Source organism: Periophthalmus magnuspinnatus, chromosome 15, assembly GCF_009829125.3.
Source record: "Periophthalmus magnuspinnatus isolate fPerMag1 chromosome 15, fPerMag1.2.pri, whole genome shotgun sequence".
Classification (NCBI taxonomy): Eukaryota; Metazoa; Chordata; class Actinopteri; order Gobiiformes; family Gobiidae; genus Periophthalmus; species Periophthalmus magnuspinnatus.
Window position 1 is genome coordinate 29,415,366 of NC_047140.1, and position 242,117 is coordinate 29,657,482.

A 242,117-nucleotide genomic window follows, 5' to 3' on the forward strand; every position below is an offset into this window, starting at 1 on the left:
GGCCCGTGTGTGGCTTCATGCCCCGAGCCCCCGAAATTCCTGTTGACGCACCTGCTTCTCCATTTAGTAATAGTACTGCTACTGATTACTTTGAGTGAATACAAATATACATAAAAAAAAATGTAAAACGGTGACAGCTCATGTAAATTTGTAGATTTTAATCGTGGCTCTAAAAAATCACAATAAAACACAAGCAAAAGTGTAAAGTCACAACACACGAAACCTGCAACAACACGAACCAAAGATGGAAATGTAAAATTAATCAAGTAAATACAGTTACTTTAAAGTTTCAACTGCATTTTTTCCAATATGTAGGAAATACCTGGGCTTCATGCCGGGCTGGTGACCATGTGACCTGTCCACGGTGTGTCTGCTGCGGGACGACGCCTTTTTGAACCTCTGATCTTCTGTGTGATGGGACCTGGACCTGTGGTAAACGCCCGGATAAATGAAAAAAACGTGAAGGGAAACAAAACACTGTGAGAATGAGAGGGTTCAGTGCAGATGAAGCAGTGGGACAGAAGCTCAGTTTGTGTTTGATCCACTTCGAATCCCGCTCTCGACATAAATAAAATTGGTTGAGCGGTCAGATCTGTTGACCCACAGGTTGCCCATGATATTCCAGCTCCCACAGTGTGTCCTTGAGCAAGACACTTGACCCACCTTGTCCCCAGTGAGCGACTTTACCTTGAGTGACTCGAAACTCTATATAAAAAATTGACTATTTGACATTGCAACTGTCTAAAAGTGTAAATGTTTCTGTGCTTTTTGTGCTTTATTGTGTTTGTATCTTCTGTTTTTGTCGTAAAAGAAAAATTCGATTCTGTCAACTGGACTGAAGCCGTTTCGCTGCTCGTCCAAGCCGCTTCTTCTTCTCCAGTTCTGGTCAGATTACAGCTGGACACTGCCTTATATCCGTCTGAAGGGAGGAGCTAACGACACTGAGCCTGCGGCCTGTTCCAGTCTTATTAAATATTGTGTTTTATTTTTATCACTGAACAGAGCAGCTCTGTGCAGAACACCTCATGCACACACCTCTGCTCCGTCCCAGGGCAAGTGGAATTTCCCTTTATTTCCTCCTCTGTGCAGTCATGTGATGCACCGTAATGACTCTGTGCTTCATGACATAACCCCAGACGGTGGCTTTGAGGTTAGTGATGGGACTTTTTAGTCTTGACTTGTAGAGCTTTTAATGGACAGGCCCCTGAATATATCTCAGAAATGCTGGTTCCTTACACCTCCGGCCGCTCCCTCCGGTCTTTGGGCCAAAACCTTTTGAAGGTCCCTCAGACCCGGTTTAAAACTGGAGGAGACCTGTCCTTTCAAGCAGTAGCCCCTAAACTGTGGAATGTCCTGCCCTTGTCTCTTCGTGTGGCTGACTCTGTTGACTCCTTTAAAAAGCAGCTGAAAACACTGTTATTCAGACAAGCTATTAGTTAATTTACTGCTCTTTGTCTTATTTTACCTGTTTGAACATTTATTGTTGTTGTTTTATCTTATTTTTATTTGCGCTCTGTAAAGCACTTTGTGATCTTATCTGTGAAAGGTGCTATATAAATAAAGTTTACTTACTTACTTACTTTTGGCTTTTTTATGGGAGCCGAATCTTTGTGGATCCATTCAAATTCATCCAAAAATCCGTTTATAAGACTGGTTCTTTTATTATTTATGTGTTTAAAATGGTTCAAACTGAGAGTGGGAGTCTTTTTACTTTACAAAATGTTCAAAATCGACATAAAACTTTGCACTAGAGTAATAATAATATGTTTTTTTGTGCACAGATCTCACTCTCGTGTCGCGTGTTCTGCTTTTGAGCTGATTCTTGTGTTGGTTCAACGTTAATCAGTGTAAAAATGCACAAAAATGAGATCTGGCTCCAGTGAAACGGAGCCACATTCATTACAAACACACAAAGATGTAAAGTAAAGCATCACATGTGAATAACACGGGACATTACAGTAACAATGTGAGTAATTGGAAGTGATCACAAAAGCTTAGCTCATTCACTTCCTGTCTGTGCCTGCTTTAACTTCCTGTTTACAGCTCCAGTGTCCCATAAAGTCCTGTTCAAATGGGAAATCCACTGTCATGACTCCGCTCTTTCACGATGGTAAGTGTCTGCGTGTGGTTGGTTGTGTCCCAGTTTTAAGAATAAAAGGTTCAAAGCCCGGGCCACGCAGCACAAACACAAGACTACAAGTTATAAAAAAGGATTTATTTTTGCAAAGTTGGATCCTGAGATAAAGAGGAAGCTTTGCACGTCGTATTTCTGAAGCCAGGTGCGTTGGAGAGGTTGGTAATGCTCGTAAAAATCAAAATAGAAACACTCCCGCACTCTTCAGAGCTGGATCTAAAATTGAGTCGAAACAGTGTGAATAATCGTTTACTAAAAAGTCATTTCTAAAAATCACTTCCAAGGCCGAGGAGGAAGGAACTCCACTCCACAGCCTCCACAGCAAAAAGTTACTCAAGTAAAAATTAAAATGTCACATGAAAAAATCAGCCTAAATAAAAGTATTAAAGTACCTGTTTAAAAATGTGCTTTAAGAGTAAAAAGTAAAAGTATTTCCCATCAGTGTTAATTTGTGATACTGATTCAAAATGACACATATTTTGGTCACAGTAACAATATGAATCAATGTCTTAATTTTCTTATGAATTTTGTGTTTATTTTTGTTTTGCTCAAACCTGAAGCTTGAACTAAAAAGCTTTAGTCAGGATGTTTCCACGAACATGGTCAAAATAAAGCCTCAAATCAGATAAAAAGTACTTTTTATTTTTCAGTCTTGTTCAAAAATGTAGTGGAGTAGAAAGTACAGAGGTACTGAAGTAAAAGTAAAAAGTATCTACTGTAAAATGTACTTAAGTAAAGTACAGATACTAAAAAATTCTACTTAAGTACAATCGTCTTGAATCACATCACATTCAGTCTAATTCTGTCTGTTGCAAAAGAATCACAAGCAGTAGGAGCAGTTTGTCGTTCACTGTAACAGACATGGACAAACTACGGTCCAGGGGCCACACATGGCCCTTTGGACTTATTAATCCGGCCGCCGAACGTGACCAAATTATATTAAAATAGATGAGGATAAACCTTGTTCAAAGCTTTTCTGCTGTGTTATAATTTTATAATTTTCCTATAATTGGTTTTGACTTGATTTTGTTTTTATTCATTGTAATTTAGCCTTTTCTGCTTTTATACATGTTTTAACTCTAGACTGATGATTTTAGTTTAATTTTGTTTTGTTCATATGTTGAAATCCTGCCCTTACTATGAGCCGTATGTTCAGAGTCAGAAGGTCACAGTTTTGTAACATGAGTTTACTCAACATCTCACGGGGCCAAGTCCCATGATGCACCTCTGTCACCTATGCAAAACAAGTGTGTAGCCTCAGAACACTGTTTGTCTGCGCCGCTGTGCGGTCGCCTGCTCTCTCATTTACATGGCAGTTGCGGTACAAGGCCTAAAAGTGATTGGCCCCACACTGGGTCAAACATATTTGCATTAACTCTTATATAATTATATATAAAAGCTTCTGTGATGCACAACGACTGACATGATTTCATCTGATACTTTGCATCTGCTCTGCAGCATTTTCAGTGTTCAGGTCTGACACATGTACAAGTCACAAGAGTCACAGCCTCGTGTTTGTGTTATGTAAGAGCTCTGTTATTAACGCTGTTATTAACGCTGTTATTAATGCTGTTATTAATGCTGTTATTAAGGCTGTTATTAACGCTGTTATTAAGGCTGTTATTAACGCTGTTATTAAGGCTGTTATTAATGCTGTTATTAAGGCTGTTATTAACGCTGTTATTAAGGCTGTTATTAACGCTGTTATTAAGGCTGTTATTAATGCTGTTATTAAGGCTGTTATTAACGCTGTTATTAACGCTGTTATTAAGGCTGTTATTAACGCTGTTATTAAGGCTGTTATTAACGCTGTTATTAAGGCTGTTATTAACGCTGTTATTAAGGCTGTTATTAACGCTGTTATTAAGGCTGTTATTAATGCTGTTATTAAGGCTGTTATTAACGCTGTTATTAAGGCTGTTATTAATGCTGTTATTAAGGCTGTTATTAACGCTGTTATTAACGCTGTTATTAAGGCTGTTATTAACGCTGTTATTAAGGCTGTTATTAACGCTGTTATTAAGGCTGTTATTAACGCTGTTATTAACGCTGTTATTAACGCTGTTATTAACGCTGTTATTAACGCTGTTATTAACACTGTTATTAAGGCTGTTATTAACGCTGTTATTAACTCTGTTATTAACGCTGTTATTAACTCTGTTATTAACGCTGTTATTAACACTGTTATTAAGGCTGTTATTAACACTGTTATTAACGCTGTTATTAACACTGTTATTAAGGCTGTTATTAACGCTGTTATTAACGCTGTTATTAACGCTGTTATTAACGCTTTTATTAACGCTTTTATTAACGCTGTTACAGGCTCCCAGCTGTGGCTCGATATAAACAGACTACACTTATATTACTTATATGTACTCATGTAGTACATTAGGCACTGACACACAGCCTGTAAATACAGCCACTCAAGTCACAGCTGTGTAAAGTACTTCACTGTGTAAAGTACTTCATTGTGTAAAGTACTTCACTGTGTAAAGTACTTCACTACAGGAGTATAAGGCCTTTGTGCCATAATGTGTTTTTGATGCATAAAATGTTGCCATGTTTTTTTAAACATATTATTTATACAAAATAATAAACATATTTTCAAATGTGTCGTCTGTACAGCTGTACGCACAGGTACACCATAGTAATATAATTGTTTATGTGTATACTTGTATGTATAATTGTGTACTTTGGACAGTGACGTCCTCATGGTACAGGCCCTGCATACTTCTCCTGTGTGTACAGTATTTCATGAGCCTCACTGTATAATAATATACTTGTGTATGTATATACTTGTATAGTTACATGCTTGTATATATATACTTGTATATGTATATACCTGTATAGTTACATGCTTGTATACATACCTGTGTACTTTGGACAGTGGTAGCCGCGTGGTCCAGGTCCTGTGTACTTCTCCTGTGTGTACAGTATTTCATCAGCCTCACAGACTGTAAACCTGTGCACACAAACACACTAATCTCCAGCTCCACAGACACGTCTTTAAACCTCACTTAGATTTGAAAAAAAAAAAAAAAAAAATAGCCGTTGTTGCAAAATCCCACCACAGGTTTCAGAATCAAAGCTTTTGCATCTTCAAAAACAAATGTATCAAAGTGTCTCCATCTCCCAGGGCAAGTAAACAGGCCCGGCTGCAGTAATGGATTTTTACTCCAACTGGAGGGGGAGCTTTACTTTTACATCTACTGCAGCCTCTTTACTTTTACATCTAATGCTTCGATTTGTTTAGTGTTGTTGTTGCGTGGGATTGCGTGGCTCCACATTGTTATTTATTACTTTGAGTTCATTTTTTGAATCTTTTTCATGTGTCCCAGCTTAAGTATAAACATGAACTATATTAAAATTCATACATGTCACACTCACATTTAATATTCATTCTGTTCATTTTCTTCTTCTTTAAATGTCACCCACTTTTTAAAGTTTGGTCAAAATTATGTCACATTTCAGTCGATCTACACAAGTATGAACATAGATATATATAAATATGAACATATATATATAAATATGAACATAGATACATAAATATGAACATAGATATATAAATATGAACATATATATATAAATATGAACATAGATACATAAATATGAACATAGATATATAAATATGAACATATATATATAAATATGAACATAGATACATAAATATGAACATAGATATATAAATATGAACATATATATATAAATATGAACATAGATATATAAATATGAACATAGATATATAAATATAGATATATAAATATAAACATAGATATATAAATATGCACATAGATATATAAATATGAACATAGATACATAAATATGAACATAGATATATATAAATATGAACTATATAAATATGCACATAGATATATATAAATATGAACATAGATATATAAATATGAACATAGATACATAAATATGAACATAGATATATATAGATATATAAATATGCAAATATATATAAAAATGCAAATATATATAAATATGCTTATAGATACTGCATATACATATAGATTTTTTAATGGATGTGTAATGTACTACACTACACTATGTAAAGTACTTCATTACACTGTGTAAAGTTCTTCACTACACATTTATATGGAATGGCCATAAATACACATACAGATATATAAATGCATATAGATTTTTATAGACTGCATTTTTTTTTTTTTTTTTTTCCTGTTTGTTACCAGGCAGGTTTTTGTCAGTCCCATGTGGGGTGTCACATGTCCTGATGACAGTAACTCACCGGCTGTGGGTGTGGAGTTATCAGTCATTTTGAGCTGATAACTTGAGTGTGTGTGTTTGTGTTTGGGGGGGTGAGTGTGTGTGTGTTTGTGTGTGCGTGTGTTTGTGTGTGTGTGTGTGTGTGTGTGTGTTTGTGGGGGTGGGGGTTGTTATTGCTGGAAATGCAGTGTGTCAGTGAAGCTTCACCTCATCAGGTGCAATGATTCTACAGAAAAGAAAACCAGAAAATAAAAAAGCAGAAATAGGAAGTGGTGACTAGATTGTACAAGGGTTTGCCCTCATGTCACAGTGATTCTGGGAAATCACTCAAATCGCCACAGAACCACTGTTTATTGGGTAACGTTTTTACATGTCCCTGACGCTCAAAACGTGCTGCACATTTAATATTTAAGGGACTAAATCACACTATTTTCTGATGTGTTATAATGTCGTTTCCTCATCACAAACAGACCTGGAGTTGTGTTTTGTTTCATTTTTTTAATATACAAACCCTGCAGATTTAGGCTGAGTTCTTCTCTCAAATGGAAAACACTCTGTTCCACCTTGTGATGTCATCATGTGGTGATACAGGAAGTGCTCCGCTGTGTTTTTAAACTCCACACACCTTCATTTCTGGAATCATTTGGATCATTTCAGTTTTGAATTTGCCAATTTCTACTGAACTAACGGTAAAAGGAGCTGTTAACTTGAAAACTACCACTTCATGACATCACAAGGTGGAACAGGGCATTTTGAGTTTGAGATGAACACAGACTAATAATGCAGAGTTACTCAAACATGTGTGAATGAAATGAAACACCAGGTATGTTTTTTAAGGACGTACCAACATTTTAACTGTTAGGCTGACGGAGGGACCAAAGATGCAGACTCGGGAAAACAGTTCAGCAGAGTTTATTTGCAGATACATGAATGTGAATGAAGGTGGACAGAGCAGACAGTTGGAGCGGTGTCGTAGGGAGTCGTCTTGGAGAGCTGGGTCGGAGACGGAGGAGCAGAGCGGCTCCAGGGTGTGGGATCGCAGAGGATACACGAACAAATAAACCAGAGCATGACATGAAGAAAAAACAGAAGATGACAAGACGGTCATCGGGTCCTCGGTCCTTTTATCCTCACAGGTGCAACTTGATAATGAGTCGTAGGTGTGTGTGGGAGGAGCCAGAATCTCCACCCAGGTCCAGGCTCAAACACAGAAGAGAGGGGGGAAAGCAGCACAGAACACAACAAAAACCCAAATCCTGACAATAACACGGCTTAAAGCTCACACACGTCAGTTTTACACCACAACCTTTAACACAGGACTGATCTGACATAATTATGTTCTAACTGTACTAAAGTCGTCCTGGCTGTAGTAGTTGGACTGGTGTTGCACCTGCTGCAGTGCTTTGACAGGCCTGACTCATTCTGTGATCTACATTCTGCTGGCACACAGCCAGAGCACCAGGCTCCTGCTGCTCTGCAGGACTCTGTGGGACTGAATATTACACCACCTCACATCACGGACAAGGAGAACATAAAACTCAGACTGTAACTGTGAGCAGAATCCAACAGCGAGTGGAGAATGACACTGCAGAATTTCTACTGTTATTTGTCTCAGCTCTTCCCTTTTTATCTGAGGATGTCACTATGCACCAGCTGTGTGTGGATTCTGTCGCCAGGCGAGTCATTTCCTCTAACTGTCTGTTAGAACGAGACCAGAGTCAGCGAGACTCAGGGCCACAGCAGCTTATCTGTACCTCTGCGCCTGGACCATAGACGGTATAAAGAAGTGGATTAAGTGAGGGTGACGTTATCCACAGCGTTTGGCTCCAGTCAAATGAAGCTCATCGAGGCTAGAGCAGTTATAACAGTCAATTTGCAGCCAAGTTCCATATTTGGAATTCTGCCCACGAGTATCATAGCAACCAAAGAGCCAATCTGGAGCCAGGTTGTTGAAGGTAACGCCCTTTTCTACTCGCAACACTGATTTAGCAGCGCACACTTAGCAATGCTGTCAATCAAAGCTGTTGCTAACGCTAGCAGGAGTGACCTCTGGGACAAAATGCACTTAATTTGTCTGATATTAATGTTCATATCTTGATTTACAGACACAATAGTGAAATAAAAACGAACATTTAAGACCAAAAGGACGAGTCTGACAGCAGCAGTTACAGAGAGAGGAGACACAGTTTTTCAATAGAAAGTGAATTGGAGTCAAAGTCGATGCTCATGATCACTTCCTGTTTGTAACGCGGTGGCTTAGCAGGTTAGCTATGTCCATTTATGTAAACAGTCTATGATCTGGACACAAGAGAAAGCCACAGTTGTTTTCACGTTCAGGCCTGACACATGTGACGTGCCCTGAGGGAAACATGTGTCAATAGTGAACAAAAATCTGATGAATCGCTAAGAATGCTGGAGTAGAGCGTCTGCGGTGGATTGTACGCTATGCAGAAGGGCGAATGCAGTTTACACCAGGCTAAATAAACAGTTCTGCCTGTAGGATCAGCCGTGTTCTGCCTGTGGCTTTCAGGTACTTTCCATCGGGATTGCTCATGATCATTTAAAGAGCCACACCCTGCCCCCAACAATCAAACCATTATCAGCAGCTCTGGCTTAAGATACAGGAAAAAAACATATTCTCCCGTTTGTGTTCGTAGTAAATACATTGATTGTTTCCAGATTTAAGAATGTGATGATGTCGTACTCTCAGATGGGGGCGCAAGAGCCACTGTACTTTGTGAAATATTTTAATGGAAATGCACAAATGTTTAACCTGATGATTTTTATAAGTGACTGTATTCAATAACTTCTCGAATTACAACTATAGACTGTTTATATAAATGGACAAGGCTAACCTGCTAGCCACCGTGCAGCAAATAGAAAGTGATCATGGTCCCCTTAAATGTTCGTATTAACCCGCTCTACATGATCCTGGGGTTTTTATTTCACTATTGTGTCTGTAAATCAAGATATGAACTTTAATAACAGACAAATTATTTCTCCGAGGTCGCTCCGATGAAGGTACAATTGTTCTAAAAATTTGAAAGCGTAAATTTTGATTTGTACACTGTCAAATAAATTAAAAAAATACATAAATTTACACTTACAAATGTTGTTTTACACTTACAACTTTGTAATTTTACATATGTCATGTCTTCACGTTGTTAAACTCACTGCTCATTGTACTGTCTGCTCTGTTCTGTGTAAAAAGTCAAGGAAAAGTCCGCTAGCATCAGGCGCTAGCTAATGCTAACATGTCGTTACTCTGGCTTTATCTACACAATTGACCCTGGTGTGCAGCTTATTAAAAGGTGAATAACGCACATCATTATATCACATAAAGGTGACGTACTGACTGAATTCGGGTAAACTGCTCCTCTACTGTTTAGCAACCAGTTTATCTCCCGCCCCCTCTCGCCCCACCCCCTCTAGCCCCGCCTCCTGCTGTCATTGCGCTCGCAAATCTCACAAACTCGGTGCAACAAATGTCTCAAAACTCATGAGAGCGTAATTTTCTGAATTTTGTTCGTGTAAAATTACAAAGTTGCAAGTGTAAAATGATATTTGAAAGTGTAAAAATGTTTTAGTTGTTTTGTTTTTTTCCAGTGTACAAATCAACATTTACACGCTCAAACTTTTTGAAACAATTGTAGGTTTGTTTGACAGTGTGGCGAAGTGCCCGCCTCCTGCCACCCCAGCAGTGTGGACGGGAAGGGGCGTTACCTTCAACCGTCTGGCTCTGATACCGCTATGATATTTGTGGTCGTAATTCCAAATATAGACGTTGGCTCTAATTTGGCCTCTGTATTCATGTCCTCGATGAGCTGGAAGTGACGTCACACTCACTTAGTCGACTTCTTTATTGACCATATTCAGCCCAACGCACTTTTCCCGTAAACTGCACATTCTTTTGCACTTCCGGTTAAGTGGAAATCCCGTTCCTTTCAATGGAGAATTTGGGAAAAGTTTCGGCGTTAAAATATTATATAAAGTAGGCCGGTTTGAGTCAAATGTTTAATGTTTATTTGCAACAACAAGTCCACACTGCACCGATTCTCTGGGAGGCTTTAAAATGGATATAGAACTTATTTTCTGTCAAGATCAGCAACTCCAAACAAAATAATACAACACAAATCTGTATTTTAAAAGTATTCACTGTGGCTGCTCCTCGTCTGTGCTAAACACCACAAGCCCATAGAATGTCGTGATGTCATCTGAAATTTTGCAATAGTCAAAAAAGGGGAAGTTTAACAGTGAGAAGTTTCAGTTTCTTATCTCCTTTCCTTTTTAATCAAAACAGCCAGCCAGTGCACAAGAACATCAGAACAAAGGTATGTAGACAGTCACCATTTTGAACTATTAACTTCAAAATGGCAACTGGAAACTAGAAACAAAAACCAAAACTAAAAAACGCCCCCTGCGCCAGATGCGACTCACAACCGCAGACTCAGGCACGCACGTACGCCTGTGTCCATAGACCGCAGACGCAGAGGGAGCCTTGGCAGGGACGAGCTTTTGACGCACAGCTCGGCACCTGGAAAGTACGAAAAGGAAAGGTCAGATATGAGGAAAAGCCTGGGAGGGACAAAGGAACCAGCACAAACCCAAACTCTGACCCTTACTCTTCTCTTCTACGTGTTTTTCTTCCTTCCAAATGTAATACACTGCTTACTTCCTTACAGAGGTGCAAAAGGTTCTGTTTCCCATCATGCAGCAGTGGTCAAAGACATGGGCAAACTACGGCCCGGGGGCGACACACGGCCCTTTCGGCTTATTAATCCGGCCCGACGAACGTGACCAAATTGTATTAAAATGGGTGAAGGTAAATCTTGTTCAATTTACCTTTTCATCAAGTAAAACTGAATGTGTACGACTGACACTTTAGAATATCTGCACTAAACTGGACACTTTACAACACGGGTCGCCTTAATAAGCCACGTTTGCACTGTTGTTCTGATGTTGTTGTATATATCTACGTCTAAGTATTTTATTTTTTTATTTTTTTACTTTATGCATGCCCTTATTTGTGCTTATTCAGTGTTTTTACGTTGCACCAAAGACACTGACAATGGCAATAAAACATCTTCTGATTCTGATTCTGAGTATTTAATTGAAATTTTCATGCTTTCCTACATGTTACAGACCAAATCTCTAATGTAACTTACACATATATATGTCCTGACCCGGCTCCTCTGTCTAATTTTATAACCCACTGTGTCCCGTGTGTCAAAAAGTTTGCCCAAACCTGGACCTCTTCTCGTCTCAGGAATGTGTGAATCATCTTGTCAGACTCTGTTTTAAACACCGATCAGGACGCGACTCACTTGACTCTGCTTTGAATTTTGTTGTACTCTGCCTTTAACCCGACTGTAACCGACAATAAAGATCTTGTCACTCACTGAAAACTGCCAAACTCCTTGTCCCGGTGAATACATAAAGTTTATTAAGAGCCTGCATGTCTTCTAAATGAACAAACAACCAAATGAACAGATGAAATTAACAAACAATCCAGCAACTCAAAATGAACACAGGGAGAACATAAAGGCCACACCCCCGATCAACAACGAAACTGGACTGGGGGAAAACCAAAAGAGGCAGAACCGTGACAGATCCACGGAGCGACGTCCTGTGGATCTGCGTCTGTTCTTCACGCGACAGAACAGAAACCGACACAGACCAACGTCTGATCCATCGTACAAGAAAAACTCAAATCCTCCCTCTCTCCTCTTCTCCTCCTTCTCTCCTCCCTTCACTCCCTCTCTCTTCCTCTCACTCATCTCTCCTCCTCTTCTCCCCCACTCCTCCTTTCCTCCCTCTCTCCTCTTCTCCTCCTTCTCTCCTCCTCTCACTCCCCCCTCCTCCTCTCCTCTGCCTCTCTCCTCCTTTCCTCCCTCTCTTCTCCTTCCTCTCTCCTCTTTTCCTCTCTCTCCTCCTTTCCTCCCTCTCTCCTCTTCTCCTCCTTCTCTCCTCCTCCCACTCCCCCCTCTCTCCTCTTTTCCTCTCTCTCCTCCTTTCCTCCTTCTCTCCTCCTCTCACTCCCCCCTCCTCCTCTCCTCTGCCTCTCTCCTCCTCTCCGCCCTCTCTTCTCCTCCCTCTCTCCTCCTTTCCGCCCTCTCTTCTCCTCCCTCTCTCCTCTTTTCCTCTCTCTCCTCCTTTCCTCCCTCTCTCCTCTTCTCCTCCTTCTCTCCTCCTCTCACTCCCCCCTCCTCCTCTCCTCTGCCTCTCTCCTCTCCTCCCTCTCTCCTCTCTCACTCTTTCTCTCCTCCCTCCCTCTCTACTCCTCTCCTCCCTCTCTCCTCTTTTACACTTTCTCTCCTCTCTCACTCCTCCTCTGCTCACATGCTCCTCCTCTCCTCCCTCTCTTCTCCTTCAGGTGCGGGGAAAACAGGGAGGCAGCAAACAAACAACGAAACTGGACTGGGGGAAAACCAAAAGAGGCAGAATCGTGACAGATCCACGGAGCGACGTCCTGTGGATCTGCGTCTGTTCTTCACGCGACAGAACAGAAACCGACATAGACCAACGTCTGATCCACCGTACAAGAAAAACTCAAATCTGTAACTGGACAAAAAGTCGTAGGAGTGAAGACGTTTTACTGATGAACACTCCGAAGTGAGGAGCTAACTATACTGAAGCTAACATGTTTGTTTGTTTGTTTACAGTTTCTGCTTGTTTGCTCGGTCTAATGAGCTAAACTAAGTGTGAACTGTGCCTGAGTCGTGCTTAGCTTAATCATTCAGGCCCTTAATGTTCAAAAATTGCTTCTTTAACTCATCTCTCAAACCATTTCCTCCACGTATAAAAGCTGGAACGATATTTTCATTTATCATTTGCACTTTTTCTTTGCACTACTGGGTCATTTTTGATTATTTTTTTGGCTGTATATGACATAAAAGATTGAATTAATAACCTGTCTGATTCATTACAGATGCAAACTAAGCCCTGAAACGTTTCATTTGAGCAATATTGTAGATTAAGAATCGTTTTTGTGGGTTAAATCTGCTCTTGCGTCTTGTGTCAGTGCTGTAAATTCGTTGCAATATTATCGTTTATCGTCTGTGTTTACTTCAGGTCTAGAAGAAGTGAACAGAGGTAAAGAGTATGTGCACGGTGTGGGGGGTAGAAACCAACACGTTTTCTTTATTATAACAAAAAGTCAGTAGAAGCGTGAGCAGAGCGCCCCCGGAATATGTCTCCAAATCCAAAAAGATCCAAGTGGGATTTCACAGTGTCCGGGTGCAGAGCTGATTCACGTTCAGGAAGTCGGCGAAATCAACGTGGGCGTGGAAAATAAAAGACGCTATAAAGATAAGATATTAAATCAGCCCCCAGGAGGTGACTCAAACTCCAAAAATATAAAAGGGGAATGATTCACGCTCATTTTGTGACCTGGAAGTGAGAATGGAGTTCATGTGATTCTTAAAGATCAGATATTACGCAAAACAGACTCTTGTGAAACTTTAAGTCGTGTTATAATGCTGTTAATGCATCAAAAACAGACCTGGAGTTGTGTTTTGTTTCATTCACACATGTTTTTCCAAAGCTCAAAACGCTCTGTTCCACCTTGTGATGTCACGAAGTGGTAGTTTCCAAGTTAACAGCTCCTTTTTCACCTTTAGTTCAGTAGCGATTGTGCAATTCCAAGGCTGAAATTGATCCAAATGATTCCAGAAATGAAGGTGTGTGGAGTTTAAAAACACAGCGGAGCACTTCCTGTATCGCCACACGATGACATCACAAGGTGGAACTGATTTTTTTTCCGGTTTGAGAGAAGAACGCAGCCTAAATTTGCAGGTTTTGTCTGTTAAATGTGTGTGAATGAAGCAAAAAAACACAACTCCAGGTCTGTTTGTGATGAGGAAATTATAACATAGATCAGAAAATAGCGTATTACGTGCACTTTAAACGTCATTTTAACAAGATGTGTGTGGCCAGTTTATATAAATGTAAAAAATAAGAACTTAAAGACTCAAAGAGGGACTGGATTTCAAATATTCAAGCGTGTATCTCTTTCTTTTTGCAAGTTTCAGCAGCAAATATCCGGTCATGTTTCGTTCTCAGCAGTTTAACCAATCAGACTCCGTTGCCTAATGAAGTGAAGATGTTTTTCAGGATCAGCTCGAGTGCATCCCCTCGTCCCCCTGACTCACCGTCTCACTTTTACACGTCAATGTGCCTCAGGTGTGGGTTATTTTATGGTACTGCTGAAGTATTTTAGCTTTAAATACCTCAGATTTAAAAATATCAGCTCACTTAGTCACAGATACACAGTTGTACAGTACAATAATAAAGTAAACACAGGAACGTTTGTGTAACTTTTGGTTTCTGCAGGGAGAGTTCAATGACACAAACAGAGAAACTGAACAATACAAAACAAATCAAACAAAGTCCATAACTGCACAGCTCCATTTAAAACATGAAAAACAGGAGCAGGTTGATTATAAATGTTTATCTTCACTTTATTAAAGTTCTGCAGTGGCTCCAGTTTTACACGAGCTTCAAATGTGTTACAGACAGTTTTTAGAAGTTTTTAAAAGTTCTTCTCCACCTCTTCTCTTCCCCCTCTCCCCAGTACTCTTCCTCCTCTCTTCTCCTCTCCTCCCTCAGTCCTCCTCTTCTCCTCCTCTCGCTCTCATCCGCTCTATTGTTCATTTCTTAAAAGTAGAAAATCATGAGATCTTGTATTAAAAGCTCTTCTCTCCTCCTCTCCTCCCTCTCTCCTCTTTTCCTCTCTCTCCTCCTTTCCTCCCTCTCTCCTCCTATCCTCCTTCTCTCCTCTTCTCACTCCCTCTCTCCTCCTCTCACTCCCCCCTCCTCCTCTCCTCTGCCTCTCTCCTCCTCTCCTCCCTCTCCTCCTCTCTCACTCTTTCTCTCCTCTCTCACTCCTCCTCTGCTCACATGCTCCTCTTCCTCTCCTCCCTCTCTTCTCTTCTCCTCTCCTCCACCTCTCCTCCCTCTCTCACTCCCTCTCTCCTCTCTCACTCCTCCTCTGCTCACATGCTCCTCCTCCTCTCCTCCCTCTCTTCCCCTCCCTCTCTTCTCTTCTCCTCCCCCTCTCCTCCTCCTCTCCTCCCTCTCTCCTCCTCTCTCCTCCCTCTCTCCTCTCTCACACGCTCCTCCTCCTCTCCTCCCTCTCTCACTCCCTCTATCCTCTTTCACTCCTCCTCTGCTCACATGCTCCTCCTCCTCTCCTCCCTCTCCTCCTCTTTCACTCCCTCTCTCGTCTCTCCTCTGCTCACATGCTCCTCCTCCTCTCCTCCCTCTCTTCTCTTCTCCTCCCTCTCTTCTCTTCTCCTCCCCCTCTCCTCCTCTCTCACTCCCTCTCTCCTCTCTCACTCCTCCTCTGCACACATGCTCCTCCTCCTCTTCTCCCTCTCTCACTCCCTCTCTTCTCTCTCACATGCTCCTCCTCCTCTCCTCCTCCTCCCCTCCCTCTCTCACTCCCTCTCTCCTCTCTCACACGCTCCTCCTCCTCTCCTCCCTCTCCTCTCTCACTCCTCCTCTGCTCACATGCTCCTCCTCCTCTCCTCCTCCTCTCCTCCCTCTCTCCTCCCTCTCTCCTCTCTCACACGCTCCCCCTCCTCTCCTCCCTCTCTCCTCTCTCACACGCTCCTCCTCCTCCCCTCCCTCTCTCCTCCCTCTCTCCCTCCCTCTCTCCTCTCTCACTCCTCCTCCTCCTCCGCTCTGACTCACAGGTGAGCGTTTCATTTCATGCTGGCCTGTGATTGGCTGAGGTATTTTAGACGAGCTTTAAAAGCAGCAGGTCGTTGTTGAGTTTTGCCAAAGGGAAAGAAAAAGCGTCAGGTGAAGCTTCACACATGACACTGAGTCACAGATACACAGCTGTACAGTTACAACAATAGAGTACACATAAAGTACACATAAAGTACACTTAAAGTACACATAAAGTACACGCAGGAACTTTGTGTAACTTTTGGTTTGTGCAGAGAGAGTCTAATGACACCAGACAAACGAAACAAAAACAAAAACATTAAAAACAGGAGCAGGTTGATTATAAATGTTTATCTTCACATTATTAAAGTTCTGTTTTACACGAGCTTCAAATGTGTTGTATTTTTAGGGAAGCAGAAAAACCAAAAGCGTTTTTCCCCATTTCAGTTCTGGTCCAGTTTTTAGACGTTTTTGAAAGTTTTTCCTCCATCTCTTCTCTTCCCCCTCTCCCCAATACTCCTCATCCTCTCTTCTCCTCTCCTCCCTCCGTACTCCTCTTCTCCTCCTCTTTATCGTTCCGTTTTTAAACATCTTAAACAATCATGAGCTCTTGTGTTAAACCTCCTTTTCCACAGAGACAGTGATGGTTTAAATCAGGGGTGGGGCCACAGTGGAGTCGAAAATTTCAGTTAAATAAACAGCAGAAAAACTTTGAACAAGATTTGCCCTCACCTATTTTAATATAATTTGGTGACGTTTGGTGGGCCGGATTAATAAGCTCAAAGGGCCGTGTGTGGCCCCTGGGCCGTAGTTTGCCCATGTCTGGTTTAAACCATTTAAACTGTTATGAAACGAAGGGCTGAGTGAAAGAATCTAAAGAGACTCAAGGTCAATGAGACACAAGGTTTGTTTTTGTAATAAAATCATAATTATTTCAGCTGCAGAAAACTGAAATGTTGATTCCCCAAGTTTAGTCCTGGTTCAGTTCTGGTTTAGTCCCGGTTCAGTTCTGGTTTAGTCCCGGTTCAGTTCTGGTTCAGTCCCGGTTCAGTCCTGGTTCAGTTCTGGTTCAGTCCCGGTTCAGTCCCGGTTTATTCCTGGTTCAGTCCGGGTTCAGTCCTGGTTTAGTCCGGGTTCAGTCCTGGTTTAGTCCTGGTTCAGTCCCGGTTCAGTTCTGGTTCAGTCCCGGTTCAGTTCTGGTTAAGTCCCGGTTCAGTCCTGGTTCAGTCCCGGTTCAGTCCTGGTTCAGTCCTGGTTAAGTCCCGGTTTAGTCCTGGTTCAGTCCCGGTTCAGTCCTTGTTTAGTCCTGGTTCAGTCCTGGTTCAGTCCTGGTTAAGTCCCGGTTTAGTCCTGGTTCAGTCCCGGTTCAGTCCTGGTTCAGTCCTGGTTAAGTCCCGGTTTAGTCCTGGTTCAGTCCCGGTTCAGTCCTGGTTCAGTCCTGGTTCAGTCCCGGTTTAGTCCTGGTTCAGTCCCGGTTCAGTCCTTGTTTAGTCCTGGTTTAGTCCTTGTTCAGTCTTGGTTCAGTCCTGGTTCAGTCCTGGTTCAGTCCTGGTTCAGTCCTGGTTCAGTCCTGGTTCAGTCCTGGTTTAGTCCTGGTTCAGTCCTGGTTCAGTCCTGGTTCAGTCCTGGTTTAGTCCTGGTTCAGTCCTCAGAGTGTGTCTTTGCTGCTGGTCCATGTAGAGTATTACACTTAGTAAAGTTCTCACTTTTTCTACACATTTAAACTCACTTCAGCTCCATATAGTGACACTTATGGTTTTATTTGGTTTTATTTTCCCCGTCATAACTGAAGTCTGTTCCAGAGTGAGGTCCGGGGCGATATTGTTTGATAATTTGGCATAAAACCTGTATCTGTCTCTTTGGGGAACTTTGTGTTTACAGCCACAGTTCGATACTGTACCTTTAACTGTTCAGTAGAATTACAACTGCGCCATCTTTATTTCCCGAGGGTCAGCACGTGGGCCTGTCGCAGCGACGTCTTTATCTCCCGACGGTCAGCACGTGGGCCTGTCGCAGCGACGTCTTTATCTCCCGACGGTCAGCACGTGGGCCTGTCGCAGTGACCACAGGAGGGTACACGCACTTCCTCATTCTCTCTGCAAAGGCTTCTGGGTTCAACTGTGGGCCAGCGTCCAAACTGTGTCGCAAAAACGTCAGGTGCAGAGGTTCTTGTGAGTGTTGTCTAAGAATCTAACCCGCAACTTCCCCGTAATGATGCAGGAGGGCTAACCACTCTGCCACCAATCTGTACCAGCCTTAAGCGGCAGACTGGGCTCTGATTGGCTGAGCTATTTCAGAGAGGCTATAAAAGCAGAGAGCTGCAGTGGGTGTGTTCAGAGGAGCTAACGTTGGTGCTAATGAGTGAACAGGCTGTTAGCATACTGGCTAACAATACTGTTGCCCTGGATCGAGTTAAAAATAGAATATAGAGCCCCCATTGTTGTTCAAAGATGCATGGATTTTCCCAACAAAACTCCCGTCTCAAACCATTTTTTCAACGTATAAAAGCTCGAATGATATTTTTTAGCGTCTTTAGCACTTTTTCGTTGCACTACCGGGTCATTTTTGGTTATTTTTTTTGACTATATGACTAGATTTGCGCCATAAAAGATTGAATTCCTAGCTCGTGTGACTCGTTACAGATGCAAACTCGGCGCTAAACAGTTTCATTTTAACAATATTGTAGATTTATAATAGTTTTTGCGGGTTAAAGTCGCTTTTGCAATACTATCGTTTATCGTCAGTGATATATCGAGCTTCCAAATGTGTTATCGTGACTGTTGTATCTGCGGAACTACGCGGCGCCGAGCTGGTCTAACACACCTGTGAGGATGCCGGAGGGCTAACCACTCTGCCACGGGGCCGTTCCAGCCCTGACACGTCCGAGCGGCGGCAGACTGCGCTCTGGTTGGCCGAGCTATTTCAGAGACGCTATAAAAGCAGAGAGCTGGCGGTGAGCGTGTTCAGAGGAGCGTTCTGGTCTTAAACTCCGGTTGCATCATCAAATTGGCTTCACCCTGCGCCCAGAGAGTGATGGGACTTTCGGCTCTTTTGTTGGATTCGAATCTTTCGGAGCCGGTTAACAAGACTGGCTCTTTTACTATTTAATTACATGACAGAAGCCAATGTGAGAACTCATTTTAACAACAAACTAATCACAGATGTATTTAAAATGGTTCAAACTGAGAGTGGGAGAGTTTTTACCCTTTAAAATATTCAAAATCGAAATAAAACACCGCACTACAATAATAATAATTTAAAAACTAGCTGTTATTATGACGAAAAATGAGTTTTTTTGTGCACAAATCTCTCATTCGTGTCGCCTGTTCCGCTTCTGAGCTCATTCTCGTGTTGGTTTAATGTTAAATAGTTTGAAAATGCTTAGAAATTAGAAAGAAAAGATTGAAAAAAATTAGATCCGGTTCCAGACGTTCACGAATCGTCTGAATAAGTGTGAACACAGAGGGTCAGAGAGACGGTCTAAAGCAGGACTGATCTGTTTAATGTTTATCAGAATCAAAATCACAGCTGGAGCATCAAATCACAAAGGCTGAAAGTATTTTTAGACACGAGAACGTCCAAATATCACAGTGTCTTGTATTTTTATGGAAGATCTTGTTGTACCTGCAGCTCAGATCTACAAACATGTTCTGAAAAGTATTAGATTCTTGTGTTAGTTTATCAGTTCATATTTTAGGAACATCACAAATGCAAATCAGACCTGTTCTGAAAAATGGACTTTAAACACGTTATAGTTGATTCACCATTTGCTCATACAAAGTTGTATTTGGAGAGACATTTTTAATCGTTTATTTTCAAGATGCCACGTTGCCGATCGAGGCAAGTTTATTTGTACAGCACAATTTGTAATTCACACAAATCAAAACATAAATAATCACAAATAATCATCATAAAATTAACATTAAAGCAGAAAAGTGCAGAATAAAAACGTTTCAGTCTCACATCTTCAGGAAGATTGTTCCAGGTTTTATCATAAAACTCAAACACTGACTCCCCATGTTTAGTCCTGGTTTAGTCCTGGTTTAGTCCTGGTTTAGTCCCGGTTTAGTCCTGATTTAGTCCTGGTTTAGTCCAGGTTCAGTCCTGGTTTAGTCCCAGTTTAGTCCCGATTTTGTCCCGGTTTAGTCTCGGTTTAGTCCCGGTTTAGTCCCAGTTTAGTCACGGTTTAGTCCCGGTTTAGTCTTGATTTAGTCCTGATTTCGTCCTGGTTTAGTCCTGGTTTAGTCCTGGTTTAGTCCTGATTTAGTCCTGGTTCAGTCCTGGTTTAGTCCCGGTTCCGTCTTGGTTTAGTCCAGGTTTAGTCCTGGTTTAGTCTCAGAGTGTGAGATGGCTCATGTGGCTCATGTGGCTCATGTGGCTCATGTGGCTCATGTGGGAGTTGTTCTTTGGTGCTGGTCCAGAGCTGCTTTAAAGTCTCTGAGCCACAGGAGCCAGAGACCTGAGCCACAGGACACATGTGTGAAGTACTTCCTGGTTCTAGTCCTGACCCGAGCAGCAGTGTTCTGGATGTTCTGGATGTTCTGGATGTTCTGGATGTTCTGGATGTTCTGGATGTTCTGGATGTTCTGGATGTTCTGTTCTGTGGCTCGTTTGGAGAGTCCAGTGAGCAGGACGTTACAGTCGTCTAATCTACTGGAGACAAATGCAGGATAAGTCTCTCTAAGTCTGGATTTGACAGTATAAATTCGATTTTTGCAATGTTTTTTAAATGGTAAAAAGCTGCAGATGTTATTGATTTGATGTGACTGTTAAGTTCAAGTCTGAGTCCATTATTACCTCAGATTTCCTGCCTGATTTGAAGGTTTTAGAGCGAGACACTGGACATGATCAGTCTCAGGTACAAACCCACAGTGACGCACGCACTTCATTCTCCAGTTTTATCTTCTTAATCGCTGATGCTCGTAGGATTCGGGAGGGTTGCGTCGTCGTTTTGGTACAAATGACAAAAAAAATCCACTGCGTCAACAAAGAGCTGCGACACGGCTCTTTGTTGTTATTATTTTTAGATGAATATTGCGATTTAAAATGTGCAAATTATAACATAACGATCCACAGGTGTCACAGATTATAGTTACAGAGCGACACACGCACAAAAAGTCTAAAGATTTATTGCTCCTGGAGTTGCTCACGATGGAACTGAATCGTACATTTCAACATATCACAAATTGCAATTCCCTTTTTTTGTTTAAATTTTCCAGAAAGAAAGTAGTTCCTCAGTGTCAGATCTATATTATTAATGCTAACGCTGATGAATGAATGTGTGAAATGCTGTTTAACTCAAAAACAAAACACAAAAACCCATTGTTGGAGTTTATAAATTCAAAAATACTACACCTTTGGTCCAGTTCCAGTCCAGCGTCAGGGTGGGGCACTAACACGACTTCCTTTCTCACAGATTTGCAGATGTTCTCATGTCGTATCTCGTGACTCACGATGGGCAAACACAGGTGCAGATGAACGCAGAGACGCCACATTATCACATTTTAGATAAAACATCACAACTCGTGTTTATCTTTTACTACCGACACGAAGCAAATACTGTACGTTCAATGAAATCTTGTTTTATCACACCCGACCAGCCTTAAAAACACATTCTGATGTAACAAAACGTGATACAAACAGCTTCTAAAATTCAGTTTTAATCATTAATTTTATATTTTACAGTTAGTTGTTAGCCGGATAACTGTGACGTCGTTAAATGCAGATAAAAACTCGCTCAAAACTCGTTAAAAATATTTACTCTGTGCACACGTGTGACCAGTGATGGATAAAATAAGTGTTATTTAAGTAAAAGTATTGAAGTATCTGTTTAAAAATGCACTTTAAGACTAAAAAGTGAAAGTCTTTAAGCGTTAAATGAAGTAATATGGATGTAAAATGATATATATTTGGGTCAAAAGTAACAATATGCATCAGTTTCTTCATTTTTCTTGTGTTTTTTTATTTTATTTTTATTTTTAAACTCGAAAACTTTAGTCAGGATGTTTCCGCAAAAGTGGTAAAAATAATCCCTCACAAAATCATATGAAAAGTATTTTTGCTTTCCAGTCCTGTTCAAAAATGTAGTAGTAGGAGAAAGTACAGATTTTGCTCTCAAATGTAGTGAAGTAAAAGTAAAAAGTATCCACTGTAAAATCACTTTAGAGTACAAAAACCTACAAATTCTACTTAAATACTTTACAAATTGTACTTTGTTGCTTTCAAACACTGCAGTAAATGTTGTGTACTATTCTTACACATTAATAATTTACTACTCAAATACTAAATAGTACTACACAATTGACTGGACGTGATCAGTACACTCTGGGGAGGTCATGTGACGTGCGTTTTGCAGCCGTGTCCTGAGATTGAACCCCAAACCTCAAACACAAATGGAAAGTGGAGTAGTGCCAGCTGCGTCCCACACTGCCCGGAAATATCGAAATCATGACCGGGGCAAAGATACACGACCTCAGTACGAATATTTATGCTTTTACTTGGTCTGTAGACGAGCACCTGCGAACAGGAAACAGAGGAGTCATGTTTTTATTTAAGTATTGTTCTCAACTGCAGCTGTACAGATTATAATCCAACTACAGTTATCCCCAGATGAGTTTATACACAGAAGAGAAAAATGAGATAATATCAATAATAATAACAGTAGTAATAATAATAAATACACAATAAAGACAAGATAAATACAAAATAAATATATAGAAATAACATTGTAGTAATAATAATAATAATAATAATAATAATAATAATAATAATAATAATAATAATAATAATAATAATAATAATAACAGTAATAAAAGTAATAAAGGTAATAATAATAATAATAATAATAATAATAATAATAATAATAATAATAATAATAATAATAATAAAAGTAATAATAATAATAATAGTAATAAAAGTAATAATAATAAATACACAATAAAGACAAAATAAATACAAAATAAACATAGAAATAATACAATGTAATAATAATAATAATAATAGTAAATAATATTATAAATAATATAAAAAGTTAAATGGTCCTGTCAGAAAAAAGTCAGAAAAAAACACTGTTGTGAATCAGTTTTGAATATTGTGGTCGGACGTTGCTTTATATTTGTTAAACTTGAGCTTTTAATAAACGCAGGACATTAGCGCTGCCTGTGTGTGTTGTTTTTTTTAATCACAAAGTTTCACTGTAGTTTAACTTCTGTGAAGAAAGTGAATCAAAAGACTCAATCCATCATGTTTTGAGAGTGAAGACATGGTGTGTTTTTATTTTATGATATAAGGTATTTGCTCAAATCTAATCACTGCAGATACACTGGTCCAATGCTGGTATCAGATATCGACTTCTAAATATCAGTTCAGTCGATATATAAGACTACGCACTGCTCATAATCGACCCAGAAAGTCTCATAATGTTTGAATTTTATTTACACAAACCGACACAGCTACATAACACATTTGGATCAGTTTTGTCTTATTTTATTTTTGTTTAAACGAAATAAACACTGTTCTCAGTCTGTGCTCTGGTATCGGTCGATATCAGGGATCTGCAGATATTTAAAGTAACGGTATCGGAATCAAAACAGTTTGAAATGAGACAAAACGATAGAAATGAGCAGTTTATTCTGTGCAGTGGTGGAAGCTACAAGTACAAGTAGTAAAGTACTTTTCATATGATTTGAGTTTTGTTTTTTTTATGTTCGTGGAAACATCTGGACTAAAATTTTCGAGTTGAAGCTTCGGGTTTGCGCAAAAAATAAATACACAACATTTTCACTTTAACAAATGAATAACACTGTGAAAATCTGTGAGAAATGTACTTTTTATTCTTAAAGTACATTTTTTAAACAGGTACTTAGATACTTTTACTCGGCTACACTACATTTGTCTAATAAAAAACACACTTTACAGGCTTTGCGAGGGGCCCCTTTTGCACTGGGCCCCCGGGAGACAGTCCCCTTTACCCCCCACAAGTCTGACGCCCCTGGAGATTTTTTTTTATGTGATATTTAAATTTTACTTGAGCAATAAACTTTAGTACTTCATCCACCGCTGCCCCTGTGCTGCCTTAAAACATTCAAACAGTATTATTATTATTATTATGAGCTATAAAAGTGTAATTACTATAAAAATCTAAAGTGTTTCTGTTTTTTTTTGTGTTCATCTTCAGATTAATCCGGATTACACGCCTCAGTGGACTAACAAACTCCACTTTTTGCCTTCAGTCAGAGCAGAGGCAGAATACGCCCAGGCATGTCTGCAGCACAGCGAGTACACACTGCACTACACGAGTACACGCTAGTACTACACACTACACATGCACGGCTACACACACGCACACACACACACACGCAGTAAACCCGACACACTGACATGAAAAGTAACCACTGACGTTGAACTCTTGAGATAAGTCTTTCACAATAGACTGCCCTGCGCAAAAGAGGAAAGGAAAAAAAAAAACGTGTTAAAAGATTTACACCGGAGATAATTTCAAAATAGTCTTAACACAAAACTGACTCCTGAACCCGACACCTGCCCCGTGCGAACACTTTAAGAAATAAACGCCTCCAGACTACACCAGTCAAGTCATTTTTTATTTATTTTTACTCCTTTTTTTTTACAGAACACGTCAGAAATATGAAGAAACATATGGACTTGACCTGGACTCGAGCCAGACTTGAGTCACTATTTTGGTGATTTGAGACTTAATAAACTGGACAAAGACTTTGGTCTGGACTTGGACTTGAGGGTCAGTGACTCGGGACTTGACTTGGACTTGAGCCCTGGCACTTGAGATGACTTGATGTTTCTCCTCAAAAATATAAATCTTTACTTGATTTGTCTAAGAAGTTTAGAAACTTTAGAAACGTGGACCAAGACAAAATCATATAAATTGCAAAAATGTGAGCTGTGTTTGGTGTTTCGGTTTGAAGACTTGAAATGACTTGAAGCTCAGAGTAGAGGACTTGGACTTGACTTGGACTTGAGGGCTACTGACTCAACAGGAATCAACTTGGCCTTGTCTGTGACTCGGGACTCGACTTGGACCTGTTTGTGACTCGGGACTCGACTTGGACCTGTTTGTGACTTGGGACTCGACTTGGACCTGTTTGTGACTCGGGACTCGACTTGGACTCGCTCGTCTGTGACTTGGGACTCGACTTGGACCTGTTTGTGACTCGGGACTCGACTTGGACCTGTTTGTGACTCGGGACTCGACTTGGACCTGAAGCAAAAGACTTGAGACTTGATTTGTTCCACTTCTGTTATGTAGAAAACTTTTTTTCCCCTTTTTTTCTTTCAATTCGAGTTTATTCACACAGCACTTTTAAAACGACTTAATTTGACCAACTCATCTATATAATTCCATAAATTTTACATATATTTGAAGTATTCTGTGTGTATAAAATGTAGAAATAAGTAAAAATAAATTACAAAAAAACATAAAATGAGAGGTTCTGTCCAAATCTTGAACGTGTTACTAAATATTTTTCGACAAAGCAGGATTTGAATATAAAACATATTTATTTATGTTTTATTATTTACCTTTTCCTTTTTGCTTCATACATGTGATGTGTGTTGTGTGTTGTGTGCGTTGTGTGTTTGTGTGTTTGTGTGTTGTATGCGTTGTGTGTGTTGTGTGTTGTGTGTTGTGTGTTTGTGCTCGTGTCGTCGCTGCTGGTGCCAGTGAAACACGTGTAAAAGGAGGAAGTGCTGAAGGGGAATTGGCTTTCACATGTTTGGCTGTGATGCTGTAAACAGATATTTGAAGTAGCATCTTGGATCAGTTTGTGCTTTTTCTTTCTAATCAACACTTTGCTCATAAAGTCTCCTGTGCGTCGTGTGTGTATTAAAAAACACAAGGTCAAACTACACGACCGGACAGAAGTCTGGACACGCCCTCTCAAAGAATCCTCCCTTTACTTCGTCAAAAAATATTTAGTCAAGCAAATTTACTCTTGTTTCTTTGCCACTTAATTCCATGTTTCTTGCTTCATGACTGAAATAAATAAATATATTGAAACACTGGAGCTCGTATAAACATTCATGATACTGTGAAGAGCAGAGTTCTCCAGAGTCCATCACCACCAACTCAAAGTCTCAAATATTTTTCATTCCACCCAGATTATTTTATTTATAACACGTTTCGTTGAAAAGAAAAATAACTCCAGACTCAATGCTAATTTTGCCTCACTGTCTGTCTCTGTCTTTGATGAGCAGAGATAAAAACATGTTTTTGAGGATGTTTTTCAGAGAAAATAAGAGCCGTCGGCTCGAGTTCACACGAGGACACACGAACACAGAGCTGCAGGCACAACAGGACAACGAATACACAAAAGTATCAGACCAGATCCACTTTATGTGGGCAGAGCCTGAGTGACAGACAACGGCCCCAGGCCCAGGATTTACACAAGGATCACACCAACTGTACAGAGTTATGCAACACTGCAGTACAGTGCAGTACTGTAGAGTGCAGTACAGTACAGTACAGTACAGTACAGTGCAGTACTGTAGAGTGCAGTACAGTACAGTACAGTGCAGTGCAGTGCAGTGCAGTACTGTAGAGTGCAGTACTGTAGAGTGCAGTACAGTACAGTACAGTGCAGTGCAGTGCAGTACAGTACAGTGCAGTACTGTAGAGTGCAGTACAGTACAGTACAGTGCAGTGCAGTGCAGTACAGTACAGTACAGTGCAGTACTGTAGAGTGCAGTACAGTACAGTACAGTGCAGTGCAGTGCAGTACAGTACAGTACAGTGCAGTACTGTAGAGTGCAGTGCAGTGCAGTACAGTGCAGTGCAGTGCAGTGCAGTACTGTAGAGTGCAGTACTGTAGAGTACTGTAGAGTGCAGTACAGTGCAGTACAGTACTGTAGAGTGCAGTACTGTAGAGTGCAGTACAGTGCAGTACAGTACTGTAGAGTGCAGTACTGTAGAGTGCAGTACAGTGCAGTACAGTACTGCAGGTTCAGCGAGGGCAGTGTAAAGTCCAGCCATCAGGTCTATGCACATGTATATCTACACAATATATGTACACTGTATGTGTACACAGTATGTGTACATGTACAGTGTAGTACATACAACAGTCCTACAGGTGCACAGTGAAGACACTATAAAGAACATCCATCATTTACATGTACATGTACTCTGTTTATGTACATGTCACTGTCTGAGACGGGGTTTGAGGTGATGAACTGGTGCCAATATACAGGAAAATATATAGGAAAATATACAGTATGATATACAGTATGATATACAGGAAAATATACAGTATAATATACAGGAAAATATACAGTATAATGTACAGTATGATATACAGTATAGTATACAGTATAATATATAGTATGATATACAGGACAGTGGCTGGGCAGATTTTATTAGTGTTATTTTATATAACAAACTATTCACAGATCAAATATAAACCTGCTTTGGACAAATGCAGTTTTAGGATTGGATTTATATTTTGTGATGAAAATGTTTTGACAAACACTTGGTGATTTGCTCTTTGCTGTAAAACACTGAATGTTTTATTTTTATTACTATTATGAAGTAACTTTATTTCTTCTTTCACTTCACACATTGTACTGACCTTCCTTCTGGAACTTTCTACAACACAGTTTGGTTTACTCAGATAAATAAATACATGTGTAAATCATCACTTCACTGGTGACTCGGGGTTGATCTTTCCACTGTCCTGTTTGGCTCTTAGTTGGGGGGGGGGGGTATTACCTCATGTCTGCGGATCATACCACTCAGGGGGGGGGGGGGGGGGGGGGGTATGTGACTCGTATGTGACTCGACCCACTAAACCAACAGAACTTTCTAAATTTAATGTTACAGAGCCAAAGCGAGGAAGGGCATCTGGCATAAACACAAACTAAAGCAATGAGAAATCTTTAAAAAAAATGAAATAATAACTCATTTGCGTAATTCCAAATAATCATTTTTATTTCAATTTGAAGGATCAGATCAAATCTTTGCACAGACACAACTTTTTAATTCATGAACAAAGGATTTTTAACAATATCAAGGCTATTTTTGTACTTACTCTTGACACATCACACTACCCTCCTGCCACTGCCCCGTAAAGTGACCCACGGGACGTCCCAGGAGGAGCAGCTGCGGTCTCATGATGATGATGTCACCGCCCCGGCCTGAGTCAGCACCAACTGAAACGAAAGGACAAACACAAAGGTCACAAAGGTCACTCCGTGCGGCTCATTAGCTCATTCCTCTGACATGAGCGGTGGGATATTCTGGGACTGGACCCGTTTTAACCTCCGTGCTGCTTAAATCCACGTGTGTTTGTTCTACAGAGGCGGCGCTCAGGTCGTCCGAGCCGCTCAAACGCAACGTGAAGCTTTAAACAAGTTAACACTGGCTTCTGCGCCATAAAATATTCATCACACACTCCCACGAGCCGCAGCTTAAGCCAATTATAAAACATAATCTATACACCCCACTGTGAAATATTTACGAGCTGCAGGAGAAGAGTCTGCGGCAGTGAACAAGGAGACTTTGAAAACACAACAGAACTATTCAAAAATGTGTTTCAGAACGTAAAATGTGAGGGTTTTTCAGGACTATTCAACAACGTCCAGAAGGAGGGGAGTGTGCATTGTGTTCCTTGGTCATTTTTGATCCCACAGAACAGATAAAAAGTGGGATGTTTGTGTGAATGGGACTTGAAATGGATCAAAAAACACACATTGCATTGTCTTTTATAAATAAATAAATATTAATAAATAAATGAAAATATATAAATAAATAAAAACAAATACATATATAAAAAATATAAATAAATAAATAAAATAAATACATAAAAAAATAAATAAAAAATAAATAAATAAATGAAAAAATAGATAAATAAAAAATTAAATAAATAGATAACTAAAAATATATAAAGAAATAATATATAATAATAAATAAAAACAAATAAATGTATAAAAAATAAATAAATACATACAAAATAAATAGATAAATAAATAATAAAGAAAAGAAAATAAATAGACAAATAAAAAAATAAAATAAAATATAAATAAATAAATAATAGTGTTACTATAATAAATAAATAAAAATATATATATAAAACAGGCCTGTATTGTAATCTGTAAAATCCACAATATTTAAAGTCATGTTTCCACCAAGATATCATTTGAATTTTGTCATCAGGAAAAAATAAAATAATAATATCACTCACACCTATTGTTAATTATAATGATTCATTCTGAAGAGTTAAAAAACACAATGTGTAAATAATAAAATAAATATATGTTTCTAAAGATAGCTCGTGGTGTTTCCATTAGGACGTCCCTGTTTGTCCAGTGGAATTTTAACAGCTCTCAGGCTTTGGATCTGTGTGTTTCTGTGGTCTGGAGTCTGGTCATAAAACTGGACGGTCTCTCGAGAAAAACATGTGGCAAACGTGACAAAACTCTTCAAAACGTCTCCAAGCGCCACACACTCACGGGTTATAGGTGTGTGTGTGTGTGTGTGTGTGAGAACTCGTGTGCAGACGGGGCCTTCGTTTAACTACCCACAATGCACCTCAGCAACCTGCTACCACATCACAAAGTAGTAAAATATTGTACTTAAGTAAACATTTAAGTGTCTGTACTTTGTTTATGTACATTTTAAACTGGATGCTTTTTACTTTTACTTATTTGAGAGCAGTATCTGTACTTTATACTACATTTCTGAACAGGACTGAAAAGTAAAAGTATTTTTTATTATTCCCTGAGACCTGCTGAAAAGACTGACGGTTTATTTTTAACACGTTCATAGTTTAACAAATAAAAACGATTCAGTTGTTTCTGTTGAAAATTCAGCTCAAATCTTTATCAAAATCACCACATTTGAAGCTTTAAAAGACTCAAAATCTGCGCAAAATACTTACTTTTTACTCTTTAAGTACATTTTTCAACAAGTACTTCAATACTTTTACTCAAGTTGATTTTTTCATGTGCTACTTTTACTTTTACTTGAGTATTTTGTTTGCTCTAGTATCTGTACTTTCTACTAAAAATATTTTTTATTAAATTTTTTAGTTTATTTTTTATCACCTGAGACCTGCTGAAAAGGCTGAGGGTTTATTTTTAACATTTTTGTAGTTTGAGCAAAACAAAAATCTAGAAATAAAAACAGGAAAAAAAATCTCAAATCTTTATCAAAATCACCACATTTCAAGCTTTAAAAGACTCAAAATCGGCATTAAATACTTACTTTTTACTCTTTAAGTACATTTTTAAACGGGTACTTCAATATTTTTACTCAAGTTGATTTTTTCATGTGCTACTTTTACTTTTATTTAAGTATTTTCTGGTCTAATATCTGTACTTTTACTTAAGAAACACAGCTGAATACTTGTACTTCTTCTTCCACCACCGCCGCCACACACCATTTCAGTAAATTTCAGAGTTCAGTCTTGTTTTCTGATAAAAATACACAATTTACGTATATATAGTACTGCACAAAGTTCTACAGTGTCTTTATCTGGGCGAAGAGATCAGGGGGAGGGGCCTAAGGATGACATCACTCCATGAGCTCGCCTGACAAACTGCACGTCTCTTTAGGATGATGCCATTTTAAACCCCACTCCCACAGACAAAACCATCTGCTCCGTCGGGCTGTCGTAGTACAAGTACAAGTACAAGTACAGTATACATGCACGTTGTCATTATTACCATGTACCAAGTGTTCTAAGTACTCAGAAGAAAGTACTCTGATTGGTAACGGATTACATTACAACGTACATTTTATGGAAAGTATTCAGTATTCTGTAATCAGTGATGTAAGAAGAACTCGATTTTGTTGCTGAAGTAAAAGTACACATGGGCAAAAAGTAAAAGTATCACAAGAAAAAATCTACTTAACTACACGTTGTTTAAAAAGTACTTAAAGATAAAAAAGTAATAATATTTCCTGCAGTTTTTGAGGACATATAAGGCATTAAATGTAGTGATTTTGATACAAATTTGTGTTTTTTGTTTTGTATAAAAAAATAAAAAAAAACTTTTACTTTTCAGTCCTGTCCAGAAATGTAGTGGAGAAGAAAGTACAGATACTGCTCTCAAATGTAGTGAAGTAAAAGTAAAAAGTATCCTGTTTAAATATACTTCTAAGTAAAGTACAGATACCTCATATTTGTACCACTATCTGTAACTAAACACATTTTCAAAGTCACTGTTACTTTAAGACGACGGATGATTCATTTAAATTCCAGAGCTTTGTCCTGTGGGTGGACCTGGCAGATGTGAGGTCCTGTCAGATGTGAGGTCCTGTCAGATGTGAGGTCCTGTCAGATGTGAGGTCCTGTCAGCTGAGAGGTCCTGTCAGCTGAGAGGTCCTGTCAGCTGTGAGGTCCTGGCAGATGTGAGGTCCTGTCAGATGTGAGGTCCTGTCAGCTGAGAGGTCCTGGCAGATGTGAGGTCCTGGCAGATGTGAGGTCCTAGCAGATGTGAGGCCCTGGCAGCTGAGAGGTCCTGTCAGCTGTGAGGTCCTGTCAGATGTGAGGTCCTGGCAGACGTGAGGTCCTGTCAGATATGAGGTCCTGTCAGATGTGAGGTCCTAGCAGCTGAGAGGTTCTGTCTAATGTGAGGTCCTGTCAGATGTGAGGTCCTAGCAGCTGAGAGGTCCTGTCTGATGTGAGGTCCTGTCAGATCTGAGGTCCTGTCTGATGGGATCATTCTGTCTCTGTGACGTTGAGGCAGGCCTGTTCTCTAAACGTTTTCTCTAAACAGGACACTAAACTATTATGTGCAATAAAGACCTGCAATGTGACACTTTGAAGACATAACTCAACACTAACACTAACCTCTTAACACTAAAACTAACCCTAACACCAACACCAATACCAACACTAACACCAACATTAACACTAACACCAACACTAACACCAACACTAACACCAACACTAACTCCAACATTAACCCTGACACCAACACTAACACCGACACCAACATTAACCCTGACACCAACACTAACACCGACACCAACATTAACACTGACACCAACACTAACACCGACATTAACCCTAACACCAACATTAACACTGACACCAACACTAACACCGACATTAACACTAACACCACCATTAACACTAACACCAACACTAACACCAACATTAACCCTAACACCAACACTAACACCGACACCAACATTAACACCGACACCAACACTAACACCGACATTAACCCTAACACCAACATTAACACTGACACCAACACTAACACTAACACTAACACTAACACTAACACCGACATTAACACTGACACCAACATTAACACTAACACCAACACTAACACCAATGTTAACACTAATAATAATACTAACACTAATACTAACAGTAACACAAACCCCAACACTACTGCTAACACAAATACTAACCCTAACACTAACAGTAACCCCCAACACAAATCCTAACCTTAACATTAATGCTAACATTAACCCTAACACTGACCATAACGTTAACCCTGATCCCCTAACCCAAACTCTAATACTAACCCCACCCCCAACACTAATCCTAACTCTAAGCCCTAACCTTAACACTAACACTAGCACTTAACCTAGCATTAGCACTTACCCTAAAACTAACACTTACCCGAACACTAACACTAATCCCTAACACTAACACTAGCGCTAACACTAACACTTACCCTCACAGTAGCATAAGCCCTAACACTTACCCTAGCAGTAAAACTAAAACTTACACTAACCCTAACACTTACCTTCGTGCTAACACTAAACCTAACACTTACCCTCACACTAGCACTAACCCTAACACTTACCCTCGCACTAACACTAACACTAACCCTAACACTTACCCTCGCAATAACACTAACACCCTCGCAATAACACTAGCCCTAACACTTACCCTAGCACTAACACTAACACTTACCCAAACACTAACACTTACCCTAGCACTAAAACTAACACTTACCCTAGCACTAGCACTAACACTTACCCTCGCAATAACACTAGCCCTAACACTTACCCTAGCCCTAACACTTACCCTAGCCCTAACACTAGCCCTAGCACTAACACTAGCCCTAACACTTACCCTAGCACTAGCACTAGCCCTAACACTTACCCTAGCACTACCACTAGCCCTAATACTTACCCTAGCACTAACACTAACACTTAACCTAGCACTACCACTAGCCTTAACCTTAAAAATAATGTTTTTATTGTGATTTTTTCTTCAAAGCTGAGACTCCCGGCCTAAACCACGTGAAGGTTCTGTGGCTGCTGAGTTCGGCTCGATGTGGCTCAGATAAAATGTCTGCAGTGAAGACGGACACAGCTGTATAAACAACACTCACACACGCACAACACGCACAACACGCACAACACGCACACTCCAGCTCTAATGGACAAAATGGCCGACTGCTGCTAATCTGCTGAGACATAAATCAACATTACAACAGACAAGTGGAGATATTTATGACAAACGTAACAATGTAAGGCCCAAATCCACGTCTTTTGATACACGGCACCTCCTCGTATCACAAAGATGATGCTCAAAGGTCAAATAATCCTCAAAATGGAGAGATTTTTGACATTTTCAAGTAAGATTTGAGCTGTAGAGAGTAGAATAGAACAGGCCTTTTAGTGATACTTGCTATTTAAAAACAGTTCCTTATTTATTCCTGAACGTTGCAACCACTAACCTTAAAAATACCTTAAGATAGCAAAAATATATCTTATGTAATTGTGATTATTACGAGTTAATTGAGTAAGAAGAATGTGTATGTGTACTAAAGTAGACAGTTGAAGTGGGTCAACAAACCCACACAGTTTGTTGCCAGGTTTCTATAGCCTCAGCTGCAGCAGATAAGACTGGAATCTACATAACAAAGTACAAATAAAGATTTTAACCTTAACCTCATAAATTGAAATGTGAATTGTGTTAAATCTGAACACAAAAAGATGCAAAACAACCCCAACACAATCGAGTGGACAATATGGCAAAAAGTGAATCAATGTTTTTTCTCCTGTTCAAATATTTTAATAATAAGATTCATGAGCCGTGATGGGAAGAATACTTCAAAAATAGATGTTACAGAATACTGAATATCCAAATTAAAATGTGTTTTGTAGCGTGTTAAGTGACATGGGCCAATCAGAGTACTGCATTCTTAATATTTACATTATGTTATAGTGTAAAGATATGACAGAATTACAAAGCAGCTTTATTTTTGATGCTGTTTGTGATACATTTATTTATGTATAATTAGAGTCACACACACTCACATGTACACACTAAGATCTGTGTTTTCTGTATTCTCACTAATACTGTGCAGATCAAAGCCAAAATTGCAGTTGAAGTACTGACATGTATTCCTTTTAACACAGGAATACATTCAAAAATACTATCAATGGGGCCGGTCCAAGCTTTCAGGGGGGGCTAAGCTAAATATGTCTGGGACCACCCGGCAGCAAATGTCTCATGGCTCAAATATTGATGATTCACATTTGACACATTCTGACTCTGATCTCATCTCCTTGACTAATTGTATATGTGTTTTTCTGACCAACATCAGACTGAAAACATCCGAAGTGTCACAACTACCACAGTCACAAGAACAACAGACAAACATATAAGGGGGGTCAAGATTTTTGAGACTCTAGACAAGTTTCTGGTGGATTTTAATGTGTTTCAGTTGCGACAGTGGTCTTATATTTACATTATGTCGGGTCCTTGCTCTGGTTTAAACACAGAGCTGCCCTCACCTCTGCCTGACTCAAAAACAAACGTAGCAGCAGCAGATATTTTACTACTATAGATATAAAACAAATGTAATCGTTTGAGGAAGATATTTAGGCTCCTGCTGTAAACTCACAAGCCCTGTTAACAATAAAACTTGATATATTATATAAAGTTTTATTGGAAAACTCGATTACTTGACATTATAAAGGTTTGGGCCTCAAGCAGCTGCGTAGTCTGCTTATAGGCTGCGCATAGACAAGACAAGCCCGGTCACGATAACACATTTTGAAGTGCGATATACAGAAACCTAAAAAAAAAACCTCAAATCAAAACAAAAACAAAACTACAAAATAAAACTCTTATGTAGTTAGTGTGTCTCTATAATGAGCCATAGACGTTCAAAATACAGTCTTCAATCTAGACAGAAAAATACCCAAACTTTTCCCAGTAGTGCAAGTAAAAAGTCCCACAATAAATTCTGATCTCCAGAAACACGGCTCCATGTGTCATGTAGTGAGACATGTGTTGATATAGTAATTATCATGACAGGCCAAGACAGACGAGTCTTTAAAATGAACTTAATCAAAAGTTTCAACGCAAAAACTCCAAACTCCAAACAGCAGGACCGGCTGACAGACCTGTTGATCCAAAAGCTTAGCCTCATCACAATGTAAAACTATTTAAATTTAAGTAATCCCACAGCCTACGATCTGCCCAACATGACAATTAGCCTCTTATATTGTCATTAACTGCACATAACTCCAGACTGAAAGCCTTTCTGTCATCAGGTCACATGTCAGGACTGTGAAACACCTGTGCAGATCCTGGGACGTGCCGGGACCCGCTCCGCTGTCAGCTGGAGACACGGCTTAAAGGCTCACGTTACCAGATATTTTCTGATCTGTTATAATGTTGTTTCCTCATCACAAACAGAAATGGAGTTGAGTTTTGTTTCATTCACTTATGTTTAACACACAAACCCTGCAGATTTAGACGTCTCTCAAACTGAAAACACTCTGTTCCACCTTGTGATGTCATCATGTGGTAATACAGGAATTGCTCCACTGTGTTTTTAAACTCCACACACCTTCACTAGAAACATCTGCAAAATCTCCACCCTGAAATTGCCAATCTCTACAAAATTAAAGGTTAAGAAAAGTTACTCAGGTGTTACTCATGTGTGAATGAAACAAAACACAACTCCAGGTCTGTTTTTGATGCAGTAACAATATTATAACATGACTTAAAGCTCACAACAGTCAGTTTTGTGTAATATAGGACCTTGAAACAAAGACACAATCTCTGCCGTTTTCTCCTCCCGCCTGAACTCACCACGCCCAGCACTCCGCAGGGATGCAGGAGATGGACAAGTATTGATTGCAAAGACTCAGATAAATGAGGTCCACTTTAGCTGATTAACGTGGAGGGCTTCATGTAAAAGATACAACAAAACACACACAAGATGAATGCAGAGCTATGAAACGTTTATGGGGAGGTCAGCACTTAAGCAGACGCTGTTAAAATAATTGGGGTAAAAAAAAAAATAAATAAATAAAATAAAATAAATAAATAAAAAAATAAATAAAAATAAAAATAATAATATAATTGCGCTACTAAAAATTATTAACGATCCACGTCTTTCATAAAAAAAGATCATGTAAAATGTAAAAATACGACATATACATACACTTATAGTATCAGTTTGTGCTTTGGTGCCTTTGTGTAAATAAAATACGTTTCAAAAATACATTTAAAAAGTGAATTCTGTGTGTTGTATGTGTCATATGGTTTAATAATCGTTGATAATTTTTATATTTATAGTAAGGCAGAAGAGAAAATAAATACCCAGATACTCATCGCAGATGCTAAAGCTATAACCCGCAGCTTTAGCCCGCAGGCCGATTCTCACTAATGAGCTGAATTTAAAAAAGTATATATTTTATTCTGTTGCTATTTTTTTAATCACCTTTGTATTTATATAGATTTAAAAATGACAATATCTTAAAAATATGTTCATTATACGTGAAGTTTAGATAAGTTACGGTGAACTCTGACCTGCTCAGGTCAAAGGTCAGTATTGTGCGCGTGACAAAACCAGTGTTCCGCTCTCGTGCGCTGAGAAGGTGAATACAGTTTATGACTCAAGAAACATGGCAGAAAAAAATATATCACTTTCACAACGAATTTTACGATTATAGAAGAAACCTGCGTGTCTCATGTGCGGGGGGACACTTCACTAAACCTGCGTGTCTCATCTGCGGGGGGACACTTCACTAAACCTGCGTGTCTCATCTGCGGGGGGACACTTCAGGGACACTTCACTACGTGTCACAAAATCTCCACGCGCACTACGGCGGAAAAGGCACGTGAGCTAGAGGCAGATTTGGACAAACAACTGACTTTTTTCACGAGACCGGCGAAAAAGTCACAAAAAGCAACCGAGATTTATTTAAAAATGTGTAAGTAGATTTTTCTTTAACATTATTTAACCTCCTGAGACCCGAGTTCTTCCATCATGACTTTATTATTGCCTCTTTGTTATTTGGGCTGATTGGATCTGATGGTGTAAAAACAAACAATTATCTTTTTACATTATTATGTCCACATATGAGGACATTGAGTCTACGTTTTAATAATTTTGATAGAACATTTGGATAATGATTTGCAAAAACTATTAAGTGCCTGAAACAGTAACATTTGTCCTGAATAAAAACAAAATGAGTAAAAACAAATTGTGCCTCTTGGAAGAATGAGAGCAGGAAGACGTATGTTTTTACCAAAAAAAGTAAAAAAAAAAATATTCTGAACATTCTAAACTCTTAAAAATATTCTAAGTTTAACATTTTTGCATTGTTGTTCTTGTTGCTGTTCTTCTTCTAAAAATTTGCATTGTGGCCTAGACAACCCCAAAATGTTTTGTCCACATTTGAGGACACCAGGTCCCAGGGGGATAATTGATAATGTTTTGAATCATGGTGCAGCATAGTTCATGTTTTGTTAAAAAGGTTTGTCCGTGGCGCATGAAAATTTGACACTTTTCCTGTGAGATGTAGTGATGTAAGTGTCATCTGAAAATGTAACAATTACCAAGATTATTAAAATTAAAGTGCTGAATATTTATATCTGTTTCCCTCCTTGTTCATTCTTGATAATAATTGTGAGAAATCATTAACGTGATCGGTGTCTTCACATAGACGATTGTCATTTATCATTGTTAATAATGTTATCACTAAAGACAAACTGAGCACATTTGTTATTTCAGACGAGCGGATCAAACTGGTCGCCCTTCGTTTGACCCAGTGCCCATGAAGTAGCTCCCAGCTTCAAAAAGGTTGGTGACCCCTGGTGTAACTGACACTCATTTGAGCAGGTATGATTAAAAAAAGTAATTATCTTGGTGTTTATCAGGACTATTACGAGACCACGTGGTAAAATGGATGAAACCGACAATGAAAATGACACTCTGGTCTATAATTGAACAAAATAATCTGAATAATTTGAAATGTCCTTATGTAATTGTTGCGCCGCTGCTATAAAACGCATTTAGCGACAGAGCGTTACCACAACAGAAGCGGCCTGGAGCTTACGACTGTGATTTAGCTGACACGGCAGGTTTTATTGTCTGGAGTTTGGAAATCACCTGAAGCTCAACTCTCTATTTTTGTTGAGTAAAGATCCAATCACAGACATCTATCTATATATCAACAACAGGACTGCCGTAAAAGTCAAGAGGCGAGTCAGCTACGCCGCGTTAGAACAATAGACATGATATAACGTGAGAATACGATACAAGTGTTTTCTGTTTGCCAAATGCAGTAAAAGTATGAGTCATTTGGTTTGTATTAACAATATGTAGTAGTGATTTGATAGTAGTTTATTTTTTATACTGTATCTCTAACTATTGTGGTTCAAATATACTCAAGTAAAAGTATCACATGAAAAAATCAACTAAAGTAAAAGTATTAAAGTACTGGTTTAAAAATGGACATTAAGAGTAAAAAGTAAAAGTAGCTTGCAGTAGTTGTGCGTCGAGTGTGAGCCTCAAAACCGCCTCGAAAACGTATTTAAATAACACACAAACCTGTCTGTTTCTTGTACAGTTGTAAAAAGTACAACAAAAAACTAAAAAAGTTAATATTTTGATTTCATTGTCGTATTGTAATCGGTGTCGAGTATTGGATGAAGTACGCAATTGTGTTAATTAAATAAAATTACACATACAGAGGTAAAAGTTACTCAAGGAAAAGGAAAAGTATCACATGAAAAAAATTGACTCGTGTAAAAGTATTAAAGTACCTGTTCAAAAATGTAGTTGAGTAGAAAGTACAGATACTGCTCTCAAATATAGTGAAGTAAAAATGAATAGTATACACTGTAAAATGTACTTAAGTAAAAGTACAGATACAGAGGTAAAAGTATCACATGAAAAAATCGACTTAAGTAAAAGTATTAAAGTACCGGTTTAAAAATGTAGTGGAGTAGAAAGTACAGATACTGTTCTCAAATCTAGTTACGGTAAGTAAAAATTAAAATAATCCACTGTAAAATGTATTTAAATAAAAGTACAGATACAGCAGTAAAAGTTACTCAAGTAAAAGTATCACATGAAAAGCTTACGTACGATTTAAGTAAAAATACCTGTTTAAAAATGTACTTTAAGAGTAAAAAGTAAAAGTATAGTAGTATTTCACAAGTGTAAATGTGGTGACATTGATTCAAAATTAAACATATTTTGGTCACAGTAACAGTAGAAATATTTTTGTTTTCTTATTAAGTTTGTGTATTTATTTGAGCAGAAACGTGATTGTAAAAAATAAAAACAAATATATATATTTTCAGTTCATACATTTCTCAACTGCTGCATTTTAAACCACATAAAGGAACTACTCACTCCTCCCCCAGTGTGCACAGACACAGAGGGCGACGAGGGTTAAGTGTCTTGCCCGAGGACACACTGCCGCTTTTTAAAAATCTTTTTGTACGAGATTAACGTGCAGAAAAATGTTCAGCGAATGAGAAAAGTGGCGGTGTGACCCGTGGCGTTGCATCACAGCAGAGGGAGCCATAGAAACAGTAGGATTTGTACCTAAAGCGCAGGCTCCGCTCCCAAATGTTCAGCCAAAACCAGCCGTCGTCCTTCAAATCGTCATCTTTTTCTCCCTGCAATGAAAGAAGAACAAGACATAAACGCATTTTACAGACACGAATCAGCAAATACAAAAAACACGCAGACAGGAAACATGTTTGGGTCCATTCAAAACCAGCGACGTGTGTGTGACTGTGAGGGGAAAACGTCACACACTTTACCTTTTTATTTCAATTTATATTTGAGTTTTCATAAGTACAAATGTAAATAGATATCGTCACAAATAGGTCTGTCAATATAGACGCTGAACGAAACTACTGAAACTCATTTATGTCACTGACACGAAAACCCAAGAGCAGATTTAAACCACAAAAACTATTACTAAATGTGCAGGATTATTAAAAACATGTGGGGCAATAAATAAATTAACTGCAGAATGACGCTTAAGTAAAAGTTTGTATGAGAAAGGAGAAGGTAGAAGCGATTTATCCAACTTTACAGCTGAAATCTTATCAGAAAAAATGTCAAAATATCACACAAATAAGTATTATAAAGTAACTGTACACACTATAAATACTGGCCTCGAAAAAAATATTTAAAAATGTAAAAATAAAAACATAAAGGCAAGACAAGAGAGTAATGTGGTGGAAGGTAATGAAGTACAAGTAGTAAAAGTACTGTACTTTTTAGGTATCTGTGCTTTACTTGAGTACATTTTACAGTGGATACTTTTTACTTTTACTTCAGTACATTTGAGAGCAGTATCTGTACTTTATACTCCGCTACGTTTTTGAACAAGACTGAAAAAGTAAAAAGTACTTCTCATATGAGTTGAGGGGTTATTTTTAACATGTTTGTAGTAACATCCTGACTAAAGTTTAAGAGTTCAAGCTTCGGGTTTGAGGAAAAAATAAATAAACACACAATATTCATACGGAAAAAAAATATTTGTATTGTTACTGTGACCAAAATATCAATATCACCACATTTACACTTTAATAAATGAACAACACAGGTGAAATATTTTGACTTTTTACTCTTAAAGTACATTTTTAAACGGGTACTTATACTTTTACTTAAGCTGATTTTTTCATGTGATACTTTTACTTTTCCTTGAGTAACTTTTGCCTCTGTATGTGTAATTTTATTTAAGTAACACAATTGCGTACTTCATCCAATACTCGATACTGAATACAATACTACAATGAAAGCAAAATATGAACTTTTTTTTGTTTTTTGTTGTACTTTTTACAACTGTACAAGAAACAGACAGGTTTGTGTGTTATTTAAATATGTTTTGGAGGTGGTTTTGAGGCTCACACACGACACACAAACACACAACACACACAACACGAGCTGGTCCTAAGCTACTTTTACTTTTTACTCCTAAAGTCCATTTTTAAACAGGTACTTAAATACTTTTACATAAGCAGATTTTTCATGTGATACTTTTACTTTTCCTTGAGTAACTTTTACCTCTGAATGTGTATTTTTATTTAAGTAACACAATTGCGTACTTCATCCACCAGTAATACAAAAAAATACACTAATTTTGCTTTCATTATAGTCTTGTAACCAGTAATTATTAACTTTTATATATACTTTTATAGTTTTTATTGCACTTTTGACAACATTACAAGAAACGGACAGGTTTGTGTGTTATTTAAATATGTTTTAGAGGTGGTTTTGAGGCTCACACACACGACACACAAACACACGACACACACAACACGAGCTGGTCCTGAGCAGAGTGCAGTTAGTTTAATTCAATCCAAGTCAATTTTATTTCTATTGCACGTTTAAAATACAACTTAAACTGCCCAAAGTGCTTCATATAAACAAGAATAACAAACACAAATAGCTAAAAAAAAAATACAACGCACAAACAAAGAATCATAAAACAATAAAACACAAACACACTGTCCTGCAACCAAATGCCCGGGACACGACTCTGCTTTTACTGCGTCACAGTCACTTAACAAAAAAACAAAAAAAAAAAACCCACACATGGACATGCAGCTATGGCTTTTTCAAACATGAACTACAAAAGTGTGTTACTGTAAAATTTGATCATAAATATCGTAAGATTAGATGAGATTTACACAGTTTTTTCAGAGGTTTAGAGCAGCCGCCCGAGTGCTTTTGTAAACACAATATCTTCATAAAGGAAGTGAGAGCTTCAATATCAGCCGCCGAGGGAAAATCCAGATCAACCCTGATGTTTACAGGACCCAACAACACAGACGCACATCATACTGTACTACTACACAAACTATACGTACAAGTGTGTTTTAAACTGTTTTGCATGTGTTAAGTATTTGAGGATACTGCATAAATACACACGAGGGTTTTTCAGATAATCCTGTGTCTTTTTCTGTCTGATTCAAACAGGGGCAACTACAAAAAAACTACAAAAAAACTACAAAAAACACGAATATTAATGCAGTTTGGCTACGTCAGTGTTTACATAAACTTAAAGGTAAGGTTACGTTAAGGTAAACTTTATTGTCCCCGTACAGAAATGTGTCCTCAAACTTGTTCGTCTGCTTTGTTCAGAAACGAGAGGAGTGGACTTACATTCACTTCAAAAGTATTTAACCGACTAGATTAAAATATTTAAAATACAAAAAGAAGCATTGTTGTTTTAAAAAGTAGCTGGAAAAAAAAAAAATACTGCAGCAGTGTAAAGGTAAAAACAGATTAAAAACGTATCAAGGAAAAAGTGTACAGATATATTTAGTGCAGTATTTCAAAGTGTTACGTGTAATTTATGTATTTATTTTCGAATAAAACGAGAGTGATGAGATTAGACGGAACAAGTTAATGAGAGGATTAGTCAAACGGGTCAAGAAAACAACACCCACAGCTTTTGTTACTAAACAGGAAATAAAATACAAAAAAAACAACTCATTTACGCATACAGTGGTAATGCGGTACTTTACATGAATGAAGTACAAATAGGACAAATACTAATACTATACGTAAATCCACCGCTGATCTGCCATCACGATATTTGAGTCAAAGTGTCCGACCGCACACATGACTCACTTTCAACATGAATCAGTTCAAATTGTGTCTGTTCTGTGTGAATCGAGAGAACGGCCTCGACACGGAGCCGCCTCAACGCACAACGCACAACCACGTCCAGACCGACACCTCCTGCGTTTGAACTTTACACGGGATAATGTCACTGTGGAGGTTTTGCCTCAGAGGTGTCACATGTCAGGGTTTTGGTTCTGGTTCTGGTTCTGGTTTTGGTTCTAAGGTCAGATGTGAAACAATGAGAAAAAATTGTAAAAGTCAGAACAAATTGATTCAACTTTTGCATTTAAATTTTATACTGGCTAATTTTAATATTAAGATTTAGACTCAGAAATGTCACTTGCATTTCTTTATGTTGTGGAGGGGTTCTGGTTCTGGTTCTGGTTCTGGTTCTCGGGTCGTATGTGAGACAATGTAAGTTGAGTCAAGTCAGAAGAACTTGACTCAACTTACAACCAAATCTAGATGAGCACATTTTGCATTTTAACTTTATACAGGGTAATTTTAATGTTGGGATTTTGTCTCAGAAATGTCACATGTCAGGGTTCTGGTTCTGGTTCTGGTTCTAGGGTAAAATAAGACAATGAGAAAAAATAGTAAAATTCAGAACAACTTGATTCAACTTGCAACCAATTCCAGACCAACACATTTTGCATTTAAATTTTATACAGGCTAATTTTAATATTGAAATTTTGTCTAAGAAATGTCACATGATTTTTTTTATGTTGTAGAAGGTTCTGGTTCTGGTTCTGGAGTCATACGAGACAATTAGAGACAACAGTAAAGAACATTTTAACTCAACCTACAACCAAATCCAAACAAGCACCTTTTGCATTTAAATTGTATCCAGGCTAATATTAATATTGAGATTTTGTCTAAGAAATTTACATGTCAAGGTTCTGGTTCTGGTTCTGGTTCTGGTTCTCGGGTCATATGAGAGACAATGGGAGACAAAAGTAAACACCAGAACAACTTGACTCAGCCTGTATAAAGATTAAATGCAAAAGTTAATTTTAATATTGATATTTTGGCTCAGAAATGTCACTTTTTTGTTATAGAGGGTTCTGGTTCTGGTTCTGGTTCTGATTCTAGGGTCATATGAGACAATGGAAAACAATAGTAAAGAACAACTTGACTCAACTTAAAACCAAATCCAAACAAGCAGCTTTTGCATTTAAACTTTATACAGGCTAATTTTAATATTCAGATTTTGTCTAAGAAATGTCACATGTCAGGGTTCTGGTGCTGGTTATGGTTCTGGTTCTGGTTCTGGAGTCAAATGAGAGACAATGGGAAACAATATTAAAAGCCAGAACAATTTAACTTACAACCACATCCAGACCAACACCTTTTGCATTTAACCTTCACACAGGGTAATGTTAATATTGAGATTTTGACTCAGAAATGTCACATACATTTTTTTATGTTGTAGGAGGTTCTGGTTCTGGTTCTGGAGTCATATGAGATAATGTGAGACAATTGTAAAGAACAACTTCACTCAACTTACAACCAAATCCAGACCAGCACATTTTACACTTAATATTAATATTACCCTGCGCAAAGTTTAAGATTTTGTCTAAGAAATGTCACATGAATTTCTTTATTTTGTAAGAGGTTCTGGTTCTGGTTCTGGTTCCCGGGTCAAATAAGACAATGTGAAACAACAGTAAAAGCCAGAACAACTTGACTCAACCTACAACCAAATCTAGATGAGCACATTTTGCATTTAACCTTTTTTTTTCTTCCATATTGACATTTCAGTTTATCCAGAATCACAACAGGAAACTCCTCCCACTGTTTAACTCATTATAGTTTTGACCAATAGAAAGTCAGAAACAAACGGCTTTAGTAACATCTTCATAAGAAACGTGACAGTGCGGCTGTAAACAACACACTTCTCTGTTACAAAGGGCGGGTTCACACTTTTAAACACACATCAGCTTTTGAAATAGACCAAACTAGGACTAGACCAGGACTAAACCAGAGCTGGGACCAAAACCAGATTAAACCGAGTCAACTGGACCAACTCAGAAGGATGAGCTCAAAATGGCGGCGTGTTGTGTGAACCTGACGACCTCTGACACATGCACAGCTCCAGTTTAGCTATAATATCGTTTATAGTGATAAAAAAAGAGCTCAACAATACTCATCCGTGGGAGATTTTATATAATCGTGATAATTGTTAACAGAATGTGCAGAAAACAAACAAAAACTCAACAAAAAGAGGACAAAGAGGTCTGTTTTCCCGGGTTTAGGGGCCCAGAATTGGACTTTCTTCCTTGTAACGACCCAAAGGAATCAAAATATATACGAAAGGAAACAGGAAAACAAGGGTAAGGGTTCAAGCAGGTTTGTATTATTAAAAATATATCAAAATAATATGAGCAGAGGTTTTCAACTAACAACTAACTCACTTAAACTAACAAAAATATGCAGGAAAACAGTAGGAATAACTTTGTATGATTGAAACAAAACAAAAAAATATAGAAAATTGAGGAACACGGGAAGGGGGGCCCCATGTGAGACTTAGAGGGGGCCCACGTGTGACTTCTCGACCCGGGTCCCGCAAATTTCTGCCGACAGCCCTGCTAATCCACAATATTTCCAGCTAGAACGTAGTTTTTTTTCCACTGATGACAAACTACAACTCTACTTACAACAGTTCTTTAAAAACAACTTATTCACAAGGTTAAAATTGTAATTATTGATACCCGTAACATTTTATTTAATTATTTTGTCCGTGATAATCGTGTGCACGCTGGTCCTTGAGCCTGCGCCCGAGTTCACGAGGTTCATTTGAATGTGTAAATGTCACAAGAGGGAACAGAACTTCAGTCTCACATGAGGAAAGACTCACGTGAATGCAAACCAACAGAGACAAGAGACGACGCACAACACACAACGCACAACTGGACTTAGACGAGAAAGAATCCTACAGTCTCGCACAAAAGACGAGTGGACACAGCCAGGACAAACGTGCTATTTTTATCTGTAGGGAAATTACAAACAGCTGCCAAAATTGAAATGATGCTGCAGAAATATGCACAAGGAGCTAATATTGCTGCTAATTTATGACACAAAAACACAAAAGTACAAATATTCCCAACAAATAATCAAAACGTATATGATCAGTACGACTAAAAAACACCATAAAAGTTATTTATTCAGCCTTCCACAGCTTAAATTTAATCATTAAACAAGAAATAATTAAAAAAATCCTGGCTAGCGCTAACAAAAAGTACACAAAATAAATCCTAACCCACAAAAATGATTATCTCACACACATTAAAGCTGATATAATAGTGATAACATCGTAAAAGGCCTAATAACATCTGAATATTTAAAAATACATTTCAAATTAATTTTCCAGCGCGATGTGATTACTCAAACAGAGCTGAAAAACAACGTCAGAACTCCCACGGCGCTTAAACGCAGCATTGACTGAGAACGTGCAGAGCTATTAACAAAAATACAATTATAAGACGAGTCAGAGGGTAAAAAAGGAGGCAGGGCCCACGCTTTATGCTGTTTTAAATCCAAATAAATATAGAAAACAAAGGTTGATTTTGTGAAGACAAGGTGTGAAAGTGACTTGAGGCAGAAAAGGTTAAAATGCTGTTTTTTTCCAGTCGAAACTTGAGTGGGTTGTTACAGAACAGCACATTTCACCAGGCAAATTTCCCCCGTGTGCTGGTAATATTATCACTCCAGAGCATCAGGGTTTCACTATGACTTTTGGATTTATTTATAAGAAGAAAACAAGTCAAGCTGACACCGATTCACAGGAGTAAGAAGGAGAAAACACACGTCTAAATCGATTTTAAAAATGTGCTCGAATAACCGCGAAATTCTGACGATTTTTATGTAAAGTTTTCGAAAAGTTTCTGCACTGAAATTGTTTCTTGAGTTATGAAAACCCGAGTTCCACCCACGAGTCACCTTTTAAAACCTGCTCGATCAAAGCCAGTCAAAATCTCACATAGTTTCAATATTACTACTAAACTACTAATATATGTACAGGTTTAAATTTTACTAAAGGTTATGTTAAAAAAAAAAATGTAGTGAAAAAAGTGTTTTGTCATCGTTTAGAAGTGAAACTAGTTACACAAAACCTGAGCTGGGGCCTGCAGGTTTCTACTCACAATTTTCCTAGATTGGGTGAAATTTGTGAAGTCAAATTTAAATCAGAAATCGGGTCAACAATTTTTCCCGAGTCAGCTGTCGTGGTGTGATTTGGTGATTCGGCTCGTCTCGTACCTGGGGAGAAGCCGTTTGCCGTGGGTGTCCGTGGGGCCCGCGTTGAAAGTAAGTGACTTAATACAAGAAAAGTGTAGCACCCAAACGCCCGGGCTCGGCTCAGATGAGGCTTTCGGCACACATGCAAACAACGCACTTACTCAGAATTTGAAGGAAGAACAAAAACACACATCGAGGTTCAGAAAGAGTTAAAAGGAAGTAGGTCTGATGAGAGAATTGTGTCTTAACTTGAAGAAAAAGAAGAAAAATCAAAGAGCATTTTTAAACCCCGGGCGTTTCAGTTTTGAATGTGGGATTATTATGATTTTGTGGAATTTAAATTAGTATTTCAGGACGTGGTAAAAAATTTGTGTGCGTCTAAATATGCAAAAAATGACTGCGCAGAATTTTTCGAGTGTAAAATTAAAATTATTTAAAAATTGACATGGAAAAATGAGAAATCAGGGCGGTTGTCGTGGTGATTAACAATTTAAAACAGAATATTATTTCGTCTGATTGAGGAAAAAAGTCCTAGCGTATAACAGGAAGCTGAAACCACACACACACACACGTACACACACGGCATCCAGATCCACAAAGCAACAGCAACAATTGGACCCATACGACTACAACCGGACCAACACACACACACACACAACAATCTACAAATCAACAACATAATATTGTGCTTTAATTAAATTCAAATAACTGTTTCAAAAGGTGAATAAAATTGTGTACAGCGAAATAAAATAAAAAATAATACTAAAATACAATTAAAATATCCATGGAAAAATGAGAAATTAGGACTGTTGCCATGGCAATTCATAATTTAAAAACACAATATTTTCTCGTCTGATTGGAGAAAAGTGAAGCACACAACAGGAAGCAGTTCAGTGTAATTCAAATGTGATTTCTAAGTCAGAGGGTTTGAACTTTTGCTGGTGGTACAGAGAAAGTGTGGGAGTGTTCACAGACAGAGTGAGAAAACACAACCCCACCTGCTCACAGCCTCTCACACCCACACCATGGCAACCGGACCCGTGCGGCAACCGGACCCGAGCAGCCTATACCGGATTTATACAGGAGCTACCGGGATAACACAATATCACAACAATATCCAGATCTATACAACAACTGGATACATGGACACACAACAACAATATCCACGTCCACAAAGAAACGGCAACAACCGGAGACGTACAACAACCGGACCTATACAGCAACTACTGGACCCATACACACACACAGCAGCACCCTCCAGATCCACAAATTAACATCAACAACCGAACTCAGACAACAACCACAACCAGACTCAGACATATCAACAACAACCGGGCCCACACACACCAACAATCAGACCCACATTACAACCAGGCCCATACTACTACAACAAAAAGTACAATACAACAAGTACAACCAGAATCACACAACAACCGCAACCAGGCCCAAACAACAACAACAATAGATCCAAACAACAACCAGACCCACACAACCGCAACCCAGACTCATACTACAACAACAACAACAAAAACTACACAAAAACAATCAGAATCACACAAGAATCAGGCCTATACTACTACAACAAAAAATACAACACAAAAGAACAACCAGAATCACACAACAACCGCAACGAGACCCATACTAGTACAACAACAACAACAACAATTAGACCCAAACAACAACCAGAACCACACGACATCTGCAACCAGACTAATACTACAACACCAACAAAAAACAACACAAAAACAACCAGAATCGCACAACAACTAGACTCGCACAACAGCAACAACCAGGCCCATACTACAACCACAACCCAACCCACACAACAGCAACCAAACCCTACCCATCCAAATGTCACCGTCCCACCTGTCTGTCTGTGAAGTACAGAGATCTGCAGACATTGACCAAAGACAATCATATCGAAAATGAAGAAAAACACGAGGTCAGGGCTTTACGCTAATGACTAAACACATGACACAGAGAAAGTCAACGTGAAATACAAAACGCCCAAACAAACAAACCGATCATTATGAAATCACAACCAGAGCTGCTGAAAGAGCTTGTCCACATGTCCCTGTACTGTAAATGAATCATATCAATGCTAATGCTAATGCTAATCACACTATTATCAATATATAGAAAAAAATAAGTAGTTGAGTTGAGTTTGACCCACATAAAATAGACTCTGACAAAATCTGCTTTACTTTACAGGTCTGCCATGTCTTTCTGTGCCGGTTTATACTGTAACTACATCCACAAACTCCTCTGTGTCCACGTTGGAGTCATATTCGACGTGTATTTGGAGTATTGGAGTAGAAATGGGGGGAGGCGGAGTGAAGGGCTGCGTCGATAAGCCGCTGGTGGGTTTTTCCCTCAGAGGAAGTCAACAGGGAAGTAAACAAAAAAGTCTGAAAAAGCAACAGCTACGTGAGGAAACGTCTTCAGAACGCAGTACTTTGGGAAACTGTGATGTAACAGTACTGCTAATGCTGCTATGGAAACGTGTAGTGTAGTTATGGCCTGAAAGTTACACCACAACTCACTGTACTCTGTCAAAAGTAACTTCAAATAAATACATCAGTGAATACATACTGCAAGGATGGAACTTTGTTTTTAGAAAGTGTACTTCTTGGCATTATAATTAGTCACAGTGTTAGTAGAGTAGTAATAGTAGTAGTGGTAGTAGTAGTAATAGAAGGGGTAGTAGTATTACTGGTAGAAGTAGTAGTAGTAATAGTAGTAGTGCTAGTAATAATAGTAGTAATAGTAGTGATAGTAGTATTTATAGTAGTGGTAATAATAGGAGTAATAGTATTAGAGGTAGAAGTAATAGTAGTAGCGGTATTATTAGTAGTGGTAATAGTAGGAGTAGTAGTATTAGTGGTAGAAGTAATAGTAGTGTTAGTAGTAGTAATAGTAGTAGTGCTAGTAATAATAGTATTATAGTCATGGTAGTAGTAATAGTAGTAGTGGTAGTAGTATTTGTGGTAGCGGTAGTAATAGGAGTAATAGTATTAGAGGTAGAAGTAATAGCGGTATTAGTAATAGTGTCATAGTAGTATTTGTAGTAATGGTAATAAAAGGAGTATTAGTGTTAGTAGTAGTAGTAGTATTTGTAGTAATGGTAATAAAAGGAGTAGTAGTATTAGTGTTAGAAGTAATAGTCGTAGTGGTAGTAGTAGTAGCAGTAGTGGTAGTAATAGTAGTAGTTTTAATATGAATAATTACAGTTTCTGTTCTCATAAAAGACTTTCTTGAGGCTGTTTGTATAAATGTGTTTGTCACATGATCAGTCTGAGTCAAAATACATTTATGAAAGGTCCTGTGTTACACAAACTTGACATTTAACTTAAAAACAGACCTGGAGTTGTGTTTTGTTTCATTCTCACATGTTTGAGTCTCACTTTTATTATTAGTCTGTAACATTTCCAAAGCTCAAAACGCTCTGTTCCACCTTGTGATGTCATGAAGTGGTCATTTTCAAATTAACAGTCACTTTTTTACCTTTATTTCCGTAGAGATAAGTGGCAATTCCAGGAGCTGAAATGATCCAAATGATTCTAGAAATGAAGGTGTGTGGAGTTTAAAAACACAGTGGAGCACTTCCTGTATTACCACATGATGACATCACAAGGTGGAACAGTGTGTTTTCTGTTTGAGAGAAGAACTCAGCCTAAATCTGCAGGTTTGTTTGTGTATTAAACATGTGTGAATGAAACAAAACAAAAAAAACACAACTCCAGGTCTGTTTGTGTCGAGGAAACATTAGAACAGACCAGAAAATAGTGTAATATGAGACTTTTAATGTTCAAAATGAAAACATGAGCAGCGAGTTTGAACTGGCCCGACTACAGTAACACGCCGAGGTCTCCCCTGGGAGTCTGACAACAAAACCCTCACACCTCTCCCTCCATTTGACCCGTTATCACTTGACATTAAATATAAACTGTCCCGTGCGTCTCTTGGTGAAATATCAGTACAGTCATTCGTGACATGGTACTCAGCTGCGGTCTCGAAAACGCACCACAAATAGTTCAAAGATAGATCCTGTTTTGACAAAGAGTGTTTTTTTGTATGAGTTTGTGCTCAGAGAGGTGAGACAGGACGCAGTCTGCAGCCTCCTACAGTCTGGAGATGACAACCACAAGTGGAGGAGTCGTCAGCCAAACGGCGCTAAAGGGTCACGCCACGAAATGACGCTGTTTAATACGATTAGAGAGTAAACGATCAGATATATGTGCATTTATAAGATCGGTGAGGTTTAAGTTTGTTCAGTGGAGCCTCTAGAAAACATTATATGTGCAAATCTTCTCATTAACCAGTTGCTCAAGCTAAAACAAGTCGTGTAGTTTGTAGTTTTTAGTCTTTAATGTTAATTTTACGATGATTATTTATGTTTTGATTGTGATTTTAATATCTTTCTTACTCTTTAAAACCCTTGCGGTACCAACTGTGCTGTACAGCCCAACTAGGTTAACTTCAAATTTAAGAGATTTAAACTAAGAAATCACTAAGAAATGTACAAGTAGCTGTGTCACGAAAACATTGTGAAGTCTAGAAGCTAAACGATAATATTGAAACTCATTTACGCCACTGACGCAACAACCAAAAGCAGATTTAAACCACAAAATCTCTAAAAAAAACTACAATATTGTTAAAATGAAACTGTTTAGTCGTTAGTTTGCATCTGTAATGAGTCATACGAGTTGCTAATTCCACCTTTGACGGTTTAAATCTCATGATATCGTCAAAGAATAACCAAAAAAATGCCCGAATACTGTAAACAAAAACTACACACGAGTAATATTGACCCCGAAAAATATAGTTTCAGGTTTCTATATAGTGATTATTATGACAAACCTAATAAAATGCCTAATAAAAGGAGGCGTAATCCCACTACTTTTATTATTATTCCTGTTATTCTGTGTGAGGGGAAGTACACAGCCTGTCATGATAATTACTATATCGAGTTACAATACTTTTTGCAGTCAATATTTACAGTGTGAACAGTTTCTTTGTGAAAAAACAAGGAGATTTGGGGTGTTTCTGTTGTAATACGATCACATTTGAGCTGTAACAGTTTGAATAAGTGACTTCCGTGGCTAATTATTTGCTCGTTTTGCTGTTTATTTGTCGCAGCTCATGGTAAATGCGAAACGGACACATTTTTATACAGCGATATTCCACTTTTAAGGCACTCGCGGCATTAACGACTGCTCAGCTAATGATGTTTACATTGCGAGCAGGATTTGAACTGCCAAAAACTTCGGATCAGTGGACACAGGGCCGGTCCCAGCTTTCAGGGGGCCCTAAGCTGAATTTGTCTCTGGGGCCCCCTCCTGGCTCAGACAACATTATGACTCTGCTTTCATCACTTTAACCTATTGTATTTGTGATATTTTGGATGTTTTCAGTCTGATTTTCATCGTATAAACACAAATACTTATAGTCACAAGAACAGAACACAAACATATAAGGGGGGGTTGAGATTTTTGAAATTCTAGACATTTTTTGTTCGTTTCTTGGTGGATTTTAATATGTTCCAGTTGGCAACAGTGAGCTTACATTTACATTATGTCGGGTCCTTGCACCGGTGTAAACGCATAGCTGCCCTCACCTCTGCCCGACTCAAAAACAAACGTAGCAGCAGCAGATATTTTGCTACTATAGATATAAAAAATAATCATTTGTAAGGGATATTTAGGCTGCTGCAAACACACAACCCCTGTGCCCAATAAAACTTGATATATTTTATTATTTTCAATATAAATGTATGGGCGTTTTAGGGGCCCCCTGCTGGCCTCGGTCCCCCAAGTAGCTGCTTAATCTTCTTATAATCTGAACCGGCCCTGTGTGGACAAACGCTCCCAGTAGCTCATGTCTTTTGATACTGGGGCTATCTTGCATTATTCTTATCGAGTCAGTGGCAAAGTAGTTTCAGTATTATTCTTTATCGTTTATGTATCTCTATAGCGACGGGTCCTGCTTTAAAATTTGTTACCGTGAATCAGATTTGTTGCTGACACATGTTTAAAATTAAAGCTGAAGTAAGCTGTCCGCGTGATCCTCCCGCACACAGCTGGCTTTTAGATGGTACTTCATTATTAACACATGACAACAGGCCAAAAACAGTCCTTCTGCCACGGGCTCACACGCTCCGTACTTTCTCTGCTATTCCCAATCCCGCGTAAATCACTGGGAAAAGTCTAAATAAGAAAAAGCATTTGACAATATAATTACAGCCTGTTTTCTTTCCTGTGAGACTTGCAAAAGATTTGACGAGTCCCTAATCGTGTCCGCCAGTTTCCCCGGTGAATCTGAAACATTAGATCAAATGACTGTGCGTGAATGGCAGAGCTTTGGCAGTAACACTGGGTCTATTGTGTCTTTACAGTGACATGAGCCTATGATAAATGTTCATCCACTTCCAGAGTGCGTTCCGGCTTTGGATACCTCTGAGTCACGATGCGTCACAGAGGAAGTGCTGCAGCGGCCGGATCCAAACGCACAACACTGGACCGTTATGGGAGACTAAGCCTGTGGTGATAACAAATCTGGAAGCCTGATGTTTTGCTACCACAAACTGTACATACAAATGCACGTAGCTAACCTGCTAGCCGCCACGTTCCAAATAAAAACGAGCATGGGCGCTCTTCCGGCTGCTGTCAGACTCGTCATTTTGGTCTTAAATGTTCGTATTAACCCGCTCTACATGATCCTGTCTTTTAAATTTCGCTATTGTGTCTGTAAATCAAAATTAACCCTATAGCGTCGCATGCTAACGCCGCCGATAGACTCGCGGTTGCGGATTTCCATTGCCGTAACCCCAAAACCAATCGTGCTCTCGTGTAAATTCAAACGTCGTCTCAAAGCAGAGGCATGGGGCTCTTTAAATATGTTACCGTCATTACAGTAATGTGCTTATGTCGTCCCTCGAAGGCGACCAATCAGAGCGCAGGTCAGTTATTCGACGCGTCAAAAGAAAAATAAAGATGGATAGAGGTTTAAATTAAAGGTGGTTGTGTGAAAAAAGGCAAAAGTACACGCTGATACTTCCATTAACATGATTTTTATGGCTAAAAAGAATAAAAATCTAGGCGAGTTACACTGGTCTATAATGTGCTCAGTCCTTAAAGCACATGTCAAACTCAAGGCCCGTGGGCAAAATGTGGCCCGCCAGGTCATGTTATGTGGCCTGCGACAAAGTAAATTAAAAGGTATGACTGTCTTAAAATATCAGTTTATCAGGAGATACAGTTACACAGACATTTTTCATATCTTTGCAAATCCATATGCAATATTTGTAACTTGAATAAGTAATAAATATTGAAAAAGTAGTTACATTTATTTTACATTTATTTTTACATTACATTTTACATCTGGCCCTTTGAGAGCGACCATTTTGATGATGTGGCCCTGTGAAAATGAGTTTGACACACCTGCCTTTAAAGGGTTAAAAACAGACAAATCAGGCACCTTCTTTCCCCGAGGTCACTCCCGCTAGCGTTAGCAACAGGTTTGATTGACAGCGTTGCTAAGTGCCCACTCCCTGCTAAAGAAGAAGCGTTATCTTCAACAGCCTCGCTCCGGATTGGCTGTTTGGTTGCTATGATACTCGCGGTCGGAATTCCTAATATGGAAAACTGGGCTCCAAATTAGCCGCTATAAGTGCTAGCCTCGGCGAACTTTATTTGACCGGAGGGTGACGTCACACTCACTTAGTTCACTTCTTACGATAAACGATAATGTTGAAACTAATCTACGCCTCTGATTAAGATCGAAACATGCAAAATAATCCCACAAAACCATTTTTAAAAGACGTGAGCTACAACAAGTAACAGAATGAACCAATTGTTTGCCAGGAAAGGGACTTATTCACCCCTCCACAGCTCAAATCTTATCACATTACAACAAAAATACCCCAAATCTCCCCTGTTTTGCAGAAAAGACGTACTGAAAACATATTGTGACAGGCCGATGTGAGAGTTCTGATCCACACACGATTAAAAGAACACAAAGAAAGGACCAGAGGGAGTGAAAAAATTATATTAATCTTCAAGTTTTTTCTTCCTTATATCTTTAACGTGAAAAAATGAACTGAAAAATTAGGTTCCTGTCACAAAAAACATTAAATACGACAGCTACAGAGGTGTGTTTTTAAAAAGTGAACTGAGGTCACGTGTGCTGTTTCCAAACTCTACACGTCTGAAAGTACATTTAGAGGATTATTTAAAGGTCCTGTGTTACGCAAACTTGACTCTCGTGAGCTTTAAGCCGCGTTATAAGGCTGTTACCTCATCGAAAACCATACCTGGAGCTGTGTTTTGTTTGAGTAATCCTGCGTAATCAGTCAATATTTACATCACTAAAGCTCAAAACGCTCTGTTCCACCTTGTGATGTCATGAAGTGGTAGTTTGTAAGTTTACATCTGCCTTTTTGCGTTTTAGTTCAGTCGAGATTAGCAATTCCAGGTCTGAAATGATCCAAATGATTCTAGAAATGAAGGTGTGTGGAGCTTAAAAACACAGTGGAGCACTTCCTGTATTACCACACGATGACATCACAAGGTGGAACAGAGTGTTTTCAGTTTGAGAGACGAATTCAGCCTAAATATGCAGGTTTGTTTGTGTGTTAAACAAAAAAACTGTGACAAGGAAACAACATTAGAACAGATCAGAAAACAGCGTCACACCGGCCGTTTAAAAACATTCACACATTTTGCAGAATTATGTAACAATTAATTTATTTTTTGATTTACATTTACTACATTTTTGGGAGGTTTACACACAAATCAGTCTATTCTAGTCACACGTTGCACACTGCAGCTTTAAGAAGTTCACGTTTGCTGATTACTAAGACGTTATAAACTCTGAAACATGTCATTTTGTTGTATATTAAATAAAAATATTACACGATGAATTTAAATTTATAGGCAATACTGCTAATTTTTGTTTATTTTTTTGGCAGTATGATAAGATTTAAGCTGTAAAAGTTTGAATTAACGACTTCACGACTCGTTACAGATGCAAACTAATGACTAAACTTGTATTTTTTTAAGAATATTGAAGATTTAGAAGTGTTTTTGCGGTTTAAATCTTGCTTTTACATAGTATCAAGCTTCAAAATGTGTTCTCATGACAGACTTATATGGACTATGGTGTCGTTTTGGTGTAAATTAAATCAAAATATTACATTAAGGGGTTTGAATTTATAGACTTATCACCAAATTGACTACATCAGCTCATCATTCAACAGAAGGAAGCTGGAACAGGATGTTTTTGAGGGTCAATACTGCAATTTTTTGTTTATTTTTTGGCGATATGATTAGATTTAAGCTGTAAAAGTTTGAATTTATAGCTTGTACGACTTGTTACAGATGCAAACTGATGACTAAGCTTGTATTTTTTTAAGAATATTGTAGATTTAGAAGAGTTTCTGCGGTTTAAATCTTACTTTTACATGTTATCGAGCTTCAAATGTGTTCCCCATGACAGATTTACATCGACAGAACAGACACAGGTCACACACTGGCCCAATATTGAGCTTATATTAAATGAGAATTCTTGCGTTCTGAAACCAAAAGTGAGAGGAGGCGTGTGGCTTTCAGGCCTTTCTTTACTATTCAACACGACGCAGGGCTGCTGACATTTAACGTGTTGTTTTTGTGTTTGCAACTGCTCCAAATGTGGAGACAGGCAAAGCCCACACGTGTTCTCACCTGAGCCGTTCCCTCCTCTCTGCGGCGCTCACGTCTGTTTCATGTTTAATACTGGCACAGAGCGTCGCATTCACCAAAAAAAACATCTGCCAAACTGAGCGACTCTCATGGCGAAGTTCAGTAGAAGTTCAAAGGTCGTGCTCAGCTGTGGTAAATGTCATGCCAACAGAGCGTGGAACAAACAGCACAAACGCCTGCTGAACACAAAACGGAAACAAAATGTAAAGGTTTAATCTTGGAAAAGCGATGGAGCGGAGAAATTATGCAAAAAGTTCCAGATTCTGCATGTCTGGCAACGCAGATTTTCTACTAAAACAATCTGGAAAAGCGTCATGGGGTTTTAATCAAAGCAAATCATCAGTTTTTGCTTTTCGTTTTTAAATTTAGCTCAATTCAAAGCTGATTTTTTTTCAATTCTAACACAGCATTTGACGCAGGCCTTTCATCTACAGCCCACAGAGTTGCACCATTTCATCAAAGCAACTTCCTACTTTGTGAATTTTTTTGACAATAATTAAACTTTTTCTGCTTCCAGTTCATTTTACTCCAGATGTTCTGTCCTTATTTTCCCAGGACAAGTTAACGGCCTTAAAAAGTACTTCAAAATGACTCATGTAACCTCAACATTTTGAAGCTTAATACATCGCTGAGGTAAATATACACGATAAACGATAATATTGAAGCTAATTTACGCCACTAAAACAACACCCAAGAACAGATTTAAACCACAAAAACTATTATAAAGCTGCGAAATTGTAAAAAAATTATGAGTTGCAATAATAAACAGCAGAAGGAAACACTGTAATGAAGTTATAGAGGTTATTTATTCAAACTTTTACAGCTTAAATCTTATGGTATAGCTTAAAAAAATAACCAAAAATGTCCCAGTTTTATATGCAGAACAATTAATTGACATGATAATTAAAATGCCACTCGTATGTCTAATCTAATGGCTTTGATATCTATAATTCCACATGTGTTTTTTCCATTTTGCAGAACAAGATCGGGTGGAAAAGGCGCAGTAGGTGGCCGACCACACACACACTCACACACACTCACACACACGGGCCAAACGCTCTGACTAAAATACCCAGTGACTAACCCATAACGAGCCCGCTGCCCTACGAGTCGTGTCTATGTGGGAGGCGTAACGTTAAAAGGATCAGATAACAGTGAGAATTTATTAAGTGGAATAAACAGTGAGACAAAAGGACTGTGTTTAAAGTCAGAGGAATTTACTGCGTTACTGCTCAAAACGCAAAAATGATGCCAAGTTTGTTCATAAAACTCACGGATTTGGTTCCAGAAAAGTCTCCTCCCTGAGACCAGTCCGGGAACAAGGACTCAGTGATAAGGTAAAGTAGAGATATACACAGGTAAAAGTAGAAGTATCACATTACTTTAACGGCCTTTTAGTTTTTCAGAGAGTTGTTCATTTATTAAAGTATAAATGTAGTGATATCGATTCAAAAGTGACACATATTTTGGTCAATTTCATATTTTTTCTTATGAATTTTGTGCGTTTGTTGTTGTTTTGCTCAAAGCCGATGATTAAATTCGAAACCTAGTAACAAATAAAGTAAAAGTATCACATAAAAAAAATCTACTTGAGTACTTTAAGAGTAAAAAGTAAGTATTTCACACAAGAGTTGTTCATTTGTTAAAGTGTAAATGTAGTAATACTGATTTAAAATTGTTCATATTTTGGTCACATTAACAAAACAAATGAATTTCTTAGTTTTTCTCATGATTTTTGTGCATTTTTTGCTGTTTTCCTTGAACTCGAAACCTTGTAACTAATAAAGTAAAAAGTTACTCAAGGAAAAGTCAAAGTATCACATGAAAAAAATCTACTTAAGTAAAAGTATTGAAGTACCCGTTTAAAAATGCACTTTAAGAGTAAAAAGTAAAAGTAGTCGACCATTTGTTAAAGTGTAAATGTCGTTATATAGATTTAAAATTGTTCATATTTTGTTCAACAGTAACAAAACAAATCAATTTCGAATTTTTTCTTATGAATTTTGTGTATTTATTTTTGTTTGCGGCTTGAATTCGAAACTTTAGCGAGGATGTTTCCACGAACACGGTAAAAAATAACCCCTTAAATCATATGAAAAGTACTTTTTACTTTCCAGTTTAGTTAAAAAACGTAGTGAAGTACAGATACTGCTCTCGAATGTAGTGAAGTAAAAGTAAAAAGAATCCATTTAAGTAGATTTTTAGGCGTCTTTTGTACTGTCCTTGTACTTCATTACCTTCGACGTGTATTATAATCCAGATATTGACAGTGAATTTGCAGTCATGATGTAATAAAACGCTATGAGGCTGTTTTAATAAGTGTCGGTGTCAGTGGTTTAGCTTCGGCAGCGTCAGTACATCTGATACTATGGCACAGAACTCGCAGCTCAAGTGTGAACAAAACAAAGACTTTATTATTATGAGAATGTTTGGGGTCATTTAAAAAAAAAACTGTAATCCCCTGAGTCACAATCACAGCGTGGGGAAAGGCGCAAACTTCAAATACACACTATTATTAGCCAAGTCTGAGAAAACATGTGTATTTGTTTTACAGTATGTGCAAAGATGGCGTCCTAGACCTGTCCTCTATTTCCCCACACACGTCCCTGCGTCCTTCTGCAAAACAACAGCCTGAAAACGTCGTCAGAGAACAAAAAAACGAGCTGGTTTGGAGGTAAAATGTGCAACAAGAGCAAAGTTATAATTTCCTGAGACGCTTAGAGTTTACAATCAGGTAGTAAAGTGTAACGTAATCATTAATAAACGCATTTAAATTTAGTTTTCAGTTAATTCTGCCGACACAGATCTAGACTTTTACACCGTTTCTAGACTTTTTGTCCTCCTTTCTTTCTTTTTTTAATCTTTAATTGTCAGGGGTTATGTACAAATGTGTTAATTTTACAAAAGAAAAGATGATTTGTGCCAGATTTAGCTACTGCTGCTTTCCATGTGCAAGTAAACGCACATAAAAAATACACATTTCCTTGTAAGAAATGTGTATTTTTCATCACTGACATTAGCAGGAAAATACAATAAAACGTCCCAATGTCCAGTAAATGATGTTTCCTACAGTCCAAACACATAGAAACATCATTGTGTGCAGGTTTTTACAGTGAAACAGAAGAGAATAAATGTACTAAACTGGTGTGGGCACGTTTGATTATGTAAAATGTACTTTTTCAAATGTTTAGTCAAATTATTCAAATGCACAGACAGTTTCAGAGTCTGGAGCCACTGTCTGATGTTTGAGCTGAATATTCATGACTTCTGTTGCATGCAGATCTTTTTTTTATTATTTGAAGTCATATTATCACGCCAGCGCTTCACAAAAACATTTAACCCTGTCAGTCAAAATAAAAACAAACCCAAAAACAAACGTGGAGAGAATATGACACGACCGCAGAGCTCCAGTTTGACTCAGACGCGCCAGACGCACTCATGTGAAAGTCTCTTCAAAGAAACTGAAAACATGTTTGTTCTTAATTGAGACTAATTTAAATCCTATAGGCAGTGTTTGGATTTAAAGACCGGACACAGGGGACGAGAGACTGAGCTTTGTGACCGCGAGGAACAGAGCGCGTGCGGCGAAAGCGTCAAAAAACACACTTATTCTGGACTTTATAACAAAAATACATGACTTTAACACGGCTGTATTTTTATTCCCATGTTCTGTCTGTCAGTCGGGTACATCTAAAATATCTAAACCAGGGAAACGGTCCTCGGAGGTGGCACAGTACAGGAAAACAGTCACTTTTACGCAGGTTAAAATAAGCGCACTTTAAATGTCACGCGCCTGTCTCTGCGCAGAGGAGGCTCTTTCGGCTTTGATATTTTAATTAACCCTCTTATTCGGTTTGTATATGATCACTGCCCACCTGCAAAACGCGTTCATAAATCCTATATTTGTTTGTTTCATCAGCCTGAGACAATTACGCACGCAAACCCCACGCGGAGACGCAATCCCTCCTGCACGTGTAACTTTTCCTTTCGCAAAAACAGTTGCTTCATCACAAAAAAACTCTTCATTTTCTCAAAGGCCGGGGCTGAAAAGACTTGTGACTAGTGCAGACTCGTGCTTTGCAAAACACACGATTAAAAAAAAAACACTTTAGTGATTGTCACAGCGTGCGTAATGCGAACGTGCCCAAAACCTGCTCAATAAACGACTTTTTTTAATATATTAAACAGGGACAGCCACGAGCTCTGAGTGTTTTGCTTTTGGTTATTTTACCCAACCACCCACTCAGTCATAAATAGGTTAGATAATGACGCACGTGCCAAACACGACTAACCTGTAAATAAATACATGTACATCGTTCGCAAAAGTGCCTCAAATTAATTTAAATGTGATGCCAGATATGAATTTCTAGATGATCAAATTTACAGTTATTAACCTTCAACAAAAATAAAAAATACAAAATAAAATAATACAATAAAATGTTTAATTTCGCCTCGATCTAAAAACACAATCACCAACTTCTGAAAACAGCCCGTGCGTAAAACCTGTGCGTAAAGTTTGGCCAAAACAGCTTCTTTTTCAACCTTCAACATCTGTAAAACAATTGACTTTATAATTATTAATATTCTAGAGTGGAAAAAAGCTGTGTTTTTGAAGTATTTATAGCTATTTTACTCGTTTAATTTACACAATGTCCAAATTAGAGCGCGTGGAACAGACGAGGCCACGAGACTTGTGCCAGGAGTGAACGCAGAGCAGGTGTGGGGTTTACTGCAGAGCTCTGGCGCCCTCTAGTGGACAGATAACAACACTGACACCCCAGAGCAATAAAAATGCTGCAGTAATTGTCAGTGTAGTTGGCTCCTCCCTTCAGACAGACATGAGGCAGTGTCCAGCAGTAATCTGACCTCGAATCTCACTAAAAAAAAACTTTTGTTTAGTTACAAAAGTGAAGTTTCCTTTCACGATGGATTAGAGATTACACAGACACAGCGCAGTATTTTTCAAACGTAGACATGCAGGCTTATTTGTGCAAGCTACAGAAAGTTATTTAGTGTTTTTTTATACATCCTACACAGCCAAAATGTGTCGTCTCCGTGTATAGTCTGCACAGAGACCTTGAGTTGTTCTTTTTCTGATTAAAGTTGCGACTGCGTTCTGGGTCCCAAGAATGAAATTGTAAACATTTTTTTGAGATTCGATTAAAATGATAAAAATGGGAGATCCAAATAACAGCGGTGAGGATGTGTTTTTCCCTTTCTTCTAATAAAAATGCACAAAATTAGCGAACTATTGTAACCCAAACAAAACAATCCTTAAAATAGTCCATAGTAAATCATGAGCTGCTCCTAGTGACTCAGCTGCAGGTTTAGAGCTGAAGCAGAAAACAAAAATTCTGAATTTTCCTGTTCAAATAGTCAAAGTCATGCGTTTTGATTGGTAAATGTTTGCATCCTGATCCATAACTTTAACATTACATCGCTATAGTTTCAGTTTTTCACTTGTGGAAAATAGATTTTGAGGGAAATACTGCCAGCCCGTTGTTCAGTTCCAGTTCCGGACAGATTCCTGGTGGACACTGCCTTATTTCTACATGAGCCTGAGTCTGAATGAGCAGCCAAACGTCTTCACTCACACTTTAGCATCCAGTTACAGGATTGAAGTTTTGTTTTACTGTAGATCACAGCTGGACGACTGACGAATACACATTTCTGAGGGACATGGATAAGGTTATTTTAAGGTTATTTTATTTTTTTCCCACATTTTCCACTTGGCACTTTCACTAGAAGCATCGTTGTACGCTGTGCTGTTTGTATTCATGGTCAGCAGAAGAAGTTATATTATATAGACAAGATTAAGGTACAGTTTATTGTCCACGTAGATTAAATTGTTCTCTGCATTTGACCCATTTTTCACTGCAGCTGGGGGCACGTCATCAGGAGCAGTGGGCGCAGGACCCAGCTCCGTGATTGGATTGAGAGGATTGTGCATGTTTTGGATTCGTGGGTGAAACCGGAGAGTCTGGAGGAAGCACACGCAGACACAGGGAGAACATGCAAACTCCGCACATAAAGCCCAGACGACCTGGGGATCGGACCTGGGACCTGGAACATTCTGTGAAGCGACTCAAGCCAGTTCAAGTGAGCAAATCATTACAATGAATATGAAAGAGATGAAAAGCAAAGCCGCTGGTTAAACTGTTTTATCGTGACATTTGTGTGTCATGATAAAGTCTGACTCTGAAGACTGAGGGGTCAGAGGTCATAAGCAACAGGGCATCAAGACACTCGGCAAAAAGGCTGTACACTTTTTGGATTTTTTTTTTTTTTTTTTAACTTATATTATTCATACTTTTTCATTTGGAGTGCTTCTAAATGTTTCTAAGCATTATTATAATTTTTTATTACTATTAATATTCATTGATTTATTTTATTTATTTATTTTTTTTTATTATTGTGGATGAGCAGCCAAACGTCCTACAACTTTTTATCCAGTTGAATTTTTCTTTTACTATGGATCATACAAGACGATTACACAGATGTTACTCTTGTTATTAGTAGCAGTAGCAGTAGTAGTAGCAGTAGTAGTAGCAGTAGTAGTAGCAGTAGTATTAGTATTAGTATTCATAAACTCATTCATAATCAAACATCATCAGATTGTAAACATGTTCTAATTGTAAACTCCAAAGTGAATTTAAATGCATCCATATTTAAACAAATTTAGATCATTACAGTTGTTTTTGGTGCAAGTATAAATCACCTCCCACATCTACAATTTAATATACAGTTTATAATTTTAGGAGTAACATGTGTTTAATTAAAGAACATTCTGGGTCTGGACACTGCTGTACTTTCACCACTGCAGAGACCAACACCGTGACGTCGTCCTGTACTTTCTCTTTAAGCTCCAGTTAAACCAAACGGGGGCGGTGCTTGCGCTCACTATTTATCTGCCCGGTAACAACGTGCTGAGTCAACTCAAGCATCCTCCCTCCCTCACTACCCACGCTGCACTGCTCTACTGCTCTGCCTCTCCTTCAGCGGTGGAACTGCACGATACTAAAAGTAACTGCATCACTACACCCTGACCCACACACACACACACACATACACACACCCACGCCTACGCCCACACACACCCACACACACCCACATATATTTACAGTAAGCGGCAAATGGGGGCGCGTCGGTGGAGTTACCCGGGTCTTTATTGGACGGTAACCTCTCGTAGCAGTGGTTTTGAGGAAAGATTTCTTGTTGCAGTTGTAGAAGACGGTGGTAAAAGGTTGTACTTTTTAATTTGGGAGTAGACGAAATCAAAACTCTAGTAGTAGTAGCAGTCATAGTGGTAGAAATGTTCTTACACATTACAAAAACATTACAAAATGGCTTGACTTGACTGTTTGAGTAAGTACAGATTAAATATCAAGTAGAGGTGAAGTTGGAGGTATTCTTGGATATATTCGAGGATGTGGTCTCTGAATTCAAGCTACTAAGCGGTACTACAACGTGTACTACCCTTTAAAGTAATAATATGACATTTATATGAAGTCTACTGCTCTTTCTGAACAAAAACGTACACAATCCTCACACGCAGAATCACCAAAACGCTGTTAAAAACTAAAATTCGCTGAAAACTAAAGCTATTTTCCACCACGATTTAGCAAATACGACACCAAACGTCACAGATTTCCATCTAGTTTCTCTTGTATCAGCCCATAAACACAAAAAAAGACACTAATACAGATATTTATGAACCAAAAAAGTGTTGTTTTGTCACTTACCAGACATAGCCTCTTCACTCTGGTCCAGTTACCATCCTCTGAAACCCTATTGAAACAGAAAAGGGGACAGGGAAAGAGAAAAAGAATGCTTTAATCTCTTATGGAGGAAGCCAGCTGTCTCCCACACACATTTCTAAGCACACAGTCATCCGCAACGCTGAAATGACACAGACGCACAAGGATCCGAGGCCGAGCTGGACCGACCCGGGACGTGCAGGTCTAAAATAAAAGAGAAAGTCGGGAAAAAAAAGCTCGATTTACAGAATGAATTGGGGAGGTAAAGACAGTGACAGTGAGGGGAAGGTAGAATGAAAGAGCTAAGTAGAGAGACGCATGGCTGAGTCATCAAAAACCACACTTCCTCCAACGCACACAGCAGCGCTCTACAAATGACTGGCCTTTTCAGAGCGCAGCCAATGCTTCTATGCTCCCTTTGTTTTAAATGGATGTGCCTGCTTTATATAGAGTTCAAACAGGCCTGAGAATCTGACCCGTAAAAGTCCAGAGCCGTGAGAACTGGTCCAAACCCTTGGTAATGGTTAAATATAGAAACGCTGGCTTCCTCTGCTGAATAAGGCTCAGGGGACGAGTGTGGGTCTGAAAGTAATATTCAAAACTGCAGAAAAGACACTAGAAAAACTTCAGGGTTAGCTTTACGGTGGAGTTTGTGGTTGTGTTTGCACGTAAATCAGGACTTTTCACCAAGAAATGTGCGATTTTCAGCTTTTTTGGGGGTATATTTTTAGGATTTCATGTCAGTTTTTCTTATTTTGTTTTGCGATTTTCCTAACACGAGCATATATTTGACTTTAAACCCATAAATTGACCATAAATACCTAGCTTAGCGCACACACCCCGTTTTAAACTCCCCATAGAACCTCTCCTTTCCTGTTTGTACACGCCCCCCCATGTTCCCACACTGTCAGCGAAGGACCCGATTGGTTAAAAGTCATATTTGTAATTCGTAATGTAAGAATAGCGCACGATTAGGGGATTGTGGTTGAAACTTCCAATAAAATGCTATTAAAAGGCACTGGGTTGGTCAACATTTGCATGAAGCAGCTGACGGCTTTGTTTCAGGGAGCGGGGATGACTCACCAGGCTCCAGACTAACGCTGAGTCCAGGTGCAATGCTGAGTTTGACCAAATCTCAAGTGTGTTTATGTGTTATTTTTACCGCAGTGGCGACGTTTCATAAAGAACTTGGGTTTTGTGGGTAAGAGGAACAGTTTGGGAGCTCGTCTTTTGTGCCAAATGGTAAATAGTCACATTTTTATACAGCGTTTTTCCCACTTTCAAGTCACTCAAAGCGTTTTATATCAAGGAACCACTCACACATTCACACATTCACTTCACAGGACACGACAACGACATTCACAAACCTTCAGATCAGTGGACAAACGCTCTACCAACTGAGCCACTGAAGCTGTTACTAAAGATTTTCTATTGATACATCCAAGAGATTTGTGTAAATGTTCTGGATTGTGTTTAAATGTGTGCGCTCTATGTGTCCTCTTTAAACGTGTCGCTCTATGGGTCCTCTTTAAATGTGTGCGCTCTATGGGTCCTCTTTTTTTTTTTATTTAACCTTTAACCAAGAAAGTCATTATTAAAAAGACAAGATAACATGAAAAGACAGATTATGAAAAACAAATGCATGTTGTGGAGTCAGCCTCGTCTTTAAACGTGACACTATTTGAGTCCTCTTTAAATGTGTCACTCTATGGGTCTCTTTAAACGCGTCACTGTATGGGTCCTCTTTGAACGTGTCACTATGGGTCCTCTTTAAATGTGTCACTCTGTGGGTTCTTTAAATGTGTGCACTCTATGGGTCCTCTTTAAATGCGCCACTGTATGGGTCCTCTTTAAACGCATCACTGTATGGGTCCTCTTTAAACGCGTCACTGTATGGGTCCTCTTTAAACGTGTCACTCTATGGGTCCTCTTTAAATTTCTGCGCTCTATGGGTCCTCTTTAAATGTGTCGCTCTGTGGGTCCTCTTTAAATGTGTCGCTCTGTGGGTCCTCTTTAAATGTGTGCGCTCTGTGGGTCCTCTTTAAATGTGTGCGCTCTGTGGGTCCTCTTTAAACGTGTCGCTCTGTGGGTCCTCTTTAAATGTGTCACTCTCTTCCTGGCATTTAACACAAGTCACACAGGATATCTTGGTGTTTTACTGTTCTTTTCCTACGTACCGTGTTATCTGTGTGTTTGTTTTTTGTTGGTTTTTATGTGAAGCACTTTTGAAGTTGTTTTAAATATGCTGTAAAAATACATCTGAATTGAAAACCTACAGCTTAAACATTCCATCTGCATTTATAATCCACATAATAACAGAGACAGGCCTCAAACTGGTCAACAGACACAAAAACAAACTGAAAATACTAAAACACTCTTTCACTGGTTTCCACAAAGACATTCCTCTCGTGGCTGTGGAGAAGAACAGTGTGTGTGAACCAAACCCAGCCGGCTTCTCACTGCTCGCCCCTTTTGTCTTCAGAGATAAACCGATCAATAAGAGCAGCTGACACCCGGAGGTGATCCATACACCCGAGAGCCGCTGCCTCTGATCAGAACTCTCAGAGGGAAAGGCTGAAAATGACTCATGATGAGCTCCAGGCGAAAGTCCAGGCAGCAGGGTCTATTAGAGTAATGAGTAATATTAAGCATTACTCTTAAACACTGCCCTCTGCTGGTGGCACCTCAGCTCTGCAGTTGCACAAAGAAATCAGACTGTTTTGGATAATAAACGAGGGATTGTGTCAAATAAAAAACAGCTACTCAACATTTATATTTCTAGTTTCAGTTTTTTATTTCATGCTTTTTTTTATTGATATGATTTTTTAATATATTTATACATGTCATCATCATACAATTATAACCTATTCTGTCTGTTTTATGCGTTAGAAAGACAACTGGAAACTTCTAAATGGATGTGATACCATTGTTTAACCACTAGATGGCACTGTTATATTTGTTCTCACAGCTTGAAATCTAACACATTTGAAAACGTGACACACAGGGATAAATATGCAATAAAAATGCTTCAAAAATCAACAAAAAAAAAACCTTACCTTTATCTTTTAAAATGAAACAAGTTTGCAGTGTTGTAGAACTGTGCAAACTGGTGATTCAGTTTGTTGTACAGTGTGTCTGCATGAGGAGGGGACTCATTTATGACTTAAAGGAACAAGATGTGCTAAGAATCAGGTAAGTGTAACAGCCGGGGTTGACAGTTTCAGCTCCACCACTTCCTCTGAGTTGCCAGGTAAAAGAAGGTCTTTGCTGGAAACCAGTACCTGTGACTCAGAGCTCCACTGCAGGGTTAACTGCACCAACCAGTCAACAGTTAGTTCACCTGAGTACTACCAAGACAAGAGGCAGAGAAGGACTTCCTATGACAACTGCACCCAGGCCTATACCACGATTTACTGGAAACCAAGACCACTCCCTGTTGTGTGTTCAGTCAAAATGAAATGAAGAGATTAGCAATGATGGGGGGGATAGTTTTACACCAGGTTACACTTAAATTATAGAGTAAAAACCCAGCATAGGATTAAAAAAGGGGTTTATGTTTGTTTTATTCATGCAAGAAGAAAAAAAATCACACCTGCCTCACTACAAGAGCTGTTTTTTTCAGATTTTCTCAATGATTCTCTGCAATTTGAAGCTTAAACTGTGATAAAGTACTGCCATGTGTTCATTTGAGTTTAAACTAACTGTACTCTGATTACAACTACATGAAAAAGAGTCCAGCTGCTCAAAATGTGCTTGTGAACATGTATTCTCAGTAAATATATTCACTTACTTCCCAATTCTGAAGGTCACAGAAGCATCAGTAACACAAACGCACCACTAGAGGGGGCTGTGTGCTCATCTGTGCCACAAACATCCCAATAAGTGCAGAAATATGTGTCCAGATCTGAAAAGCTCTGATGCAATGAGTGCAAAACCAGACGGACACGCCCTCAGATGTGGAAGCCAAGTCAAATACAAGATCTGCATGTGATCAGTGATTACAAGTCTGCACGCCCACGCATTCCAATCATAGGAATGTTCCAGCTGTTTATGAGATCTTCAAATACCTGCAGTTTGCTTAAGAAATGAAAGGCCTTTTTTTTTTTTTTTTTTTTTACAGAGAGTGGTGAGATATTTCCCTGTTCCCTTTTTAAAAAAACATTGCTAAAGGTTTCGGTTTCATCCCACCTTCTTCAGAAAGTATGATTCAGGTCAGGAGTAGGGCTGAAGTAAATACAACCCACTCATTTGTTTCTATGTAAAAAGAAAAAGACATTCAAATCAAAATTTCTGTGGTTAGCAGCAAAACCTGGCGTCAGCACTAAAAATATATCGACAGCAAAGCTAACGAAATATCTCTAACGAAAGTCCAACTAATTCGAGTACAACCGTGACCTTGTAGTGAGTAATCTGGAGAAATACTAGTTTGATATTTGCAATCGCCATGGCAACTTCCTGTGTACATTCCCTTCAATTTGTTTTAACAATGGCTTCACACAGGAGAGCAAAAGATCAGCTTGTTCCTGTTGCAACGATTCCCATGTCCACCGTCTCACAACAGAACTGACTTGTGTTACAACAATGCAAGTTATGTGAGCAAACAGCAGGCATTCCTTTACGCATACCAACAAGTAGAACTATTTAAATACACGATCAGATACAGATACAACTGCTTAAAAGATCTAAAACCGCAGGAAGGAGAGTTTTTTGCAAAGTAGTCCTTGTTAATGTGGTATTTCCTGCTAAAAAAAACACAACATAAGTAGTTTTGTGATGGATTTTAGACATACAGGCCTGTGGTATGACAAGTGTATTTGGACTTTGGCAGAGTTTAGCACCAGAAAAAGGAAGTGTTTCTGCTGAGTTCAGTCAAATGAATGAGGATATTGATAACAGCTATCTCAGAAATGCAATTGCCACACAGATGTTTGAAGGCGCGTTTTGGTTTCTCATTCTCATGGGACGTTTGTGCAGCCTTGGTTTGACGCAGGGCTTAAACTCGCAGGCTCAATCCGGCCACATGAATGTAGGAAACAGGGACAGGGAAACCCCACCTCACTCACTTAAAAAAAAAAAAAAAAGCCACTGAACCACAGAGTGCATCAGCAGAGTAGTGTAATGTGGAGTCCAAATGTTGAGTCAAGAACAGACACGTTTGTGAAAAGTGCATAAGCCAACAAGTGGTGTTTATGATCCAAAGAATTCTGTTTCTCCATCTACATAAAGATTAGAAAGAATTATTCAATGTTCAGGGGTAGTACAGGGAGTCACTGGTCCAAACGTGACTTAGTGAGATGTGGAGGTGATTATAATGAGAATAATGTGCAATTTATGAGGCAAAACGTGACAAAGAGCCAATGCAAAATTATAATATCAATAGATTTCAGTAGATTTCTTAAATATCATGTGTGTTTTGTCTGTGTTAAATGAATTAGAATGAGCCACTCTGTCATAAATTTGAAAAAAAAAAATTAAAAAAAATGCATTATTCGACAAGGCCATTCACGAATTTAAAATAAAGGAAGAGGAAGGTTGACAGGGTTACCAGACTTCCTCTATTTCTGCAGTGTGTCAGTGGCGCACGCAGTCGATGCATGGCCTTAACTAGAAAGTATCTGTGCACAATTGCAGAGAGGAGACAGAGCCAACAAACAGAAGACAGAACTTACTCTTCCAAATAAGATTTAAAAAAAAAAAAAAAAAGTCAACTTACCAAACTGCAAACTGGTGCGGAGGAGTTGACTTCTGTAACACTGCATTTATTGTGTTTGCTCAGATTACTTCAGAGTTTCCTTTTTCCTCTTTTTTGCTGGAGGAATGTCAAGTTTTGAATTTAAATGCCATCTTTTTACGTGCAAATCTAACCCCTCAAAGTTCTCTAATGCACATAGTTCTAGTTGTACTAACTTCACAATTTCTAATGAGCACTGAGCGGGACTTGCAGGGTGCAATTTGGCCACACCCACTCTGGTTCCTCCCTCCTCCTCCTCCTCCTCCTCCTCCTCCGCAGCAGCTTCTCCATGAATGAGCGTGAGGGCACGTTCGTTCCCTGTCAATTCACCTGGTGCTTTAATGACACGGGGAAAGGGCTGAGCAAAAAGACACACCCTCTGCAAACCTGTAAAGACAATGAGAGACAGACAAGGACTCTCTGTGCCAAAACACAGCGACGAATATCACATTTAACTCGAGTTTCCACAGCATGTTGCATCAGTTACTGCCTCAGATGTCACTGATTAGTTTAGGTGGGAATCATGCAGGAAGTAAAAGCAGAGGCTGTGGTCAAAACGGTGATTTCCCTGCGACTTGTTCCTTTCATGTTGTTCAAAGACACTGATTCTGTTGATGTACGTGCGTCCCGGAGCTGTACACGTTTAAAAAGTTGCATGATAACTTCCTCAAAACACAGTTCACACTTCTGTTGTGGACCCAGCTGTTTTTGCTCCATTTAAGGTTTGCAGAGGAACTAAAGATTTCCTCTTACATAATTCTGACCAAAATAGATACCAAATAAGTCAGTTGCTCAGCGTATGTGGGTTATTGCAGATCACAGTGACTACTTTTCCTGTTCCCTAATTGGAGGCACATTATGCAAAAAGCAGTTGCATTAGTTTAACAAATAACTCATGTTGTGGATACTTTTGACTTTTACTACATTTGAGAGCAGCATCTGTACTTTCTTCTATTTTATAACTACACTGAAAAGTAAAAAGTACTTTTCATATGTTTTAAGGGGTTATTTTGACCATATGCGCAGTAACATCCTGTCTAAAGTTTTGAGTTCAAGTTGCGGCTTCAAGCAAAACAAAAATAAACACACAAAATTCATGAAAAAAAAATTTAAAAAAAGATTTGTATTGTTACTGTTGACCAAAATATGAATCATTTTAATCAATATCGCTACATTTACACGTTAAAAATGTACTTTTAGAGCAAAAAGTGAAAGTATTTCACACAGATTTTGAGTCTGTGTTGCTAATTTGTTAAACAGGTACTTCAATACTTTCATTCAAGCAGATTTTTTCCATGTGATGCTTTTTCTTGAGTCACTTTTTGGCTTTGTGTCTGTACTTTTACTTTAGTAACACAGCTGGGTACTTCATCCACCACTGAGTCGCTGTACTGGAGTTAGTTTCCAGGGCTGGACGTGAGAACGAGCCAATGGGCGTGTCTCCTTTGACATTATTGTGGCAACAAACACAACTGAATTTTTGTGCTTATTTTCCCACAGGCGAAGTGTCCACAGAGCGACGCAGCCTCAGTGTTTTCCCCGTGCGTCCACAGCCTCACACTGGCCTGACAGAGGCTCATGTGGCTGGACTGTGCTGTGATTCCTGTCCCACTGGAACTCACACAGTCAGGAGGGACAGTGGAGTTTAGTTTTAGTCTTTATTTTTGAAGGGACAGTACAGGGAGTCACCAGATCTGCACCAAACTGCAGCGAAACAGCAAAATGTACTGGACAGTTTTGACACTTACAGCCAGGAAAACTCAAACTGCTCCAGACATGCAGCTTATTTTTGTGTTTTTCGAAAAAGTCTTGAAAAATTAACATCGTATGAGGAGAACAATTTCAATTTATACTGGTTTTCAGAACATTTGTAGACGTCTAAACTACAGGATTTATACAGAGAAACCAATGAGATACAAGGAGGTTTTGTAGTTTGACTCTGTTTGTTATTTAGGAAATGTCATTTGCAAAGGGGATCATCAAAGTATAAACAAGGATTAAAGGTGTAACATGGAATTTTACCAGTGGAGAGTCCTTTTTTTGGCCTAGAATGGTTAAAAGTGGAAATAGACCTAAATGAGAAGACAAGTAGGCGACTCCAGGCCAAGTTACAGGTCGAATCTGTGAAAAAGCGACACTTTTCACGTGTTTGTCCAGCCGTTTTCTTAGTGTTAAAAAAAAAATGCAAACAAATAACTGCAAAACGCAACTTTGACAGACTAATTTTACAGCCATGGTAGCATATTTCAGGCAAATATTATACATATATTTGTCTATTTCATATATATTCGCAATAACATCGCCGTGGAGACAAGCACGTCGTCAAGTTTCCTTCTGAAAAGTTGCACCATGTCGCTTTAAAGCCTTTTGTAGAGCACATTTGACATTTAACATTTGATAAAAGTAGAAAATGCTGTTTCTGTAGGTTAAGTTTGACAAATCAAGATGTGTAGAGCTTTTAGTAGAAAGAGCTTCGTAATGACAGATAAGGTCAGATTTATATTTTAACCGTTAGCTTCACGTTAAAGGAGACGTATTGTGGAAAATTAACCATGTTATAATGACTTTCCGTCCTCATGAGCTTCCCCGGATTTGTATTTTGAGCGATGTGTGCAGTTTTATGCAGTTAAAATGCTGACAATGTGAGACCGGCTTCCACTGTGACGCACAAACTCTTCCGTTTAGCTGGGAATGACTGAAAGGTTTAATTGATTTGTTCACTGTGATTTTAACGTCCTTCTTATTCTGTAAAACACTTTAAATGACTTGGTGTATAAATTGTGCTATACAAATAAACTCGCCTTGTCTCTGCGTGTGTGTCTTCATGTCTTGTTCCATATTTGAAACTACCACAGCTCTGTTTTTACTTTTAATTACAAAAAAAATTAAAAAATGTTCTGGAACCATTAAGTGAAACTGTACTTCCTGCTGCAGTGAAATGTCATTATGAAAAAGTCGAGACCTGCAGCAGAGAATCAACTGGACCTTTTTCTAAGACTTTTTTTTTACCTTTAGTTCATTGTAAAAACTATAACAAAATATAACACTTTTTAAAAATATATTTCACATAACTGTCGCCTCATTGTGATTTTTTCAACCATCTTTCTAATCTAGTTTGTCACACTGGCCTCAAATAATGAACAAGTGGAATTGGAATAGACACAAATATGTTCAAATGGATCAAAAACAGCCAATGTTATGTTAACACTTTGAAGCTGGATGGGAAAAAAACAGGCTGTTTGTTTTAATGGTTTGCATCCCAGAAGGATTATGGTTTTCTCTGGTAAATACAGAATGGACAAGTTGAAAGAAGGGAATCTTGGAATGTGATTAACAAGACTGTTTTTATTTACTTTTTAACACCAAGTTGGACTAAAGACGACGTGTATTTGCATTATTTAAAATTCAGTAATTTAAATTCAAGACATGTTTGTTTTGTGTTTTCTTTACAGTTTAAAGGACTGACCAACATTTTTAAAGGTTAAAACCAAGAGTGGCAACCATAGTGCAGAAGCATGCATACAAATATATAACAAAAATACTGTTTTAAAACAAATTGCTTCTGTTTGTGGCTGAATACCTCTTAGAGGCAAAGTTTGTCTGGACCTCCATCATCTTCTGACTCAAGTCTTCATGGAGAGCAGCACCGGCGTCCCGTCACAGGCCCAAGAGCGAGGGGAGTCCAGCCGTGGAGCCGAGGAGCAGAGGAGCCAGCCTCAGCAGGTCTCTGAGAGGGATCCCCAACTCGCTGCTGCGTGAAATCAAATCTCCCATTGAGCTGCAGCCTACAGAGAAGAAACGACAACATTAAAAACATTTCACTGTAATTGTGTACTAGTGCGTTTGGTAAATATAACTTTACCCTCCAGGTGAGAGTGGCTGTTTTTCATGTAGGGGATGGACCTGTAGACCAGAAAACAGGCCAACACCACACACTGGACATCTTTAGGAAAACTCTCCCCCGTCATATAGGACTTCACCACCGCAGCGTTGTCTACAGGCACAAACACACGTCACAATCGCTCACGCACACGATAACATCTGCGGACTTCACACCTTCATGGAAATAAAACCGATAACTCCCACGTTTTAGTTTCATTGAGCGTGCCATTTGTCAATAATAGAAGCATTTGAAGCACCGCCGCACAGTAATTTAGTTTTCAAAGAGGCTGTAGGCGTGCAGGAATGTGAGTTTAGTTTACACACAACAAGCTCTCAGTTACACCCAGCATTAGAAAACAAGTCAAAACAAACCTTAACTCCAATGATTTCTGCTGATGGTAGCGCTGTCATATTTCGTTTTTGGTTTTTTGCTAAACTCAGCGTAATTTTCACAACTTCATAACTGTTTACCAATGCCTTCATCTCTTTACCTTTCAGCCATTTGTCCAAAATCACATCCACCATGTTTTTCATAACGGGGAGGAACTCTGAGGTGAGCAGAGCCGCGTGCCGACTCTCGGACCCCCGCAGCAGACGGCTGTCCCAGAGCTCCACCACCAAGCGCAGCTGCCACAAGGGGAACGTCTGCAGCAGCGCCCCCTGTCGCAGATCCCCCACAGCCTGAGAACACACAGACCAAAGCACTATTATTATTATTATACGCACAGTTATTCCAGTCAATGTGTAGTATCTTCAGGTTTAAAAATGTACTTCCTGGTTGTTAATCATGACATCGCACTAGGGAATTTCATAACTGTTACCTAGCAAACATTTTTAGGTATCTGCACTTTACTTATATATGTTTTACAGTGGATACTTTTTACTTTTACTTCACTACATTGGAGAGTAGTATTTGTACTTTCTACTCCATTATATTTTTTTAACTGGACTGAAAAGTAAAAAGTACTTTTCATATGATTTGAAGGGTTATTTTTTTTACCCTTCCTGGAAACATCCTGGCTAAAGTTTTCGAGTTCAAGCTTCGGCTTTAAGCAAAACAAAACTAAACACACAAAATTCATGAAAAAAATTAAGAAACTGATTCGTGTTTTTACTGCTGACCCTCATTTTGAATCAATATCACTGCATTTAAAACTTTAACAAATTAACAGCACTTTTACTTTTTACTCTCAAAGTATATTTTTAAACATTTTTCGATACTTTTACTTAAGTAGATTTTTTACTTTTACTTATCCTTGAGTAATTTTTTACCTCTGTATCTGTACTTTTGCTTAAGAAATAAAAAACTGAGCACTTTATCCACCACTGCACTGAGCCAAAACTCTTCTAATGTACACAGGAATTATTATTTAACAAATAAAAATATAAGAAAACACCTTTATTTTGCTGTAATCATGTTTAAAGTATCAGAACAATGTGTTTTTTGGATGTTTTTTGTGTCTAACGTTTGGACAGACTTATCTCTAGTGTCGTGTCATGTCATGGAAATGGAACTCTCTAAAATAGAAACGCTCTACTTCCTGTAATTTTCAACATATTTTTCAACTTCAAACTGCTCCTTGTTTAGTGTCTGGCTGTAAATTACTTTTTCTGGTGGAAAAGTTGCATAGTGCCTCCGCTCGTCTCTATTTGTGTTAATGGAATGTTCCACAGAATGACATTAAGTTAATATGTCTCACATTGCACTTACTACGAGCAGGATCACGCCTCCGCAGATCTGACCTGTAACTTTGCCTGGTAGCGTCATCTGCTTCTCTTCATGGACACGAGCAGGTGACAGCGCTACCAGGCAAAGTTACAGGTCAGATCTGCACAGTGTCCGCTACCTCCTTGTCTCCAGAATGTGTAGTTTGAATCCATTTTGTATTGTTTTAGTTTTCAAACGATCTTTAAAACTTTTTTGTCTATATTAACTAATGTATGCGCTGTGTCACCATGGGAACTGCTCAACATTACGTCAAAACAGATACATGTAGAACACCCCCAGCTCGACGTCACTGCAAAGTATCACTAAAACTGTAGCTATTGTTTGAGAAGTGTTATTCTGTTGTTGAGAAAGTGCAGCGAAGCTAAACTTGGTTGATATCGATTGTAAAAACACAAGTATTTCTTCACAAACAAAATCCCATTACGTTACCTTCTCGGCGGCGATATTTGTGGACAGTCAAAATCTCATTATTTTACCTGCTCAATGGCGATATAAGTGGGCAGCATCTCCGGACATTCCTGCGTCACACATTCATACAGCATTGCCGAAAACAGCACCAAAGTTTCTTCTCTCTGCTCAAAAACACAGAAAGTGAACCAGGAAATAACATTATGCCATGAAAATAGATAAACCTACAACACTGGGCCATTCAGGTCAAGCAGCTGCATCAAATTTCACAGTGAATTATCTCTAGACGACAACTAAATCTAGCAATTATTTTTGAGGATGGGAATAAGACGTTAATAAAACAAAACAGGAGTGAGAAGAGGCTAAACTGATAAACGAGATAAACACCAACAGCGTGGATGTGTGTTCACTGTAAATTCAATTATAAAACGTTACGCCACAGACCAATTTTCTTCCATTTCTGTGTCAGACAGTGCGCTATACAAGCAATTAACCTGCCTCAGCCAATCCACGGCAGACTACACTCAAAACAGGAGTAAAGCTGCACAATACAGGTCAGGGGACTGGTTTGTATGACTCTGTTCACGCGTCGTCATGTCCACTGAACCAGGTCTGCAAATATACATTTGTCTTGTGTTTAACTCACATGCTTCATTCCTTCTGAGTTTTTACAAAACAACTCGGCAAACGACACCAGAACAGGGTCAGAGGTCAGTGTAGAGATGGCTCCAGGCTGCAGACAAAACAAGGGTGTTACTTTTCTGTGTCCATGCATAAATCTCACAATAAGAACACACCACAGATGAGTGCACTATGAGAGGAAATGGGGCAGTGGGTTGAGGGGGTAGAGTGAATGGTCTTTTCCTCCCGGTGGACTCAGCTCAGGTGTATTGACAGACTGAGCCACAGGAAAGCAGTAATAGTCTGTCAAACACACAACCGCCTGCTCCACCTGTAGTGACAAGCTGCCAGCACGAGCCACTGGAGAGAACCGCGAGTCAAAAGCTGTCGCTGATGCAAACTCGTCTCAAATGAGTCCACCTGTGTCACAGCACATTACCAACAGCACAAAACAAAGCATGTCCTTCAACTTCACACGTGGCTTCACCTTAAAGGCTCCTGCTCCGGAGAGCCGATGGTTGACTGTTGAAGCAAGTAAACTCTTCCATCCCTGAGGGTCGTCTTTGTAAGGCAACTGTCCAGCCCGCAGTTTGACATACAACACTCCATCTCTGGACAGGATAGATCTGTGGAAAAGAGAGTCTTCTAATCAGCAAGACCCACCTCCACATGTGAACAAGCCTGTGTGTGTAAAAGCAGTCACTTACTTTAGATGTTGTGTCTCTTTACTGAGATCCACTGACAGTTCCCAGTAGCGAGGGCCTTTTACCTTCACCTGATGCGTTACAGCTGAATGAGCACATTTGTACATTGTGGCAGAATTACTGTTATTGTGAACATGTTTTTACCCGCTTTAGGAGGTGAAGCTCAGGGAGCATAGTAGGAGCCATCAGTTCCACTGTTGTTTCATCGTACCATTTTGTTTCCTGAAAGACACAAGGAACACTGCTCTAACATTCAGATATTTCAGAGCCAGACAAAGACAGAAACTGCTCTGGGATGTGGTTTTTAGACTGTAGACAGAAACTGCATTAAACCAAATGAACAAAAATAACTTTCAGACATGTATAAAGCTATTCTGAGTTTTAATTGAACAATTATTGTTATGGCATACAGGCGTATATCTGCCTCTAAGTAATGGGGTAATGGTAGTGGAAATGAGTGGAGACAGTGCAGCATTTGTGAAATGTGTCTTTCCAACATTGACTGCATCAGGGGATTCAATTAATTAAAAGCCCGGACTGAGCTGATGTGGGGCAAAATCACACTATTTTCGTGTATGCCCCGTGTTTGCCCCGTGTTTGCCCCGTGTTTGCCCCGTGTTTGCCCCGTGTTTGCCCCGTGTTTGCCCCGTGTTTGCACCGTGTTTGCACCGTGTTTGCACCGTGTTTGCACCGTGTTTGCACCGTGTTTGCACCGTGTTTGCCCCGTATTTGCCCCGTATTTGCCCCGTGTTTGCCCCGTGTTTGCCCCGTGTTTGCCCCGTGTTTGCGCAGTTGAAAGAAGCAGTCCTGCCTCAGCTGATGATCTGCCGTATGTGACACTTGCCTTGTAGGTGACTTCCAGGAGAGCGTAGCAGGGTTTAAGAGAGTCCACGTCCACTGGGACAAGGAGACGGGGCTCAGCGGCCAAAACTGCCAAGTGCCGCAAAGCCTGGAGATGGTAACTGAACAAGAACATTCAACTCAATATTCAGCATTCAGTCAGTGCATTGAGCTATGTGGATGTCACCTTCTTTGTTAAAATTTAAATAGATAAAGGAAGGCCATATTCATGAGACCAGAGAGTACACGACCACTGCAAACTGAAAAATAGGATACATCAAAAAAGTCTCACCGGTTATCTGTACTGTGGGCAGGGAAGTGTGGATACAAGGCACACAACAGAGCAGCTATAGCGGAATTGGAGGTACTCAGGCTGTACCTAAAATTGAAAAATAAAAATGACATAAACACTTGACTTGCACAACAATGCCATTCCTGCATATTTGTGTTTTTGATTTTAACTGTTACAATAAAATGAACACTGTAAAATCAAGGAGCACTACGTAAGTTTTCTGCCAGAGCGTCTGCTTCCTGCTCATCTTTGAAGATGTTATTGCTTTGTCTGGATGTTCCACAAAATGGCATTAAACCTTTATCCATCTCCATGGAGTAAAGTAAATGAAGAATTTTTGAAGAAATGTCACATAGATTTAGTTTAATACTGTGGGACAGTCCAGGCAAAGTAATAACATCTCCATAGAGACAAGTTGTGTTTAAAAAGTAGGATAATGTGCTCATTATAAACTACTCCAGGAGCATTGACATTTGAGAGAAGAATCAAATATGAACTGTACATTTCAGAACAAGTTTGAAGAGGTCTGAACTACAGGTGCAACAACACGGAACACAGTCTATTATCTAAATAACTGCAGACAGATTTGATAATAGAGGCAACTATAATGTCCAGCACTATAGAGCATCAGTATAAAATATCCCACATATCCCTTATGTTTATAGTCAAATTAAGTGCAACTTTTGTTCTTCAAATCATAACAGAATTAAAGTCGCACACGACGTTAAAGGCCCTCGCCCCCTTGGACTGTAGGGTTAATGCCAAAAGGAGCATCACCCATCCTCCAAATGTTGAGGAAAAATGTTTATGTTCTACTTTGGCTCGAGCTTCATGACCTTTATTTTTGTCCTATAACTAAAAAGCAAAACTAATGTGACTGACACATTGTTCTCAGTCATAGGAAAGGAAGGAAATCTGAACTTTGAGAGGGCGCTAGAGAGTCATTTTCTTAGACAGCGCCTTTATTTGCATATCATTGTGTCTAGCTCAAACCTGCACGCACGTTCTATCGAGTTATTCCAATTTTTAAAATTAAGATTATTGTGAAATTAAAATATATATATATATATTTTGTTGCAAAATCACTATGCCCCACAATGTATCACAAATGCAACTGATGATCTTGAATTGAATCATCTTTTGGCCAAGGCTGAAGTGTTGAAACTGGAGGAAGAGACGTCAAAAGTGCGACTTGTGCCCACTGGCCCCAGCAAAATGTATTTCTGAGGTGGCGCTGCTGATCCATCTTTCAATATTTTTTTTCTCTGAGTCTTAACTCAAAATTAGATCTCCAAAAGTTATAATTTTTCTATACCAGTCACTGGCCTGTTCAGTCTTGTTTACTCCTTGATTTTTTGAGATATATGGTATTTTGTAACAATTTTAATTAGTCCCTCGGCTCGGGCCAAATAGAACAGGAAATGCAAATATGAGGTGAAAATAATAAAGATACAGGTTGAATATGAAACAGGAAACTGAATAAACCAGGTGAAAGGTCGGATATCCAAAAAGTCAAAGGACAAACAAACAATGCTTTTCCATGACCCTGTTACCCGACCTAAACTAACCTAAACTCACCTCAGCAGACCCAGACTCACATTCAAATTACAATTAGTGCAAATATACACAAAAAGAGCTTTCAGTCACAGACATGGCAACGCCTGAATGAATTTAAATTAAAAGGTTAATCTGATCAAATCTGAGGGCAGAAATGTAGTTTATGCAGTATTGGTGAGCTTAGTGAACCTGACTTATTTACATTTACATCTCTTTACCTTCCGCCACCGAGGAAGAGCAGACCCAGAGCCATGTGGTGAGCCATGTGAAACCCATAGTTCATTTCTCCGCCCGTTCGCTTGTGAAAGAAACGGCAAAGCTGCAGCACTTTCAGGTTCCCGGTGCCAGCCATGACCATGGACATAGCCAGAAGAATCATGGACAGTCCAGTCTGAAGATTGTAGAAACCTGTCTGCTTTATTAGTGAAGCAAAGCAGAGTAAAATTAGTACAATAGTGAAGTACATTATCCGAACAATTTTAATGAGCCAACAAAGCCATTACAGCTGAGGTACTAGACTAATAAACCATGCATAGGGGAAGTAGGTTTGTGAATCTATGTAATTGTAAACTCTTTGGCACAATGCTAGTATTCATACGCTTGAATTTTCAGGCACGTACACTTTAGAACAGTTTCTTTCAGAGGGAAAAGTGAAGCAGAGTGGACCACCAATACATTGACTTTTTTATGGGTTTGCAATCAATAAAATACTTAATAATTCATTATACACAGCACACAATGGTCTAACAAACTGCTGTTTTTGCAATATAGGCTTTACTAGATTTATTCATTGACAAGAAAAAGTCATGAAGGTGCACTACAGCCTGGAATGATCCATAGTATGGCATTAAATGGAGAGGGAAGCCAGTTCATAGTAAGAATGTATGTTTTTCTATCAATTTTTAGCAATAAATAAAAACACCTGTGAATAAATAACTACAAGCTAGGTAAGTTTGGTAAGTTTAAGGCATTCCAGGTAAAGCTATAACATCTCCATAGAAACAAGCAAGTGGTGGAAAATCAGACAAAAAAGTTACATAGCAAACCTTTAATGCAAATACAAAAATACAACGTAACTTACCACAGCATTTGTTCCAGAAAAAGTCATGATGTGTTTCATGAATGTTCGAGCAAACTCATAAAGACAGTCAAAAGCATCAGAGTTTGCAGAACCAGCGAAACGCAGCCCCAGCGCCATGCAGGCCCCGGCCGTGATGTAGTCCTGAGCTTGACTTGAACAGAAAAATGACAGTTATAGACAAATATGTGGTTTGAAAGGTGAAAATACATCAATAGAGAAATACAGTATTCTTCTGTCAATCAAACAGACTGAGACATTTATTTAAAATTTACTGCGGAGTGTTTCATTTAACATAAAGAACAAATTTATAATGTCGGCCTCAATGTGGAAGACTGTATAAAGAAGTGTTCGGCTCCAGTCAAATGAAGCTCATCAAGGTTCAGTTATGGGGGTTTAGAGCAACCAATGCGTCAATCTGGAGCAAAGATGTAGAAGGTTTGGCAGGGAGCGTGCAATTAGCAACGCTGTCAATCAAACTTGTTGCTAAACCTAGTAGGAGCGACCTCTGAGAAATAAGGCAGCTGATTTGTCGGTTGTTAATGTTCATATCTTGATTTACAGACACAATAGTGCAATAAAAACACCAGGATCAGGAGAGGCTTAATATGAGCATTTTAAGACCAAAATGATGAGGCTCGCTGCAGCCGTTACAGAGAGAGGGGTGACAGTTTCCTGAGTCGATGGAGCCGGAAGCGCGCCCACTGATCACTTCTTATCTAGAACGCAGCACCTAGCAGATTAGCTATGTCCATTTATATATAAAGTCTGTGGGTAGAATACTCACGTCATTGTCTCCATGTTGATGTCTTCTGAGGGCAATGTCCCCCTCATAATCTAAACACAAGAGAAGACAACATAAATCCTAATCCTATAATGTACTTAATGTTAGTTTTTAAATAATTATTACAATTCAAAATATATATGTAGGATTTCTCCCATAATTTATGTTTTCTCACCTGAGGTATGTTACTTTTCACCCATTCTGCATTTGGGAGGATCTCATCCCACATGATAATACATCTCGCTAGAGTCTGAGACCAAAAAAGGGGAAAGAACAGACAAATTATATTAAAAGGAGAGGTGTGAAAAAAACATATCAAGTCATATAGGACTCACCCTCAGCAGCAGGAACTCTGGTTTGATGAAGTCCAGAAGAAACCAAGTGTCTGGAGGCTTCAGCCAATCAGCTATCGACCTGAAGAAGAAAGCACAGAAATTCGGGAAGACACAAGAAGGTGTTAATATAAAGCTACAGCATCCAGAGTTTGAGAAGAAAACAGGAGCCTCTTGACCAAGCGCAGGCAGCTTTAAGGTAAAGGTAATTATCAGAGATATGCCGAGTGACAGGTTAGGATGCTCTTTGTTTTCCATTTGGGGTTGGGCACCGTGTTTGGGACCAAATCAAAAATAATAATCATAGTATGATTAAAAAGCTCATCAGTTCATAATGGGGGATTCTTACCGGTTGTTGGTCTTGAGGTAAATCATGGCGAGAGACAGTGTAGCTCCTGGACACGTGACATCAACATTGATGGTGTCACCCTCCTGCAACAAGAGTTTTTTAAGGCTTTTTAATGGAAAAGGGATATTTTGACATGTGCCAGGAGCTCAGAGTCCATCTACCTTGATCTGGTAGCTGGGCGATTTGTGTCTCTCTCGACTGGCTCCAGGCTGTGCTCTGCGGTGACCCCCCACCATGTACTGATACAGCTGCTCGGGCACATTCAAGTCCGTCATGCCAATCAAGTTACTGCCATGCTGCAAAAAGGGCAAGCATAAACAAGGGCAGAAATATTAAACCATAGAAGGTGTGAAAAATACAAATGTAGTTTTAATATACGGACAACACACCCCCAAGCAGACCATGCCCAGGGCCAGACCAGCAGCAAGTGAATAAGACTCTCTGTCAGTACAGTACTCCATCTCAGGGCCAGGAGGTCGTCCTGCAAACATCATTGAGCACAAGTCATCACTAAACTGAGTTACTTTTTGCATAAATAAAGTAAAGTCAAGGGCACTGATTTACCGATCTCAGACAGTAAGACTTCAGCATTGTGTCTATGACCTGTTCCTTGATACACAAGACCGATGCCAATCACCGCAGCAACCTGCAAAAAATAAAACATATTTACCATGTCTTTATTTGTTATTTTATTACACACAAATGCAAATATAAGTTGAAGACAAACCTGCACATTGTGAGGGACGTCCAGTTCTGTGGAGGTGGGTGGCAGAAGAGCAGGGATGTGGATACTCAGCAGTCGTGTGACAGACATGTCCATAGTGCCCAGTTTGGCTGCCGACACGCCCAGTAAGAGCCCAATGCTGGTCATCTCATGGCCCTGCAAAAACAAAGACTTACAAATTACAACAATAGAGCCAGCAGAGGGCGCAAAGACTATCAGTTGGCCGACTTAGCATTGAAACTCTTTAGATCAGGATCAAGTAATTGAGAATATGGGACAAACTCCCAACAATGGACATTACTCATGTAACACCCACACCCATGCTTTGTGCAAACTTCAAAACTTCAAAAGAAAAAAAAGCAGCATTTGTTGTTTCCAATACTTTTTTATAATTAAGTTTTTTTGCTGAAGTATCTTCATACACTCTGTATGTGGGATACCTTTGTGAGGTAGTCATGTATGTTGAGTGTGGCCAACTTTGTCAGGTGACCATTGAGCCCGAGCGCCATAAGAAAACCTGCATACTCATTGGCCAACTCTGGGCTTTTTGGTTTGTTGTACGCTATCCAGGCTGAGTCCACCTTAAAAACAAACACATTTAAACTGTAAGACAAAGTTTACACAGCAAACACTGTAGAGTCCACAGCTCAGTGAACAGGAGGCTGACCTGTGAGGCTGGAGCTATTTTGAGGCCAGCAGCGACTCCATTATGAAAACTGGGCCAACTCGTCATATTGGGAGGAACATCCATGTTTCCACTATTCAGATCAACCATGGCGTTTCTGGGAGGGGCTCGTCCTGGTGGAGCATTAAAATAATACATAAAAACCTTAATCCTTTGTAAACCTTATCAGAAAATACTACAAAAGGTATGAAGGTAACAAGCTACTGATACCAACCAGTGAGATTGAGTTTTGGCACAGGTAATGGCTCTGTTGGGACGGGATGGTAAGAAAAGAGAGTAAACAGGCCTCGTCCAACAGGAAGAGCCATGGTCCGTTGGCACAACTGTAGAAGTCTGGCACAAAAAATAAACCAAGACTGTATTATAAAAACAATACATACACTAATTAAATTTAAAATCAATAGAAAATGAACCAGTGACTGACTTGTTTTCCTTTTCCTCTATGTATTCATGGTCTGAAACTTCAGGCAACTGTACCACGCTGACCCGCACTGGTCTGGAGCTCTGCAGAAGCCTCCTCACTTCCTGGACTCGGAGGTCTTGACTCCAGATCAGTCCTGTCACCTAAAAAGGGCAGAGTTATATCCAGCTGAGGATACAGTGTAAAAGTGCACAAAGGATCTGGTACCTCATGAATTATATCTGACATTCCATCCTCCTCTCCGTCTGCTTCTGTAGAGGCTGGAGGCTCCAACGACAGGCCAGACCCCACAGACTACATGGGTTATTTTTATGTGGAGAATCAAAAAGAAAAACTGAATTATGTAATATCATATCTGTATAAGACGCCGGTACAAATAAGACATATTTTTACCGTTTTGCTCTTGGCCAAAGTCATCTTGTGGGCTTGTTTCGTGAGATCCTGACGCCCGATCAATAAACAGACTTCTTCTGACCAATCGGAACACGGTTGCTCACGGCAGCGGTAAATTGCTTCTCTAATAGGAAGCGCGACACCAAAAGGAACAGACTCTAGATCTTTTAGGGTGAAAGCTAAAGCAGGAAAAGCACAGTATTATTAAAAAAAACAAAAAACTTTGCTCTTAAAGTTGTATTTAACGCAAACTGCTACCTTCAGAAGTGAGCCAGACTACCAACTGCTCAGCCAAACTCTCTGAGGAAAACTTCATATGTACACTACTTTGTCTAAAAAGAAAAGGTAGAGTTAAAACAAAGTAATCACATAAAAACTGAAAATTAACACAGTATATGAAGGTGCATTATGAAACCTTTCTGGTCGAGCGTATGCCAATTGCTTGTCCTCATCATTTTGACTGGAATATTCCACAATATGACGTTAACGCATTTATGTTGCTTTTATCTGTTTGTCTACCAGGTTTGCCACTCCACAAATCTGACCTGTAACTTGGGTTAGTGGCGCCACCTTCTTGTCTCCATGGAAATAAATAAATACTCAAACAATTCAGGCAAAGCAAAATTGACTTCACAGAGACAAGCAGGTGGCAGAATCACCACAAAAGTTGCATAGTGCACCTTTAATTTAAAATAGATAGTTTTTTTTACCGTCTGTAGTGAGGCTCGTTGCTGAACTTATGACCTTTAACTGAAAGAAGACATGAATTTGTTTTGTGTAATTGTAGCTCTTGATAATAACCATAGACTGTATATATAAATGGACATAGCTAACCTGCTAGCCGCCGCGTTACAAACAGGAAGTGATCATGGGCGCGCTGCTAGCTTACCTGAAAATGTTCGTATTAACCCACTCTGCATGATCCTGGTGTTTTTATTTCATTATTGTGTTGGTATATCACGATATGAACATTAATAACAGACAAATCAGGCGCCTTCTTTCCCTGAGGTCACTCCCGCTAGCGTTAGCAACAAGTTTGATTGACAGCGTTGCTAAGTGCCCACTCCCTGATAAACCAGCGCTGCGGGAGGGAAGGGACATTACCTTTAACAACCTCGCTCCGAATTAATTCTTTGGTCACTATGATATTCACGGTTGGAATTATTAATACAGAACTCGGCGCCAAATTCGCCGCTCTAACTGCTCTAGCCTCGATGAGCTTCACAACACTATGAGTGACGTCACACTCACTTAGTCCACGTCTTTATACAGTCTATGTTAATAACCTTATTAATAACCATATTCACGTGTCTGGTTCTCAACACTCACCAGCAGAGAGTTTGGTGAGATATTTGGACATATGCGTCGATGTTGCATTTTCATCTCCAGTGATGTACAGAGCGTAACTCTGGAGGGAGAATAAGGAAAAAACAAATCAATGAATGAATGCTACAGGCACAGATATTCTATTATGTTAGAAATGCTCATACACATAGACGCATATATTAGACACAATTTATACAAACAACAAAACAGGTAAAAATTCAGATGACATTAAACAGCCACAACGGGTCAGTGGTTTGCAAGTTCCACTAAACTCAACTATAAACTCTAAAGGCAACGCTAAAGGAAATACAAGTAAACCAGCACATTTTTGTTTTGAACAGATCTCAACCTAGCTCTATTTTTATAATAAATAGTGTAGAAAACACAACCAGCATTACATACCTGTACATATATTATGTTTATTATAATTATTAATGTTCAGATAAAGAACATTTTCTGTGGAAATGAGTGCAGGAAGTAAACATACTCATAATATTTAGAGTTTGGCTTAACAAGGTCAATATACTGATTTTTTCCCCTTTTTTGAATAATTTCGATCACTATATTTATTTATTTATTTATTTTATTTGAACGCCTTGGTTGGGGACTAAGTGTCACATGTAATATGAATGGGACATGAAATTGCCAACAAAGAAGCAGAAATATGTTTGTGTTTTGTTCAATTGTTACAATGATTACAGCCCTTTTTAAGCTAAATTCTTTTATTTAATTTTTGTTTCATTTATAGACATTGTATCCTATGTTCTGATTTTGCACATCTTCAGAATAACAATCGAGATATAATATTTTGATATATTCTCTTCCTATAATGAAGAACAAAAATACATCTAAGACGTTAATATGTACATGACATTGACATTACGATCCCTATTTTTACTCTTTTTCCTTTTTTTTAATTAATTCATTTATTTTATTTTGCATAATTTTTTATCTATATTATATATTTTATTTGTCTTTTTTTTCTTTTTACAATATACATATACATTTTATTATAATTTATATTCCTATTACTATAGTAGTACTTGGGCTTTTATTTGTGTGTGTGCGTTTTGTTTAGTTTTGCTGAGATTTCCAGGTAAATATTTGTTTGTCTGTTTATAACTGATAAAAATAATAAAAAGGAAAACAAAAAAACAAGTTCAATATATATTTAGAGACACAATTAAGTTTCAGTTAATGTGCTACACAGGAAAGACTTTTGTTCCATGAAAGAAATGATTATCCAAGTTAACTAAGCCTTTATATAATGACCTAAAAGATAATTTACTGGTTTGAAAATAAGATGTATTCCAAACATAAACAAAAGCCTGTATTCATACCAAAACAATCAGCTTCGTCCTCTGACAGATGTTGGGCAGGTAGGGAAAAGGGGGCACCTCCTCTCCTTTTAAACAGCTGCTGAGCCAGTTGAACACACAGGGCGGGTCCTCTCTCAAAAAGGATGGACGATGCATTTGATTATTTGGACCTGAGAACGAACAAAATATAAAATATAAAAATTTAAACCTGTACAAATACATATAGCAGAGAGATTAAATAATTAAATAGTGAGTAGGAGATAAATAGATCCAGTTTGTATCCCCATTTCGTGCTGATTTTGTTTGTTAATGTGTAAAACTTTGCATGAATATCCCCTAACTTCACTGTATTTATTTTATGGGTGAAATATACGGTGTGTGTGCTCCCAGATAAGCCACTTTGTTTTGTTTTGGGGTTTTTTTTTGCTCATTTGTTGGTTAAAAAATAAATAAAGCAAGACATGAAAGAACTAAGGACTTGCCAGAGTTATGTCACTGATTGTGATGATGCTAATCTTTTCCAATAAAGAGATTTGGATCATAGACTGTATAAAAAAAGTGGACTAAGTGAGTGTGACGTCACCCACAGCGTTCGGCTTCAGCCAAACGAAGCTCATCGAGGCTAGCAGGTATAGCGGCGAATTTGGAGCAGAGTTCTATATTTGGAATTCCAACCGCGAGTATCATAGCAACCAAAGAGCCAATCCAGAGCGAGGCTGTTGAAGGTAACGTGTCTTAACGCAGGCACCGCTGGTTTAGCAGGGAGCACACGCTTAGCAAAGCTGTCAATCAAACCTGTTGCTAACGCTAGCAGGGGAAAGAAGGCGCCTGATTGGTCTGTTGATAATGTATTTTGATTCACGGACAAAATAGCGAAATAAGAACACAAGGATCTTCTAAGGCAGGTTAATACGAACATTTTAAGACCCAGAGAGAGACGCGACAGTTTTTCAATGTAAAGTGAAGTTTGGAACATGGCGGCTAGAAGGTTAGCTATGTCCATTTATATATACAGTCTATGATTTGGATATTGCCTTGTCAGTAAAATAAATACAAAAATACCGGTAATAATAATAATAATTGTGAGTGAGAAAAGGTAGTGTGCACTGAGAGTCACAGTTGTAAATAGTCCACCGCTCCAGACCATCTTGACCTTTGACGATATGTCTTGCCTGTTTCCTGCCTCGTTACCGTCACTAGAGTAAATGGGTCTTACCCTGGTCTACGAGGCAACTCTCATTGAAGCATCTAATTAATGAAGGGTAGTCTCTCCAATACAGATCCACATATGAATCTAATTGAAGGTCCCTGCAAAAAAAGAAAAACACAGTTAAGTCTGCAAAGGGGAGTTTCATTCATACATTTGTTGCTTGTATAAACCACGTCAAGGTTCTTCCGCAGGGTAAATATACAAGGAATCTCTAAAAGTAATCAATCAAGCCTAAAAAGGGGTTGCACTTGTGATTAAGAACGTGTCTCTTAGCAATTAGCAGGTGCAGTTCAATTACGATTCCGTCTCAACAAATCAATAATGTTTAATCCTGAAGAGGAAATTAGAATCTCCCACACATTCACAGCGTTTTATTTAAAATCACAGTTATCATGTTTTTTTGTATTTTTGAGTATAACTAAAATAATTCTGGGTAACGCTTTATAATTAATACACCTTAATTATCGTTAACAAAGCATATATGAACTAGTGTATAAAGAATGAGTCAGGGTTAGTAACAGCTTAATTAAACTCCTGACCCTAACCCTTTAATTAAAAGGTCCTATATTACACAAAATGGACTCGTGTGAGCTTTAAACTACTTAAAAGGCCCGTATTATGCCATGTCTATGTTGTAATGCTGTTAACTCCTCAAAAACAGACCTGGAGTTGTGTTTTGTTTCTTTCACACATGTTTGAGTGACTCTTTATTATTAGTCTGTTACATCTCCAAAGCTCAAAATGCTCTGTTCCACCTTGTGATGTCATGAAGTGGTAGTTTTCCAGTTAACAGCTCCTTTTACCTTTAGTTCAGTCGAGATTGTGCAATTCCAGGACTGAAATGATTCAAATGATTCTAGTGAAGGGGTGTGGAGTTTAAAAACATAGTGCCGCACATCCTGCATTACCACATGTGTTTTTGTTTGAGAGAATAACTCAAAAGGCTAAATATGCAGGGTTTGTGTGTTAAACATGTGTGAATGAAACAAAACACAACTCCAGGTCTGTCTGTGATGAGGAAACAACATTAAAACATAGACATGGCATAATATGGGCCTTTTAAGTAGTTACAAAGCCTGAAACACTCTTAATAAATGATTTGTTAATTATTAATATGGCTTTCTTCATGCTTTATTAAGGCTGTAAATGGTGTATTATAAAGTGTTATCAAATTTGGTTTGAGCAGAATCTAATACATTTAAGGCATGCATTTCCTGTTAGACCAAAAATAAATAAATAAATAGATAAAATAAGGATGATAATAATATACAATTATTATTGCACTTATTTGTATTACTATTATAATTATTACAATTATTAAGTGTTTTTCTTTTCTTTTTTTTTTTATCCACACTTAACCTCTGACTTCCACAGCAATCAGGTTCACAAACGTCTAGTGTTTTGCATATCCAAGGGAACACACATATCTGGATGAAATTGTGCCAATATGTCGCCTCACTACATGACAGAATGAACCTTCATTTACCGGGCCAGCTGCTGCAGCAGACAGAGCAGTGACGATGCACTGGCTCTCTGCAGCTCATCCAGCAGAAGCTCCTGATAGATCAAATGCAGAACATAGAAAAGAGCTGGAATGTGAGGGAAAAGTGGAGCTGAACTGTCCAACTTTGGAGCTGGACCAGTGGCAGAAGACACCTATGTTGAGAGTTACACAAAAACAGGTCAACACATTTGTCATATATATCACTTTTAACTTGTACTAAAAATACTCACAGACTCTGGTGATGCAAAAACTGGCTGTGAAATCATTTGGCGATGATAGTGAGAACCCAGCAAATAGTCCCAATCCTGCAGCAGGTTTTCAAAATGTGTTACAAAGGTTAATGTGTATTTTTTGTAAATGTTGACACACAATAAACAAAACCTATTTTTAGCTCATCAACATCCTACATACATCCATACAATCATCACACAGACCTCATCGGAGCCTCCGTCAGAAGGGCGAGCCTTCTTGGCAGCAATCACAGGAGAGAGGGGCACTTCAAATTGAAGCTATCAAAGAAAAGTGGGTTTAGAGCAAGGTCAAGATAAACAATTAAATGTTACAGGTCTGATTTTTTAAGCCATGAAGCAAAAACACTCACGTTTCGAGTCCACACCAGCCGCTCAGTGTTGTATCCCATAAGTGTCATGAAACACGTGACAAACATGTTCCACTCTGAATGAGTACTAGGACCACCTGGAGCGTTGTAAATGGTATACCACTTCACCAAAACCTAAAGAACAATTTTATCTGTTACAGTGTTTACATATAAAATTCAGTTTTGATTAAATTTTATTTAATTATTTTATTATTTTGATAAGACGAGTAAAAACACCAACTTTCATAGCAGCTTCTTTAGGAAGGATGAAGCGAATGGCCTTAAGGCATTTTCTTACTAAAAGAAACACATCACAGATAAAAAGAATTATATTCCATTAGTTTACACAACAACGTTAAAGTAGTAAATATAGCTACACAGAATTTGTTTACTAGTTATACTAATTTAACGACTAACCGTTTAACCAGTGGAAGGAAGCCTTGTGTGAGGCTTTGACTAAATGTTTGGGAGATGGAACTCACTTTTGGAGCAGACAAAAGTTGGTACAAATAAAAAGGTACTAGAGGAGCTTCAATATTAAATAGTATCTAGTTCAACCGTTGGTTTAAATATCATTCATGTTCTGTATTATTATCCTCAATCAATTTAAAAACAACCATGAAAGGATTCAGGCTGGTAAATGCTTGTACAAAGATACAGACACTGGTCAATTAGTTATAACTCATTAGTACTTATAGTACAGAGTTTTACATTGAGCTAACTAAACCTTCACAGCATTGATTCACAAACCATTACTTCCCACACATGCGCTATATGAGAACCTACATTTCATTTCCTTCACACACCTCCATATTATTAATTTTTTCCAATAACAGTTACACTTTCTCTGTTAAATTAGCTCATATAAAAAACTGTGTAGGTTTAAGTGGAATCTCACCAAGTTCAGAAGTAGCAATCTCTGGGATGGATATCCTTAGTATTGTGCCATTGCTTAGTTCCTGAACATATATTCAGTATTCATTATTACATTCATTTTAAGCAACAGGTTACAATTAAAAAGTGTAATGTTTGTTGGTTATGGTGCAAATGTACAATGAGGTGTCACATGACTCTTAAATAGCTTCATTCAGCAGCGTTATAAACACAAACTTACTAGAGAAACTCTGTTGCACACAGGGTCTCTCAGAGCCCTGATGTGACACGTTGCTTGCTGGAAGGAGAAGTCATCCATAAATGAAGCTTCATGATGCTTAATATGAGGCCTTCTCAGTTCAGACACTGGAGAAGGCATCACTGCCTTAAAAAGATACAAAGACCAAAATAAATAAGGTTAATATAGTTACATCTTTATAAAGTTAAACTAAATGTATTGAAAGTAACTCACTGATTTAATCAACTATGGAAAAGAAATGCATGCTTATATTTTAAACCAAGAATGTATCACACCTCATCCAGTCTTTGGAGATGTCTGCTTCCTGCATTAGCAGGTGTACTGACATTGTCCCCTGGGCCTGGTGTGAGATGGGAGCTATGGTTGGACATGCTGAAGGTAGGACCCAGGAGTCCTGGGACAAACACTTTACTGATCTGTAAAAACAAATAAGATATAGGTTTTGTTTTACTGTGAATACAGTATTAGATTATTATGTTAAACTGAATATACTTACCCTGGTGACCCCAGTGTAAAGCACCAGGCTCCCACAGGCCTCCAGGACCAGCATTGCATCTATGTTCTAAAAGTTGAGGTCCAAAAGCCTATTATTATTTCAACTTATGCACAGTTGAACTTATGTTTTAAGGTGATTTGAAACACATTTAACAGTCATAACTGTACAAGTACTAAGGTCTTTGCTTGATTATATATTTGTAGTAATGTTTAGTGGCATACCTCAAGAGGAGCTGCGTCTTTGGCAGGAATGGCAGTGACTGAAGCAAAAATAAACTGAGACGCATCATTATTGCTTTCAATAAACTTGACACACCTGCAACACAATAATAAATACACAAACACATACATACATAAGTATGTACACACATACATGCGTACATACATACACGCATATAAACATACAGATATGTATATACAAGCACATATATACATAGATACATACATGTGTGTGTGTGTGTGTGTGTGTGTGTGTGTGTGTATGATATATGTGTGTGGGGGTGGGTGTGTATGTGTGTGTGTGTGTATATGTATATATACACATACATACACATACATACATACATATATAATATACAGACACACGTGTATGGAAAACTTTGTTATTTTGTCTTTGTCATGCACAAAAAATAACAAAGTACTCTCAGCGACATGTACTCCCATTGTCTGTTAACAGCTTCATCCATGGAGATGAAAACTCTTGGATGCCCAAAGAGTTAATGGAGAATTATTATGTGTTATTGTTCACCTGAGCTGTTGATGGGACTCAACCAACAAACACAGGTACTGGTTCTCACAAAGGTCCGATGTCAGGAAGACTTTTGATGCCTGGCTGCTCATTTCCCTACAATCAAGTGGGTAATTGTAAAATTAAAAATTGGAAATTTAAACTTACAGCCCAGATTTACCAGAAACAAAAAGAAGCATGCTGTAATTATTGTGATCTGTGATTACTGTACCTGTGACTCCCAGCTGAGATGGGTTCACTCCACAGTTGTTCCAGGCACAGGTCTGGTATGATGGGCTCCATCTCAGGGACCAGCAAAGTGTCATTCACTGTGCTGTTGGGAGACAGCAACAAGCCATGTGCTCTGGGGTTGGGGCTGTGGAAAGATGCGTTGAATCGCGCTGCGCCCGAAAAAGAGGGAGCTGCCATGCCTGGTGAGTGGGCTCGACTACAGTGAAAAGGGATTAAAACATCAAGGAGGGAATAGTTAGTATTCATCTTGTTCAACTAATGTCAATCTTTATGTAATACTGCACAAACCTACCTCAAAGCAGCCATACTGGAAATACTTGGCGAACTGACACGAGAGTGAAATCCCGGAGAGGACATCAAAATCCTGCTCTGGTGGCCATGTAGAACACTGTAGTAAAGAGGGGAGCTGGTACCAACAGCACAACTACACAAGGAAAATTAATCCGTAAATTATATTCTTTATTAAAGCAAGGTCATTTTACTTCTTAATGGATAAGAATTGCATAAATTAAATTAAATAGTCTCTTATGTTTTGCTGTCTGTGCATCACCTTGGGCCTGTTGAGGGGCCATGCCCAGTTCCACCTGGACCTCCAGGCGAGTCCAAACGGGAAATATTTTGCAAATGGGAAGTTAAAAAACTAGAAGCCATCACACCAATGGGGGTACCAACAGGCAGCTCAGACGGGCACCGAAGAACGGTGTTCTTCTCCTGAGTTAAAAGTTTCAATGTTAAAAACAATAGTGATAGTTTTCATGCAGTTTGTAATGACTTACATCCTGTGTGACTTTACGCAGGGCCCACACAGAGTGAGTTCCTTGTGTAGTGTCATAAGAGACCATTATTGAGGGCTCAGGGCAGCTAAACACTATTTTCATTGTAGTGTCAGACACATATTGCACACGATTCCCTTCAAAGAGAGTGGACAAAAAAGGAGTAAGTATAAATTACAGAGAATGACACAAACTGGTTGGTTTTACCTGTTGGTTTGCACACAACTGGAGCTATCTCATCAAGAGGGTGCATCATGCTAAAGACTGTGGGTAGAGGTTCACTGTAAAACAAATGAGCTCAAGTCACAAAATAATACCCGTAAAAGATGGAAAAGATAATTTTTAATAATCTTTCTGCTTGCATACATGAGATAAATACATACCATGGAGTGTTGAGCTGTGAATCTGACGTTGTGTTTTTCCTTTCCAACACAAGCCCAAACTTTGTTGGCCAAACATCGGAGACCTTGTAAAAAATATGAAATATGTAAGGGTCTGGAATAGGCAAAAATAGAGCAAATATCTTATGTCTTACCTGAAAAGGCAGTGGGGAAATAAAATCTTTGCCAGTCACAGTGTGGACATTGATGCAGCTGCTCTGCATGATACACACAGTGTGTTCTACCTCTTCCTCTGCTGATGTTTAAAAAAAATAAATGATTTACTTATTCAAATCAGTTAAAATATATGTCACAAATAGGTGTTTGCAAGTCCATACCATCTTTCTCAGTCTGTGGAACAGCAAAGTCACACCATAGTGCCTGTAAATTATTATTACTTCTATTACTACATGAAATCAATTAGTTGTAGTGCTGTTCTAGACACTCAAGTTTCTTTGCTAGTGGGTGCACTGTTTATTCATTCATCACATCCACATCAACAAGGTGGGTGAACAATCGCACACAAGGATCAGGCAACAACAATACAAACTGACAATAGTTGGATTCAAAAAGGTTTTTTGGGGGTTCATTACCTAACAAAGAGGTGAAAATACTAACCTTCTGCACTAGACTGTCTACAGTAAAAGCTTTATAGACACTGGAAGCCTGTGTACTGCTGCCTTGACTCCAAACAACAACATTTCCAGCTGTGTAGAGTTCCTCTTCAAAATCTACATCCTCCTGTTGAAGTCCAGCCCAGCCTTTTCTTAGCTGCCAACATTCCTGTGAAAAGCACATTCTGGGCATCAAAAACATTACCACAGGGCAAATATATTCCAGAACCTTCACTTTATGTCAAGTTATATCAAGTCCCATTGTAGTCTCATTACCCTGTCTCTCTCATGCAGACTGACTTCTTGCAGGGACCCCACCAGGCCAGCGGCACCATCAGACGACCAGAGCTCTGAGGCAGGCTGGAGCTCTCTAAGCTGCAGGTTGAAGGCGTTGGGATGGTTCCTGCAGTGCTCACGGCCAAACGGGATAAATGACTGCAATTCCCCTGCGGCAATCATCGTGACTGTCTCTTCATACACGACTTCCGACATGAGTTTCAGATTTCAGCATTATTTCTAAGAAAACAAACAGTACAATGTAAATTCATGCTAGGAAGACAACAGTACAGTTTTGATACATGAGTCACAATATTGATATGATTTGATATGATTTAGGCCTTAGAAGAAAAAAAATGCCATGTCTTTTCTGTTAAAGATATAGTATACTATGCTTTTATAGAGCTGTTTTCTTCCTATATCTACCAAAGTAAGGCACACTTAGCCTAACCCTTTTCTTGTTGTGCCAAATTGGTCTGTAGTGTTTTAAGCCATATATTATGAAGATCAGATTAAACTATTCAATATCATTAGTCACTAGAAAGTATTGTTGCTGTATCTCTAATTCCTATACTGCATTATTAAAACAGTTTTATCATTAAACAAGCATAACTCAAATCTCTGACACTGCATAGACTGCATAGACTAACTTTAATCTTTCATCCACACTAAACTAGGCAGCTTGTATTAACACTATTATAACCCCCACGTCCTCACGCTCTTTACATTAGATTCATAGATTTGTTTAGTTTATTTGACAAAGTTAACACCGGTGAGTATTGAGATTCTAAAGTTTAAATAGTAGAATGTTTCCCTTGAGCTAGTGCTAACATCGCTAGCTTTGAGCACCAATAATACGACACCAACCTGATAATAAGGAATATACTGTCCTTTGTCGTCGCGTCCTGATATAACTATATGTGCAGCTTCGGCTTCACGTTTTTACTGAAGCAAACGCCAAGTTTAAAAACGTATATGAAGCATTGAAATGTCAAACTAACATTTTGGCTACGGCAGGTTTTCAAACGAGCGCGGACATCTTGATGTCCCGACATCCTCTTCCTGCTCGGCTCAGCCAATCAGCGCGGAGCGTCAGCGGAGTGACGTCAGTGCGTCAGGGTGGTACGGGCGGTTGCTTAGAAACCGTACACGTCTCACATCCGCGCTCAGAGAGGCTCTGGTGCTATCCTAATGCTAATGCATCACTTTTAGAGAGGCCAAGGCTAAACCTAGTCTATCTTTGATCACGAGCTTTGTTTATTTATTTTATTTTTTTAATTGGTTGTTTAATTAATTTCAAGAGACATCGATAAAGCTGCACCTGCAATGAACAGGAATAATCTTACAGCCTGTGCCATTTAACCTGTCAATAATACTATAGTATATTGAAATGATTCCTCCTGGGAGAGGCACTACACACACTCACTGCTGCTGCACATTTTAGGATTTCACTATAAACATGACAAAGGCCAGTGGGTCTGATCAGAGCCTCAGGAAGAAACCAGATTAAACTGATATTTAGGCCAACATGTGGAAGGGGACGCTAATTGACTCAGACTTGTGTAAAGTCACACATCTGAAGTGAAATAAAGCACACTGTGGATTGTGCAGAGAACAGTTTGGCCTTGTTGATAGAAGTGCGAATAAAATGAGTAAATAATGTTGTGTTGTGTCAGCGTCCTTCTCAGGTCAGAAGCACAGTCGCCTATTTCTCTCAGTGAAGAATTAAAAGCAATGATGTTCTTTTCTTGAAAGAAAATATATTGTGCTGTGTTTACAATAACAAGAGATTTAGGAGGATTTAGGAGTTTAAAGAGTACATTTAGTGAACCATGCTTATGAAATCATGACATTATCAAAGTTTTTTAAAAGTACACTGAAGGAAAAAAGTTGCGGGATTTGTGTAAAAATAATGTGGAAAGCATTTTTTTTTTTTCAGAGCACAAACAACTTTTTTATGTTGATTAAATGTGACAAAATTATCCTGAATGCAAAAATCTATCTTATGCTACTGAAAACATGAACATTTACCTTTTATGTGTTGTATGAATGTAAACCTACATGCAGCAGCAAATGTGCTTAAAATGTTTTGAAGTAAAATAAGTTCACAAGTCTTTAGTTTTCCACAGCTCTGTATTGTCTTAAATTAATTAAACACACACAGAGAGAGAGAGCACAGAGAGAACACACAGAGAGCAGGGAGAGAACACAGACAGAAGACATAGAGCACAGGGAGAACGCAGAGAGAACACAGAGAGAGCAGAGAGCACAGAGAGACCAAAAAGAGAGAACACAGAGAGAACACAGACAGAAGACATAGAGCACAGAGAGAGCAGAGAGAGAACACACAGAGAGCAGAGAGCGAACACGGAAAGTTCAGAGAGAACACAGAGAGTACAGAGAGAACACAGAGAGAGAACACGGAAAGCACAGGGAGAACGCAGAGAGAACACAGAGAGAGCACAGAGAGAGCACAGAGGGAACACAGACAGAAGACATAGAGCACAGGGAGAACACAGAGAGAGCAGAGAGCACAGAGAGAGCACAGAGGGAACACAGAGAGAACACAGACAGTAGACATAGATCACAGGGAGAACGCAGAGAGAACACAGAGAGAGCACAGAGGGAACACAGACAGAAGACATAGAGCACAGGGAGAACGCAGAGAGAACACAGAGAGAGCAGAGAGCACAGAGAGACCAAAAAGAGAGAACACAGAGAGAACACAGACAGAAGACATAGAGCACAGAGAGAGCAGAGAGAGAACACACAGAGAGCAGAGAGCGAACACGGAAAGCTCAGAGAGAACACAGAGAGTACAGAGAGAACACACAGAGAGCAGAGAGAGAACATAGAGAGAACACAGATAGAACACACAGAGAGAACACAGAGAGAACAGAGAGAGAGCAGAGAGAGAATACAGACAGAAGACAGAGAGAACATAGGGTGAAGAGAGAGGAGACGGAAAGCACAGAGAGAATACAGAGAGATAACACAGAGAGCACAGAGACAGCATAGAGAGATAACACAGAGAGCACAGAGACAGCATAGAGAGAGAACACAGAGAGCACAGAGACAGAGATAAACAGCCTGTTTGGAGTGGGACAGGGTGAAGACGTTCTGTTCTCTGGCTGTGGACACAGGGATGATAAATGATGACAGGACGATTGTCGACTCTGTGTTGAACACATTGAAATAAACTGATAGCTCTGATTTTACTGTAACACAACAGTGGACAGGACAGACTCACTGTGAACAATACAGAAAATGCAGGAATACTCCCCATGTCATTTTCTACAACTTCCTCAATAGGTATTCAGTATCAGGTAGGGCATCAGGTACAATATCCTCCTACTGCCACACACCCCCTAAAAATACAAGTGATGATACATTTCCACGAGGAAGTTTATGTAAAAAAATAGAACTGTTAAAATGATGAGAGTTGGTTCACCTGCTTTGTTCATCTGTGGCCTGTGTGTTGGTGGTTCATCAAAGTCCTGCCTTTTTCTGACACAGGGATTTAAAATGTGTTAGTTTTCCCACAGCTGGAGCACAGGGCTGTGGGTATCACTCTATTGTGTCTCTGTGCAAGCAAAGAATTCAAATGTTTTTACAGTTGTCACACTTGTAGACGGGCACTGGACAGTCATACTAACAACCAGCATCATGGAAACAGCTCTTTCATTAAGTTTAATTTCAAGTAAAGCAAACAGGTTTTTACAATGACTACACTTTTGATTAGGAAGTGTGTAAAATCTGTGAAAAGTCTAACCTCCAAAGCAGCTCTCGTGATCCTCCTGCGACTGTCCTGGGACATTTGAATTTTCCCTCCCAAAGTTTTGAGGAGGATCATTTCCGAGGGAGGAGCACAAATGTTAACAAAGTCATGTTTTCTCAGCACGACTAAAATATACAGGTCTGATATCGGCCACATTCATCTGACCTTTGTAAGACTTAAACACGCAACAGAGAAAAGTAAATCATGTTATAGTAAAATGTGTGTTTGCAGTTCGACCCTGCTCTGACCAGAATCTCAGTGATGCTCCACAGATCTGATTCTTGGTGCTCCTCATTCTTCTCTGTCCACAGAAACAGTTTAGGTTTAATAATATAACATATCTTGTTTTAAGAATACACAAACAGATGTGGATCATTACATCTCATTTGAACGGGACACTTGCATATGTGGCCTGGTAAGCAGCTGGGACATAACGACAGATTGCATTACCACAAACAAAATGGAATATCGAGGCCTATGGATGTATATTTTACATTCAAACTTAATTTCAATAAATGATGAACAAAACATTCTTTAGTCTGAGGGAAAAAAAGATTGAGGTGTGACCCTTTTTCCAGCAGACATTTTGACATGTCATTGGTGAAAAGTACAATTGTAGAGATAATAACATGTGAGCTTCATGTGAGCCGCAGGACACAATAGAAAGAGCTTTGAAATTCACCTGAACAGAATAAAACCATTATTGTGACCGTTGGCTTCACTCCTTTTTGACAAAATCAAAACGTGACGCGACGTTTTTCATGTCCAGTATCGCATATCGGTGAAATGTAGCTAGAAAACATGTATTTAAAAGTTTTTAAAAAGCCATGTCATTACATAATCTTCCCGAACATTGTAATCTGATTGGTCCCTTATGGGAGTAGAGCCCGAGTGCATCATGGGAGGAGTTTTGCTGGTTAATAGGGGCTAATGATGGACGTGTGTGTGTGTGTCTGTTGTACTAATTAGCGTCTGAAGATGGCATTGTTGTATGTAATGTCTGCTGAGGGCCAGGAGGCAGGCCAAATGTATTTATGTGCTTAGTTCATTTAGGATGCAATGAAGAGATCTGGTGGACTAATTCAACTGAATGCCAAAAACAAGGCTTCCATTAGGGCTCCCTCAGAGACGCTGGTTCTAGTTGGCGTTTGTGTCATAGAGAGTCGTACGAAATGCTGACGGGTTTTTGGAAACGAACTTAGTCGCATTGTGTTTGAGGTAGACGCTTTGTTATTTATCCATTACTATAGTACTATGTGGTTAAATGGACAATTGACAAACAAAAAAGGGTCAAAAATACATGCAGGAAACAGATTAAAACACCGTCAGAATGCAAACGGACTCTATATGCATTTAAAGTGCTAATATTTCAGAATCAGAAGACTTTTATTGCCATTGTCAGTGAACACAACTCACAAACGAGGAGCTTTTTCCGGTGATAAAGTGCAACATAAAAGACTGAATAATAATAATATAAACGCTAAAAAAGATACGCTTAAAAATAAATAGTCTAGAGCTAGATATATACAACAACAACATCAGAACAACAGTGCAAACATGACTTAATAAGTATTATAAAGTGACCTCATAGTTGGCGGTAATACAGCCAACTATGATTAATCTGGTTGCGTTGCATGATGGGAAAAGGCTGATCCGATTTGTAGTCTTCAAACTAAAGGGATCGTTTTATTGATTCTCTCAGAAACACTGGTTCTAGTTGGCGTTCGTGTCGTAGACTGGTACGAAATGCTAATGGGTTTTTGGAAACTAACTTACTATTTACCCATCTATGACTAAAAAAAAAGTCGCCACCTGGATTTAACTAAGCAAATAGGTACGAGCCTCCTATTAATAATAATAATTACTGCATGGGTGATTAAATTTCAGCCGGGAACAAGTTATTTAACACTGTAATTGCCCGGATAACAACCTTAGCGATTTAACGAGGAACAGAGCAGAGCTGAGACAGTTTGTCCAGTGCAGAACCAAGCGCATTTATTCCAGCAACCAAAAAGATTCACAACAGAGTATCCCCCTAGCCCAATCTGTCGTACAGGTAAGTTTTCCCACCTCTGATAATATTGTTAAAAGTCAGCTCTAACCAAACAGTGTACAAATGTATTCAATCAAATGAGTTGTTAAAATAGAGCTCTACATTTATTTATCGGTTTTAACAGTGAACGTACATTGGATACACAGGAATCTACAATATTTGGCACCTCTTCTTGTTAGCGCACAGTTGTCTTAAGGTGCTCCGGCTCCCGGGGACACGCCTAAAGCAGCAGACGACATGCGTAAGTTAAAATTTCCAACAATTCACTTACAAACAGTTAGCTGATACAGAAAACTTTCATCGATAAAAGGCATTGTTGTGACTATTGGCTTCACTCTCATTGGCATCAAGCAGAGAAAACATCTAAGGAGATTGCAGAAATGACTAAAATTGGGTTAAGAACTGTCCAACGCATTATTAAAAACTGGAAGGATACTGGAAGTTAAACGTTTGGTGAAATCATATAGAAGAAAAACAACAGTAGAGCTCAGGGCGTGTGTTGAATAGTGAAAGTAAGAGCATTTTTTAAAGGTGCTCCAACGAAATATTAGAGTGTGTGACCTTTTACCTTTTTGTTTTTGGCCAGGCAGTGTATAAACTAACTGCTATTGTACAAAAATGGGTCAAAAATACCTGCGACAAACAGATTAAAACACTATCAGAATGCAAACGGGCTCTATATACATTTACTGCGCTAATATTTGGAGGTAATACAACACATTAAACGAGATGACATTCATTTAGCGGAGCCTACATATAGATTTTCCGCTTTCTGCCTGGACCAGTGCGTACAGTTCAACCCTGCTCTCTCCAATCACATTAGAACAGGTTTCGGCACCATGGGAGCGTCATTCGGGCGTTTAATCTGTTCTGCTTTTGGCCATAATCCATCAACAAACCCTGGTGAGTTTTGGTAAAGAGACAGAGCCTGGTAACGATGACGACAACCAGAATGTGTCTTAGACTAACTATATTACAGACGCACCATCTCATTTAATGTTTTTGCTTGTTTATTGTTACTACTTTTTACATTTTATACACACAGAAGCCATGAAGCAAGATATATGGATAATGTAGTAAAGAAAAGGATGGATACTTTGAGGATTTGTATATAAAATTGAAAAAAACAACACATATTTAGTCGTTTTTGTCCTTTACTACCTAATTCCATATGTGTTACTTCATATATTTGGTGTCTTGTGTGTCTATTTAACATGCAGAAAGTAGTAAAAATAAAGAATTGAATGAGTTATGTCCAAACGTTTGACTTTTAGCTGTATTTCACAAACACAATAACTCATGTAGATTAAATGCCTGTCTGTGATATTGGATATGTCAATGTATTTTTATTTGAATATGGCCGTTTTGCTATATGTTCGCTTGGTCATGGCAGTCGACATATGTCAGAAACGATAATGTGATTTACGTGAAAATAGATCTCATTATGTTTATTTAACCTTTTAGAGATGTAATATAGATTTAGATTAATGTGAATTTACTGTTTGCCGTAGTCTGCTTCTGCTTTAAAGGTCCTACATTACGTAAAATGGACTCTCGGGAGCCTTAAACCCGGGGTGTCCAAACTACGGCCCAGGGCCCAAATGCTGCCCTCGGATCAGTTTTTATTGGTCCTCAGGCCTCCTGCTGAACCGGCCCAAATCTCTGCCTCAAACCATGTTATATTGTTGTTCCCTCCTCAAAAACAGACCTGGAGTTGTGTTTTGTTTCATTCACACATGTTTGAGTAACACTTTTCTACTAGTCTGTCTACATTTCCAAAGCTCAAAATGCTCTGTTCCACCTTGTGATGTCATGAAGTGGTAGTTTTCAAGTTAACAGCTCTTTTTGTGTCGTAGAAATGAGCAATTCCAGGGCTGAAATTATTCAAATGATTGTAGAAATGAAGGTGTCAAGTTTAAAAACACAGTGAAGCACCTCCTGTATCACCACATGATGACATCACACGGTGGAACATAGTGTTTTCAGTTTGAGAGAAGAACTCAGCCTAAATATACAGGATGTGCGTGTTAAACATGAATGAAACAAAATACAACTCCAGGTCTGTTTGTGACGAGGAAAATAGCATAATATGGGCCCTTTAAACATGATGGATGTCACTGTGTTTTATGCTGGAGTGTGTTTATAAGGTTCCCTGTTTATACCCCACACACTCACACACACTCACCCCACACACTCACACACACTCGCACACAAACACGACAAAGACAGGGTGAGGCCTCGGCAGGTCCCGTCAGGCTGCCATGAGTAATCTGCCATCATGGTCGTCACGCTGTAGTTCCATAATTGGATAATATGGGCCAGAAGAGGCACTCAGCAGTGGGCCAGGGGATTCCCTAACTACACACTGAGACGGCCCACGTTTTGTGTTGTGTAAAAATGGGTGAAGCGGTCTCTATTAGCTACATCATGTCTTAAGATGGTTGTTATTTTCAGTTTTCGAACATTGAGAGTAAATGTAAGGCTGAATATTGGCATTTTGTGAGTTAAAGTAACGCTACAGCTCCAGTACCAGCGTTTGAAATGGAGTGAAATGAAACTTGAATTCACTTTTGGCTCTTTGCAGCTGCCATATACACCTCCTACCAATGTGTGGCACTGTGGTACAGTCTGGCTGGATACCCCCCTTTATTTAAGACGGAGCATTAGTAGAACCGGGTGGAGACTTGAGGTACAACACGAATCTTTTGGATCTGTTCATTTCAAACAGCCGTTTAAAAGTCTGGCTCTTTCTATATTATTTATACGACAGAAGCCAATGTGAAAACTCATGTATCTACAAACTAATCACAGAAACGACCAAGGCTTAAATCTGCTGTAAATGAGCTGTCTTTTATTTCATATATTCATGGATATCAAGTGGTTGACCTAATTGTAAAACTGTATAAATGTAACTAATTCAGCAAAAAAGTTAGAGTGCGTTTTTATATTCGTTATCAGATTTCAAGTTATTGGTTGTGCTTGTTGTTGCTGAAAATAATGCACCATCTTAATGCTCCATGTTATGTAAAATAAATGTAACTGCTTTTTAACTTGGTGAATAACAATTTCTGTCTTTATAACTTATTCAAGTTGTAAATATTACATATCCGTGTAACTGTGTATCCCCTGAAAAACTGACATTTTTAAACACAAAAACAGACTTTTACAGACTTTTAATTATTGGACTATTTGTTGTTTTTGTTGCATTTGTTAACTTTTGCATACTTAGCTCCGTGTTTGGTGTCAAAATGCCGACATAGATTGTACTTTTACACACCTGATCCCGCCTCTTAACACAAAAAACATACAGATTTTTCTCTTTGAAGCACAAACTTGTATTCACCTGCCTTCCACGACTACAATTTTCCTCTTCCTGAACATTTTGGTATCATTATTTGCAAATATTTATCTGTTCCACGTTAGTTTATGTTCGATGCACACATTAAAGCAGCATAGACTTATTTTATGAGTTTAAATTACTTTGTTGCGGGCCACATAAAATAACACGGCGGTCCACATTTAGCCCCCGGGCCTTGAGTTTGACATGCATGAACTATGGTAAATGTTTTAATAGCACATATTCTGTCTGTGTTTTTTTTTTTTTTTTTTCTTTTTTTCACTCATTTGTTTGGGTTTTTTTGGGGTGGAGGGGGTTGGCACATTTCTGTTTTATCCCTCTGTTGCGTGTGTGTATATGTTTTAAGATGCGCACATTGTAAACCGTCAATCTCTCATTTTCGCCTCGGATACTACAACTTTCTATGTAATCTGTTTTTTATAGTCTGAAAAATCTCTAGATAAATCATATATATATTTTTCAAAAATGTTTAAACTGGTTCAAATTATCCAAAATCAAAATAAAACCTTCCAAGACAATAATAATTTGAAAATGAACTGTTATTATGATTTCAAATGTGTTTTTTGTGCTTGATCTCTCATTTGTTTCACTTGTTCCGCTCCTGTTCTGATTCTTGTGTTGGTTCAGTGTTAATCAGTATAAAAATTAGAAAGAAAAAGGTGGTTCTTGGTTTGGTTCTTTTAAAAAATGAGACCCGGTTCCAACCATTCACGAACGTCCCATTGGTGCACAGACGTGTATCAAACTATGAGGAATCGGTTTGTGTTGCATGATGGGAAAGATCAGATGTAGATTTGCCAAACTAAACTTGTTTCAGACCAAAAATATCCCATATGGAAAGAAAGGAGTTTTTTCTTGAATAGCAAAAATAAACCATTCAAATGTCGTTGTAATCAAACACATTTCTTATGATTTTTACAAACGAAACAGTGAAAACATAACACATCTCTTCAGTCGTCGCATAAAGTCATCTGAGTTGTGTTCGTTCCGGTTTGTCATGTGGGGTTTGGTCAGGTCTGATGACTCCAGCTCACTCGGCTGCTTCCAGAGATGACCTGGTCTGTTTCTGCTCCAAAGGAACGTCTCTGTCCTCAGCGCATTCCATCAACATCATCATAATAATAACGCTGCTGATGTTTCCTCCATCAGCTTCCTGTTCCTGCGGGGATCTGTCTCACATCACCACTGTCAATTAGGCCAGCTCCTTCTCCCATGGACTTCAGCTTAATCCACTTTCTCCCTGGACTGATCATATTAAGGTTTGGATGGTGCCATCTTGGTTTAAGGGCCAAGAGGAGGCGAGTCGTCCACTGACAGACCACTGAGGAATGAGTGAGCCCCGCGACGCCACACGGGGAGATGTTGTCATGATAAAAAAATAAATCACGTTTTATCTCAACAGACGAGGACTTTCTGAAGTGGGTCATGTCAATTTTGGAGATATGTTTAAAAGATCAGTCTAAACGTAGCATTTTGTGGTGATTAACATGTCGGAGAGTCTAAACAGCCGACAATGTTTAAAGCGTAAACCCATTTTAAACACGTGTGTGGAGCGTAGACTGTATAAAGAAGTGGACTGAGTGAGTGTGACGTCACCCATAGCGTTTGGCTCTACTCAAATGAAGCTCATCGAGGCTAGAGCAGTTATTACAGCCAATTTAGAGTCGAGTTCCATATTTAGAATTCCATCCGCGAGTATCATAGCAACCAAAGAGCCAATCCGGAGTGAGGCTCTTGAAAGTAATGTCCTTTCCTCTTCGCACCGCTGGTTTAGTAGGGAGCGGGCGCTTGGCAAGGGAGTGACCTCAGGGAAAGAAGGCGCCTGATTTGTCTGTTATTAATGTTCATATCTCGATTTACAGACACAATAGTGAAATAAAAAAAACCCAGGATCATGTAGAGCGGGTTGAAACGATCATTTAAGACCAAAACGACGAGTCTGACAGCAGCACAAAACATAACAGGACTTGATAAAAGAAAGAAACATGCACAGGAGACAAAGAAACAGACAAGAAAATGATAAAGTTAGTACAAAGCAGAGGACGAGAAACAGAAATAAAACAATGATCAGAGCCTGGTGTGGGTTGAGGGGGTGAGCTGGGGGCTTACAATAAGTTAATGTTTTATTATTGAGCAGGTAAAATGAATGAATGAGTGAGTATAGTTATGAAGTTTGAAGTTAAAGGGCCATAGTTTTCCAGTGTAAGGTGAGTCGATGGAGCTGGAAGTGCGCCCGTGATCACTTCCTGTTTGTAATGTAGTGGCTAGCAGGTTAGCTATGTCCATTTATAAATACAGTCTATGGTGCGGAGTTACCAAAACACAGGGCGGCCATAGAGGGACACGTAGAGGGCTTCTTCTTCACTGATGTTGCTAGAATCATTTGAGCTGGACACCACTGAACCTGCATTTGTGCTTAGAGCTAGCATGTTTTTTTGTTGGTGGCGGGTCGTCCATCGCTGTCTGATTACATGACTGCATAAGGCTGAGGACTGACCGCACCAAAACTGAGAACGGAAAGAGCGATTTTAGCTGTTTTCCTTCTCAAAAATGGAAAACACTCTCAAGAAAAGCAAAACAGGATAGTGGATAATCTGGTGACGAACTTTTATACACACACCTGCTTCTGTTTTTAATGTTTTTAATGGACTTATTTACTTGTTTTTGTATTTTTTCTATAAAACTGAGATGGGAAAAAGCGCGTTTGACTGTTTTTGCTTCTCAAAAATGGAATATACATGCAAAATGTGATACTTTGGTCTCACAAATGCACTTTAATAATGTGGTGACGAACTTTTCTACACACATCTGCTCCTGTTTTTCATTTTTAAAACTGCTTTATAAACTTGTTTGGGTTTTTTTTTTTAATTTTTTCTGTATTTTGAACAGTGCGCTCATGAAAAAGAGAGACACTCATTGGGCTCTCCCTGTATAAATAAAAATAAGTTAATAAAATAAACTAAACAACAGCCTCACAGTTAAGTAATGGTGACTATCTGCTCATTTGGCAGCAGGGGCAGAGTCAGCAGTACCTCGCTGTTATGTATGTGCAAGTGTCTTTTGTTTTAAACTCAATGCGATCTGAAAATAGAAGTCAGCGTCGGGCGAATACCCACCAGGACTCATATTGTACTGGTGTTGCATGAGCAGATACAAATAAGGAAGACGGGGATTGATGTCATGACAAGACAATGCAGAAGATTAGACAAAACAATTACAGATCTTTGCTCGTATATACGTATCCAGAGAGTGGATCTAAAATTACATGAAGAAATTATCTATGAGCACTGCATTGAAATGAATGTAAAAATAACAGTAGATAAATGGTGAGTGGTTTTATCCGGCGCTTTTCCAACTTCAAGGCACTTTACATGAAGGAACCACTCACTCGTTCACACACACACTGGGGTTCGAGGGCGGGTTAAGTGTTAAGTGTCTTGCCCAAAGCCACAGCGACAATATTCATTCGTGGGAGCTGGAATCGCACCGCCAACCTGTGGGTCAGTGGATCTAACCGCTCAACTAATGATGTTTATGCCGAAAAAACGGGATTCGAAGCACCACTTTTGTAAGATAAAACTATAAAATATGACTCTAGCTGTTCCTTTTGTACCTTTTGGACAGTTTGTTGTTTTGTCCTTGAGCAATACACTTTAGAGAATCCCTTGCACGTGTCTGTCTGTCTGGTTATGTCTGTTTTCTGGTTGTCTGGTGACGCTTTCCATAAGTAGCCTATGAATTAAATTAAAATTCCCTGGTTAACTTGTCATGGATGAGTCAACATAATCTAACCCATGCAAGTTTGTTCTTCCACAGAGTAATTAAGGCCTGTCGAATCACCGCAGTGGTAGAGCAACTTTAACAACTTTTACCTGAGGGAGAGACACCCCATGACCCATATTGATAACCCCCTTTAAAACCCTTTTACCTCCCAAGGTTGGACCAGGACCAGCCCAGAAAAGTGTAAGAAAGTGTGAAAAAACCTACCTTACGAAGATCTGGTCTCCTGCGTGTAGATTTATAAACTACTAAACTTTTAGTCTAGCTAAAAGAAGAGGAGATCAAGTGTGGAGACAAAAATGAGGTGTAGTCAGTAAATGTCTTTTTTGTGTGTTTATTGCCAAGCGAACTTCAACTGAGGGTTCTAAGTCAGGTATGTTCAATGTGACCTGGAACAGTGAGAGATTTTGGCTACTGTCTCAATGGTAGACAGGCGGGTCCCACATCTAATCCAGACTTGTCAGGTATCGAACTACCTACACCCATTCAGCCGGTGGGTACAAATGAGGCACGATTCGATATGGTCCTGGATCTGGTGAGAGACTCTGGCAACTGTCTCAATGGTAGACAGGCGGGTCCCACCTAAACTCCTAGGCTTCCAAGAATCGAAAGGCTCTCACCCAAATCGGTGGCAAGCACTTGAGGTGACTAATTGGGTGCGAGACTGCCCAGTCTCCACGTCAAAAAGACCTCGGGGAAATGCGTCAATGAGTGTGAAACACAAAGTCTCCACGTCAAAGAGATCTCCGTTTGCTTGCAGAATGAGTACAGCTTATATACAGTTTACAAGGGGCTTTCCAAATCTCAAGAACCAATCAGTGTTTGACAGCAAGTGTGGCCTGCCCACTAGGTACTTCCCCTCTATTACAGATATGGTCTGTTCCTGTGCACTCAGTGAACCGGAAAGTTTCCAAATATGGTCACTTCCTGTGCACTCAGTGAACTGGAAAGTTTCCAAATATGGTCACTTCCTGTGCACCCAGCGAACTGTAGAGTTGCACCTGCGCAGCTGTGTCTTGAACTTGTCTTAAACTCACTGAACTTTTGAACTTTGTCTTAACTTCAATTTAGAGCAAATTTAAGCTTTTAATTCAATGTCAGTTATAGCCAGCCCAGTTCATACTGTCAAACATTGATCTTACAATTATTACCTTGTTATTACAAGCATAAGAAAACATTTTAATAAGTATAAAAGTATAAAAAGTATAAAAGTATAAAAGTAAAAATAAAACAAAAGGCACTTTGGTTATATTATAATGTACCATTCAATCATTTAGCATCAGATTGTTACTTAAATGCATCATAAAATCAAAACAAGCTATAAATGCAGTCCTAAAATATAACAAGCAACTAGCATAAACTAGCAACATTAGCACATCCATAAGGTCCTTTTAGCTAAAACATTCTTTTAACCAATTGAGCAACTTAGGCACCTTTAATAATCATAATATCATAAGCGTATCAAATAACAGAATAAAGCTAATCGAATACCCATTTAATAGATGAGTCTAAATTTAGCAAGTTGATATAGATAAGTCGGTAAATCAGTAAATCAATCATATTTACTTCATAACTTCAGCATAACATTTTAACTACCTTAAGCATTATTAAAGCAGTGTGACGTCACGTTCACGCACCCTCTGGCGACCCCTGCTGGGATCCTTCAACATCCTCCTCCGTGAATGTGACGTTCACACTTAATCACCAAAGTCCGTGGAAGAGAAAAGCAAGTCGTTTCAGCAAGTCCAAATGTCACTTCTTGATGTAATCCTATAATGTTCGTTCCAATATAGTCCAAATAGAGTTCCTTGTTGTGATCCAATAAATGTCCATAGAGAAGCTTGTCAAAGATTCAGTCCATGTCCAGAGCAGAGATCAGACAAAAGGAGAAACCGATACACGTAGCGGGACAACAGCCGCCGTTCTCACTCATCATGAGGCGCCCGATGATAGGTGCCCCTAGCTCTCCATTTCTTTTCCTCCTCGTATTTGTCTGCCTCCTGTAAATCATCCCGAAGCCTCTTCAATTCCTGATCGTTATGTCCGATTATGGGCGGATCGTCCAGCCCCGCACGTCTTTCCCAGTCCTCTGCCATACCCCATGTCCATGCGAACATGTGGCGTATATGATACTGCGTAGAAGTCTCGATCAGGGGCGGCGGCCCATGAGTGAGCTTCAACAGATCATCTCCCCAGAGTAGTGGCCCGGAAATGACCACTGCACCCGGGGGGTCAGGCTTGCCTCTGGGTCGCTTGGACTCTTCCCGAAACACTATCGGGCGAAGCCAATCTCCCCATAGGACATGACCCTGGTAGCGTACGTAGGCTCGATCAATCAGCCAGCCCTGAATCCCTTTACTGGGGCCCTCCATGATGCGTGCGTTGACACACATAGTCACAGGTTCTCTCACAGGCTTCCACTCGGGAGGAGCCCCCGTTCGTATCATGCTCCGATTGTCCAGACACGGCACATAGCGCTCTGACCGTGCATTCAACTCGATAGTCCCTTTGGTCTTATTCCAGGCGGGATTCTCCTTGTAGAACGGGACCACCATCTTCAGCAGCGGCTTGGGTCCAACATTCTGGAACTGAGATGCATGTTGTCCGACGTGGACCTTCTCCACTAGTGCGTAGTACCGCAGGTCCCCCCTGAGTGTCCTATGCTCCTTCTTCTTCTGCCGTCTTGCTTTTCCCTTAGACCTTGGTGCTGTTAACTCCTCTCTCCTGGTTTTTCTATACTCATACAAATCGATCAGCTGGATATCAGACTCATCCGAGTCTGTTCCACTGACCTGCCCCTTCTCCTCCAGCTGCTGCCTGTTTTTAGGAAAGCTCACACTGTCACTACTTTTCTCCCCCTCAACGTTACTCATCCCTGCTGCAAACATGCTTTTAGCATCAAGCAAGCCTACATTTCTATCACTGCTAGACAGGCTATGTACATCCACTAATGCTCCACAACTTTGGCTCCGTGTAATTCCACTGGCCATCGTCACCTAAAATAAAACATAAAAGTTAACACCACTTCCTACGACCATTGTAACCTCCCACTTGCTTCACAAAGCTGATGTCATGTCTCCTGCCACACACTCTTATTTCACCAGTTTTCTTTCCCGTAATCACTACAACTGCTGTCTCCTGGTTCTCATATACCGCAATCATGATACCTTCCTCTGACGCCATATATGCGTCAGTACCTCGGTTAATCTTGGTAATTTTGAACATTCCTAACACCCCTGGGTTAAGTTTCTTAAGATCAACCATAGTCGGGTAGTCTCTTTTTCCCAAACTCCAATATGCCAAATCTGCCCATAGCTGGGCCCTGCCCAAATGCCGAGGGAAGAGAATGATTCCGTTACGGGTCCTTAATATGGTGCCCGAGCGTATGTCTCGAATCTTAACTACCCCCGAAGTCCCCCTGGGTTCAATTTCAACTGTGTCCACTATGATTCCCGGTACAGATACAGATTGTTTTACTTCCTCCTTATCCACTACTCCAGTAGCTTCAAATGTCAACTGTTTTTCAGTGCCAGTAAGCATTTCATTCCATATTTCATCATTGACTGGGTCTACTGTGCGCATTTCTGCCTCTGCGTCTTTTTTGTCCTCCTCATAAATACTTTTAACTCGTGCCTTCTCCTCATCTGTATTGCTAATCCAATTTAGATATTCAATTCTTTGTGTCTTCTCTCCCTCTGTGTTATTAAGTTCCTCTAAATGGTTACTTTTTTGTGCTACCCCCTCCTCTGTGGTACTAAACCAATCCAGGAAATCCAATTCCCCTCTTGACTCATTTTCTGTCCCTAGGTCTATGTCTTTAAGTAAATCAAAATCAATTTCGTCTATGTCCAAATCCAATATATCATCTAATTTGTATTCTAATCCTCCGCTTGTGGATACCCCCGCCAGTCCGGTCTCACTCTCTTTCTTGGCCTCATCACCCATGTCGATCTAGAGATGCGCCTTGGGCGTGTTCTCCGAAGATCGGCACCGTGAGCCCTGCAGTGAGTAATATCCAGACCCACAGGGTCGTTGAAAAATCTTATATCCGTGTCAGGTTTGACGGTAACCACGTTCGGAGTGAGGGTAATATCCAATTGCCAGTTTTCTGATGTCACCACTCTCCGAGAGATAACGTTAGCCGGTACAAATAGGTTAGGGTAGTTGACCAGACACGTCAGGCACATGCGTCCTGGTCCCGCACTACACTCCACCTCACGGTTTTCACAGAGCACGTCAAATTCAATCCTGGGCCTCCGCACCACTGGCTCTCTGGCTTCGGACTGTGAGCGAGAGGACTCTGGTGGCTGGGCCGTCTCGTTTATCGGCTCGACCTGACTTTCGTCCTAGAACAAAATACATAAATGCCAGGGCAACATAGTAAGTGTCCAACCCAAAAAGGATCATAACCCCTCCATAGAGCAAAGCCGAGCCCCATTCTATCACTATACGCCGAATTATTCTCTTTGCCAATTGTCCGCTAGACACCTGTCTCATAACAATTCCTCCCAGGACTACACCTACGCTACCGTAGAGTACCACTAGAACCAGTCTAATTGTAGCATAATGTTTTGATAAGTAGTAAACTACTAAGACATCGAGCATGCCTTCCATACAGTAGGCTGTAATCAGTATGATTTTCCATAGCCTAAACACCCTTTGAGAAAATGATTCAATTGTACTAAGCATCAAAAAGACTAAGCTTGTATGATACATCTTCCTCTGTACCAATCTTCTGACCAGACTAACCACTACAATTGCAACAGTCCTCAGTAAGGTGATCCATATTGGATACAAATTTGTCATTATAGGAAGTACACCCAGACATAGAATAATCAACTCCTTTACCTCAATGGGTGCTCCTTCTAGGTAAGCCTCAGCCTGTGTGTAGTTGTTAGACATCCTCTATCAGCAAGGGTCAAGGTCTTAAATGAGCCTTTCACTCCTGCGTCTCTACCCTTAAAAATTTATGACTCCACCCCTTATTTCCTGTTTTATGGCACCCACTGTCACGAATAATACGCCGTGACAGATGTGGTTCTCCTTTCCGAGGTCCGATGCACAGCTGCGGGGATTCTTTGCTAACCACGTCCTGTTTTTCTTCAGAATTCGTCCCCTCTTCTCGCCGCAGCTGCACTTCTGACCTCCTTAGTTTAACACCTCTGCTGTCACACCTATAGACAATAACATCTTAATTTGAGTAAACAACTATGACCACCTAACTCTACTCCTTTCACACAAACTTACTCAGCAGTAGCATTTTTACCTAAACCACCGCCTAAGACCCAGTGCCATACCTAGGCTGCCGAGGCAGGCTACTACTGCCACTTTAACACGCGTTGACAACGGGGGCACTACTTTATACCTCCTTAACACAGCAGTTACTTTGCCTATAATTTCTCTTCTGTCCTGAACAGCTCCACTAAAATAATTTTTCCAAAAGAACACCACCAATTCATTCACCACCTTCTCCATTGCGTGCTCTTGCCCTGCTGTCTGCAACTTTCGGCCTAGAGCGGCTCCAAATACCATCATGGCAATAATACGCCCCCAGTTCACTACGCCGTCTTCAAATACACTTTCTGCGACAAATGTCACAACTATAACATCTTCTAACAGGAGAGTATTGATGTTAATTACTTCATTGGCTGCCTTATCAAAATCGTATTCACCTGCCACCAACTCATCTACCATGTCCTCTAAAACTCCTCTCAAAACTTTATCAAACATTGTCCTTTTTGCATCTAACGCCGTGCACCATTGCTTCAGAACCCACTGTGCGTCACTTCTGAGCCTTGTTCTTCCGCCTTCGTCTCTTGATGGGTTGCTTCTTCCGCCCATCATTGCTGCTCCTGTGGCACATTTTGATACATAGAGCATTACACCCTACTTTAATTAACAAATATAGCAGTGCTAGTCCAGCTACAACCCCTAGAGCCACAAATATTGGTCCTTTTATCCATTCCCAGATCCAGCTGAGTATAGGCATAATACCATTGTCTAATACCGTCTTAGGGAGATTTTTTACCTCCTCCCAAACGGGTTTCAGTACAGTTTGATGTATATCCTCTGCAGCAACTTTAAAAATTCCAAACGTAGAACTAAGATTTTCCAAAAAGGTAGGCGCAATTCTAGGTTTGCCAAACTCATGATGACATCCCCTTTGAAAGTCTATTCTCCATTCTGGGAACCTATCCTTGTCCGGGTAGGAGTTCTGGTATTCCATGAGATCCCCTTTAACATAAGGTTCTTCTTCCAGGGTGAACCCTGTATTTTTTCCATCAATAGTCTGGGATCCTTCAGGCAAAGGGTATTGCTCCGCTGGGAGACAAGCCAGCTGTGACAGAGTACGCCACCTCATAAATCTTAAATACACGGGGTCTATGGTATTAAATCGGCCTCTCTTCGTCCTTCCCTCTGCGCCTTTTGTTCTTCCCGCCGGGTATTGCAATAGTACGACCATCTTCCCCTTTTTTATAGGGTGAAAATCAAGCTGATAAACATGATGCGGGTTCCCTCCTGCTTCATCCCAGGGTAATATTTCAGGTACCGTACCTAACCACTGTTTGTTCAGGGTCCCTGGCGCAACCATTAGCAGGCCCCCTTTCCGTGTTACTACTCTGGTTAAAATCGCCTCCTTTGTATAGTGCCAGCTTCTGTCATAATCATACCCGGCCCACGTCTGTGCCCCAATGGAGCCCCACGTGGCTCCTTCCGTCGGCAAATCAATCAACCATGGGTGCCAGCTTGTCCCTATGTTACTCACTAAATTGGGCCATTTGATCTTATCCTCCAACCACAGTCTGTACCTAGTAGTCTCCGTGTCCTCTCCTGGACTTACCATGATATATGGCACAACTAATGGGGATTTAGAAGCCTCGGATATCCCTGATTCTCCTCCTGTTAAAGCATACAGTTGAGCTGCCCAAAAGTCTCTCATCATCTCCTCAACTTTATCCTTGCTTCGATTTTGCGAGCAATGAAGCATTATTCCCTGCCATCTCTTATCTCCACCAACCCCCACGGGTTGATATAGCTTGTATCTATAATATTCTACTAAGCCCATCATGGGTTGAATGTACCATTTGTCTAGGTCTCGCAATTTTGGTGCCTTCACTTTTTTCCCATTCACTTCCTGCCATTCGGGTTCACCAAGTTTCAAAGCCAACTTGGTGTTCTCGTCCCTGTATCCCGCAATATCTTTGCGATGTATATTTGTATCAAGTATGCACGTTTTGGTATCATTCCACCACTTTGCAAAACCACCATTATGCATCCACTGCTGTATTTTTGGGTGCGAGAACACAGGCACCATGAGGGTCAACCCTATACCTACTGAGTGTACCCTGGTCGAGTTGTACATATGCCCTATGGACTCATTCCTCCTCGCCTTGTGCCACACACTCGCATTTGAAAACAATCTGTATTCTCCATCTGCATATACAGTGATAAACTTTATCATACGCCTTTGCACTGGGTTTAACTTCAATGCTTCCACTATCTGGTCATCACTGCGCCACCTATTTTTATTATCCCGAGGGTACAAAACTACTATCGTCCAATTAAAATATAATGGATCATTTCGATTAGTACTAGGATAGTAGCCACAGGACTGACATATGGGATGCCCACATTCATGAAAACCTGGTCTAGCCTTTTGACCTTTTTTAGCCTTTTTCCCCGGACTGATAGAGCGCCTAGCTCTGCTCTTCTTTTTCTGACTTCCCTTCTCCCGAACTTTTCCACTTTTCCTCTTATTATCCATTTGTTTCACTTTCACATGCCTTCGAGCATGGTGAAATAAGTTCACCATCACTACTCTATCCCACCGGACAATTCTACCCACATCTTTGTCAAACTTCCAGTCAGATACTTCCTCTTCCCCTACTTGCTCTTGCAGCATCACTGGTTCACATTCTGACTGTTCACAGCTACAGTTAGTTCCTCTGTAGTACCGTGAGTCTTGTCCTCCGAACACCGTAATGTTCACTCTAGCCCTCCATTCTAGGCATAACAAATTTTGCCCTGGTTCATAATTCACACATCTAAACAATACAGTTAGAGTCGACTTTACCAAACTCCACCGTGCTACATCACATGTCCTATTGCCATCTGCTGAGGTGTTTTTCACAATCGTTCTAGCCAACTCCTGCCATGAATCTCTGTCCTGAACCCTTAGTTCCATGCCTCTTTTCTTAGTGCAATTTTCCTGAGCGCACCAGCTCACTTCTAAGGTCATATTAGCTTCTCCACTCGAATCTCCACCAGAATTTACTCCTGCTTTGTCTATCTGGCTCACTGGCCAGGATACATAAAATTCTTCTGTCTCATACGTGACAACCCCAGCATTTTCTATCAGCTTCACGTCAGTAGACAACTCTAGCGCGGTCTGTGCTAAACTTATTATCAAAATTATAAATGCTGAGCCCACAACAAATGGCGCTGTCAACAAAAATATGAGGCAACATCTGCGCCTCCTTCTTCTACTTCTATCCCTGGCTAATCTTTTAACAACCCTATTAGCCAATTCTTCACATCCTTCCTCTTCCGAGCTGTATTCCTCTATCATTCGGTCATCTTCCATCGCTTCGTCAGTGACCTCTCCTGGGCACCTGTAACAATAGGCCCAGTGGGTCCATTACCACTAATTTAGGCCATGTTTGGGTGCATCACCACCCTAGTACCCTCATGTATAGTACAATTCTCCCTATAGTACAATCGAGAGCTGGAAATCCAAGCTCTGCTATAAGTGCTCCTAATCCATTCTTGCCTACAGGTGATTCCTTCTTTCACTTGCTTCTGACACTCCAGTCTTACCCACAACATTTCTGGCCTCACAACACACTCTTTTACTTCACATTTCACAAACTCTACACTTGAAGGATCTCTCACGGCGTCACTAATTTTCTTCCACAAATTGCTACACCTCTTTGCCTTATTCATTATATATTCATCTTTCTGGTGTAACCCCTGTTCTCCTGCAACTTTTGGCGTGGTGTTTTCACATTTGCTCTCTATTGGCAAACCCACCCACTCTTCATATACCAAAGTGCAGTTGTTACATGTCACATCCAGGAACTTCTCAACTACAATGCTCGTGTTGGTCACAAACAGACCGACACCCAATACTATCATCAATATTGCGCACACAGCACTAGCTGCCGCAGCCATCACATCCAACACTTCCCCGGGCTTCCTTGAATTTCTCTCAACTGCCCCCATTTCCACATAAATTCCGGAGTCAGAGTCGCTCATGATCTTCAACTTGCCGACCTGCAATGGAATTACTCCTTTAGAAATAGTTAGGACTTGGAGGGTCACATGACTCCCCAGACTCTCTGCTCCCCACTGGCTTATCCTTATTCTTATCATGCCACTTCTTGTACCAATTGGTCCACCCCCTTTTTCCTTTGGGAAATTTACATATACTCTTATTAGTCATAACCACCTGAGGAGGCGACTCTAATCGGCAAACTGCCGACATGCCATAGCATGCTTGCTCTGCTTCTTGCACCCTTACTTCACGCATCTGTACCAACAACCTGACCCACTTTCCTGAGGCCCCTCTCACTGTTCTCACTGCATTCCATTTTTTGAGTATCAACGGATACTTTACATCGTTCCTAGTACCAGTGGTTACCCAATCCACAGTATTTGCTGCCACTCTAAATATCCCCCACACCTTCGAGGATGACTCTACTGCAGGCCTATCACGCCATGCTTCAGCCAATTCTGCTCCTAAATCAGTTAACTGATCCTCCTCCTCTGAGGTCTGACTGCTAAGCCATTTTCCAAAACCCCTTATTTTTATTGCTTTGCCCTGTTTTATCACGGGGATTCTATATTGATTTTCCAGATTTCGTTCCATGGTTTTATTGTCCCATACTACTCCTGACCTATAAGCCAACAGAGTCACCGGAATCACCCTGGTGCTATCAACACAACCACAATAACCCCAACTTGTAGTTCGACAATTGCACTCTTCTATGTGCTGGTCATTTCTAGTGATTAGCCATCTTTGGCCCTGGCTGACCCAGCACTCCTCACAAAAAGAAACTTTATATTGCCCCACTAACTCCAGGCCTTTCCCCGTGTAAGGCTCGTCTTCAACTGCTACCCCTCTGCGGTTCTTTCTTTTCCCTATCCATTTCAACTTAAAACATTCATCACCACACAGCACACATCTGCCTGGATCATATGACCCAAATTTCACACGCATACCAGACTCCGCTCCAGGCAAAGCCTTCCCAACTTTCACACACTTTTCACTCGCCCAAACGACAATTATTCCTGGTGTGATCCAACCTTGGTCCTGCACAACAGCAGACAACTGAGATGCAGCGCCCCCCTCCCACTCCCTTATATTCCCCCTGTTGTTTCCCTCTCCCTCCCCCCTGTTCCCGCTATTCCCCCGCGTGGCTTCTGCCATTTTAGTATTAGTTGCGTCGGATTTACTTTCTTTCCGCTTTTTAACGTTATTAGGTTACCTTCAACTGAAGCTATTTCGTCGCTTCCTTCCAGATCGGTCCTAACGTATTTTCCAGCACTTATTATGCCTCTCTTGACCCACACCTGATCTCCAACCTGTAATACACATGGCTTTGGATCAGTTTCTTTCTCATGTCTCTCCAACTTTGGCATAGATAGCCATTGATTGATTTTTAGGAGCCTTACAGGCTCATCCCATGGTTCGTCTGACTCTGCGATCAGCTCTTTTGCCCTCCCCACAGCTCTCTCCGAGCATCCATTCGTTCTGCTCGAATAAGGCGTTGATAATATATGCTGCATTCCTAACGCTTCTAAGGCGTTTTCAAACTGCATGGAGGTGAACATAGTGGCATTGTCTGTCCTTACAGATTCTAGCTCGTCTAGCGGCGTTACATACTCACATAGACACTTCACTGCTTCATTTGCAGACTCTCTTTTAATGGGATAAACTCTGGTATATCCTCCTGCGTTATCCACTATAATTAAGAACTTTTCGTGACCTTTCCTAGTCTTACTGCTGAGGTGGCCTACGTCCATCGATATGTGACGCCCTTGGGTTGCACATTTTATCTTTAGTTCTTCAGTCTGCACTTTTCTCATTCCCCCTTTGAGAGCGCACCGTTCGCATGCCCTCTTTATTTCCTGGTACTTCTCTTTCCATCTCGGGATCAGTATCCCCTGTCTTTTAAACCACCTAGTGATCCTTTCCTGTCCTGCATGGCCCAATGTCTCATGCGCCATTTTAATAAAGCCTTCCATTTCCTCCTCTGGCACTACTACTTTCCCCTCGTGATACCATGACTTAGGAACATATGCTGCCCTGGTCTCTAAAAGAGCACCTGCATGTCTTAACTGAGCTAATTTATCCACTTCCTGATTTCCCTTTCCTTTCTCATCTGTCACAGGGCGATGGCTATGGATATGTTCTACCCAAATCCTTTTCCTCTGTGCAAGCTGTGATATAACTATCCATTTCTCCATGTGTTCTAATTCCTTCCCCTTGTGAGTCTGAAAATTCGTTTGCCTCCAGATGTCCAGATTTTGATCAAACCCCTCGACTACATATTTGCTGTCCGAAATAATTTTAATATCTCGGAATTTCTTTCTGTCTGTCCAAGCCAGGGCCTTCATGAAGGCCTCAATCTCGGCAGTCTGTGCTGACCCTTTCACATGACCTTTCTGCTGAAACAATCTCCTACCTAAAGGATCATAAGCGATCCACGCCCAATAAGCATTGTCTCTGTCCTGGTTCTTTTTGCTTCCATCTGTGTAAATTATTACTTTAGGCAAAAACTTCAACTTTTTCTCTTCACTGACTGGTTTTGTGGGTGGATCTCCACTTAGCCTAAACTGCCATTTTGGGTCTATTAGCAGCATCTGCCATTTCCCCCATCTTGACTGATAGGCTTTAGCTCCCTCTACTGTGTCCTTTGATAACTCTTTTAACAACGGCCAAGTAGTCCTTATGTCCACTGACTCCGGGTCCCCATATTTCTTAAGGCCTTTATAAGCTGCATAAAGCAGTGACAACTCTTTTTCCAATCCGGTGTATCTTAGTTCGGTAGGAGAGTATACTTTACTGATTAATAGACTAGGCTGTTTAGATCCTTCATTGTACACCCATAAAGTTCCTCCTCTGTCCGTCAGCTCTGTCTCCACCCGTAGTGGTGTTTGTGCTTCTCTGGGCTCTAACTCTACCGCCTTCTCCTTGCTGTACTTAATCAGCGTGTCCCATTCGGTCAGTTCCTCAGGGGTCAACTCCCGGTTGTGCACTGTCATTTTGTCACCTTCTCTCTTTCTCAAACCCCTTTTCAAGTCATGTATTACCATTGCCTTTTCTGCAAAATGTGGTATATGCCCGCTCACATAAATTAACTTCCCCATTGCCGACTCTAAATCTAACAAAGTTTTGGGTACGGGGATATTTTCGAAGTACTCTGATGCCACTGCTCTACCTACTTTGTTTATTGTAAATCCTAGGTATTTCACTTCACTTACTCCTATCTGGCACTTCTTTAGACCTATCTTCATCCCTGCTTCTTTCAGCCTCTTTAAAATTTCATCTAGCATATAAAAATGCTCCTCTTGTGAGTCTGTTGTCCAGTATATGTCGTCAACATATACTGTAACATCTAGCCCTTCCATGATTTTCTCCATCTGCTCTTGGAAAACTACTGGGGAATTTACGTATCCCTGGGGCAGAGACAGCCACCTATAGCCTTTCCCTTTATGCTGGAAACACGTTTTATAAGTACTATAGTGCTCTAATTTACATGACCAGAAACCATTAGACAGGTCGATTACACTTTTATAAGTTTTAGCTGGTAAAAACTCTAATGATTTTCTCGGGTTTAAATTCTGCCTCACATCTTTTTGGGTTATTCTGTTTAGCTCTTTTAGATTATGGACCGGCCTAAATGTCCCATCTTTTTTCGGTACTGCTTGAATGGGCATGATACAGGGCGGATTCGGCTCCTCAGCTATTACTCCTAATTTTAGCAGTTCTTCAATTGTCCTTCCCAATTCCTCCTCTGCATCAGGATTTAACGGATACTGGGTATATTTTCCTGGCATTCCTCCTAATATTACGTGTTGGAAGCCTTTTAAGCACCCTACATCGTTTTTAAAACCTGCAAAAGCGCCCTTGTCCAGACTTTCTTTTAGTTTTTGTTTATCTAGCATAGACTCAGCTAAAATTTGTTGCTTTTGAGCTTCGACATCATATTCTTTCATCCAATTTACTTCTAGCGATTCTGCTGCCTTCAGATCTTTTAGGCCTAATAAATTTAGTTTTCCTTGTATCCCTACAATTTTTCCCCATTGCACTCTGTTAACTCTTTTCACACTGCCATCTGCTAACTGGACTTCTACTGTTTCTTCTAAGCATTCTGTGGGTGTTTTTATCACGCTAATGTCTGCCCCGGTATCTATCACGAATTCGGTTGCTTTTGGTCCATTTTTCACTAAAGCTCTCAGCCTGCCATCTCGTTCGTAAGCTACACGTTCAAGTTGGGAAAGTATTTCGCTTCCCACTCCCTTACTTCGCGAGTCACTCTGTCCCTCTCTTGCTGATTCAGAGTTTTCCATGTGTCCCCTGATACCCTGGGCGGATCGGGTGCCCCTTCTGGTATCGGTTGCCTCTTCCAGTATCTGTATTTCTGTTGCCCGAATCTCTGCGTTCCCCCTTCTACCGGTTGATCCTGGCGGGCTCCCTGTTCTTGCCTGTTGTTTGGCCTGTCTCCCTGCCTGTTCCTTGGCCCTGGCCTGTTCTGATCCCAATTGTCTCTCTGCCTGGGTGGCTCCCAGCTGCGCTCCTGTCTCTGTCTCTCCCAATTGCCTGCTCTCCTGGGCTCCTGTGTCTCGTTTCTCCACTGCTGGTGCTGAGGGGCACCCTGGTTTGCTTGGGCTCCACCTGTTCCTCTTGACTGGCTCCCTACATTCTGCCGTGTGGAATTTTCTTGGTTGTACTGAGAGCGGGGGCCTTGCTGGCCCCCCTTTGCGTTTTTTGCCTTCTTTTGTTCACGGCGAAGTACAGTTAAACTATCAAATTGCTTGACCCTGGCGAGCTGTTCTGATCTGGACAAGTCTGGCCACTGTACTGCCAACATTGCCCCCTTTTCCAATTTCGTTAGGAACCTAACCACCTGATTCATGGTTGCTCTTTTCTCTTCTAGATCTGCCAAAGCGAGCTGTAGAGTAAGTTGGGCATCATCTACTAATCTTGCTTTAGTCTCTATTAGTTCGTCTATATCTTCCTTTCCTGGCTCTGAGGGCAGTGTTTTCAGTGCTTGTAACAGGGTGAATGAGCGGGGCAAATTTAGCCCCTGTTTTAGATTTACTGCCCATGACACCATTTTGTTACGCATTACTTCATTTGGGACTCCACTTACGTGACATCTTCTCAAATATTCTCTGCTAGTTTCACCCCTATCTTTCTCTGGGAAGAGGCCCACCATAGCTGCGAACTCCATCTTTGTACTCCCTGATTCATTACCTTCGTCCTCCTCTTCTGAGCCTAAAATTGTTTCTCTATTCATCTGGGGCGTGGCAAATATGTTTCTTTCAACTAGCCCTGAACGTTGTCTTGAGCGGCCCCTGGGCCCTGGGTCTGAGTAAACCCCGGACAGCGTCCCTGTGGGTCGCTCAGGGCTATCTGTGCGCCATGGTCTGGTCTGTGCCGGTATTGGCCTATCTGGGGTGCTTGGACGCTCTATAGCTCGTGCACTCCTATGCCTGTCTATTCTTCCCTCAGTTGGATACAGCTGGGGACCCCATGACTCCTCCGGTGGGCTTTCTGACCTGTTCCTCCTCTGGTCCTCTATAAATCTCTCTACTGACCTATCTCTCCTTATTGCTGCCTCCCGGAGATAATCATAGCTTTGGGCTGTATATGCCTCCTTCCATGGCCGTGTCACTCCTTCCATGCCATAAATTTGTTCCGCAGTGAGAGCCCTCCTTGTGGCCTGGCGCTCTAGCGCATTGGCGCTGTACCAATTCAGGTCCTCCTCCTCATCTCTCGCTAGATCATCGTCCTCCGGGTCATTGACACCCAGGTACGGTGCCCATCTTCTCCCCTGTCCTTCGAGGGTGATACTACATGGCCAGTCATCTAAGTTTACCGGCTTAAGGGTAACTGGTTTAGCCCGTCTGTCCCTGGCCCTGGCATAGCAAACTCTAGGTGGGGCTACGTTTGGATCTGCAGGTTCCTGCGGCCTCTGTAGAGGTCCGGGTGTAGCCGGTCTAAGTGGCCCACTCGGAGAACCTTTTGGAGACCTACCTGTTGGCCTACCATCGTTCTGCTCCCTTAAGGGGTTCCGCCTGGGAGGTCTACCTCTGCCAGGTCGTTGAGGAGGCTGCTCGTTATCACTAGCACCACTGTCATCACCATCTCCTCCTCCGCCGTTGCCTCCAGTTACGAGGCTGGGCTGTTTGTTATTTTGGATGGGCCTAAAAGAGACCCTAGTGGTTACTGGCTGGGGTGGACTCTCAGGCATTTGCTGCACCCGGTCCATGGCCTCTTTAATTTTCACAGTCCGCTCCCCTGATGTACCTGCTGCTACCAGTACCCATAAATTTATTTCAGGCAAATCAAGTTGTGCGAGAGAGTGTGTTAACCACTCCTGCAGACGGGACTTAGTTACTCTGCCCAGTTTAGGTGGTGCCCCTTTTAGTACGGCTGTAGAACAGGATGATTCACAGATCCCTCTAACGGTTTTGCTCCATAAATCATCCCAAATTCTCTGGGTTAGCTCCCCCTTTATCTCCACTGCATGTACTCGTTGGTACGGGGTTTTCTGTCCTTCTACATCTAGGGTGTAAATCTGATTTTGGCAATTCGTTATGTGTTGCCGGTTAGCTTCAGCTAGCATTTTCCTCCAATTTGGTCTCCCAATTATTCTCCTGACCCAGCCATGGTCTTTGTCTTCATTTAACAGATCTGAGGTAAAAAAGATTAGGTCTGATCCTTGTTGTATCACTCCTTCGTCTGGCTCACATTCAGCAATTACCAAATGTCCCTTGCCTACCCTCAGGCTCTGATATACTACCTCTGTCACTTCGGATTCTGATTCATCCTCCTCTCCTTCGTCTGTCCCATCGTTGAGTGGGGACATCTGTGCTACAGGTCCTACGGGTCTTTCTGCACTAATGCCTGGACGTGACTCAGGTGTTTCGCCTGCTACTTCCTCTCTAGCTGGCTCCTCCGGGGTATTTACAGTTGTTGACCCTGGTAATGGCTTTGGTTGATTAACGGGAGCTCTAGTCCAGAGAAATTTTCTGAGCCTGGCTACTGTTCCCCTGGGATCACTACCCCTTGTGCGTGGCATGTAGGAACCCCTATTTTCTACTTCTTCCTGCATGTAGTTTCTTACTTGAAGTACAGGGCTCCTACTCCAAGATGCTACTCTTCCGCGCTGGCTAGACATGGTCAGTCCTGGGCCGTCTTGTTCTATTAGTTCTGGGTCCTTAGCTACCCAGACCCCGTATTGTGTATATTGTCCGCTACTAGCTCGATTATTATACCTTTCATCATATTTTGCTCTAATATATCCCCAAGTCTGTGTCTCTTCTGCTGTGTATTTTACCAGTGCGGCTTCTACCGCGCCTGCCAGACTTTCGTCCGGGCATAACACTATGGGCCGGACCGCTCTCATTTGGGCAGCGTTGCATCCTATCGCTAAAGCGCGTACTGCCAGTTGTTGAGCATACTCAAACAACCCTGATCCATGCACTGTCACAACTATCCCCCGTATGGGCTCTAGACCTTTACTTTCTCTCTCCTCCTGCATTTGATCTAGGGCCGAAAGAGGCCCTAAGTAAGATTTCACCAATTTCACCATTTGATCTAACTCAGACATCTCCGGACTTCGTTTGGACCAACAGTGATGAATTACTGCCTTAAAAAACCTTTTCTGTGGGTCATCCTGATTATGAACTAGGTGCATTGTATCGCTATGCTCAGGCAGAGGCAAATACTCTCCGAGCATGTGTTTGTGGTTGAGGGTTTCGAAAGGCCATGCTTTCCCTATGGCTAAAGCTATACCTCCAGCGTGAGTTAGCTGTATATTGGCTGAATTCACTATGACTAGTGGCTCAACTCCTAGTGCTAACCAGTCTACTTCCTCTAGCTGGGCTCTGATTATTAGTACCCCTTCTTTTAGTGTTACTATTCCCTGTGTAGACCTATGAGTTCCATCTACTGTTCCTCCTCCTGCTGCCCCGGGACTGTATGCCGGCGGGAGCGCTGCTTCTACCTCCTCGTCATCTGTTACCGGTTCACTAGCATAGCCTCTACTCTCTCCCACTACTGAAAACTCGTCACCCTCGTCCGGGGGCTTTGACGTTACTTTTACTGCCACTGACATGTTGTTCACCTCCAGCACCCAACCCCGTATAAAAACCCCTGTTATCTATAATGAAAATTTCGGTCGTCGCTCCTATCGCACCCGGTTCGCTAAACCGTGTACCTGTATAAGTGAATCCCCCTACTCCTCGGGGACCACGTTCCTGACCTATCAAACTGTTACCCTAACAAAAGTTCGGTCGTCGCACGTAGCGCCCCTTGTGGACGCGGCTCTCCTAACCGTGTGCCTATAATTAGTGAATCCCTCGCTCTTCGGGGACCACGTTCCTGACCTTTAAAAAGGGACTAGGTGGTGGCTGAACCACCACGATGGCGTACCCCCGTCAGTGGTTTGTGTGGGCTGCGACCCTTCTGACGCTAGTCCTACCCGCTCGTGTCCGTAGCAAGGCAAATATAAACCCCCTTGTTGTCCAGAGGTGAGTGGAGCTCGCCTATTTTCGCAGCTAAGCGACCTCACGCACTGGTGCCTGTAGAGTAGCAAATCAGAGGGTGGCCAGTCCTCCTCTTCACTACCCTCGAGTTTTAACGGTTAGCTAGGGTCAGTAAGGTGTCTCACCCGGATTTATATCTACGACCTAAGCAATTAACGTTAGCGATTAATCAATTACTCAGGTCCCTGTTCGGGCGCCATGTCGAATCACCGCAGTGGTAGAGCAACTTTAACAACTTTTACCTGAGGGAGAGACACCCCATGACCCATATTGATAACCCCCTTTAAAACCCTTTTACCTCCCAAGGTTGGACCAGGACCAGCCCAGAAAAGTGTAAGAAAGTGTGAAAAAACCTACCTTACGAAGATCTGGTCTCCTGCGTGTAGATTTATAAACTACTAAACTTTTAGTCTAGCTAAAAGAAGAGGAGATCAAGTGTGGAGACAAAAATGAGGTGTAGTCAGTAAATGTCTTTTTTGTGTGTTTATTGCCAAGCGAACTTCAACTGAGGGTTCTAAGTCAGGTATGTTCAATGTGACCTGGAACAGTGAGAGATTTTGGCTACTGTCTCAATGGTAGACAGGCGGGTCCCACATCTAATCCAGACTTGTCAGGTATCGAACTACCTACACCCATTCAGCCGGTGGGTACAAATGAGGCACGATTCGATATGGTCCTGGATCTGGTGAGAGACTCTGGCAACTGTCTCAATGGTAGACAGGCGGGTCCCACCTAAACTCCTAGGCTTCCAAGAATCGAAAGGCTCTCACCCAAATCGGTGGCAAGCACTTGAGGTGACTAATTGGGTGCGAGACTGCCCAGTCTCCACGTCAAAAAGACCTCGGGGAAATGCGTCAATGAGTGTGAAACACAAAGTCTCCACGTCAAAGAGATCTCCGTTTGCTTGCAGAATGAGTACAGCTTATATACAGTTTACAAGGGGCTTTCCAAATCTCAAGAACCAATCAGTGTTTGACAGCAAGTGTGGCCTGCCCACTAGGTACTTCCCCTCTATTACAGATATGGTCTGTTCCTGTGCACTCAGTGAACCGGAAAGTTTCCAAATATGGTCACTTCCTGTGCACTCAGTGAACTGGAAAGTTTCCAAATATGGTCACTTCCTGTGCACCCAGCGAACTGTAGAGTTGCACCTGCGCAGCTGTGTCTTGAACTTGTCTTAAACTCACTGAACTTTTGAACTTTGTCTTAACTTCAATTTAGAGCAAATTTAAGCTTTTAATTCAATGTCAGTTATAGCCAGCCCAGTTCATACTGTCAAACATTGATCTTACAATTATTACCTTGTTATTACAAGCATAAGAAAACATTTTAATAAGTATAAAAGTATAAAAAGTATAAAAGTATAAAAGTAAAAATAAAACAAAAGGCACTTTGGTTATATTATAATGTACCATTCAATCATTTAGCATCAGATTGTTACTTAAATGCATCATAAAATCAAAACAAGCTATAAATGCAGTCCTAAAATATAACAAGCAACTAGCATAAACTAGCAACATTAGCACATCCATAAGGTCCTTTTAGCTAAAACATTCTTTTAACCAATTGAGCAACTTAGGCACCTTTAATAATCATAATATCATAAGCGTATCAAATAACAGAATAAAGCTAATCGAATACCCATTTAATAGATGAGTCTAAATTTAGCAAGTTGATATAGATAAGTCGGTAAATCAGTAAATCAATCATATTTACTTCATAACTTCAGCATAACATTTTAACTACCTTAAGCATTATTAAAGCAGTGTGACGTCACGTTCACGCACCCTCTGGCGACCCCTGCTGGGATCCTTCAACAAGGCCAAAAGAAAAAAAGAAAAAAAACTTGACCATAATCTCACCATGGGCCTGATGGTTTCATGCGCAATGGCCGTGACGGAAGCGACGTGCCACTGACGTCTCCAGCCTTGATCGAATCTGCGGAGCTTTTACGCGCCATGAGAAAACCGTGGGCTGTATAAATGTAAGGTGTGTTAAAGGAGCACAGAGACAGACAGATAGAGAGAGAGAAAGAGGGAAGCACCAGCGTCAAACCAACGGACTGGAGGTATTACGCAGCAGAGTCAGCACCTTGGACAGCACCAGCAGAACCAGAAAAAACAGAAAAGCGCATCTGAAAACAGCCAAACTACATGTGAGTCTGTGAAGTTTGTGTTAATACAGCGATCTAAGACTATAAAGTGTACACCTACGGCACTTTGAGCTCATTTTTTTTGGAGCAGATCGAGTTTGTGCCAAAATCTTTTCACATTTTACGCAATACTGCACTGGAATGAGTGAGTGAACAAGACCTGTTTTTATTACTGTGCGAAATAGATTGACACTGTTACATTGTCAATCTATTACATCTCTCTTTTATACATTGTTATAAAAGAGAGAGAGAGAGAGAGGTTTTATTTTTGTGCAGTTTTATCTTAATCTCTGTTTTATGCGTAAAAATCAAACTACGGTCCCGGTAACTCCAGGACTTAGACTTCTGGAGCCGCAGGAGTTCACTGGGCGCGCACTTTGTTTACTCCAAAATGCAGAATGTAGATGATAATTATGTGTAAACTTGTTCAACTGTTTCTCTTCAGGTGTAAAGCAATGTCCCAGCGGACCGGTCCCCAGCTGCTGCTCCTTATAGCCCTGTGCAGTGTGTTCTACTCCCGCACCTTGAGTCTCCCGTACGCGTCTATGAGGTGAGACATTTACTCTAAACACACAGCGCGTGTTTAGGAGGAATATTTCAGACAGTTTTCAAGTAGATGTTTGCGTAAATGCACGCGCACGAGTCCAAACTGTCCAACTTGGAGACGCATCAAGTTGTCATGTTTGGGAAAAGCGCAATGGGCTGTACTTTCATCATTTCGTTCTTTTAGTTTGTGATTTTGACAAACTGTCGCAGATAAACGTCACACAAAGTCTCCACACAGCGCTTCCTCTGAGTCCGGAGCTGAGCTTTAGCTGCGCGTAAAAGGCGCGCGGTCTGTGTCCTCGCGCTCATCCTGCTGTGTCACAAATGGAGAGGTTTCATAAAAAAACGATGTTTTGTTTTTGTTTAGACCGACCAGACACGCAGACGGCTTGTTCACCAGTGGATACAGTAAACTTCTGGGGCAGATGTCAGCGCGGAGATATCTGGAATCTCTCATCGGGAAAAGGGTCAGGTACGTGGCGAAGAACCGCTGCTGCGCGTAAAACACAAAACTAACAGATAAAACAGTGTTTTTTCTTTCTTGTTGCGTTCTGCTAAGTCAAGTTAATACTGTCTTAGAACATAAAATAATACAATGGGTTTAGAAGCAACACAAACCTTTTTCTTGTCACTCTTCTGTTCTTTTTTAAATCAATATTTTGGTCCATATGACATTATTCCATAGTGGAGACCTGCAGACCTTATGACATTTACAAACTTATCATGTGACGCTGTTGATGGTGCATTTTTAAAGAACTAATCATTGCAAAGGTTAATTTATACTCTATGGCAGAGGAGGGAGGGCGCCTCATCCATAAACACAAAAGAGCAGAAATGAGATGTTTTACTCCAGTGTGTGTGTGTGTGTGTGTGTGTGTGTGTCCTGTGCAGTGATGAGCTTTTGGAGGAGCCAGTGAAGCGCCACACAGACGCCATCTTCACAGACAACTATAGTCGCTTTCGCAAACAGATGGCTGTCAAGAAATACTTGAACTCAGTCTTAACTGGCAAAAGGAGGTAAGAAGAACACTATTATTACAATTAATACATGTGGAGTGAACCGTGACAAAAATGATCTTGTAAAGTTGTAGAAGTTCCATTCACATTCAAGGTTTGTGGCATAAGAGAAGGTGAAGGACGCTGCTGTTTCACTATTTTAATTCTTTGGTTTAATTGTGCTGATTTATGTGTAGCTTTATGCACAGGCCTAGTAATTAGTGACGTTTCACATTGCAAATTTGTCCCGTCAGAAGGGATTCAAATCTAAAAAGGCTGGAAAAAAACACACAGTAAATGAACCACGTGTCCTTGTGCACTAACAGCCTAGAAGACCCAGTCAGCAGTGACTCCGATGAATCCAGGGGCGAACCCACAGCCTTCCAGGAGAGCTACGACGACCTTAACGTAGACCACTTCATCAACAACTTCAACCTGGTAAGAGCATCGCACACTCCAGTCCCTGCGGTTTTACAATGCGCTGTGTCACAAAATCTTGTTGTTTTTTTTTGTTCCTTTCTTGCAGCCACTTTGAGAGGACGTCCATGTACATACCTCAAGCCATCCTCATGAATCTTTATCATAGCAAAAGCAACGAGAAACCCTGAGGGACATCCGGAAACTGAATCAAGCGGCGATGTTGTGTGCTAACGTGATTAACCTTTCTGCTGTATTCACTCTACATACCTGTTCAGACAGACAAATTATTATTGAAAATGACCGGTGTGTCGTTGAGCACCGCACGATCGAGTCACCCACCAGACCTGCACCGAGAAAAAACACCGGGTTTACAGATATATCACACATCAGACGGTTCAAAACGTTAATATTTCTGTTATTCACATTATTAATTATGTAGAATGAATTGTGCTTTGTGTCTTCCCCTTACATTTGCAAACCTGGACACTTGGATTTAATAATAATTCTCTCAAAACGATGCTTCCACTAAACTTACACATACATCTGATTCAAAAACCAGTCGTTTTACTCAATTTGGGTTGTAATTTTAGAGTCTAGCACTTGAAAAATACTACTTCTGAGACATAGTGAAAGACGGAATAAAACAAAACTGACTATTAAGAGTACACGTTAACCCAGCTGATTTGAAAACCCATCATAAATACACAAAAAATACACCAGATTATCCGTAGAAATGGCCCTGGAACAAGTGGAAAAAAACCTGTCTGGAATCACAACGACTTGAAAAGCAGATCGTTTCGTAAAATGCTGGTTAAATTCTGTCAAAGTTGTGTTGGTGTGTTGTGGGAGCATGACGGGGGAGCACATTTTGAAGATGCATTTAATCACTTTATACTGTAAACTATATCTGTGCATACACCCGAGCGCGTATACGACGATGTCCACTACCTAAGAAATAAAAGATCTTGCTCTATTTTTCAAAGCTGAGTGGTTTTGTCTGGCTGATTGCTTTTTGCCGTAGATAAATCAACACAAAAACATGGTATTTGTGCTAACTGTCCCGCAAAAGAACACGTGACAAGCCGCATATATGAGTTAAACGGACGGGAAACGCTCCGTATGACCTTCCCCCTCCTCCCTGTGGCTGTCTCCTGATTGACAAGAAACTAAATGACACTGACGCAGAAACATTAGCAAATGCGCCATTAAAGGTTGCTTGAACTTTGACCTAAGCGTGAAGGGAATACACTACAAAACATAATAATATCTTCAATTGAATAATGTATAAGCAGAAGGTTTGGATTTTAAAGACAAGGGCGCGTCAGAAAACAAATTTCAGCACCATGGACAGCGCCGTTTTCGGAAACTGATTGTTTTTTGTTGCCTTGAGTTGTACTTTTGATAGACGATGTAAAAATAAATCTAAAATATGAGTCTAATCTGTCGAATAAGACACTGAGACGTTTTTGGTTGGACTTTGGTTCTGCCTCAGGTCTTTCAGTTGTCGGCTAATACGCTGCATTCACCGTCACTGTCCGTGCTTTTTTGCTGTTGTTCGGTCCCATTAGCAGACCTCTCGCTGATATAAGAGTCTCCACATCCACCAGTGATCTATAATAGTTCCACAGCAGGTTGTGTTTTTGAAAATGGATCGGGTTTCTTCTCTAACTAAGTAAAAAGTCCAAATAATCTCTTTTAACAGCTTACAGCATCTTCAAAAGAGCTTCTATTCAGTTCAGCGGAACATGTGAAGAGCTGTATAAACGAGCAGGAAAAATGTAATATAATAAAGTTATATCACATCCCTTTAAAAAATAGGGCAGGGGGCTGACACGGCTAATGGCTCCCGCATGAGTCATGTCATCAAAAGTGTCAGAAAACCCGCGATTTGACTCATAAATGTCATTTGCAATGCTCCAACGGGCCACAAAGACGGGCTTTATAAACAGAAAAACATGTATTTACCATCAGACAGGTGACTACGGGGTGATATTAAACCCACTGCACTCTACACACAACAATATCAGTGCAATATTTTTGTGTCGCATTCTTTTAAAAGTGCTTTTTACCAAGAGTTTGGCCGGTCACGCAGATGTTTTACTTTCAGAATGGCTTTACATGACAGCTTAAGCACCTGCTGAAGTTTAAAGGTCGAATATGACGCAGAATTGACTCTTTTTTTAGCTTTAAGTCGTGTTATAGTGCTGTTACCTCCTCGAAAACTGTAATTGTGAAGGAAGAGATGAATGAAGTTACAGACAGCAGCACACGCGATACATTTCAAGTGAGATTTTCCAGAACTTATAGCCCGAGAAAGGTACTGAAGTAAAAGTATTGTAGGCTGGTCTTATAAGGACTTACATACTGTCTGTACAAGCTCATAAATGGATATAAATGGATATACCTTTAGCTGTTTACAGTAAGAATACGTCACTAAAAGATGCTTGCAGTCACTGAAAAGATGTATTACAAGACCTTTTGTCGACCTGAAGATGAAGAGCTGTGTCATGTGAACAAAGCAGCAGGTTCCAGTGCATCTTAAAATAAATATGTGTCGCATTTTTACAGAGAAACGAGTTCACCTCAATGTTTAAGACACAGAGTATTTAACACAAGGTTTAAGAGTAAAACAAATAAAACACAAATCATGCTTTCAAAAACAGACCTGAAGTTGTGTTTTGCTTCATTCTTTATCTTTATTATTTGTCTGTCTACATCTCCTAAGCTCAAAATGCTCTGTTCCACCTTGTGATGTCATGAAGTGGTAGTTTTCAAACTCCTTTTTACCTTTAGTTCAGCAGAGATTTGCAATTCCACAGGTGAAATCGTCCAAATGATTGTAGAAATGAAGGTGCGTGGAGTTTAAAGACACAGTGCAGCACTCCCTGTATCACCACATGATGACATCACAAGGTGGAACGGGGTGTTTTCAGTTTGAGAGAAGAACTCAGCTTAAAAATATGAAGGGTTTGTGCGTTAAACAAATCACAAAACGCAACTGCAGGTGTGTTTGTGGCGAAAAAAACAACATTATAACACAGAAAAACAGCCGGATATGGGCTGTTTAACTTTAATAAAATATGTTTAAAGTGGCGTCTATTGGAGAAAAACTTTAATAGTATGTGAATTATAATGGTTTGTGTTAATGTAGATCCTCAAAGTGTTTTTCAAAAGGTTTTTCGGAGTATTACAGGGACATAATCAAGCGCTATCCACATGCAAAATGGATTCAATATAATCCTTGTGTCTTGTGTCACAGTCACGGGACGGACACATTTTGGGGTCGTTGGTTTCATTTGATTAAAATACTTCTTGTGTTGTTTGAGAGCAGGTCCACTCCCCCCAGACCTTTGTGATTGCGGCTGCTGTTGGAGAGGCCTCACTCATTAACTCTCATCACTGCTGATCTTAATGGACCAAACAGAGTAAAAATAGACCTGGAGAGGACGGCAACCTTTTAACACCAGCCACAACGCCTTTCAGTGTCTTTTCTATATGTTTATGAGCGTGAAAACGGGGGAAAAGTGGTGCATTTCAGTGTTAGAATCAATAAAAGACAAATTGTAAAGCGGAAAAATGATTTAAATCAATAGAACAGATTTGAAGAGACCTGTAGATTTCAAAATCACATCAGAAAACCTACAATTTTCATGGAATTATGAGCATATTTCTCACGTAGGTTAAAATAATATGGTCTAATAAGGTTCTTCTGGTCGTCTGTTATTTTATTTCAGTAGATTAGTTTACGTACTTTATGATATCGACTGTTTACTGGCTCTATCTGCAGTCCGTCGCTGTGTTTTTGTGTGTTTTGTATTATTATTCAGCCTACTTATTCATTTAGTTTGATTTAATTTGATCTTTTTTATCTTTTCCTCATTTAGTTCCTATGTAATACTTACTTTGTTCTGACTATTAATGATGCAACTTCTCTACTTTGCCATAAATTGTTGTAAACTTTTGTTAATTTTTGTAAATAAAACATAAATTCAAGTGGAAATGTGCCCCAGGAGACGTCAAACCGTTACCGTTTAAAGGTTATTTTAATAGATTCGTGCTTTAAACCGAGACGAGGGGCCTTTTTACTCCCACACACCTGGAATACTGTGATGAAGAAGTCAGAGGAAGACAGAGTCAAAACCTGTTTAAATGAGCGACCAATCACATTACAGCAACACCACGTGACCACTGTGAGGCGCTAGTGAGCGGAACAAACTGTCAGGGATGAAAACAAACTGAACTTTGGTCTGGAATGAGTTTGGACTTTTCTGTAAATCTCTGGCTCTTGTTAAATCTAAAAGTGCATCAAACTCCATTTATAGGAAAATGTGATTTATAAAAAAATTTAAAATTAAAAAAATGTAAAAAAAAACAAAACAAAAAGCCCTGTATTTTGTTTTTGTTATTTATTTTATGTAGAAATATATGCCCTGCTTTTTGTTTATTGGTTGTTTGTTTTTGAACCATTGATATATATTGTATTTTTGTATTTTGTACTTTGCCTGATTTGTTTGTATATTTTGCCTTTTCTACAACATCAAAAAAATAAAATAAATAATAATAAAATAGTAACAATACAAAATGATAATAATAATAATAATAATAATAATAATAATAATAATAATAATAATAATAATAATAATAATAATAATAATAATAATAATAATAATAATAATAATAATAACCTTGGTCTTAAAAAATAATCTATTAAAATGAATAATTTGGTTTTATATACTGGTCAAAATTCCAGACTGACACTAAAAAAAACATCTTACTTAACCTATTCTTACCTCTGATGTCATGATCATAAAAATGTGGGACGTCCAAAACAAAACATCCCGTCAGTCACCACAAAAGAGACAAAAGAGACAAAGAGACAAATGAGACAAATGACACAAATGAGACAAATGAGTCAAATGCCTTTTACCGCAGTCATTAGCGCCTCAAACGACAGTAGCAGCACTTAAAGAAGTTTGGAAGTGTGTTTCTGTTTTATTATTCTAGATTTAAACAGCGATGACCAGAGACGGATGAAGTACTCATCTGTGGTACTGAAGTAAAAGTACAGACACAGAGGGAAAAATCACTTGAGTAAAAGTAAAAGCATCACATGAAAAAAAGTGTGGAAGTACCTGCTTAAAAAATGTACTTTGAGAGTAAAGTATTTCACACAAGTGTTGTTCATTTAAAGTGTAAATGTGGTGATATTGATTCAAAAGTCACACAAACCTTCGTCAGGATGTTTCCACGAACATGGTAAAAATAACTCCTCAAATCATTTGAAAAGTACTAAGTACTTTTTCCTTTTCAGTCCTGTTTAAGAGGCCCTTAGAGACACTGAATTATTGAATCTGTTTTCTGTACCTGTCCCTATTCAAATAAATAATACAAAAATAAAATAATACTACTACTACTACTACTACTACTACTACTACTACTAATAATAATAATAATAATAATAATAATAATAATAATCTATATGTTTTATCTATTTATTATTTACTTTTTGCCAGCTGAAGTTCCCCCTTTAGGCAGAGCAATATTCTTCACATCAGACATTTTGTGACTGACAAGTTAAATGAGCCGTAATGTGAGTCACTGCAAATCAGAATCCTCAAATAACACAAGATTTAACCCGGATGTTTTGCCTCCTTAGGCAGATGTGAATGAAAAAGGCTAAACATGGCAGGAAAAAAAGTTACACAATTTATGAATCAGAGGAGCAAAGACCTAAAATGTACTGCTAAACCATGTTATAATGTTACCGCATCAAAAACAGACCTGGAGTTGTGTTTTGTTTCATTCATTTATTAGTCTGTTTACATCTCCACAGCTCAAAATGCTCCGTTCCACCTTGTGATGTCACGAAGAGGCAGTTTTCATGTTAACATCTACGTTTTTACCTTTAGTTTCGTAGAGATTGACACTTCCAGGACTGAAAAACAGGACTGAAAATGACCCGAATGATTCTAGTGAAGGTGTATGAAGTTTAAAAACACATAAAACTTTAATACTTCTGTGAGACGTGCGTTGAGAGGTCGCGGCGTTGAGTCTGGGCACAGAACAAGGCGGGTCACAGCTCCGCCAGATAAATGAAACCATCAGGAGCATAAAGGCCACAGCGCAGATTAGTCACTGACCACTGGGACGCACTTGGGAGTCCATTCAGCCACTGTTAGCAAGTAGTCTGCATACTAATTCTGTGTACTTGTATTCTGGTACAGTTACTCTTTCATTTGGTCGTATTCAGAATGCAGTTCCTTTGCTAAATTAAAAGGAATTCATGGCAGTACTTTGTAATTTTGGCTTTAAATAGACTAGAGTTAAACTTAAATGAAATCAGAACGAACAGACGGACAAAAATAAAGCTGTTTGTAATTATATGTCATGTTTTTACTCTATAATATAATGCAACTCGGTGTAAAAGTACTCCAAGTATTCAGGACACAGTACAGGGAATACGTTACCACATATTTTAATTTGGGTATTCTGCATTTTTAAAGTATTCTTCCCATCACTGAAGTTCGTGAGCGATTCCACGCCACATATTTCAAACAAAGAAATACAAAAGAGAAGGTTTTTGTAATATTTAGAATAAAGCCTTAGTTTAACAATTACTGAATTATATCAACAAAAACAAAGAAACCGATGCAGCAACATTCACTCGTTCAGATGCGAGATGATAAAATATCTCTTTACGGCAGCGTTCAGCGGTGGAAGAAGTACTCCATTCTGATATTTAAGTAAAATTACAAATACCGGAGCAAACAAATACTCAAGTAAAAGTATTAGTGTCTGTAAAGTCACCGTTTCGTGCAGATTGAGGTTTTATAAGGCGTCAAATGTAGTGATTTTGATCAAGATTTGTGCAGAATTTTGTTCAACAGAAACAATTAAGTTGATCTTTTTTACTCGGTTTAAAAATAAACTTCTCAGCCTTTTCAGGAGCTCTCAGAAATGGATAAATGGGCAAACAGCGGCTCAGTTGGTAGAGTCGTTGTCCACTGATGTGAAGGATGGTGGTTTAAATCCCGTTCACTGGTTGAGCGGTCAAATCCAGTGACCCACAGGTTGGCGGTGTGATTCCAGCTCCCACAGATGAATGCTGTTGTTGTGTCATTGGGCAAGACACTTAACCACCTTTCCCAGTGTTTGTGTGTGTGCACTGGTGTATGAATGGGTGAGTGGTTCTTTGATGTAAAGCACTTTGAGCGTTGAAGGTGGAAAAGCACTGTATAAAAACATTTACCATTAAAAATATAGTGGAGAAGGAACAGACACCTGCTCTCAAATGTAGTAAAGTAAAAGGTATCCACTTTAAAATGTACTTAATACCTAGACTTTGTTTTTAAGTACAGCGCTTTACTACTACTTTTACTGTTACGCTCCATCACTGCTCCCTTTGTACAAATACTCCTCACATTGGGCCTTTAAGACTTGAAATTGCAAAAGTTGTAGTTAATATTAAACAAACAAGCTTAAATCTGAAAAATAGTTCCTTGAATGATAGCCTTCTGTTTGTTTGTTTTTTAAATATAGAGGGAAGTATTTAAGAGATGTTTTCTGGATCCCAAGAAATGGACAGTAAATAGAGACATGGATGCAAACTGACTGAATCAAACCAGCATCTTTAGGTTCAGGCTGGACATTGTTCCACAAAAACACTGCCGTCTCCTTTTCTACACTAATTCAGAACAAACACTGCCTCCTTGTGACATTTCAAACACATTACAGCCTGGAATTCAGTCATTTCCAGTCACTCACCACTGCAAGAACAAAACAGACCGGGGTTAGTATGTGAAAAATCTGTATTTACACCACGTAAAAATATAGTACAGACAGACGTCAAGATTTATTTAAAATGTATAAAACCAATATAAAACTTGTAATTACATTTAGTAATAAAATATATACAACCTCTATCGGTCTGCATTTTCTTTTTTCAGGTAAATCTTTTTAAGTCCATTACTCACTGGGAGCATTCACATTAATTTGATTGTCTTAAGAAAGTGCTTCTTCAGTCTTTGTTTGGAAAATTTTGCCGGTGATTTTTGGACTCAATAACGCTGCACTTTGGTAACAAACTTCAGTATTTAAAAAAAAACTATCCAGGAGTTCCAAGTGAAATCTGTAACGGCGCACTTCAGCTCCATCAGTTCTCATAGGCGCCGCACGTTTCTCTTGCTTCGGGCGCTTCCTGGGAGGAGGGTGGAGGATTTGGACACGTGTAGTCGGGGCTGGATGACCCTGCAGGGCGTGGAGCCGTGGAAGGCCTCGCGGCAGCACGTGCAGAAGTCAAACTGACAGTTGGGTCTGATGCAGGTCGCCCTTTGTGCCTCGTGTGAGTGCGTCGCCGGGGAGCCGCAGCGTTTACAGGGGCGCAGGGACTCGTGCTGCTTCAGAGTGCTGGCAGCCTAAAGAAGGAAACACAGCGAAGTTACAAACCCATCTTGAAACTTTAGTTATGTCAAAGTACGAAACATGGGTCATAATTACCTCTACATATTGATTGAAGCGTGTGTAGTTCGGTGTGCAGGTTTTTAGAGAAGATGCGTTTTCCTTATTTCTGTTTTGGAGCGGAGCAGGGGACGAGCTGGAGGTGGCCACACGCTGCATACTGGACAGGACCACCCTGGACACGCCCACATCTCGGGTCAAACCAGAGGCCAGTCTCCGAGAAAATTCAGACTCCTAAACGAAACAAAAAAGCATGGTCAGTAGGGATGCACAAATACATCACTTTTAGTTAAAATACAACGTTAAGTATCTGCTAATATGTGGCATTGACAGGTTGAGAACAGCATTTATTTCCCAACTTCCAAAAATAAAATAAGACAGATTTGATCCCAATGTGTTATGAATCTGTTATTGCTACAGAACAACTGTTAGGATAAATAACTGCTTAGCAAATGTGTACAACAAGTGCCATAGGTCATTATTGCACTGAGGTCATGTGACGGTTGGGACTGATCACAGATTGGAATATCATGAATTCGTCTTGACATGCATCCATCTAATAGCAAACTAAAGAGGCCAAGAACTACTTATACGGATTACATCACGACTTGTTACCCAGATGACACCCTGGAACTATCACAGCCTTCCACTAAAGTTTGCGTATAAAACTTAATGAAATACTTAATACTTGTACAAGGTGTCTGTGCTGATGTTCCTAAACAGAGACTGCATGTTTACACCTATACATTAAGTAAATACTCTGAACTTCTCATTTCTGTTTCAAGTGTATTCAAGAAACTAACACTAGGGGAAAGGGCTGTTTTCTTCAACAGAACTGCAGAAATACAAATCCAAACACTGAGACTTTCTAGGCCAACTACAACCATTAAATTGCCTTATTAAAATCAGTTTATATGTCCTACCAGGATATCAGCAGAATCGATATTTGGAAGCAGATCTCAGAAACAGCATTTGTCAGTTTGGTCGCAGATATCTGATACTAGTTCTTCCTTGTTTGAACAGGAGTGGGGGAAAGAAAACAATCGGGCTAGCCAGTATGCTAACAGGTGTAAGAGCAACGAAACATCTTCACTCCCACAACTTTTTGTCCAGTTGACAGATTTTGATGGAGATTACACAGGTACATTTTTTTGTAATAAATGCATTTTTGAATATATCCAATGGCCTCAGTGATAATGATACTTACTTTCATTGCCTTCTCCGCTTTCTGACATCGCTTCAGAGCTTTTGAGTCTTCGTTGATGATTTTTCTCCATGTCCTGCTCACTTTCCTGCAACTGAGGAACATAGAGTTTTAAGTAAAGCTGAAGAACAGTTTAACCTGTCGCTCACATCATTAGCTGCTTAAATTACCTGATAAGATCCATGTCTCCGAGTAAGGCCAGAATTTGAACCAGGATGCACCTCATGTTTCTGGACAGCAGACCTGAAAACATGTCGATATGGTCCACCCCCATGTGGCCTCCAATCACCCGGTCTAAATTGTAATCCTCCGCTAGCTTGGGGATGATGGTCCAGTCATATCTACAAAATAAAAAGTTGAACATACTAAGAAAAGGAATACAGTATTGCCATTTTGTAAACTTGTGCCAGTAATATACACAATACCTTTTATTCTTTTGAAAGCTTTTTGAGAGTTCTGCACACACGGCCTGTTTAAACCTCAGTACGGGCAGGTTAGGGTTGTTGTTGTGGTGGTCAGCAGGTGTGGACGACATGGAGCAGGTGTCATTTCGTTTCTTGTGAAAGTCTATGGGAGTGAAGAGAGCCCGAGATGAGCTCCTCTCTTGACATTTGGTTGGAGATGGTTTGGGTGTAACGTGTTTAACATCTTGGTAGACTGCACCAGCAGCAGACAAAACTGTTCCATGAATATTCTCATCCTCTTCTTCAATGTGGCTGTTGTGCAGAGAGAGATAACCACTGTCCTCGAGCCCTTGGTCCATAGTCCTGTCATGGTCCCTGCTGGCTGCGTTTTCCTTGTTATGAACAGCTCGGGTGTAGTTATTCTGGGGGTGCACTGCGGCCACATCCACAGTGGGTAAAGGGGCTTTGAAAACAACAGGCTCCTTCACTGGGGAGCCATGGAGCTGCACGTCTTTGCGGTCTACAGCAGAGCTTTTCTCTACAGTGTTGGGCCATGAAGGCTCGTAGCTGGGAACCTTCATGTTGGCTTTCTTATGGCAAGTCATACCCCCGTGTAAGGAATCCCTGGAAAGAACACAAAACATTCATGACATGTTAGTGCCATATGAACCATCTCACACTGAGGACTTCAGGGACCGGCCTCCTGCTGGTGCCCAGAGTCAGGACTAAAACAGGACTAAAACAGGACTATCAGCATTTCAGTTTTCTGCAGCTAAAATCTGAAAATCTTCCTGAAGATGTGAGACAGGCCTCTACTTTGACAATGTCTAAATCCAGGCTCAAAACTGTTCTATTTAGCAGAGCACATGACTGAAATGGTTTTATTCTGCATTTTTCTCCTTTAATGTTAATTTTATGATTATTTGTGATCATTTATGTTTTGATTTGTTGTATTATGATTTTAATGTCCTTATTCTGTAAAACACTTTGAATAACCTTATGTACGAATCTTGCTATACAAATAAACTTGCATTACCTTTAGAAATAAGACAAAACATTAGGTCCAGGCTAATTCACACCCCAAGAGGAAAATCCAGCACTAAAGCAAATGAACAACCAAAAATATACTGACCTATACAATGCCACAAACGTTTTAATGAGAACTTCTTTATAATGCATCATTATGACCTGGGATTTAGCATAGTGCAGACTTTTCCCAGTATGCAGATTTATATTTGGCGCGTGAGACATTTGGCGGATATGTAAATGAGCTCGTGCAGTCTCCTGTAGAGCACAGAATGCACCGAAACTGCTTCAAATATAAAGTAAAGGCTTGTATTATTAGTTTATGCTTGTCATTTGGTGAAATATGTGCTCTACAGACTTAAAATACTTGATGAGGAGCTGCGACATTTAGGCGGCAGAGCGTGAGCCACGCGCCCCCTACGTAAATTTACGTCAACCAGAAATATCAAAGAACTGGACTTAAAGAACAACAAGAACAAGAACAACACGTACAACACAAACAACAAGGTGTATAAATAGATGCTGTTAGATGTGTGGATGATGCGGACAAACGGCAAATTAAAAACAACATCCACAAATCACCGCTAAACGACACAAGCGCAACATAAGTTCATATATTTATATCGTCTCTTACCCGAGAACTGCGGTTAATCCACTGACTTTTCCCTCCAAATAAGCAGCAGCGTGAGTGACTTCAGCTGATGTCGACTTACACGAAAATCAACTGACAAAAATCCGCCACTGTGAGGTACTCTTTTAAAATCCGTGCACAAAAGGCGCAAACCAATCACACTGCGTCTTTTTAATTTTTTAGCCAATGGGGGAACGTTTCCTAGTCGCACCGCTTCATGACGTCATCACGCACTGGGCGGAGTGACGCCGGTGTTCTGAGAAATTCTGATCCCCTTGACTCCTCTCTAATGTATCGCTACAAAAAGGCGGAGAAATAGGGTTTTGATTGTGTTTTATTGTCAGGTAATGCTTTTATGTTAATATGATTAACACAAGGCATTAAAGGTTTGCAAATTGGGCACTTTGAAGTCGTTTTAGACTTAAATATTTGCGTGAGAACACAGAGAATCGAAGGTAGCAAAACTCCTTGTTGTTCTTTTTAAATTATTCATCACATTAACTTTAAGCTCATATTCTGTGTTGTAAATGGTTAGTAGAATTATCACGAGGATTGTCTCTATTTAAATTGTGGTTATGTAATTTCGGTAGAGTCCTCTTCTGACCGAATTGAAGGGGAGCAGAATTTCCCAGAACACCCATCTAACAGCGCTTTATCTGCGGTTGAAAAATAACTTTTGATGCACTACCGCCACCAACTGGTAAGGCATATGAATTGGAATGTGTAATAGCAATACTACTACTACTACTACTACTACTAATAGGCCTAGTAACTTGGTGGATCAAATAATATCTCTCAAAAACTTAAAACTTCCATCAACTAGGTATACTTTCCTTCATTTAATTTTTCTCCTGACTATATTTAATGCGCTCCATAAAGACATGCTCAACTGTTTCCAACTGCCCACAATTATCATAATTCCCAGTATTATGTTTTCCAATTTTATGCAATGTAAAATATAATCCAGTATGTCCAAATCTTCTAGAAAACAAAACATTGATTTGTATTTCCACTTCCATTACGTCTCACTGACTCCACTTTTGTCTGAATCTCATGGCACCACTTACATCTCCTCTCAAAATTTCATTCGTTTTGCCATTTTTTCTTTACCTTTTGTTTAATAATAGACTTTGCTTCCTTTTAATTCGTTTGTGCCACTGGTTTTCTTCCCTCCTGATCTGAAATGTAGTAGATGTGGTACTGTGCTTTTTGCAGTATTGTGTGTCTTATATTATCACAATATAAGGTTTTCATACATTATCAACACATATGTTACTATAAAACACATCACTTGTCTCTATAGTTTTACATTTGCAGCAATATTCAATGCTTTTATTGTCAGATTTGAGTTTTAATTACCTTTTCTCTGGTAAATTAGACTATACTTGAAGATCCAGTACCTAGGTGAAATTTAAAATGCACTTATTTGAATGAAAGTCTGAGGTCATTTGCATTAACACAGGCAGCTCTTGGGGTGGGGGAAGAGGCTTTGTAGGAGGTTACACTGTGAGCATTAACACCTCTGCGTAGAATTTGAAAAGCAGCCGACACATGATAACCCAACCATTGAAACTGACCATATCTGGCTCAGTGTAAACCATTGACACCTTTCATTTCATTTAAAACATTAAAAGCAGGAGCAGGTGTGATTATAAATGTTTATCTCCACATTATTAAAGTGCTGAAGTGGCACCAATCTATCCAGTTTCACATGTCTTTTAAATGTGTTCCAGTAACCAAAACCTTTTCCCCCCATTTCAGTTTTAGTGCAGACAGTTTTTATACAGAGACAATCATGAGATCTTGTATTAAAACTTCTTCTCCACCTCTTCTCTTCCCTTAGTCCTCCTCAAGTCCATTGTTCAGTTTTTAGTTGTAGACTTGTTGTAGATGAGATCTTATCAAAGTTCAACAAACAGGTGAGATACTGAGTCAATCTGTCGTCGTAGTCCTTAAAAAAACATTTTATACAGTGTTGTTCTTCTGACAGACAGCGATGGCCACTCTACTTTTTCATAGACTGAACAGCGATGGGTTTAAGTAATTATAACATGATAATTTAGATTTTTACCTGTTACATCATTCTAAGGCGATGGGGCCTATACATGTTGAATTGTAAGACATTGTGCTGAAAGTCTGCAGCAGCCTGCAGCAGAGCATGCAAATGTAGATTAGGGGCAAATGCAATTGGTCCAATTGTATTTGCAAGTCTAACTTTTAAAGCTTGACTGTATTCATTCTGTTTTAACTTTTACTTACATCACTACATATGAGAGCAGTATCTGTACTTTCTTCTCCACTATATTTTGAACAAGACTGAGAAGTAAGAAATATGAATTCAAAATACTTCCACTTTTTACTCTTTAAGTACATTGTTAAACAGGTACTTTAATACTTTTACATAAGTATTTTTTTCATGTGATGCTTTAACTTTTACTTGAGTATTTTTTGCTTTGGTATCTGTACTTTTACTCAAGTGACATAATTGAGTATTTCTTCCACCACTATTTGAATTAAATGTAAACATAACACCTGATATGAGTAATCCACATGCACAAATGTGGAGAAGCAGCAGATAAAGTGGGGGCAGTTACTAAAAAAATCCTGTTTTAGTAGTTTGTTTACATAATATGATATTTACCAGATGCTGCAATCACTTTCCATGTCCAATGCAGTCCAAAAAAACCCCAAACAAAACAAAAAATAAATAAATAAATAAATAGTAAAAAAGTCCACTGCAGTAAAAAACTAATAATAAATAAATAAATAAATAAATAAATAAATAAATAAATAAATAAATAAATAAATAAATAAATAAATAAATAAATAAATAAATAAATAAATAAAAATGAAAACAAATTTTAAAAATAATTTAAAAAAATGTCTACAGCAGTCAAAAAAACAAAACAAAAAAATAAAATACATTTTAAAAAGTCCACTGCTGTTAAAATAAAATAAAATAAATAAATAAAAATTTTAGTCCACTGCAGTCATCAGACCTGCAAACACGCTCCTTTCCGACAGAGGGCAGCACTCGGTTAAAAAGGGAAAAGTTGTTCTGGCCGCACTGCGCATGCGCGGACTGCATTCAATATGTCGGCGCCCTGCAGCAGTCTGCTAAATACAAAAGTACTTATGAAACAGGCGTTAATAACGGAACCTGATTGTGTTTCAAGTCAACAAAGGCGTAAATATATTTCATTTGAGCTTTTATGTTGTTGTAATATTTAAATAAGTCATTTGTAGCACATAGCCCTGCATTTCAAACATGAACACAGGGAAAAACAGAAAGGTGTTCACTTCCATTATATTTTTGAATTATCGTGTAAAATATATTTAAAATAGCTCTGCAGAGGTGGTTTTTACTTCACTTGCTCCATTTATCTTATTGAAATTTGAGATTGTAAAATGGTTTGGAGGTGTTACCCATCTTTTCTCCAAACACTCAAGCTGGTTCTGAAACCTTCTTTATTAAACATACACCGTGAAGTCTACAGGAAAAGAAGACTTTTAGATGGACAATTGCAGAATGCTGTTTTTAAGAGAACTCTACAAACCACTGCATCACTACTGGCGCCCAGGATTCTGTCCCTTGAAGAGATTTTTGCCAGGACATCTCTCCAAGACTATCTGAAACAGGTGGAAAATGAGTATAATGACTGTCTGAATACTGTCAACACCAATGAGACACAAGAAGAGGAGCAAAGAGCCAAGCGAACCAAAGTGTCCTGCCTGAGTCCAGTCATACAGAGCATCAGAGACCTGAAGGCAAAAGAGAAAGAGATGGCTGAAACAGAGGTTCTGCTCAAAGGTGAGTGAAGCAGACAGTGTCACAGAGAAAACTCCAGAAACATGGGCAGGTCCCATGAGACACATGTGAAGTTTCACTGTGTTTTTACAGATGAAGACCAAGCACTCAGACAACTGGCAGAACAGGAAAGAGAGGCCTGTTTGCACGACATCCAAGTTTTCAGACAAAAGGTACAAAATGACCAGACCAGTTTAAGAGAAGTGAAACACTGAACAGGATTAACACAACATCACATGATCTGATCTCTGGACCTTTAAGATTATGTAACTGCAGTGGTGGAATATAACGAAGTACAAGTAGTAGTAGTTTGTACTAATTTTTACTTTTACTTCAGTACATTTGAGAGCAGTATCTGAACTTTCTACTCTCTACTCTATTACATTTTGAAGAGGACTGAAAAGTAAAAGTATTTTTGTTATAGTTTAAGAATGACTTTAAACCAAGTTCATAATTTGAGCAAATAAAAAACACAAATTAAATGAGCTAGGAAAAAAAATGCATTAAGTTGTTTCTGTTGAACAAAATTCAGCACAAATCAAAATTGGTACATTTAAATCTTTATTAGATCTAAAACTCTGCTCCAAATACCTTTACTTTTTACTCTTTAAGTACATTATTAAGCAGGCACTTAAATACTTTTACTTAATTCGTTTTTTCATGTGATACTTGTACTTTTTTGAGTATTTTTTGCTCTGGTATCTGTACATTTACTTAACAAAACTGAGTACTTCTTCCACCACCGTTTAAATGACCACACAATCTGATAGGAGTACTCTGAGGGACTGTGGTCAGACGGTTTTGCTGTTTACATAGATTTTTTTTAGTCTTATTACTCCAAAAATCAGATAATCAGACTCTGAGTGATCATGTGACCGCAGCCACGATAACACCCACAATGCATTATTAGATTGTGGATCTGCTGATACCAGAGGAGGATGCGGATCTAAACGACCTCGTCCTGGAGGTCACTGCTGGGGTTGGGGGTCAGGAAGCGATGCTCTTTACTGCAGAGGTAAGAACATGTTTATCCTATCAGTATGTGGGAATGTTTTACACAATCAATTCTACATTAGTATTAATAATGACTGTGTCTTATTTTCTAAAGGTGTTTGACATGTACCAGGGTTTTGCTCATCACCACGGCTGGTCTTTTGACGTCCTGGAGTACATGAGGAGTGATTTAGGTTAGTGGCACAGTGAGAGAATATGAGTCCGTTAGATAAGATTTCAAACTGCAGGAGAAGTGTAGGGCTTTAACTTGAAGCAATAACATAACACAGTAGATCAGATTATGTGTTAGTATTATATTTAAACACATATTGGCTGTTTAGTTGTTGGTCTAAATAATAATGAAATAACATTTTATGCAGAAAAATATTCCGTTTTGAACTTGCTGCACAGGTGGGCTGCGTCGAGCTTCAGCCAGCGTCAGTGGAGATCAGTGCTATAAGAAAATGAAGTTTGAGGCGGGGGTCCATCGAGTACAAAGAGTTCCCAAGACGGAGAAACAAGGCCGAATGCACACCAGCACTATGACTGTAGCTGTACTACCGCAGCCTACTGAGGTAACTGCTGTATGATCAATCAATCAAACTTTATTTATAGAGCCCTTTACAACTCTCAAGGTGACCAAAGTGCTTTCCAATAAAACTAACATAATACAAGAACATCCAAAACAAGAATATTTAAGAGTTCTAGAAACATAAGGATCCTGTTTGAGACGTTATCTGCTCCCATGACTCTTAACTCTTTATGTAACATGTACTTTGACATCTGCTCTTGTGTGTCTGTAGATTTCTTTCAGCATAAACCCCAAAGACCTGAAGATTGAAACTAAGAGGGCAAGTGGTGCAGGAGGTCAGCATGTCAACACCACCGACAGCGCGGTCCGAATAGTCCATCTGCCCACGGGTAAAAACATAAACACAGGAGTCACAGCAGTAATAGTCACTTTTATACATGTATGACCATTTACCAGTGGTGGACAGAGTACTCAGTTGTGTTACTCAAGTAAAAGTACAGATACAGAGGTAAAACGTTACTCAAGTAGTTTTTTTTTCAGATGATACTTTTACTCAAGTGCATAGTGTGCAGGTGTGTTACATTTGCATTTGTGTTATTGTTGCTGCTCTTTTCCCTGTTTTGTAACTATTTAACATCAACCTGACGAGGAACTGAAGATGTAAATGATCCACATTGGCTCTAATCTTTAAATATTAACATTTTTATATGGTAATTAATATGTGCTGTCCCTTTAGAAATAAATCAAATAAGATAAATTAACAAATTAACAACATTTGTGCAAAATACATTTACTCTTAAAGTACATTTTTAAAGTGTAAATGTGGTGATATTGATTTAAAAAAAAATATACATATTTTGTTCAACAGTAAAAATATGAATTGATTTCTTAATTTTTCTCATGAATTTTTATGTGTTTATTTTTGTTTTGCTCAAAGCCGAAGCTTGAACTCGAAAACTTTAGTCAAGATGTTTCCACAAACATGATAAAAATAACCCCTCAAATCATATGAAAAGTACTTTTAACTTTTCAGTCCTGTTCAAAAATGTAGTGGAGTAGAAAGTACAGATACTGCTCTCAAATGTACTGAAGTAAAAGTAAAAAGTATCCACTGTAAAATGTACTTAAGTAAAGTCCAGATACCTAAAAATTCTACTCAAGTACAGTACTTTACTACTTGCACTTTACCTTCCACTGCTGCCATTTACAAACGTACATTTCCTTTCGAAGGTGTGGTTGCAGAATGTCAGCAGGAAAGGTCCCAGATCAAAAATAAAGAAACAGCCATGAAGGTCCTTCGAGCCAAACTGTACAGCATGAAACTGGAGGAGGAGACGAGCAGACGGTACCAGCAGCGTAAAGTACAGGTGAGACACGTAGACCTGTCACGGTAATCACAATATATCGATTTAACGTTCAGTATGAGAATAAATGAAAGCTGGAACGATATGTTTTTGGGCTCAGTATTTATCATGTGCACATTTTTTCTGCAATAATGGGGAGATTTTTGTTATTTAGAGGGTTGACTATGTAACTTCTATGGCTAAATTAGTTTCAATATTATCGTTTATTGTGATATTTCTCTATAATTTCTTATCGGGATAGGTCTAGAGACACGGTGGGAACAGGGGAGAGTATCTGCCAACAGACTATGTTTATCAGTTTTTGTGTTTTTTGTTTTTTTTTTAGGTTGGCACGAAAGGCAGGTCAGAAAAGATCAGGACGTACAACTTTCCTCAAGATCGCATAACTGACCACCGCATTGGCATGACGGTGCATGACCTGGAGAGTTTTCTACGCGGAGAGGATCTGCTGGATGAGATGAATTCCTCGTTAGAAGAATTTTCCAACCAGGAGGCGCTCTTAGAACTGTTGGGAGAAACTGATCAAAGCTGAAATAAAATTGGTTTATGTTACTGTAAATAATTAAAAATGTAATTATATAAAGTAGGCGTATATTTGCTTATTTACCATGTCTTGCATTTAATTTATTTGGTCTTATTTTACGTTTAAAAGGCCCGTGATGTTATAATGTTGTTTCCTCGTCACAAACAGACCTGGAGTTGTGTTTTTTTGTTTCATTCACACATGTTTCATTCACACAAACCCTGCATATTAAGTCTGAGTTCTTCTCTCAAACAGAAAACACTTTGTTCCACCTTGTGATGTCATCATGTGGTAATACAGAAAGGGCTTCATGGTGTTTTTAAACTCCACACACCTTCATTAGAATCATTTGGATTGTTTCAACTCTGGAATATCCAAATGCTACTGAACTAAAAGTGAAAAGTGGGCGCTGACTTGGAAATTACCATTACATGACATCACAAGGTGGAACAGAGCGTTTTGAACTTTGGAGATGTGGATGAAAAAAAACACAACTCCAGTATGTTTGTCATGCGGTAACAACATTATAACACAACTTAACGCTTACAACAGTCAATTTTGTGCAATATAGCCCCTTTAAACTGCAGAAACAGCCTTACACCACAAAAACTACATTACCCACAATGCCTTAATCTTCCTCAGGTTGATGAATCGAGCCCAGAATAATCGAAAACATGACTTAAAGCTCACAAGAGTCAATTTTGTGCAATATAGACCCTTTAAACTGAAGAAATCCTTACACCAGAGAAACGACATTACCCATAATGCCTTCATCTTCCTCAGGCTGAATGAATCGAGCTCGGATTCATCGATCAGCTCCGCGCTCGTGCTCCCTTTTTCTTTCTCACTCCTGAATCGCGCATCCTGCCCATGATCCTGCCCTTAGCTAGGCTTCAGAGGAGTTAGCTGCCTTTTTTGTCGAAGCAATCTCTCTTATCTTCAACAAAAAGACGCCACTTGGTCCTAAAATAGCAGCATGTTTGGGAAATTGGAAATAAACTCTTGTGGATTTGGTGTAACTTTGACCCGTGCGGCTGGACGGATCTAAGCGGCTCATGTGTTTTTGTTTCTGGGGGAGATCTGGACAAAGCAGATGTTTTGGAACGTTTCGTTTGCACATCTCTGGCGTTTTTTACATCTGGCTATGAACTGAATTGTTGATCTACCCGGGTGTAAAGCGAGGAAGAGGAGCGGGCTTGGGTTTATCTGTGTTGGAGGAGTAAGTTTGGATCCCAGTGATGGCAAACGAGCCGATTATACTCAACGTCTATGATATGGTAAGATATACAGGTTACAGACTGGTAAGAGGACAATACCTGAAGATAATGTTTGTTTTGTATGTTAAACTTTGTATTTTTTCAGTTTGTAGCCAGGGGCGGCGCCAGGAGGGGGGCTCGAGGGGGCACCAGCCTCCCCTAGAATGACCTATTCCCCCCCCCCCCAGAGCTCCCTCAAACATTTTTACCTCACTTTCATATCTATGTAGTCCTTCAGTCGTCCAGGTCTGATCTGTAGTAAAAGACAAACTTAAATCTGTCAACTGGACCAAATGTTGTAGGATAGAAGACGTTTTGCTGCTCATCCAAGCTGACAAAACTGAAGAAGAGGCGAAATGTCCTCACTCCTGCAATGTTTGGTCCAGTTGACAGATTTAACTTAGGCTTTTACTTTGTCCAGTTGACAGATTTGATTGGCTTTTACGATATCTCACATTCATAGCACATCCAGTTTAGATGAAAAATGTTCAGATGGTTCAAATTTTGAGTGTTCAAAATGAGACTACAGTTAAAAAAAACCAAACTACTACTTTTTAGGAATGGGGGTGCCTAAAACATAATCTGTCCTCCATCTATGACCCACATCATCAGACCCAAAGAAAACAAAAGGAACAAAGGGAACAATAGGGTAAGACTGAATCTGAAGACAACAGCTGTTTACAGTTTCAGTGTAGTTAGCTCCTCCCTTCAGACAGATATAAGGCAGTGTCCAGCAGAAATCTGACCAGAACTGAAGAAGCAGCTTGGATTAGCAGCGAAACGTCTTCACTCCTACAACTTTTTGTCCAGTTGACACATTCAACATCAGCTTTTAATACTTTTTAGCTAGTTTAAAACAGCGATTCGAACATGATAGCTGGCGCCGGGTACACTCTGTTGTTAATAGGCTCTAAATTAACATTTTACGGGAGCCCCCCCTTAGCTCCTCCTACCAAAAATGTCTTGCACCGCCCCTGCTCGCTGCACACTTTCATTTTCCTGTGTGTGTCATTTTGCAGGAATGGGTATCCGCTCGTGCTGGCTGTTTATATTTTGAATTCTTTGATAACGAATCGTGCTTTAGTGACAAAGATCCACAATAAGACATAAAGTTAAACAAATATATTAATATATATTTGTAAAACTAGCCACTATTTCACAAATTTTAGGCTTTTATACTTGTGTCTTCTTTGTCACTGCCACAACAGTGTCCTCTGATCCTCTCTCATCAATGCAAAGTGATTTTTTTTGTTTTTTATTGCAAAAGAGCAGGCTACTTCTAAGCATGAAACAACAGATCTATAGATTTCCTCACAAATCTTGCTAAGGTTGTATAGATTATCTTTAATTTAACTCGTTGTACTCGTGTAAGGACTGAACAGAGCTAAGCAGTGACCTCTTATGGTTCTATGGTTCTAAGCTGCTATCGCTAAATCAACCGTGGGCAGGTCAGGTGTCCCGGGCCAGCAGATGGTCTCACAGCAACGGGACGAATACTTGGAAAATGTATTTAGTTACAGAATACTGAATACCTGCATTAAAATGTATTTTGTAATGTATTTTGTGTTCTGTTACATGGATTAGTCAGAGTACTGTGTTTTGAATAATTAGAGTACTTTTACGCAGAGTTGCTTTATATTATAGTGTAAAAAACATGACAGAGGACTCAAAAAAACGACTTTATTTTTATCACTGATTAGAGAAACAAAATTTACACACGCCTCATCACAAGAGCTGTTATTTTCTTTATTAAAACAGCCCAATTTAAAGCCAAAATTGCGAGATCAGGTCCCACAATGCATTCCTTCGATTTTACAAAAGCTGATAATACTCAACCGGTATGATATGATATGTAAGTTACAAACATTTTTTTTGTACGTTAAACATTTATTCAGTTTGGAGCCAGGGGCGGTGTCAGGAGGGGGGCTTGAGGGGGCACTAGCCTCCCCTAGAATGTGTCAACTGTGTAAAAAAAAACATGACAAAAGACTTAAAAAAACAACTTTATTTTAACACTGATTAGAGAAACAAAAATCGCACATGCCTCATCACAAGAGCTGTTATTTTCTTTACTAAAACAGTGAAGTTTAAAGCCAAAATTGCGTGATCTGGTCCCACAAACATTACTTCGATTTTAGAAACAGAGTAACTGTACTTTGAATTAGAAATGGGACGATATTGAAATTTGGCGTCACGATTATCATGGCTAAAATAATTGCGATTAACGAGTATATCACGATAATTATTCAAGTTAGTGACGGTTTAAAAATGTTCCCGATCATCAGGGAGAAGTAGGTTTGTTCTGCATGTTTTTGTTGCCGATTCTCACGATTATATAGAACGTCTCACGGATAATCACTGTCTCCTCTTTTTATCATGATAAACGATATTATTGGTTATTGTCCCATCCTTTTTCTGAAAACCATCAAATGAAAGAGTAACTGCACCAAAATACCAGTACTACAGTTACTCAAATTTGTATTCAGAATATGTTTTTTCAGTACAGGTGTTCAGTTACTTCCCAACACTGTGTCTGATTACATCTACTTCTCTTTGTGTTTGACTTGAGTCAGTGTGAGGTCATCAGGGCAGTGCCGTCATCAGGGGCCACAGCTGCTCCAAACTCACCGTTGTGTCATTCTTATACGTCGTAATCAATTTAAAGATGTTCATTTCATTTTCACGTGTCTATATTTCTACAGAGAGACGCCAAGGAGAGCTCTCAAGACAATACAAACAAAAAGAAACAAAGCAAATAACTGCGTAGGTCCATTTAAAACATTAAAAACAAGAGCAGGTGTGATTATAAATGTTTATCTCCAGGTTATTAAAGTGCATTAGTGGCACCGATCTATCCAGTTTTGCACATATTTCAAATATATTCCAGTTTTGGGAAGTAAAATAACCTTTTTTTTCCCATTTTAGTTGTAGCACGTCCAGTTTTTTAGGAATGAAAACCAAATAAAAATGAAACATGACTGGTTTCTGAGCAAACTGATGTAGGTCAACTTCAGTAAATCTACATATTTTCTTCCTAAGCGACGTTTATTACTATATAATTAACTGATTTTGATGTTAATTTAACCTCAGTTACAGATAAAAACCTTTGTTATTTGTCTGTTCTTGTCCTGATTAAAACCGCTTCTGTCTGCACCCCTGACCTCTCCCCTCCTCCACACTTTATCGATGCTTCTCTTTTATCTTCCTCTCCTTGTCTTTTGTCTCCTCCCTCCTTCTTCCTTCACTTCCCCTGCGTTCTCCAGCCTCTTCTCTCCGTTCCCCACGCACACTTCAGGGCTTTCATCTGCCCCGCTCTGACTCTTATGAATGACTGCAGTAGTAGTGACCCAGTAATAATGTTAGTGCAGGCGAGCGCACGATACACGGCTTTATTTAGTTTGTATTGACGGGGTTTCCCTTTGGATGAAATGTGTAACACTACAGAGGTCATGCATTGAATATTGAACACATATATGCATACGTTTAAAAAAAAAAAGTGCCTCTACATTCACTAGTGGCACAGAATTATCCGCATTATCTGTTTTTTGTGGTTACATTTCTCTCCATGGAGCTGTTGTTTTCGCTCCACAATAATTACGTCTTCCACACACAGGCTTACATACATTATTTAACGTGAGAAAGGTTCAGTTGTTGGCTAACGTTAATTGATTTTTTACAACTGTTTACTTGATGTTTATGTTTCAGTCGCAAGGCACAAACTAAATAGAGTTGTAGACTTTTATATTTGGTATTATTTCACATTTTAGATTAAGTTTAGAGCTTTTACGGGAGAAAATGCCATTGCTAACCATTGACCATAGACTGTATTTATAACTGGACATAGCTAAACTGCTAGCCGCCGCTTTCCAAACAGGAAGTGATCATGGACGCGCTTCCGGCTCCATCGACTCTGGCTCCAATTCACTTTCTATTGAACAAAATGTGTCCCCTCTCTCTGTAACTGCTGCTGTCAGACTCATCATTTTGGTCTTAGATGTTCGTATTAACCCGCTCTACATGATCCTGGCATTTTTATTTCGCTATTGAGTATATAAATCATCATCCAAAACCATTGATTTGTCCAAGTTTTATTCAAGAAATGTCCCAAATGTCCTTATTTCTGACCAGTCTGACACCCGCCAACAGTAAAGAGAGCCATATTTTGTCATTTTGCTCAGTTAAAATACAGAAAACCGTGCTTCAAAGTCACCGTAAGGCAAAAAAACTGACAGATTATGACCCACAAGTGAGTCAAGTTTGGATAATGTTATTCACAGTTTTATTTAGACCAGCCGTCCAAACCCAGGTGTGTCCCAGTTTTACATGTTCAAGCACAGGTGTTTTTATTGCTCAGAAATTCCTTGGACACATGCATTGCTACTATGAGTGGAATTGCCTCTCACAGATCTGACCCGTAAGAACCTCGTGTGTCACTTTCTTATCTGTTTTAATGCAAAAGCTCCATGTCTTTGTTCAGGGGTCTGATTTTGACATTTGTTTGTACTTTAGCAATCCTAAAAAGTGTTTGTTTAAGGAAGTGCTTTAAAAAAAAAAAGGAAATAACTCTCTACGCAAATGTTTCCTCGTCTGCAGCGAATGTCATTGCAGGAAAACGTATCTCGGTCCTCTTTGTGGAACGAGTTTAAAGTTTTGCGCGTGCCTGCAGCCGTATTCAACTATAACTCTTACATCTGGGAAGTTTGCAGATTATTCCAGTTCATTTGGTATTTGCAGTAATTCATTTAAGCCAAACAAAGCTTAAATGAATTAGTGCGTACTGGCCTGTCAGAGCCTGATTTTGCACAGAAAAACAACACGGAAAACCTTACGTAAAAGTCAAAAACAAACTTCTCACTGGTGACTGAGCCGATGCAGTGGCTGATTCACTCATTTTGTGGATCAATGCTCTCCTGGTTTTCCTTTTTGTTGTTCAAGAAATGGAACAATAAGCAATAACGCTCATCGTGATTAAAAGAGAAGACAATAATCGTGATAATCGGCAACAAACATAACTCCCATTACACCACCAGAATGTGCAAAGTAACAAAGTAAACAAAGTAAAACAACAAAGTAAAATAGTTGTTTAAACACAGAACTAATGTCTTTTTAACTGACCCATATAGTCATGTAAAGTATATTTCCATACAATTTCCATATAACCGTCCGCACTTTTAATAATTGCTGCGATATTACTGTCCGACGCAGATAAACCGTGATAAACGCGACGCAGGATTTCAGTATAGTTGGATGCCATTTTGTTGCTGTGTCTGGCTCTGTGCTGCTCTAAGTGGATTTGCTGTCGAGCTTTGAGTGCTTAAGCTCGGTCCTTTTAATGAGACTGCATTACCTTCGCCCCACCTGTCTGCCCCAGTCACTCTATATCTGCCCCCCCTGCGCTGCACTGTGCTCCTTTGGTACCTTTGCCTGTCACAATAATCACTAATATTGACTTATTGATCATTATATAAAAGCTGGAACTATATTTTTCGCGGTTAGTATTCATCATGTGTACATTTTCTTTGCGCTGCTTGGAAATTTTGGGTTAAACGATAAGATTTAAGCTGTCAAACGTTGAATTAATCACTTTTAATGACTAATTACAGACGCAAAATAACAACTAAAGTGTTTTTTTTCTGCTGTTTATTTGTTGCAGCTCATGTTTTTTAGCCATATTTTCGATTCAGAATGGTTTTGTGGGTTAAATCTGCTCTCAGTGGCATAAATCTGCTGCAATATTATCGTTTATCGTCTATATTTACTTCAACGATATATCAAACTTCAAAATATGTTATATGACAGGCCTATCCTCACTGATGTGTAAAGAACAGGTTAGTTTACTGAGCTGAAATAAAGAAAAACACAAGTAAACACGTGAATGAAGCATTGTCGAATAAAAATAAAGAGCATTTTAACTATATATTTGAATTACTTTGCAGCGAGAGACTATAGCGAAACCATATTTAGTAGCTAAGGTTTTGCAAGTCTGGTAGCGTTTCCTGATCTTATACTGTAACAAAGTGCAACACATTAACCCAGTTTTACGTGTCTGCATTTATCTTGCTCTGCATCTGTTTCCTTCCTTCGCAGTGTTAGTTTTGTTCACGTTGAGTCTCTGTTTGTGACTTTATTTATCGCATACTTGCCTCTAGATGTCACGTTTACTGCGCGCTCGTCTCTAGATTTTATGTTTATTGCGCTGATCTCTAGATGTTTTGTTTATTGCAGGCTCTTGATATATTGCTATTGTAAATTCGAAGGCAGTAAACGTTGGCGATGTCCACTGTGTCGTCATTCACAAGCTCACGTGAATTTATCTCCTCCCTCCGCACGCTCTTCTTCTTCTGTGGCTTTGAGGCGGAGGAGCGTTTTAACAAGCTTTGAAGTAATGAGGTCTGAGATAAGAGTCTTATTTCACCTCTGAGTGGGAGGAGGAGGAGGGCTAACGAAGAGCCTTTCACCGAATGCTACAATTATCTATTTTTAGAGTCTCGTTTTGTCACAATACAAACATTTTGAACTCAATTTTACTTGTATCAGTGCTTATGTTTTTTTTATTTATCTTTATTTCTACAGGGAGGGCCCCTTGAGAGAGCTCAGACTATGTTTTTCAAGAGCACTGAACAATACAAATAAAACAAACAAATCAAATAACTGTATAGGTCCATTTAAATCTTTAAAAACAGGAGCAGGTGTGATTATAAATTTCTATCACTGGATTATTAAAATGCATGAGTGAAAAACAGGTACAGGTGTGATTATAAATGTTAATTATTATGTTCAACAGATACATTGGGTCCCCCTGTATAAATAAATAAATAAATAAAGAAGAAAGAAAAGATAAAAATGTATTATTATGAAGAGATATGTATTTCAGCAACACGTTTTTGTCAAGCCAAGATATTTATAAGTGGTTCTTCTTTTTATCAATGTACCATTTAGTGTATAAAGATTTGTAGCTTGCACATCATTTAAATGTTTTTTAGAAAAATCCTATGCTTCGTTTTATTTGCATTCAATGATATTTTAATATTTTTCAGGGAATTTCCCGTTAAAATCTTGCTACAGTTTGTAAATCGCCCGATCAACAGAGGGAGGCATCACTTGTGTATAAATGTTAGAGGCTTTCTCTTAAATTGCAACCAATGGAATTAATAAATATAGTAAAAGTAACGGGCCCAAAGTTGAGCCTTGGGGTGCTCCTTTGCTTAAAATACATTAAAAAGAGATTTAAACTCCGCTACTACTGCTTGGGGTTCTGTTTGAAAGTTAATTTTGTGTCCAGTTACATGTAGCACTGTCATGTTTCAGACGCTTCAAGAAGTTTTTATGATCTACTGAATCAAAAGCTTTAGTTAAATCAAGAAACAGAGCTACACAATCTTTCCTGTCATCAAGGGCTGTGAAAATGTGTGAACTTTTGTGGTTGAGGTGACAGTACTGTGCCCTTTTATGAAACCCGATTGACAGGAGTTCAAAACGGAGCATGTATTTAAATAAACTGTGACCTGATTTGCATCTAACTTTTCTAAAACTTTTGCAAGACATGGCAATTTAAATATTTACATGTTTAGTTGTTTATGTAAAGGAAAAGCTTGTTCTGTTTTCCATAATTCTGGTATAACTTCCATTTGCATTGATACATTAAAAATATGTAATAGAGGTTGAGTTAAATATAGGATTCCTGCCAAAATGATGATAAAAACCCAATTTTAGCCAATATAATGTAATAGAAAGTAATGAACAAGACCAAATAATAATAGTTCTTTTAATAACATGTGGTCTTATAGCAGTTATGACATAGACGGTTCTAAAACTCTTAAGATCCAACTTTTTTGTAATGAATCTTTGTTCAGTTGAGTACTTAGTGAAGCTAGTCTTATTATTAATCGTCTGGGTATTTTTTGGACAGTACTAGTCTATTCTACACCTTTGTGCATTGCAAATGAATCACAAATCACAAACGCATAAACCAGACATGCCCAAACTGTGGCCCAGGGGTGAAATGCGGCCCTCAGACCAGTTTTTCTCGGCCGTCAAGCTTCCAGGTGATTGTCCCATATTACTTTAAACGGTAATTTTGACTGTACATTTCTGAAAATCTACTTTAACAAGCCCATATCAAATATTTAATGTGTCCTATTGAGGATGTAAATATGAATTGTTATTATGGATATTAATAATTATAACTTTAACAGAGAATATTATGGATGAGCAGGGGCGTCAACAGAAATTTGGGGGGCCTGGGGCATTAAGCCTCACATGGGCCCCCTGTAATACAAATTAATAGGAAAACGGTACAATTTTGGGCCCAGGATAACAGACCGCTTTGTCCCCCCCTTTTGTCTCCCCTGTGGATAAGTCGTTTATTTCTGTACATTCAGGTGATATAATAATCATCTTTGTTGGCGATTATCACGATTATATAAAATGTCAACCCTTTTTATCACGATAAACGATATTATTGTTTATCATCCCATCAATACTATAGATAAGCAAACAGTTGAAGATGTATAAATAAACTCTAGAGTAGTAGTAGAACATTTTAAGTTAATAAAAATACACTTTAGCCGTAGTTTGTTTTACCTAGCAACAGTCCAGCCAATGAGCTTCCGGACAACTTTGCGTGAGAAGGGTGATTTAAAAGGTGAAAGGTGACACCGGGGATGAGTGGTGCTGTGATCAATTATTGATTCGTAGTTTCCTCAGGAGCGTACTTCTTATTGCATGTTTGTGTAACTGATCCTGTGTGAACCGTAGAGTCACTGGGGTCCCGATCTTTCAGTTTGGATCACGACACAACTCAAAAATTGCTGGGTTTAGACGACAAAACGCAGCATTTTAGGAGGACAGCTAAAATTAATATTGTTACACAGTTAGTTTTTGTGGTAATAAAGTGAGTTTTTCGATTCTAGTCACTAACAAATTACCAGTTTCTACATGTAAATTGACTTTTTGCATATTTCCTGGCAAACTACAATGCAATAATCAGTAGAAACAAACCGTCTCTTGCTTCCCATCTGAGCTCATGACATTATCACATCCTAAAATCTGAAAACGGAAAGCAACAATAGAAAGATTCCCGCACTCTTGTCTATTGGAAACGTTGCTGCTTCCCTGTAAATAACGCTCACTTTTGTGTGTGGGGGGTCTTTCTATTTTAGACTTTGACGAGCATCACGCACGCCCTCTCCAACGCACCTGACTTCAGAAATATGATGTGCCAAACAACCTCTTTATCTCAGGATTGTGACATAACTATAACAGGAATTTACAAAGAAAGTTTACTCGTGTTTATTTGTTTTAATCTGTTTTTGCAGTACTGGATCAATGAGTTCACCACCTCTCTGGGCATCGGGGTTTTTCACTCAGGGGTTGAGATCTACGGAAGAGGTATGTTATGTTCTGAAGTATCCAAAATATATGTATACTGTTTTATTTTTTGGTTGCTCAAATCTCTTTTTTTTCCCCAAATGTGTCCTCAGAGTTTGCTTATGGCGGACACCCGTACCCTTTCTCAGGAATTTTCGAGATCACACCAGGAGACGCAATGGAGCTCGGTGATACTTTCAAATTTAAGTGAGTTTTTATGGAGTCAAACCTTCTGAAAAATAAAGTAATGTGGACATAAACAACCTGATAGATAAAAAGCATTTTACATTTACAGTAACGTTTTTGGAAAATAGCTCGACTTGACGTGTTTTTGCTACTAAAATCCTCACTTTTTGTTGTTAAATGGCCCATAATACACAACTTTCTGATCTATTTTATAATGTTTCCTCATCACAAACAGACCTGGAGTTGCGTTTTGTTTGGTTGTTTTTGTGCATATTTAAGCTGAGTTCTTCTCTCAAACTGAAAACACTCTGTTCCACCCTGTGATGTCATCGTGTGGTAATACAGGAAGTGCTCCACTGTGTTTTTTAACTCCACACACCTTCACTAGAAATATTTGGATGATTTCAGCCCTGGGATTGCCAATCTCTATTAAACAAAAAGTACAAGGTAGCTGTTAATTTAAAAACTATCACTTCATGACATCACAAGGTGGAACAGAGCATTTCGAGCTTTGGAAATGTGACAGAATAATAATAAAGTGTTGCTCAAACATGTGTGAATGAAACAAACCACAACTCCAGGTCTGTTTTTGAGGAAGTAACATCATTATAACATGGTTTAAATCTCACTTTAATTATGCAAATATCAGTTTTAATCTTGATATCCTTAACCTAAAATTGCTTTAATGTATGAATGTTATATTAATTCATGAAAATATTTTTATTTTGAACTTAGAAGTTAGTTAGTACTACAGTGTTACAGTTGCATCAAACTAAAATGTCAGAAAAAACACGTGGAGAAGCATGATTTAATTTCACAGTTCAATCTTGAGGGAATGCAGAACTTGTGTGCTGGAAAAAGAACGCTCTCCTCACGTGTTTGCTTTTTAATTTCTGAAGTATTACAAGTTACCTTCTCCAAAGAGGTCAGGATTTTTATTGTTATTTTCATCAACTTGGTTCTTGTGGCTTGTGCCGTAACAAATTTACCCTGACGTTGAGCCAGCAGTGAACAGTAGACATTGATTTTCACTGGTGTTTATGGGTCTGGGCCATAGACTGTTTATATAAATGGACATAGCTAACCTGTTAGCCGCCACGTTCTTTTTTTTGTGATTAAAATATTGTTCTCAACTGCAGCTGTACAGATTACAATCCAATTACATTTTTCCCCCTTTTCAACCCCCGAGATGGGCATATACACAGAATAGACACATTTGCTAGTAATATTAATAATAATAATAATAGTAATAATAATAAATACACAATAAAGACAAAATAAATACAAATTAAACATATAGAAATAATGCAATGCAATAATAATAATAATAATAATAATAATAATAACAGTCATAATAATAATAATAATAGCAAATAATATAAAAAGTAAAAGCCACCACATCATCGGCTCCAATTCAGTTTACATTGAAAAACCTCTCTCTCTGTAACTGCTGCTGTCATTTTGGTCTTAAAATGTTCATATTAACCCACTCTACATGATCCCAGTGTTTTTATTTTGTCCGTAAATCAAGATATGAACATTAATCGCAGACATATCAGGCGCCTTCTTTTCCCGAGGTCTCTCCTAATAGCGTTAGCAACAGCTTTGATTGACAGCGTTGCTAAGCGCCCGCTCCCTGCTAAACCAGTGGTGCGGGCGGGAAGAGACGTTACCTTCAACATCCTCGCTCCGGATTGGCTTTTTGGTTGCTTTGATACTCGCAGTCGGAATCCTAATATAGAACTTGGCTCCAGATTCACCTCTATAACTGCTCCAGTCTCGACGAGCTTCATTTGACTGGAGCTGAACGCTGTGGGTGACGTCACACTCCCTTAGTCTGCTTCTTTTTACAGTCTATGGTCCGGGCAAATGTGGAGACTGTATAATTCAATATGTGTGAGGATTCCTACATTCATCTGAGTGGAGTTCTGGGTTACTTCTGCTCTAGTTAATTTGCGCTGTGGCTCGGGGCTCTCCCTGAAAATACTCCGAACACACAAGAGGATTTTACCTCACAAAGTCCCTGTGAGTGTGTGTGTGTATCTACTGACAAGATAAAATATTGTTTTTTAACTTGTGGAGAGGAATATGATTAATCACTTTTTAGCTTTTAGGGTTTGTGAGCTACGAAACAACCAGGTAATGTAGTGTTATGTTGCGGCTTTGGGCAACAAGGGCCAAAATGCGTCTTTTTAAGAGGTAGTGTGGAAATTGTGGAGGTTTTTTGGAAACATTACTTCCATCCCTAGATATGAAGTGAAAATGGCCAGAATATAGTGAAAATAACTTATTGTGTAAAGCATAAAAGTTGATTATATTCACATTGTTGCTTTGGTTCTCAATCCGTTTATGAATCAAAGTTAAATCAGCTCCTTCGTTTAGGCTCGCAGATTCTACAACTGAAACTACCTTGTGTTTCTGTCTATGTATTGATACTTTGCAGTAACATCCTGCTGGGGGTGTTCTGTGTGTATCTCTATGGTGGAATGTTTTAACATAATGCACACAAGAGCAAAACAAGAGCTAACACTGTCAAAAAATTGTCTAAAAACTCAAGGAAAAAATGCAAAAGGAGCCTGTGATCAGTCCGAACGTTCATGATCCAGTTTAGTTTAATTTTATGTGTGAGAGACTTGTTTAACAGCACAAATCATGTCACCTGTTGTTAGTTCCAGGTAGACCAGTTCTTTATGGTCAGATTGTGTTATAATAAACCAGAGATTAAAGTCTAATAAACCCTCAGACAGAGCAGAGCCTACACTTAGCACCACACCCCCGGGGAACGTTGATGACACCAGCTGCAAAGTATCAGTACGGCAGCTAATGGAAAGTCATTACATACACTGCGTTCCTCTGTGTTTTGTTGTAGCTTTTGTTTATTTTGACCCTTTCTTTGTGTGTCCAGAGAGGCCATCCTCCTCGGCAGCACGGACTTCACAGAGGAGGATGTGGAGCGGATCGTGGAGGAAATGGGGAAGGATTTCAAAGGAAACGCCTACCACCTCATGCACAAGAACTGCAACCACTTTTCCTCCGCGCTGTCTGAGGTACGTCACATTCAGACAGAGATAACACGAGCTGCTCCTGTGTCCTACGTTTTCGGGAGCAGACGTTTATCGTTGGAGAGTCTAAGGGAGTGTTAAGGTCATGTATAGGGGTGTACAAAACACAAAATTAGTGTTCTGAATACTTATTTTTGCATGTTTTTTTTCTTTCTTTGGTAAAGGTTCATTCTGCCTTCTCTTCTTTTCTTTTCAGACCTGCTATATATATTTTGGTTACTTCCTGTGTCTTTCTCAGAACCCTCACATGATGGTGTAGTTCTGCTTTACTTGGTTTTGTCAGACAGTAGGGGAATCTTACTACGCCCCCTACTGTCTGACATCTTCTCCAGGAGTGTGATAAGTTGCACGCTTCCTTGTCGCGATTCATGCTCCTTAGACTTCGATTCCGGATCGCGATGGCCTCTCCGATCCAGCGGCGGTGACCCTGGCCTGACCCCTGTCTCACAAAAACAAGATCTCTTTCTAAGTTGTTTTTGTACGTGTTACTTCCTGCACCTGCCTCCTGCCTTTTGTCACTCTAGATAAAATATGCAAAATGACACAGTTGTCTTTTATGAAAGCTCCGTTACCTCTGTGGGTGTGAAATCGGCTTTTCTGGGTGTGCCTAATGAGCCAGCGTCTTACTGTCAGTGTCTTTAACGTGGATTAAGAAATGCACACAGGCTTGGACATGTAAACACGCACTAACACACGCACACACACACACACACACAGAGCACTTCCGTCTCTATTTAATCTGAATCTATTTAACTTTGGCTTTTGTTTTTGTCTCAAACTTCAGCCAACTTTTTAACCTTTTCACCCCATTTTTGCATAAGGTGTACAGATACATATGAGGATTTTTTTTTTTATTTCTGGATAAAAAATGTGCCCTTCTTTAGATTTTCAGATAGGTTCATAGTCCAGAGCATCATCTCCTTCCATCCCTTCTTCAATCTCAGCATCTTTCACCACAGTTCCTATATCTCTTTCTCAGCAAAACATGTAGCATTATATTGTGACTTCCCATCCCTAATCCTAAGCCTGTTCATTTTTGCATTAGAAATAGGAAGTGAGCATGGGTTCGCTCGACTCCAATTCGCTTTCTATTGAAAAATTGTCACCTTTCTCTGTCACTGCTGCTGTCAGACTCGTCATTTTGGTCTTAAATATTCATATTAACCCGCTCTACGTGATCCTGGTGGTTTTATTTTGGTATTGTGTCCGTAAATCAAGATATGAACATTAATCAAAGACAAATCAAGCGCCTTCTTTCCCTGAAGTCGCCTCCCGTAGCATTAGCGGACGGGAAGGAACGTTACTTCCAGCACCCTCGCTCCTGATTGGCTCTTTAGTTGCTATGATAGTCACAGTCGGAATTCCAAATATGAAACTCAACCTCAAAATCACCCCTATAACAGCTAGCCTCGACAAGTTTCATTAGACTGGAGCCGAACGCTGTGGGTGACGTCACACTCACTCAGTCCACTTCTTTTTACAGTCTCTGCTTCTACCACTTACTTCCTTCCTGACTTTTAACTGTTTCTAAATTATGCAGAGCAGCAGGTTTCACTACCACACGTTTAATCCTTACTAAAAACCTTTTCTCACAGATTATAACCCGCCCTTTTGTGTTCTCCTTCATAATTTCTTTCTTTCGTGTACACAAGAAAGCAAAACATGCCAGTGGTGCTTCATAAGTCTCACTGTGGTTCAAACGGGGTCCTTCCTCCCGGATCCTCAGAAAACCTCCAGCACGTCAGTCGCTTTGATGTTTAATTAAAATGCACGGTTTGTTTTTGGGGGAAGCCACTTTATCCCATAATAATAATAATAATATCAACACTGTCAGAGCCGTGTGGAGATAATTGGCCTCATTAAACACCGCGAGCAAGGAAGAAAACACACAAAATGGCTTCTGATTTGGGATGCCGTTTGTGTTTCAGAGTTGTTGTTTTCTTTGTGTCAAAACCAGGCTGTTACGACCACGTGCTTCTTAGAATTCAGCTCTACACATAAAGAATATTCACATGTTCTCTCACTAACTGGAACCATAATAATTTGTGCAGCTCTTCATTACCTGTCTGTTTTTATAATGTGATGATGTCATTATCTGATTTAATGTGGAGTTTTATGGCTGGTTTGAAATCACAGTACATTTATTGGCCTGTATTTATGACCTATGGAGGCAGAGAGAAGTTTATTCAATACATATGCCCCGCTGCAGATAATGTTGTGTACTTGAATACAGAGGATTAAGCCTTCATGCTCCCCTAAAACTAAACTAAACTATTTTCTTAAAGGTCCTATATTACACAAAACTGACTCTTGTGAGATTTAAGCCATGTTATAATGCTGGTACCTCCTCAAAAACACCTGGAGTTGTGTTTTGTTTCATTCACACATGTTTGAGTCACACTTTATTATTAGTCTGTCACATCTCCAAAGCTCAAAACGCCCTGTTCCACCTTGTGATGTCATGAAGTGGTAGTTTACAGCTATGTTTCACCTTTAGTTCAGTGGAGATTGGCAATTCCAGGGCTGAAATCAACTAAATGATTCTAGAAATGAAGGTGTGTGGAGTTTAAAAACACAGCGGAGCACTTCCTGTATCACCACACGATGACATCACAAGGTGGAACAGAGTGTTTTCAGTTTGAGAGAAGAACTCAGCCTAAATATGCAGATGTTTGTATGTTAAACATGTGTGAAGGTATGTTTTGATGAGGAAACAACATTATAACATAGACAGGTTACAGGTTTTATATCATTTTCCATTGAAGAAGAAAAAAAACATGCTCGACAGTGGTGACAGTGGTAATAACATGAGCTGAAAATGTTGAAGTTCTTTTTGAGAGATCGATTCAGGTTGAGAACATCTTGAATTAAATGTTTTTCAGATAAAATTGGGGCCAGGTTCAGAGCGTTGGACATGTTCCGAGGAGGGAAAGTAAATGGAAAGATACTGAGATTTAAGAGGAACTTTACACAAAGAGAAGGAAGTGTGAGAGAAGAGGATACGAGGAGGCACAAGGTCGAACAGAGTGTTTTCAGTTTGAGAGAAGAACTCTGCCAAAATATGCAGGTTTGTGTGAATGAAACAAAACACAACTCCAGGTATTTTTTGAGGAAACAGCATTAGAACATAGATCAGAAAATGGTGGAACACAGGTCGTTTAAAGACAATCCAGAACGTAAAAACAAGTTTGCGCAGCTCTTAAAACAACTTGTAATGTTCTCGTACATTCTATTCCCTTTCCTAGATCTTGTGCGGCAGAGAGATCCCTCGCTGGGTCAATCGTCTGGCCTACTTCAGCTCATGCGTGCCGTTTCTCCAGAGCTGCCTGCCCAAAGAGTGGCTGACCCCCGCGGCCCTCCAGTCCAGCGTGAGCCAAGAGCTGCACGCGGGAGGCCACCTGGAGGAAGGAGAAGACGCCGCCGCCACCGCCTCGCTGGCCTCCATGTCGCCTTGCACGCCGACCAGACCCAGCCCTTCGACACTGCCCCGTCACCCCCGACACCCTCAGCCGCGTCGATAGGGGGGTGCTCTGCGGGGGATTGACTGAGTTTTGTCAGGTAGTATAAGCAGTCGCAAGAATCAGTGGCTGCAGATCTGATGTCATTGCTGTAGTTTAAGAAATTAATCTGCTCTAAGAATGTCAGCTGGAAGGAGCAGCACAAACGGTTGAAAAAAATGCTGGATTTTTATCGTTCCTCGCTGATAATGACACAAGAATATTTTTTGTAGGAACTTGCCAACACTGGTGCAAAGGTCTTTACATTTCGTAGATGGCACAGTGCAACAGGTCAAAAACTTTCCCGGAGAATCACAGTAGTAACAACAGTTTCTTTCATTTACTTTTTATATTAAAGTACTTCAAACTTATGTAAAAAAAACAAATACTATGTTCACTGTATATGCAAGTTTAGTGAAATTAAAAACATACTATACTATTTACTTTATAAAGAACCTCAAAAGGCCTTACATTTCGAGATGCAGATGCTCTCAAGAGTTCATATTGTAGTTGTAGTTTCATGCCGATTGTCGATATTACGTAGGAAATAAGAGGGTAGCTTTGCTCATAGACTGTATATATAAGTGGGCATAGCTAACGTGCTAGCCGCCGCGTTGCAAATAGGAAGTGATCGTGGACTGCACTTCCGGCTCCATCGAAAAATTGTCTGTAGCTGCTGTCATTTTGGTCTTAATTGTTCGTGTTAACCCGCTCTACATGATCCTGGTGTTTTTATTTTATTAAGCGATTGTGTCTGTAAATCAGGATATGAACATTAATAACAGACAAATCAGGCGCCTTCTTTCCCCGAGGTCTTTCCCGGTATGCTTAGCAACAGTTTTGATTGACAGCGTTGCTAAGGCAATGCGAGTTTATTCGTACAGCACAATTTGTAGACAAGGTAATTCAAAGTGCTTTACAAAATAAGAAAGACATTAAAATCACACAAATCAAAACATAAATAAGCGTCGGTTCCCTGCTAAACCAGTGGCGTGGGCGGGAAGAGGCGTTACATTCAACAGCCTCGCTCCGGATTGGCTCTTCGGTTGCTATGATACTCGCGGTCGGAATTTCGAATACAAAATGGCCGCTGTAACTGCCCTAGCCTCGATGAGCTTCGTTTGACTGGAGCCGAACGCTACGGGTGACGTCCACTTCTTTAAACAGTCTGTGGTTGCAGCAAATCTTTTTCTACATCACCTCAAATTGTAAATCTGTTTCTTGCTGTACAGGCCTATTTACAAAGGTCATGTTTTTTTACATTCCAACTAAAATAGATAATAGTTAATAGTCTCGTGACCTTGTATGATGCTGCCTTTTCACCATGGTGGGTCTCATGTGGATGCTCTAGACACGAGCCATGTGATTTTTACAACAGCTGGACAACTGACAAGTGTTTTGTATCTATGTGGTATTACTAACGTTATTGCCTAAAGGCCTTTTGTGTAAGTGAGATTCAACTCAGGATGTAAACGGGCTTTTTAATATAATTATTTTATCCTGTTGCTTAATTTTCCCTCTTTTTTGTAAGATAATAATCACTCTGAAGCCCAGTTTTATACTCTGTGATATGAAGATGAGATTTTGTTTATGGCTATTGTGGATGCAAATGTGTTTCTCTGTTTCCTGTGTGTGTGTGTGTGTGTGTGAATGCAGATAAGCCAAGTTAGACGGCGTTTCCCAGCACAAACACAAACTCAAAGATGACTGAGAGTTTACTGTTACTTTAACCATTCTGGGTTCAACACTTTGGTTCCTCATTTTGGTTTCATTTTTTTTCCTTGAAGCCGTTTGCTGACCCGTGTATGTATCAGAAAACTGCCCTCTGTTATTGTATTATACCGTGCAATACTCAATGTTGGCAGTTGGCACCTCCTACTGGTCATGTCGGACTAAATAAACACAGAGAAAGAAATATTTTGCAGTTTTTATCAAGACCAACCACCTGCCTTTTAAAGAGGGGGTATTACTGTTTTCAATATGGACTTTTTGTAGCTTTTCTGCCATGTTTTAACGTTGTTCCTTCATTAAAAACATGCCTGAAGTGGTTTTAAATGTCATCCATGCATGTTTGAGTAGTTAAGCGATCTCTCCTGCAACGTATCCGAACCTTCTTTACGGTTCTCTGTGAAATGGGTTCAAGGCTTCACCCACAATCCTCCATCACCCATGCTCCCACGTGACAATTCTCCATAAATATACAAAAACATGATCGAAAACAATGCAGTACAGCTTCACAAACCTGATGCGATGTGCGGTAGTTTCATTAACGAGACGCACGGTGATTGTAACGTGAAGGGGGAGTGGCTTTTGGTTTCTGAACGACAAAAACGAAACATGTTAATACCTCGTTTTTGGCAAATATAGCATTTTCAAAACAATAAAAGGAAACATGTTGATCTAAATATGTTATGTTTGCAATTAATACCCCATTAAAGTAAAATACCCCCTCTTTAATTTATCCCAGTTCATGCATTTTTTACTTTTCCTATGCCAAAGGTATTGTTACATATTTGTTTGTTTGTATTTGTATGTGTTTAGCAAAAATGTATGTTTTTTTTGTTGTATTTGTTCAAGTCATGTGTTGTTAATGTAAAGTTTTTTTATGTTGTTCACTTTGTAATCTTTTGCACACCTTTCCGAGCTCTGAGCAAAAGTAAACCATGACTTAACTTCACCGAGCCTTCACTGGAGCTGCGCAGATTTTTACCCAGTTAAAATGTTATTAAAATTACACTTATATTGAAGCGGTGTTACTTTATTTATACAAGTGTAACTATTCAGATTTTAAATTTTAACAAGATTATTATAGGTTAAGAGAAGGGTTTAGGTTAAAGGTCCTATATTACACAAAACTGACTCTAATGTTTGTGTAATCCCTGAGTCGTCCAGGTCTGATCCATTGTAAAAGCCAAACGTAAAATCTGTCAATAGTGAAGATATCTGGCTGCTCGTCCAAGCTGCGTCTTCAGTTCTGGTCAGATTATTGCTGGACACTGCCTTATATCTGTCTGAAGAGAGGAGCTAACGACACTGAAACAGCTTTTGTTTACAGCTCAATAGGCTGGGTCTATTAAGCTAGACTAAGTGTGACCTGTGGCTGAGTCATACTTATCATATTCATACTGCTTTTAATGGATGTTTTCACACCTATTGACACCCTGGCTAGCTATATTGTTCTCTTTGTTTCCTTAGTTTGCTTTGGGTCTGAGGATGGAGTTATAGATGGTGGAAAGATGATGTCTAAGGCCAGGAGTAATCTGACCAGAACTGAAGAAGTGGCTTGGATGAGCAGCAAAATGTCTTCACTCCTACAACTTTTTGTCCAGTTTACAGATTTTACTTTTAGCTTTTACTATGTTATAAGTGTTATCTCCTCAAAAACAGACCTGGACTTGTGTTTTGTTTCATTCACACATGTTTGAGTAACTATTTTACTATCTATTATTAGTCTGTCTACATCTCCAAAAGCTCAAAATGCTCTATACCCCCTTGTGATGTCATGAAGTGGTAGTTTTCAAGTTAACAGCTCCTTTAGCTCAGAAATGATTGACATTTCTAGGACTGAAATTATCAAATTGATTCTAGAAATGAAGGTGTGTGGAGTTTAAAAACATAATGGAGCACTTCCTGTATTACCACATGATGACATCACAAGGTGGAACAAGTGGGGTTTTTTTCAGTTTGAGAAAAGAACTCAGACTAAATGTGAAGGGTTCGTGTGATAAACGTGTGAATAAAACAAAACACAACTCCAGATCTGTTTGTGATGAGGAAACATAATATTTTGTGCGTAAAAATACTACTTTGTTTTAACGTACCATATTTTATTGGAAATTAACTGAAGTAATTCATTGGAAAATACATTCAAAGCGTCTATTGACTGGAGTATAAAAGTGCAGTGGAGTCGTGAGGCGTAGGACAAAACAACAGGCTGCCTTTTGGATACAATACGATCATATATAAAACATATACCTGGAAAAGAAACACTCTGATCAACATAATGTCCTTTAAAAAGAAGATCCCGATTTCATGCAGGGGTCCTTGGAATAATTTTGAGTTTGATAGGCTTCGTGGGTTGGGACCTCCAGTTTATCACCAGCGGAATCTAGAAAAGAGAAAGCAGTTGGTTATGAAACTGGACCTTTACCCGAGTAGACTTTAACAGCAATTTATGATTCTATGAACTTTACCATAGTTTCTTTACATGTCTCCAAAGTGTAGCTCTGAAGGAGACGCACCACGACCATCTTCATAGTTAGGATGGCGTAGCGCATCCCAATGCAGTTGCGAGGGCCTTGTCCAAACGGCATGAACACATAGGGGTTGATCTCAGTTTCTTCATTAAATCTGCAGAGTGACATTATTAGTATTACATTAGTCAAACAAAGAAGAAAAAGTTGAGTCCGTCTTATTAGGGATGGGACGATAAACAATAATATCGTTTATCGTGATAAAAAAGGGTCGACAATTATCGTTCGCGGGACATTGACTAGAGGACTAGGTGGGCGTCTCTGGTACGGCACTAAACTGGTTCAAGTTCTATCTAGAAAACAGGGAGCGCTTTCTTGAAATTGGGTAAATGTGCCTCAGATAAAATGTCCCTGACCTGTGGGGTGCCCCAGGGGTCAATTCTGGGACCCCTGTTGTTCTGTCACTATATGTTGCGGTTAGGCCAGTTAATACGCAGCAATAATGTTTCCAACTCTGCAGATGACACTCAGATCTATGTCTCACTGCAGCAGGTGAATATGGACCAGTGGATTCACTCACTGCATCAACAGATCAGTGTGTGGAGGAAAAACAACTTTCTCCAGCTAAACTCAGACAGAACTGAAGTCATCATCTTTGGCCCACAGAAACAAAAAGAAGGTGTCAGCAGTCACCTCCAGTCTCTCTCTCTAAAACCTTCAAATCAGGCTAGAAATCTGGGGGTAATAATGGACTCAGACTTGAACTTTAACAGCCACATCAAATCAATAACATCTGCAGCTTTTTACCATCTAAAAAAAAACAGCAAAAATCAAAGGTTTACTGTCAAATCCAGACTTAGAGAAACTTATCCATGCATTTGTCTCCAGTAGGTTAGACGACTGTAACGTCCTGCTCACTGGCGTCTCCAAACGAGGTGAAGCACTTTGAATTACCTTGTGTACAAATTGTGCTATACAAATAAACTTGCCTTAGCATTTTATATAACCGTGATAATCGCCATCAAAGATAATCGCCATTACATCACCAGAATGTGCAGAAAAACGACTTGTCCACAGAGGAGTCGACAGGAGGGACAAAGGGGTTTATTGTCCCAGGGTTTAGGGGCCCAGAATTGGACTCTCTAGAGGGGGGGCCCCATGTGAGATTTCTTGCCCCGGGCCCCCAAATTTCAGTCGGCGGCCCTGTTCATCCAGAATATTCTCCGCTAGATCGTAGTTGTTTTGACTGATGACAAAGTACAATACTATAACAATTCTTTAAACATGGAACTTACTCACAAGATTAAAATTATTCATATCCATAAGATTAATTGCTAACACACTAAATTTCAATATCGTTCCATGCCTAGTCTGTATAAAACATATGATACCTTTCCGGTTTGAAGCTCTCGGGCTGGTCCCAGAAACGTGGATCCTTGTGCAAAAGGGCAATAGGGATTCCGATTATCGTCCCCTCTGGAACAGTGATGCCGTGGATTTGTACCGTCTTCTTACACGCTCTCTCAAGACGTGGGGCAGTCGGGGTCAGACGCTGAGACTCATTGAGAACTTGATCCAAATACTGCAGGCTGGCCAGATCATCATATGACACTGGAGCCTACAGAAAGTGAAAGAGTCAGTACAGAAACACAGTAAGAGGTAAGTCTACGGCAGAACACTTTACATCTTTAGGTAAACGGGTGTCGATCTCATGATGTAACTTCTGTAAAGCTTCAGGGTTGACTGCCAGATGGTACAGGAGGTAGGAGATAGTGGTGCTGGTCGTCTCATAGCCCCCAAAGATAAAAATAAAGGCTTGGGAAAGGATTTCATGCTCGGTCAGACCTGGCAGAAAGTGAAATGTCAGTAATGTTATCCATAAACAAACTTTTGAGCAAAATGATAGTTTCTGCTGTAAATAATTCACTTTCTGTTAAATTCAGTAACTAAAGTTTAACTGTTACTGCTGCATATAAGCATCAACAATTACCAGAAAGAATTATAGTCATTAAGGTTAATTAGTTAATCAATGAATCACCATTATAGGCCAACTCGTTTATAAATAATTATAGCAATTAATCATTGTGCCCCAAAGAAGTGTAAAAATACAGTTTCACCTGAGAATCCACAAAATTCAGGCTAAACTGAAATAAAATTAAGAAACTGTTTGCTAAAATATATCTGGAAAGACGCACATAAATATGAAGAAGTGATATTTACCGATTTTGCCTTTGCATAAATATTTGAACATCAATGAGGACCAAGCCTGTAGTGTGTGTGTAGTATGTGTGTGTAGGGGTAAGTGTGTGTGCATGTGAATGTATGTTTGAAGGTGCATGTGTGAGCTCGTGTGTGTGCATATGTGTAGGAGCGTGTGCATGTATGTGTTTGTGTGTGTGCATGTGTTTGTGTGTCTGCAGGTGCATGTGTGAGTTTGTGTGTGTGCATATGTGCAGGAGTGTGTGCGTGTGCATGTATGTGTGAGTACGTGTGTGAATAGTGGTGTCCTCTATTGCGTTGTTAGTCTCTTGTCTTGTCTTTGTGTTGTTTGTGGTAAATTCTTTGGTTTATATTACTTAAAAATATCTCTCATCGTATTATTGTCCTGTTTATATAGAAATGTGTACGTTTGGTTATATTTGTCTACTCTATGTCTATCATGTTGTGAGTGTGCCGTCCTTATAAAAACCTCCCTTCCTAAAACACGTCAAGTCTATAATTTGTCTTAATAATAACTTAAATGATAATTAAACTGATACTTAATATAAAATGTAAGATACAAAAACATTCAAACTGTACCTTTACTGGGCTGTTCATGTTCTTTTGGTACTTCAGGAATTTCACTCTGAATCATGACCTGCAGGAAGTCCCCTCGGCTCTGTACAAATACAAACACATTCAATATGGGGGTCACGTTGTAAACATGATTGTGTATTTGCTGCTTATTTACAGTTTTGACTGAATCGTGCTGATCTTTGAATTTTTTAATGATGTCATAGAAAAAGTCCACACTGTCTTTGGGGAACATCGATAGACCCAAAGCATTCATGATCCGACTACCAAAGGGAAACATCACTGCAGACAGAGACACGGGGGTTACACGCGGCTCCATTAACATAACCACTATGTAAAGGCACTTTTTTTTTCAAACATACGTAATATAAGTAAGGGCAAAAATGAGAAGTTCATTATCTTCTTCAAATGAGTGATAACCGGCCCATCTGGAGTGGTTATGGCATCTGTGTCCACACTGAAGGAGGCACTGGCCACGGCGTCGAGACTGTAGGGGCCCACAAATCTGCAGCACACAACGGTTAGAACGGAAAACAGTACTCTGATTCTTTACATGCATTTAGGCTCATTACTTACGTTTTAATATCAACAGGTTCCTCCAGGTTAGTTTTCTCCAGTGTCTGTACAAGTCGCTCTGCATAGCGACTGATTACGGGGAACACCTTTAAAAAAAAAAAAAAAGAGAAAACCACATCCTTAAGATATTGCTCAAGTAGAAGTGAAAGGTAGTAGCCCAGATAAAGTGAGGCTGTAAAAGAACTGAATAACAACTGGTACAAACTTTTTTTTGTATTTTGTAATAAAATATCCAATAAATATTGAAAATTTGATACAACAGGGACAGTGACAGTAAACCATGCCAGCACGTCTGCGAACTTTGTGGTTTTAATCTTAAGACATAAGAAGTTCAGATTCACCTGCTTCAGTCTCCCGCTGGTGAAGCACGGAGACAGCGTGTTACGGATTCTCCTCCACTTGTCGTCTTTTACTGTTGTAATGGCGTCACTCATTGGGCCTGAAAGGTCATTTTCCTGAGGAATTTAAGAAATAATTAATATATTCAAGTTTTACATTTAAACCCTTAGATATGTTTTAAAATGTTAGACTCACTCTTCGATTGGTAAACACAGAGTAACACTCCTTCACCATCACAGTCTTAATCATTTCAGGATCTGCCACCATTATAACCGGCTGACGGCCATCGTACAGCCTAACCGCAACAAACACACAGATATCCAAAAAATAAATAAATAAAGGAATAGTCAACATTTCCTCAGTAATATGTTAGTGAAGAAGATACTAAAATTGCAAGAGGTTATATCAACATTTTGACAGTATGAGGCAGCTCAAGCTCATCACCAGGTGTGGACTTGCAAGTCGTCACTTGAGTCGCTGATTTAATGGCCTTAGAGACTTGCCCTGTGACCTGTAATTTGAGAAGATGCTGTTCTCTTCACAAAAAAATGAACTAGCCCCACCCCAGCTCACAGTTTGTGACTAGGACCTTAGAGGATATATAGATTTTCAAAATTCTAAAAGTGATTTGGTACAAAGACGGGAAAGGACTTGGAAATTGATGAATAGAACTTAGGACTTGTAGGTCACTGACTTGGGACTAAGTTGAGAGCTTAATCAAAAAAAACCTCTGCTCATCATCACTATATTGTCCTAGAACTTGCAGTAAAAAAATATCTTACCCCCAGATATCTCCATACTTCTGGTGGCACTGTTTGTCAAAAGGGAAAATGCCCTAGAAAAAAATATGTTGAGTTTGTTTAAGAAATAAGATTTGTTTTATAGTAGTGTGTAGAAAGGCAAACTCTTACCTTGTTAAAATAGAACATTGTTCCTACGAAAGGAAAGGGTGTTGGTCCAGAAATGCCCAGGTTTTTCAAATATCTATATGGCCAAATCCCATACCTAAAATAAATATATAAATATAAATATAATAAATAAATGAATAAATAACAATAATAAATGCTTTACAATAAAATATAAAATGTAAGTTTCAGGAAGTGCTATCTGAATTGTGATCTACCAGGTCTTTTCCACACTTTCACAATCTCTTCACTTCAGTCATTTTTCAGCTCAGTTTGCAAAATGTTACTTGTAAAAAGACAGAAAACACTGTAGCCCGGTTTTAGCTGTGTTCTGTGAGGGAGCAGGAGACATTTAGGACCTGGGACAGTCTCTCACAGTTATGCAGATTAAAGGACAAACAAAACACAACTTACAGCAACAGCAGAGTCAAAAACAGAGCGATCAGGGTCCAAGTAGACGCTGAAAACCATGAAAAAGGAAACATGGCGTCGTGTCCTGGTTTGAACTCCCCACAGAATAAAGATGAAACTGTAACCAGTCCTGAACAAGTCCACGAAAGAGGAAAATGTTGTTTTGTTTTTATATTGGCCAAAGGGGGTGGAGTTTGGGTTTTGTATAGCCATAGAAAGCGGAAGTAATCAGGGTCATGACCATAAACCCTGGATATTGCCCTTTATAACCTTACACGACATTATACAGTCTGTATTTATAACTGGGTAATATCCTCACGATTAAGGGAGAGACATATTGCGTGTTAATAGTCTATATTTTCAAACTATACGGTTGTTACGTCACCTGTTGCTGCTTTTACACTGTGTTACATCATATTCTAACCACAAATCATGACGAAACGTTACAATTTGGTTTGGAACAATGCATTTATGGACATTAATTAGAAACATGTTTGGCTTTTGACTAAGAAATACCTTGTAACTAATAAGATTCGTTAGGTTTAGGTTTTTTGCTTAAATGTAGATCACCTTTGTTCATTCTGTCATAGCAGTGAAGAAACAGTCACTCATGTGTTTTGGGATTGCTCATACACTCAAATCTTTCAGAATGACATACAAGAAAGCTTGATGTAAACCTACAATTTAATACAAAACATATAATTTGTGCTGTTTTCGAAGAAGATGTGGGAAAAAATATGTATACGTATTGAATGTAATCCTAATCCTCTCAAAATATCATATTCATTGTTGTAAATTTTCTAACCAGAAACCTAAAACTTGCTGTATCCCTTTTGTCCTCTTATATAATTTCTTTAAACTATTGTTCAAACCCAAAAGCTCTGAAAACAAAAGCACTTTGCACAGAATTTGGAATTTAAAATGTACTACTGCATTTATTTATTTTTTTGTACATTTGTTTTAATATTTTTGCGCATGTCGTGTGAATGCAATGTAATGTAATGCTTAAGCCTCTTGCCATTGTTCATTCTGTATATATTTGCAATAATGAAAATAAAAGGAAATAATAAAAGTTTCAATTTACAAAAACGCAAAGACTAAAATTGATTTAATTTGAGCCCGTTCGTACGCCGTCCAAAACCCGGAAGTACGTTGCCTGACCCCGTTGTCTTTTTCCCCATTTTCCTCACATGTTTCCTGGGTATTTTCTTTTTCCGTTATAAATCCTTTTGACTGTTGCCCAACAATAAAACTCGTGGTAAGTCAACACCAGTTTATGCATGTTTTTGTTTGTTGTTTGTCAAGTTTGTCCTTGGTTTCCCTCTCTTGTTGCATGGAGCTAATGCTAGCGTTAGCATATGAGCGCTAAGAATCACAGCATTCAGTCACGTTTTTATTTACTACTTCCTTTACCAGTGTTTTGGGTTAAATGCAGTTTGCGATTGACTCTAGCAAATGCATAAATGCAACAGATATGCTACATGTAGGCCTATAACATGTTGCATTTCAAGCAGATAAGTTAAGGCAGATTCTGGCAAACCGTCCGACGCCTCAGGAGGGGAAAGCAGTGCTTCACCAACACTGTTTACAGTGCGGGTGGAGGGCTGCTGACCTCGACTGGGGATGTTGTCGGGCGGTGGAAGGAATACTTTGAGGATCTCCTCAATCCCACTGTCACGTCTTCCGAGGAGGAAGCAGAAACTGGGGACCCAGAGGCGGACTCGTCCATCACCCTGGCTGAAGTCACTGAGGTGGTTGGCAAGCTCCTCGGTGGCAAGGCTCCGGGGGTGGATGAGATCCGTCCTGAGTACCTCAAGTCTCTGGATGTTGTGGGACTGTCTTGGCTGACACGTCTCTGCAACATCGCGTGGCGGTCGGGGACAGTACCTGTGGAATGGCAGACCGGGGTGGTGGTCCCTCTGTATAAAAAGGGGGACCGGAGGGTGTGTTCCAATTACAGGGGAATCACACTCCTCAGCCTTCCCGGTAAGGTCTATTCCAGGGTGCTGGAGAGGAGAATCCGACCGATAGTCGAACCTCGGATTCAGGAGGAGCAGTGTGGTTTTCGTCCTGGTCGTGGAACACTGGACCAGCTCTATACTCTCCATCGGGTCCTCGAGGGCTCATGGGAGTATGCCCAACCAGTCCACATGTGTTTTGTGGATCTGGAGAAGGCATTCGACCGTGTCCCTCGTGGTGTCCTTTGGGGGGTGCTCTGGGAGTATGGGGTCCGGGGCTCTTTGCTAAGGGCTGTCCGGTCCCTGTATGACCGGAGCAGGAGCTGTGTTCGCATTGCCGGCAGTAAGTCAGACCTGTTCCCAGTGCATGTTGGACTCCGCCAGGGCTGCCCTTTGTCACCGGTTCTGTTCATTATATTTATGGACAGAATTTCTAGGCGCAGTCAGGGGCCGGAGGGGGCCTGGTTTGGGAACCACAGGATTTCATCTCTGCTGTTTGCAGATGATGTTGTCCTGATGGCTTCTTCGAGCCAGGACCTGCAGCAGGCACTGGGGCGGTTTGCAGCCGAGTGTGAAGCGGCTGGGATGAGAATCAGCTCCTCCAAATCCGAGGCCATGGTTCTCGACCGGAAAAAGGTGGTTTGCTCTCTCCGGGTGGGTGGTGAGTCTCTGCCCCAAGTGGAGGAGTTCAAGTATCTCGGGGTCTTGTTCACGAGTGAGGGAAGGATGGAGCGTGAGATTGACAGGCGGATCGGTGCAGCGTCTGCAGTGATGCGGTCGCTGTATCGGTCCGTTGTGGTAAAGAAGGAGCTGAGCCGGAAGGCGAAGCTCTCGATTTACCGGTCAATCTACGTTCCTACCCTCACCTATGGTCATGAGCTTTGGGTAATGACCGAAAGGACAAGATCGCGGATACAAGCGGCTGAAATGGGCTTCCTCCGCAGAGTGGCCGGGCGCACCCTTAGGGATAGGGTGAGGAGCTCGGTCACACGGGAGGAGCTCGGAGTAGAGCCGCTGCTCCTACACGTTGAGAGGAACCAGCTGAGGTGGCTCGGGCATCTGCTCAGGATGCCTCCTGGACGCCTCCCTAGGGAGGTGTTCTGGGCATGTCCCACCGGGAGGAGGCCCCGGGGAAGACCCAGGACACGCTGGAGGGACTATGTCTCTCGGCTGGCCTGGGAACGCCTTGGGGTCCCACCGGAGGAGCTGGAGGACGTGTCCGGGGTGAGGGAAGTCTGGGAGTCCCTGCTTAGACTGCTGCCCCCGCGACCCGGCCCCGGATAAGCGGAAGAAAATGGATGGATGGATGGAAGTTAAGGCATACAAAACTATGCTAATATTTTTATATTATTACGTCCTACTAGTCCCCTTTTACCCAATATTGGACCTCACTTCATTGACATAAATTTTAAATGTCACAACAATACAAAGATATAGATACAATTAAAAAATGTAAGGTAAACATTTGCTAATTTCGGAATTTCTATGCATACTCATTACACTGTTTCAGCTCATCAAACCAATCTTAATATTTCATAAAGAAAATACAAGCAAACATAAAAAGCAGTTTCTACAGGGGTGGAAAATACAAAGCAATCTTACCCCCAGTGAAAAATGTAGTGAATCTGAATAACTAGTTGTACCACCCTGTAAAGCAACTGACATAAAATGCTTTTGAAAACTGGGGATATTTATCTTTGGCATTTATCTCACTCTTTTATCATTATTGTATTATTTACGGCCATATTGTTTGTGTTTTTTTCCAGAATAAATTGAGACAGACAGTCAATACATAAGTGCATGATCACTTATACTAGCCAGATTAGAAGTATAAGTAAATATAAGTTGGTAAAAGTAAATTGGCTGTTTCTGAGGATGCTTCTTCCTAGTGTGTCTTTATTCATTTTCAGATTTGATTGACCAAAATGTTCCTAACACTGAGACTCCTGCGAAAAGGCACCTCTGGAAAACAGTGGATTGGAAAATATCGTCGCCTCAGACCAGTCACGTGGCAGATGAAACGGAACATGGTGAAAAATCTGGAGCGTGAGGCAGAGAACGAGTACTGGATCAGCCGGCCCTACATGACCGCAGAGCAGGAATATGGACACGCAGTCGAACGCAGGACCCAAAATTGGCTCACGATTAAGGAGAGAAGCTTTGTCAACTTTCCTGAACACAAGAGCCTAACAGAGCATTTGAGTCATCTCAGGATCACCAAGACATGGTCAAATTAAAAACTTCACAAATTCTTATAGAGACTGAAATTAGTGACATTATTATTTATGTTTAAGTATGAAACTGTTTAATGCCACTTGTAAAATGGTCAAGAATGTGCCACTTTGCTTGTCTGATTAAAACATTTTTGAATAACTTGTCTTGCTGAGATGTCTGTGTAATCCCTCAGTCATCCAGGTATGATCCATAGTAAAAGAAAAATTCGAATCTGTCTACTGGGCAAAAAGCTGTAGGAGTGAAGACGTTTCCGAACTGAATGAGCAGCGAAGGGTCTTCACTTCTACAACTTTTTATCCAGTTGACAGATTTGAATTTTTTTTGGCTTGCTGAGGTTATACTTCAGTGTATTTGGTTTAAGTATGGTTGTTCCGATACTGATTCTTGTATTGGCAAAAGCTCCAATACCGCACATTTTCCAGGTATCACATCAGCGAGTACTCAGACCAAATCACCCATCCAATACCACTGTATTTTTGTCTGGGACTCAGGCTACTGCTAACGCACAGAGCAGGTTAAATGCAGACTAGAGCTCTGCAGACTCTTGCTCATATTAACAGAAAAGACGTTTGTGTTCCCTCTTTGATGCCTTCATTTAGCCTTTGGTGTGGTTGTGCATTTTTTACAGGCCAAGTGACCAAGTAGAAAAGTAAAAATGCTTAAATCAGCAACTCAACAACTCTTCATCAGGACCGTTACATCTATGACTCTGTACTTTAGTCCTTTAGTCCTACGATTCTTGTAGATTTTCTTTAGAGGAAGACTAACTAGTTATGCTTTTTTGTGTATTGTAACAAACTTGAGTAGCCTTAGTCTACTTCTTCACAGTATGCGGTCAAACTGGTATTGATATAGGCAAGTACACAAAGTATCGCTATCAGAACAACACTAGTTTTAAGCTTGTCTTTCTTTAAAAACAAACAAAACAAAAAACACCAAACTTCTATTTCAAGTAATAGCCATGATTTTATGACTCTTAGGGAATTTAACTATTTGAAATAAAAGAACACACAGCAAAAAACTGCAAACATAATTAACATAAAAAAGGGGGTGATAACATGTATATTATGTAAATATGGACAAATTGGTGTTTTGTTTAACATTTTAAATCTTTATTTTAAGAATGTAATACACAGTTTACAACACACGGAAATGAATAATTAGTTTGCTTATTAACAAATTATGTCATCATATGCAACCTACTGCATCTGGGTCAAACCTGTGAGTGCATGATGTCATGTTGCTTTATCTGATAATGCCTGTTATCTGTACTAAGGTCACCTTCCGAAGTACCATTTAAGGCTTTACACCTACAGCCAAGCATGTGTGTAAAATGTTTATATAAAAAGCTATTGGCCTAGTCACTGGTTATTGATTAATCCTATGACTACTGAGGAGCAGGTCAGAAACAGGTCAGTTTACTTCCCAACAAATACATCATTACAAGACTAAAGGGGCCTATATTAGGTTGGGACGGCATAACGGGCCCATATTAGGTTATTTTCTGATCTGTCATGTTTTTTCTCAACACAAACAGACCTGAAGTTGTGTTTTATTTCATTCACGCATGTTTAACACACAAACCCTGCATATTTAGGTTTAGGCTGAGTTCTTCTCTCAAACTAAAACACTCTGTTCCACCTTGTGATGTCATCATGTGGTAATACAGGAAGTGCTCCACTACGTTTTTAAACTCCACACACCTTCACTAAAACAATTTGGATGATTACAGCCCTGGAATTGCCAATTTCTACTGAACTACAAGGTAAAAGGAGCTGTCAATGTGAAAACTACCATTTCATGACATCACAAGGTGGAACAAAGCGTTTTGAGCTTTGTAGATGTAGACAGACTAATAATAGTGTTACTCAAACGTGTGAATGAAACAAAACACAACTCCAGGTCTGTTTTTCAGGAGGTAACAATATTATAACATGGGTTAAATCTCACAAGAGTTAGTTTTGTGTAATATAGGACCTTTAAGAAAATAGTTTAGTTTATTTTTTAGGGAAAATGAAAGCTTAATCCTCTGCAGCTCATGTCTTGATTGCTAACTGTAGGGTCTACCCTGTTTGAAACTCTGTTAAGACTTTAGCCTGAGCTTTATTTCAACACAATCTGATCACAAAGAACTGCTCTACCTGAAACTACAACACGTGAGATGATTTGTGCTGTTAAACAAGTCTCTCACTCATTAAATTACAGTCACAAGCCAGCTAGCATTAGCCAACAGTTTTCAGTTAGTCACTCTCCCCTTTCTGTTGAAAATAAAACACCTAAACTGGACCATGAGCGCTCAGATTAATCACAGTCTTCTGAAAATTTGCCGTTTAAATAAATTTTGTATTTTTTGTGCCGTTAAACAAGTCTCACTCATAAATTTAGTCACAAGCTAGCCAGCATTAGCCAACGGTTTTCAGTTAATCGTTTTCGCCATTTTCGTTGAAAATCAAACACCTAAACAGGACCATGAACACTCGTATTTATTCCAGTCTTCTGAAAATGTGCTGTTTTAATCAATTTCGGATTTTTTATACTGTTAAACAAGTCTCTCACACATTAAAGTACAGTCACAAGCTAGCTAGCATCAGCCAACAGTTTTCCGGTGAGTCACTCGACATTTTTGTTGAAAATCAAACTCCTAAACGGGACCATGAACGCTCGTATTGATCCCAGGCTTCTGAAAATCTGCAGTTTAAATAAATTTTTTATTTTTGTGCTGTTAAACAAGTCTCTTACTTATTAAATTACAGTGACACGCTAGCTAGCATTTGCCAACAGTTTTCCGGTGAGTCACCCTCGACATTTTTGTTGAAAATAAAACTAAAACAGGACCTTCTGGAGTTTTCAGATTATTTTAAAACTTATGTTTGTTAATGTGTGCATTGTGTCACCATGGTAACTACTGAACATTCCGCTATAATTATACAGATAGAACCTAATATCACTGCAAAGTATTTATTCCACGTATGTTTTTTTTTACTGGGCAAAAAAAAATAACAAAAATAAAATAAAAACACTGCTAATAAAATTCCTCCTCCACCCTTGCAGTTCCGTGTTTGTCCAGAAGATGGCGCCAGTGTCCGCGGCAGGTCCCGGCTGCTCTCCGCTGCCCTGTCGTCCCCTCCCGCGTCCTGTGCGCTGCGCCCAGCCGTTGTTTTCTTCTCCTGGATGATGAGGTGCGTAAAGAGAGGCGCCAACGCACCGCACCGGGCTGAAGGAGCTAATGACCAGACCAGACAGACCCAGTCCAGTCCACGCAGCGTCTCCAGGGCTGCAGAGACATGAAGAGCCGCGGTGTTTGGAGGAGTAAAGCCTCACCTGCAGACGTCTGAGCACAGTGGCAGCATGGCGGGGGGTCGGAGGGGACTTGTGGCCCCTCAAAATACTTTTTTGGAGAATATAGTCCGACGGTCCAACGGTGAGTGTGATTTCTAATGTGATTATCTTTATGCAAGTGCTGGGATTTTTTTTAAACAAGCTCCACTTTTGTCGCAGGAGAGACATCAAAAACTTGGGGGGAAACACAGTGTACTAGACTTCCCTGGGTTTAATGCACGTTTCATGAATTTAATCAACTCAGATGATGGAGTTGGTTAGTTAGGTTAGTTTTTTCCTGGTCGGGATTCCCTAAAGTACAGTGTGTAGGTGGGAAACGCCATTATCCTGCACTGTCTATTACATAAGGCTGATGGGGGCTCTTAATTGGAAAATCATTTTAGCGCAGTCTTAAGTGCATAGGCCACTGTAGGGATGGGAATGGTTGTAATTGTGCTCTTTCATGGAGAGGAAAAAGTGAACACAGAGGTGGATGATTAAATTAAAGATGGTTATTTCCACAGGGTTGAGATCTGACTCCAAAGCAGTGGTGTTTGTGTAGTGTAATGTTTACTGTAGGTGTTGTTGCGTCGTGCATGTATTAGGGAAGGGAATGCATGGAAAACCCTATTCATATATGGTTTATCCCAGTGTTGTTTGACTCTACATAGTTCCAGAGTGGTTAGGAGTAAGGTAGGCCTATTCTCTTACTCCACATCTACACTAAATTTGCACATAGCCTACATTTGTAATACGTGGAGCTACCATAATGTTTACGTTTGCTGTTCTAAAACAATTGGGAGATGTGTCGTTTTTTTTGGAACAGGCCGTCAGTTTTGCTTTGGCGCAAATCGTCACGTTGAATAGAAAGTGACAGGGCAGTTCTGACACTGGGCAGATTGCCATGTAATAACAGTAAGCATGTGCGTCTTTGTCTCTCTCGCGGATTCCTTTGAATTCTGTCACCAAGATGGCATAGGCTCATCCTAGAAGGTAGAAATATCCCGTAGAAAAAATACATTTCCTTGGTTTTCTCTACATAGACCCTGAATGTAAAGTGTGGAAAAGAAAGTGTGGAATTTACCCTGTGAAACAAAAGCTGAATAAACCATTTCTTTGACCTTGGGCGGTCCCGTGGATTAGCAACCCCTAAATCTCCCTTCAAGTAAGAAACAAAAGCGTCAAGGCTATAATCTGCGGGATGCCAGTGAGGAACAGTGAGGGATGCCTGTGAGGACTAGCGATCGGCTCGGTGGTGGGTGGGCGCTTTGCAAACAATGAACTTCTCTGCCTTTCTGTGTCTCTCAATCACTCTTTGTTTAATAAGCGGCTTCGGGGCGGCATTCTCCGTAACAGTTTAGCAGATGACAGAACTTCCTCTTGGCATTTTCCTGTTTTATAGATCAGACATTTTGTGCGAACTTTAAAGGAACTTTTAAGTGTGTCAGAGTCATAATGTTCGCCCCATTGTGCTGCCGTCCCTCCTCGCTGTGTTCAGTTGCCTGGGACATGAGTGACACTGCTCTGTAGGTCACTTGGCAGTTGTGTTTTTCCGCCGCTTGTTGCTATGGGAATTAGTGCAGTCTACACTTTGCTTTATTGGAGCTAGAAACAGGTGCATGATGTGGTTTAAACTTGGTTAAGGCGCACCTGCACAACTCACTAAGTAGCTACTAAACATTTTGATTTATTAGTGGAAAAAGTACATTTGAGTTGTGTTTGTTCCACTCAGGATCACACGGTTCTTTCTGATGCAGCGTGGTTGAGTCCTGGGGTGGCTTTTGTTTTGTCTCTGTAGAGGATATCGAGCTAGGCCTGTCACGATAACACACTTTGAAGCACGATATATTGCTGAAGTAAGTACAGACAATAAACAATAACACTGAAACCAAACCATAAAGTAGAATTATCCCCCAAAAACTATTCTAAACGCACAATATTAACACTTACATAGTTAGTTTGCACCTGTAATGAGTCAGAGAAGTTATTTATTCCACTTTCTAAAGCTCAAATCTCATCATGTTGCAAAAAATAACCAAAAATATCCGACTACTGCAAAGAAAAACAACACCCGATGAATACTGACCCCGAAAAATATTTCTACAGGTGACAAAATAGATCCGAGGCACAATAATATGCGTAGAATGTGAAAATAACTAATCATATACTTTCTTTCACCTCGTAAGTTTATCTGCCCACTCAGGATTTTATTTATTTTGAGCAGATTATTAAGCACACGTGTCCAGTACAGTTAATGCACATTTCACATATTTTTTTTAAATTTAAGCTCGAAAAGGAGTGGGAAGAAGAAAACTTATTAAAGAGCATCTGATTGTCAGGTCACTTAGCGTTGATCCAGTGAGCGTCCCGGCCTTTATATTCCCAAAAAACTATTGTTCCATCTGTCGTGTATTGAACAATAAGTGGATATAGTCATTATCGTGACAGGCCTAGATTGACGCGCCGCTGCAGGTTTGGCTACACATTACAGAAACAAGTGCATGTAGATTACAGCTTAAACATTAAATCTGCCTTTACCTACAGCACTACTTATGTAAAATGACTAGAAGTGTTATTTTTTGTTGTTGTTATATATATTTAAAGTCATAATTAACACAAAAACAATAGGATAAACAACATTTGAGCAAACAGACACAAGGAGGTGGGGTAGGGGTAAGGGTGGAGTAGGGGTGGTATAGAAGTGCAGCATTTATCTTACTTTACATTCAGACACTCATCTTAAATATATAATGATGTAATTATGTAAATGGGATTGAAACGTTTACTAAAGGTGTTATTTAACAAATGAAAACTGTGCCACTTTTTTGAAATGTTTTTATATTCCTATTGTCCAGCACGCCCTGTCCTCCTGTCCATCATGTCCTTTAGCAAAGTGTGAATAACCATTGTTTTCTGTTTTGACAAATTTCAGTTTGGACACTGTCCCATAAGCAGACAGGTACTACAAAGAATAGTCACCACCTTTCTTTTTCTTCAGATACCCCCTCTGTAGTGTACAACATGTTCTATACCAATTGCTGTTAATTTACAAGTATTTCCATTCACTGGACCCTGCATTGACAATTTCATAGACTGTATGTAGAAGTGGACTAGCGTTCGGGTCGAGGCGAGCAGTTATAGCGGCAAATTTGGAGCTAAGTTGCATTTTAGGAATTTCGACCACACGTATCATAGCAACCAAAGAACCAATCCAGAGCGAGATTGTTGAAAGTAACGTCTCTTTCCGCCTGTGCCACTGGTTTAGAAGGGAGCGGCGCTTACCCACGCTGTTAATCAAACCTGTTTATCTGTTATTAATGTTCATATCTTCAGTTACAGATGCAATTGCGAAATAAAAACACCCGGATCATGTAGAAGCGGGTTAATACGAACATTTTAAGACCAAAAATGAAGAGTTTTCTAATGTAAAGTGAACTGGAGTCAGGTTAGCCATGTCCATTTATATATACAGTCTATGCCGTTCTATCAACAACTAAAATATTGGTAATTTTGATGAATATTAATGACTATTCTCACTTACAACTGTTGTAAAGTAACACATTGGCATGGAACGTCTGTGTCTTACTTGTGTAGGTGATGTTTACTATTCTGTGTTCATTTGTGTCTCTCTGTGTCTCCCTGTTTGTGTTGCTCTGTTATATTGTGCCCCACCACCTCACCTAAAAAAAAAAAAAAAACTTCTTTCACTTAACGTCAGCAAAAACAATACAGGCTGGAACGCATTCTTCATAATCAATAAACATCCGTCAGATATTTAAATTATTCAAGTGCTCCTTGATTGGAAGTTTCAGCGCTTTTTCAACCCAATTTGCACAATCTAATGTTAATATTTTCATAAGATTTTGGCCTATTTGTTATAGTCATCGCAAAAAAACGCTAAACTACATCGCGGCGCAGTCAACTCAATCGTCCTTAGAGCTGAAAACGAGCCTTCTGTTAATGTTAAGAATAGGACTGAAGCTGTTTTGAGCCATTAGCATTTTTTAGCATAACACATTTTCTCCTCTATAAATAAGTGGTGCTTGTGGGCCCACACAGTAATAATTTTTAATCATGTCTCGTGCCATGTGTGACAAATTACTATTAAAGTGCCCATATTACGCCGTTATAATATATGTTATAATGTTTCCTCATCACAGACAGACCCGGAGTTGTGTTTTTTTTGTTTCATTCACACGTTTGATGCATATTTTGTGAGCTCCACACACCTTCTCTAGAATCATTTGGATGATTTCAGACCTGGAATTGCCAATCTCTACTGAACTAAAGGTAAAAAGGAGCTGTTAACTTGAAAACTACAGCTTCATGACATCACAAGGTGGAACAGAGCGTTTTGAGTTTAGGAGATGTAGACAGATTAATAATAAAGTGTGACTCAAACATGTGTAAATGAAACAAAACACAACTCCAGGTCTGTTTTTGAGGAGGAAACGGCATTAGAACACGACTTAAAGCTCAAAAGAGTCAACTTTACGTGATATAGAACCTTTAAATATACTAAATATAAACACCTATACTTGTATTTATCATAGAAAAAGCAGTAGATCCAGTGGAATGTTATGTCCACGCTGTCAGGCAAACGCAGTAGCATGTTTTACTTTTATTGTGACTGCAGCTTGAATAAAAGATACAAACGTGTGAAGGCGCAGACATGTGGGTCAGACGTCTCCAAACACACTCTAGTGCAGTGGTCCCAGTGAACATTCCCAGTATCTGTCTAAAGTAGTTCAAGGAGGAATTGGCGGTGAAACTTTCATAGGGAATGCTGGATAGTTTAAAGGGCCCGTATTACACTATTTTCTGATCTGTGTTATAATGTTGTTTCCTCACCACAAACAGACCCGGAGTTGTGTTTGTTTTTTTTTTTGTTTCATTCGCACATGTTTAACTCACAAACCCTGCGGATCGTCTTTTCTCAAACTGAAAACGCTCTGTTCCACCTTGTGACGTCATCGTGTGGTGATACAGGAAGTGCTCCACTGTGTTTTTAAACTCCACACACCTTCCCTAGAATAATTTAGATGATTTCAATCCTGGAATTGCCAATCTCTACTGGATTAAAGGTAAAAAAAAAAGAAAAAAAAAGCATTTGTTAACTTGAAAACTACCACTTCATGACATCACAAGGTGGAAGAGAACATTTTGAGCTTTGGAGATGCAGACATACTAGCGATAAACACAACCCCAGGTCTGTTTTTGAGGCTGTAACAGCATTATAACATATCTTAACGCTCACAAAGAGTCCATTTTGCGTAGTATAGGACCTTTAATAATCTACTCCAAAAGACTAAATAATCGTATCATAATATTAAAACCACCAATAATAATAATAAATAGACAAAAGTCCTAAAAAGAGCTAGACCAAACCGGTTGAGACATGCAAATAGGCCTGTCACATGTAACAGATAACACATTTTGAAACACGTTATATCACTACAGAGAAATATTGTGATAAACGATACGATACAAATTTCACTGAATGTATTTTTAATGCATAGTGTCATTAAAAGGCTTGAGCTGCAACATAAATAGCAGAATGAACTAATATTTAGCCACAGAAGCTATTTACTCAACCTTCTACAGCGCAAATCCTACGTTATTACATGAAAATGGCAAGAAATTGTTCACGCGATGAATATTGAACCCCGAAGTGTATAGTTCCAGCTCGACATAGTCCTTACCGTGACAGGCCCACATACAAACAGCCTTGTTCTTTTTTCTGCAGTAAAAACACGTGAGGGACCAGGGAGCTGAGGCCCATGCAGAATTCATGGCTAAACATGAAGCAGCACATCGTTGCCTTACAGAATCATCTTCCTGAATCCAAGCGTCTCTAATGAGAAGCTATAAAGCACAAGAGTCACACAGCGGCTCGCCTTCCCTCTATGTGTTCTATGCGGAGGACATAATTAGACTTAGACCTTCAGGGATCTGCTTGAAGAAACCCCCAAGCTGCTCTTGAAACATGAATATTTTTATCACTCAAAATATTAAAGGATTAGTTAGTAGTAGGTAGTAGTAGGGATAAACTTAAGTTCGGTTTCCGCATGGAGCTTAACGGCCTACCCTGCGGTTCTGGACCAAAATTTCACATTAATTTTTCTCATAGACTTCCAAAAAAAATGAATATTAAACATTTGCTAGTCAGCTACTTGGGCTCTAATGACCACAAGACCTATAGTTTTATTTAAAATCTGTTTCTGCAACGTTATAAACCGCGAAGCTATGAAAACGTTTAGCATAATCTTGCATTTAAAGCCGCCTTTTTGGACACGTTATGGATATTAGTTAGCACGTAGCTGGTTAGCCTTTGAATTCTTAATATCTGAATTTTTCTAAAACTCTGTCACTCTTGCGCTCCACAGTGAAACAAACACTAGCTTTGTTATGACTTACAACATGCACATCTCTAAGTAATTTGGTTATGATTCCTAAATAAAAAATAAAAAAAAGTTAAAACCTCCTATACTCTTAAATGCATAAATCATTTGTGCATTTTTTCTTTACCTTACTCAGGCTACATGTTCGTTGATGTGTGTTCCCGGGGAATGAAACCCCTCAAGCGTGTGCCCTCTTTTTTCCCTCTTCAATCTTTTAACAGACACTAACTTTGTGCTGGGAAACGCTCAGATCGTGGACTGGCCCATCGTCTACAGCAACGATGGCTTCTGCAAACTCTCAGGCTACCACCGGGCGGAGGTCATGCAAAAGAGCAGCACCTGCAGGTATGTGGGACAACGCGCTACACTTATCTGGAGGGACCTGCCATAAATGATAAATATGTGATGCTTTTTCTTATATAAGGGAGGCAAAAGAAGTCATGCCCCTTGAAGGAAATACTTTTACTTATTTACGTATTGTCTGTGTAAACTAAATGTACTTTGGGACCTCCTGGATCTATCTCTATCTTCTTATGTAGCTCCCTGACACTATAGGGATGGATAAAATGCAGATATTTTTTAAGAGTCACGATCACAATTTCAATTTGATCTTGATTCATGCAGATAGTTATTTTAAATATGTTATAAAGAAGTAAATAAAGGCATTTGCTGGTATTTCCATTTCACTGTGATTGGTTAAACCCACCTGTCACTCACTCAGAACATGACCGAGTCTGACCAGAAGGTGGAGTAGTTGGAGAAAAGTGTTCGTGTTTGAGCGAAGAGCTGCTCAAACACAAAAATACACCACACCGCAATATTACGGAATCCCCAAACCAGCCCATTAGCGCAGGGATTAAATTATGATTCTATTTGTTCAGGATTTTAGTGTCACGTTGTCCTTGAAGTAGCCAATACTATGTAAACTATAGGGTAAACTTAAGTGTTTGTCCACTGATCCGAAGGTTACCGGTTCGAATCCCGCTTTCGACATAAACACCATCGGTCAAATCCAGTGACACACAGGTTGGCGGTGTGATTCCAACTCCTACAGATGAACGCTTTTGTTGTGTTCTTGGACAAGACACTGAACCCACCTCGCACCAGGGCTCAGTGTGTGCCCTGGTGTATGAATGTGTGTGTGAATGGGTGAGTGGTGCCTTTTACCAGTTCTACCTTGATGGTACATGAAAATTGTTTACTTCTAAATAAATATAACTGATTGCATTGATTTGCACTGTATGGGAAATCCAAGTCCAATGCTGTTTATCCAGGCTTTGGGCTGGTTTATGACCCATTATAACTGGATTTCATTACTGCAAACCTTAACAGACAAAAACTAGAATACCAGTCAAAAGCTTGGACAAACCTTCTCATTCAGTGTTTTGTTTTGTTTTTTGCTTTATTTTTTCTATTTTCTACATTTTATATACGCACAGAGGAAATCAAATATATGAAGTAAGATATATGGAATTATGTAGCAAAGAAAAAACTATTAAATATGTTTGTTAATGTTCATGAAGTTAAGATTGAAAGTTATTTTGTATTTGTTTCTAGTGAGACAAAATAAAATTACACTAATACAGTTGCCAAATAATGTATGGTATGATCCTGTTAAATGTTACAGATGAGAGAAGAAAATTGGAATAAGTTTGGTGCTGAATTCAGGGTGGAACGATGGGATGTGAGACCTATACGGCTTTCTGTTGACTTAGTTTAGTTTAGTTAAGTTTATGCATATGGCTCATTTAAAACAGCCTCAGCTGACCAACGGGCCTCACAAAAAAGCAAAAACAAAAGCTAATATACAGATAACACGATACATAGGAACATAAGATTCGTCCAGCTTTGCTCTAAGCAGACAACCAGAACATCTAGACTATGAGAACATCTAGACCACCAGAACATTTAGACCACTAGAATATCTAGAACATCCAGAACATCCAACCAGAACATCCAGGTCCACCAGAACATCTAACCAGAATATCCAGGTCCACCAGAACATCTAACCAGAATATCCAGGTCCACCAGAACATCTAGAACATCCAGACCACCTTAACATCCAGACCTCCAGAACATCCAGAACATCAGAACACCCAGGACATCAGAACATCCAGCTCCACCAGAACATCCAGACCTCCAGAATATACAGACCACTAGAAGATCCAGAACATCCAGGTGCACCAGAACATCCAGACCACCTTAACGTCCAGACCTCCGGAATATCCAGATCACTAGAAGATCCAGAACAGCCAGGTCCACAGGTCACAATGTCTGCAGACTCCCCAGATGTAGCTCAGCCTTTGCTCAGACAGACTTCTCATAAAGAATAGAACAAGCTCCAGACTGAACTTGTCCTGAAAGCCATTTTAGGGAGTCAGCTCTGTCAACACTGATTTGCACACGGTAGAAGGTAATTTTGACATATTTTTGAGTACTTTTAAATGTGGAAATGTGGAGTGTAATGTTTTTGAATGAAAGAATGAGAGAATGCATTGTTTGATTATATTTAAATGTATTTTAATCGTCTGTAACCTGCCCAGCGACTGCAGATGGAAGCTAGCTTTAGCTAAATCTGGTGTAAAGCATCTCTTCTTTTATGAGATTAATGTGTTTGCACATGGTCCCCGTTAAAATAAACCAATAAACTAAAGCTAAACTAAGAACAATAAAACACCAAGATTTCCTGTGTAGCTAGTGTTAAATGCCAGGGAGAAGAGGTGGGTTTTCATTCTGGTCTCAAACTGCATTGAATTGTTATCCCTAAAATACCAACATGCTTTTAGATCAGAAACACACCTGGTGGCTGCAGTGTGTTTTGAAACAAAAAATACAACAAAAGCTTGCTGAAAGCAGAAATCCCTGAATATATATTTTTTTTTCTTCAGAGTTGCTTCTCCCAAGTAAGATTTTTAAAATTGATTTATCTATTATGCTTTTCGGCTCTAGGCTGTGAAATGAACTAAACAAAAAACAAAATAATAAAACTCTAAAACTCATAACCCAAGTATTCAAAATAAAATAAATTCAAAGTGATATGTTTTCCGCTATATACAGTTGGAGGTCTATTTTTGGCTTGACATAATTGTAACCCAGAGTTGCCTGGAGCGGCTCACCCGGTACATACAACCGAACAAAACAATGAGAATATCGTCCCTCACTGTCAAAGCGCACACACAGAGACAGAGACCTATTCGCCTGAGCTCCCCTCACGGGCTGCGGCTCTTAACACTCTCATTATGATCAGTGCAACTCAGGTCAAGAACTGTCCTGAAAATCCATCTCCAGTCTCTCTAATGCAGTTCATTTTATTTAAAGAGGCGGTATTATACAAAATTGACTTTATGGAGCTTTCCACCATGTTAAAATGTCAATACAGTAGCTCAGTTTGTCCATTAATCTGAAGGTTGGAGGTTCGAATCCCGCTCTCGACGTAAACATTGGTAGAGCGGTCAGATCCTTTCACCCACGTGTTGACGGTGAGATTCCAGCTCCCACAGATGAATGCTGTCGTTGGGTCATTGGGCAAGACACTTAACCCACCTCGTCTCTAGTGTCTGTGGTAGAAAAGCACTATATAAAAATGTGACCGTTTAACATTCCCTCATTAAAACATGACTGAAGTGGTTTTAAATGTCATCCATGCATGGTTGAGTAATTTAGTGATCTCTCTCAGGCTTTACTCTAACCCTCCTCACTGTTAGCTGTAAGATTCTGTACAAGGCTCCTCCCACAAGTCTACATCACCCGTGCTCCCACATGACAATACACCATAAATATATAAAAACATGATACAAATGACACACAATACGCAACAACTTCACAAACCTGATGCGATGTGCAGTAGTTTCATTAACGGGATGCACAGCGATTGTGTTGCGACAGTGCTCTGAAGGGGGAGTGACTTAATGCGGAGAGCAAAGGGAGGGGGGAGTCGGAGCGGCAAAAACAAAAGTGAAACTTATAAAACATTAATTCGCTGTTTTTGCAGAATATAGTATTTTCAAAGCAATAAAAGGAAACATGGTGATGTAAATATGTTATGTGTTACAGTTAATACCCCATAGAAGTAAATACCTCCTCTTTAATACCCCATAGAAGTAAATACCTCCTCTTTAATACCCCATAGAAGTAAAATACCCCCTCCCCTGTAGCTGTTGGACAGTTGCATAAATATCTACTAATATTATATTCTTGGAACGAGTGGATTTGTGGAGAATATTCATGGGTTTCTGCTTCCTGTTTAATGGTGACATTTTGAGGACTTTGGACCATTAATTAGAACTGCGCTAACTTTTCATCATTAGTAACAGAGTCTAGGATGGAGCCATGATGAAATATTCCTTCTAACAGAACAGAAATACGATTATTATGTAACTGGTGGGCCACACAAAATTAGTTTCATATAATTTATATTGTTATCTATCCAGTATAATTGTTTTAAACTTATCCACACTACTAATTATCAGTTTGTATACTGTAAAGTGCAATTTATTTATTTATTTTAAAACGTATTTTATTGTATTTATTATTATTATTATTATTATTATTATTGTTGTTATATTATTATTGTTATTATTGTTGTTATTATTATTATTATAGAAAGGTTATTGTTATAATACTAGTGTAATTTTTTTTTCTTCATTTTTTAAATTATTATCATTATTATACATACAAAATTGTTGAAAATGTGCAAGGAAGGGCATCTGGTCCATAAAAGTATCTGCTGAGAAATAGACCTAATCCAGCTTTTTCAATTCCGATACTGATATTGATACGTTGACTTGAAGTATTTGGTGATTCCTGATATTAACCGATACTAGTGTAGGGAAAATAGCACTTATTTCCCTAAAACACAGTTAACTCACTACACAAGAGATCAAATTGTGTTATGTAACTGTTATTTATATTGTAGCTCAGTTGGTAGAGCACAGGTTGGTGATGCGATTCCAGCTCCCACAGATGAATGACGTCGTTGTGTCCTTGGGCAAGACACTTAACTCCCCTCACCCCCAGTGTCTGTGTGCACTGGTGTATGAATGTGTGCGTGAGTGGGCCAGTGTTTCCTTGATGTAAAGAGCTTTGAAAGTGGAAAAGCTCTATACAAAAATTACTTACCATTGACCGTAACTACAAAATGGCTTTGTATGTAAAGTTTAAACATTATGAGACGTTCTAGGACAAAATCCGCCTATAAATAGTCTGATCATGTCCAATTAAAGGCCCAATCACAATATTTGCTGAACCGATATTATGAAATCGATACCTCATCCAGGAAATTATCCGTCATCTCCTCCGATATCCCCAGAATAGACTGCTGTATGTTTTTTACAGAATGGCACAGGTAACGAGAGACTGTCGCTGGCTCTTTCAAATGCTTAAAATAGATATTTAACACTTTCCAGGGCTATGTGAGGCTTTCTTTAGTGCGAGTTGTTGGACTTGAAAGGCAGAATAAATACCACATGAAGCGGTCCACGCTGCCAGCTCTGGGAACCGTGGGAGACTTGGGTTTGTCACAGCCAGCACTGCAGCCATTACTGATTTAGACCCTGGAGTCCCTTAACAGAAGCTGCAGGAAGACTTGCCAATACAAATATCGCTTTGGGAGAATTGTTTTAAGGGTTATTTTTAGTCTGGTGGTGATGTAAGCACGAGGAAACGGGGTAATTACGCAGCCTGCTTCAAGACGTGGTAGTAATGAAATGTAGATGGCTTTTCGTTCTTCCCTTTGGTGATTCACTTTGATTTTATTAATGCTATTGAACCCTGCCTTTTATCTGCTCTGGAGTCATGTGCAGGTATTTGAATCTCCAAGATCTTAATAAGAGAAAAACACAAGCGTACAGGTTTAGGTCATAGCTGCGCGATCTCTGTTTTAAACCCTGTGGGAAAATGCATGGTTTTACAGCTTAAACATGCTTAGAAAGGCCTAAACGTAAACTTTATAAAGACGTGGACTGAAGTGAGTGTGACGTCAAGTATCATAGCAACCAAAGAGCCAATCCGGAGCAAGGCTGGTTTAGCAGAGGACGGGCTGTTGCTAATGCTAGCCAGAGCGACCTCAGAAAAAGAAGGCGCCTCATTGTTCTGTTATTAACGTTCATATCTTGATTTACAGAAAAAATAGCCAAATTAAAACCCCAGGATCATGTAGAGCGGGTTAATACGAACATTTAAGGCCAAAATGATGAGTCTGACAACAGCAGGTACAGAGAGAGGGCCCACAGTTTTTCAATAGAAAGTGAATTGGAGCCAAAGTCGATGGAGCCAGAAGCGCGCTTATGATCACTTCCTATTTAGAACGTGGCAGCTAGCATGTTAGCTATGTCCATTTATATATACAGTCTACGTGCTTAACAAACAAAATAGAAACAAAAATGATCAACTAGTTTATTTAGCGATCGTTTAAAGGTAAAATGTTTTGGTTTTAAAAATTGAATGACACTTTTAAAAACTGTTTATTATAGCAGCTGTTGAAAGACATAAATAGTCCTTGCGCCTGTCCTCTCATCCTTCGCTCGAGTGTAGTGGAAAACTGTAGAACATGACCATTATCTACCGTTATGTGAGCACTGTGCAGTGAACCGGTGATATATTGATTTAATATTAGCTCAGGCAATTCCTCCCCATTCATCCAGACGTACGCCAATGTGTCCCATGTGGCGGGATTTTTTCCAATTATTTTGATTTTAAAGGTCCTATATTATGCTAAATTGACTCTTGTAAGCTGTGTTATAATGTTTTACCTCCTCAAAATTATACCCGGGGTTGCGTTTTGTTTCGCACATGTTTGAGTAACCCTTTATTATTAGTCTGTTTACATCTCCAAAGCTCATAATGCTCTGTTCCACTTTGTGATGTCATATGTTTTCTGTTTCAGAGCCTGAATATGTTGGATTTGTGTGTTAAAAATGTGTGAAAGAAGCAAAACACAACCCCAAATATGTTTCTGACAAGGAAACATTATAACATAGATCAGAAAATAGCGTAATACGGGCCCTTTAAGTATGTATAACTTGATTTAGCGATAAAAAAAAATCAGTTTGTTTCATCTATACAATCTTCACTCCAGTTTCTTCAAAGACGATAACGGCCGCCTCAGAATAACCCTGTGTTCTCTGCGTATTTGAAGTTGCCTTTTGCACACGCTCACTGTCCCACATCACAAGCGCCTTTCTCTTCAAGTCACGCCCCAATCAAAGTCAGCGTTTGGCGTTCGCTTCCGCTGATGGATCTCTTCTTCTTTCCACGCATGGTTCGGTAAACATACAGCGGGGGGACCTGTGGGATTTACATCATGTGATAGGGCCGTTTGTTTTTCAGCTGTTTTTCGCTTTGAAGGAATGAGTCTGCGGAGGGGGGACATTCATCAGCGATATTACATCAAGCAATAGTCTGAAAAAGTCTCGTCTTGAGCATCGTAACGGCGTCTCATTAAATTTAGCCTGCTTTTTGTATTTCATAACAAACTGGGGGTTATATTTAGATCAGCGGAGGAACAGAGTGTCAGAGGGTGGCGGTAATAACCAAAGTGAGATGGATGTCTGTGGCGAGCGGTTAAATGCATTCGTAGCACTCTGACCCGACTCACACTCTAATTTGTTTTTGAAAAGAACTTTGCGTTTTGGCAATTAGTCGTCCAGAAAACATTTATCTTTATTTGGACCTATTTTTAGAGCCAAACTAAATTGGTGCATATTTTCACATTAACCGTGTATGAAAACAGCCGCCGCCAACAGCAACAACAGACAAACACAGACAGACGACCTTATGTGCAACGGCACAGAGGAGTGTGTTTCCTGTAGTCGTAGTAGTAGTAGTTGTAGTTGTTGTATTTGTAGCTGTAGTAGTAGTTGTTGTTGCTGTAGTAGTAGCAATAGTAGTTGTTGTAGTAGTAGTAGTTGTAGATGTTGTTGTGGTAGTAGTTGTAATAATAGTTGTTGCTATTGTAGTACTAGTAGTAGTTGTTGTAGGTGTATATATAGTAGTTGTAGTTTTTGTATGTGCACATGCAGTTGTAGTTGCAGTAGTTGTAGTTATATTTGTAGTTGTAGTGGTAGTAGTACTTGCTGTTGCTGTGGTAGTAGTTGTTGTAGGTGTAGATATAGTAGTTGTAGTTATAGTTGTAGTAGTAGTTGTAGTTTTTGTAGGTTTACGTGCAGTTGTAGTTGTAGTAGTTGTTGTAGGTGTAGTAGTTGTTGTAGGTGTTGTTGTAGTTGTTGTAGTAGTAGTTGTAGTGGTAGTTGTAGTAGTTGTAGGTGTTGATATAGTAGTTGTAGTTATAGTTGTAGTAGTAGTAGTTGTAGTTTTTGTAGGTTTAAGTGCAGTTGTAGTAGTTGTAGTTGTTGTATTAGTAGTAGTTGTAGTGGTAGTTGCTGTTGCTGTAGTAGTAGTAGTAGTTGTTGTTGTAGATGTAGTTTTAGTTGTAGTAGTAGTAGTTGTTGTTGTTGTAATAGTAGTAGTTGTTGTTGTTATAGTAGATGTATCTGTAGTAGTAGTATTAATTGTATTTGTAGTAGTTGTTGTAGTAGTTTGTTGTTGAGGAGTCAGTTGTCCCAGGGTCTTGGGGGCCCAGAATCGGACCCTCTTCCTATTAATTTATATTAGAGAGAGTTTCTTGTCCTGGGCCCCCAAATTTCTGTCTATGTGTAGTAGCAGTAGTAGTAGTAGTAGTAGTAGCAGTAGTAAAGTAAAGTAATCATTTAAACTCTGTAGTTTTTGCTGTAGTAGAAACAGTCTTTCAGTTTATAGGCCCAGAGAGGACAGCTACATCAAAGCCCCTCCCTGTGACAGCCCCACAGTTTAACATGACACACACTGAAACTAATAGATAAAAGTTTGTTTAATCGTCGTCCACGTCCTGCAGAGCCAGAACAAATGAGCCGGTCCCATCTCAGAGCTGATTAACTTCAATCTCCCTTTGTGTGTTCCAGCTTCATGTACGGCGAGCTCACCGACAAGGACACTACGGAGAAAGTACGGCTGGCGTTCGAGAATTATGAGATGAACTCCTTTGAAATACTCATGTACAAGAAGAACAGTGAGTAGCAACACTGAAGTAAAAAAAAAATCCTAAGTTCCTTGTTATGCAAATGTATTCTGAAGCTCGGTAACACAAGTTCAAAGCCAGCCCAGTGTTTCTACCTTTCTGGAAATGCAGTAATTGGTTGAAAGCTGGACCAAAGACGCCTTCTACTGCTAGAAAAAAATGAGTTTGTACCATTCAAAGTTGTATCAGCTAGGCCTGTCATGATAATTACTATATCGACTTCATAACAATCTCCAACTATATTTTATGGGGTCAGTATTCACCGTGTGTATGTTTTATTTGCACTACTGCTAAATTTTGTGGTTATATTTAGGCTATAATGAGATTTAAGCTGTTAAAGGTTGAATTAATAACTTGCATGACTCATTACAGATGCAAACTAAGTACCGAGTTTTTCATTCTGCTGTTTATTTATTGCAGCTCATGATTTTTAACAATATTGTAGATTTAGAAGAGTTTTTGGGGGTTTAAATCTGCTCTTGGGTTATTGTGGGTGACTGCAGATGGAAATAGCTTTAGCTAAATCTGGTGTGAAGCATCTGTTCCTTTATAAGATTAAAACGGTTTGCACATGATCCCTGTTAAAATAATAAATCTATAAACTAAATATATGTCAGAGACATAAATTAGTTTCAATATTATCATTTATTTACTTCAGCGATACATCAAACTTCAAATTTTGTTATCTTGACAGGCCTAGTATCAGCTGTAAAAGGAAAGTTTTAAATTCCCAGGACGATTATGTAAATATCTATGTCTGTATTCTTCTTCTTCTAGGGACGCCTGTGTGGTTTTTTGTGAAGATAGCGCCCATCCGAAACGAACAGGAGAAAGTGGTTTTGTTTCTCTGCACTTTCAGTGATATTACAGCCTTCAAACAGCCCATTGAGGACGACTCTTCTAAAGGTTTAACACCACATTTGCTTTTCATATTTACTCTCCCTTAGCTCCGGCTCCTTTTTGATTTGGCGGCTGGTAAAATGCTTTGGAAGCTAAAGTCGGGCTTGTTGGATATGTGACCCAAAAGATTTGTGCATCTGCCCAAGCACACTCAGCCGGGCACGCAAGATTGTTCATCGGTGTGTGTAACAGTTGAAGACAGGCAAAATAGAGCATGAATTACTTTAAAAAGCCGATTGCAAACAAACAAAGCTGACAGAACCGGCAAGGGGCTCGTTAAAACAAAAGATTATAGTTTGGCTCAGTGCATCAACAGGTAGTGCTCGTGTAATGCACTGATTGGCAACAACAGCTAGCATATTCTTAGAGGGCTAGCGTCATAATTATTTTCAGAGCTGGTTTACGCTGCCCATCATAGAGACGTAGCTTGGCCTGAAAAATGAATTCTGCTGACATCCTGCTGTGAACACAACCTAGTACAAGGGAGCGCTTTAATGAGGCTAAGAGAGCGGGGATACACGGAAATATGTCATGTCAAGACCCAAACTATGCTTGTACAGTAATTTGGGGTGATGTGCCATAATTATTTACAACCGGGTTTCTTTTGCAGTTGAACATCCACAAAGGCGCTAGTCCTGTCTCGCAATAGACCCTTTTCACGGAGCTGCCCGGGTAGTTCCAGTTTTCTCAAAAGGCGCGGACTCGCTCTATTCATTGTGTATTCATTGTGTTGTGCTAAAATAAATCAATATTTAAATACCAGGCAGCGGACAACAAGTTACAAATAGATTAGAAAAGAAGGTATTTGTGTCTTGAAGCTAATGCTAATGCTAACTGAAATTAAAATGACTCTGATGTTAAAATAGTGCTACAATCTGAATGATTTTGCACAGAAAAACAATGGACTCGTCATTAGATGTATTTTCATAAAGTTGTTTTGTTCTATTTTGAGTTTTAGCTTAGGTTAGCATTAGCATTAGCATTAGCTTTGAGGCACAAATACATTTATAAACAGAGAAGTTTCCTCTGGTTAAGTGCGTACATCGTTCTAAAGCTCTAAACATGGTGTCTGTGATCATCCATCTGGAACCTGCTGTCCGCTGTCTGATTTTTAAATATTGATTTATTTTAGCCAGACTCTGCAGGAAGAGCAGCTCCGCACTTTTTTGAGAAAACTGGAACCAGCCAGGCAGCTCCATGAAAAGGGTCGATTTCTGTTCTGTAGATGAGGAAAAAAACTCTCCTCACAGTTAAATCATGTCACTTTTTTGCCAAGAAATAAACTAAAATAAGAGTTTTTTATGGTTTCAATTTAATTTCCATGGAGTCATGCAAGCCACCTCAAGAAAAATCTGTTGAGGTTTGTCTACTGATCTGAATCTCAACATCAACATCATTGGTTGAGCTGATGGTGCAATTCCAGCTCCCACAGATGAATACGATCATTTTGTCCTTGGGCAAGACACTTTGCCCCCAGTGTCTGTTTACGCTGATGTATGAATGTATGTGTGAATATGTGGATGTACTATGAGTGCCTTGAAGGTGGAAAAGCATTATATAAAAATTTGACTATTTACCATTTAAGTTTTTGGGGCTTCTGTAGGATCCAGTCTCGTTCTGTATGCTCTTGTATCCAGATGGTGCTGCCAATTCACTGCAAACTGCGCACATTACACAAAAAAGCATTGTTTAAAACACTGAAATCATTCTCTTGTAGAAGTAGGCGTTTCAGTTTCATTTATTCATTTTGAGCACAGGTACACCTCACAATCTGTTCTTACACAAGCTCGAAAATGAACTAAAACATCATATTATGGGTGTATATATTTATACACATCAGTGAATTAAAACATTACGTACTGGTTTTAGTTTAGATTGAAGGCTTGCGAAGTAAAGAATGCCCGCGGTTTGGTAATCTCATATTTAATAGAATTCTTAAGCAGCCTCATAGATCATTTACTGACTCAACATATTACTTCTAGACCCAGACCACTTCAAATAATTTATGCATAACTGGTCCGCAAGTTCCCCTGATAGAAAGTACACGGTCTACTCTTTCTCATGTGCGTCGTAGAGTTTTCTTGACTTGAGAGGTTGTTTACTTGTCTGAGAGCACTTTGCATTCTGTGTGTTTACGCTCCACAGGTTGGGGGAAGTTTGCTCGTCTAACTCGGGCCCTCACCAGCAGCCGTGGCGTTCTCCAGCAGCTCCAGCCCACCGTTCACAAGGGGGAGAACGTCCACAAGCACTCGCGCTTAGCTGAGGTTTGCATTACGCATTACAATACATCTAGCTCACAGGCTTGTTTCACAATGGTTTCTCATTAAGGCAAGGCAAGGCGGGTTGATTTGCATAGCACAAATCATACACAAAGTAATTCAAAGTGCTGTACAGAATAACAAAGACATTAAAATCACAATACAGTGGTCCCTCGTTTATCGCGGGAGTTACATTAAAAAAATAACCCGCAATAGGCGAAATCCGCGAAGTATCAGCTTTATTTTTTACAATTATTATATCACCACACACTTTATACACTTTTCTCACACAGGCATTAACATTTTCTCACATTTCTCTCTCGTTTAAACTCTCTCAAAGTTCAAACCTTCGTAGGCGTCTTTGTCGGTGCAGAACGTTTCATCGACATTGTGGGTTTTGTCGGGGAGAAAACAAATTGCAAACATACAGCACTTCAGAGTCACACTGAGATCCAACGTTTATGTAAATTTGTCTGAACACATTCTGTACTGGACAGGAGACACGGCACGGAGGAGACTGATGGACAATGGTCTACAGTCCAACAGCCAATCAGGACAAAGAACACTATGCACGTTCATACACTCTGTAAAAAAAACAAACATGTAAAATTGCACAAAAAAAAACATGAACAGCAAGGCCACGAAGGTGAACCGCGATATAGTGAGGGACAACTGTACAACAAATCAAAACATAAATAATCATCAGAAAATTACATTCTTCCTGAAGTTGTGAGACAGGCCTCTACTTTGACAATGTTTAAATCCAGGCTCAAAACGGTTCTGTTTATCTGTGCATGTGACTGAAAGGTTTTTATCCTGCACTCTTCCCTTTTAATGTTCATTTTATGATTTTTATTTATGATTATTTATGTTTTGATTTGTTGTATTGTCCTTTATTTATTTTGGTACAGGGGTGGTGGCACGCAACGAAATGATGTTAAACCCGGGTGTAGAACAAAACAGAAGTGTGGAGATGTGGTAAAAAATGATAAAGTAAATTTATTCTTACAAAAATGGTGTTCAAAAGTGAATACAAATTAAACAACTAGATAATATAAAAAAATAAACTAAATAACCAAACAAATGCTGATGTGGTGCGCGCTCTGAGCTTTTATTCCCGAGTTGATTGCTGGACCGCTCCAGCGGCTCAACCGGTGGGTGGATCTGCGTAAGCGGAGGCAAGGCCAAAACAACAGGACTGGTCCGTAACACGTTCTTATTCTGTAAAGCACTTTGAATTACTTTGTGTAGAATTGTGCTGTACAAATAAACGTGCAAAACCCTTTCAGTCTTGTGCACAGCTAAATAGAACCGTTTTGAGCCTGGATTTAAACATTGTCAAAGCATGAATAAAAGCCTTTTTTTTTTTCCTTTCTCTCTCAGGTCCTCCAGCTGGGCTCCGATATCCTACCTCAGTACAAGCAAGAGACCCCCAAGACCCCTCCACACATCATCCTGCACTACTGTCTATTTAAAACCACATGGGATTGGGTGATTCTCATTCTAACTTTCTACACGGCCATCATGGTTCCCTACAACGTTTCCTTCAAGACCAAGCAGAACAACGTGACGTGGCTGGTGGTGGACAGTATCGTGGATGTGATTTTCCTGGTGGACATCGTGTTGAATTTCCACACGACCTTTGTGGGGCCGGCGGGGGAGGTGATATCTGACCCCAAGCTGATCCGCATGAACTATCTGAAGACCTGGTTTGTCATAGACCTGCTGTCCTGCCTGCCCTACGACGTCATCAACGCATTTGAGAACGTGGACGAGGTGAGTGAGAACAGGTGGAGCAGAGGCAGCCGCCTTTTTGCAGTCGTCTGTTGCGTTGTCTTTATTTATTTATTTATTTATTTATAATTGTGTTAAACTGCAGATCTTAGCAAAAACAAAGTAAAGGCAAAAATAAACAGTTGAATGCCAAAAATATATCTGGAAGTCTGAATACCTAAAAAATAATAGACAAATCTGTGTAATTCAAGACGGTATAGACGATAGACAGTATAAAGAGTCGAATTTTGAGTCAAGTTCCACATATGTAATTCCGACCACGAGTATTATAGCAACCAAAGAGCCAATCCGGAGCGAGGCTGTTGATGCCTCCCAGGCCAGCTCCGCCACACTCAGTTTTCTTTCTGCGTTCTAGCGTTCTAAATAGGAAGTGATCATCTTCTTCATGATCGTGGATAGTGCCATTGGCTATATCCATTTATATAGTCTATGGTACAGACTGTAACAACAAAAGCCCCACACAGTCAAACATGGGACCAGATTGATACAAATAATAATGCATTGGATTTATATAGTATGTTTCAAGACTCCAGAAGTGCTTTACAGTGTCTGCGTACACTGGTGTATGAATGTAAAGTGATGTAAAGTGCTTCGAATGCCTTGAAGGTGAAAAAGCGCTATATAAAAATGTGACCATGTGACCATTATTCCTTCACTCTTTTCGTGGTGCTGCTGAGCTACTAATGGAGCCACAGCTGCCCTTGGGACGACTGACAGAAGTGAGGCTGAAAATCTGCTCCATCAGCTCCTCTGACCATCTGTAATTGCTCACACGCCATTTCAAACTAATTCTTTGGTAATGTTTGTGTACCAAAGTGTGTGTTTAGTGGACACTGCTGGAAACATTTGAGGTCCTGCAATATAATTTATGTAAAATCTGCCAAAAATAATCAATCAATCAAGTAGAAATTGTAACTTGAATCACTGCAATTAGCAAAACACACAGGCTCAAACATAACATAAATTCATGTGAACTTACAGTTTTGGGAAGTAACTGAACGCATGTACCGAAAATACATATTCTGAATACTAATTTTGAGTAACTGTTCTGGTAGAGTTACTTTTTCATTTGGTAGTACTCAGAATACAGTTACTTTTCTAAATGTGTGCAGCTCTGGACATAAATTAATGCATAACAAACAAAAATAAATCTGTTTGTAATACTGTGACATATTTTTACACTCACTATAATATAATGCAGTGTAGTGTAAAAGTATTCAAAGTATTCAGAACACAGTACTCTGATTGGCCGATGTAACAGAAAACATTACAAAATACATTTTTATTTGGGTATTCAGTATTCTCTAACTAAAATTGAAAGTATTCTTCCCATCTATAGACTGCATGTATAAATGGACTAAACTATTAGCCTCGACATTCCAGATAGGAAGTAATCATGAGCGCGCTTCTGGCTCCATCGACTCTGGCTCCAGTTCACTTTATATTAGAAAACTGTCACCCCTCTGTGTAACTGCTGCTGTCAGACTCGTTATTCTGGTCTTAAAATGTTCGTATTAACCCATTCAACATTATCCTGGTGTTTTTATTTCACTATTGTGTTCATAAGTCAAGATATGAACATTAATAACAGACAAATCAGACGCCTTATTTCCCTGAGGTTGCTCCCGGTAGCATTAGCAACAGCTTTTACTGACAGTGTTGTTAAGCGCCCGCTCCCTGCTAAACCAGAGGTGCAGACGGGAAGGGGCGTTACCTTCAACAGCCTGGCTCTGGATTGGCTCTTTGGTTGCTATGATACTCACGGTCGGACTTCCAAATGTGGAACTTGGCTCCCAAATCACCCCACCCCACGCTCACTTAGTCCTTTTCTTTATACAGTCTATGTTCCCGTCACTGCTTACAAGTCGTTTCCCGACCGGATCTGAACCCTCTCACGAAGCAAATCTATTAATCATTTAACATTTACCCAGAAAAAGTAAATAAATAAAAAAATTCTGTCTTCTTCACAAACGTCAGGACAGGTTTTTCAGTTTGAAAGGTCACTCCGGTACGCTCAAACGCTCATATCACGTTTCATATCATCGCTATCTCATTTGTGTGTTTTATTTACACTTGGCAGATTTCCCCCCCACCCAGTCAACCCGTGTTGTTTTGTGTTGTGTAAAAATACGGACTCCATAATGATTTGCTTGTTTGTGAATTTATAAATGCCGGGGACATAATGAGGCGTGTGTGCGAGCGCTATCACAGGATCTTCAGATAATTGGCACATTTTAATTGGGAAAGGAGAGTTGTGTTATTAAACTGACACATTGTGCTGCATCAACATCACCTCAAAGTCATTAAGAGCCTGGGAGAGTTGGGATGGGTAAAAAAGACAGAACCATTAACCACTAAGTAAATGTATTCAAGTTATTCAATGCAATCAGTTAACCAGAGGAGAGGAGCATTCGTCTTAATGTAGTGAGGGAGTCCAAATTCATAACTATTTTGGATTAAACAAAAACGTAGTAAAAGAAAAATTAAAATCTGTCAACTGGACAAATCGTTGTAGGATTGAAGACGTTTGGCTGGTCAGATTACTGCTGGACACTGCCTTATATCTGTCTGAAGGGAGGAGCTAACGACACTGAAACTAACAAAAATAACTAACAACCACCTGGACGACTGCGGGATTAAACTGACATTAAACAGAAACAATGAGCTAGAGCAGGAGTCTCAAACTCAAGGCCTGGGAGCCAATTGCGGCCCGCGAGACGATATTTTGTGTAGGACAATATGAAAGTTTAATGTTAGTGCGGCGTTAACAAGTTGTGTGTAGACGCTTCCTCCAAATCTGTAAACACCAAACGCACGTGTCACTCGCGCTGTGGTCAGCTGTTTGTTCTCCCGTCACAAAAGATTCGACAAATAACAATGTATATCCATAAAATCCACAAGAATTGGCATGTTTCCTCGTGTATGTTGAAAGCAGTGATGACGTTTCCTTCTTGCCTCATCCAGACTCCAGATAATTTGAGTTTGAGACCCCTGAGCTAGAGCATGTGGCGATCCAGAAGAAATACACGTAATCTTTTAAATGTGTGTAAGGAATTATTTTGTGTTTGTAGCAGAGTGGGCAGTTAAATATGTTTAGCTTCTGTTGTTTTTGTATATGTGCATTTGGATCTGACCATAGACAGTATAAAGAAGTGGACTAAGCGAGTGTGACGTCACCCATAGTGTTCAACTCCAGTCCAATGAAGCTCATCGAGGCTAGAGCAGTTATAGCGGCGAATTTGGGGCCGAGTTCTATATCACGAGCGGGTTAATACAAACATTTTAAGACCAAAACGACGAGTCTGACATCAGCAGTTATAGAGAGAGGGGCCACAGTTTTCTAATGTAAAGTGAATTGGAGTCAGAGTTCAAGAAGTCGGAAGCGCGCCCATACTTTTTCTGTTTAGAGCGCGGCGGCTAGCAGGTTAGCTATGTCCTTTTATACATACAGTCTATGGGTCTGACACATTGGAATTTTGACTCATTGTGTTGGCAGATGCGCTCCTGAAAAGCACAAATAGGATGGATATCTCTCCCACTATCAAATAATTGTGTTTTTTTTTCTTTTGCGCTGCAGCAGATAAAATGTAATCAGAATGTTCTTTGGAGATTCCCTGGTTCTACCCACTCGGCCTCTCTCACATACAGTATACAGTAGATTGATTAAATGGAGCCCGCAGGATGACACTTGCCACTTTTCATTATGTGGATGCATCATTGTGCCGCTGCGTGTGTGTGTATGTGTGTGTGTGTGCTCAGACATGTCGCTGCTTGTGTGTGTGTATGTGTGTGTGTGTGCGGGCTGCGGGCTGCGTCTCTTAAGTGCTGCGTTTGCATTTATTCGGGCTCTCCAGAGGTGTCTCCAGCTTAGACACAAAACACTGCAGTGAAACGGGGTTTGATTGGGGAGGTTCTCGCTCTCTCGGATTTGCAGCTGCAGCGTTTCTGACCTCTTCTAGTCTTTCAACAGTTCAGCACAGGAAACGCTGACAGCAGTTCAGATGACCAGAGGAAAACGCAGCCATTATGGTCAGCAGATACAATTTTGGGAATACTTTTTGGAACTATGCCCCAAACTAAACGATGTATTTAAAAACTACAGCGCCGTACAAAAGTGGCCCTTCTCCGCGGTGTTATATAAACGTGTATACTGTAAACGTTAAAGCCAAAATACGGAGTTCAGAGGTGACTTTTTGTTTCTCAGCGTGCTATGATCTTTCTGGAGTGCAGCCATTTTGATACCGTACAGTTCTGGTGTAAGAAAACACGCCAAATTTCTTCCTAGTTGTTTATTTTCTGAGCAGAAGGGCTACTGCAGGCCTTAACCCACGCCAAAACAAGAGCAAAAGAAGAACAGCGGTCTCCAAAAACAGACCCGAAACTGACGAACCTTCACAGCAACTTGTCGGCATGGCAACCAAGTGTCACATGTAAAAGTAGTGACGTTAGCAACACATAAACGGATACTAGAACAATAGAAAGGGTCAGCTCTGGAGTAAACACATAATATCAGGTCATTACAACATCTCCCTCAACTCTTTCCAATTATACGGGCTGTAATGAGCAGCCACATTATACAATCTTATGGTAAAGAGGATTAAACAAAAACGTACATATATTTGCCGTTTATTTAGCTCATGTAAGGCTATAGATTTTATCAAGCCTCAATCCATTTCAAACCTGTTCTTATCTCTAAACTCTATACATTTATCAAGTTTATTTCTATTTTCTACATTTAAAACAACTTGAGCTGACCAAAGTGCTTCAAATAAATATGAAACAGGAGCCAGTGCAGGTTTTACACATGGATCTATTAAAATAACATAATATAATACATGATTATATTTCGTTATAAATGCTGTTTTATGTTTACATTTATCATTTCATATTGATAGATTTAATATTTTATTTATCTAAATAAGTAAAATTTATTTGAATGCATTTTTGTTAATTTTTTACATAAATATGTTACTGTCATTTTAAGAGCGAGAGCATGCACTAGAAAAAAAAACAAGGAACATGCAAAGGAACACGCAATGGAGCACGCAAAATGTTGTTTTTTGTGTGTGTGTTCCTTTTTTTGTGTAGAAAAGGCAAAATACAAATAAATCAGGCACTGTACAAAATACTACATAGATCAATAGTTCAATTTGCAGAGAAAAACAAAAACAAAAAGTGGGGCAAATATTTCTACATAAAAATAAATAACAAAGTAAAAATACAGGGCTTTTTTTATTTTTTATTTTTTTTATTTATAAATCTTTTTTTTCCATAAATGAAAGAAGTTTGAATGCACTTTTAGACTTGACAAGGGTCAGAGATTTACAGAAAAGTCCAAACTCATTCCTCCATTGAGTAAAGTTTGGAGTAGATTTAAAAACACGATGTGGAAAAGCTGGATGGTTTTCTTACAAGACTACGGTCTTGTTTTTTTTATAAGACAATTTTGCAAAACTGCACATTAAACTTTTGTCATTCTTTTTACATCAGAGTCCAGGGGGAGTTATTTTCTCTTCAATAAAAACACACGAGTGACACCAACGACAAAAACTAGGCCTTAACCCGCACATGCAGCGTTCTGGACATAATGTAAGTTTTATGCTCACTATCTGAAAATACGGCCCTGCCTGAAGACGACTTTTCCCACCAAACGCGTTAAATGAGTTGTGAGCGTGCTCTTAAAACACGAGCCTTCACTGCAGCTGCCGTTTCCCTCGGACTGAATGGAAGCAGCTAAACAATCACTGGCGATATTAAACTTCTACTAAAACATGAATGACTTTTATGACAGATTCTCCCAAAAGAACAAAAGTCTAGTTCAAAATGAAACATGCTGCAGATTTGGCACACACACGTTTCATGGGTTTGATTTGCTTTACACATAGAGACATGGATGAACTTAAAGGGGATGTGACTTTTAACTATGTTCTAATGTTTTTTGTTTATTTAGTCATTAAATAGAGTTGTATTTTTCATTTGTCTTGGGATGTTTGAGTGATCCAGCATGGCACTGTCCCATTTCTATAAGTTATCTTAGATCCAAATGTAAAAATAAAAATATACATGATACTTTAATACCTAAAAAGCATAAAATGTCTATGGTCTAATGTAAAGTAAATAATACACACATATATATAGAATTGACTTAAGTAAAATGCATTAATATTGGTATAAATCCAGATGTAGAGGTTATATTAGCTCATAAATCAGAGCATTTTTTCCCTGTATCTTGCTATTTTGCCTAGGGATGCACTGATACCGATACCGATACTGGTCTTGAGCATCGGCGCCAATCAAGTATCTGTTCCATGATATCGGTTAAGCTGATATCCCGGTAATAATAAGACTATTTTCAGGCTGATTTTGGCCTAAAACGTCTCATAATGTTTGAACTTTTATTCAGTTGGATCTCTCGTGTAATAAATTAACTGTGTTTTAAAAAAATAAATGCCATTTTTCTGTCGATATGCTGTTTAATATCAGGTTAAAGTCAAAATATCGATATCAGAACGGTATCAGAACTGAAAAAGTGAATGTGAGTGAGAGCAGCTGGATAATCACAGGGGATACTTAAGTTCTACTAAAGTGTGGATGGCTTTTATGGTGTTTTTCCCGTCAGGTTTCCAAACAGTGAGAGGAGGGAGGGTTTATTATGAAGAGTCTCCTGTCAAAGTTGTTCTCCGCGAGCTTACAGCCCGCCGCCCCGCTCAGGCCAAAACTCGATGTGTCATGTTGCTTTGTGCTGACTGACAACCCAGGAACAACCAAAACAATAACAGTACATACAAAAACGCTCGCAAAAACTCCGCCTTAAATATGTCTGGGAAAAGAATAATAAGTTTGTAAGAAAACACACAAAAAATATTAAATCCATTATTATTATGTGTGTTATAATGTTGTTTCCTCGTCACAAACAGACCTGGAGTTGTGTTTTGTTTCATTCACACATGTTTAACACAAACAAACCTGCATATTTAGGCTGAGCTCTTCTCTCAAACGAAAAACACTCTGTTCCACCTTGTGATGTCATCATGTGGTAATACAGGAAGTGCTCCACTGTGTTTTTAAACTCCACGCACCTTCACTAGACTCATTTGGATATTTTCATGCCTGGAATTGCCGATCTCTGCTAAACTAAAAGGAGCTGTTAACTTGAAAACTATCACTTCATGACATCACAAGGTGGAACAGAGCATTTTGAGCTTTGGAGATGCTGACAGACATAATAAAGTGTTACTCAAACATGTGCGAATGAAACAAAACACAACTCCAGGTCTGTTTTTGATGAGGAAACAACATTATAACATGACTTAAAGCTCACAAAAGTAAATTTCATGTAATGTAAGACCTTTACATGCAACATTTTATTGTTTTAATGTTCTTTTCTGTACAATTTTAGCATGGGGTTAAACTTCTCGTTCCATTCTACCACTTATTTTTGACACCCACCCATGATCCTCCGTTAAAATGTGACATGAGGAGACGCTCGTGATGAAAAATGCTTGTAGGTTTTATGTTTATTGAAAATTAGAGATAGACCGATATATTGATTGGCTGATATATCGTGCAGATATTTGGCCTTTTTAGTGAATTGGCTATTGGCCTTAAGTCTCTAGCGTAAGCCGCCATTTTGTTTTGGTCGATCTGCTGCATAAAGAGCTTTATTTGAACAACTATCTGACAAAACATGATTACACAGCTCTGTTATAAGCTTGTGGTAAAAAACAGGGGCTGTGGGTGAGTTTGTAGTAAATTCTAATGACAAAAAATCAAAATCAGCTCAAAAATATTGTCATTCTCGAGCACAGGCCGATACAGAGCTCAGCCATCTGCTTCTCTGAATTCTTAAACAATCACTGTCGGCATCGGCCATGAAAACCCCATATCGGTCCATCTCTATTTAAAATCTTGTCTCTTTATTCATCGAGCCTTACATGTATTTCATTTTTGTTTTCATCCCTTTATTTTCTTTTGCATGGCCCCTCCCACTTCTGCCTGTGTTGTTGCATGGACGAAGAACTGGAACCACCGAGCACTCACTCAAGTAGGCTTTAGTTTGATCAGAATGTGATGCTTTTTGACTGTTTGTGCCATATTATTTCTGTATTTTTTTTTTTTATCTTATTTACACAAGGAGAGCCCAAAAACAAAACAAAACAGTATACTGCATTTTACTATTCCACTTGTAAAACCTAATCCACAAACGTAGACAGTCTGTATAAGCAATGTAAAGCCGTTTATCTGGAAAAGCCCACTGCAGCTTCAGCACAGACATCCATCATCGTAGTGGAGTGTGTGAGGCATGTAGAAACAACAGCTCTGTGGATATGAAACGCTGTTGAAGGCAGAAAACGGCATCTGTCCATAGAGCACAAAAGTCTAGTTCAAAATGAAACATACGCCGCACGTTTCATGGGTTTAATTTACCTTACGCACAGAGACACGGATGAACTTAAAGCGGACGACTTACGTGACTTTTAACCATGTTCTAATGTTGTTGTTTTTTTCCATTTTTCATTAACTAAAGTTGTATTTTTCGTTTGTCCATGCAGGTTTGGTTAACCCTGTTTGGCAACGTCCCATTTTTATAAGTTATCTTTGATTAAAATGTAAAAATAAAAATATACACGATATTTTATTACTAAATATCTAAAAAAAAAAAGTAAAATGCATTCATATTATTATAAATCCAGATGTATAGGTTATATTAGCTCATAAGACGGAGCATTGTTGCCTTATATCTTCCTATTTTGCCTAGGGATGCATAGACACCGATACCGATACTGGTCTTGAGGTGCCAATCAAGTATCGGTTCCATAATATCGGTTAAGCTATTATCCTGGTTGCTCCTTTGAGAGGATGTAATAATAAGACTATTTTTAGGCTGATCTTGGCCTAAAACGTCATAAAAGTTCCATTTTCTGTCTCTATACTGATACTGGTTAATATTGGGTAGCGGCACATGCTTAAAAATATCAAAATATCGATATTGGTGCCAGAACTGAACAAGCTAGATAGATGCATCCCTCATTTTGCCTTGGCGGAGGTCATTATGGACAGTGATAAACACCAAACTATATTCATGCTCCTTTCTATGAACTTCCTCTATATTTTGGTGCATAGTTTTACATCGACCGTCAGAATAATCACTATATCGACGTGTGAAAGCTGCAACAACATATTTTGGAGCTCAGTATTTATTGCATGTACAGTTTCTTTGCAAAAGTAGAGATTTTTGACATTTTTATGTAAGAAAGTCAGATTTGAGCTGTAGAGGGTGGAATAAATTACTTCTATGGCTGATTATTAGTTTGTTTTTTGCAGCTCAGGCCTTTTAATGAAACTGTTTATTTAAAAATGTGTTTATTGTCAGTGGCGTAAAGTAGTTTTAGTATTATTGTTTGATAGTTTGAGCTTCAGAGAGCTTTACAGAATAAAAAAGACATTAAAAACACAAGTACCGACAATATCTCAATGTGTACAGAGAGTGTTTGCCCACTGATCTGAAGGTTGCCGGTTCGAATCCCAATCTCAGCGTAAACATCATCGATTTCCAGGTTAGTGGCGCCGAATCCAGCTCCCAAAATGTGCTATTATGACAGTCCTAGTAATACAGCGTTACAGAATGATTAGTCAAAAGGTTAACATTAGGTTAATATGACCCTCACAAATCTTTATCCGCGCTTACGATTTGAATATCTGAAACACCTCCATTTTCTTTTATATTTGAATTCTGTGGTCTATGACATGAGAAAAGGACCTTTCATTTCTTCGCTTTTAACTACCCATTTACTCACCATATGAAATCTTAATTACAACAGTTCTGGGGCTGAATAATCCTTAAATTATTGATGTGGTCGTAGAATACATGAATCCCTAATGTGCTAAAAGGTTTTGGCTGTACCGACGCACTATTCTTAACGACAAGGCGTATTTCACGTTTTTGGCTCGTCGCTATCGCTCACGTTACTATACCGCCGTCTATTTATATCCTGGTTTATACAGTGATAAACTTTTGGGCTAATCCGTGTTTACAGAGTGCAGCAAAACTCCAGTGTGCCGGTAATTGAATTGTGTTGGAGAGTGGGGCCTGTAAAAAGATTTGAGGCGAGCTGAGGTGTCTGGCAGCCTGTGTGTGAGATTGGATCAGATGACAGTGAACGCTGCAGTAGTACTCACATTGCAGACCGCAGCACATTAGCCAAATCGATACCTCCCTCTCCTCCCTGACGCACAAACGCACACACACACGCAGCACCCAAAAGATATCGTCTGCACTGACAAACTAGAAAGGAGACTGATGCGATTTCCGTTGTCTCTTTAAATCATTGAGTGGGTGTTTAGGTATAGATTTTAGCTGAGTTGACGTTTGGCTTCTGGTTATGTAACGGACTAAGAAAAGTAGCGTTATATCACAGAGCGCAGTAATGTTTGAGTTTTAAGACTATTTTTGTTCGTTTTTGCATATGCAGTTTGATCATTGTAGCTTTTTTTTTATTTTTTTACCCAAATTAATTTTTAACTTTTCTTACCAATTTTGTATTTGGATCCATTTGTGTACTCAAATAACCAGTGGCGGAACATAAAGTAAAAGTAGTAAAATATTGTACTTGAGTAAACATTTTAGGTATCTGTACTTTACTGGAGTAGATTTTAAAAGTGGATTTTTACTTTTACTTCACTACATTTGAGAGCAGTATCTGTACTTTCTACTCCACTACATTTTTGAGCAGGACTGAAAAGTAAAAGTACTTTTTATTATTGTTTGAGACCTGCTGAAAAGGCTGAGGATTTATTTTAACACGTTCATAATTTGAGCAAATAAAAATATACAAATAGAAACACCAAAAAAGTTATCGATTCAGCTCAAATCTTTATCAAAATCACCACATTTGAAGCTTTATAAGACTCAAAATCTACACGAAGTACTTGTTTTTACTCTTCAAGTACATTTCTAAACAGGTACTTTAATACTTTTACGAATTTTTTCATGCGATACTTATCCTTTACTTTTACGTGCGTATTTTTTTGCTCCTGTATCTGTACTTTTACTTAAGAAACAAAAGTGTGTACTTCTTCCACCACTGCAAATCACTACAAATGTTATTCACTGTAACTTAAAAACATAAAAACAGTATATTTTGTGTTTTTCCAGGGCATCAGCAGCCTGTTCAGCTCTCTCAAGGTGGTCCGGCTTCTGCGTTTGGGCCGGGTCGCTCGTAAACTGGACCATTACATCGAGTACGGGGCGGCGGTGCTGGTTCTGCTGGTGTGCGTCTTTGGACTCGCTGCTCACTGGCTCGCGTGTATTTGGTATGTGATGTTTTGACTCTATGACACCACTTTAGCACGACAGCATGTTTGTGTTGGCAAAGATTATCAGCTAATTACAACATGTAGTAGCTTAATTAGGCCAGGCACGTTTGTTTGTAGAGCAGAACTCGTACATAAAGTAATTCAAAGAGCTTTACAGAATAAGAAAGACATTAAAATCACTTCTTTACTATTACTTACACTGTTAATTATCATGTTTAATTTGCTTTTGGTAAGTACCCACTATACCTCAATGTTTACAGCTACTGCGGCTCAGTTTGTAGAGCGTTTGTCCACTGATCTGAAGGTTGGTGGTGCGATTCCAGCTCCCACAGCACAGATAAATGCTGGTGTGGTGTCCCTGGGCAAGACACTGGTGTATGAATGATGTAAAGCGCTTTGAGTGACTTGAAGGTGGAAACACGCCATATAAAAATGTTTTGCCCTGATGAAACTTGCGATTTTAACTTTATCTGCCATGTGGTAAGAACAGCTTTTAATTATTTTGTACTTTTTGAGTGCCTCAGTTTTTTTTCAGCTTTGTATTTGAGACTGATCCCTAAACTGAAGGGCAATTTTACACAGTCTACACACATCCAAATACCACTCTTGCCCTCTCAATTTTTGCATTAAAATCCAACCATTTATCATTTACATTCAGGCCTGGGTCTACATGGGTGCAAAGCGTGCATTGTAATCTCAGTTAAAAATATTTGCGCCCTCATTTCAGGAGCCTAAAATAATGCCACTTAAAGGCAGAGTATTAGGTTTGCTCCCCTTTGAAACTCAAATGCTCCTCAGTCAGGTTGGTCTGCACCTGGGTCTGGCTGCATAACATAAATATTGAATCTAGTTTGTAACTCAAAAGATTAAAACAAGTCCTGATACGTTCAAGGACAGTTCAGTTTCCAGTTTATACGGAATATTTTGAGGACTTTTACCTATTCAAAAGATTGTATATTTTGTCACGATAATAACTATATCTGTACTGTATTGTTTAACATATGATAGATGGAACAGTATATTTTTGAGGTCAGTATTCTCATGTGTAGTTTCTTTGCTCGACTGGGAAAGATTTGTTTATTTTTTTTAGCTATATTTTAAAATTTAAGCTGGAAAAGATTGAATTACTGACTTCTATGACTCATTACAGATGCAAACTAAGTATTAAAATGTTTTATTCTGCTGTTTATTTATTGTAGATAGAGTTTGTAATAATGCAGCTTCCACCTACATTGAAAAAAATGACCAAACTTTTGAAAAAACTACTAATCCGCTCTGTCCTATATGAACCGGAATTGCATAGTTCCAAAAAGATCCTCGGCTTTTGCTCAGTCGCTTTTTCTTTTCAAACCATCAGACAGTGGACATGGGGACATTTTATTGTGTTTTACTGCTAATATTATATGAGGAACTGATAGTCTTATGATGTAATTGTAATGAAATGTGTATTTTTAATGTGTGTTCACCTGCACAGGGACTGCAGATGGAAAACAACAGTAGCTAAATCTGGTGCATGCATTTGTTCAGTGTTTGTGGTTTAAGTCTGCTCTTGGTTTTTGCGTCAGTGGCATAAATTAGTTTCAATATTATCGTTTATCGGCTAGTTTTAGTCCTGGCTGTGGCAATGATGCAAAATTTTCATCACTCCAAACCCCATGAATTAATAGAGAGAGTATTTTTACTTGAGTAGACTAGTATACTTATGTAATAACCACTCTCCAACGCACATAACAGAAATAGCATGACCGGTAGTGAACAATTTAATTAAGACAGATAATGCATTAATTAGCTTTTCATTTTGTCAACATGTTTTCACTCATCGGGCGCTTTGTAGCTTAAAGCAAAGGAAGTGCTCTGCTGGTTTCAAGAGAGTTGGCTTTTTCCTCATTGATATGTAAATTTATGGGGTTCCCAGACCTTCTCAGTATAATCAGATCATGACCACTATAGGGGGCAAGTGTGGGACTAGCATTAGCACTCTATCATCTGTTCCAGTCGGATTTATCATGTCTATGGCTAAATCATTTTACTGTCCTAAATGTTACAGGCTCATATTTTGGCACGGGGCGTATGAAATATTTGGAAAAGTTGGAAAAAATACAGCAAATTATCATTATATCATCAGTTTACAAACGATTTTGTTGCTCCTATTGGCCATAATAACAAACACTCTTAGCAACAGTAGCTTAACATAAACATCATTGCGATTCCCACAGATGAATGCTGTTGTTGTGTCCTTGGGCAAGACACTTAACCATAGACTGTATAAAGGAAGTGTGATGTCACCCACAGCGTTCAGCTCCAGTCAGATGAAGCTAAAATGAATTGAAGCACTGCTCTATGGCGGACAGGAAGTCGGCCATATTGGATTGAAAATTGGCCACATTTTTCGCCATGTGTTTTCAAAACTTATCTACTCCGAGGTTTTTGGTCCAAATGAGCTCAGATTTCACATGCCACATCTAGACTCATGGGGATTCATACGGTATCCACGTTGTCACCACGAAATACAGCGCATCGAGGCTAGCAGTTACAGCGGCGGATTTGGAGTCAAGTTGCATATTAGGAATTCCAACCGCGAGTATCGTAGCAACCAAAGAGCCAATCGGGAGAGAGGCTGTTGAAGGTAACGCCTCTCCCTGCCCACACCGCTGGTTTAGCACGTTGCTAATGCTAACGGGAGCAACCTCAGGGAAAGAAGGCGCCCGATATGTCTGTTATTAATGTTCATATCTTGATTTATGGACACAATAGCGAAATAAAAACCCCAGGATCGAGCGGGTTAATATGAACATTTTAAGACCAAAATGGCGAGGTTGACGGCAGCAGTTACAGAGAGAGGGGACACAATTTTCCAATGTAAAGTGTGTTGGCTATTTGTATTTATGTATACAGTCTATGCACTTAACCCACCTCGCCCCCAGCAGCTGTGTACACTGGTGTATGAATGTGTGTGTGAATGGGTGAGTGGTTTCTCGATGTAAAGTGCTCTGAGTGCCTTGAAGGTGGAAAAGCGTTATGTAAAAATGTGACCGTTTACCATTTACCAAATAATGAGAATATGTAATTTGATTAAAACTCATTTATTAAATATGGCCTTCTCTCCCATAGGTACAGCATTGGCGACTATGAGATCATCGACGAGGAGACTAACATCGTTCGAATGGACAGCTGGCTGTATATCCTGGCAGAGACACTGGGCACGCCGTATCGCTTCAACACCAGCGGCTCGGGCAAGTGGGAGGGCGGCCCCAACAAGGACTCGGTCTACATCACGTCCCTGTACTTCACCATGACCAGTTTGACCTCCATCGGCTTTGGGAACATCGCACCCACCACAGACGGGGAGAAGATCTTCGCCGTGGCCATGATGATGATCGGATGTGAGTGAGGGTGTTTTGTTGCTGCGTTTCTGATGATACAACATTCTACGAGGCAATAATGTTGAACACAGGTGGAGGTCGAGATGAAGGTTTTTGTTGTGACACGGCGAGTTTTTGGGTTTAGACCTCCAATTCACTTTACATTAGAAAACTGTGGCCCCTCTCTCTGTAACTGCTGCTGTCAGGCTCATCATTTTGGTCTTAAAATGTTCATATTAACCCGCTCTACATGACCCAGGTGTTTTTATTTCGCTATTGTGTCCATAAATCAAGATATGAACATTAATAACAGACAAATCAGCTTCCTTCTTTCCCCGTGATTGCGCCCGCTAGCATTGGCAACAGGTTTCATTGACAGCGTTGCTAAGTGCCCATCCTCTGTTAAACCAGCAGTTTGGGCAGGAAGGGGCGTTACCTTCCTCACCCTCGCTCTGGATTGGCTCTTTGGTTACTATGATACTCGTGGTCAGAATTCTTTATATGGAACTCGGCTCCAAATTCGCCTCTATAACTGCTCTAGCTTCGATGAGCTTCATTTGACTGGAGCTTAACGCTGTTGGTGACGTCACGCTCACTTAGTTTACAGCACAAGAGCTTTCAAGATGGATTTGAAACCAGACACGTGAAAGTAGATTAATATATCTCTTTTCCCTGATCAGCTTTGAACTTATCCTGACAGAAAATGTGTAGTTTTTATTTACGTTAAACTGTCAGAGGACGTGTGGTTTAATTGGCATAACTTTACTTGACTTAAAGGGCACATGTTACTGTTTTCTGATCTATGTTATAATGTTATTTCCTCATCACAAACAGACCAAGAATTGTGTTTTGTTTCATGCATATTCAGGCTGTGAAATTGAAAATCTCTACTGAACTAAAAGTGAAAGGAGCTGTTAATTTGAAAACTACGGTGTCATGACATCACAAGGTGGAACAGAGCATTTTGAGCTTTGGAGATGTAACAGACTAATAATAAAGTGTCACTCAAACATGTGTGAATGAAACAAAACACAACTCCAGGTCTGTTTTTGAGAAGGTAACAGCATTATAACTTGGCTTAAAGCTCACAAGAGTCAGTTTTGTGTGATATAATACATGTACATTTAGAGGTGCACTTCTTGACTGACTATACAGATGAAAAATTGCCTATCTGGCTAATTGTAGTGCATTTACAGAAATGTTAATTAATGTACATTGTCCCTGTCAAATAAACTACATAAATTTACACACATTTGTCCAGCATTGGGACAAACAGAGCACAGACATTTAACCCCCTGTGGTTCAAGATTGAAAGGACATTGTTAAAAGAATAGCATATATATTTTTTATTTCATGTTTTGTGCCACGTGGACAAAAGTCACATAAAAAACAACAGAAATGGTTCTATAAAATATTACCACTATGAAATGCGAGTGGTCATTTGTGCAGTGGAAAGCGGCAAAGTGTTGGGAAACAGTGCGTCCCTTTTCCTCCATATGAAACATTGATGATGTGTCTGTGTTGGTGCGTTTCGTAATGCACTGTACAGAGGCCATTATGTGTGGCTGCACTCTCAGAGCAGCACCTCGCAGCTATAACACTGCCACATCAGTTTAGCACAGCTCCTTCCTCTGCTGCAGCGTCACCCACACCTCCGCACTCTCCTCCTGCGCTCGGACCTGAGCTGCCAGGGGGACTGTCCCCATCGTGCCTTGGTATGGATGTGATAATGGGGGAAGGGCCAGGGCTCATCTGTGGAGTTCTCAGAGAATAAATACTTTATTATGAGATACAAATCATCTTAAATCTCTAAAAACCAGACAGCCCCAGGAGATTTCTGTTGTAGATGCAATCTTCTGTAGTCCACGGCCGTTCAGTATGAAAAATGAATGCCCTGATACTGTTCTATTTTTACATCAGCTCTGGATCTGTGCTGGCAGCAGAAGATCACAGTGTGACGAGGTTTTTTTTGTGGGGGGTGCACACAGAAGATGATGGGGGCTATACATATGTCCTGTTGCTATAGCAACTGTTGGCCCGGGGCTCGAGTTTTCTGACAACTGTCTTTTTAACTGTCTGAAACAAGCCAGCTGTTGGTGCGGTGTAGCGGTGAAGTTGTGTGCGTCAGCAGAGGCTCGTACAGGAGCAGCTACAGTACAGAGGCTGTGCTCTGGGGACACACCAAGACTCTGTTCAAGCGTTTACCCTTTATGAGACCAGGGAGCGCTGGAGCTTAAGGACGCTGTCATCTTATCCCCAAAACTTTGACAACATCTCAGCAAATACTACACTCTCCCTCATTAAAAACCAGCTAACATAATGCAGAACATATGTCTCAAACAGCACATTTTGTACAGTAAGAGTCTTATAGACGCACATAGATCAGTGATGCAGCAGCTATGAGAGGATGAAAGTTAGCGGTTATCTGCGCCCTTGAGGAGTTCTGAGCGCTTTTTAATTAGCATTATTCCCAGTGCAGTTTTTCAACACTTTGATTGTGCTGCCGTAAAAAACAAACAAAAGCCAGCACACGGCAGGCGCGCACACCCAGGTTACTGTCATCATCGGAGCATAATTGAAATGTGTGGCTGGCATGTTTCCTCTCCTCCGTCCCTTCGAGCAGGGCTAATTAGGGCTCCAGTGCCAGGAGAACACTACACACAGAGCCGACATCTGATGGCTTTGATCCCCTCTCACCAGCTGTTGCACTGGCCTATCCGTACCACTCGCACGCACCTTTATCTTCCCTCTATTTTCATTTTTACCCAACAATAAACAAGTCTAAGGCTGATCTCATTTTTAGGAAGCTAACTACATGGGTATGGATGACTACAAGCATATTCGGAGGAGCTGTAATCTTGCTTTCCGCCTTTTCTGCTGATATATTTGAGCGCAGTGATGAGGAGGAATGGTTCATTTTTCACATGGCTGACTATGGCGGTAGTTAATAAAACAATATGAAGGCTTACGGCACATTGGGTACATTATAAAGGCAGTGTACAACGCAAAAGCAATAATGAATCGTTATGGGGAGTTCTCCTCTTGTTTTTGGCTTTGCTTATGCATATGAATAAGCTGGTAGGTACACATTGTTCTTCCCATAGAGAAATTTGACCCATCCCTCAATGTGGCAACTTGTCAGAAGCACTGAGCGACTCGGTACCCATGTTCAGTTCTTCAGTTCAATGCTTGTATTAACCCGCTCTACATGATCCTGGTATTTTTATTTCGCTATTGTGTCTGTAACTCAAGATATGAACATTAATAAGACACAAATCAGCTGCCTTCTTTCCCCCGAGCGTTAGCAACTATCGGTGCGGGCGGGAAGGGGCGTTACCTTCCACAGCTTCGCTCCTGATTGGCTCTTTGGTTGCTATGATACTCATGGTCAGAATTTCAAATAGGGAACTCGGCTCCAAATTCGCCAAACTGTTCGCCTCGATGAGCTGTCTGTATGTGATGATGTCTGTATGTGTGATTTAGTCATTAATACATTTATTTACTCGTACTGTAACTCTGCCTCTTATTTTATTTTATGCCTTTTATTTACCTCGTGATTGAATTGAACTGAGATTAGAGTAATCTCCAAACTCCACACAGAAAGGCTCAGACCAGAGGAGTCAAACCTGGAACCTTCCCGCTGTGAGGCGAGAGTGCGAGTCCCTGAGCCACTGTGCTTTGCATTTATAAAGTAGTGGACACATCTGTTTATTACATTAACATGTTGTCTTTGAGCATGTTTTGTTTTGTGCTTCAGATCCATTACATCAGGTGTTTTCTGATGTTTTATGCCAGAATCCATTTATGATGCCACTGTCTCTTTGGGCTGATATGATTCATGTTTCAGAGATGATGAAAACAGACTAGGTAATACTTTTCTGGAATGGCATCCAGCAGGAAGATCGTATATACAGAATACATTTGTTTTTTCACTGAATTTATGTACATTTTATTTTTGAATTTGCTTTTATTTTACACTGTCTATTTTACAGTTTGCATTAATTATTATCTTGTTATTTCACTGTGCCCAAAACAAAATTACAATACTCACAAACAACTCCATTTGTCTCTACAGCTCTTCTCTACGCCACCATCTTCGGTAACGTGACCACCATTTTCCAGCAGATGTACGCCAACACCAACAGGTACCACGAGATGCTGAACAGTGTGCGGGACTTTCTTAAACTCTACCAGGTCCCCAAAGGCCTGAGCGAGCGTGTCATGGACTACATCGCCTCCACCTGGTCCATGTCTCGGGGCATAGACACAGAAAAGGTAGGTAAACCGCTTTGAATCATGGGACAGCTAGTAACCTCCCCAATACATTTTTAATCTGACCTCTGAATTTTAAACCCTTTCTCTCTTTGTTTTGAAAAATTCATTCGTTCAACCATTTTGGAGATATGTGGAGGCTGGAGGTGCCATGTCGTCTCAGTCTGGCTCTTGACCAAAGGCTAAATATGGCACACGATCCCTTTGCTTTTGTGGACAAAGACAATATTTGGAAAAGTAGTATTGAATCCAAAAATTAAAATTGATTGCGTAATTAAACATCTTTTATAGGCAAGGCAAGTTTATTTGTATAGCACAATTTGTACAAAAAGTAATTCAAAGTACTTTACAGAATAGGGAAGTTGTTAAAATTACAATACAAACAAATCAAAACATAAATAATTGTCATAAAATTAACATTAAAAGAGAAAAGTGCAGAATAAACCCCTTTCAGTCACATGCACAGATAAACAGAACCGTTTGAGTCTGGATTTAAACATTGTCAAAGTCAAGGCCTGAGTCACATCTGTTCTGTGTTCTGGAAGAATGTTCCAGGTTTTAACTGAAACACTGATTCAACATGTTTAGTCTTGGTTTAGCCCTGGTTTAGCCCTGGTTTAGCCCTAGTTTAACCCTGGTTTAGCCCTGGTTTAGCCCTGGTTTAGCCCTGGTTTAGCCCTGGTTTAGTCCTGTTTTAGTCCTGTTTTAGTCCTGTTTTAGTCCTGTTTTAGTCCTGTTTTAGTCCTGGCTTAGTCCTGGCTTAGTCCTGGTTTAGTCCTGGTTTAGTCCTGACTCAGTCCTGACTCTTAGCACCAGCTGGAGGCCAGTCCCTGAGGTCCTCAGAGTGTGAGATGGTTCATGTGCCACAGACTGTGTACTCGTTTTGGGTTTTATTTTGCTAAATTAATGCAAGATTTTGCTCATCACTGTGTGTTTAAGGATTAGTGACATTAGAAACTGCATTTTTGTGGTTGCATCAGATCAGTTATATAATCTATAATCTTGCACTTGTAGCAAAAGGAAAAGACTCACATGTTTCTCTATGGTCAGATTCACCCTTTTGTTATTTTCCCATTTGATTTATTACATTGACATTTCACATAATTTCACACATTTCATGGGGTGAACCTAATGCTTTAACGTTGCCCTATAGACACTTCCAATAGCTGACATTTCAACAATAATTGAAGAGTTCATTTGCGGAAACAGATAAGCGCCATTTTAAAACATGATTGGAGGCTTGCAGTTTACTCTTGGTAGACACGTTTTCAAATACCAAATGTTTTTTTTTTTTACTGCAAACCATTATTATTCCATCCCTCAAAAAACTAAAATACGTTTTGCCAATTTTTCAAAACTTCACTTGTTTGCTTGTCTCTCTCAGGTCTTACAGATTTGTCCTAAAGATATGCGAGCGGACATCTGCGTACACCTGAACCGCAAGGTGTTCAAGGAGCACCCGGCGTTCCGACTGGCCAGTGACGGCTGCCTGCGAGCGCTGGCCATGGAATTCCAAACCATCCACTGTGCTCCGGGGGATCTGATCTACCACGCAGGGGAGAGCGTGGACAGCCTCTGCTTTGTGGTGTCGGGGTCACTAGAGGTCATCCAGGACGACGAGGTGGTGGCCATCTTAGGTGAGGAAAACGTTCGTCATAAGAAATATATAGTGATGTTTAGCAGTGATCACGCTGGGGGTGTTCTACATGTATCTCTATTCTCGGAATGTTCAGCGGTTCCCATGGTGACACAATGCACATATGAGCAAATGCAGACAAAATAGTTTTAAGATTGTCTGAAAACTCAAGAAAAAAAAATACAAAATGGATTTAAACAGCACAGTTTCAGGAGCCTGTGATCAATACGAGTGTTTATGGTCGTGTTTAAGAGTTTGATTTTCAACAAAAACGTGACAGAACCAACAGTTTTTCAGTTTGTTAAATGCTAACTAGCTTCTGACTGTAATGTTATGTGAGAGGGAGTTGTTTAACAGCATAAATCAGCTCACCTGTTGTAGTTCCAACCAAGTCAGAGTTAAAATAAAGCTCAGATTAAGTCTAACTTGAGCAACAGCGCTTCAGACAGAGTAGTGCTTCCAGTTAGCTTCACACGCCCAGGGAATATTGATGACATCAGCGGCAAAGTATCAGTGCACTGGTCCCTCGTTTATCGCGGCGGTTACGTTCTAAAAATAACCAGCGATAGGCGAAATCCGCGAAGAATCAGCTTTATTTTTTTACAGTTATTCTCTATGTTTTTGTCTGTAAAATCCCTCACCACACACTTTATACACTTTTCTCACACAGGCATTAACATTTTCTCACATTTCTCTCTCGTTTAAACTCTCTCAAAGTTCAAACCTTCGTAGGCGTCTTTGTCGGTGCAGAACGTTTCATCGACATTGTGGGTTTTGTCGGGGAGAAAACAAATTGCAAGTATACAGCACTTCAGAGTCACACCGCGATCCAACGATTATGTAAATTTGTCTGAACACATTCTGTACTGGACAGGAGACACGGCACAGAGGAGACTGATGGACAATGGTCTACAGTCCAACAGCCAATCAGGACGCACAACACAATGGTCTACAGTCCAAAAGCCAATCAGGACGCACAACACAATGCACGTTCAGAAGATGTAAAAAAGCATGAAAAATTGCACTGAAAAAATCCTTGAAACAGCGAGACCGCGAAAGGTGAACCGCGATATAGTGAGGGACAACTGTATATGATTGAATTCTGTTAGTTGTGTTATACCCATTTTAAATCAATCAATTCAATTAACTTTTACCCAAGTACAAATTTAAAATAGTTCCCAGTGGACAAAGTGTAAACATCCCCAACAGTGTACTTGATACTCAATACTTTCTGAGTCAATTTGAACCCGTAAAATATCGTTTTTGTCACTCTGTATCCTCATGCATCACGTTCTAATATTGAGCAGAAATTTAGCAGTTAAATTATGTAACAATCCAGACGAGGAGTGACAACAACATGCACGTCTGGCTAATGAAATCTGCCTTTAGCGTTGGGTCACAAGTTTCTGCAGAGCTAAACTTTTTTCTGAACAGTGTTTGTGTAACAGCTCTGAACAACAAGACGTGTGCAGCGTGTGTGAGTCATGGGGCTGGATTTGGATACATGACTTTGTAGAAGAAAACAGATTCACACGTTCACTTTTAAAGACGTTGCACAAAGGCTCACAAAGCAGCGCACTGCCCCCGGTGGCTTGTTTCTGCTAATTGATCTTACCGGCTTTGTAATTATAATTTCCTAAATGTCAGAGCACCTCCACGGTTTTCTTGGTAGTAAGTTGCAACTTTATCAGACGTTCTCAGGGCCACTAATGATAGAGTTTAATAAAAAATAACAATCTGATCATATTATAAATGTATTAAATCAGATTCTGTTCTGCAAAATGGACTTTTCAGGGCTTTTATATTTGTTTCCCGTCTCATTTACCATCTCGAAGTTTCATTTGGAGTGATTCGTACATGTTTGAGCAATGTTTAATCGATTATTTTCAAGATGCCATTTTGCCAGTCAGCTCTCGTACAAGTTTAAACAATGATAGGCGTAGGATTCAGCAGCGTTGCATAGTCATTTTGGTACTTTTTTTTTTTTTTAATCGGCTGCTTGCTGGTGTGATGTGCAGCTGTCCATCAGAGGGGCCGACAGTGTGCGGCGCTTTGCTGTGATGACGTTTACGGTGACGTCAGCTCCCACTGGGCACCACAATTTTTCAACGCAGAAGTGAGCGGAGTTGTTTCGTTTATTAAGTTATTTTCGGTACATTTTGAGCTGGATTTTGTTCAATAGAAACAATTGAATTTTTTTTTTTTATCGGTATATTTGTGTTTGCTTTAACTATGAACATGTTAAGAATAAAACCTTCCGCCTTTTCAGCAGGTCTCAAACTATCATAAAAAGTACTTCAGCTCCCACTGGGCACCACAGTTTTCTAACACAGAAGTGAGCAGACTTGTTTCGTTTATTAAGTCATTTTAGATTAATTTTGTGATTCAAAATGTGCAAACTATATATTATAAGTGTAGTGCTTTTGCAGTGGTGGAAGATGTACTCAGTTTTGTTACTTAAGTAAAAATACTCAAGTAAAACCTATCACATGAACTCCCAGTATTAAAGTGCCAGTTTAAAAATGTACTTAAAGTGTAAAAAGTAAAAGTATTTTACACAGTTTGGAATCTAATAAAGTTTCAAATGTAGTGATTTTGATAAAGATTTGTGGTAGAAAGTCCAGATACCTGCTCTCAAATGTAGTAAGTGTATAGTATAAGTAAAAGTAAAAAGTATCCACCTTAAAATGTACTTAAGTAAAGTATAGATACTTCAAATTTGCATATAAGTACAGTACTTTTTGTGTTACATTGTTTTTATTGGATTTTGTCACTTACAAGCAAAACAAAAAAGCAAAAACAGAAGCGTGAGTGACACTTGGATTCTCTACTTTTGCAAATATAATGTCTATTTTTCCCATTTTTTCTTCATTTGTTCCTCTTGCAATCTCAGTCTATGTGTCATTTTTTCATTAGATACTTGCCCTTTATTGTTGAGGTCCAATGATCCTTTGAGGACACAGACCCTGTTCCTGGATATTGATTTCTTGGCAGCTAATGACATCACTTGGAACAGATATACAGTATATATCGCACTGGTGAATAGTGTCCTCTGAGAAGTTATATAGATAAACCAGTTCAGTCCTCCCGTTAGAACATCCCGACACAAACCATTCCCTTAAAAACCTTGACATTTGAACCATAAATTGTATATATAAATGAACATAGCTAACCTGCTTCCGGCGCCATCGTCTCTACGGCTCTTTTTACAGTCTGGGATTTGAACATTTCCAAAATATTAAGGCACTTTACTACTTCGTTAACTTCTACAACTGCACTTTTGATACTCCATATAAATGACACATGAATGAGACCTAAACAATCGTGACTTTACCCCCGGGTCGTCGCTGTGCCGCGGTGCAGGTGTGATGTGGTCACAACTATTAGTTCAGTCATTACCGAATCAATCCTAGACTTTTCTTTGTTACTTTCTTTAATTTCCTTCATGATTGATTTAGTGAATAATTAATGGGGCACCAAGACACTGTCCCAGGCTGTTTTGTATTAGTTACCTCCTATTGGATTCTTTTGGAGACGATCGATACGGTGCTAGGCTATTTCCATTGAGCCATATGCACGTGCCTTATTGGGAGGCTCCAGTGATAAAGAAGCCATGTCTGAGTCCAACTCTCATTAGGCTAATGGCAGAGCAGCACAGACCACATCACCTTTTAAAACTCAAATGGGCTTTTTTTTACTACCTGCTCCCCAGACTACTCTACATCAGGACCTGTGTTCATCATGTGCTGCCTTAAAGGTCCTAGATTATGCAAAACTGACTCTCGTGAGCTTTAGGTCGTGTTATAATGCTGTTACCTCCTGAAAAACAGAACTGGAGTTGTGTTTTGTTTCATTTACACATGTTTACCACACAAACCCTGCATAGTTTTAGGTTGTCTTCTTCTCTCAAACAGAAAACAGCTGCTTTTTTTTATCTTTTTTTCAGTAGAGATCGGCAATTCTAGGGCTGAAATCATCCAAATAATTCTAGTGAAGTTGTGTGGAGTTTAAAAACACAATGGAGCACTCCCTCGATTGTCACATGATGACATCACAAGGTGGAACAGAGTGTCGTCTGTTTGAGAGAAGAACACAGACTAAATACGCAGAGTCTGTGTGTTAAAGAAGAAGCTCTGTAGTTATAATCTATGACACCCGTGGATCATTATGTTGTAATTTCCACATTTGAAATACTAAAATTCATCTAAAACAACTTAAATAAAATAAACAAGTCCGCTGAGTTCTGCATTAAAAAAAATGCAGTGTCGCCGTAAACGTCATCACAACAAAGAGCCGTGTAGCTGTCGGCGCCCCCTATGGATAGCTGCACATCACACCAGCGAGCAGCAGATTATTTAAATTTGTCCCAAAATGACTACCTGCCACTGCTGAATCTTACACTTAAATTATATAAAATAAAAATAATACAGCTGAAGAACAGAATAAGTACGTCACAGCGGGCGAGTACCGGTGGTGGTGAAAACGAGGGTTGATCGACAAAATGCTGTCTTGAAAATAAGCAATTAAAGATTACTCAAACACGGAAGAATCACTCCAAACACAACTTCAGAGGGTAAATGAAAACAAAATAACTATAACATGGTGAAAAGCTCTGAAAAGTCTGATTTTGGAGAATAGGTCTGATTTAAATGTGTGAATGAAACAAAACACAACTCCGGGTACGTTTTTTGATGAGGAAGCAACATTAGAACATAGATCATAGTGGAAAATGGGGTAATACGAGCCCTTTAAATGTCATTAATCACTGTAATGCAACTGAACACAGCAATCAGTTTGATGGATGCCGCGGCGGCGTTTCTTGAGATCTTGGAATATAACTTTTCATAACATCTTTAATAACATCTGTCACCACATTGTCCCGAGCGACGGTCAGACGGCGCTCGGACGAAGTAAAGAACTGAAGATATTTTCAGCTCCGGCACAAGAGGCCGCTGATGATAATGACTCATAGCACTTCATTGTTAATTGCTGCAGTGCTCGTGTTGTACCTTTCAGACTTAAAATGACATGTCACCAGTGAGTCACGGAGTGGGAGCGCGGGGCCCAGTCAGTGATGAGCAGTTACAGTGAGGACATCAGAGGGTTCTTAACGGCACCGCGCAGCCAGACAAAGTGAGAAGCACAGCCATAAGGACCTTATAGCAGACGGTATGGCATCTGCGAAAAGAAATTAGCGAAGGGAGTTGGTAATGTGTTCATCCATTCCAGCAAATGGACCAATAAACTAAGGGAGAGAAAACATCACAAACTGTAGTCAAGTCAATTACAGCTGTTATTCTTTGTGCTGTGGCGCATAGTGGCCTGGTGTAGGCGCTGCAGGGTCGCTGACATAGACTGTATTTATAAATGGACAATGCTAACCTGCTATCCGCCGTGTTGTTGCAGCTCTCTCTGTAACTGCTGCTGTCAGACTCGTCCTTTTGGTCTTAAAATGTCCGTATTAACCCGCGCTACATGATCCCGATGTTTTTATTTAGCTATTTTGTTCGTGAATCAAGATATGAACGTTAATAACAGACAAATCAAGTCGCTCCCGCTAGCGTTAGCAACAGGTTTGATTGACAGCGTTGCTAAGCGCTCATTCCCTCCTAGACCAGCGATGCGGATGGGAAGCGGTTTTACCTTCAACAGTCTCACTCCGGATTGGAGCTTTGGTTGCTGTGATACTCGCGGTCGGAATTCCAAATGTGGACGTTGGCTCCAGTTTCGCCGCTTTAACTTCTAGCCGCAAAACCGAACGCTGTGGGTGACGTCACACTCACTTAGTTCACTTCTTGATACAGTCTGTGGTCACTACTTATGGGCGACAGTAGCTCTTTTGTCCACTGATCAGAAGGTTGGCGGTTCGAATCCCGCTCTCGACATAAACATAATTGGTAAACCGGGTTGTTGTCTGCGTACAATAGTGTGTGAATGGGTGAGTGGTTCCTCGATATAAAGTGTTTTGAGTGTTTTGAAGGTGGAGAAGCACTGTATAAAAATGTGGCCGTGACCATTTACTCACTAGACAGCAGTAATATTACCAAGATTGAAACGGTCTATTTTATAATCTTTTACAAGTAGTAAACAGATCCAATACTCCACTGCGGTGCCTATTGTTTAAAGATAAAAGATAAGAAATAATAGGATAAAAAACAAGTACAAAGGGTTGTTGTTTTTCAGTTTCTAAGGCTCTTCTCGCGGATATTTTAGTTCAGTGTTAAACCTTGTATTGAACAATATTTAGCGAGTGGCAGTTGTTACAGTAGAGATTACGCAGATGACAACACGGCCTTTGGAACTTTTATTAGCGAGTGGCAAAGTGTATGAGTGTCATTTGTGAGTAATGACACTTTCTTCAGAGCTTGAAACTAAAAAAGAGCAGCTGTAGTTCAATAACAAATATGAAAGTCTACAATTCTGCTAAATATTTAGTTTGTGCCTGACAAAAAACAAGAAAATCAAATAAACTGTAGAAAACCAGTTAACGTTAGCGAAACAAGAGGAACACTGCAGACTACACGAACATTTAGCACTAATTAGGCCTGTCACGGTAATCACTATATCAACTTAATTCAATCTATGAAAGCTGGAATAACATTTTTGGGGTCAGTATTTATCATATGTAGAATTTATTTGCACTGCTGGGACATTTTATGATTATTTTTTTGGCTTTATGATAAGATTTGAGCTGTAAAAGGTTGAATTAATGACTTCTATGATTCATTACAGATGCAAACAACTAAAGCTCATGTTGTTTTTTTTACAATATTGTAGATTTAGAATAGTTTTTTGTGGTTTAAATCTGCTCTTTTTTGCGTCAGAGGCATACGTTTGTTTCAGTATTATCGTTTATCGTCTATATTTACCTCAGCGATGTATCAAGCTTGAAAATGTGTTATCATGATTTATAAAGACGTTGGATCAGACACAGATGAATTGAACCTTTCTCTCCTTAAATAATGTGGAAATAATTACTGTAGGGTGTAATTAACAGCTCCCCACTCAGTCTAAATGTAAAGGTGCATTTGTCAAATAAAGTGATATCAATGCATAAAGTGTAAACGCTTCTTTGACGATGGGGGACTAGGCCTCTCACAATAATCACTATATCAACTTATCGTTCAACATATGAAAGCTGCAACTGGGACGACAGCGGCTCAGTTGGTAGAGCAATTGTTCACCGACCTGAAGGTGGACAGTTTGAATCCTCCTCTCGACATAAAACATAATTGGCAGAGCGGTCAGATCCAATGACCCACAGGCTGACGGTTCGATTCCAGCTCCCACAGATGGGCACTGTATGAATGTGTGTCAGTGTGTGAGTGGTTCCTTGATGTAAAGTGCCTTGAATGTGGAAAAACACTATATAAAAACCATGTGACCATTTACCAACAATATAATTTTTGGCTCAATATTTATCGTGTGCACATTTTCTTTGCAATACTGGGGAGGTTTTTGTTATTTTTATCTTGATACAATAATATTTGAGCTGTAAAGGGTTGAATATGTAGCTTCTATGGCTAAATATTGCTTAATTACGCTATTAATTTGTTGCAGCTCAGGCCTTAGTAGTTTCAATATTATCGTTTATCATTATATTTCTCTAAAGCAATACCGTATACCACTCTTCAAAACAGTTCTATACGTAACAAAGTTGTAAACCTTCGACTACTATACCTGTTTTCCAGGTAAAGGCGACGTGTTTGGGGATGTTTTCTGGAAGGAGGTGACGCTAGCTCAGTCGTGCGCTAACGTCCGCGCGCTAACCTACTGCGACCTCCACGTCATCAAGCGGGACGCCCTGCAGAAGGTGCTGGAGTTCTACACCGCCTTCGCCAACCACTTCTCCAGGAATCTGCTGCTGACCTACAATCTCCGAAAGAGGGTGAGTGGCTCCGCACAAAAACAAAACATCGGACTAGGGTTGGGTTTGTTTTACATTTCAACCTGGAAAGACTCAGATGGACACAAAAGAAAAGTATTGGTAGGAGAGTGAAGGGACGATGAGATGATGGGGAGTTGTGGCGGTGCTGGCGAGGTGGTGTCTGAGGGAGATAATGCTGAGGAGATGGTGCTGGGGAGATCGTTCTGGGGAGGTGGTGTCTGAGGGAGATGGTGCTGGGAAGGAGGTGCCAGCGAGGTCTTGCTGGGGAGGTGGTGTCTGAGGGAGATGGTGATGTCTGAGGGAGATGGTGCTGGGAAGGAGCTGCTGGGGAGGTGGTGTCTGAGGGAGATGGTGCTAGGAAGGTAGTGCTGTGGATTTGGCGCCGGGGAGATCGTTTTTGGGAGGTGGTGACTGGGAAGGAGATGGTGCTGGGAAGGAGGTGCCAGGGAGGTCGTGCTGGGGAGGTGGTGTCTAAGGGAGATGGTGCTGGGGAGGAGCTGCTGGGGAGGTGGTGTCTGAGGGAGACGGTGCTGGGGAGGAGGTGCTAGGGACGTGATGCTGGTGAGATCGTTCTGGGGAGGTGGTGTCTGAGGAAGATGGTGCTAGGAAGGTAGTGCTGTGGATTTGGCGCTGGGGAGATCATTTTGGGGAGGTAGCGTTGGGGAGGTGATACTGGGGAGGTGGAGCTGCACAAACTGAACCGGCCGTGCACCTGCAATGACGGTTTAAAAAGGTCAGACTGAGCTCTGTTTGGACAAAGAGGCACAGCGAGCAGCAGGAGGAGTCATAGGAGGAGGTGATGAAGCCGAGGAGCTGTAAACAGAAGCGGACTTTGGACTTCGAGGCTGAATTTACTCCAGCTCCATTTATATTCCCTACACAAGCTGCGTATGTCCTGAGAGGAACCATTACTGAAAACAATAGTTAGCGCGTAGGATAGCACCAGAATCTCCTCCCTTAATTACAGACTAAATGTTCAGCTGCTGCACGTAACAAATATGAAATAGCTTTAGTCAAATACATTTAGCTTAATGGGGGAAGCTTCCACGTAAATACACAGTTTGGAACAGTTTCACAAAGTATACATAACCGGATGCAGTACAATATCCTATTCCTCTGGCTGCAGAAATAATCTTAATGAGCACATTTTGTACCTGAAGTGTTTTTGTAATTGTTCTTTAGTGGCAGCTCATAATTAGCTTATAGTTACTGCATAGTTGTAGCAGTGGCCGTTTTCTATTCTCCCTGTGAATACTTTTATCGTTTTTATACTTCTCTGGGGCCAAACATAGACAGTGTAAAGAAGCGAACTAAGTGAGTGTGATAGCGTTTAGCTCCAGTCAGAAGAAGCTCATCGAGGCTAGCAGTTACAGCGGTGAATTTGTCAATCAAACCTGTTGCTAACGCTAGTGGGAGTGACCTCAGGGAAAGGAGGCGCCTGGTTTGTCTGTTATTAATGTTCATATCTTGAGCTACGGAAACAATAGCGAAATAAATACACCAGGATCATGTAGAGCGGGTTAATTCGAACATTTAAGACCAAAATTAGTTACAGGGAGAGCGACCACGGTTTTTCAATGTAAAGTGAATTGGTGCCGGAAATGTGCCACTTTCTATTTGGAACGCGGTGGCTAGCAGGTTAGCTATGTCCATTAATGTGTACAGTCTATGCGGCTAAAGCTAAAGGTCTGTACTAAAGTATTCTGCAGGGATGTGTTTAAGAAGGCTACAGTAAAGAGTATATGTACGCCATCCAAACAGAAGTACTCGAGAAGGAAGTTGGGAGTACAAACAAAATAAAGCGTCATCCAGCCACAGTGATATGTTTTTGTGAGGGATAACGGCCATCTTAAGACCGTTAAAGGGCCCTTATTACACTATTTTCTGATATGTTATAATGTTGTTTCCTCGTCATAAACAACTCCAGGTCTGTTTTTGACGAGGTAACAACATTATAACACGGCTAAAAGCTCACAATAGTCCGTTTTGTGTAATACAGTATAGGACCTTTAACTTTAAACACTCTGGAATCTGGATCCACCCAAAATGATCTTTATTAATGTACTTTGTTCTGTCTTTTGCTGAGTTTTTTGACAACATCACAACATTCTACAGACTAATCATATTTCATACCAGCGAGCAGCTAAAATAACATTGTTCAAATGTAAAAACGGTCCAGGATTCAAGGATTTATTTACATTCAGAGCGTTAAACAGTGAGCGTCTCTTTAGTACAGACAGTATTCGTGCAATTTGTAAAATGTAAATACTAGAATGTAAACAGATTCACTACTGAGAGACTTATAGCAGTGAAACAACAACATGACATAAAGACATAAGTAACTACAGCAGTATAAGTACTTGCATTTGCATTTTTTGTATTAGTATTTTGTAAGTATTTGTTGTAATATAGCACGTTTTCTTTTTTCTTGTCACCAAAAGAAATGATCAGCTTCAACATTTGTGGAATGGATATATTTCTTATGAGAATTAGCATGTTATCCGTAGGGAATACTGGCTTTTATCTGCCATCTGGAAGTCTGACGCCAAAAAAAATAAGATAAATAATAATTAAAAACAAAACAATGGACCATAATAGGCTGTTTGCGCAGTAGAATGTTAGCTAGCTCACTGCGTCTCAAAGCTAACAAACACTTTTATTATTAAAATTGGAAAACATAAAAATAAACAACCCATCAGAATTCAAATGGATTAAAAAAAACGTTAACAATTATTTTTATATGTAGAATAGTTCAGTTTGCGTTGTTGTTTTAATATTTATCATGCCTTAAAATTAGCATTAGCATTAGCGTTAGCATTGAGATACAAACATAATAATAATAATAATAATACATTTTATTTATAATGCACTCTTCATTCAACAGAATCCCAGAGTGTTACAACAAAAAATAACTTTAAAATACTAATTGCTAAAAGCTAAAAACATCAACAATAAACAATATTTCTTTAGATTAGCTTCTCTCTTTTCAAACACAGCTGAAGTTTTCATTTTATTTGTGTAGTTTGTAACACGTTAATCACCCGCAGCTCCCTGACCGTTGCCTCATCTTTAAATATTTATACATTTTAGCGTGACTTAGCATCACTACTTCCTGTCCAGTTTTCTCTCTGACATTGAGGTTGCCGAGCGCTATTGTGCACAGACCTGATTACTTTCCTGGAAATAAAAGAAGCCTCGACGGAGCGGTGTCAGCGGGGAAACCCTTGAGAACACCTTCTATACCTCATGCGTGCTTGATCCTAGCATAAAAAGCGTGAATAATACCGCCACCAATCACGGTTCAATGAGGTTAGCCGGCCCTGGAGAGCTGGAGCGAGATGGAACCGCTCACATTTTCACCTTCTGCATTAGGCTAAGCTATTCACTAGGGTCCGGTACTTCCTGTATGTATATGCGGCCGGGAAATGAGGAGGTAGATGAGGCACGGGGGCCAAATGCGGCGCCGTGTAAAACTCATGAGGTTGTATTTTCGAAATGGAAAAGCCACAGCTCGTCGGCGACTCTCTACCGCCGCCGCCGCCGCTGCTGGAGTGGCTGAAGTCAACGACAATGTTTCTGCTGATGAGATGTAGCGACTTTCTCACGCTCGCTGTTCACAGATGGATGGGCTCAGCGTTCATTGGATTTCAGCGGCGAGATAGAGCGGAACAACAACCTGAAATGTATGAAGTGTACGTACTGTAAGAGAGGATATATACAGAGGATATATACAGAGGATATATACAGAGGATATATACAGAGGATATACAGAGGAAATATACAGAGGAAATATACAGAGGATATATACAGAGGAGATATACAGAGGATATACACAGAGGATATATACAGAGGATATATACAGAGGAGATATACAGAGGATATACAGAGGATATATACAGAGGAGATATACAGAGGATATATACACAGGATATATACAGAGGATATATACAGAGGATATATACAGAGGATATACACAGAGGATATATACAGAGGATATACACAGAGGATATACAGAGGAAATATACAGAGGATATATACACAGGATATATACACAGGATATATACAGAGGATATATACAGAGGATATATACAGAGGATATATACAGAGGATATACAGAGAATATATACAGAGGATATATACAGAGGATATATACAGAGGATATACAGAGGAAATATACAGAGGATATATACAGAGGATATACAGAGGAAATATACAGAGGATATATACAGAGGAGATATACAGAGGATATATACAGAGGAGATATACAGAGGAGATATACAGAGGATATATACAGAGGATATATACAGAGGATATACAGAGGAGATATACAGAGGATATATACAGAGGAGATATACAGAGGATATATACAGAGGAGATATACAGAGGATATACAGAGGAAATATACAGAGGATATATACAGAGGAGATATACAGAGGATATATACAGAGGATATATACAGAGGAGATATACAGAGGATATACAGAGGATATATACAGAGGATATATACAGAGGAGATATACAGAGGATATATACAGAGGAGATATACAGAGGATATATACAGAGGAGATATACAGAGGATATACAGAGGATATATACAGAGGAGATATACAGAGGATATACAGAGGAGATATACAGAGGATATATACAGAGAATATACACAGAGGATATATACAGAGGATATATACACAGGATATATACAGAGGATATATACAGAGGATATATATACAGAGGATATATACACAGGATATATACACAGGATATATACAGAGGATATACACAAAGGATATATACAGAGGATATATACAGAGGACATACAGAGGATATATACAGAGGATATATACAGAGGATATATACAGAGGAGATATACAGAGGATATACACAGAGAATATACAGAGAATATACAGAGGATGTATACAGAGGATATATACAGAGGATATATACAGAGGATATATACACAGGATATATACAGAGGATATATACAGAGGATATATATACAGAGGATATATACAGAGGATATATACACAGGAAATATACAGAGGATATATACAGAGGATATACAGAGGATGTATACAGAGGATATATACAGAGGATATATACAGAGGATATATACACAGGATATATACAGAGGATATATACAGAGGATATATATACAGAGGATATATACAGAGGATATATACAGAGGATATACACAGAGGATATATACAGAGGATATACAGTGTGCACGAGGCTGCTGTGTGTCGTGACCTGGGTAGAAATGATAAACCCAGACAAACTTAAATAGGAATGTGTATTTACTGATAAGAGAAAACATTAATGGATAAGAGAAAACATTCACAAGGCTGTACTTTTTGTGTCAGTACTACTATTACTACTACTACTGTCATATAAACTTAAATAGGAATATGTATTTACTGATAAGAGATAAGTACTAGTCTGAAGAAAAAAAAACTAAACATGTGGTATCTTTTTCACATCAGCCAGTGTGTTCATCAACGCTGCAATTACAAGTTAAGTGTTTTATGACCACACAATACACAACGCAAAAATACACAACAAAGCAATAATATACAACAAAGCAATAATATACAACAAAGCATATGCTCAATTTTCCTTCTCAGAAAAGCAAAAATATTTAGAACACGATGTTTTCTTTAGGGCATTTACTAAAGTCTAAAGTCTAACCCCAGAAATGACTGAAAATGGAAATGTTTTTTTTTCAGATCATGAAAATAACAGCCCGAGTTTGAACATTCCCATAGCAACATCGAAGTGTTAAAGCCGTCGAGCCTCATTATAAATCAGCTATGTTCTAAATTTAATGTAAACATGGAAACTCTCTGGCAAGTAATGAAATGATCTCTGTGGAATTAGCTCATTGAAAATAACATTTACAGGTAAAATTAGATACAAATCGGTTGTTATTTGGCAACACAGAATTAGACCTGATAATAATAAAATCAATATAAGTGAGTATGAGTCTTTACTTTAGTCGTTATTGTCTAAGTATTTGTGTTATTAGGCTTAAAGTACCTGTTTCTGTACCTCGACAAAGCCCGAAGCATCGAGTGCACTTTGTCGCTGTGTCAGGGGAAAACACTCACAAAGCTGACATTTACACAGAACACACAATATAAAAATACATCTTCAGTGTAAAAGTTGTACCTCTATGACAGAAATAGATTGAAGAATACTACGGAAAACTAAATGAAGGACCGTTAGGAAGGGCATCCGGCTTAAGACAACGCCATATTCATAAGCACGTCACTGGAGGTGGAAGGGATGAAGTACAAGCAATAAAGTACTGTACACAAGTAGAATGTTTAGGTATCTGTACATTTTCCAGTGGGTATTTTTTTTACTTTTACTTCACTACATTTGAGAGCAGTAGCTGTACTTTCTACTCCACTACATTTTTGAACAGGACTGAAAAGTAAAAAGTACTTTTCATATGATTTGAGGGGTTATTTTGACCATGTTCGTGGAAACATCCTGACTAAAGTTTTCAAATTCAACCTTTGGCTTTGAGCAAAACAAAAACAAATACACAAAATTCAGGAGAAAATAAGAAACTGATTTGTATTTTACTGTTGAACAAAAGATGAATAATTTGTAATCAATATAACTACATTTACACTTTAGTAAATTAATAACATTTGTGTGAAATACTTAGATTTTTTTTACTCTTAAAGTACATTTTTAAACGGGTACTTAAATACTTTTACTTAAGCAGATTTTTTCATGTCATACTTTTACTTAAGTATCTTTTTAATTTACTAACTACAAACTACTATTACAACAACTACAATACCACTGCTACCACTACCACTACTACTCCGTGGTGGAACGTAACAAAGTAAAAGTATTAAAGTACTGTCGCTAACTATAACTTTTAGGTATCTGTACTTTACTTCCATAGATTTTAAAGTGGATACTTTTTACTTTTACTTTCCAGTCCAGTTCAAAATGTAGTAAAGTAGAAAGTACAGATACCTGCTCTCAAATGTAGTAAAGTAAAAGTATTTCTTAACACATTTGTATTTTGAGCAAACAAAACTGTACAAAAAACAGCTCGGGAAAAAAAAAGATCAGTTTGTTTTGTTTCTGTTGAACAAAATCTACACAAAATACTTTTACTTAAGTTTTTTTCATGTGATACTTTTACTTCAACTTGAGTATTTTTTGCTATTACTACTACTACTACTACTACTACTACACTTGACTAACTTATTACCTCTGTATTTGTACTTTTACTTGACTAACTTATTACCTCTGTATTTGTACTTTTACTCGAGTAACTTTTTACCTCTGTATTTGTACTTTTACTCGAGTAACTTTTTACCTCTGTATTTGTACTTTTACTCGAGTAACTTTTTACCTCTGTATTTGTACTTTTACTCGAGTAACTTTTTACCTCTGTATTTGTACTTTTACTCGAGTAACTTTTTACCTCTGTATTTGTACTTTTACTCGAGTAACTTTTTACCTCTGTATTTGTACTTTTACTTGAGTAGCTAAACTGAGTACAGCCAAGATGATGTAAAAATGAACACATCCCTTGTCTTTTTTTCTCAGATCGTCTTCAGAAAAATCAGCGACGTGAAGCGAGAAGAGGAAGAGCGACAGAAACGTAAGAACGAAGCCCCTCTGAACTTACCCCCCGACCACCCCGTCCGTAAACTCTTCCAACGCTTCCGGCAGCAGAAGGAGGCGCGGCTTCACGTCGACAAACCCGACGTCGACGAACACGACCTGGAGAAGGGCCAGATGTACGTGGACACGCCCCCTCCCAAGCCCGCCATCGCCACCACCAGCATCGTCACCGTCACCGAAAGCCCCGCCACTCCCTCCTCGTCCACGCCGCAGTCAGGAACCCCGCCCAATTGTAACGCCAACGACAAAACCACGCTGCAAGTCCCGCCTCCCGTACCTTTCATCACTTGCCGCGTCGCCGAACCGCCAAAGGTCAAAGGCTGGGGCCGCTTTAAGGAATCCATGGCCAAAGCGGACAACTGGAATAAAGTATCGAAGGCGGAATCTATGGAGACGTTACCGGATCGGACGAAGGCGCACGAAACGCAAGTGACTTTGAAAAAAACGGACTCGTGCGACAGCGGAATCACCAAAAGCGACCTGCGTTTGGACAAAGCAGGAGATTTAAGGTTGACCCCTCAGGACCGCAGCCCCGTCCAACCCGACAACAGACACGTGTTTTACCCCATTCCCGAACAAACCCTACAAGCTTCACTACAGGAGCTAAAGCTGGAGCTAAAAGACGATATCAAAAACCTTTCCGCACGTATGTCTGGACTCGAGGCGCAACTTATGGAAGCGCTCCAGCTGCTCAAAGACAGGAGACCGAGCACAGACTCCCCGCAACCTCTTTTTGATATTTCTAGACCGGCTTCACCAGAACTGGAAAAGGAAGATATCTTTTCATGAATGGTTTTAGTCTTAAGGGACATCGTGGATTTCAACGCAATACTGGGAACTCAGCCTAAGTCCGGTTACATTGGGATTACCTGGGCGGCTGAGGCTGCAGTAATCACTATGTTCGGGATTACGGAGCAGGTGTCTGGACTGGTTCAGAGCGAAACCAGATCCAGAGATGTTGTAGCGCGGTTTACGAGACGGAACACTACTCAGAGGGCAGAGGGTAGCTAAAGCAGACAGCTGTATGTTTGTATATAAGTATGGTTTATTTTTCCATAAGCACTTTAATGGAAAAAAAGCAGCTTGAGGTGATTTATCTCAAATCTGTTTATATTATTGCAGATTTTCAACAGAAGAGCGCACTTGTGGCTCTGTTGGAGACTTCCGTGGAAGCAGCATGAAGCATTGGTTTGTTAGTTGAGCCATTCGTCTCCCACTCCCTGCATGTCCCTTACACTAGACTCGTGCCTCCAAATGCAGAGCGTGGGTATTTATTTTTCCGACGTCTCATATTATCATCACATTATCTCAACGGTGATATGAATTTCCGCCATTAACTGATAAAATCCCCGCTTTTGTGTTCCGCGGTTTCGACGAAATGCCGTAACTTTCGAGATCCGTCACTTATCTATTGACCTAAGCCGCCGTTAGAGCAAATCTTGCGTCAGTTGAATGAAACTCATCCATCTTACGCTCGGAGAATGCATTATTCATCGACGCCACATACGACGCCACCCCCCTCAAGACGTTTTCAAGCTATCGAGATCGTGTACGGAATGCCTTTTTGCATATTGTTATAAAGAGTTTATTTTTGTGACGAAAAATCTACTCTGCGCACACACAGATACACACAGGAGAGACGTTTACCGCACACGTCGGGCGACTCGCTTCACTCCACAGGCCCGTGTCGTTCTTATCGTCTGGGCTAAAAGTTCCAGACTGGGTGTTTAAAGAGTCGATTTGCATGTGCTCGGGGTTGAATACGGTACCAACGAAAACGAATTATCAGTTATGAACATTGCAACACATAATAGCATCTAGATCACATGTGTCAAACTCAAGGCCCGGGGGCCAAATGCGGCCCGCCACGTCATTTTATGTGGCCCGCGAGAAGGTAAATTAAGAGATTAAATTGTCACTGTCATTTTAAAATAAGTCTGT

The 242,117-nt window shown here is 39.6% G+C and overlaps 8 protein-coding genes and 1 long non-coding RNA gene across 11 annotated transcripts; 5 read left to right on the forward strand and 4 right to left on the reverse strand.

Moving 5' to 3' along the window:
- Positions 1-24,901: 24,901 nt before the first annotated feature.
- LOC117382698 (uncharacterized) lies at positions 24,902-70,576 on the reverse strand. The gene is made up of 4 exons (XR_004542331.2): positions 70,321-70,576; positions 64,593-64,638; positions 39,836-39,909; positions 24,902-28,210 (listed from the first exon to the last, which is right to left on the reverse strand). It is a non-coding gene; the product is annotated as an uncharacterized LOC117382698 (long non-coding RNA).
- A 3,088-nt stretch (positions 70,577-73,664) lies between these two features.
- On the reverse strand, positions 73,665-96,802 carry anapc1 (anaphase promoting complex subunit 1). The gene is made up of 53 exons (XM_055227455.1): positions 96,611-96,802; positions 95,744-95,983; positions 95,472-95,636; positions 95,192-95,234; positions 95,009-95,109; positions 94,857-94,939; positions 94,681-94,754; positions 94,477-94,610; positions 94,251-94,411; positions 93,993-94,124; positions 93,681-93,896; positions 93,470-93,565; positions 92,944-93,037; positions 92,723-92,788; positions 92,502-92,642; positions 92,209-92,352; positions 91,993-92,053; positions 91,336-91,391; positions 91,098-91,229; positions 90,931-91,005; positions 90,727-90,801; positions 90,479-90,648; positions 88,999-89,090; positions 87,804-87,952; positions 86,467-86,545; positions 85,848-85,887; positions 85,396-85,469; positions 85,138-85,316; positions 84,952-85,038; positions 84,748-84,887; positions 84,538-84,656; positions 84,306-84,436; positions 84,079-84,219; positions 83,642-83,794; positions 83,479-83,560; positions 83,304-83,395; positions 83,076-83,210; positions 82,915-82,997; positions 82,569-82,647; positions 82,409-82,483; positions 82,237-82,286; positions 81,453-81,603; positions 80,590-80,786; positions 78,815-78,901; positions 78,527-78,644; positions 77,827-77,904; positions 77,686-77,753; positions 77,466-77,604; positions 77,004-77,090; positions 76,426-76,521; positions 74,712-74,901; positions 74,201-74,332; positions 73,665-74,123 (listed from the first exon to the last, which is right to left on the reverse strand). The coding sequence occupies exons 2-53, from the start codon at positions 95,957-95,959 to the stop codon at positions 73,996-73,998; spliced, it is 5,886 nt and encodes a 1,961-aa protein (XP_055083430.1). The 5' UTR covers positions 95,960-95,983; positions 96,611-96,802; the 3' UTR covers positions 73,665-73,995.
- A 31,713-nt stretch (positions 96,803-128,515) lies between these two features.
- On the forward strand, positions 128,516-131,569 carry vip (vasoactive intestinal peptide). The gene is made up of 6 exons (XM_033979633.2): positions 128,516-128,648; positions 129,091-129,195; positions 129,559-129,663; positions 130,083-130,208; positions 130,514-130,625; positions 130,714-131,569. Coding segments are annotated over exons 1-6 (459 nt in total). The 5' UTR covers positions 128,516-128,646; the 3' UTR covers positions 130,723-131,569.
- Positions 131,570-138,436: 6,867 nt separating this feature from the next.
- fbxo5 (F-box protein 5) lies at positions 138,437-142,457 on the reverse strand. Its single transcript, XM_033979634.2, has 6 exons — positions 142,333-142,457; positions 140,694-141,296; positions 140,439-140,609; positions 140,272-140,362; positions 139,104-139,298; positions 138,437-139,021 (listed from the first exon to the last, which is right to left on the reverse strand). The coding sequence occupies exons 2-6, from the start codon at positions 141,275-141,277 to the stop codon at positions 138,767-138,769; spliced, it is 1,296 nt and encodes a 431-aa protein (XP_033835525.1). The 5' UTR covers positions 141,278-141,296; positions 142,333-142,457; the 3' UTR covers positions 138,437-138,766.
- Positions 142,458-145,415: 2,958 nt separating this feature from the next.
- Positions 145,416-149,571, forward strand: mtrf1l (mitochondrial translational release factor 1-like). The gene is made up of 8 exons (XM_033979340.2): positions 145,416-146,140; positions 146,231-146,310; positions 147,048-147,152; positions 147,246-147,324; positions 147,542-147,705; positions 147,934-148,051; positions 148,893-149,029; positions 149,352-149,571. The coding sequence occupies exons 1-8, from the start codon at positions 145,738-145,740 to the stop codon at positions 149,556-149,558; spliced, it is 1,293 nt and encodes a 430-aa protein (XP_033835231.1). The 5' UTR covers positions 145,416-145,737; the 3' UTR covers positions 149,559-149,571.
- Positions 149,572-150,413: 842 nt separating this feature from the next.
- LOC117382528 (deubiquitinase DESI2) lies at positions 150,414-169,664 on the forward strand. The gene is made up of 5 exons (XM_033979732.2): positions 150,414-150,826; positions 160,123-160,195; positions 160,288-160,381; positions 163,266-163,407; positions 166,668-169,664. The coding sequence occupies exons 1-5, from the start codon at positions 150,788-150,790 to the stop codon at positions 166,941-166,943; spliced, it is 624 nt and encodes a 207-aa protein (XP_033835623.1). The 5' UTR covers positions 150,414-150,787; the 3' UTR covers positions 166,944-169,664.
- A 1,061-nt stretch (positions 169,665-170,725) lies between these two features.
- LOC117382775 (cytochrome P450 3A56-like) lies at positions 170,726-176,314 on the reverse strand. Of its 2 annotated transcripts, XM_033980005.2 has the most exons (13): positions 176,140-176,314; positions 175,732-175,825; positions 175,603-175,655; positions 175,016-175,115; positions 174,823-174,936; positions 174,482-174,567; positions 174,268-174,410; positions 174,063-174,187; positions 173,912-173,990; positions 172,797-172,957; positions 172,504-172,730; positions 171,113-171,269; positions 170,726-171,027 (listed from the first exon to the last, which is right to left on the reverse strand). In XM_033980005.2, the coding sequence occupies exons 1-13, from the start codon at positions 176,208-176,210 to the stop codon at positions 170,950-170,952; spliced, it is 1,488 nt and encodes a 495-aa protein (XP_033835896.1). In that variant the 5' UTR covers positions 176,211-176,314; the 3' UTR covers positions 170,726-170,949. The 2 variants fall into 2 exon arrangements, with proteins under 2 accessions (XP_033835896.1, XP_055083433.1); XM_055227458.1 differs by having other exon boundaries at positions 173,912-174,187.
- Positions 176,315-177,279: 965 nt separating this feature from the next.
- Positions 177,280-180,467, forward strand: mrpl57 (mitochondrial ribosomal protein L57). The gene is made up of 2 exons (XM_033979736.2): positions 177,280-177,394; positions 180,005-180,467. Exon 2 carries the CDS (start codon positions 180,020-180,022, stop codon positions 180,329-180,331), a length of 312 nt encoding a protein of 103 aa, XP_033835627.1. The 5' UTR covers positions 177,280-177,394; positions 180,005-180,019; the 3' UTR covers positions 180,332-180,467.
- A 3,031-nt stretch (positions 180,468-183,498) lies between these two features.
- On the forward strand, positions 183,499-241,165 carry kcnh1a (potassium voltage-gated channel, subfamily H (eag-related), member 1a). 2 transcript variants are annotated; one of them, XM_055227170.1, is made up of 15 exons: positions 183,499-183,750; positions 190,270-190,393; positions 198,985-199,091; positions 199,878-200,006; positions 202,146-202,264; positions 203,642-204,053; positions 206,361-206,381; positions 207,630-207,639; positions 210,747-210,778; positions 215,188-215,365; positions 218,480-218,751; positions 222,806-223,005; positions 224,387-224,639; positions 232,330-232,526; positions 240,099-241,165. In XM_055227170.1, the coding sequence occupies exons 1-15, from the start codon at positions 183,678-183,680 to the stop codon at positions 240,963-240,965; spliced, it is 2,994 nt and encodes a 997-aa protein (XP_055083145.1). In that variant the 5' UTR covers positions 183,499-183,677; the 3' UTR covers positions 240,966-241,165. The 2 variants fall into 2 exon arrangements, with proteins under 2 accessions (XP_055083145.1, XP_055083146.1); XM_055227171.1 differs by lacking the exons at positions 206,361-206,381; positions 207,630-207,639; positions 210,747-210,778 and having other exon boundaries at positions 203,642-204,034; positions 215,208-215,365.
- Positions 241,166-242,117: the final 952 nt, after the last annotated feature.

What these genes read in the sequence shown, in the direction of transcription:
- fbxo5 (XM_033979634.2), bottom strand. Translation starts at nt 141,277, where the DNA reads ATGACTTGCCATAAGAAAGCCAACATGAAGGTTCCCAGCTACGAGCCT. An exon ending in AGCTTTCAAAAGAATAAAAG is followed by an intron (nt 140,610 to 140,693) that starts GTATTGTGTATA and finishes TTTATTTTGTAG; the next exon opens with ATATGACTGGACCATCATCC. An exon ending in GCTTCAATCAATATGTAGAG is followed by an intron (nt 139,022 to 139,103) that starts GTAATTATGACC and finishes TTCCTTCTTTAG; the next exon opens with GCTGCCAGCACTCTGAAGCA.
- anapc1 (XM_055227455.1), bottom strand. Translation starts at nt 95,959, where the DNA reads ATGTCGGAAGTCGTGTATGAAGAGACAGTCACGATGATTGCCGCAGGG. An exon ending in AACGAGCCTCACTACAGACG is followed by an intron (nt 85,470 to 85,847) that starts GTAAAAAAAACT and finishes TTTTCTTTTTAG; the next exon opens with ACAAAGTAGTGTACATATGA. An exon ending in CGCCCAGCTACCAGATCAAG is followed by an intron (nt 82,998 to 83,075) that starts GTAGATGGACTC and finishes CTCTTGTTGCAG; the next exon opens with GAGGGTGACACCATCAATGT.
- kcnh1a (XM_055227170.1), top strand. Translation starts at nt 183,678, where the DNA reads ATGGCGGGGGGTCGGAGGGGACTTGTGGCCCCTCAAAATACTTTTTTG. An exon ending in GGCCATGATGATGATCGGAT is followed by an intron (nt 218,752 to 222,805) that starts GTGAGTGAGGGT and finishes TTGTCTCTACAG; the next exon opens with CTCTTCTCTACGCCACCATC. An exon ending in CCTACAATCTCCGAAAGAGG is followed by an intron (nt 232,527 to 240,098) that starts GTGAGTGGCTCC and finishes TTTTTTTCTCAG; the next exon opens with ATCGTCTTCAGAAAAATCAG.
- vip (XM_033979633.2), top strand. An exon ending in CTCCCGTACGCGTCTATGAG is followed by an intron (nt 129,196 to 129,558) that starts GTGAGACATTTA and finishes GTTTTTGTTTAG; the next exon opens with ACCGACCAGACACGCAGACG. An exon ending in GTCTTAACTGGCAAAAGGAG is followed by an intron (nt 130,209 to 130,513) that starts GTAAGAAGAACA and finishes GTGCACTAACAG; the next exon opens with CCTAGAAGACCCAGTCAGCA.
- LOC117382775 (XM_055227458.1), bottom strand. Translation starts at nt 176,210, where the DNA reads ATGTTTCCTTTTTCATGGTTTTCAGCGTCTACTTGGACCCTGATCGCT. An exon ending in CAATGTTCTATTTTAACAAG is followed by an intron (nt 175,656 to 175,731) that starts GTAAGAGTTTGC and finishes ATTTTTTTCTAG; the next exon opens with GGCATTTTCCCTTTTGACAA. An exon ending in GAACCTGTTGATATTAAAAC is followed by an intron (nt 174,411 to 174,481) that starts GTAAGTAATGAG and finishes TGTGTGCTGCAG; the next exon opens with ATTTGTGGGCCCCTACAGTC.
- mtrf1l (XM_033979340.2), top strand. Translation starts at nt 145,738, where the DNA reads ATGGTTTGGAGGTGTTACCCATCTTTTCTCCAAACACTCAAGCTGGTT. An exon ending in CGATGCTCTTTACTGCAGAG is followed by an intron (nt 147,153 to 147,245) that starts GTAAGAACATGT and finishes TATTTTCTAAAG; the next exon opens with GTGTTTGACATGTACCAGGG. An exon ending in ACCAGCAGCGTAAAGTACAG is followed by an intron (nt 149,030 to 149,351) that starts GTGAGACACGTA and finishes TTTTTTTTTTAG; the next exon opens with GTTGGCACGAAAGGCAGGTC.
- LOC117382528 (XM_033979732.2), top strand. Translation starts at nt 150,788, where the DNA reads ATGGCAAACGAGCCGATTATACTCAACGTCTATGATATG. An exon ending in GGTTGAGATCTACGGAAGAG is followed by an intron (nt 160,196 to 160,287) that starts GTATGTTATGTT and finishes ATGTGTCCTCAG; the next exon opens with AGTTTGCTTATGGCGGACAC. An exon ending in TTTCCTCCGCGCTGTCTGAG is followed by an intron (nt 163,408 to 166,667) that starts GTACGTCACATT and finishes TCCCTTTCCTAG; the next exon opens with ATCTTGTGCGGCAGAGAGAT.
- mrpl57 (XM_033979736.2), top strand. Translation starts at nt 180,020, where the DNA reads ATGTTCCTAACACTGAGACTCCTGCGAAAAGGCACCTCTGGAAAACAG.